The sequence below is a fragment of the Perca flavescens genome, chromosome 2 (assembly GCF_004354835.1).
Source record: "Perca flavescens isolate YP-PL-M2 chromosome 2, PFLA_1.0, whole genome shotgun sequence".
Lineage (NCBI taxonomy): Eukaryota > Metazoa > Chordata > Actinopteri > Perciformes > Percidae > Perca > Perca flavescens.
The window spans coordinates 28,262,748-28,551,105 of record NC_041332.1 but is presented as its reverse complement, the minus strand read 5'-3'; the positions used below and the strand labels follow the sequence as shown (position 1 = coordinate 28,551,105).

Here is a 288,358-nt window from a genome sequence, read left to right as displayed (position 1 = left end):
TCAGAGATAGGCCTGTTTTTATTTTATAAAGGCTATTTATTTTAGATAATTTTACATGTTTTGCAGCTGTATATTTTCAAACAGGGAAGAAAACCCTGTCTTTGCGTTTTATTTGATTACAGTCCATTTTAATAAGTGTTTGACATCTCACATGTGGCTTTGACTTACAACTGAACATTTAGGCCACTTAAGAAACTTAGAAAATACAGAGATGATTTTTGGTCCATATCGCCCAGCCCTAGTAACAACATGGCCTTGACTGATTCATGTTATTACCCAAGACTGCTTTTCTACTTAAATTCTTGCAAATGCAAAATACACTGTTTTAATCAACTTTAAGATGCTTCTTCTGTTTGACAGCGTAATCAAAATCTGTGGTTCATTATTGGTAGAATATTGCCTCTGGCTTTGTTTTATAGAATATTGACTACAATAGTGCTCTTTGAATGGAATTAAAAAATAAGACCTTGTAATGGCAGCATGGTTCTTCTTTGTGATGATGTGGTATTGCACAGAATTCAAGATGGGAGTGATAGGCTGAAATTAAAATGTCAACTCGTTATCTCGTTTAGCGCACACAGTATCAAACATGGTGGAAGAATGGAACAAAAAGATGCATTTCACTGTTGAAATTTGCTTTCAAACCCAAAGTATTTTTCCAGATATGAGCATTTAGATATATATATCATAGTGTCTAACCTTGTATGAACTAACAACATATTTCTGAAACTTTAGAAATGAACGGCAGCTGATGCCGCATAGCATAGCAATCATTTGCTGTCAAAGTGCTATTCCACAGTATATGGCTGTGCTTGTGGAGTCACAGTGCTTGACTCACTCAGCCATCAAAATAATAAGTAATATATTTTGTATATTTGTGTGGTTGCTGGCCATTTTCTCAAGCATGTACATGCATGTTTGTGTGTGTTTCTCCAGGTGGCATCAGTATCCAAATTTACAAGATTGCTTGTCACGACAATTACAAAACTAAAACTTTAAAGCTCAGCTAGCAGCCTAAAAAGGCTGCAATGTTTGTCCAAAATGTATAGTAAGTGGTCCATGCTCTGTGAAGTATGAATGTGCTCATTAAATTTCATGGCAAGCTTCCAGTTAGATTTGGATATTGCTTGTGTACAAGTAGTTCAGCCAGATGCAGCTGGTGCTCGGGCAAAAAAGACAAAACAATTGAACTTCTAGGGACTGTAAGTAGTGCAACAAATTTAGTGGAAATCAAGGCATTGCTTTTTGAGAGTTCTTGAAAAGGACTAAAACTTGGTAAAGGAGAAGATTTGACCTGATGACCACTAGATGGAAGGTCAGGGTATCAAAAAAATAATTAAACATTATCATCCGGAGTCCATGACTATTCAAATTAGATTCATGGCAATCTGGTCAATAGTTGTTGACAAATCTTTTCCTAGACTGTTGGAGTGTTAGAGTGTTGGACAGAATGGACAGACTGAACGATCTGCTGTTTGAGATCCATCTGTCCAATTTTCCAAACGCAGTCATTACATTTGTTGTCACTGTTATAAGTAACAGTAAATATGTAAAACATTGGAATTACTATGATTGTGCATCAAGTATATACTGTAAAAACACCATGCATGTAGACAAAATGCATAGTCTGTGTCTACAAAGAGGTGTTTGAAATGACTGCAGTACATTTTCAGCTATTTATATGATTCATAGCTTTAGCAGTCGCTTTATTTATTTATTTAAAATCTTTTATTTAATAGAGCAGCTGGAGAATGACAGAATATACATAGAGAGAGAGAGCGAGAGGGGAGATGATGTGCAGCAATGGGGAGATTGAGATAATGTAAAAAGCTTATGCTGAAAAGGGGAGGTGATAGAGAATGTTGTATGAACTGTGTGAGTGTAAGGTGTCTCTTTTGACCAAATACCTCGATCGCAACAATATTGTGGTGTTGACTATTGGTGCTTTCACAAAATATTTACTAAATGAGATTTTTGATGAATAATCATCAGTAATATGGATATAATAACTAAGTGGGCAAAGGCAAATAATAGAACAGTCTGGTAAGTTCATAAAATGACATTACTTTACTGTAATGCAGCCTTCAAAACCAGAAAAAGATAACACTTATGCCATATTACGATATCCAAAATCTAAGACGATATCTAATCTCATATCACGATATCGATATAATATCGATATATTGCCCAGCTCTATGGTAAACAGTTTGTTTTATTGTTGTTAAAATAATAAGGTGTCCTCTTTGGACCATATGTCCCAACACAGTCAGCAGAACTAAAGGGTGATGCAGTGTAACCCTTTTCACAACTTCCATTTCCACTTCTAAAAGGCTGTTAACAGTAAGTCTATGGTGTATAGTGCATGTACCATAATGATATAGAACCATACAGTGTACAGGCGTGCCTACGGGTGTGTCATACCATATCATTCATGATAATACTTTGTTATATGATAAAAGAAATTGTCATCACGATATTTAGGGTATTGTCACTTATTTACAACTGTACAGCAGACTGAATGGCTTTAGTCGTGTGGAAGTGGTTTGATAACATCAGAGAAAAAGAGCAAAGGTAACACACACAACCTGCTCAAGTAACGTTATCTACTACATTAACCGTGAGAACAGTTTCGTCAAAATCGGATTAGCAGTAACCTTAATGTTAAATTCTAAAAAACATATTTTATTAAACATATTTTATTAATCTTTTCCGTCAATCAATTCTATTTGTTACATGAAACCATACAGTATACGTTTACAATTAGGGCTGCTAATCGATTTGAAATATTTAATCGCATGATTGTCCGTAGTTAGCTCGCGATTTATCGTAATTGTTTTTAAATCTGTTCTAAATGTACTTTAAAAGGGATATTTTTTGTGTTTAATGCTGTTGATGTTTCTAATTGTGTTAATTTTGACAGCCTTATTTATAATATATTTTGGCTAAATGATTACAATTTGAAATGCTTAATCTTAAATCGTATGTTTGTAATGGTATGTGCGAAGACATTTATAAAGACTCTAAATTATTGTTTTGATTAGAAAATTATTGTTTTCATCAAGGCTTATGTATCAGGTTATTATTTTTAGCCATATTGCCCAGCTCTGCCATTTTGCTGTGTTGAACTGGAAATGAGACATGGCATGCAGACAAGTGTGGGCCTTGATGGGGTTTGTGCTTGTTGTCCTGCTGTACAGTGTACAGTACCTGCAATGTGGGAGTCTGTTCTTATTTCTACCTGTCAGGCGCTTTTGTATTCTTTTTACACTCGTAGGAGGCATCTTTTGTGTGCATGTGTGTGCTGTGTTCACATGCACAGCAGCACACTCCACACTTATCTGTTCATACTTTACGTCACTGTAACACTTTGGAGTGTTTTTATAATATGAGCGTCCAAAACTTGAAACTTATTTTCTGTCTATGCCACTTTTTTGCTTCTTAGTTTTAAATCTTCCTGTAATATATCTGTAATGCTTGTGCCCCGAAGCTAGATATAAGCTAGATACAAGTCTCTTTAGAGAATCACTGCAGCAATGAGGGCTTCTACAGTAATTCATAGCCTTGACATGGAAGAGTAACCCGTAACCCATTGCATGTCTTGCTGTGATGGAACCACGTGTAAAGTTAGTGTGCTATCAAATTATTCCATTAAGTATCTGCCACTTCACCTGTCACTTATGATTTGTGGAGCTTTTACAGACACGCATGAGACACACAGAGCACACTTGTCTCTTACTGTTCAGCACATTTCACATAGGTTTCATATAGTTTAATAGGCATCTAACACCATAAATGTGCACATTTAGAGATTTTTGTAGCTGTAGCCTTGGTTCTATGTACTGAAAGTGCACATTGAAAACTTGTATTGGGACTTTTTGTCAAGGGTTTTCAAAGCCATGAGAAAGCTTTGTTTTTATAACCTGAAAATGACTATGCAAATCCACAAAACTAATAGTTGATAACCAGAATAAGAAGATCATTCTGAAGCTTTTTTGCACGTTTTATACAAGGTTTCAAGAGGACTATTCGGAGGGCAGAATCAAATTGTGAAGTGTAGAAAAAGTGATTGAATTAAAAAAAAAAAAAAGTTTTATGTAGAAAACCAAATTTCAACCGAATCCCGTACAGCCTTCTGCTTGTGCTTGGAGCCATATACTTAAGTTTCTGTGGTCTGTGATAGTCTGACCAAAGGATGCTTGTCTTGATGTTAGCCCTTGATGTGTGAAAGAGAACTACAGGCCATCTGCGAGTACACTGCAGTTGCCACCCACACAACATCAGTTTGGGGCTGACAATAGGCTTGGTGGGAAAAACTCATGCAGAACATTTTAGCATCAGTGCCTTATGCTCCATATTCAGATGCTCCCCTGTATTGTATGTACATTGAGTCTGTGAAAGGAAATGTTGCAATGCAGCAGACTTACAGTATATAACAGTGGTTTTCAAATTTTTTTTGTCCCTAGGCACATCCTTATGAAATTTCCAGGGCACATTTTTTATTTAGTTTTTTACTCAAAATATTGATTAATACTTCTTCATAAATATAGTATATTTGAATGTATGTAGAGGCTATATTGCATGATAGCAGACCCAGAGCCGTTTAGGCACACCATGCTCATCACTAAAAATATTGCTGAATGTATGTCCCTTTACAATAACCTACGTTGTTTCAGTCAATTTGGAAGGGCTAATAATTATAGTGTTTTTGTTTTTTGTTACTTACATAGGAAGGGGCCAATTAATGACTGTGTCCGAGAGCAGAATGTTTTCATCCGAGACGGGACCGAATGTTAATCTGCATAAATGGCATGACCAAAATGTAAACCTTTTTGCCGTTATTACTTTACCCCACAAAATACCAACAATCACCAAAAATGTGAGGGATAGCTAAATCACAAAACACATTCAGATTAATCAGGCCAGCTAGGGTCCCTTTGTATTGCTGCAGGTCTTGGGGTCTATGTGTCCGAACGTATGCCTAATTTCCCAGTGGATCCAAGCTGGCTTGCTGTTGGAGCTGACCACATGGTCCATCCATCCATCCATCCATCTTTGTCCGCTTATCCGGTATCGGGTCGCGGGGGGAGCAGCTCCAGCAGGGGACCCCAAACTTCCCTTTCCCGAGCAACATTAACCAGCTCCGACTGGGGGATCCCGAGGCGTTCCCAGGCCAGGTTGGAGATATAATCCCTCCACCTAGTCCTGGGTCTTCCCCGAGGCCTCCTCCCAGCTGGACGTGCCTGGAACACCTCCCTAGGGAGGCGCCCAGGGGGCATCCTTACCAGATGCCCGAAACACCTCAACTGGGTCCTTTTGACGCAAAGGAGCAGCGGCTCTACTCCGAGCTCCTCACAGATGACTTAGCTTCTCACCCTATCTCTAAGGGAGACGCCAGCCACCCTCCTGAGGAAACCCATTTCGGCCGCTTGTACCCTATATCTCATTCTTTCGGTCATGACCCAGCCTTCATGACCATAGGTGAGGGTAGGAACGAAAACTGACCGGTAAATCGAGAGCTTTGCCTTCTGGCTCAGCTCTCTTTTCGTCACAACGGTGCGATAAATTGAATGTAATACCGCACCCGTAGGTGATGATGCCATCAGGACCACATCATCTGCAAAGAGCAGCGATGAGATCCCCAGCCCACCGAACTGCAACCCCTCTCCACCCCAACTACGCCTTGATATCCTGTCCGTAAATGTTACAAACAGGATTGGTGACCTGGGAAATTGACAATGATCCCCCATCATCCTCCAGCTCTGCCTCTAATGTATTAGTCGGATTCAGGAGTTCCTCAAAGTGCTCCTTCCACCGTCCTATTACCTCCTCAGTTGAGGTCAACACTGTCCCATCCTTACTGTACACAGCTTGGATGGTTCCCCGCTTCCCCCTCCTGAGGTGGCGAACAGTTTTCCAGAAGCACCTTGGTGCCGACCGAAAGTCCTTCTCAATGTCTTCTCCAAACTTCTCCCACACCCGCTGCTTTGCCTCTTTCACGGCAGAGGCTGCAGCCCTTCGGGCCCTTCGGTACCCTGCAACCGCCTCCGGAGTCCTCTGGGATAACGTATGCCGGAAAAACTCCTTCTTCAGTCAGTCGGCCACATGGTGCGTTATAATAATGACAGGAAAAAGATGTTTTTTTAACATAAAACTGGAGTATGTGGACTGTAGTGCAGGGAAAAATAATATTTATTGCTGCTCTTTTTCGACCGTGACTGCCCGTTAGTTTGTGTTGCATCATGCAGCTGCCAGTGTTGATGTTCTGTCTCTATTTGGGTCTGTTAGATTTGACCGCTTTTTGGATTGGGTCTATTTGGACTGAGTCTGAATGTCTGAAGTCCCTGTCTGGTTGAGTCTCTGTTTTAAGAAACAAATTAATCAATACACATCAGGTTTAAGTAGTCTGTAGTTTGAGTAGTTTGAAGGGTTTAGTATACAGTATACGGGTTTGTTTTGGATCAGGTCCATCATTTTGGACTGATAGTCTGTGTAGTCATTTCAGACTAGAGGCACATCTGTCAAAACTACTTCTAGAAACGCACTCTTGAAAATGGGGTTTTGGGACGTTGAGGCATTATAGGTATTCTCAGTTCAATCAGAAACCCATGTAGGTCTAATATTACATTAATAGATTTCTAATGGAGTTCCACCATACATTACTATGGCTCTATTTTCCTTCATGTCACTCTATGCAGTTCACTCTCTCTTTCTCTGTCTGGGACACAAACTGCAGACTCCTACACAGACTTGCCCACCTGTCATGACAGCCATGACAGCATTTGAAACGTGTTGCTTTTCCATAGCAGCTCCTATGTTCATTAATCTTATCCCTTGAGACTGCTCCATGCCTCCTCCACACTCTCCTCCTGGCCACAGCGGAGCCTTCATGGGGCCTTTTGTAGTCCCGATGTTGAGTCTCTGTTTCCCACAACAGCCTCAGGCACATACTATACGTTAGAGAACTGTTTCCAGGGGAATGTGGGATAGTTGGTTGCAGTTGCCTCACTACATCCTTATTCGTGTCCTCACCTTGATGCATGGCACCCAATGGGCTTTTACCCTCCTTTTCAACTCACTAGGTGGTCTGCAGCACTGACATGTCTAACTCAGTGGAAATGACTCTTCAAGGGCTGCAAAAGCCCTTAGAGATGCAGCCATTTTCTTTCATGAGAAATCCTCCTGTCAGTGTCACAGTCAGTCAGAGAGCAAAGGAGGGCTGAAACGCAGAGTTGTCGCCTTCAAAGGAGAAAGTTGGAGAGTTCCTGAGGGTTCAACCAAAACTATACTGACCAACTAGACTTAAAAGGAAGGACCAAGATGAGCTATGTGAAACGTACAATATGTAATTTTCTGGATGTAAACACAGACTTTTGATTACATTGTGAAGTTGCGTGGGATCATGGCAGTTGTTATCTTCATTGATACCACCTTGGCCAATTAAAATGTATCTGTTCACGTACAAGTTAATCTATTAGGGGTGGCAGTAGCTCAGTCCGTAGGGAGTTGGGTTGGGAACTGGAGGGTCGCCAGTATGGTACGGTATGGACCAAAGTACAGAGTGTGGATTGGTAGCTGGAAAGATGCCATTTCACTTCCTGGGCACTGCCAGATGCTCTTGAGCAAGGCACCGTACCCCTCCAACCGCTCAGGGTGCTGGTCCAGCACTGGTAGCCCACTCACTCTGACATCTCTCCATTTGTGCATGAATAGGTCCTGAGCGTGTCTGTGTGTATTTCAGGACTGTGTGTAGTGATTTCAAAAAGCAGAGTGTAAATTGTAATTTCCCCACTGGGGATCAATAAACAGTATAAATTATAAATTAAAGTATTACTCACAAAGCGTTTTGTAACATTTATTCATGTCATTCTAATAAAATAGGTGCAGTCTTTCCCACATAATTTCTTAGATTTTATTTGTGGTTTTGTGGCTCAATTTTGGCCAGACGCGGGTGCCTGGGGTCTGATATGGTCTGTTCACCGACGGATCATTAAACTTTCTGTTATTGCCTATGGCATCATTAGCACCCAGAGTAGCACCTGAAGTTTGTGCTGGCTGGGTTCGGGTTGCTGTAGTCGGGCTGTGGCGGTGTTCCCGGGTCTTTTGTCCGCTCTTATCCCGACTGAAGTCTCTAAGCGCCAGGGAGTGAGACGGACCGGGGCGCGCTAGATGGCTAACTTAGCATTAGATTAATCTACTATCCATACAGCTAATATGTTACGTGTAGCTGTGGGCTGGTGTAAAAATGTTCAAACCGGTTTGATATAAAGCAAAACACTGGACCGGTGTACAGAATTTTACCACTAGGTGTCACACTTTACTCAGCCGCTCCCAAGTGAGACTGATGAGAGTGAGAGCCATAGACGGTATAGAATGGACCAACAGATCCCGTTACTCTGGACGGAGACCAGTGAAGGATATTAGAAGCACTTTTCCAGTGATAGCTGAGCGTTACTGTGCAGCCTCCAACTGAGAGAGACGACGTAAATGTGACGTGAGCAACCTGTCTGAAAGTTGGAAGTCTTCTGGTAGCTGTGCCAAGAGAAATCTCAATCATTCCGAATCTTGCAGCGACGGAGAATGTAGGTATATGTAAGGAGATAACCTAGGCACAGGCTAATTATTGCTAACTAAAATACTAGTTAACATTAGTAATTAAACTTAAACAGCTAATGTAAGTCGAAACTGCCTGCGAGCTTCTCCTGTACTATATGGTAATTCCTCTACTATGCGACAGTAAGTCGCGTGGTTATGACACAACCGACGCAAACAACCTATTTTTACAAAAACATCTGCTACGGAGCAATAACGTGAGATACAAGGTAATGGAGCCTTTTATACATTGTCGTGTTTCTTTAGAAATAAACAGTGGACAAATAGTCTTTAAACGCTTCAGATGTAAAGTTATTCGCTGTCAGTGACGTCAAAATGAATGGCAGTCAATGGGATACTAACGGGGGGTGAGTGCTTGTTAGCATCAAAATGGCGCCATAGGAGCTACGCTTGCCAGACGTTTGCTTACCCCCTTGGTGAGAGCCCATTATGAGAGTGTAGCGACTCCAGTCCACATGGTGGCGGTAATGCACCTCTAAGCCATGACTTTTTTTTTTCCTGCAGTGAGGTTATAATACCCTCTTTGGTTTAGGTCTTTTCCTTGTCTTTTTCAGCTCAGCTCTTTCGTCAGCTTAAAATCCAACGTTAATTGATCAATAAAAGAGCTAAGCTACTGAAAAGCTATTTGATTTAGAAAACAGCAACGCTATTGAGAAGTTAAACTAGTAACTTTACTGCCCAACACTGCTTGCAATACAAGTTGGATTTACCGCTGTAATGCCATCAGCACAGGTTTACCAATGTCGGCTACTTTTTAATTTGCCAGGAGGTGCCATAGTGACAAATGTCAGTTCAACCGGTTAGCATACAACCAAACCGGTTTAGCCTGGTACGCTGGACCAGAGTGATGAAACGAAAATCAACCCAATTCTATCGGCATCTTTAAAAAAAAATTGTCAGACACTTGTAACAATCTGAGCCAGGCGGTGGCAAAAAACAGCACTTTTAGTGGACTGAAATTGAGGATGCGTATTTGATTAAATTGGTAAAATTAAGTTAAATTGCAGCCTGGTTCACAGCTGCTGGTTACAGCATTCTCCCTCAATGATGGACCATTTTTTTGTTCACTATTAGTCACTGACACACAAATCCATGGGGAAGTGGGTCCAGTTTGAGAAATACAGAAATTTCACTTCAAGCACAGTTTTGAAGTATTCATTTATTTAAGACTTGGTTCTTGGTACATTTCAGAGCAAAGTTACCTTCCTGCATTTATCTTCAACCTAGAGTTCATTTTGACAATGGGATTAACACATAACATACTGTACAATGAGCTCATAAAAGCTGTTGAATTGTATTGTGTTATGCATAGAGCTGCTATTGTTATTTAGCCATACCCTCATTGATATGAATTGGGTAAACAGAATAATAGGTATAAGGCAATACTACTCATCAGCACCACAAACTACAACCTCCATAAGCTACAACCTAAACTTTATGGTGGATTTATTGCAATGCTGTTGTATTGGACTGCATTAGCTTTAGCTAGGTGTACCTACTGTAATAAACTGGTAACTGTGGTCATTCCCCTACCAGATACAGATCATTTCTCTTTCACTTCCCTGTTATCCAACTGCATCCATTGCTCCATCACTCGCCTCCACATATTCATACTACGATCACACTCCCCTCCTCTACCTCCTTTAACTCTGTCACTTACTTATATGACCTAATCTGTTCATAAAGCCACAAGGCATCCTATAAAGTAATGCAAGTGCACCAACTAAAACAATAACACCCCACAAATATTTCTAAGAAAAACGGTAAAATTAATGGTACAATTAATCTGAATGCCGCCGACTCCCTGCAAAGGCCCTTAGGGAAAGCGTTGGTGGGATCAGTCTTACGGTATTGACCATCTGTCGGTGAATTGTGCATAGTGCTGTCCCAGTGCACTGTTTGAGTACAAAGTAGCCAGGAGAATGTGGAACAGTTGAACCACCTGTACTATTGCAGTGTTTTACAGGTTAAGATGTTCTCAAATAGGACTGCTCCAACTGAAAAGAGAGAGGTGTTTTTGTTGCTGGTAACCGAAAATGTTCATGCACAATGATTCTGATAGGAATCTTTCTTGACATTGAGTATTTTCTCTACTTATAGTGAATATATTTTATCACCAAACCTAAACTTGAATAGAGGACTTTGGCCTATAAAGTTCTATTAATTGACATATCTTTCCAAATGATCAAAAATTCCACTGAACCCAGTGTAAATCAAGACAGCTTTTTGCAGCTTTCTGCTTTTAGCCAATTTCAGGTATTTTGGTTTGTAGGTCCACACAAAATGAATACTAGTAACGGCCCTCACAAACCTCCGACCACACATAAACATACACACAAGCCAAATGTACGCTCAATGTTTTTTTTTGCCTCCAACAGTGCCTTCCAGGCAGCTAACCCTAACCTTAACCCTAAACATAACCATTGCCGCGCTGCCTGGAAGGCATCGTTGGGGGCAAAAAACACCAAACACCCAAATGTACACTTGACCTGCCCCAGCAAAATATTTGGTTGCTATAGTGAACAATGTTTAACAAGCTAAAGCCACTCACATTTCCTTCTTTCAGAGCTACTGCGTATTGGGGGAAAAAAAGAGGTCAATGGGATGTTGCTCTACTGGATTTAAAAGAAGTAAATTGTTTACCAATGTGTCAACAATACGCACTTTGCAACCTCAGATCCGCTGATGCCAACCTTCTCACCCCTCTTACCGGGTCGCACCAGACCTTGGGGGATAGGGCCTTCTCCAATGCTTCAATTAGTCATTTCTCAGAAACCACTCCTTTTTGTCAAAGCTGCCTTTGGAGGTATAACATGTGTTTTAGAAACGTTGCACCTCAGTAGTTTGTGCAGTAGTTGAATGTTTGGCATAAATCCTCATAATATTCTGTTTCTTGAATGTCTTTGAGTGCCACAACTGCAGTCTGCCAGCCACATTTAAGTGAAGCAGCTGGTCACTTGCAAACAATCAATGAAAAGATGTGGCCAGCAGAGTGCCACAAGGAACCAGCTAGCCACTTCATGAGGAAAGAAAATCAGTGAACCTGCAAACTCTATGACCCTGTGTGAAAAGCCCATTATTCTTAATACACAGTACAATAACTCCCTATTACCGTGCAGCATTCATATCTTCAAGTGCTCTCACAATAATAGTTTTGCAAATGTTGCCAATATTGTTTTCCATCTGTCATGGATTGAAGTGTAATTTGGGCGCATACAAAACCAGACATTTCTTTTGCAATATGCATGAATATTGCTATTGTATTTAGCATGCTGTGCACATTTTCTGTAGTGGTGAAAGAATGTGTGGGCCGATTCCTAGTCCTGTCTGCTCTCTTTGTAATTATCAATTAGGCTTTATTTCCCAGGAGAACAATAACTCACCCCCACAGTGTGTGGTGGAAGACCCTGATCCAGCTGCTGTGTGTGAACAAAGTATTATCTCAATACTATTGCTGCAGTGTGACACTCAGTGAGAGGGAGAAGTGAACAGCTTGTGTTTTAAATCATGTCACATGTAAGGTTTGCACACAGTAAAATCCACAAATGATACAGTATTCAGGGATAAATAAAAGATTCTAAAAAAAAAAAAAAATTATGTTAAGCTTGATCAACCTTTTTTTGGAAATTGTATCCTGCTGACCTATGATCAAAACGCTTGCACAACTACAATCGGACAGCTAAGGTTAATTAGATGACATTTGATATATGATTTTCCCTGACCTCTCTCTAGTGCCTCATCTTTTGTCTCATAAGTCATACTTTTCAAAGACCTGAGCCCCATTAAGATGACTGAGACCATCTCTGCTTTGAAGGGGTCCCCAAGGCACCCATAAATGAAGCTCAAGCTCATCACTTTCGTTTGAGTGAAAAAAGTCTTGATACATTATCTCTGTCAACTACCAACAATGGGTTTTGCGGTTTCAGAACCTTGTGGACAGGTACTTTTGAAAAATGATATGGCTAAAACAATAAAAAAAGCCTTTAAATCCACAGGGGTACTAGTCTGATTGATATACTTAAAGGTAGCAAATATTTCATTGAGTCTTTTTGAAAGATGTTGCCCTGCATCTGGTGATTCATGATGTTTTCGCAGAAATGTGAGTTTTCCGTTTCAGGCAGACATTAACAGTCTAGGCTAGCATGAGGAAAAACTAAACAAAATCCCCAAACAGTTGTGGCACTGCTTAATAGGTATACTAGTGCCAATATCGTTTTGATTCCCTATTCCAGTTACTAATGTTAGACATTTTAACCACATCAAACATTACATCGTTGGTCTGGTTTTCTTGAAGGTGCTGGTTGTTTCAGTTTGAAGACCATTTCATACCTGCAGCTCCTCTGCACAGGTGTGTACTGTAGTGCTTTGAATCCAACAAAACATAGCAATATATTTTAGTCGTTTTTTACTTAGGTTACTGTTGTCTACCACTGTTAATTCTCATTGGCTCAGCCCCCTGTTGTCTTAGTTGGCAAACACTGCAGCTTCAGCTACTGCCTCATTTTGTTGCATTTCATCAGTGGTGTCTCATGTAGGCACACTTTGACTTCACAATAATTCTCCATTGACGCTCTAGAAAGTCATTTTGGTTGATTTAAAAAGTGTTTCACAACACCAATAGCCGAAGTTGTCACTAGTCTCCTTTAGGTGGTGAAAAGAAAATGAAACTTATTTCAGCTAAACTGCTATTGTTGTTCTCCCACCATCTACGGTTGTCAGAATATGTAATGAATGGTAGAAGTACAGTTCAGTAAACCTGAGATCAGCAATGCTCCAGCTTTCCAGCTAATGCCTGGAAATGAGGTTGGAAGTTGGAGTGTGTCCCTTTAACATACAAGACATGATTGGCTTTACGGTCACTTTGCAAAACACAAAAATAAGACCACTCTAACTCTGCACTGATTTAATTCTCAGTTGTGAATGCAGTCTTCCTGCTTCAGCTGTGTGTTTGATCCTTGTGAGAAAAAGTGAATACATTAGAGAGAGAGGGAGAAAGAATGCAGAACCACTGTATCTTTGATGATCAGAAAACTTACTGAGCCTCTGTAAAACCTGCTTTTAAAAGTGTGGTAACGTATGTGTTAGATGGGTATCCTGGTGTACCATTTGTTGAACAAAGTAAGTAAAAGTAAGTGGTATTTGTTTATAGAGAGTTTGTCTCAGATAAAAATCACAAGTGCTTTACATAAAAACATACAAGATGATACACATTAAAACTAGGACTTTCATATAAGAAAGTGTGCTACAAAAGAGGTCAAATAAAGAGAACCCTTCAGTCATGATAACGTGATACAAAAGTAGACAAAGCGTGAGACAAAGGTGCAAAGTCATTGAAATGTATTTCAGGCTTCATTATAGACAACCAAAGAAAGATGGATTTAATATGAGCCTGACAAGACATATGGCAGCTGGAAGGATCAGGAGTGTTACCATATGTAAACTCCTCAACTAATGTTTACAATTATAGTGATGGCAAATTGGAGATTGGTGGCCAGTTTGCATATCAAACGACGCTGAGGAGGAACTCTTTGGCTTTGGTGCACTGGGATGTGTTTACTCAGCAAACAACAGTTTAATTAGGAAAATAATTTTCCAGCTGCTATGGATTTGTGGATTTTGTGTGTGTGTGTGCGTGCACGCGCGCGCTTACAGTATTCAGTACAAGACTCCTAAATAATTAAAACCAGCCAAGGGGAAAATAATGGAAGTACCTTGTTACTAGGCTCCATCATAAGACCACCAGCCACACAGCCGCTTAAAAAAGACCTGTCAGGATTCACTGCATGCGACAGTTACCATTCTGTGTCCTGATGCTTAATTGATCCTCATGGGGATTGCCTGTAGAGAGAGCTTCTCACAAAGTGTGGGAACTGAAGAAGTATTGACAAAACGTTGGGGAGACTCAGATGGAAGTATACATGCTATTGAGCAGGAATAGCTTCCTTAGGGGCAATCTTGAGTCTCGTTCAATGTTATGGTAAGGGATGGAATAAATGGGATGCAGCCTGATGCTTCCCAACTGCCTCATTTCTAGCCTGGAAACCTGACGAATCTGCAAGCTCCCGTTCAGACAATTTCCAGCCAACCAGGTCATAACCATTTATCTTATATGGGGCGTGTTTGATATGATGACTGCCAACTTGCAGAGGCTTATAAACCTAACGTAGTAAAGAGGACCACCATAGAGGTATTTTAAAAAACAACCAAGATGGCTACAGCTGATATGGAAGTGCCATTCTCAAGTTCTGATGGCAAAAATGGCAACACAGACATATTGACGCTACACCATCACATCTCATCTCTGCTGTCAATCTATAGGTCAATCCAACGCCCCTTGGAAATGAAAAAGGAAGGTTCCAGACTCGCATTTGCAATTTGGTCTGGCAATGTCAGGCTACCTCATTTCATGAGAAGGTATAGGTTTGACATCTCTGCCCCATATTTAGGTGGACATTTAGTGTGTGTGGGTGGGTGTGTGGAAATCCAGTTCAAGTGCGCTTGAAAAGGGCAGAAAAAGTTTCAACTGTATCTGTAACAATATCTTCATATTGAATATATAAAGTACTGTAGAGACGCTCAAAGTGCCTGTACCATTTTTTGATTTTCAATATTTGCCCAGACCATTCATACGGATTTTGGAAGAAACAACTGCATACTTTTCCAAATCCTCTGTCCAATGTAAAACAAAAAACGTACAGGTGCTTCTTCTCCACTTCCTCTTCCCTTCTCATCTTTTTTTCCCTTGAGTCTCCCTTGGGCGGAGGAGTCATTAGGAAGTGGGCAGATGCAGAGGCTGCACAGTCGCCTGGCCTTCAGGCTGAGTCTGGCTGAGCTAGATGTGCAAAATCTTGTTCTGACCGGAAAGCAAGGGTAGAACAAAAGAGGAAACAAGGTGTAAGGTAGCGAGACAGAGATAGAAAGGTCGAAGGAGGAAAAATAGATATCACTAGTAGGGGACATTGGTAATGTGAAACAAAATGGCTAAGGACATGGAGGAATAGATTTGTGCAGTCCAAACTTGTGTGGTGCTTGTCTATAATTTGAGGAGAGCAACTTGAGTGTGTATCTATTATATAAGGTAGTTACAGATAACCTTTGCCTTTACTCAACATTAATTATCCTGCTCTTGGTATCTTAAATATTGTTATCCATTAGAGAAATTGAATTAAAACAAATGTGTGAAGATTAATAAATTTTTTTTTTAGGTCATCTCTTGTATTTAATTATATCACTGTACTATTTTGTCACACAGTGTAACATATTTATGTTAAATCTGAGTTGTAACATACATTCTCTATAAACTTCGCTAAAATCTGGTTTATGTTGTTTATATATTGCGAATGCTAGTACTTGATATATCCCAGTTGCTGCTTTGTGGACAGTGAATTTTGAATATTAGTACTTTGAATTTTGAATATTGAAACTACAGATGAATGATAGAAATTGCATGAGGTAATGCAGGAACACAGTCTGCAGCCACAGAGGAAAAGTTCCAACAGCATAAAGTAGCTGCCTCTGTATCCGTGCCAGTTGTCGAGCAATCAAGAACCCAGCTGGACTATCATTTGGTGCCACTGAGGTGGTTTCAAAAGTAATAGGATTTATTGCCCTCCAGAAACAGACTAGTCCTGTGTGTGTGTTTGAGAGGCATAAGGACAGGAAGTCCAGGACAATGTGGTCCTTTTTCCTGATTGAAAACAAACTCATTGTTTCCCCTCAGGTAGAAACACACTTTTACTTGTCCTTTTGTATGCCTTTTTTCTTTTGTTTCCTCATTTTCTTTTTTTTTCTCAAGAGCAAGATCAAGAGCATAACAGGTGCTACTGTGGATGTGTCTTCCTCGTCTTAATCTATTTAACTTGTGCACAAGCACACAACTGAAGGACTTCTTAACATTGTTTCAACTTGGGTATCCATTATGAAACAAGTACACTGACACACACACACACACACACACACACACACACATACGCACACACACACACACACACACACACAAACATACATGCACACGCTCTTGGCTTACACAACACATGCAATTTATTAACACCATATTGCATTATTAAAACCAGCCTTACAGCTAAATAGAAGGCTTTCTCTGCCACATAGAATCAGTTGGGCATATAATAGAAACAAGTATGGCCATCACAGCAGATCATGTAGTGATGGATGTGACCTGCATGCTGAAACTAAAATTGTGCCTTTTTAAAGCACAATATATACCATTAGGGCTGCATCATATAGGCACTACCAATTGTGCAATGTAGTACCATTTTCTGCAAGTTTATACCTTAAGGTAACAAGAGAGAGAATGGGGAATAATAAGAAATATACTTAATTTATATGGCAATATACAGTCATACTGTATACAGTGTCTCAGAAATGAATGGATCTTTGGATGTTGGGAAAGTGGTATTGTAAATTTTATTTAAAAAAATATGCAATTTGGGAATTTGAGAGAAGGAAAAATCATTTCAATACTCCAGAGCTTCACTACAGACTACACTACTTCCACATGATGAAAAAAAAAAAAAAAAAAAAAAACGCATGGTAGACGAAGGCCCAGGCTCTGTCTCTACAGCACGTTGTGCAGGTAGTTTTGTTGCTGGCGGTTGTGCACATTTCTCCGGCCTCTCTGCACGCTGTGTTAGAGATAGTTTACCAGCAGGCTGAGCCGGGCTCCCTGCTTCCTCCGCCCGGGCCACATCACTTTCTACTACCTATATGTGTGACTGATGTGTGAAAAATGGGCTACGCGCCGAATCTTTAGATGAGCCGCAGCCGATCCTTGCCTGGTTGAGCCATGCTGAGACATGTGACACACAACCGGTTGTGTTTTATAAAATAAAAAACACAAATTCATGAGGCCCTTTGGCCGTTGCCTACCTATGCCATATGGTAAAACTGCCTATGACTGTACTGTAGTCCTGCATTCAAATGTCTACTTAAAGTGAAAAGAGAGGCATTATTATCACAATGTACTTACATGCTGGGGCGTCGCACCCGTGGGGGATGTGGGTGTTTTAACACCCACACTTTTCCAGGCTCAGGCTGTTCTCAGAAATTGTTACCACTCCAGGGCTCTAACTCAAGTTTCCCTGGTGTCCTGTGGATGAAAAAAAAAAAAAAAAAAAAAAAAAAGATCAGGGATGATAAAAAATATATTTTGGGGCAGTCGCAGGATGGAAGGTGGCTCTTCCTAAAAAAAAAAAAACAACCATTAATCTCTGACAAAGTTGTTGGTGTAGAATTGCGAGCAAGTACACAATTCAAGAGTGTACGAGCACTGTCACACACGCACATACAGTGAGAAAATAAACCATGATTGTAAGGCCGCTACAATGGCGTCTGACGATGGGTGGGATTTAAGCTTTCTGGTAGTGGTGAAAAAAGGTTTAGGGAGAGCCCTGCACTGAACTGTGAATTTCAGGTGCTCCCACCTATGCTCCTACCTGGCCTGCAATTCAAAGCTCTCGAACCAAAGTCAACCTAACGACTTCAGACACAAGACTGGTGGACTCGAATGCACGACTCTCAAACAATAGTAGGTACAACAAAAGTAGTTTACTGGGTAGAGTTCAAACTAAACAACACTCAAAATGAGGATCAAAGTTCAAACAACGAAAAACGCTCACTTTGAGGATCACAAAATTCCTAACAAAACCTGATGACATGGAAACCTGGCTCGTTGGACGAGACTGTGATTCAGAATGAACAAGACGAACTGGCACAAGACAAAGGGAGACGAGGACTATTTATACATGAGGTAGGGGAAAACAGGTGAAACCAGTCAGGGGCGGGGTAGACGATGACAATGACGGGAAATTCATACAAAGGGAGGAAGTCAGGGCCTGAAACGAGGGGGAAAAGGTGAATACAAAATAAAACAGGAAGTGCACAACGAGACTGACTTGACATGAGCGACTAAACTAACATACTTGATGAGACATAACACAATTCTTTTTTTAATAAACAGCGATTTCATAATTGATTACTTGATAAGTAATTTATCAAGAAACTGGAGACCATCCTGGACGGCTGTGGCTCAGGAGGTAGAGCAGGAGGTTGGTGGTTTGATCCCTGGCCCCTGCAGTCTACATGTCAAAGTGTCCTCGGGCAAGACACTGAACCCCAAATTGCTCCCGATACTGCGCCATCGGTCTGTGAATGTGCGTGAATGTTTATCTGATGAGCAGGTGGCACCTTGTATGCCAGCCTTGGCCACCAATACAAATGCGTGTGTGAATGGGGTGAATGGTGCCTGTAGTGTGTGAAGTGCTTTGAGTAGTCGTTAAAACTAGTAAAGCGCTATATAATTGCGGTCCATTAACCATCTTGCGATGGGATCTGGTCTGGCTAGTCCACAAAGCATTCCGTGATGAGAGAAAAACGTGCTTGTTGTTTTAGTCGTGTGAGAGAAAACTCAGATTGGACCGATAGTCTAGCTAGCTGTCTGGATTTACCCTGCAGAGATCTGAGGAGCAGTTAACCATAGTCCTCATTAATCTACCGCAGTTTAAAATTACAACACAAAGAAAGCGGGAGGTAACGGACATCAGCAAAAAGACATGCATCCGGCGGAATTTCCTGCCGCACCGGAGCAATCTCGGAAGTGGAACGTCGTGGATGTAGACTACCTACCCCCCTACTTCTGGCGCCTTTGCTCAGACCACACCCATTTTCGAACTTGGCCTTTATTTTGACGTTGACTTACTACGCACCTGTAAAGTCTTGTGACTGTATCTTATCGGACCAGGGGCGGGAGGTGGGTGTTGCTGTTGCTCGGACCACACCCATTTTCAAACTGCTTTCATTTTGATATCAACCACACACCTTCAATGTTTCCATACTGAATCTTTCAAGGTTGCGATGCTAACGCGGGGAAAAAAAATCTGGCCCCAGTCATATAAACCCCTGGCAAAGTCCTCAAAACCGCTTCTGTGATAGTTCCCAATACAGTAGGTGTCTCCAGGACCACCAATTATAGATTTGTCATTGTCTGCTGTGGCATGGTGGTAAACCCAAATGTGCTGACTGCTATTTTATGCTTGGATGCACAGCTGTTATAACAAAGGAGGCTTCAGGAGGTGAAGGTGTGAAAGAGGACAAGACACAGACAAACCAATTGTTTTTTTCCCCCACAATTTGCATTTCAATTAATTCATAACATTTCTAGTATGTTTGGGTATTATTTTGTGAATTCATCCAGGTGTTCGTCTAGGTGACAGACTCTCATCCTTGAGGTCCCTCTGAGATTAGCATTGGCTGGGTAAAAATGATTTATTGTCACTTGGCTCTTCTATCACGACCATGACACATGAAATGCTGCAAAATCTTAAATGTGATTATCCTCCATCGAGGTTCCCCATGGCCACACCAACCCTGAATGGTCTCCATGGTGCTTCGATCACACCAGCTCCTAGTAACTCACTCATGCCTCAGCAGATTCATGCTCCATTAAGAAAGCCCGACCTGCAGGCAACACAAGCACCTTTTGCTCGTCTTATTTTTTTTTTGCGTGCACTCTGGTGCTGTCTTGGATTCATAGCCCACCTGTCCTTCGAAAAACAATAATGAATAAGTGGATTGTGAATTTGTTTTATTTTTTTAAGAATTTTTTGTGCATATTTAGGCCTTTATTCGACAGGATAGCTGAAGACATGAAAGGGGAGAGAGAGGGGGAATGACATGCAGTAAAGGGCCGCAGGTCAGAGTCGAACCCCGGGCTCGCTGCGTCAAGGAGTAAACCTCTATATATGGGCGCCTGCTATACCAACTGAGCTATCCGGGCACCTGTGGATTGTGAAATTTGAGGACTGTTGCTCATGTAATCCCACATGTCCCACACTGAAATGAGTCCTGTCCATTCACTGCATTTCCACTGGTGGGGAGTCAATAAACATTTATTTCAGTCAATGGAATCTCTAGCCTGCTATGTTTCATCATGGTCATTTTAAATCAGATGAAAGAAAATACATTGCTATTAGGAAATTCACTCTCTTTTGTATGTTGCGTGCTGATAAGCAGCCTTTAGGCAGGATATTGGCATACACTAAATTTAGAAAAAATGCATATACTGTATGGGACTTGTGTACAAGTGTAGCTATAGTTTTAAGTTTTAAAAGCTAACTTGTAAAAGATTTACCTGTAATGTAATGCAGTACACAATACATTATGTTGATGATTACAACATCCTTGTTACAAACCTCTATTACACCTTACTACTAACCGGGAATTATGGCTCCATGCGTAGCCAACTACTGTAGCTGCGTTTCAACAGGCCCTTCTCCACATATGCTAATCACTTGTCCTTGGGGGAATCCCTGCCGCCATCTTAAGTGTCGTTCCAATTGTCTGAAAATTGAAGTGAACTTGGTAAGTTTGACCCTTGGAGGCTGAGGGAGCGAGTGAACAACGATGGTCACTCAGAGGTGGATATCACCCACAATGCATTGCAGTTATGCAATTTGGTGCAAGAAAATACATCAGGCTAGGTGGCATTGATGTACAACCACTAACTCCTGTTGCTGACCACCAAAGAAGATGAATACATTTAATACATTTAGTCTTTTTAGTTTCCTGATGTTAGCTTGATATTTTACTCAAACGTGTAATATAACTAATGCCAGTGTGTTTACTAATGCTTTTCATTTACTAGATGTATGTGTTATTTCTTTATTTCCAACATTAAAAAGATATTCTGTTTTTGCAAGATGCAACTGATAACCAAGCCTAATTAAAATGAGTCTGCAGGTATTTCTGATGTGTAAAATGCAGTAATAATACTTTTTATAAATAATTTTTGTATTGCGCCTTTCATACAAGAAATAGGCCAACAAGGAAATTGCATGACATAAGCAGACATAGCAGATTGCCATAATTAATAGAATTAAGATCGAAAATAAAACGCACTAGAAGCCGTAGTGCTAAGCATACAACTGGTGGTTGATCTGTATAGTTTGGGCTGAAAGTGAACAAGGACCGGTCCCTTCCATTTCAATCCCCCGCTCCTGCCCCACCCACTTTCCCTCTGCTTTCCAAGTGGCCTCTGTGTGACGTGTGCCATTACGTCATACCAAGAGCTGAGGGGGAAGTGAAGGAGGGCATGGTGAAACAGTAATGAAACGCAGATTTTCTCTTCGGTTGCTTTAACTAAAGCAAGGTACTTGTTTATAAACCATTAGTCTATATCCACAACGGTCCACTTCCGGGATTGCTCCGGTGCCGCCGAATTCCTTTCTTTGTTTTGTAATTTTAAACTTCGGTGGATTTCTGAGGACTATGGTTAACTACTCCTCAGATCTCTGCAGGGTAAATCCAGACTGTTAGCTAGACTATCTGTCCAATCTGAGTTTTCTGTTGCACGACTAAAACAACCTTTGAACGCACACGATGCACCAACCACCGTGGCTCCGTCTTGCGTTTAGTGATTGGTTTAAAGTAATGCCAATAATCCAGAGCGCATTTTTGTCCCATTCCGGGATACTGTGTGGACTAGGCAGACCCTCCTCCGCAGCGATGGAGGTAGATCTGTCAATGCAAGATTAATAAACCATATACTGTGGACGGACAGGCTCCAGATAGAAATTCTCTACCTTCCTGTCTGTCCCGGTGGGAAGTTTGGAAATTCTCTGGAGTAGGTTGAGAGCAGGAGCCTTTCCCAATTCCCAAATTTGTACCTCCTCGACTCGTCGACTCAGTGCGCTATGTTGAAGGACATCCCAATTCCTAAAATGAACATTGAGGAGCGAGGATTGACCATCAAGGAGGCTCCTCCGAGGAGTTAAAATCGAGGATACACTGATGTATCTTTGCGGAAGTCTTTTCACCCGCGGCGTGTCAACAAAGAGGCGTGCCAGAGAGGGAGAAAAAAGGGGAGAGAGAGAGAGAGAGAGAGAGAGAGAGCGCGATAATATCCACGGCTCTGTGGTTAATCTAACGTTACAGATCGGGCAGGTCAGATCATACAAATTAACATTAATAGCTTTAAAATGTGAACGTATCAGAGCTGCTTTCGGACAGACGGCTTCATTTGAAAGTGTATCTGAGAGACGCTCGAGAAACGGCTGCTTAACTTCATAAGGATTAGGCTATTTCAGAATCTAAAGGTCTTGTTCTGTTGTCTCTGGTAAGCTTATTACTAGAGTTAGTTTTGCTGCTTACATATCTGCTGATATCACCTGCAGTGGCATGGAAACGTTTACAAGCAGCATCTCTAATCATTAAAGTAGGTTAAATCGTTAGAGAAAACCCTCCTAGGCTACATCAATACAATACATCATTTAAAAAGCAACGGAGCCTGCAATGACTGGCGAGGCCCAGTTAAACATCCATGCGGGCTTCTAAATAGGAGAAAATAATTCATTCAGGTGGGTGGAAGGTAGACTGATCAAGAGCCAATCCACGCATTTAATAATAGTGTGTGTGTGTGTGTGTGCGCGCGTGAGTGTGTGTGTTTATATTTGTAGTTTTTTTCATACAAACATTTGTAGTGTTTTACACAAAAATAGCAAATAAAGAAGAAACCCATGGACATTTGTATGTTTATCAAAGGCCATGTCCTGGAATACACAAACATATCCACTGTATCAAAGCCCTTGTACTTTGTATTCTAGAGCCCATTTCCAGGACCTCTTGAGGGTTACAGGTAATGAAATCCAGAAGGAGAATTATTTTTATGCTCCACAGCATGATATGTTATAGCTTCTGTAAGAGTGAAAGGAAACGCATATAAATATAACTGCAGTTCCTAAAATGAGGTGAGGGGAACAACAATAGCTGGCCTAGTTCATGGCTCTTAAGAGGTTTTAGTGAAATACAGAGCAGAAATGATCTGAGAGGCACTAGATCAGAAACTGGGTCCGCAAAGTGCTTCTGATCTCACAGGTGCATACAATGTGTTAACCCTTCATCAAGCTTGGTTACGTTCACAACCTAATGATCATCCAAATCCTAGTGATTTTTGGTCTTGAAATTTTAATTTGTTCATGAAAAAAGAGGAAGTAAAACAGGATTTGCGTGTTAAAACCCACACAGGTAAACAAACAAACGTACAATACACACATGCAGGGTTCTTTTAAGTGCATTGTGTATCCCTGAAGTGGTGTTCCTCTTCTTGAAATGGAAAACAGAAATGCTGACTGATGATGACAGCACAAGAAGGATGACTTGAAAGTTTTCACCAATCAAGTATTTCGTAAATCTTTGTTCAAAATTAAATTTAGGTTAACAATAAACATATGAAGCTCATTAAGTGGTAGAGATCAAAAGTTCACTTTGGTTAAAAAAAAAAAGAAATATATATAAATATATATATTTTTTTATTTAATTTTTGTTAAGTGTAGCTACAGTATAGCAGGATATAAAATGTTTGTAATGACAACTGGGGGTGTAATGGTACACAAACATCACAGTTCAGTTAGCTGCGAGTTTGCTACAGCAAACTTGCTGGGGACTGATGTAGCATTTTATCCACTGGCAACTTTGGTTAACTATTATTATAAAAAAAAAAAAGGAACATTTTAACCACTTCGTATTATACTGTACAAACACTAAATGGGCACTTTCCCAAAAGGTAACGGGTCACAAAAGGCTATAAAACTGAGAAGCATATTTTATGCTAAGAAATTGAAAATACCAAGTACGGTTTGCTTTTTCCTTGTCCTGGATTGGGACATCTGGTCGACGCTGTCGGATGTGTGTTAGCATATTTCAGGGGTCGGCAACCTTAGGCACGCGCCACCATGGGCACGCGGGACCTTAACCAATGGCACGTTGGCAATATGTGTGCAAGAAAGTTATTGATGTGTTGAAATCATGGTTGAAATGCTGAAGCACTCTCTCATCCGCATGCCAAATTACAACGTTCACAGTTGCGTGACCTGTTATTTACAGTAGTTTGATTGACTCATATCTCTGACTGGGAACAATACAAAGAGGATTACCAACGGCTGCTGGGGCAGATGAACTAACGCTAGTCTCGTTACTGTAAGTAGGCTACATTTAAACCTTCGTGAGTTAAAAGTCAATACTTATCAGTGCACTCCCCTGTGTAGACCGGCATAAACATGTAGAAAGCGATCTATCAATCTGCTCTGTCTGCTCAGTTCACTATCCACCGCGCTGTTTTACACAAACACCGCTCTACTCTGCAAATAGCAAATTTTTACAAAACAAGCTAAAAGAAAAGGTGTTGGTTTATAGTCTGTTTATCTTAGTTTGCAGGGAATCTTGAAATTTGGACAACTTCTTTATAAACTTAAGCTGGCTGAAGAAACCATCCTCTCCGCTGGAGCAGTAAATATGGATGCATTATAAGACCAAAACAAATACATGTGGCTACTTAATATGCACGTGAATGTTGTGTTCTTCATTCTTGATAATGATGCTGGTTGTGTTATTATTATTTTGCCCCAGCACCGTTTCATTGAAAATGAGGCATACAGGACCTGCTTATCAGTCCATTCATCATTAAAGCTGGGCTTTTCCACGTCAACTTTTCGCTTCAACTCTTTGACAGTGATATTTTTGTCAGCCCATTTTCCACCAATCAGGACGCTGCATACTAAAACCATGTTTCCATAATAATAATATACAATAATAATAATTACAAGGTCCTGATTATGAGAAATAAATGCTATCAAATGAAATTACAGATTCCCTGGATATTACATTTTGATGTGATGTCATAATTAAACTTAATGTTGACATGGCACACTAAAACAAGAAATGTTGAAAAGGGCACTTCATATCAAAAAGGTTGCCAACCCTTGGCATATTTGATCTGTTTCTATTCATGTAACCTACAATGGTAGAGCAATGCCAACGCACTGTCCTTGTCTTATACGGTACACAACTCTCTCTGTTGCTGTTGTAGCTGACCGGAAACCTGCAGGCTGGCCTTTCAGCTCCGGCGTTTCACTAACGCTCAATAGTGTGACTGACCGCACGCCAATCAGCTTGTTGTCCTAACCGCAGCCCATGTTGCTAATGCCCTAACTAAAGCTTTCCAGGTGGAGTGAACGTTTTTTAACTTTGGTTCCGCATTACGAGACTCAATCCACATATATAAAATATAAATATATTAAAATGATTCAACTGTTGTCTACTAAAGCATTCCACTTAAAGCATTTCCAATATATAAAGTGTATTGTTGGAATGCTGCTCATAGTAAGACGGTGTGCTCTGTTTGTGTGTGTGTGTGTGTGTGTGTGTGTGTGTGTGAGGGGTGGGGGAAGAGGGGGAGTGGTGTTAATAATAGTCAAGCAGCACAGAGCACAGTTTTGAGTTTCTGTGGCATTCATTTAATCACCCTCTGAGGGTTTTACACCCTTCATGAATGCCGTTTTATTCAGTTTGATTGAATACTTCAAACTGAAAACACATCTTACTGTATTTTTCATTGTAACTATGTACACATGTGGCAAAGGCGTAAATGATTGCCAGCCAACACAGAACCATCAGTATGCCCTGCAATGTGCAGAGCAAAAGCTGTGGATGCACGCCACATCTTTAATAGATGTCAGGGACTGGCTGCCAAATTGTCCCGATGGGCCACTATTCCAGTTGTGTTAGGCTCTTCACCTAATACAGTATCACTGAAACATTGGACAATGGATCTCCCAGGACTTCAGTAAAATTGTAAGTGTAGGTGTTCTCTCTCAAGCAAATTTAATTTAAGGTGGCATACAGTATATTCACTCATGGAGATTCTGCGACTTTGGCAAAAAGATGTTGGTGTCCTGTGGGGAGATGCTTTTATGGTGAATCGACTTGAGACTCTTCCCCATAACACACAATGTTACAGCAGGGGAGGTCAGTGGATAATCTGATTGGCCCTGATGGATACACGCCTCTAACAAAGAGAATTATTTTTCTTTTTTTTTCCCACCCTGTTTTAACCAAGGGGGTAAGCTTCGCTTCAGAACTCAAACCTCCTATGGCGCCATTTTGATGCTACAAAACAATCACCTCCCGTTAGCATTCCATTGACTGCCATTCATTTTGATGTCACTTGACAGCGAATAACTTTACATCTGAAGCTTTTAAAGACTCTATTTGTCCATTGTTTATTTCTAAAGAAACACAACAATGTATAAAAGGCTTCATTACCTTGTACCTCACGTTATGGCTCCGTAGCAGACACTTTTTGTAAATATAAGCTAACGATTGTGTCATAACCTAGTGACTTACTGTCGCATAGTAGAGGAATTACCGTATAGTACAGGAGAAGCTCGCAGCCAAGATTTCTCTTGGCACAGCTACCAGAAGACTTCCAACTTTCAGACAGGTTGCTCACGTCACATTTACGTCGTCTCTCTCAGTTGGAGGCTGCGTAGTAACGCTCAGCTATCACTGGAAAAGTGCTTCTAATATCCTTCACTGGTCTCCGTCCAGAGCAACGGGATCTGTTGGTCCATTCTTATATACGGTCTATGGTTTTAACTGTTCCACAGCCTCTGGCCATAACATTGTCAATGATCAGTTACTTTGCTCTGTGCACCTTCTTCATGCATCACTCCCACTTGCTTAATGCAAGTTGGTGTATTTTGTTGGTGACACCCCAATTTTAGGCTAGTCAGAACTTTCTTTACATTACCTTGCATCCCTGGCTTTATTGTTCTGCTATATCTTGTCACATGCCAAACATATCTTAAAAAAAAAATGTGTTGCTCATTTACATCAGTTGCAACCTTGTCCTCAGTTGGGATTAGGGCAAAGAGATGACTCTGTTCCAACATGGAGACAAAATGAGTGGATAGAAAGCGTGCGTGTTGGCAAACACCTGAGAAATGTCTTTGACACTAAAACACTAACAACTCCAGGGATGCTTTTCTGTAGCTGCTTCTGTGGATTTGTACCATAAGCCAGCCTTACTGCTTGGTTAGTGGGGCAGCAGGACACATTCTCTGGACAAAAGCAACACCCTCATGGACTTGCTTCTTAAACCTGAGCATGTGAGAGCCTAATGTCATAAACAAACAGGCTTACTTTCTCTGCTGATTCTAGATGTCATTGTCGTCCATTTGTGAGAGAATAGGACTGCAATTCTATCCTCCTCAGCTATCCAGCTGTTAAATGGAGCAGTCATGCTTGAACAATTTATATATAAATAAATGTAGTAACCCAGACCAGCTGTAAGCTCTTGGACTTACTCTACCTTACATGTTGTCCCCAAACTGGTCACAGAAAGTGATTTCAGCAGTCCTCCTCTGAATAGAGCTGTGCTAATTGTTGGCAATGACTCTGCAAAGGTTTAAACCTTATCTTCTAACAAACAATAGATCTTTATTTAGACCTATGTTTATGCACTAAGAGGCTCACAATTTGGTAATCTAGGCTATAAAAGCCTTACAATTGGCATCACTGAGCTGCACTGTCTGTGACTTTGATACTATAAAGCCCCCTGACACACATGCACTGCAAACCTGAAATGATATAGACATTACCCGGCACAGCTGTATGTGAAAACAAAACTCTCTGAATCACTTGGCTCGGACATCAACCGCTCTTTACCCTGCCTGATCCCTAGAACTAAATCTGCGTAATCTCCCACTGACCTGACAGTGTAAAAATTCACAGAAAGGGAGTGGGTGTGTGGACGTTTCATGCCGCCTACAAAATATGGAAGAAAACAAACCGAGGGTGAAGGAGGATTATTTACATGAAGACGGCAACAAAAGTGTCAAGATACAAGATTGGTAACTTCTGTTGGTAAAATTCAAATTGCGGGTACAAAGTCAAATGAAAATGAACGGATCTGCTGCTGCACACTCTACCCAGTGCCACCCCTAGTGTAAATCAAACAAGAGTATTTCCAGTAAGTGAGAACACGTCTGACACAGACAATCTCCTGTTGTGTGCAACATGTGTGAAAGGGAAACTCCGGACTTTGTTGGGACCTAATTCCTAGTAACCTAATATAAAAGTTAAGAAATCGTACAAAAAAGTTTTAAATTCTCCCAGAGACACACTCATGCACAAACATTGATGCACGGATACACGCACGCACGCACACACGCACGCATGTGCAGCACAGCACTGTCCCTCTAGCCATACTCTCCATCTCTCAGAGTTATGGTAGCTACACTGTGCCTTCTGGAGCACAGACTCATCCCCATAGACTTGTCGTACATGGTCCAGTGCCTCATTTTCAATTGTTCTTTAGACCCTCATAAATCACGTGTATATGTTGTGATCTCTGCCAGCTGTTCACACATTACCAGCGTGGACTTGGAATACTTGACCCCCAAGCATGCACCTGCCATGTTGCTCTTCATTTATACATTTCAGCCTACTGTTAAAGGCTGAATTATGTGAACCTTTTAAGAGGGTTGTTTTTTCCCCATGTTTCCCCTTCATGGCAAATTTCTACTATCTCTTGGACATTTTCAGCTTCTGCCATTTCTGTTTTCCCACACTTTTGACACTCCTCATTTTCTTGTCACCATTTCTCACAAATTAGCCCTTCTTCCTGGGTGCTGTTAACCAGCTGGCTGTTTTATCTAGTTATTTAAGTTTTGCTAGTATATTATAGTTATGCTATATAGTGCTATACTGCAATCTGCAATATCAATAATGTCCAATTCTTAAATGATCAGCAGATCATGGACAAGGATCCTGGAGAATATCATCTATGGCACATTAATCAGATTGCAGCATCTGCCATTGCAAAAATATAAATCCAGCTCCTGGCCGAGATGTATTTTAGCTCCAAGATTTGGCTTATGGTTCGTTCCATTATTGCTGGTCCTTGCTCCTCTTTTATGCCCCATTAAATCTCTTAAATGAAATATTTTCCCTCAGCAGTACTCAGGCCACTTATTTTAGATAGGTGCTGCAACGTCTGCAGCTATGTGGTGGATTTGTCTCTCAAACTGCTATGATGCGTGTCACTTGTCAACATATTCTATATATTAAGCCATTCTCTCTGCTCAAAAATGTGCATATAGCGGATGTTTTGTTCTTTTGTTTTTTCCACAATTTCCACCTTTTAGTGTTAACTCGTGGGATAATCTATCTCTTCTGGCCTCTGTTGGCCCATTAACCAGGCCCAGGCCCAGGCCCTGTGTCATCTGGCCTCCAAATGCCCTGTAGCCTTTTAATTCAAGATAAGTACATCCATTCTGTCTAGTCTTATATTCAATGTAATCTTATATCTAACCTCCTCAAACTACTCTATTTTTTTTTTATTGCTGTTCTTTGTAAACTTTGATAACTCATGGAAACTGTACTCTGGTATTACCTGTATGTTCATAGTCTATGAGTGATGAAATTAACATCAGAGTAGCATGTGACTGGTTACGGTAAACTCATTATCATTTATTAGATGATCTTAGTGGTGGGATTGAGGAAGGGGCAAGCGCTTTCAGTTACCTCACTCAGATTTATCCAGCCAGTCTGGGGAACAAACTGGCAACCGTCGAGTCATCAGCCCTTTTCTCCAACTTTTAGGCCCAACATGTTGGCTGCCAGAGTGATACAATCTTTTCCAACATTGATTCTTTAAGTATTCTTCAAAGATTAATGTGTTTTTCTTATTTTGTTGATGTGTATTATACAAGAAATGCATTTGGCAAAAGCACTTAAGGTTTAAAAATTTAACAAGCTGGCATTATTAATTTGGCCCATTTGGGATTTATCTAATTGCATTTACATTGTTAACTTTTAAAGAGGAGCAAAAATTGCTGAACCATCTCTTAGGATGAACATAAATATTTGAAGATTTTTCCTGGAAGAGGTGTGATGTCACTGTGCTGTGACTAGCCAGTTTCCAACTTCCAACACGAAACCCAAACCTGTCCAGTTTGTGAAATTACAGTTAAACACTGAATAAATTGATGGTCATTATAAAGGCATGAGAGACTACCTTTATTAACATGTTCAAATCAGCATTGTGCTTTTTGTTAGACTCACGTTCACCCCTTGTTAATTGCAGAAACAAACACAAGATTAGAGAAACGTACTGTAATAAAACATAGGAACTACAGAGTGCGTATTTTTAAATACTTAAAGCCACATCGTTATTATAAATACCTGTATTGGTGCAATTATGAAATATCTCTTATCCTGCTTTTTGAGCAACTAATTCCCTTCTAAATCCCACCAGCTACACTGACACGTAAAAATGTAATTTCAGGTCTCAATGCGTCGGTTGGTCATCGTCTATAAATTACTCTATAGTCTATTATCATTTGAGCAAACGCATTTAAAGATCGCAGGAGGCTAAATGTGTCCTCTTCAAACGTGGTTTGAAAAGGACGAGTAGACAGAGTGGCAGGCTGCAGAGGTACACAGACTATACAAGGATAATCTCTTGCCTGTCTTTATATGGTTATGCTTTGTATTTTCTACTGGACTGTACAATTCCTGTCAGAGGAAAAAGAAAAGCTGTGAAAATGATGCATTGTCAGGTGACTTGGTCTTCAGGTTGGAGAGGGATAATAACGAGCAAGATTGCTGCCAGCAGGCACTGTTCCTCATAGGGAATCTGTTCTGTTTTGTGGCAACAACAATGCACAGTAGAATGTTGTATTCCTGCTGTGGCATGATGAGAAAGAATGCAAATGTTTTTGGCAACTGTGTCCCAGGATGCTGTGTTTCAATGAGCCTAATAACTTAAGTCTCTAAGTATTCTCCCTCCTATAGAGAATGTGTAGGTTTTCATGTGGAGCAGAGAAGGGCATGGTGGGGCAATATCAAACTGGTTGTATTGAACAAATCTGCAGGGAAGGTCACAGACGGGGCAAGTTTAGGCAGCCAGCAGCATACGTATGGTGCTTCCCTTAGACCCTGATTTCCCACATCTTTGGCAACAAATCCCTCTTGAGTACAGTTGCATTTTGCAGGTTGAGACTGAGCCAAGTGATTTATAGTCAGGTTGAAATCACATTTTTTTAACCAGTCAAAGTTGGCCATCAATCATTGTGTGTGCTGCAGGGAAGGCACCGGCTATGCTGAAGACAATCTTTCTCTTACTCACTCTCCCACACCCATACTCTCTTCGTCATACTTAGTCTGTCCTGTGGTAGAACGTCAACTGTTAAATCCCTCACGTTTACCACATATCATACACACATGTATATGTTCACAGAAAAATGGCTCTTGAGCAAGTTCTTTGAAACTTGAATTCTGCATTTCTAAAGGCAGAAAACATCACAGCAAATAGAAACATGATTTAGGGCCCTATATATGTGAGGATTTTTTATTATGGCCGTATACCTCCCTATTGATTAAATAACATTTATTTGAGCTACAGTGTAACATGCACTAAATCCTCGAGTGAAATTACTCAGAGCAATGTGTCCGCTGTGAAATAAAATCAATGCTCAAAGGGGGGAAAGAATTTAAATTATAAATGCTGCAAACGCATTGTCTTCATTAAAATCATTTACAGCTTTTAAAGCAGGATTGCGTAATATTCATATTTTTTGCAATTTGGTGCCCCTACAGTGTCATTAATATAAACAGCTGTACACGTGCATTTGCAAATTACTGATCAATAATGATCAAAAACCTGCAAGTCTCAGACTTTGCTAACACAGCCAGATATCAAGCAAGTGCAACAACGCAAGACACAGCAAGCCAGCTAATATTAATTATTAGTCGTCACTACATCTTACTAGTCCTACAGCAAGATGGCCATCTCGCTGTCTGTCTAGCAGCCTTTTATTTTGCAAAGTTCTCGCCACTGACTAAAAGTCAGCCTGAGTTGTTCAACAGCACCTTGGCCACTTTCTCCTTTTCTCTTTTTAGCCTCCTCCGTTACTCTTTATGGTCTCGTAGCCTCTGCCATGATGTCCATAGCGAGTGCTAAACCCAGCCCTGCTGTCCAGCTCCAGTTCTGGCACGAAGCATTACGCCAGCACGACTGAGGATGCTTTCACACCTTAACATTTTGGTTCATTTTAACCGAACCCTGGAGCGTTTGGTCGGCTAGTCCGGTTGCTTTGGGGTGGTGTGAAAGCTCATTCATACTCTGGTGCGGACCAAACAACTGAACTCCCGCCTGAAAACTTCTTGTTTCGCTTTCAAGTGAACTAGACTTTGTTTCACTTGAAGTGATACAACCCAAATATAGGAAGTGAACCAAAACCAGTGCATTTACTAGCCTGTAATTTTAACCTTTCAATAGTAAGTCATTTCACAATTTACATTTTTTACACATTTCATTTCAATCTTTTTCAAAGGCAAGGAGGATCTTTCAGGAGCCTCCTGGCTGTACGTTATAGCCCATAAAGAGACAATAGTATAGTGTGTGTGACCATGCATTTTTTGCTTCTGTAAGTGTGTATTTACAATATTTAACAAGGTGTTTTAAAGCATTTAAATGGGTAAATGTGAAACCGTGTCTCATGCAGTTTACTAGATTCTATCTTGACAAGACAATAAACCCTGACTGTATCCATTCTAGTTGTTTGTGTTTATGATGGGACTTGCAGAAGTCTTAAACACATTATATTTATTCAGAGAATGGGGTTGTCTGGGGTAATGCACATCGGTCCTGGTCTTGTCCAAATCAAAAGTGGCCTTCTGCAATTTTGATGAAAGCAGGCTTCTTAAGAAACCTCGTCTCTTTCTCCACAACAACCACTGGCCGTCTCTCTTTGAGATTATCAGATTTGTGTTATCTCGCTGTTCTCCCTTTTATCTTGAATCTTTTTATACTACATTAATAGTCTCTAAGGTGAAGAAGCAGATGTGAACACCTGGATGTGGGACAGGTTTGGAGAGCTTGCGGGGATGACTTTGAGGCAAAGACATGCTTGAAAACCAATGGGAAACTCATGAGAGGGAGGCATCATATTGATCATAATTAGTTTCAGATTGGATTGGAGATTATGGTACATAATACATAAATAATAACCTCTCTGTTGCTTGCCAAAATACATCTAGCTGTCTATTACAACTACGTGTTTTAGATTATAACCATTATTTGAATTGCATTTTGATCGCTATATTTTCAACATTAAACTGTTTGTCAAGATGCCCTGCACTTGTTTCTTGACAAAAGTGATTAAAAAGTAAAGCAGTGTTATTGCACAGGTTTAAAGTGAGATGCCACCATAGTAATGACAGCTTGTTTACTTTTGCCTTGAACCAGGATGTTTCTGTTACATTTCAGTGGTACTTGTTATCAGTGGAGAGTATTACCCTGAATCAAGGCTATGGCATCCTGAACTGACAGCACCAAGTCCTTTGTCAAAACAAATGCTTTAATAAGCGCAGATGATTGCCAAGTCTGATGTATGCAGATTATGGTCAGGTTGTTTTGTGATATTTGTTCTGACCTTGTGCCTCTACTCTTTGAATTTAAATTCAAACAACAAGCATTATGCAATACAAGGATGAAATACTCTGCTTCTGTCGGCATCACAGCAAAACTGGAAAAGTTGAAGACCTTTTTTCCTTGCAGTCATCTATGGAAGTTTTATGAATAATGCATGAAGCATTAGGTTTTGGAGGTGGAGAGAGGATGCCAGTTTGAGCTTTAAACATAGAATATTTGACAGCTGAGTGAACATGGACTGACTGTAGATCTGTGCTTTGACAAACACTTCCTTTACTTGACTGTGCTTGTCGGCCTGGCAGAGAGCCAGCCATCTTAATTTCAACTTGCCAGTGTTGATTGAAAAATTGTATTGTGTGTGTGTGTGTGTGTGTGTGTATATACTGTATATCATAGTATATATTGGTGATTAGTTTGCACTAAAATGCCAATTTAGGTGAAGAGTGAATTTGATGAATGGTTTTATTTATGGTGTCATTGTAAGGGTGAGCTGAGGCAGGAAGAGTTGAGTTGGCAACTCTGGAAAGGAATCATTTAATGTTTTAATAATTTTAGATTGATTTATGTCAAAGTTTTAGAACTACCAGTATCTGTTGACAACCATCTTCCGTCTTCTCACATCATGAAATGCTTTTTCCCTGTGCTTATGTGCAACACCGGCAGAGCACCGTTGGATGTGTGTGCACCCTCTTGAGCAGACTTTCCGATCATATAGTGAGTCATAATGTACATCTAGACTGCTGTGCAGTTTTGACCATAGGCGCTGGAAGCCCTGTAGCTTCTCAGATTAGGAATTTGTCTCACTTGCCTGATAATTACATGCTGATTTAAACAGATTTCTACACCCGAAAATGGCAGCTTCATTATGGTTGCCCTTCATCCAGTGGGATATTCTCTGAGTAGCTGCTACAGCTGAGTTTCTTTTGGAACCTCTGGCTATCCATTTATGGCCCCTATCGGCCTCGCACACGTGCAAGGGCAATATTGACTTGCCCTGAGCCCTGATAACATCTCCATTTAATCCACAACCACCTAGTCTGAGAGAGGGGTTCAGTAAATGAGGGAGAGAGAAAGTAGACACTGACACATCTCCCCATCTTGCTGTTCTCCTTTTTATCTTGAATCTTTTTATACTACATTAATAGTCTCTAAACATGGTTAGTTTGCATGAATTCAGAATCAGTTGAGAGCTACCGGGAGCCCGGTAAAGCTAGGGCTAGGGTGCAGAAGCAGATGTGAATACCTGGATGTGGGACAGGTTTGGAGAGCTTGCGGGGATGACTTTGAGGCAAAGACATGCTTGAAAACCGATGGGAAACTCATGAGAGGGAGGCATCATATTGATCATAATTAGTTTCAGATTGGATTGGAGATTATAGTACATAATACACAAATAATAACCTCTATTGCTTGCCAAAATACTACATGTTTTAGATTATAACCATTATTTGAATTGCATTTTGATGGCTATATTTTCAACATTAAACGGTTTGTCAAGATGCCCTGCACTTGTTTCTTGACAAAAGTGATTAAAAAGTAAAGCAGTGTTATTGCACAGGTTTAAAGTGAGATGCCACCATAGTAATGACAGCTTGTTTACTTTTGCCTTGAACCAGGATGTTTCTGTTACATTTCAGTGCTACTTGTTATCAGTGGAGAGTATTACCCTGAATCAAGGCTATGGCATCCTGAACTGACAGCACCAGGTCCTTTGTCAAAACAAATGCTTTAATAAGCGCAGATGATTGCCAAGTCTGATGTATGCAGATTATGGTCAGGTTGTTTGGTAATATTTGTTCTGACCTTGTGCCTCTACTCTATTTGAATTTAAATTCAAACAACAAGCATTATGCAATACAAGGATGAAATACTCTGCTTCTGTCGGCATCACAGCAAAACAGGAAAAGTTGAAGACCTTTTTTCCTTGCAGTCATCTATGGAAGTTTTATGAATAATGCATGAAGCATTAGGTTTTGGAGGTGGAGAGAGGATGCCAGTTTGAGCTTTAAACATAGAATATTTGAGGGCAGGGAGCCAGCCATCTTAATTTCAACTTGCCAGTGTTGATTGAAAAATTGTAGTGTGTGTGTGTGTGTGTGTGTGTGTGTATATACTGTATATCATAGTATATATTGGTGATTAGTTTGCACTAAAACGCCAATTTAGGTGAAGAATGAATTTGATGAATGGTTTTATTTATGGTGTCTTTGATAAGGGTGAGCTGAGGCAGGAGGAGTTGAGTTGGCAACTCTGGAAAGAAATCATTTAATGTTTTAATAATTTTAGATTGATTTATGTCAAAGTTTTAGAACTACCAGTATCTGTTGACAACCATCTTTCGTCTTCTCGCTAGAGCCCGACCGATATGGATTTTTGGGGGCCGATGCCGATATTAACTCGAAAAGAGACGATTTATAAGCCGATATTTTGATTTTGAAAATAAACTGGATATTAGACCCATTTCCTATAAACTGCACTTACACAACATTCAATAGCAAAATATCTGCCTGTTCTATATATGTGGGCTGTATAAACCATTTTCCAGAAGGGATTATGTTAAAAAAAAGCCTTAGATTACAGTCTCAATGACTAAACAATTGCACATCAAAAGTATATATTTTTTAATGATCAAAAAACAGTCTGGTTTTAAACATTTAACACTTTTACTTACTTCCAGTTGAAGCTGGTTTTAACAGTCTGTGTACTGTAAATAAATTATAATACTAAAGTTGAAGTAAAAGAGCTATACCAAACAAATTCAATATTCCACAAAACCATGTCAATAAATATAAAATAAAATTAAAATAAGTTAAATGTATAGCTACATATAAAATAAATAAATATAAAATATAAAATAAATAAATAATACCAAAATATAATTAATGTTCTCAATATATACAACACACAGGCAAGAGGTTTTCCTCCTTCACTACTTTTTACAAATTATACTTTTATACTTTTACTCTGTCTTGCTCTGAACTTTAATATTTGAACAGTGTTTTGAAAAATGTCTTGAACAGGGTGCTCCTTATACTGCAAGTTGAGAAGTGGCAGGTTGTAGTACAGGAAGCACAACATCTCTGCCTTGGAACCTGATAGAGAGCTCCTCCTATCTTGATAGATGGCCCCCACAGTGCTGAATAAAAAAAAAAAAAAAGCTTGTTCAGCTCACATTTATTTACATGTCCCCTCTGGTTTAATCATTTCTGACGCACCTACTGTAGTTACTGTAACTACATTATATTTGCTCTCACAGACACATTCACAATGGTCCCGTATATCTTCTCCTCTTCTCTTTGTGCAGTCTGAATCAAAACATCGTCATGCGCTGGCGAACATAAAGTTAGCCTACTGTTACCGGCTTTCAGCTCAGAGAAGATTACGGAATCAATTCGAAGTTGAATGGTTAACGTTAGTGTCATGAACACACCGCTGTTAATTTTGAGAAGAACCACCTTCAAACAAGTTAATAGCAAGCATTTAAGGGGCCTGCTAAAAAGGAAGCTATGTTAGCGTTAGAATAACGTAACAGTTGTTGTTTTTTCGGGGCACGCTGTACATAACTTTTAGTCATTGACTACACACACCCCCTGCCACAGTTACACGGTCATTATGTGGGAAACACTGCAGATATATTTAGAATAAGTTAAACGCTTACGTTATAGTTTGACCTCTTATTAACGTTTGCGCTCTTCCACTGTTAAACATGGTATTAGTTAGCTTTGTGGCTAATCTAATATAGCAATGCATTAGCGGCTGTAAGTGATGTTACAGAATATTTAGAAGTGATGATGATAGGATCGTTAGCTAGAACTACCACACCGTTTTTATATACAGTGTATGAACTAAATCTACAATCATTTCACATGATGAACGACAAAAACAGTACATCTCCATGCCGGGTGTAATGCTCTGCCACTGGCTTGGCTGATAGCTTTCTTCTGTAGTGGATTTCTGGCGCTGTTGTCAACTGGGGAGTTGCAGACCTCCTTCTGGTGGGCAAACTATGCAACACTCATAACATGAGTGAAGCATGAGACTCTGTTTCTCATGTTTCATCGGCCGTTATAACCGCAGATGCCGATTTAAATGCAATTAGCTCATATCGGCCGATAATATCGGCCGGCCGATATATCGGTCGGGCTCTACTTCTCACATCATAAAATGCTTTTTCCCTGTGCTTATGTGCAACACCGGCAGAGCACCGTTGGATGTGTGTGCACCCTCTTGAGCAGACTTTCCGATCATATAGTGAGTCATAATGTACATCTAGACTGCTGTGCAGTTTTGACCATAGGCGCTGGAAGCCCTTCAGCTTCTCAGATTAGGAATTCGTCTCACTTGCCTGATAATTACATGCATGTTGTTTTTGAACAGCCAGCCATTCTTAATGAAGCCTCCGCCAATGCTTTAAAGCTTTCAATTGGAGTTCAATCCCTCCTCACTTAACACATTTGCTTCCTCAATTGAAATTCAGATCACTAATACTGTATACTCAGCTTTTTTAATGTAGCTAACAAGTACAATTTACAAGTGAACATATGTCTGGTAGGCCCTATCAGTGTAAGGAGAGAATGTCATTAGGATTTATTAACATGATGTCTTAATTACAGTAAACACATATAGTATGTACAGAAAAATGTGTAATTCTAATGTTTTCACTTCTGAGTTTTTAAAAACCTGGATAATGAGTTTTGAAACCAAGAAAGTTGCTGTGAAGACTAGTGTAGCAAAACCCACTGATAAAATGGGAATGTGCTGGTAAAAATACATTGTATTCACTATATTCTATTTATTCATTATATAGCGGCCAGCCTCTAGTTGTATTCAGTTAGGTCTTATGTTAAGACCGATGTTCATAGATGTTAACGTCAGTAATAGTAATGCATTGCATGTTTCTTGCATCTAATAAAATATATGTTGGTTTTATTGCAGATTCTAAAAATACTCTACAAAGTGTTTTGGAGCCAGATAATACTTAACAGCAAAATGGAGCAACAGTAAAACAGCAGGGGAACGGAGATCTAAGAACGGTTTGAAATAAAAGGAACAATAAAACTGTAGATGATAAAAAAAACAACTTTGGAAGTGGCAAAATAAAGCTAGTATATACGGTAACTAAATTAGTACACAAGATAAATAAAAAGTCAATAAAAAAGGTTCATAAGTTTTAAAAAATAGGCCTGTCAGGGTGCTTACCAGTGCCCTATAAGAGGAGGTTGCACACTGGCCTAACACATCGTAGTTTTCTGCAGTTCTATTATTCATTCAATTCAACGTCAAATAACCAAAATTCCATTGCATGAGCTCCGATCCTAATAACATGCTGGCCATGGGTCCAAACTGCCAAATAGGAAGTACAAGCATCCAATGGGCTTCATAGTAGAGGGAACTCGGACTGTACCACGATTTTTTTTTGTTTTAGTTTTTTATTGTATCAGAGAATAATTATGTTAAAGTACCCTAAACAACCTATATTGTTAGTATAAGTTAGGACAATTTGAATAATGAGTAGAAATTGTTTTTATTGTTTTACATATAAATGTTATTTGAATATCTTAAAGAGATATTTTGCAGCTGATTAAAATCCAGCTCTGTCATAACATTGTGGGCAGTGTGTTTGGATTCCCTCTGTGGTGCCAGTGCACGGAAAAGCAGAGCAGCTTGGCAGACCCCGCTGCTCTGCTCCGAGGGGAGCTTGATTAAAATCGTCAAAGTATCCATTTAATTGATTCTGAACTAACTTTGGTCTGTCTGCAGGATGAGTTTCCTGCAAGGGAGTAGAAGCTCCTCAGGAGAGTTCATTGTTAGAGTTAAAAGTTGATTGAGTTCAGCTGCAGACCTGCTGGAAGATTGCTGCCAGCTGCCCAAAATCCATGGGACTAGCTTAGGTTATCTTTTTGTTGACTGATGTATTTCCTTATGTTATTGAGAATAGTATTATTTATTTATTTATTTTTTCACTTTTGTGTATAGTTTATCAACCTCACAAAAACCAGCCTGAACTGCTTGTTTGTCTGGTGTAAAATACAAATAAAACCTATAAGTGAAGATTACTTCATCCCTGTCCTCCGACCCCCCCCACCACTCATCCAATCTTTTACAAGGCCCTTGAAAAAGACTTAAAAGTTGAGTCACCAACTTTATAGTTGTTCTACAGCTGAGGGGCTCTGACCACTATTGCGGTTTCTTCATTTGATTTGAATGAAAAATGCTATGCTGTGGATATATTGGCTTGGATCAAAACAAGTTACTGCTTGGTAGGCAATCGAGAAAAATATCCTTAGAAAATCTTCAATCTTAAAAAAATTTATGAATTTTCAAAGTGGCTGCATATGGAGGATGATATCCCTTGATTTTGGCAAGCCAGTAGCTATGTTTCCATCCACACGTTTTTATGCGAATTAAGTGATATTGAATAAAAAATTCCTTATGGAAACCGTAAAATTCAATTGAATGTCATGGCTATCGACTCATAGTTTATACGTTCGGTCTTATCGGATTTTCTCTTGATACACGGCTCATGCGATAAACGCTGATGGAAACGTTCTTTGCCAAATAAATAATGAATTGCGATTTAAGTTTGAGGTTAAAGAGACGCACCTGTACGGTTTAGAAGTAGGGCTGGGCAATATATCAATATTGTATCGATATTGTGATATGAGACTAGATATCTTCTTAGATTTTGGATATTGTAATATCGTGATATGACATAAGTGTTGTCTTTTACTGGTTTTAAAGGCTGCATTACAGTAAAGTGATGTACTTTTCTGAACTTACCAGACTGTTCTAGCTGTTCTATTATTTGCCTTTTCCCCATTTAGACATTATGTCCACATTACTGATGATTATTTATCTAAAATCTAAGTGTGAAGATATTTTGTTAAGAATATCGTGATATCTGATTTTCTCCACATTGCCCAGCCCTAGTTTGGATGTTTTATTAATTCAAGGACATAACCCAGTGATGTCAGAGTTATCGACCCTCTACATCTACTACCCACTGGTCATGTTGAGGTCATTATGCACAGAATACACTTGACAGCTACTTTAGTGTATAGGCAATGCTTTTCTTAGTATTTTTTGTTATAAATTACATTTTAAAGTTTTAAGACATCAAATTCTACTTGCCTGCAATAAAAAAGAAGTGTCTACTAGCCATATCCATTGCATAGAACAAACAAGAGAGAAAGAGAGGGATAGAGAGGAAAGTAGAGAGAGAGAGAGGGAAAGAAAGATAGAGAGAGAGAGAGGGAGGGAGAAGGAGGGATGGAGAGAGAAGGAAATAGAGAGAGAGAGGGACAGGGAGAGAGAGAGAGAGAGGGGGATGAGAGAGAGGGAAAGACAACTCCTTGAACGGATTATAGTAACTTTTACCACGGCTTATTGTAGAAAGGCTACTGCAAGAAAAATGTATAGATTATTAAAAAGACATCATTCATGGATCATTGATGTTTGTTTGACTGCCGATGTGAGAGCTAGCGAATGTTAGCGCGCTAACGTTAGCTCGCTGCTAGCGCGCTGCAATCATGCAAAATAAAAAGCAATCCAACAGCCCATTATACAACGTAAACTAAGACACGTTTTCTTGCGGCGGCCTTTATAAAATGAGCAGTGGTGAAAGTTATTATAGTCCACGGACGTATTAAGAGAAAATTATAATCTAGCTAGTCATATTATGATGGGAAGTGGAAGTGATTATGCTCTTCTTCTCCGTTTTTTGGTGAATTTCTGTAGCAGAAACAGCGCCACCTATAGGCCTGGACTATGAAGTAGCATATTGAGTCATTTACAAGTGAATTCGTTTGGACGCAACTATTCTTGAAACGAATTCAGGGAAGACGGGTAAAAAAAAGATTGTTTTGGTACGTGTGGACGGGGCCTAAAGTTCATATTCCTGCCTGTAGTATCTGGGTGTGTATCTGTTGTCATGGTAACGACTGGCCAGTGAATGTTTGTAGTAGTTGAAGTAGTGAGAGTAGTAGAAAAAGTGGAAATCGTTTTAAGAAGTATGAATTTCATCAAAAAGCTAAAAGTTGATGCTAAACTGAACTGTTGGCTTCAAAAGTTGAAAAATGACAAAATATGTAGAACATTGTGAGGTCTGAGAGGGAGAGACAAAGAAAGAGAAAGAGAAGGAAAGAGAGAGAGGGGGATAGAGACAGAGAGGGAGAGAGAGAGATGGAAAGAGAGAGAATGAGGGAGAGAGGGAGAGAGAGAGGAAAAGAAAGAAATGGAGAGAGAAAAGAAGAGAGGGGGGAAGAGAGGGAGGGAGAAGGAGGGATGAAGAGAGGAGAGAGAGAAAAAGAGAGAGAGATACAAGGACAGAGAGAAAGAGATAGAGAGAGAGGCAGAGGTAAAGAGAGAGATGGAGGGAGGGAGAGAGACAGAGAGGGAGGGAAGGAGATAGAGAGGGAGTGAGGGAGACAGAAAAGAAAAAGAAGGAGGGAGGGAGGGATACAGAGAGAGGGAGGAAAGAAGACAGAGGGAGGAAGGGAGACAGAGGGAGGAAGACAGAAGTAGGGTAGGAGACAGCAAGAGACGGAGAATGAGTGAGGAGGAGGGAGACAAAAACAAAAAAAACGAGGAGGGACGGAGAGAGAAAAAGAGGGAGGGAGGGAGACACAGACAGATTAGGAGACAGACAGAAGTGGAAGGCAACAGATCTAGACTACTGTTCATATTACTGCCTGTAGTATCTGTATAGACTACTGTTTATATTACTGCCTGTAGTATCTGTATAGACTACTGTTCATATTACTGCCTGTAGTATCTGGGTGTGTCTGTGAAAGTGTTGTCATGGTAACGAATGGCCAGTGCATATGTTTATAAACATGCTCTGATGTCTGTAATCAAGTTGATGAGCAACACCTGCTGAATCTGTCAGCTGTGCTGTGCTTCAGCTATTCAGAGTCCCTGAGAGCGAGCACTCAAACAAAGCCTCACAGTGGCAAAACGATAACTGCTATCAGTCATATGACGTCATCCTGAGCACCACAAGGCCTTTGTGAACGTATCGGTATAAAATGTATATGGATAAACGTAAAAATGTGGTCATATCAGCGATTTCAAAAAGTGGTTCGTTCAGTGTTTCGCTGGGAAATATCCAGGAGTTTTAACATTGGAGCCAATGGAGAAAGATATGGACCTCTTGTCATTTGGAAGCTCAACCAGCCAAAAGTAAAAGGCGTATCACAAAACTTTATGATATCAGATTGGCTGAGACTAGACAAAAATACCTACGTTTTGATGTATAAATTGTGTATGACAAGTAGATATTGTGGGCGTGAGAACAATTTATTGAGAAGGGACAAATATAATTTTTTCGAAGCTTCACCCTCTAGCTATGACATCATCCACTCTAGCTCACGCAATACACACTCTGTTTAATCGATAACATTTCCTGAAATGATCACTAAACTTAAACAGCTTTTTAACAAAAACTGTTAAAGATATCAAACTGAAAAGATACAGCCTGTTAGCTGAATATTTTGTGAACATTTTAAAGTTTGTTTGGCGTCTGTAGGTGAAAGTATGAAGGAGCTGAAAATTTTGGGAGCGGAAGAAGATTTTAAGGAGTTGAAGGCTGCTCTCATTCACTTCAATGTTAAAAAAAAGTGTTAAAAAGCTTAAAATTTTAAAAAGTATAAATAATAGAAAAAAAGTTGAAGAAGTCCCATCATTAGCTGAAAGAGCTGAACATTTGAAAAGTTGAATGGTTTAAATAGCTGAAAGTATGCAGAAGTTACGGAGAGCCAAAAAACGTACGGAATAATAATAATAATAAGAAGAAGTATATAAAGAACCGAATAACAATAATTGGAATGCTGTTGAACAGCATTCCCACTAATAAAGAACCGAATAACAATTGTTGGAATGCTGTTGAACAGCATTCCCACTAATAATAATAAGAAGAAGTATATAAAGAAGCGAATAACAATAGTTGGAATGCTGTTGAACAGCATTCCCACAATAAAGAACAGGATAACAATAGGTGGAATGCTGTACAACAGCATTCCCCCAATAATTTGAACTGGTCATGTTTTTTTTTTTCAAGGCATGTACAGATGTGTGCATTTTATATGTTATAGGACATTAGTAGCTTCACTTAGCATAAAAGCGTATAGGCATATATAAGTGAGTTGCTTGAACTCAGTCTTTTGACTTGCCTGATTCCATTGTACATCTTTGATAATAGATCCTTTGTTAGACCATAAATATGTATTGTCATCTTGGCACTGTTTAGCAAGTGCCAAATCTTTATATTGAATTTACTTTGAGGCAGCAGATTGAATGTAGCACAAATAAAGACAATAGGGAGTGGAAACTCATTAAAAAGAAGGCTCTAAATAGGCCTGATAAATGAGAACTAGGTTGTATATCGCAGAAATACGTCTGTTGTGGTAGAGTCTGACAGCTTCATAAATCAATGTGGCTAATTTAAATCAGATTTATAATGTTATGTCATTGGATTAAAATGAGACAAGCCCTTATTTGAACTGCCTGAGAGTGTTCGGGGGTACTGCTGTTGTTCAGATGTTATGGAAAGCAATGTCTTTTCATTTGCATCACCTGTTTCAAAATATTCATCCATTTGGAATTTAATGTACCAAGAAGCAGAAGATACCGGATATATTTCTTTTTGCAGTTCTGACCATGAGAAAAATGTAATCCACGTACCAGCATTCTGAGCAAGTCATAAAAGTGATTGGGCTGTCTTGTCTTTTCAGAAAGCTTTTAACCTCGGTGATTAGCCTCTGTCAGCTGCCTCAAGTCTTTCTGTGACACCTCTTTGTGCTTTTTATCACCCATTTGTTGCTTTTCATTCTGGATGCTGGGAGAAAAATCATCATTAGCTCCCTGTCTTATCTACTCTTTATTTTTACCCCATGCGATGAGCCTTGTCGCTTGGATTTGGCTGATAATGATGGGTGCAGCAGTGTAAGCTTAATGGCTTCTCTTTATCTTCAAAGGCTTTGATTCCTCATTGTTGTTGCTTAGCATACAATTAAGGGGTAAAGGCCGTATTGGTGATGGATTTCTGTGAGTGTTTTTTTTAAAGTACACTGCTTAGCTGGAGCCCTGATTAGAAATACAGAGTGGCAGTACAAATTATTACTTAAGGAACCTGCTTTGGTGCTTGCTGACTTTTTTTTTAGATCTGGAAAACATACCTTCTTACGTTATTTATTATTTACAATAACTGTAAAAGGGTACCTGTAAAAATGAGACCCTTTTAACTTTCTGGCAAGCCAGTATAGAAACAAATAAGCCTTTTTACAGAGGGCAACTAGAAGAGAATGCAAGAAAGCCTTCCTTAGATTCACAACATGAGTCAGTCTAGGTTTTATCAGAACAGTTTAGAATGCGTTTGCAGCTTAGGTGTGCTCACTTGCTGTTTTTAAGGAACCAGTATATTACAGTATTTAAGTAACAAGTGACAATCTGATTTGGAAAGTTCAGACATATTTCACCTAAAATGGACTTGATGGGACCATCCAAAAGTGGTTGTTGGATTAAAGAACAGTAAAATAGGAGCGCCTGGATAGCCCACCTGGTTGAGCGTGCGCCCCATGTATAGAGGCTCAGTCCTTGACGCAGCAGCCTTGGGTTCAGTTCCAACCTGCTGCCCTTTGCTGCGTGTCGTTCCCAGCTCTCTTCCCTTTCACATCTTCAGCTGTCCTGTGTAGTAAAGGCCTAAAAATGCCCAAAAACATCTTAAAAAAACAAACACAAAAACATTTAGTTTCAGGCAATGCAAACAAGGATGAATGATGTCGTCATTACAATGATGTACCCATTCAATCCACAATATGTTTCTGTCTTTTTGCTGTGCAAGCAAAGTGAAGAGAAGTGAGAATCAATTCCGACTTGTGACCAAAATCCTCCGCATGTGGTCTTAAGTCAGGTCTTGATTACTAGCAAAGGTGAGCACACAAACACCACCACACTCAAAGCTACTTTCAGTTGAAAGTAAGAGAATCTTTACTACTTTTTTAATTGACGAAAGGAAGATAGCAGCTTGTGTGTTTATTCTATATTTATTAAAGTGCTTGTGAACAGTGTTTTCTGTTGGAGATGGTAAGTCCCTTTGTGGTGGACTTTGGACTTTTTCACTTTGTAAAGCTATTACATGCACAAAAAAGATATATAGCACAATAAAGGAAAGGAAAAAGCCAAAAAGCATAATATGAGCACTTTAAAAATAGCTTGTCTGGAACAAAGTTGCTAAACTAATTACAGTATAGCCCTAATTAGGAAGTGTAGGCAGCTTAATTGGCACTCTACAGTATGTACTTGACTGGAGCTTGTGATGTCCTGACAAATGCTAATTCACTTTGATATGCTTGATCTGTGGATACCACAGTACTTGCTTATATAAATTGTGTCTGTACTGTATTATCTAACAAATTACAGTTTCTCAGTTCACAGTTCAGCATGTTCTACAGGACTTGATTTTATCAATGCCAAATTAAAGTGTGAGTAGTAGTATGCTTCAAGTCTTGATAGCCACTATGGATGTTCTGTGTAATATCAGAGGGTAAATAAATGCAGTTCAAAATATGTGAAACATTAGGCCTCATGCAAGAACCACTTGTATAAACAGATATGTTCTTAAGTGGCACATAGTAGCAATTTATGATAATTTGTTTTTCTACTCTGCAGTAGGCACAGGTCTGTTCCAGCTGTGATTGGCAGTGATGGGAGCATGACACCCAAGTGGACAATTTTTGCCCCTCATGCTATGACACTTGTTGACTCCGTCAGTAACTTCTGCGACTCTTTGTCATCTCAGTCACAAGTTCTGTCCGTCTCTGTGCAAGCAGCGCTTGAAAATTGTTCCAAATTAGTCGGCACCGAATTTGAAAGTGAGACAGAATAAGTAGATATCAAAAAGAAGTTACCACTGTAAAATGTTTACTAGGCTTCATATTGCTTTCTAGTGCTTACAACTGTAACCTTGTTTTCAGGTTGCAACAACTAAGTAAATCGCTAAAAATCTATTAAAAAAAAAAATTACTAATCATTGATAAGTTGAGTCTGTTATGACACACGACGTCCTGCACATTATACTATACTAATACATATTGCGTTTGCTTTATCTGCCGTCTCCAGCAGATTTAATGCACGATTACAGGTGATTCAAAACGAACGTAACGGATAGACTCCAACTCTAGCATCACCATCAAGCTAAAATGTCTACTGCTTTACAATAAATTACCAAATATAAAATATAATCAACAGACTCCTTTTAGTGACTAAGCAAGTTGATGCTCCACATGAGAATAAACAATTAGCATGTTAAACACGATGTGAGCTTTCCTCTTTGGTGCACTCTGATATTGTTTTTTTGTTGCTCCAGATGCTTATTTTTTTTTATAGTAAACATACACACATTCAAGATTTGTTAGGAGATAATTTAATAATATAATAAAAAGTTTAAACAGTAGGATGGTAAGAGAAAGAGCTAACCTTAATTAACCTTTGTCTTTTGCTGCACTGAACTTCACAAGAGTCCTCTTGTTAGGGCTCCGGTTGAGGTCTGATAAGCCACAGCTAAGCTCCTTCATGGAAGGGGGACCTCATTCTCTGGTCAGCTGGGGAAACCCTGTGGCCGTCCTTCATTAGAACAGCCAGTCAATGACAAGAGGGTTTGCAGCTTGGAAAATAAACCCTACTGTGGCTAACTGCCCCACTGTGGCTCAGTCATGGAAAAAGATCTTGTTGTGATATGCTGACTGACTTCCAACACTTTCACAGTGTTTTAATATTTTCATATCTGTCTTCTGAAGATAAAAGCCTTTATATTTTTACTTGTGTAAGTGACAAATGCATTGTTGTCACTTACAACACTGGTGAGTAATTATAATTAAGTACATCCTAGTGCAAACATGCACTCACAGTTCAACCTAGAATACATAAACCGTACCTTTAATGGTTTGCATTGTATTTGTAAAATGTTTCCCTTTAAGGAATTCGGGAGAATTATACTGGATACAAAATTAAAACAGAAAATATAATTAGTGAAGTCAAAACATCTAACTTATTGATATATCATAATAGACAGACATATAGATTAATCCTTGCAGAATATGTTAATGTTACTGCAGCTTAGAGCCTTAAGACAAAAAAAAAATAGGTACATTTCAATCCAGAAAATCACATTGTATGATTTTTAAATAATTAATTTGCATTTTATTGCATGACATAAGTATTTGATCACCTACCAACCAGTAAGAATTTCGGCTCTCACAGACCTGTTAATTTTTCTTTAAGAAGCCCTCCTGTTCTCCACTCATTACCTGTATTAACTGCACCTGTTTGAACTTGTTACTTGTATAAAAGACACCTGTCCACACACTCAAACAGACTCCAACCTCTCCACAATGGCCAAGACCAGAGAGCTGTGTAAGGACATCAGGGATAAAATTGTAGACTTGCACAAGGCTGGGATGGGCTACAGGACAATAGGCAAGCAGCTTGGCGCAATTAATAGAAAATGGAAGAAGTTCAAGATGACGGTCAATCTCCTTTGGTCTGGGGCGCCATGCAAGATCTCACTTTGTGGGGCATCAATGATCATGAGGAAGGTGAGGGATCAGCCCAGAACTACACGGCAGGACCTAGTCAATGATATGAAGAGAGCTGGGACCACAGTCTCAAAGAAAACCATTAGTAACCCACTACTCCATCATGGATTAAAATCCTGCAGCGCACGCAAGGTCCCCCTGCTCAAGCCAGCGCATGTCCAGGTCCGTCTGAAGTTTGCCAATGACCATCTGGATGATCCAGAGGACGAATGGGAGAAGGCCATGTGGTCTAATGAGACAAAAATAGAGCTTTCTGGTCTAAACTCCACTCGCCGTGTTTGGAGGAAGAAGGTTGAGTATAACCCCAAGAACACCATCCCAACCGTGAAGCATGGAGGTGGAAACATCATTCTTTGGGGATGCATTTCTGCAAAGGGGACAGGACGACTGCACCGTATTGAGGGAAAGATGGATGGAGCCATGTATCGCGAGATCTTGGCCAACAACCTCCTTCCCTCAGTAAGAGCATTGAAGATGGGTCGTGGCTGGGTCTTCCAGCATGACAACGACCCGAAACACATAGCCAGGACAACTAAGGAGTGGTTCCGTAAGAAACATCTCAAGGTCCTGGAGTGGCCTAGCCAATCTCCAGACCTGAACCCAGTAGAAAATCTTTGGAGGGAGCTGAAAGTCCGTATTGCCCAGCGACCGCCCTGAAACCTGAAGGATCTGGAGAAGGTCTGTATGGAGGAGTGAGCCAAAATCCCTGCTGCAGTGTGTGCAAACCTGGTCAAGAACAACAGGAAACGTATGATCTCTGTAATTGCAAACAAAGATTTCTATACCAAATATTAAGTTCTGCTTTTCTGATGTATCAAATACTTACGTCATGCAATAAAATGCAAATGAATTTAAAAATCATACAATGTGATTTTCTAGATTTTTGTTTTAGATTCCGTCACTCACAATTGAAGAGTACCTATGATACAAATTACAGACTTCTACACGCTTTGTAAGTGGGAAAACCTGCAAATGTAGTGTATCAAATACTTGTTCTCTCCACTGTAGATCAGGCTCTTACTGAAAGTGCTGTTTGACCAGGAGGTCATCAAGTGGTTGTGAGGTGTTTCACGATGCACAACAGTTTGTGCAGCATCCTCTCCCCCACCACCACCCCTAACAGCTCCAAGGTGGTTCCCAGAACAGAGCAGTGTGGACATGAATTGTGAAAATGGTTTTAAGAGATCAACACTTACCGATCTCATTTTGAGAGAGATGTCCCGAGCTGATTCTAAGGCTCGGTATTGGGGCCGATCCGGGCATATTTTGAAGGATCAATATCGGCTGGAATAACACAGATAAAAATCCCCTCCTTTGTTTACTCTAGTGTGTGTTGTCCACCTCAGCCTGCTGGTGTTGCAGCGCTGCTCTCCTTTACCACAGCCGGCTCTACAGCATTTCACTGCATCTAGCTTTCCCCGGTTAAAATGACGAGCGTAGCCAACAGCAGGTCGGAGATCAGTTGTCACTTATTGAGGTTAATTCCCTTAGTAACTTGATGGCAGACCAACATTAAACATGGCTGTTGTCAGGTTTGTGTCTGTACTGTGTAATGTGTCTGATACATATTAAACCAACATTTAGGTAAATATAAGTAAAGGATCAAACTCTGAATTGGTAGCTACCCAATGTTAAATGAGCCAGATCAGGACCAAAATCTTTGATCAGCACATCCCAAATATATGGTATTACTTATCATTAGGAGAAATTCTATACATAAGGAAACTCCCAATACACTCCAAGAAAACTTCAATTTGCTTAACAAAACAAAAATTGCATTGCCATGAGTGTTCATACGGTTGGCCTTAGTTAGGTTTCAATGAAAGCAGTGTGCTGATTTCTGAAAGTTTAGGTATTGGTACTTGGTTGTGTGCTGCACTGCCACAATGATAATTTTGTGACTTTCTATTAATGGCCCAACAGATGGATACTCAATGTTTTAAGTGAGAGGATTTAGTACATCCAAGCAGTGGAATGGTTAAGTCTTGTAACTGCGTCTTGTTTAAGTCTGGTTTCTGTAATCAACTTGATGATCTGCCCTCTGCTTCTTCTGGGCTAATTAAAAAGGAGCAGTGAAAGCCCGTATGGACTTGGCTTTCATTATTTGGTTTGACAGCTCTGGATTAAAACACATTTCAAAAGTTCGACCCCCCCTGCCTCTTAGTAGGGGCATTGCAATTTTGTAGCTCGCCCCGACTGTTTTATCTCTAATAATGTTCACAGTACACAGAACTGTCATTGTTCAAAACACTCACTGACTCCATCAGTGTAATTATCCCCCTTCACCGCGGATTAAAATGCTTTCCTGCATGTTATTAAGTACATTAAAAGAAAATTGATTGGCTGTGATAGAAATCAGTTCTGCAGGTGAACTAGAGTGCTAGAGGATGCTTACGGTCATCGTTTTTTTGCTGCACTGTGTGTGTGTGGATGGGATGTGGTCTGTGTTACACATTAATGTGATTGCGATGATGGTGAAGATGACAATGACCTAGATTATTCATCACACACTTGCACATGCCTTTTCTCTGACTTTGTTGTGTGTGTGGTGTCCTTTTTATTTCTAACCCCCTCCTTGCCTGACTGTCTTCCTTTTGCACTAAGCTATGCTGTGTTAAGCTGTATTGTACTGTTGGAGCATCCTGAGTGCTTGTGTCAAGGAGGCTTGCACGCATTGCTTCAATCCTCTGAGTCATGCAAATAATTGTGTTCCTGACTGATGTCCCATGCATTTTTCATAAAAGAGCTTGACTGTGTGAGCAATGGGTACAAAGTTTTTTCCCTTCCCATCAGCTCCCACCTCCTCACCACCACACTGTATGTTTCACCTTCCCACAACCTCTACCTTCACCTCATGCTCATCCCGCCACACAAACATTTCTAGCTTCTATCATTGAAATCAATGGAATTGATCCTCCTGGGGTTAATGGATTTTGCTGCCAAGGTGAGGAGGATGCACTTTAATCATGGCAGATCTTAAATATTTTATCAGGCAGAGCCAAAGGTTCAGAGCTGGAGCTGGCAATGTAGAGGAAGGAGTGATGGGGGAGAGAGGTTCACTGTGCATCTCAGCACTGGTATAACAATAGGACAAATGTTACTCACTTTATAAAACAGCACCAAAATGGTATCAGGGAGAGGATGACAGGATATGCGTTTGTGTTTGTAGACAGAGTAATGCAATTCAGTTTAGTTACTAGGTAAGAAGTGCACTGATATTCTGTGGGAAATTGGACTTCATTTCCTAATTTTAGGATGGATAAATTAGAACAATTTTGAATGACCACAAACGGCAACATTTCTCATTAATTTTATTCTTATCAAATGTTTCCTTGTTCTGTGACGGTGGCTGCCACTTGTACTATTTTAATCATAGAGTGGAGGGTGCATTTTTCCAGACATCTCATGCCCTTATTTCTTCTTTTTTTTTTTTTTTTTTTTTCTGCATTTTGCCCCTCATTTTGCCTTATTTTGAACGTCCACTTTCCTATTGTCTGTTTTATATTTACAGCCCCATCTTTGCTGTTATTAAAAATTCAGCCTTATTAATTTCAATCGATCACTGCAGTTTTCCACCTTCTGAATAAATTGGTACAATGTACACAAACCAGGACTCGCTTCAGAGGATATTCATATACATACAGTACATACATACATACATACATTGTACTACATTTAAAAACTGAGATGAATCCCAAAATTATTAATGAATTTCACAAATGTACTTAGTTTGTCAATAGTGTGTGCATGAGTTGAGATAAAATCTGTGCATACAAATTATTTTTGTTGCTCCAATATGATTTATAGTACAATATAATTGTGTCTACACATTAGCTATTCTGGTGCATTTATGTGTACTGGTAACTGGATGTTAATATGTGTAAATCTCCTGCAATAATAGCCATAAATCACACATGGAGAAATTATTTGAAAAAATGACATTGATTTAATTCAATGAAATACTATGAGTTAATTATACCACTTAGCCCATGAAAAGGAGAAAAGTCATGCAGGTTTTTACAAAATTCTAGAAAGAGGAAAATAATTGCTTTTGTAGTGTCAATTCTCAATCATTAGTCCTTAAATGACAAATGTACATGTAACATTATGCAAAAGTCTTAAAGAGTACCTCCTTTGAATTTGAACGGGACCATAGACCTCACATGTTAAAAGAGGTACTGTTAAGTGTACTGTAAGTGTTAGTGTTAAGTGAGGTCAGCTTGCATCACGTTTTTCTGCCTCTGTCCTTTTGTGATGAAGTATGAAATCGTCTGTGTGCCCTTGTGTGCCTCTTCTGCGCGATGGTGCCAGTGTGTTTTTAATGTGCTGGGTAATGTCATTTTTTCGGCCATGTGCTACATTAAAATCAATGCAACACACCTTACAAAAAGCGTGGACATTGTCGATATGACTAGGTAAGATGCATGTAAATTGTTGTGCTGAACACTGTTGACATTTTTTATCGGATCGCTTTCGGGTCTGACTCTGAATTTTCTGCGAAGCTTGCGCAGAGATCAACTGTGCAACTAGGTTGCCAGGTTGAGGTGACAAACGGGTTGAAAATTGTATGGTGATTGTGTGAATAGAATGCGTTTCATACAAGATCTGGCAACTGGTCAACATTAGACAAATATTGGTCCGATTATTTATAAAGGAGTTTTGGCCATGCAAATTACAGGAGTTTCCCGGGAGAAATAACAAACCGGGAGAGGTCCGGGAGATGGGGCTAAAAAAAACTGGAGAAACCCGGGAAAAACAGGAGTGTTGGCAGGTGTGCTGCTGCTACGTCCATTATTTGTATGGATGGATGCAACCAGTTAATTGTGTTGGAACTTGTCATTCTCTTATATTACAGTTGCATTAAAGGTCCCTTGGCATGAAAATGTCAATTTATTATATTTTTAACATTAATATGAGTTCCCCCAGCCTGCCCCAGTGGCTAGAAATGGCAATAGGTGTAAACCGAGCCCTGGGTATCCTGCTCTGCCTTTGAGAAAATGAAAGCTCAGATGGGCCGATCTGGAATCTTCTCCTTATGATGTCATAAGGAGCAAGATTACCTCCCCTTTCTCTGCTTTGCCCGACCAGAGAATTTGGCCCACCCATGAGAGAGAGAGAGACATCATGGCTTTCAAACGAGCAAAGTGGCAGTTGGTCAAGGCCACACCCCACCCTCCACCTTGCCCCCCCTCTCCTCCTCAATAGATTCAGACACAGAAATGGCACATACTAAGGAAAGCTCATCGTGGAACTGGCTCTAGTGGCTGTAATTCTGCACAAAGGCTGAATTTTGGGGAAGAGACTTCAGATACAGTATTAGGGGACCACCAAGGTCTATATTAAAGCATCCAAAGAGCACCATTATGTTTTCTTACAGAGCATTTATTTACGGTGTCTCATTTACTAAGATCCAGCATCAGAAGTTCTGTGCTACCCTTAAGAGTAACCCACATAGATGCAGTTTAAAATGTGTGAAGATGTATGCTGCGTTGAACATCACACATCATGCGAGTAATCACCAAGGTTTGACTAGCACACCTTGTAGGTCCTTACTGATGTTGGGGGTGATAAACAATAAAGTGATGGTGATTAACTACTGTGTGTCTGCATTATATGGTAAATGGCATGAAGAGTTTAATGGCCATTCAAATAATTCATAGTAATATGCAAATCATAGGGAATCAACCAAACTCATTTCATGCTCAGCCTTTGGAATCTTATGTAATGAAAATTCCCCTTTACATTTTATCCTTGTAAAGAGTTGCCTTTGGTGGAGCATGTTTTTTCACTTAGAGTCACATGGAAGAAAACTTTACTTTGAATCTGGCTCGCCTTTTGAGTGCCCATGCAAGGCAATATGACAGCTTCTTAAAAGCAGTTATTCATATGTTTATACTTTAGTTTTCAAAGTTTCTTCGACATCGAAGTGTGAAGAGTAATGGCTGAGTGTTAGCCTGAAGATTTGAGCAATATCACATATCTCCCACAGAGTCACAGCAGCCTAGACCTCCTCTGATCTCCTCATCTCTCCTTTCTGCTGGAAACGATAGATTGCCATACATTCTGGGAGGGACAATTTTCGTATAAAACGGTCTGAAATGACCACTTGTCATGGATCAGACTTAAGCAACATGTAGGATCGCAGGGTACAGCAATGATTGTAGAATTTACAGTAAGTACATTTAAGTGCACTCTAGTATTCTGATTTTGAGTCTTATCCTGGCTTTTATAATATTTGAGTTGTGACATTTACATTGAACATATAGAAACCTGATTATTCATTTTGCTTTATACATCATTTTAATTATCCAGCCATCCTGCAGATCTATCATTTCTGTACCAACTGAGTTACCTCAGCAGTTGGGAATTAAGTAGTTTTTGACTGCCTGGACACTGCAGCATTCACGACTCTGCTGGATGTAGCTTCTCCATCTGATTGCCAGTAATGGTGACAATTGAAATGTACCCTCTGCATTACCAGTATCGGATTATTACTGTCATTTCAGCATGTAGGTCATCATAACATCATTTATCTTATCCTAGAGAATCATCAGCAAGCTGAATAAGTTCAAATCTGACTGATCCTAATTTCTCTTCAGGTACTCCAGCTACTTTATCCGGGTTTCTGTCTTGCGATGAGTGAATGATGACTGCAGTTTTTTTTGACATTTTTAATTGCCTTGTGTATTTTGTAGAAGCAATCTTTTATTTTGCATCTTGTTGTCATTCCATATCTTTTTTATCTCCTTAGAAGTTTAATTACTCACTGAATTTTTTAGTTTTACAAACCATTGAATTCTGTAAGTAATAGTCACCCGTAAATTATTTTCTCAATTACAGTTTATAGGCTTACTGTTGCAAATATTTTGAAATTGTTTAATGAGTATATCTATTTATGCATAACTGTGTTCAGTTTGATTTCTTTTTCTGATCTAGTTAATTGTATACAAATCCCAAAAGGATGTCATAGTCACTGATAGCATAATGATTAGCTGCAGCCTTGGTAAATCAGATGCTAATTACACGCAGATTATGTGCGCAAATTGTATGAAAAGCGCAGCGCCAACGCATATCTGGCCAGCGATTGCAAAGTGCCTTTAGGGTTGATTATGGCATCTCAGTGTTTGAGTAAAATCTTGTGCTCTTCTTTCTTTTTTCATCCACAGCTTGTCTAGCAAAATGGGCTAGTTCAGTGTATAAATAAATGTCAAAACCAAGAATTAGGGACCCAACTAATAAGTGATTGCTTAATAATTGTTTATACTTGCACACTGATGTACTGAAAAATTGTCTCATTTTGGATCTCAGCGATACTTCTGGGTTTGTTTGTCTGCATGCTGGTGCTCTTTTACCCATGCCATCAACAGGATTCAAAACACTGCCCAGCATCAGCAACCCATCTGCCATCAGTACCCTTAGCATCCACAATTCAGTCAATTTGTACAACAACACAATGAATTAACAGTTTTATCCTCATGTAGTCTAGCAGGGGCAAACCTGCATGCTGCCAGTCTGTAATTACCCTTTAGTGGCCTAACTAATCTGGATTGCATTGTGTAATGCTTCTGTGAGCTGGCTGCAGTGAGAGACATGCCCTACCCTAAGACTTGGCCAGACAAACAACAGGAGCACATGGAGCTGTGTATGCCTGCTGTCGGAGAATGACAGCAGGCATACACAGCTGACAGAGCGCAGGATCAGGGGGCTACTCTTCTCAGCTGTCTCTGTGCTCTACCCTCAGCACCAGGCTGGCACAAGCTAAGAGTTGGCAGATCCCAATGTAAATGGGTGCCATGCATCTAAACACATCCTTTTCTTTCTTTTTTTTTTTTTTTTTTTTTTTATGTCTGGAAGACATCCTGCTGGTCTGGTTTAAGGCTCTCATATTGCAGCATCACCACTGTACCTCAGATGAATCAACCATGTTTCTACAGTACCTACAATATTCTTACTCCCTTCCCTTATCCCCTTATCCTCGCTTCCCTCCCTGTCCTGCAGGTGCAGCCTATTCTCATGAACCATTCATTCAAAAAGCTACGAAAAGATAAGCACTGGAATTGCATTCCATATTTTGTTTTTGCTGTATTCACTACATTGACGGCCGCTGTATAAGGACGCGGGAGGAGGTTGGGGTGGATGGTTAACATGCAGGACTTTCAAGCCAGAGAGCGGAGTTCGCTTCCCGGGGAAAGCTCAAGTCTTTCACCCAGGAAATGCGTGTTCCTAGGAGTGTTTTAATCCAAGCCATGATCTTTTTCCTAGTCTTAACTAGTCGTTTTGGTGCCTAATATTAACCTTCGTCGCAGTAAAGGGCTCATATTTTGTGGACTAAATTTAAACGTAATGTCCGGAGGTCCGTAACCGGCGTCACAAAGCTCTGCAACGGCTAAAACAACTAGCAACTGCCGCTCGGCATCATGGAGCTCGTAGCCACCCGATGCCACGTGACCACCCGACATGACCAGCCGGCGTTCTCCATTATCATACTTTTTGGTATGCATACATTTTGGTACGATATCATACGGACCTGTTCATGAGAATGCAAAACCTTTCCAAATAAAACTCCCTTCTGCTGATCCCTTATCACAAAGCACTTACATGTAGCAACTTTGCTTGTTCCTTTGACACCCAATGACAAGACTAGTTTTTTTGTAATCTGTTACCAATGTAGGAATTTATCTGCATTAAAATGTCTTGTCTAGAGTGAAATATCTCAACTATTGGATAAGCTGCCATGACGTTTGGTACAGACAATTATTGTCCTCAGAAAAATGATATCTCCAACACGTCACAAAGTGAATTGCCATTACTTTCAGATGAATGCTAACATAGCAGGCTAATATGCTAGCATAATATGTACATTACATACTAAATGCTACAGTAACATGCTAACTATAATAAGCCATGTTAAACTGCTACTGTTAGCAGGGAACATTAGCTAACTAGAAGGTCACTCGGAGAGTGAAGATCTTTGCCAAAACATGCCCTATCTTATAATGTTCATGCAGTGTGAATTTCGGAAAAAGTGAAAAATAATTTGTGTTTCCGTCCTGTGATTTGGATCAGTTTCAAAATGAAATGGGGTTCTTCCTTGGCCCATGATCCACTAAGTTTCATGAAAATCGGGCCCATAGTTTTTTCTAATGCTGCTGACAGACGAACCAAGCCAACGAAGGTAAATATTGTTGTGAAACACAGGGGCGTTTCTAGGACTTGAGGAGGTTCGGGGCTTAACCCGGACCCATTTAACTAAACTGAATGCAATGCAATACGGGGACTGGCTTGTCCAGCTTGTTCATAGCCAGTGCATGTTTATTTTAGCTGTACAGTTTGTAGATGTTAGTAAAATAGCACCAACATTTGGCCTAATCATAACTGCCCTGGCAACCCAAAGGCCAAGGTTTTGTTTCCAGATTTGTGTGGTGACTTATGATGTTTTAATGCATTAATAAACCCCTGGACTGTAATATTTTGTATTTGAGCAAGATTTCTGCTCATGTTTAATAGGCTATTACAAGAATAAAGTCACTATATTTCAGAAAATAATCCACCTGCACCATAGTCTGCTGTGTATTACGTGATTGCTCTGCTGATATGGTAGATCTCAGACCTTTTGACAGACACACACGCCCCGTTTGGGTCTCTGGTCTCTGAATGAAACGTTTAGGGAAGTGGCTGTTCGCTGCTATACATCGGAGGAGGAAAACAGAAACTACAGCAGAAAAACATGGAGCACAAACGCGACACATCTGCCGCAGCATGGCCACAGCAGAGCGCGTCCATTATAAACCTGCACAGACCACGGAAGGCGCGCTGCTCATTCCTATTTTTACAGCGAGAGGTGACACTAAGCGATGCACAGGTCTGCTTTAGTGCTCCGTGTGTTTGAGTCTGAACCATAGACTGGAAACGTCACGGGAACTTCAAACAAAATCGTTAGTATTGCACTGCTAAACCTTGTGTTAATGGCATTAATGCATTAGACTGATTCGGCTATGATTCCTCTGAAAATTACACCTTTCACAGCTTTCCTCATGTAGAGACAGTTGCTAGTGTTAAGAATTTCTAAAAGACGTGTTTGTTCTGATTTCTGGAGGAGAAAGGAGAGGCTGGGGTCGAATTGAAAGTTAAGCAAAAGGTTTAATGAAACTGCATGAAAACGACAAGACAAAAACACAATCAAACATAAAACATAAAACACTGCAGCTGACAGCGGACTGATCTCATGCTTCTCCTTGTGGAGTTACAAAAGAACAGTCATGTGACATGACAAACAATACGCTGTAAACAGCGGACTTCAACGTGCTTCCCCTGTCGGGGTCACAGATTGAAGCCCCGAAATCACCTCAGTTTCCGAATTATATTCCTGTGGAATTGTGGGTCTCTGATTAAAGACACACCTCTGATTTTAGGTTTTCCCCAGGTCACAGTCAAAGGTCGTTTCACATGGTAGTGCCGATTCTGTCTAATCACGTCTGGACCTGCAGGGAGTGGCTCCCCAAAACCAGAAACAATAGTTACCTTTCCTGTGGGAACAATGAGTCTTCTTCATATGCTAAATGTCAGACATGACCTGATCAATTCTTTTGAAGCTACAGACGGTGTGAGCCAGACCAATGCTAATCAGTGTAGTTATTTGATTAGATCTAGCAAGTACATTGTTTTTAAAACATAAGCCAGGTTTTAACTTTTTAACTTCAACACTAGGCGATGGCAACAAAAACATGTTGGTCAGACCCCGCACGTAGCTGCCCGTTCTATTCGCATCGGAAAAATAAATTGGACAAAGTTACAGTTCTACCATTAGTTCTACAAAAAAATGTAAGAACTGCCTTGGAAAATACTTGTTTTCTTTATTTGCATGTGCCATTCTGGGGCTTTTTATTCTATTATACTTATTTTTGTAAAAAAAAATAAGTAAGAGAGGGCGAGAGATCCTGGGCCATTCATAAAACATTTGGGGCTGTAGCTGGGGATACCCTGGCCTTTCGTCATATACTGGTGACGAAACACCAGTCCAGCATATTAACATCTAAAAGTTAATTTGCATGCCAACATGCTAACATTGTCGCAACTATTGGATGCTGAAATCCAAATGTTAATTGTTACCACTTTTACGTGATTTGATTTGTGGGGACTAAGTAGTATGTAGGTTAACGTGCTACTGGTAACATTCATCTGAAAGCGCAGCTCACTTTAGGTACTTTTGGCAATTGAGGCTGACCAAATACAGTGACTGATCAAAGTTGATCAAAGTCTTATACAAGTTGAGCTTGACCTGCTAAGATGTCCTAAAATTGCCACTGTACACATGATCATTCCTTTTGAATATCATGGTGGGTTAAACATCACATTTTTCCCCACTATTGGTAAGAATGTTTTTGGTAGTAGTTTGATTTAATTCAATTCAATTCAATTCAATTTTATTTATAGTATCAAATCATAACAAAAGTTATCTCGAGACACTTTACAGATAGAGTAGGTCTAGACCACACTCTATAAATTCCAAAACCCCAACAATTACAGTAATTCCCTCAAGAGCAAGCATTAGCAGTGGCTATTGCGACAGTGGCAAGAAAAAACTCCCTTTTAGGAAGAAACCTCGGCAGACCCAGACTCTTGGTAGGCGGTGTCTGACGGGCCAGTATAAAAATCTCATAACATATAGTATTCTTCTCAGTCATGGTTTGCATACTCTGGTATGCACATTTTCTTCTTTGGACTGTGTATGGTTGAATCCCATGTTTTTAAGATGTCCAGCTACAAGACTTGAGGCTGAAAAACTAAACTTGAGTGTATAGATAGCTCTGCTGGTATTTCTCAACCTGTCCTCTCATAGCAAGTCATTGGCTCAGTTGCATCAACAACAAGCTATGCATTTTAAGTGATTACTAAAACACAGAACACTTGTGATTTCTGTGTCTGAAGCTGGCAGAGTAAAGGGCAATGTTGCCATTAACCCCAACAGCTTGCATACTGTCCTCGGTGTTATCGTCTTCTTAGATAGACCTGTGAAGTGGAAAACAAACGGGAGTCCTGAAAAAGCCTTATTATGCATCTCACAACATGTTCATGTTCATGTTGTTTAGGCCTGGCTTGGCTTGCAATTGTCCCATCTGTTAAAGTTCATATTGAATATTTTCTTAAAGTTGATATCTCCGCCAGTCACTAATAGTGTTGTCTAAAGAGGGTTTCTCCACACAGTGATTTAGTGCTTCATTACTTGGCTGGTTATATATAAAATCAGGCAACACATCTCACAATTGTTTGTTGGCTTTCTGTGTTCATGGATTGTAGTTTGTTGTCTTGCAAGTCAAAAAGAGGATGAAATTAAGGTGTTTCGAGCATGCAGAAAACCTCGCTATACAGAGAATTGTGTAACAGTTGGTGGTTAGATCTGTATTGACCTTTCCTGATGAACATAATGTTACTTATAGTGGAACAATCATGATGCTAAAGAATCATCCAGAGAATCAGCCTTGGGTAATGAAAATACTGCAGCTTCAGTAAGATTGATACGTGTGTGTGTGTGTGTGTGTGTGTGTGTGTGTGTGTGTGTGTGTGTGTGTGTGTGTGTGTGTGTGTGTGTGTGTGTGTGTGTGTGTGTGTGTGTGTGTGTGTGTGTGTGTGTGTGTGTGTGTGTGTGTCTCAGCCAAGTCATTCAGAAACATAGTAGAAACAGCTAATCCATATCTATCCTGTACTTTCAACATTGCTGGTCCTCCCGGGGAGATTGAGTGCCCAAAGCCATTTTGTTTCCACTATGTCAGAGCCACTGCTAGCTAACTGGAGTCCTTCTCTTTCTTCTTTGTCAGAGAGACTAGTGTAAAGAAAGAGAAAAATATCACTGTACAACCTTTTCTGTAGCGATCCTATAAAGGGACCGTATTTTTGTAATCAAACCCCAACTACAGGTTAGCAATTGAAGCAAAAGTGAGTAAGTTTTACAGTGATAGTCTGGACTCCAAAGTGTTAGAGTTGGGTATGCACAGCACAGATCTTAATAGTGAACATTAAATTGTTTTTTGTAAATACATTTTCTCACTTTATTTTCTGCCATACACAAACTTCTACAAGTGGCATATTTGCAGTACCATAAGTACATTTCCATCCACTTCTTTTTCGTGAACTTAAAAAACCTGAGTGGAAACAAAGTGCAATGGATAATAGACCTAGCGGATAAATCCTTATATACATACTTTATATGAAGCATGTGGCTTAAATGTTCACTGAGGCTTTTGCTCCACTGCAGAGATGAAAAATAGCAGCAGATGAAAACATCAGATAGGAGTTAACAATACTCGCATGCCTGCATTTACAGTACATATATTACATATATATGCAACTGTAATATAAGAAATGGGCATGAAGATCAACCATCCTTGTTCTGTGCAAAAATGCATTAAGTTCTGCTTAAAATAATATTCAGCTAGGAGAACGGTATGCTATTCAAATTAAGTGGGTTACCATCTTCCAGGTAAAGTTATTTCAGTACAAAAGTCCCTCTTTGTGTATTCTTTGCAGCAGCTCAGCAAGGAAATACTGTCTGAGGAAATGCAAAGAGGGAATTTTGTACTCAAAAGACCCACTTGATTTGGCTAACTCATACTGCTCAAACCTCATGCTAGTTTCAGCTGAATTTTAGAAACCATTTTTGTACAGAACAAGGACTGGGTTTTGTCTTCCATCACGTTCTCTGGAGTTGCACAAGGGCTTCACAGCCAGCATGGACAGGAGAAATGATACCACCATCGATAGCTCTTTGTACTGTACATATGAGTATTGCTTTAGGACGCACAAAAAAAAAAATCTATACCAATATATGTCCACATAAGAATGCAGACTTTGAGTATCTAACTGTGCAAGAGAGAGATTTTTTGCAGACTCCTTCCCCAGGCAAGTGAGTGAATCCTTCTTACAAGACACTGGAAGTCAACAACTGGGATGTCAGTAATGGCACAGTGAAAAAGGATGTTGTAACCTGACATGACAACACATGATGAGAAATCAATAGCCTCATCTCTTCACATTTTCTGAAAGAAATAGGAGTGAAAAGGGAAGTGTGTGGGGGTCTATTTTTAATGTGAAGGGGATTCATGTGGACCTTGACAGACATTGATTGGTCCCATTAAACCAGATGACACAGCTGAATACAGATAACATGAACAGAAACACTGCAGATAGATAGATAGATAGATAGATAGATAGATAGATAGATAGATAGATAGATAGATAGATAGATACTGTATATACACTAAACATTTGTTTTGTTAACCGTGTGTGTGAGAGAGAGAGAGAGATCTGCAAGAGCAGGATTGTTTCATTATTTGAGAAGTATTTACCAGTAGAAAAAACTCAAAGCTATAAAGTTGTATTCATTGGTTTGTATCCACATTAAAACCAAAATCTGTACTAAATATTGTAATATATTTGATCTTTCAGTCTACCTAGACAAAGTTGTCTTTGTTTTTGCTTGTGCTGGCACCCTACGTGTGCGGTGGCTTCTCTCTTTGCCGTTTCAGAAATGAATGGCACAAACAAGTTAAAATCAAAGAAAGAGCACCCAGCAGGGGTAGTAGTCTAGAAGGTCAATACTTTGATGTTGTCGATGTTATAGTTCTTGTGTTTGCCATATTCAGCATGTTGTTTGTATGTAACCACAAATAAAGCATTAATGCAAAATAGAGGTAAAAAATTCAACAAAACAAACTACAAATCCATGTAGGACACATGTAGGCTAAATATCAATATCTGTATAATCAATTTATGTATAATTTCATGTGCAGGTATTTTAGAAAGTTCCCCTAGCAAATATTCTGCCCTGCTCATTTTTGGCCACAGTGTGTATTTACACCATGGGGAGGTATCATGCACCCCAGACTCAGCCGTGAATCAAGCTATTGGCTCTCTTCAGTTAATACTATGAAGGAGTGTATCACAAATTCTAATGGGCCTCAAGTGCTATTGGAATGGGTAAATGTGAGGATATATTCTTCAGGCTTTGGGGCCGAATAGCTAAAAAGGGCATGTTTATTTTCTTCTCAGTGTACTTGTAGTATTCTCCATCTGTAGTGCATTGTCTATTGATTTTCTTCAGCCCTCTCTATCAGTCAGGCTTTAATAAGACAACACATGTCGCCTTTAAAAGAAATGCATTACAATGTTAATGGATCACTCCACGGACCCGATTGCCTCTATGCTGAATGTGTGTATGTGTTTGCCACCACATTTTCATTAAAACAGAAGAAGACAACATTCATCTTGATGGTTTTAGGGTAAAGGGGTGGAAAACAAGGAGAATGTGGCACTAGAAGGATGAAGGGGAGGAGGGAGTAGTAGAAAGTGAAGAAGAAACCTCCTCGTGCAAAGTGGATTCATCTTCTGTCTTATTACTCCTGCAGGGACCAATTTATCTTCATTTAGGTTTTTGGCACCAACCCCAGTCCAGCCTCAAGAACGCAGGAGCTCAGTGTGGCTCTTTGGCCAGTGTGGCTTGCATCTAGGGCTTGACCAGTAACTGCCTTTCAAAGGCTGATTATATTGTTTGAGAGTTCTGACAGTCGAAAAAAATAAAACTTTTAAAAACCCTTTTTATCAAAGGTTTTGTATTGGATTGTCACTAATTATTTAATATAAACAACTTCAAACACAGTTCCAATACTTTTTTTTTTGTTCTTAATTTTATTAATGCAATCAGTATCTTTTATAATACATAAAACAGTAATGTGATTGCTTGATGTAAGTAAAGACCCCTTGGTTCACTCTTTAACGTTTTTCTTCGTAACGGTTGCCTATCATGCTTTTAGCCCCTTTTTTTAACAGATTAAAAGCCACTAGTTATGAATGATCTTTGTTTATATGTTTGTCAGTTATTTCAGTGTTTACAGTCAAGGTGATGCTTCATGTTCTATAATAAATTTGTATAGGTTTACCTCCTTTAGGAGTTTGAGGCTGCTGCCCTCTTTGTCTTTATTGAGCTTTAGTTTAAACCACAACACCGTCTCCATTCAGCAGGGTATAAATTAACATTGATTTTAGTTACGGTCTTACTGTAGCATCATGGCCTTGGTGGCCAAATAACAAACAATAACCTTCACAGTGTGAGTGGGTGGAGGCGGCGAGGGCAACAAATAAAGAAACAATGGAATAGAGAGGAAGAGAGCTGTATCATTTTGCTCTTCATTACCTATGAATCTTTTCTCGCTTCATTTTCCAAAAACTAGCAGATGTCCAGCCCAGATGTGCACTGTGATGCAGATATGTTAAATAACACAAGAACATTCTATTATGTCTGTCACTTTCTCCGTTTAACCTGTTGATTTACCCTGTAGTGAAGTTGCCATTTTGAGTAATACTCAGCAATTACATTAAACTGCTCTAAAACCTGTCACTGTACTGTGAATTCAATCTTGCCTTCTCCCCCCTTTTCCCCCTCCTCTCCCTGTCTACCATATGTAACTTCCAAAATCACATGCTGCATGATGTTGGCTTCTCCATTTGCAGCTCAGCAGACAGATGCTTGTTAATTGTGTTGCTGCTAGAAAAGGAAAAGAAGGGGTGGTGGAGTGTTGAGCGGTGGCTGGAGAGGGGTAGGCAGACGGATGTCAGAAATCAGAGGAACCCCTGCTGCCATGTCTGAATGCAGCACTGGCTGCGCAGTGAGAAGAGAAAAGGAAAGAGCCAGGCAGAGTGGTCTTTCTCTGGCTGTGTTGCGCTGTGCAGTCTGGATCGAGGTGCCCTACTGACAGCCCAAAGATTGATGGATAGAACTGTGTATCGCACATAACATCAATTCTGTCCTGCTTTCTCTTTCATTCTCACTCCCCCATCACTCCTCCCTTCCCCTCTCTCTTTCCTACTCTCCCTCTCTCTCTCTCTCTCTCTCTCTCCCCCTCCCTCTCTCCCTCTTGCTGCTGCTCCAGGTCCCTCGCCGGTCCCTCTTTTTCGTATTAGTTTCCAAAAGGCATCTTAAATGCTGCCAGAGAGCGCGCTGTGAGGCAGCAAGAAAGCGAGGCGAGCGGATTGCTATCTTTGTGACAGCTTTTCCTCTTGGCAGGCTGCGTGTGAGCCAGGGAACTGGACTGGACTGTGGTGTTTCGTGGAGGAGGTGGGAGAAGAGGTGGAGGAGGGAGAACTGAGGGGACAGCTGGACAGATGGAGGACGGCACCCAACAACTGGGACACTGCATGGTTGACATGAAGGAGTTGAGTGCCAACCCTGAAGGACTGACCGCTGCCGGTGAGCTGACTGCACTGTGTTTCCCTGTCTGTCTCTTAATCGGTCTCCTTTACCTCTCTCCTCTGTCCTTCCCCATACAGTTAAACTGTCTGCTATTTGAATTGATTCTGTCTCCCCTACAGTATACCACTATTTCTATAAATAAGTGTCTCAATGGTGTCTGGTTTTTAAATTTTTTTCCTATGTGTGTGTGTGTGTGTAATAGAGAGAAAGAGAGAGAGAGAGGGAAAATGCACAATTATCAATAATCACTGAATGTCACATTTTTGCTTTTATTACAAAAGAACATTCATTTTACATCCCATTAACAGAAGGTGTTTCCAGGTGAATCCTGAAAATGACTTTATATTTTTTAAATGAAAAATGAGCACACTGTCTTACCAGCCAGTTGATACTGGAGTACTAATGATCATTTTTTTTGCAATGTCATCTTGATAACTTAATAGTCTTGTGTCTCCACAAATGATTACAGAACATGGATTTTAAAACATAGTGGCTGACCTTCTACAGGTTTCCAATTAAGGCTTAGGTTCTAGCAGTTTGGTTGAATTAAAATCATAAATTGTTTGTCTCAGAATGTGAGCAATTATGCCAGAAGCCCGCCTTACCGAATGTTGGGCAACGCTAAATTTGATTTAGTGGAGCTGCAGAGTTTGAAGTTTGACAGACACGGTTTGTTGACATGTCTACACATTCTTGTGTCTGTTTGTACATTTGTGCCTGTGTGTGCATGCATGAGTCTGTCTGTGTGTGTGTGTGTGTGTGTGTGTGTGTGTGTGTGTGTGCTTTGCTTTGATTTGCTTTGCTTTTTTTTCATGCATTCATATTCCATCCAGCCTGAATGGATTGTCACTAATGAGCACTGGCAGAGGCAAACTAGATGTATCAGTGCCCATCACAACAGGAGACTGCTAAAGAGATTAGCCATATCAGTGATGAAACAAATCCTGCTCTCCAAGTTTAATACCTTTGCTCACCAAAAGGACAGACACTGCATGCAGCGCCGCTTAGCACTTACATTGGCATGCAAGCTCAACAGCATCATCTTCCCTATGGGGATAAGTAAATGGAGGCGTAGAAAAAGGAATGAAAGCACAATGCATGATGCCTTGTCTCTTTTGCCTTCGAACCCACAGATACCTGCTGAACCAGCTTACATGCACAATTACACACATGCAAACACACAAGAGGAAATAACTAAACATGTACACACCAGTACATCCTTATAGAAATACACACATGCACAGATATAGGCAGGCAATCACACTCACACACAGCCACACACATGCTTATACTCCGTTACAGTTAGGACCTGATTGCGCTACTGTAAAATCACACAGTCACAGTTTGGAGATGACATCTGACAGGTGTGGGAGTTTAACAGTAATGACAAACACCTCACTGTACCTCTGCTTTGTTTTTCCCAAGCATCCTGTGAGACAAAAGGGAAGCGCAAAGCACATAATTACCATGTTTGGTACGAAAGACAAGTTGACAACCTCGCATTAGTCATCAGTCGCAAGGTGAAATAGTTTATCTCCTCCTTCTTGACAGGAGAGAAAAGTGGGTGCTGCTCAGTACTTATTAAGGTGGGGCTGAATTGGCATTTTACAAACTCCCCACCACCAGGGGTAAAATTATGTTATTTTACCTATTAACTATTCATAACTGAATTTGCATACGGGCATGTGAGTTTTTAATGAAAGCTGCAATGCAATTGATGGATTTTTCATTGCACAATGCTTGACATCACACAACTATTGTAGAGCAAAATGTCTCACTCCGTGCCCTTGTTAACCCTCTACACTCCATCTCCCATCGACGCGACAGTCAAGACCTCCTCAGCACACCCAACTGATTCACAACACTTCATTAAACGCTGGCAACAAAACCATCTGTCCCCTCTCAATCTCCCAGGGCAGTAATGTGACGATAACTCACTCTCCCATTCAGCACCACTTGTCCTAATAGGATGCCTGTTTGTGCAAACATCAATCGTGTTAGCGGTATGTTAGCCTGGCTGATGAGGAGGATGTGCATGTGTTGTTTAGGCAATTTAAACTACAGAATAGAGAAGAACGGAGGAGGGAAAGATAGGACAAAAAGAGTTAGAAAGATTGCAATTAGTGTGCATGTGATGTAGAGTTGGTGGTGGTGTTTGAGGTGCAACGGTTTATTGAGAGACGGCCAGTTATATCCCCGAAACCTGAAATCCCATGTTGAGCCACCTACATAAGTGAATTATTAATAGCTTCTCAAAATCCAAAGTAAATGATATTCAAAATATAAACAGGATTTGTTCTTAGGCACGGGCTCTTACATGTAATATCTATTCATGAAGAGGATAAGCAAGAGTGATTAAGAATGTGTGCTATACCCACTGCGAGAGGCTTTATCAGAGCTCTTTTTGGAAATTGCTTGATTTTCTTAGTTGAGCTAGAAGCGCATGATGGGGACCGGAGCAGCGAGAGGCAGTATTTTGGAGCTTTTCCACAATTATTTTTTGTGGAGTCAGGAATAAGAGAGCAATCCCAAGTGGAATCTGTGTGTGCTCTCCCCCACATTTCCTACTTCCATTCCTCCTTTCAGAGGATCTGCTAGAAGCTAGTGAGTGGTTATCCCACTGTGTAGTGGGTGAGGAAGCAGGGCAATGAGAAGGGTAGAGGGTTAAATGATCTTCTGCAAGACGGACAATTTAAGTCCCTGTACATTAATTAACTTTGTCATTCCAGAGAAATCACCTAGTCTGCTCACATCCTAATAAATTACCCTCTCCTCTCCCTTCAGCATGCCTTTTTCCCCACTGATACCACCCGCAGACAGGGGGTGATAGATTGGAGGTACTGTGGGGCTGTGCTGTTATTTCTAGAGCCAGATGAAACTGCAGTAGAGCAGGCGGGCACACCTCATTTGCTTTGGACCCCTGTGGGAGTTACATCTGCATGTGCCGCCTGCTGCCTTGCTGAGCTTATTACCATATTCATAATGCCAGCGGATATCGATTTTAAATACCACACCTGTTCCATTTTTCCACCACATACTTATCCACACATTGTAGCTGGATCACCTGTGGGCTTCGTGTGCTACAGGCGATGTGATTGAGATGGACAGCACAGGTGGTTGACCTTTCCCCGTGTGATGGGTAATTATTGTAATTGGACTTTGTGTATTTGTTTGGTCAGCCTGATTCTCACCAAGAGGTTAATGACATGCGGGACGTTCAGTGCTCGAAGACAGGAATGGTGTCAAAATGTACATAACCGGTGTTCTGTCCTCAGGTTGTGTTTACGCATAATTTGTCTATGACTTTGAGGGCCCTATTTTAACGATCTGAAACGCAAGTATCAAACGTGAAATGCAAGCAGCTTTGTGGGTGGATCTCGGGCGCTGTTGCTATGATACCGGCGGGATAAATGACTCTTGCGCCCGATGCACATCTAAAATGGGTTGGTCTGAAGTAGCTAGGTGTGGTCTGGGCGTAACGTGCAATAAACCAATCAGAGTGTCCTCTCACATTCCCTTTAAGAGCAGGCACGCTTGTTCCATGGCGGATTGCTATCATGATGGTGGATTTGCCTGGCGCACGCCAGCGGGAGCTGTCCGAGATGCGGCAAAGTAATAAATGCCCATCTTGACCGGGTGGCGATGTTGCTGCGGCCTGGCCTGGCGGAATTGGGGAGCGCAAATACATTCCCTAATTTACCGACGTGCATCTTTGGAGGGAAAAGTCTGCTGTGCGTCCGGTGCAAAATAGGAATGATACATGCGTCAGTGTACAAAGGCAATTGCACTGAGTGCAAGATAGGGCCCTAAAACTGTAGCTATTAAATCCCTGTGAACACGTGAACAACAGTTTCCAGAGCTACACCATTTAACGTCATGTTTTCGTTCTCAAAGATACAACATAACCTGTCATATAATCAAAGCATCTGGCATGATCCTTCTATAAATACTTGACACACTCACAAGCTGTGCTCTGAAATTCAGACATCTTTTAACACCAATCCTCCTCCTGCTTCACTATCAAGCATATCTAGTTGCTTTGCCATGTGTGTATGTCTCATGATCAGTATCCCCAACCCATATCAGACCCAGACTCAGCTTTACCTCTTATCTGTATTCAATTAGTTCTGCAATGACAGATATTTTCTACCGCTTCCTACCACTCAAAATAAGTTGGTGTCTAGCACAGATGGAGTTCTCCAATGTAGCTGGGCTTTTCAAGTGACTGTCCCTTATGATGGCACCAGAGACAAGACCCAACAGCTGGCACCGTCTCAGCCCACCAAGCTAAAGGGCTCTATTTTGCCACCACACAACGTGTCATCCAGGCTTATTAAAGTTTCATCAGCGCTCACAAGGAAGCCTTAGTGGTGACAACATGAGGAGACATGACCCCTGAGGAATGGGATGGTGATGAGAGCAATGTGAAAACAAAAGTATATTTACATACATAATTGGCCTATTTGTGTATGTGTTTTTGTTTACTCGCTCACATACTTCAACGCATGCACTTAATTAATTAGACGGTTACTGTATTTGTATGCATAACAGATATTGCACCAAGTTTGCATAAGCCTGTTTATTCAAATGTAGCCTATCCTGATAGCAGCTGACAAGCTAAATTCTCTGACACTCGAGAAAACACTGGCAAATTGATTATTCACAATTTAGTCAACATATTAGCTGAATTTAGATTTGCTGTGCATTGCTCAGCCTCAGTTGGCAAGTGACTCTCAAGAGGGGGCACCGGGTAATGCTAATGGTTCCCATAATTGACTATGCTTGTTATTAATTGGTAATCTCCATATCATTGTTTGTTTTGCATGGATTTTAATTAAACATTCCAAAGAGTTATATACTGTATTGGCATTCACATTATAAAAAGTTATTTTTCTTTGAGTGCAAAAGTCTTCCTTTCTTTGTCAATGGAAGATCCCAGGAATACAACTGTTAATATACAGCTGATACAGTGGGTCAGTGGTTGCTGGTGTTATCTTAGGATAGGCAGGTTTTGTGTCTTTCCAACATGCAACCTTGTCTTGCACTGCTTCTTACCTCATTATTGCATCATTTTGTTGTGGGACTGTTGTCTCGTCAGACCAAAGTAGACTTGTTTTTTGCAAAGACCTTGAAGTGTGACGAGTGACAAATAAACTGACCCGCCGAAAGTGTGACTAAAGTAGTTAATATAATAAAATACAAGTAAATCATTTTTAGTGAAGGATCCTCATTATATCAAATGACTATAACCTAAAACCGCGTGGCTCCCATACATCAGTTAGCATCGAGTATCCATGGCCCATTAGTGGGGTTGATGAGCCTTAGTGAGGCCAATTGTGTCCAAGCACCCCAGGAAGAGGAAAGCATAATTTGGTGGTTTAGGGCCCCTTTAAGTGTTGCACCATCATGCAGGTGTTTCATCTGTTTGGTGTTTGAATGGTTGTGTGTGTCAGACTGGCAGAGTGATAAATGAGCAACATAGTTGGTGACAGATGATACAAGCAGTCAGTCCTCTACTCATTGTTGTGGCATAAGCCCTCAAGGACAATGGTTACCTAGATTCTCTTGTTCTGACACTTACAAAGAATGCAATGTTTGCATAATCTGAAATGAATGGTTACACCTATCACTGTCATCCTGTCATGCTCCTAGCATGTTAAAATACTATTTCTAAAGATTTGTGTTTGTGCTGATAAATGAAATAGTTTGTCTCCGCAGTGGTGCGGCATTGGTGAAAAAGGATCCGATTTCAACCCCCTAGTCTATTTTGTATTCTGCATCTATGAGAAGGAACACTTCTTCTGTGCTGAAACAATTAGGCAATTAATCAAGTAGTAGATTATAGTAATTTTTGACAAATATTTTTTGTCAGGAAAGAAAACATGCTAAACATTCACAAGTTTCTGCAAGCAAAATATGTGTAATATATGGCTTGTTTTGTAAAGTGAATGTCTTTGGGTTTCAGACTAGTCATACTGGTTATTTGAAGATGACAGCTTGGAATCTGGGAAATTGTGATCACTATTTAATCACTACTTTCTGACATGATATACCCTAAAAGATGAATTGATTAATTATTAGTAATTGTCAGATCATTCAATAATAAAGTACTCGTTTAATGGTACACCCACACATCTAAAACCTTAGTAAAGTCCAATTGGAATAGACAACATTCTGATTCCATTTTAGTGTATGTTATTTCCTTGTTTTTTTCCATTGTTCTAATGTTTACTTTTATCTCCTACTCCCTCTACTTCTACCTCAACTCCTCTTTCTTTCTTTCTTCCATTCTTTCTCTGTCTCTCAGGTGTTTTTCTAACACCCAAACGGCCTCAGGTGGAGTTCAGCCTTGGTAAGTCCTGTGTTTACTCTGTGATTCAAGAGTCATTTTGAGAATATCCCATATGCTTTTCTGACATCTTTGTAAGCACATTAGATACAGTAAAACCACTTGCATGGTTGCACACTTCTAGTAATGTCAAATCCCTCTTCCCTGGTCCAGAAACACCGCGAAGGTGTGTGGCCCATCAGGCCCTCTTGGCTAAAATCCAATTGCAACCGTTGTGAACACACACCAACAAACAGCCACATGCGGACAGTTACGCTAATGTGGAAGTCAGTCAGAATTAGTGGCATATCTGCCAACATCCTTAATCTTTTCTCAATGCTCACACAAACACATACCCCAAGTATGGTTAGAAGGGACAAAACAAACAAAAAAGACATAGAGAAAACATTAGTCAGAATGGCAAGAGGGTCCTTTTGAACCTTTCGTGGAGATGGCCTCATTCATTTTTTATGCAACAGAGATGTTGGAATTCTATTTCTAGACAATGCATTGTGGCTCTGGTCAAGTTTCCTAAATTGAAAATCCAAACAGAAATATTCTTATGGTCTTTGACAGAAGAGATTGACAGCATCAAAGACTGGTGTCTTGGCTTCCTTTTTTCTATCTTTTTGAGGCAACTGCAACAAAGGCTTCCCACTGTTGTGTTCACAATAAACAAAGAATGACCGAATACAGATATTTCTGGAATGTGACTACAATTATTATTTAATCTCAATGGTATAATCAAAGATAATTTTTCCACAGATGTATCCTCACTAGTGTCACGTAATGACCTCCAGGCCTGGGCAGTGCTCAGTGTCTTATGACCAGAGTTATATAGTAACGAAATAGAACTACTTCACTACTTCCACTTTTTACTTATATACATTTTTATACTTTATACATATACTTTTACTGCGGTAGATTTTTTATGTGCTGTATTGTTACTCTTTACTGTTGTGAATTCCTCACGCTACGGAGACTGTGTAGGTTAGTGTGTGTACGTTAGTTACGTACACGCACTGTCGAAAATCCCGCGAGATTGTGTCGTGTTTCTTTTCATTACGGTTGCCTGTTCAGAAGTCAGAGACAATGTAAGTTTGTACTCTTTATATTTAGCTATTGTTGCAGCAGATGAATCTATTCCTGAGTTGTTTCAGTCTGCCATGAGTACTGAATGTTAACCGTTTTACCCTGTGGTGTGAAGCTGCTAGTTTATCTGTATTTTGCTAGCTTGCTAACTTTCCTGTACATCACACACGTCACTAGCTAGTGTGTGATACGTTTTTTGGGGCTTTAATCGTTACTGTGCTGGAGAGGATGTTCATTTTACTTTCACAGTGTGATAATTGTACATTTTATTTCAGTATTTGTTAATATTTTTATTTTTAATATAATATATTTAATATTTGTTCATTCCTTTGGCTACAGCCTTGGCTAAACATTTGACATAATATAAACAATATAATATTCAAACTTTTGACTGCTTTCTTTAAAGGTCCCATGACATGGTGCTCTTTGGATGCTTTTATATAGACCTTAGTGGTCCCCTAATACTGTATCTGAAGTCTCTTTCCCGAAATTCAGCTTTGGTGCAGAACTACAGCCACTAGAGCCAGTCCCACAATGAGCTTTCCTTAGGATGTGCCATTTCTGTGTCTGAAGCTATTGAGGAGGAGAGAGGGGGGGCAAGGTGGAGGGTGGGGGTGTAGCCTTGACCAACTGCCACTTTTTTTTGTTTGAAAGCCATATCTCTCTCTCATGGGTTGGCCAAATTCTCTGGGCGGGCAGGGTAGAGAAAGGGGAGGTAACCTTGCTTGTTATGACCTCATTCCAAAACGGCTCATCTGAGCTTTCATTTTCTCAAAGGCAGAGCAGGATACCCAGGGCTCGGTTTACACCTATCGCCATTTCTAGCCACTGGGGGACCATTAGGGGACCTTTAATAACTAGATAACACAATACTTGTACTTTTACTTTCAGTACTTGAGTAGTACATTTTCAAATAAACTACTTGCAATACTTAAGTACAACAAATGTTGAATACTTTAGTACTTCTACTTAAGTGTTGTGCTTAAAGAGCACTTCAACTTCTACTCAAGTCACTTTTTTGATAGAGCACTTGTACTTTTACTCAAGTATGGGTCTCTAGTACTTTATACACATCTGCTTATGACCATCAATACAGTTTTCAATGTGTTTAAACTGCAACTGCATGTTGATACATCATGAACACTCCCATTGCCATTGAGGGCAAAATTACCGTGAGCCATAAAGACATGTAATCAGAGTTCATTGTGGGGCTCAATAACAAAGTCATTATTAAAACATGCACACACGACAAGTGCACACAAAGTAGACACAGGCATAAAAAATCAAATAAGCCTTTGTAATGGTTTTGGTTTATAAAGGTTCATTCTATTTGAATTTCTACTCAAATCATACTGTAGAGATTTTGCACTTGAATAGAAACTATTTGAATGTAAATGATCTGTCATGGTAGAAAATACAGCTGTAAGCTGGCACAGAGAAATACAATGTTCCTCTTTAATTGCCCTGGTTGAATGTGTGCTCAATGTACAATACATCTGTCAAACCCTCAATGACATTGTTTAATTTCTATAATTTTGTATTTTAAGATATGTGCATATTTGATAAAAAGAAATATTGAAAAGTAGAATAACTTTTCAGAAATGCTCAAGTCATTAATAAGAGTACCTAGTGTTCAACCTGCAGTCACTCCCAATCCCCTAGCCTTTATGAGGGCTCAGCAACTGCTAGCTAGCTAGCTAGCTACCCCCTTGTCCCAACAGTAGATCTAGCGCAAGGCAAGTCAAACTTAAATCATGAAACACATTTCATACACAAGAGGAAGCTCAGTGTGGTTTAAATGAAAACTATAAACGACAAAGAACCATTCACAAGCACCCTCCGCATATAGACCAGTGCCAGATGACCCCAGAGGTCTGGGTGATTTGTGGCTTTTGTGCATGTTTATGTGTAGTTTTCACTACATACTGTATATTATATGGGTCTGGACAGACATGGATGTAAACTGCAACTTGGTTGGCGGAGACAGACGACTGCGAGGCACTAATTCTAGTTGGCGTCTGACCCAAAGTCAGGACAGACTACAAGTCAGGATATCTCAGCATCATTCTTTTTTCAATCTGTCTCTTGTTTGTCCCTCAATTATATTGAAGCACAATACTTAATCATTGGAGTAGCTCTTTAAAACAAACAAATTCATAACAGCACTTGCACTTATTATTACAGAACATCCTCCTTTGCTGCAGACAATGCAACACCTAAAACTAGCCAGGTGAATTTCCAAGTAATCAGTTAAAGTTAAACAACATGACCAGTTGTTAAATAGCAAACTATATAAAGTCGCTTAGCTTACATGGACTATTAACACAGATTGAGAAAACATTTTGTCCTTACTTCGGCACACATACAGTAGAATACAATGATCAACTGCTTGCCAGGCTCATCACTTGTTTTGTTTTGTTTTTACTACTGCAGCTTAGGACTTCTTTTTCAAACCATAAATAATGAGATTTGTGTGTTTGTGGGTTTTGACACTGTCATAAAAATCTGATGTGAAGAATCTTCTCCACCCCAAAATGTAAGATACATGAAAACAAACTCACCGCAGAAATGTAAATGTTGTGCATGTATCTGTCACTTAAAATGTCAACCAATTTAAAACTGTGAGCCCTGTGTCTTAGAGACAGTCGGTAGGGGAATTATTCCATTTCTTTTTCTTACATTAACCCTTGTATGAGAAGTATTGATAAAACCAATAGTTAATTATTTATTTATCTTGTTTTGATGCCCAAGCACCTCACTAGAGTAAATAGTGCCCTGAAACAGTGGTTGGCAGTGTATATACAGTTATGCATATTCACACACATATGCCCGCACAGACAAGATATTAACTGTAGCATATTTTAATTTGAAACATCTCATACACTTGGCTCTCCTTGTATTAAGTTTTGTGTTAGTTTATCAGAATGTCGGTGTAAATGACAGACATTACATGTTGAATATCAGGTCATTCCTGTGCTGTAATTAAACACAATAAAAGCAAAAGTGTTGAGTTGGAGTGTTAGCCTACACAACAGAAGGTTTTAAAGTACATTGTCAATATTCAAATGAACAAAAATATCCAGAAGTAACAGATGCAAATGTGCTGTGATATCTTCTTGACAGATGCACTTGGAATTATACACAATTCATTTCAAATTTGGCATATGAAATTACAAATTACAGGCATTATATTTAAGTACATCATATGCTTGTCAATATCCTTATAAATTTACATGATTGATAGGGACATTTATCATGTGCATCCCCTTTTTCCCTCAGTTGTCCCCAGACCCATTGGCAAACAGGTGCGCAAATGGCGGCACATGCAAATAATGTTGTCAAATTAACTGAAGCATTGAAATAATTATCATGATGAATAAGCATCTTCTGGAGATGAGCATTTATTCCTGTCTCCTGTGGCAACTCCCAGGGCTCCCCTCCCGATTAAATGGAATTTAGATTCATTGTGGGGTCTCAGAGGCCCACTGCATCAAAACTAATTTCTAGCAAATTCATCTTGAAATAGCTCAGCATACTTCAATCACACAAAATAAATACAGCATTGTAATTGAAGCCTCCAAGGATGGGCAAACATTATTACTCCAATTGCTCAATTGTTATGGTAATTAAGGAATCAGTCTCAGTATATACTTTGGTAGTTGAGTCGCTTGACTAAAATTGCAAACCACGTCATTTTTTAATTAATTCTCACCTAAGCTAAAGCAAGTAATTCACTAACAAATGACCAAAATCTACAAATGTTTTTTTTTAAGGCACTCTATCCTACACTCAATCCATTATTTGAATCTTTCTCACTTAATAGACCATGCTCCTCTTTCCTGCTTCCATGTCTCCCCCTTATTAATCTCCCCTCTCACTCAGGCTTTCTTCCTCAAACTCAAAATGCCTCTCTAAGGGACTCCATTATCCTTACCCTTTGTCGCCCTCTTTATTTTCCTTTCCTGCCACCCCCACCCAGCATCATAATAGCTCTGACCTTAGAGGGTCAGTTGAAGTGTCATATCCCTGTAAGAGAGCCAGTCTGGTGATGCATTGTTGGGCACCCGGTCCCATTTCAATCACCACTCTGGCTGTGGTTAACTGTGCAGCGGGGTAGGACAGATCCCTCTGGCCACTCAAATATACGTCCCCTGAGGCGACTGATGGGGACAGTCAGCAGCTTATCTGCAGTATCCCATCTTAGGTCTTAAAAAGACAGACTGAAAGAAAAAAAGGTTGAGCTATTTGGAGACCTTTGTGGCCTCTAGCGATTATGTTTGTGTGTGTAATGTCATAGAGCACGTGCTTCAATTGTATGTGCATATACAGTTTGTTCCCCTCTAAACCCCTAAGATGGTTTATAAAGACATTACCTTCGGGTATACAGGCAATCAAAGTCACAATCAGTTGAACGACGAACGCCGTGCCTGAGCTATCTTACTGGTTACTGGTTGCACAGCGTTAGTGGTTCGACTGGTCGTGACTGTTTTCCCAAGATGGTGATTGCCTGTATACCCAAAGGTAATGTCTTTTCTAAACTATTTTTAATAAACTGTCTGTACACTCAATGCTTCGGTTTACATGTAGGGACCCTCATTATTCTACTGTTGAAGTGTGGCGCTATTTTGAGCCTTGTTAGTGGTATGAAAGAGCAATTTATTTTTACTCTACCAGTGCCCCGAATGCCTAGCATTAAGCTAATCAGCGGTTTGCGCTAGCTTGTTTCAAGCTACACATTTGATTACCCTGTAAACAAGGTTGACTCAGTACACGTGTTATTAACCCCTAGGTTCATTTTGCGCCAGAATTGTCCTTTAAGCTGGACAGACACTGCATGAATTAAGCTGATGTTTACCCTACTTTGGTCACCCCTGATTTATTTTACAATTGGGCTAAATTTCGCAAAAATCTGTTTTTTGTAAGGGGTCATGATGCCATTTGGGAAATTTTGGTCGGCTTGAATTCCCAGCAGTTCCAAGGTCAGCTACATGACTGCTGTCGAAAGGTTCATTACAAGCTGTATTAAGATTATTTTGGTTTAATTGGAGTAGTATTTCAGATGTTGTGGTTAACTGTGCTGTGATAGAAATAAAGCTGAATGTTGCTGCAAAACAAAACAGGCCATATTGTCCGCATCTTCTCAGCCACCTGCAGGCCCATATTGCTTTTTCTTATTCTTGTTTTTTGTTCAATGTATACTGTTCAAAGTTAGTCTGCCTTTCTCCTTTTTTTGAAGCAGCTAGATTGTTTGAATAAAACTATCAGTGTAAGCATCCCACTTTATGACAGGTCAATTGATCTGTACATTGTGAGCATAGATGTCTTAGGAGGTGTAGTGTGAGTTTTATTAAGAAATGCAAAGGGCATTTGTGTCTTTGCTCAGTGTTGCATACTGTATGACCACACTCAAGCATGTGTTAAACACACATACTGAAATTGAGACCCTGAGTCACATCAACCATTGCCATGTTTCATTTATTCGCTTTCATAACTTCCTCTGGTTTTGAGGGAAAACATGAGATGTTGATCACTGCTTTTAAAGTGCTCATATTATGCTCATTTCAGGTTCATAGTTGTATTTAGAGGTTGTACCAGAATAGGTTTGCATGGTTTAATTTTCAAAAAACACCATATTTTTGTTGTACTGCACATTGCTGCAGCTCCTCTTTTCACCCTGTGTGTTCATGTCTCTGTTTTAGCTACAGAGTGAGGCATCGCACTTCTATCCCATCTTTGTTGGGAGGCGCACATGCGCAGTAGCTAGGTAAGGATCACATCAGATAGCTGTTTGTTTCTACAACTTCAGTCAGTACAAGGCAGGATTAGCCGGGAGACTTCTTCTAAACGAGGGCGCACTTCCAACTTTGCGTGGAATACCTGCAGAACAGGGACATGTAAGTAGTTCTTTTGTAGATTATGGTGAACTAGTGTGTGTTGTAGCAGGGTTTTGCCGTTGAGAACGAGCTAGCATGCTAGCGCTAGGATGCTACGCTTAGCCGTCTCAGCTACAGACGTAGAAAGCCCTGCAGATTTTGAACAGCTCACAGCATGGATGTTTTTATTTTTTCCAAGTTTGTATGCATGTGGAAGCACCAGAGACAAAATAACCAGAAAGTGTTTTTGTTATAATATAAGTCTTACTGAAGGCATTTAAAGGGGTGATAGAATGATTATATAGGGTATTTCACACTGTTACTTAAGGTCTCCTAATAGGGTATGTAACATTGGTTGGGCTGTAAATTGCCCGAAGGCTCTATTTGGAACAAGAGCTTTTCTTCCAGATATGGTATGCAGATGATGAGCTGCGCGCTGATTGGTTTGAGCAAACCACATAGAAACACATTGGAGACAAGACAGCAGGTCTCATATTTCAGATATTGCAAAGTTATACATTGTTTGTCGGGCTATTTCGTTATTAAATTCACTTCTGAGACTTTTTTAAGCATGAAATCAATTATATATGGGCCATTTTACGAAAATTGATGGCTAATTGCAAATTTGGTAAGACGTGTCGGACTTTAGCTAGGGGCTCCACACAGTCTGACGAGAAAGCGGCAACCTCCTTACCCAGTGAAAGTCACCGTTTCCTCGGTTACTGGACTACCGGGGCTCCGCGGAGCTGGCTGGCTGCCAGCTGCCGGCATAACTAGAGTAGCTATATTTACAGTTTGAATTTTGTCATGCCACTTATATAACATCTCCACCAAGGTCTTATAAAGCTAACAATGGTGTCCGATTTCAATTTAATGCATTTTTGTGAACATGAGGGGTTTCGTTAGCTGCGACTGTCCCTTCAATCCTATATGTACAGATTGCGGCTAGTTAGCTTCACTTTCGGCATAATTGGAGTATATTTACAGTTTGAATTTCATCACGCCACTTATATAACATCTACCCCAAGGTCTTATAAAGCTAACGATGGTGTCCAATTTCAATTTTATGATTTTTTTGTGAATTTCAGAGGAATTCTAAGAGGGGGCTAGCTAGCTCTCATTGATGGAGGTCCATCAAGCCCCAGGCTCTATCAATGAGACTCGCGGACAAGAGGCGTTTATTTTCTCAATCGTTTGTTTAAATTACGCAACATATAGCCATTATAAGATTAACGGGAACCTCTGGCGTAACAAGCTCGCTGACCGCGCTCTCACTCACACAAACCGGCCATTAAGCAGGAAGAGGGGAGGGAGGGCAGCGAGCTGGAGGCCCTGGAGCTCTGTCAGGGCAGCGGCATTTGGTAGTCCATTACCACCGGCACTGGCCGCTGACGGACAGAATTTGCAATTAGACATCAATTTTCGTAAAACAACGCATATTTGACCTCTGGATAGTTGATTTCTCGCATAAAAAAAGTCTCTGAAGTGAATTTAGTGGTAAAATAGCAGATGAACAATGTATACAATTTCTGAGATTTGCACAACCTATTCAGATCAGTGGTGCAGCCTATGTAAATGTTGGGGCGTGACAAAGAGAGAGACCAGAGCCAAAAATGGAGGAGCCAACTCGGTGGCTCCTCCAATTTTGGCTCTAGTCTCTCTCTAGTTGAGATTCGCCCGTTTTCAGAGGCAGTTTCAAATTGTGAGATTTGCAGAGGAAAGGGGTATCAATGGGATTTTGAGGTTCTGTTTTGCATTCTATCACCCCTTTTAATGGTTAAAATATTATCAAATATTCAATATATTCGAATATTAATAAACAATCTTCGAATATGATTTTTGGGCAAAAGTCAAAGCCCTAATTTAGAGACAAATTTGTTAATGGCTTCAATAGCACTTTTCAATTTAATATCACAGAATTTGATGTTGTATTTTGAATATGCTTCTTTTTTTTAAGATTATTTTTTGGGGCTTTTCCCTTTATTAGAAAGTGGATTGATATGAAAGGGGGCGAGAGATGGGGAATGACATGCAGCAAAGGGCAGCAGGTCAGATTCAAACCCTGCGCCGCTGCAGGACTCAGCCAACATGGGGCGAACGCTCTTACTGGGTGAGCTAGAGACCGCCCCGTATTTTTAATATTCTTAAGTGAGTCTCATGACAAGACATATCCTTGAGAATTGGAGAAATTAGTGAATGTGGTTTAGTCTAATGCAGGGATGCAAAGTATTTTCCGTTTCCTTTGGCTTTCTTTGTGTTGTAATTTTAAATTTGGTGGATTTCTGAGGACTATGGTTAACTGTTCCTCAGATCTCTGCAGGGTAAATCCAGACAGCTAGCTAGACTATCTGTCCAATCAGAGTTTTCTCTCACACGACTATTTTGGAGCGGCTCTGTGCAGAGTTTAGCGCCACCCATGACCATTCTGATTGGTTTAAAGAAATGCCATTAAACGAGAGCCAGACCCTCCTTCCGCACGCTTTTGAGGAGGGTCTGGCAAAGCGAGACTAAATGCAGTCAAACTTCTTATTTCAGAATTGATTTCACATGGTTTGAATGTAATAGATAGGAACTTTTATCGGTGTCAATCACACAGACTTTTCAGACTCCATATCTAGTTAATGATCCTGACCAATGAAAGAAATCAATTGACCATACGTATTCACTCCAAGGTTAGTTTCATATCCATTTATGACCACTTGACTTGTTTGACTTTTTTTGTTTGATTTTTATTCTGTTTTAAAGTTAAGATTTTATTTTACAATAGTTGTTCTCTGTGATACAACACATTTGCACACATACTATACTACTATAATTAAACAGACTATACAAAAAGAAGAGTTGAAAAGAAGAGTAAAGTCACAGATTACAAAAAAGCTTTGAATTATGTATGCTGAAAGCGTCCTCTTTTATTCCCTTGCTTTCTTGCAGACAAGTGTGTGACAAATGCTCATTAAATACCTGCATTGTTTGTGTTGCTGTTGATAAAAAAAAGCCAGGACAGTCACCTTGACAATACAATCAGCTTAGCAGTGCTGTTGGAAAATGGTGTGTGTGTGTGTGTGTGTGTGTGTGTGTGTGTGTGTGTGTGTGTGTGTGTGTGTGTGTGTGTGTGTGTGTGTGTGTGTGCTGCTACTGAATCATTTTTTTTTTTAACCCTAATTTGACCACCCCTAATTTATTTTAGAACTGGGCTAAATTTCAGCTGTTGGTCAAAGGGTATCAAAATGCTTGATTTATCACCCAACTGATCAGCGATCTGGCTCTGCGGCGATTGGGGATGGATTTCTGGCATTTTTTCGTTGGCTTGCAGTTTGAGCACTCCCATGGTCAGAAACACTTTACCATGTGTTTTTTCTCATCTCTTTACCTAACACATCAGAGACAGTCCGATAAACCACATCTAAACCTAACTCTTTTGATGCCCTGCTACTGAACCCTTTCTTTCTGCAACTTCTTGCTCTTCACTGCCTTTAAAGTGCCTCCCACAAGAGATCTTTTCATCTTTAGTTGCTGTTCAGTTGCTTCAACATTAAAATCATGCCCATGAAGATGGAGCTGCACACAAAAAAGCAACCTTCTGCTCTTGCTGTTTTTTTTTAATGGAATATAAAATGATATTATCCAGACTTTTTTTTTTGCCGAGTAATGTGTAAAACTGACCAGGCATTGCAAGCAGATCGATTGCTGTTTACATGCCAGAATTGTGCTCGGTAGATAAAATGCAGCTCTTGGACAGGATCCAAGGAGGTTACTGAACACAAATTTGTCATTACTGTACTCAAGTGTTTACAAATGTTCATTAATACATACATTCAGAGCCATATGGTGTAATTTACTTGGTATCAGGCTGGACTTTTTTTTTTTTATAGGCCTGCTACTTGAAGCAGATGTGAACAGAAGTCACATCCTGAAAACTAACCACAGAAATTAGCATTTTTCCTGCACAAGGTTCAGGAAAAATCAAGCCGTTTTGTTGCTTTTTGACTCAATCAAAAGTGCAACTTTACCACTGTATATGTGCCTTTTAAGAGATAATAAGTGTCTTAGTACAGTAGTGTTTATCAAGGAATGATGCATCCGTTTAGCTGTGATGGGATCAGAAAGTGCTATCTTGTGAGGGGGATGTTTCTATTCGTAACCAGGAAGCGTTGGTTTCCTATAAAGGAATTGTGGGATGCAAAGTCTTTCCTGTCCTTGGAAGCCAGCGGGGTTGAGTGACAAGCTGCTTTTGTTGACAGAAATGAAAGCCCTAATAAAACTGATATCTCACACCCAGAGGGAGATTCTACTGCCATTTTAATCAACTACTGAGGCAACAATTCTATATCTCAATGTGTGTGTGTGTATATATATATATATATATATATATATATATATATATATATATATATATATATATATATATATATATATGTATGTATGTATATTATTTATTTCCTCAAACTTTTGTGTTTTGAGGAGAGGCCTCAGAGAAGTGAGGACAGTAGAATCAACTCAATTGGTCCTTGGTGTTTTGGCATGTGACATGTAATCTGACAGGCGATATTTATAAATCCTCCTCCACCTTTGCTGTTTTATTCTCTTTATTCTCCCATGTGTATTTACCGTGTTTCTCTCTCATTTATTGTCACATTCTGTATTTGTGACTCAGTGTCGTGTGATTTGTGTCACTTATGTGTGTTATTGTAAAGGATTATCTCCCTCCCATTTTGATTTTTGTCCTTTCCTTCTCCTTCCTCCCTCCATCGTCTCTCCCTCTCTGTAGCCTGCAATGATCTGGTGGCCTCAGGCAGAGACAGGAAGCCCAATGCGTTGGTCCAGGTGGCTGTCATAGATCCCCACAAGCAGCATCTTGTCTCTCATGCCTGCACAGAGATAGTGGAGGTAAAGACACACACACACACACACACACACACACAAACACACACACACACAAACACACACACACGCGCCTCTCTCTGACCTTTGATGTTTGTTGTTTTGCTATGTCTCTGGTTCACTGGGTCTTGGTTGATGTTCTCTCCATCTCTGTCCTCCTTTTTCTCAACCTTTTTTCCCTGCATCTAAATCATCGAAGTGGAACAGACAATGAGCAACAATGAACTTTTTCATTTCCTGTAACATTTATACTAAGTCCAGACATCTGAAAGAGTTGGTGTGTGGCTCTTAATCAGTATTATCTCTCAGTATGTACTGTCAGTATGTGTTGTGAGTTCAACTGTGTGGGAGTTCCATACAGGGAGAGTGTTTTTGTGGTCTTTAACTTCTTTAAATGCTTTTATTTTTTTATTTTTTTATTGCCTCCAGTTTGACAGTGCTGTTGCCTAGGCAACAGTCACACAAGTGTTTTTTTGTCCCACTATGGAACACCCACTTACACACACACACACACACACACACATATATATATACACACACACATTTTTTTTTCTCTCCTCATATGAGGGCAAAGTTTCCTGACGCATTTTATTTTCCTGCTAATCCAGTAAAGCTAAATGAGCATAACCGTCTCTTTCAGAGACTGCATTTCAACAGCTTTTCCCCTCAGTCCTGTCAAGGGAACAGCTGTGTGTGTGTGTGTGTGTGTGTGTGTGTGTGTGTGTGTGTGTGTGTGGAAACACAGGATGTGGTAGGATACTGTATGCTGGCTCAGCCAGCTCTGCAGACACTCCGAGTGCTGCTGGAGTTTTGATTTCATGGCTGTAATGTTGAGGATTTTTGAGTAGGACCTGAGGATATGGACTGCTTTCGTCTTCACAAAAACCGGGTACGTGCGCATTCGGTGTGATTTTACAAGTCTGTTTTAAAAGAGAGGTTTGCAGCCTCATAAGAGGTGTTTAAGATAGTCTGAGGAGTTTTCTCTGGCATAAATTCATTTTATTAGTCTGAGTAGTGTACAATAAGTGAAGATGTAACAGACCAGTATATTTAGCCATTCACACAGAAAACCGATCAATCCAATCAGTGATATTGCTATTATTTTGACCCAGAGGCACAGCATTGAAAGAAAATCGATGTGACTTTGAAATCCTCTTTGAATGGTGTGTAAGTGTGTTTAGAGGAACAGAGGTCACTTGTTAGGGCAGTGGTAACCAGTAGGTTTCCCACTCATAAATTGCCTTCCAACATGCAGAAGAAGTTCATTAACCTGTGTGGCCAAAGGGAGGTGGGGGTGGCGTGCGTGCGTGCGTGCGTGCGTGCGTGCGTGCGTGCGTGGAATCTGAAGAAAGCCACTTGTGTTTCTCCTGTTGTCACATTCCCGGGATGCCCGCTCTCAACAGCTGCCGCCGGCTTTTCTGGACACTGATTGGAGTCTTGGTTGCATGAAAGCTTCAGCATTAGTCCTACTCATGTGGTGGGTGTATTATCAGGAATCCATGGTATATGATATAAGGGTTTAATTTAGAAGATAAATGATGGAACAAGCCAGCTGCTACATAGCCCCATCTAGTCTTATCCATGAATCACTAGACAGGGGTCAGATAAAAAGGGTAGCAGTTAATCATGTTGGATCTGGACTTTACTTCTCTTTAATTTAAATAAATGACCTCTCCGGGTGTTATTTATTGAAAAAGTCAGTTTTATAGAATACACTGCCTCTAAATATCCCTTAAATTACTGACTGCTACTGTACCAAAAAGGAAAGAGTGAGAATTGTAGATGGTGGTGCGACAGCCTCAGGTTAACACAGAAAACAAAAACTTAAAGTAATTAATCCTTGGAAAAACATTGACTTGGTGTTTTAAGTCTTCAAACAGCGTTTAAGTTTATTGGAAAAAAGTTTGTGTACAAACCCTGTTCACATACAGTAAGTGAAGACTTTTTACATTTATTGTTATTGTGTGAAAATAAGAAATGGGACTACTTTTTTAAAGACTGGTTAGGTTTGAGGCTATGATTGGGCTATTAATTTCTTAAATACTACATCATTTCCCAAATAGCACAGTGTCAACATCATCACATAGTTAATACTTCATAGTAATAATACCCTGTATCGAACTGGGACACAGTGCCATATTCCCACAAAAGGCCGACCCATTTTATCTCTACGGAGCGAGTGTATGACTCAATGATGGTACTGTATCTTAATCTACTTTTGGTTAAACAGAAAGGACCAGTGACAACTTAAGTAGAAATCTAAAGCCCTCTAAATCTCTTTAAAGTGCAATACGAAATGTCTTCGACAAATTGTATTTGAAGGTGGAGAAGCAAGAATGTAATCTAGTATCTCGTGGGAAAATCCCATTCCCAATACATGGACAGGGGGTCCAGGGGTGATGGTACTTGAGGGGATTTGATGTCATGCAAAGCCTAGGGATAAAACAGCCTTTGATGTCATGCTAGTCAAGCGAACCCCCTTCCTGGAACAAGTCCAAAAAGTCTAGTCTGTGTGTTTGTGTTTAATTATGAGTGGTCAAGGGAGGAAGAAAAACCTCCTGTGTATCGCGACTAAAGCCAGAATACTCCTACTGTACGGTCTTTCTCTCTGTACTCCTAATCTCACACGCCCTCCCTCTAATGGCCTAAATTGGTCATTCCACTGAGGTTTGGAACTCCAAACGAACAAAAAGACAAGAGACGGGTAGCTGTCTCCCATAGCATATGTTGACCACTTGTATGACAGACTTATTTCTCTGTGTAAATGGAGACAGGCTTACCACTTCAGCTCATCTCAGCCCATCAGTAGCACTAAGAAGATTTAGCAGCTGAGGCTGCCAACCATGCTGGTAAGTCTGAATGAGGCCTATTCAGGTTGCCGGTGAGGGAGGTGTGTAAGGGCTTGTGTGTGTGTGTGTGTGTGTGTGTGTGTGTGTGTGTGTGTGTGTGTGTGTGTACCTGCACATTCTTGAGTATAATGGCTCTGTCTGTCTTTTTGTTAGTGTACAGTACTGATATATATCCAGCTTTGCACTTAGCTCAAAGCAGTGCACTGGTTCCACTGTGCCTGTACCCGCTGTGCTGAATCGGACTGTGTGTTTAGGATGTTAGTGTACAAACCACAAAGCTTCATGGTTGGGCGGCAAAATGGCACCGGGCATCAAGACTGGTTTTACCATGTCTAGAGAGGCTGAAACGCGAAGCAATAGACTTGCTTTATTTCCCCTCTGTCAGCGCATGGAAGATTTCTGAAGGATCAGCAGGGTTAGTGGTGCGGCGAGGTGTGAGTGCATGTTCCCTCCTTGTATGTGTGTGTGTGTGCAGTTGAACACATAGTTCTGCCTTTGTGTGTGTGTGTGTGTGTGTGTGTGTGTGTGTGTGTGTGTGTGTGTGTGTGTGTGTTTTAGTACATTGCTGTTTTTAGGGCGCTTCATGCTTTGGCTCCCAATCTCTGCAACACCTGTTATTGTAGCGAAGGACTCAAGGCTTGTTGGCGTTAGTCTTGCCTTAACTGCAGTCAGGGCTCTCTCCGCCAATGGCTCGTAAACTGAAAAAAATTTACCGGCCAAAATATTTTTCGACCAGCCATAACACTGCATAATAAAAAAAAAAAAAACAAAACAAACCAGCAGGTCCTATTCGCCAATTACCTGCAGCAAACACTGCCGCTCATTGCATTGGTGTTGCTGTCATGAAAAATCTAATCTTTTCTCACCCTTTATCTGTAAAGCGTCACTTCTCTGTACATTTTCTTTTAACTGTATTTCCACTGTGTTTTTCATTTTAGGATTTAGGGAATGTGCCGCAACATACTTGCAGACTCTTTTAGCGTTTATAGCACTGTATCATTGATACTGGTAATCGAGTTAGGTAGCAAGCTAGATAAAGTGAGTGTAACCAGAGCGACGGTGGACAGCGAGGGCCAATCAAAGAATTGCAATACAGTTATTAACGGTTGTATGTTGCACGCTTGCGCCAGCGTGAAGAATCGATGCAAAACAAAAATTGACCATGATATTTTTATTTTAATTAGTTAATTGCTTTCTGTGCTGGTGTTTTTTATTTTTTTTTAACTCAAGGGTGTGACCATACATTCATACATGTCTGCCAGTCTGTCTGTGTCAGCCTCATTACCACTCCCCGGCCTGTCCCCACATGGTCCCAGGGGTTGCTTTCTAGAGACGCCCATCAGAGCGTAGCAGAGGAAGAGGAAGCCCCCAGTGTAAACACAAAGTGCTTTGAATTGGTTCAAGTAGACAACACCAAATGACTAAACAATCCTTGAGTCTTCCGAGAAAATCCCCCTCAGCTCCTGGTGCAATACAATTCACTATATTATGATTTATTGCAGATTCTATGCACTGTAAAATAAATAATTACATAATTTCTAAGACTTTATTTTGGAGGGCATTTTGACCATACAGTATCAGATTAAATAAAAAAAATTGTATGTGAGAGAGGTGAACTGAGCTATGGTATGCACCTGAGTCAGCTGAATCGCTCACTACACTTAAAAGCATAACATATCTTTTCAAATTACTAGTTGGTGCAGTTCCACTTGACTGTTTTTCCAAATAAAATTTTGATTTTCTAGTCTCGCATTGCTAGACCTATCTCCACAGCGCTGTGGAGTAAGGTCTGGCTACTCCACATATACATTCTGGGATAGTAGAAAAAAAAAAATCTCTGGATTGTTTGCATTTCTTTAAACGAGTCTCAATTGTTTTTGGTGGCGCTAAGTTCTGGACCATAGGTTCCAGGCGCAGAGACTGTGGCTCTGCAAAATAGTCTCGGGAAGGAACTTGTTTTGGAAAGTGCCACATACAATATTAAATGAAGTTTAACCATTTACACAATACAGTAACATGAGCTATTTAATTAGCTGGATACATGGTTAAACCTAATCTGCTCTTACCAGTGTATCGCCGTGTGTACTTCGTCCGCAGCAATCGGTCCCAAAGCGTCCCAGTTAGAAAGTAAATGCTGTAAACATATTATTTGTACATCTTTACAATCATTCCCCGAAAGAACCAAGCACGCCTGCATGATTGCACGATCCGAATTATATTTAAAACTTTCCATTTTTAGCGTGTAGCTTGCTAGCTCGAAGTTTGTTGTTGTTTCCCATGGCGAAGGGATTTTGAAAACGGCAACACCCAGAGAGCCAAAGGTGAAGGGCAAAGCCACGCACTGGATGTCGGGCTTTATCCTGGAAATGTATTTCCGTTGGCCAAGACTACCATGATACTGTGAAAATGTCCCTTTTTTCAGAATGTTCTTGAAACTAGGGTCATAATCTAGATAGTGGCAGAAAGCTTATTTCATGATACTCTCTTGTTGAAAGAACATTTCTCAAATAGGTAAAACTGTACAAGTGAAACAAGTGACATACAGGCTTTCCCTCGGCTGGCACTGCAGTGGTCTTATCAAGTTTTTTTTGTTTGTTTTTTATCTAAATACCGGTAACAACCTTATTAAACCATTTTTACAGTGTAATGAAAGCAAGGCAAGCTGCTGCAGGCCATGGCAAAACAAGCCCTGCAGTGCAATGGAAGTTAAAGGTGATGACTGGGTACTGAGGTTTCAGGGGAGTTGTGAGTGAATATTAGCTAATGCCATGCAGCCCTCTGGTATGTTTAAAGACCCAACACTGGCTGCTGTGGACACTGGTTTGATCCCATTGCCTGCCACTGTGCCAATTTACCTGTCAACATTTGTTGATTTTGGCCTGAAGTCTCAGTTGGAAGACTGTAGTTATGCCAGAGCTCCAGGTAGACATACCAGGGAGAGCTCTATCTTCTCCTTCGTTGTGCCCAGAAGAGGAAGCAGGGGAGGCGAGGAGAGTGGGGAGAAACGCTGGTAGGACGAGGTGGAGGACAGACTGAGGCCAGCTGTTTGTTCATTTACCCACCCAAGTCTCCCTCCCTCCGTCCTTGTATCCCTTTGGTTTACCCTGCCTTTTTTTTGAACATGTGTGTTGCGGTACAAATGTTTATATAAGGTTACACCCCACCATACGTGTGTACGCACGCACGCACCCACACACACACAGTGTCTCACCCTTTTTCTGTGTTGTCCCTCTCTCTGACAGGCGAACAAAGACCCGCTGTTTCTGACAGGGGTGACCTTCCCTTCAGAGTATCCTGGTAGCCCGGAGACACTGGTCAAGCTAAGTGTGTATGATGCAAAGGACAAGAGCCAGGAATCAGTGAGTAACCGTTTGTGTTTCTCTGTGTTTGTTGTATGTTTGCATGTTGAAAATCGTGTGTGTGTGTGTGTGTGTGTGTGTGTGTTTGTGTGTGTGTGTGTGTGTGTGTGTGTGTGTGTGTGTGTGTGTGTGTGTGTGTTTGCATGTTGAAAATCCTGTATGTGTGTGTGTGAATGAGATGATGAGAATGTGGTCAAAGCCAGCTGTGGAGCAGTCATCCTTCATGTGTTGGATGTGCAGCACTGAGTTTTAAACTTTACAGAGGATGAACATGAAAATCTGCAGCAGAATTTGATTATGTTTATATGTGTCCTACAGACTTGGAGGTGCAACAAGTTGTGTGCTGATTGATAGCAGGCAGTGAATTATAGAACTATTTTAGTAACCATAGATTTGAGGCAGTCTCAGACCAAGACCTTAGCATTGAGAAGAAAAAGGGTGTGCAGCCTTCGATGAGCATCTGAGCATGGTAGCCCTTCCTTTGGCGATGATCCCATGGGAAAACCAGCCGGCACGTAGAATCCTCAATGGGCCTGGTCCTCTGATTTTAACATTTTAAACAGACTTCACAACAGGCTCTCCAGTGTGGGTGTGTACTTGATAATCAAGCAAGCACCCCACTCAACCCCGGGTGCCAAGATCTTAATTTGGCGTCGCTTACAGTACTATGAAACATTCATGAGCTTTAGGATGAATAAGGACTCCATCATTGCTGTGGTTCTTATTTGCAAATGTATCACATTAAATCAAATCAAATCAAACTTTATTTCTATAACACATTTCAAAAAAGTACACTTACAAATAAAACACTTTATACGTAGTATACAGAGGTTATTAGGCACACGCACACAAACACACACACTTAAAAAGATCAACATTGAACAGTGACAAACGCTGTTAATCATAAACCTTTGTAAAAAGAAAGGTTTTTATCCCTTTTTTAAAAATGTTCAGTGTGGAGGCCTCTCTCAGTTCCACTGGCAGGGTATTCCATATATTTGGGGCATACACACAAAAAGCAGCCTCCCCTGCTCTGGAGTTACAGCGAGGGACAGTTAAAAGACCACTGCTTGTGGATCTGAGGAGTCTTGCTGGTTCATATATAATGAGCATTTCTCTAATATACTGAGGTGCAAGGCCATTTAGAGCTTTAAATACTAGGAGCAGAATCTTAAAATCAATTCTAGCCTTGACTTGAAGCCAGTGTAAAAGTCTAAGGACAGGTGTAATATGTTCAAACTTCTTTGTTCCAGTCAGAATTCGTGCAGCCGCATTTTGAATTAATTGTAATCGCTGCACAGTTGATTTCGGAATGCCGGTGAAAAGACCGTTACAGTAATCTAATCTACTTGTTATAAATGCATGGATCAATTTTTCGGCGTCTTCTTTTGACAAAAAGCCCCTTAATTTAGAAATATTTTTAAGATGGTAGAAGGCTGATTTTGTGACTTGGTTGATATGACGCTTAAAATATAAATCACTGTCTAATATAACACCCAGGTTTCTAGCTTCGCTTTTGCTCTCTAGAGACAGAGAACTGAGATAAGCCACAATTTTCTGTCTTTCAGCCTTAGCACCAAAGATAAGTATTTCTGTTTTATCCTTGTTTAGTTGTAGGAAATTCTCATATTAATATCACCGATACAATTGATTAGAGAGTGTATGGGATTCATGTCATTAGGAGTTAAGGATATGTATAGCTGTGAATCATCTGCATAATTATGGTAATTTATGTTGTGTTTCTTTATAACATGTGCTAGTGGGAGCATGTAGATATTGAACAATAATGGTCCAAGAATTGAACCTTGGGGAACTCCACACATAGTGGCCCTTTTGTCCGAGACAAAATCCCCAATGGACACAAAGAATTGCCTATCCAACAGGTAAGTTCTAAACCAGTTTAAGACTGGACCAGACAGGCCGACCCATGTTTCTAATCTGTGTAATAAAATCTGATGGTCAACGGTGTCAAAGGCGGCACTGAGGTCCAGAAGCACAAGAACAGATAATTTATTAGAATCAGTATTTATATGCAGATCATTCACAACTTTAATAAGTGTGGTTTCTGTGCTGTGATAAGGCCGAAAGCCTGATTGGTAATTATCCAGGAGTTTGTTTAACGTTAGATAATTATTCAGCTGAAAAGCAACCGTTTTTTCTATTATCTTGCTGAGAAATGGTAGGTTGGAGATGGGCCTATAGTTACAGATGACTGTTGTGTCAAGATTGCTCTTCTTCAGGAGTGGTGTAATGACAGCTGTTTTTAGCACTGCAGGAAATATGCCTGATTTAAGAGAGGAGTTTACAATATCTAATACCTCATGTGCCAAACAGTTAAAAACTGTTTTAAAAAATGGGGTGGGGAGAGGGTCCAAGCAGCAAGTAGAAGACCTGAGTTGTCCAACAATGTCTTCTAATTTTTTTATGTCAATAAGGAGAAAATGAGTCATAGTAGAAATCCTAATCCTGCAAAACTGTTGGATAGGATGAAATATAGACCTTGATGCACTAATATTCTGTCTAATAGCTATAATTTTGTTGTTGAAAAAGGTAGCAAATTCTTCACATTTATCAGTAGACAGCATCTCTGATGGAGTTGTAGATAGTGGGTTAATAATTCGATCAAAGGTGGAAAAAAGCACTTTACTGTTGTTAATATTTTCAGTAATGATTTTAGAGAAGAAAGACTGTCTGGCCTGTTTCATCTCTTTATTATAGTTATAAGTTTATTCTTATATATGCCATAGTGAACATGGAGTTTGGTTTTTCTCCATTTGCGTTCTGCCTGGCGACACTCCGTCTTACTCTGCCTAACAACCGCTACATTTCTCCATGGGGCTTTTTGTTTTTCTATAATTTTAGTTATAACAGGTGCAATGTTATCAATGATATATTGTATGTTAGAGTTAAAGTATTTTACAGGATCCTCCATTAATGGTGCCATAGATATTGGTGAGTTATTTACAGTGTTCATAAAGGTTTCAATAGTAACATTGGTAATGATCCGTTTTTTAACTGTTCGGGTAACTTTCTGCTGTACAGGAAAAGCAGATACATCAAAGAAAATGCAACAATGATCTGAAATAGCAACATCCACCACACAGGGCACACTAATATTTAGTCCTTTTGATATGACTAAGTCTAGAGTATGCCCCTTATTGTGGGTGGGTCCAGACACATGCTGAGTTAAGTCAAATGCCTCCAATAGGGAGATGAAATTTTGAGCATCAGAGTCACTTGCATTATCTACATGAATATTAAAATCACCTAAGATAATTATGCGATCATAGTCAGTAGAGACCTTGGACAGTAGCTCAACAAAATGATCTTGAAAACCATATTTGGATTTTGGTGGTCGATAGACAGTAATAATTAAGAGTGGAGAACCACAATTGATCAATATAGCAAAGTGTTCAAAAGATGCATAATCCCCCAGTGTGATTTCCTTGCAGCTATAATTATCAGAGAAAACGGCAGCTATTCCACCGCCTTTTTTGTCAGGTCTAGTAGTGTGAACGAATTTAAAATTTGGAGGTGCTGCCTCAATGAGTGAAGCTGAACCATTCTTGTCCAGCCAAGTCTCAGTTAGTAGAATGAAATCCAAGTTATGGGTGCTGATAAGATCATTAACCAAAAATGACTTATTAGTTAGTTATCTGACATTTAATAGAGCCATTTTCATTGTCCGAAATGAATAATTTTGCGGGGGATTTAAGGTTGAAGTCTGAACAGGTAATAAATTGTTTAGATTTCTGTGTGTTACCCACATATGTGGGCATATGATTTATTAGTACAGGAATTTTATTACCCTGGTGACAGTCATTGATATTGCTGAAATGAAGCGAACTCATCAAATATGATGACAGATGAGACTGACAGGGGGAACTATAGGGGATAACAGTAGACCTAGTAGATGTCACTGTAAGTGGTCTGTCAACTTCCTGGGAAGGAGTAGTCCTACAGGATGTAAACAGACAATCACGTGAAGCACTTTGAACAGCGCGCTGCACGTTAGCAGCTAGCATTCGGCTGCCCAGCCAGTTGGGGTGAACCCCATCGGCTCTGAAGAGGGAAGAACGACCCCAAAACAAATTAAAATTGTCAATAAAATCAATGTTATGAGCCGTGCAAGTGGACCTTAACCAAGTGTGGAGACCGAAGATTCTTGAGAACCGTTCTGATACCCGGGTCATTGTCGGGATAGGACCCGAGATAAAAACAGACTTCCCAGAACTTTTTAAAAAACTAAAAAGTGCAACAAAATCCTTTTTCGTCAGCACAGAATGCTGACGAGCTGCATCAACTGATCCGACATGCACAATTACTCGGTTGATAGAGGACGGTAGTGAGAGGAGCAGGCCAGGAAGCTTATCCAAAATTACCGGGACGGTGGCACCAGGGAAGCAGTTAGTGGCAGCATTGAAGAAGTGGATATTGAAGAAGGCCTCTGATTTTGTGCTGGCACAAAGCCAGCAGAGTCACAAACATTGTTCCAATTTGTTTTTTCTTTTGGCTTGAAACTGTTGTTTTTCCTCTTATTTGCAAACCCAACACTGAGGTGGTTGTAGTTAAGAGCATATAACAATATTTATGCATTGCTTTAAAGGGATACGCCACCGTCTCCCCTAGCTGTAGATAGGTGGGCCAACGCATTTTTTGTGCATGCATTGTTTTAGTCCGGTGGAACTCCGGCAGCGCTGCCGCTAGTTAGCTTAGCGTAGTGAATAGAAGCCTATGTTGCCAGTTAGCATGTTTTGAGTAAAAGTGAGCCAACAAAAGACAAAAAAACAACCTAATTACTTGCACTGAGACAACAAATGCGTTGGCCCACCTATATACAGCCAGGGTAGACCGTGATAAGCCATTATTTCAACAAACGGTGGCGTATTCCTTTAATCTTTTTAGATATCACACCAAGCTTTACTAAAATAGGAAGAAGAATAGGTTCTGTGTTTTTCTAAACAGCAGACTGGTGTACAGTACCACTCTTCCTTGTTATGTAATGAAATCATTTGGAATACAGGACGCATCTTCAATCATCTTGAATCTTCTTCAATGGATTTCAACCTTGACAGGTGTCTTGCTACAGGCATGAGTAAGTGCGGTGCCAAGTTTGACGTTGTTTGGATTAGAAATGCAAAAGATATCGTCGGTAAAAGAAGCACACATTGGCTTTTGCCGCTCTAGCCGCTGGCCACTCCCCCTCTCACACTGCACAGTGCACACTGACAGAGCACTAAACTTTGAGTCGTGAATCACTCGGATCTTTCACCCGACTCTTTAAATTAACTCATGAGTCGCTCATATGACACAAAACAACACCGTCTCTCTCTCTCTCTCTCTCTCTCTCTCTCTCTCTCTCTCTCTCTCTCTCTCTCTCTCTCTCTCTGCGCACGCACACACACACGCACACAAACAGTCCGCTTCTGGTGGTGATTAACGCAGATATGTGCTGTTTAGTGCTCATAACGGGCCGGGTGGGTAGCGCACTGCAATGAGTCCATGACGCTGTCTGATTACTCCTCATTGTGATATTTTGTGATTACATTTTGAATCTGCAATGTTCTCTATCAGGTAAATTAGTAAGTCTGTAGTAGGCTATACAGGGGAGTTGCATTTGGTCTGGGGTCCTTCTGTAAGTAATTTTGGGGTACAATTTGGTTTTGATGAATTCTACAAGCAGCAATATCACAGGCCAAGCAGTCAGCCGTTCCAAACACACATTTTCAACGGGCACGTGTGTGTGTGTGTGTGTGTGTGTGTGTGTGTGTGTGTGTGTGTGTTTGTGTGTGTGTGTGTGTGTGTGTGCGCGCATGTGTGCGGGGTCCTGGGGTATGCCTCCCCCCTCCTCCCGGAAGTTTATTTTTGGAAAAATAAACCATTAAATGGCACTTTCTGGAGAGTCTTACATGATATGTGCAAAACTGCAAGGTTAAGAGCCTATACTTTGCATTGTTGTAGTATCAACAGGTATTAGGGCATTTACATTACTGTTAATCAGTCATCACTTGATCACACAGCAGTTTACTGGTCAAGTAAGTTATTGTTATAGTTATTACATTATTATTAAATCTTAACAATAAAGAAGTTGCTGACTGTTGTTTAGTACCCTTCTTTTTTATTTTTTATTCTTTTGTTAACAGTAAATTAATAATAAACTAATACAAATCTTAAAGTCAAGTTCACAAAGTAAATTTCTTTGCATGCATTTAATTCCCAATTAATATACAGTGGTAAGAATTGCTTTCCATTGTTAATATGCACTTAAAAACAGTTCTGAAATGCAAAATAATAGAATTTTAATCATGTGATAAAACATGCGATTATTCGCAATTAAAGGTGCAATATGTAATATTGTGTGTAATACTGGCAGCTAGCGGTTAAAATAGTTACTGCACTACCAATTCAAAATACTAGAGAGTCGTCTCCCCCGCCCCCTCCTGCCCAGACTCGAAGTTCACGGGGGTTGCCAGGCTGAGACCGCAGCATTCCCAACAATGTAGCTGGAAGCTTTTCTCACATAGCCAGTTATTACTCCACAGCACAGCGGAGTAGCTAACGTTAGATGCTAGTCTCACATAGCCAGACATTACTCCACAGCACAGCCGAGTAGCTAACGTTAGATGCTGGCTATATTGACAGTCATAAAAGCCCGTGCTCACGTGGAGCTCTGTAACCAACTAACAGACACACTTTTTCGGCTTAAAATTACAGTATGAACCGCTAAAAACACAACAACCTCACTGTTCTCTCCACACGCCAGTCAGGCACACTTCCTTGGCTTAGAATTACAATACGAAACGCTAAAAATACCACTACCTTGCCGACGGAACACACTTCATTGGCTTAGAATTACGGCAACAATCGCTAAACACACTGCAAACTCATAGTCCCCTCTTTCCGATTTACAGCCCCCCTGTCGTGGCTTAAAATAACTCACCGTTGTCGGCTCCAGCCGCTTAACTACATGTTGTAAACAGCCATGGGCTGCATGCCTGGTCCTCCCGGTAACGTTAACAGTTAGCAGGGTTAGCATGGCGGCGTTAGCCAGTACCAGTCGGGATCACTTTACTGGCTATGTCTCAATTGTTTTTGCGAGTAACCAACTCGGTTACTCTAGCTATATAATTCAATGTGAGTACACAAATGTTGAAATGACAAAAAATGCCCATCCCTAGTAGCTGTGATAAATTAGCGTGGAGCTAATGCTTACCGGTTCAGGAGAAAATAAGCCAACTCTGCGTCCTTTTGGGCTCTAAGCTGTCTCCATCTTTCAAATACATCTCCAATATTTACCAGGGGGTTGTTACGTCTCTGGTCACGCAACTGTTAGAAACATGCTGTTTTCATTTTTTTATGTCATGTAGAATCTATCTCCGTTGATCTTGTTGGTTTGTTTGCTGCTTTCATGGCTGTACTAACGTTACAGCTGTAGCGCGCTGGGTTTAAGTTTTTACAGGTATATCTGGCAACCCGGCCTGCCTGTCAAACTGGGCCGTTGATAACAACACACAGATCAAAACATAAACATAAATTCCGTCACGGAATGTAAATTTCAAAAAGAAAAATATTGAAATTAGCATTGTTGTCAGAAAAGATAGTATTTCAGTTTAACATGTTTCCTTAATATCTGATGAGGCATTGGTGTCATTTTTGGATTTATTACAGTACAAATATTACATATTGGACCTTTAACTATAGAAATTTAGCGATTAATCGCGCAATTTTTTTTTTTTTTTTGTTTGACAGCCCTACAAAATAGACATGCCGTTTAAAAAAAATCTTTCATTCATTGTCAGAAATATCATGTTTTCAAAAGCATCACTTTCATAAAATTAGACTACATTTAGACTGTAAGTAGGCTCATCCGGACAAACGAGCAGGCTTATGTGCCAATTTAATCACTGTATCCGTCCAAGTAGTAATGCATTCATCCTTTTGCAGCTTCTTTTCCAGATTGTGCCACGCTGTGCCAGGATACCTTTATTTGCCAAATTTGCAAAACTTGGTTCTGAGCATGTTCCCTGAGTTTGCTGCTGTGTCTGCACCCAGTTTCAACACATTTAAGGACAATGTGTTTATTGAAATTCATTGACATTTGAAATTCATGGTTAACACAACTATTAATGCAGTTTTGAGAAACACAAATGTAGAAAAGAGAAGAAAACATAAAATGGAAAACATAGCCAAAACTTATTCTTACTTGTACAGTACTTACTTACAGTGTATCAGTTTATCTTAACTTTTATTTTGATTGTATCATGTAGAACACTATTTACTTGCATTTTTATGGAATGGCATTAACTTGTGTGTCTATTGTATAGTCATTTACCTCTTTGTATTCAGCCTTGAAACATTATCCCAGATGGAATTAGCTTGAAATGGGAACACAATGGTTTATTCTAAGGTGTGTATTGAATATTCATATTGAACAAAACCCATGTGAGCTCAACACTGTATAAACTCTCCATTCATTCCCCATCTCCTTCCTAGGGGTATTTCTTATGTTGTGCAGTGTGTTACCACCAGAGGTTTTACATTAACAAAATGTGGCCAGGCAAGCTACTTCCTGGATAAACTGTAAAGATATTTTACTGATGATATATTTTACTGCCTGGTAAAAATATTTACCATCTACGTTTATATAGGGCTGGGCGATATGGCCTAAAAATAAAATCCCAGATTAAAAAAAAAAAAATCAGATTTAAGATTTAAATCGATTTTTTTCTCCCCCTACTTAAAATCAATCTGCAGATGACAAAGAAATTGTTCAAAACAAGTTTTATTTTGTTTTGACTCATACACACACATGGGACATATATACCATTATGATTATTCATGCCAATTTTGTGGAAATATAAATTGTTTTTGTTTTTTGGGGGGGGCTATATATTCAACAACAATTGAATGCGGATGCGTGAGATATCGTTGTTTTCACACATAGCCTACAGGTAATTCACTTCTCGTTCCTCGCTAAAAGTTCAAATCATTTTAACGTTATTGCGCAACCTTGCCCCTATTTTCACCTGTTGCTAAGTAACTTATGTTAACATCCCATGTACCCATTTAATGTAGCATACCTGTAGCAAGCTCCTTCATAGTGATAAACAAACGTCAAAGCGGAGCTCTGTGCTACAGAGCGGCGATTACTAGTTGTTTAAGCCGCTACAGACCTCCGTCACAGCTCGGTCGTTTCAGCAGCATTTAGTAGATGTGTTGAGCCGCAAAAGAGTTCCTCAACACCGGCTCTGGTGCCCCGCATGGAGCTCCGTCAGGTCAGCGGTAGCTGGTCGTTCAGTTATCAGACACTAAGTGGCTGTCAGCCGGGGACACAGCACTGCAAGCTGCCGGTCATTTTGGCGGAGATTACGGATAAGTAAGTAATGAAACGACTGGTTAAGAAAATAATTAATTAATAATAATAATTAGTTAGTCCCTGTCGCTTCCATGTTGTTTGTGTCTCTATGGTAAACGCGTGGGGGAAGGGATGACCCCCGTTCGGAGCTATGGGAGCCCAGAGGGGAGCGTCGGCTGATGTTAAGGAGAAAATCGATTTTTCATTTAAACAAATCCACGTTGACTACACTTTCGAGTTAATCGATAAAATCGATTTATCGCCCAGCCCTACGTTTATAGGATCAGCTATATTTAAAAAAATGACAGTTTTCCTAGGTCGCTGCTCTCTAAGTCTACTGTAATATACAGGCACTGGATAAAATATTTTATTTCATTAACTGATTTAGAATTTGGGTTCTCTTTCAAGCATTCGTTCGGTATCTCATATATGGGGTACGCCTCCCCGCGTATCCCTCAGAAGCACTTTCTCACTACGCCAGCCATGATTGGCTGGCCACATCTGACGAAAGACGCACAAGGGGCGGTCCTCTATATAATCCACAGACCGTGCGTCTTACCGTCATTCAATTACCTCTTCTCGCTCAGAAGCGAACACCGTTGATACTGCCAGGGTCTATGCTAACTGTCCATAGAGCCGAGCTCACAACTCGCTCGCCGGGCGCTGGTCCCTATTCGGCGGTATTCGACAGATAGGCTTGTTCCCAAACAACTATCACAACCAGCCTGTCCCCAAACAGTGGTTTACCCTCAGCCGAGCTCGCTAGTCTCCAAACTAGAGCTCGCTGAAATAGCTACGCGGCTAGTTTACCCAAACATTAGCCAGCGCATCTCTATAGCTGTAAAGCTAACACACCTAGCTAGCTGTAAAGCTACATTACCTAGCTGCGAAGCTATAAAACTAGTGCAACACGATTTTGGCCAGTTTCCAAACTGCATTTGGTGTTAATCTAGAGTACATGCCTGCCCTTGCGGCTCTGAACCCAGAATCGCGGGACAATGTTCTGTTTCTAACGCCCCCCTCCACTGTCAAAAGCACAAACACATTGTGTTGTTCAAAGACAATAAAATTGTGCCCATCGGTGCATCCAGGCCGAGGGCACTGCATGCAAAAGATTATGTGTTGCAAAACATGAAAAACATAAACGGCCTCATGAGCCCCGTAGCGGGGCGGGCTGTACACGTACTTGCGGCTGCCGTGGTGCGGCAATGTTGCTCGCCGCAGAGGGGAGGCAGCATTGCTCCACCTATGGCGCCGGATCCCTCAGTGGGCTCACTCGCGGAGCGGGTGCACCACTGGCGGGCGTGCATGGAATCAAACTGGGTGCTCAAAACTATCGAAAAAGGGTACAGACTCCAGTTCACACATTCTCCCCCCCGTTTCTCGAAAATAAGCGAGCAAGCGGTGGGGGAAGCGGCTTGCTTTCTCGATGCAGAGATCAGTTCTCTACTGGAGAAAGGAGCAATTCAGGTAGTACCTCCAGCCCAGAGCCAAAGCGGCTTCTACTCGAGGTACTTCGTCATCCCCAAAAAGGGAGGGGGTATGAGGCCTATATTAGATCTAAGAGCGTTAAACAGACATCTAAGACAATACAGGTTTCGAATTCTGACACACGCAGCACTGCTGAGGTTTGTGCGCCCGGGGGATTGGTTCACCAGCCTGGACCTAGCCGATGCGTATTTCCATCTGCGGATTTACGCCCCTCACAGGAAATATCTCAGATTTGCCTACAGAGGGGTGGTGTACGAGTACTTAGTTCTACCCTTCGGCCTGTCACTCAGCCCTTGTGTCTTTATCAAATGCACGGAGGCAGCGATGGGACCGCTCAGGGTGAATGGAATCCGTCTGGCAACGTACTTGGACGACTGCCTCCTGGCTGCGGGCTCGCAGCAGGAAGCAGCCGCACATACCGAACACCTAATGACACATCTGTCATTGCTGGGATTCAAGTTCAATTTAAAGAAAAGTGTACTGACTCCTACAGAATCAATACACTTTATCGGGCTGTCCCTAAACTCGGTCACGATGAGGGCTCGCATATCTCCAGACAGAACAGAGGCGATGCGCGCATGTCTCGCACTGTTTCGCAGGGGGAATTGTGTGACATTACGGGATTGCCACAGACTTCTGGGTCTGATGGCATCAGCACTGGTCGCTCTTCCTCTCGGCAGGCTATATATGAGGGGATTTCTACGCTGGGTAAAGAAACTCGGTTTAGACCCTCGAGTTCACTCGCTCCGCCGTATGGGGTGCCGCTGGGCACGATATGCGCCAGGAAGGTGATTACAACAGACGCGTCTCTGTGGGGAGACAGACGCGAAGGGAGATCTGTGAATGGCCAATGGAATGTAAACCTACGCTCAGCTCATATCAATGTCCTCGAGCGTATGGCAGTTTTTCTGGCCCTGAGACATTTTCTGCCATATGTGGAAAATACTCATGTCCTGGTCAGAACGGACAACATGACGGTAGTGGCTTACATCAACAAGCAAGGGGGCTTACGCTCCCCACAACTACACAGGCTAGCACACAAACTGATAATTTGGAGCGATGCCAACCTTCTTTCTCTCAGGGCAACGCATGTGCCCGGAGTGATGAATCAGGGGGCGGATTTGCTATCTCGGGGTCACCCTCGCTACGCGGAATGGAAACTCCACCAGGAGACAGTGAAACAGATCTGGTCGCGCTACGGGCGCCCGTTAGTTTGCCTCCAGAGAAAACACACAATGTCCTCTATATTTCTCTCTGAACGATGCGCAAGCCCCGCTGGGAGTGGATGCGCTGGCACACGAGTGGCCGCGCGCCCTTCTTTACGCATTCCCACCGTTAGCTTTGATAACCCCCACCCTAGCCAGGGTGAGGGACGAGAATTTCATGGTCATTCTGGTGGCCCCAAATTGGCCTCAAAAACACTGGTTAGCGGAGATAACACAAATGCTTTACGCACAGCCGTGGCCGCTACCATTGCGCAGGGACCTACTGTCTCAAGCACGAGGGGAAATCTTTCTTGTACAGTTCGGCTGGCATACATTCCTAAGGTCATGGACTCCTCATATTCTTGGCCCGTGAGGGGCTAAACTTGACGTCTTGTGGTCTGCCTGAAAATGTTATAATGACTATTCAGAGTGCAAGAGCTCCATCCACGCGTACTTGGTATGAAGCTAAGTGGCGTGTGTTTGAAGACTGGTGCACGTCTATTGGGGAAGTGTCCTTTCAGTGTTCAGTAGGGATTGTGTTGACGTTCCTACAAACTCTCCTGGATAAGGAAAAAGGGTTCTCCACGATTAAGGTATATTTGGCCGCTATATCTGCGTGTCATGTGGGTTTAAACGGTAAGACGGTGGGACAGCATCCCCTGGTCTGCCGTTTCATGCGCGGAGCGCGGCGCTTACGCCCGATGTCAAAATCGTTGTCTCCCGGATGGGATTTGCCACTGGTGTTGGAAGCTTTATCGGGACCACCGTTCAAGCCCTTGTTGGGGGTGGGTGCGAAAATGCTATCACTTAAGACGGCACTGCTTTTGGCGCTAACTTCAGCCAAGCGGGTTGGTGATTTAAACGCCTTATCGGTGCATCCATCATGTATACAGTTCGGCCCGGGGGATTCTAAAGTCTCATTACGCCCGAACCCGGCATACATTCCTAAGGTCATGGACTCCTCATATTCGTGCCTTTCCTTGGAGCTCAGTGCTTTCTGTCCGCCACCGTTCGCGTTGCAGGAACAGGAGCGGCTGCATAGGTTGTGTCCTGTGCGCGCTCTGAGAGCGTACCTGGCTATGACACGGTCATTCAGGAAAGCGGATCAGCTGCTTGTTTCGTGGTCGGGACCTCACAAGGGTAAGCCTATCACAAAGCAGCGTTTGTCACACTGGATTGTGACCGCCCCTTGTGCGTCTTGCGTCAGATGTGGCCAGCCAATCATAGCTGGCGTAGTGAGAAAGTGCTTCTGAGGGATACGCGGGGAGGTGTACCCCATATGTGAGATACCTCACTCATGCTATCAGAGAACCGGGGTTACGGTCGTAACCTTAAGTTTTTCAATATCCCTCACTCGGCCTCTCTGTGAGTGATATTTGTCAAGAATATCACTGATACACAACACAGCATTTCACTCAAGCTTGGTTTCAAGAGCTTAATGCTGAACCAACAGACTTATAGGACAGATCCTGTTGAGCCATTCAAACTCTTCACTCATCTCCACAGTTTTGAATGGCGAGCTGCATCCAAACTTCCTGTGACAATTTGGTATCAAGATGTAGTGGCCTTGCAATATTTTTTCCCTCAGTGCTCTTGTGCTGTGGTTGGCTTTTAGATTTTTGGTTCCACTCAGCTGGGCACAGTGTGCTTGTCTGGGTCTCATTAGAGAGTCTTTAAGTGACACAGGCATGACCCTGAACATGAGCTGGCACAATGCGTCAGCCCCCAGCCACTTAAGTGGCAGATTGGGAATCACTCAGCCAAGGTTCAGTCATTTAAAGTTGCTTTTTTTTTTTTTTTTTTTTTTTTAGAGCAAGAGAGAGCCTGAGCATGGGGGCAATTTGCTATTTGCATGTGTATGTGTTTTACAAATCATCTGTCAAAAGTTTTACATATCACTTTCAGCTCTGGTAGCAGATGTTGTGCCACGAGCTGATTCACTGCAATGGAAAGCAGATACTGTATCACACATGGCAACCACTGAATATTTATTAAAAGAAACTTCACAAATTTGCCATTTTGTGTGATATGCTATGTCTATTCACCATACAAGTTTTGGAGTGGAAATAAGAAGGGAAGAAATTGTAACAGTGAGGGGGAGGGAACTGATGGACCAAGGTTTATAGATGACTGCTTTAACATTCGTCGAGGACTGGAGAATTTCATAGTAGGATGATTTCCTTCTGCCTTGGGCTTCCCATTTAGATATTCTGAGATGACACTTGCTGCATTATCATGAATATTTGAGAACATGCACAAGGCTGAGAGAACGATACACTAAGTGAGGAAGTGGAGGTGTGAGAGAGTACGGCTGGTTAGATATTTCTCAGGTGTAAGTGATCCCCCCCTGAAGCCCAAGTTGTCAAAGGATGACAGGCTAGCCTTACTGTGTCACTGATGTCTTACCTGCAACTCCACTTTGAACAACCCCAGGGGCAATAAACTCCCCTTTAGCTTGCATTCTGATCACTGAATCAAGAAATATTCACTCTGGTTGAAAAGAGGTATGCTTCACAGAGATCACTCAATTTGACCATAAGCTCAAAAGGATTCAAAGTATAACTAATTTGCTGCATCTTGTCTGAAAAATTGTTTAAATGAAAGAGAACCATATCTGGCTTTCATGGTAGAAAGCACAAAATTATAATTACATTTTAAATATAGTCTAGAGAAAAGCACATTGTTTTTTTTTCTCTCCAGTAAGTTTCCAAGTATAAAACAGCCTTTACCTGCATTTAAGATTGGAGTGAAATATGTGGTCAGACAAAACATTTAGGGCTCTTTGATTGAATCTCAGTAACAGTCATTATCTTTTAAAGTTCATCAGCAACAAGAGCAAGGGTCATCTGAGAAGTGCGATAAATAAAAAGCCTTGAGTTAAAAGTATATGAAAGAGGCAAATAAGATTGTCTGTGCATCAGGTTTGTGCTCACTTACCTCTGTGAAGAGGCTTGAAGACACCCTGCTAATGACAGACTGTGGTCTGTTGTCAGTACAAACCTGTTGCTGAGTGTTCTTGTGGTATAAAGAGATAGGACAGCTGCCTCTGGAAGAGCTCTTCTCTCTAATCACAGCCTCATTTATCCTGCCTCTGCTCTCTGCAATCAGGAATGAACGTGTAATGCAGTTTTCAGTTTGCATTCCTATTACTGGCCATGGTGAGGAATTTTGATTGGTTTCTGTGATGCACACCGTAGTGTGACAAACAAAAGACCTCATCTGAGTAAAACAGGAAAATGGCGCATGCATGTCTGGTCATTTCCATAAAGCTACCATAAAATGTATTCAATCAAATAAAACACAAGCAGAGGGGATTTTTACTGGGTTACTATAATGGCCATTTCCCTGGCCGCCACAAGCTGTCTGATAAAAACACACACACACACACACCATCTGCACTAAAGGGATAGAGCAAGATGTGTTTGATTCAGAGGGCAATGGAGAAATAACTGATCAAAGTTTCATCTCAAACGGCTGACCCCTTTGACAGACACACACACACACACACACACACACACACACACACACAGACAGACAGGATAAATGTTGTATGAGAGGAGTCCCAAAGCAAGGGTAGGATGAGGTATTGTTTAATTTTGTTTCTTGAACTTTTCATACTACTTCAAATATGATTTTGAAACATTTCCCTGGTGGGGGAAACAATTCTCTTTTGTTAAAATCAAATCAGATCATTCAATGTTGACTTTTGGTACATAGGATGACTACATTGAGTAATCATTGTAATCTGACAGTTACAAAAATCTTGCTTTTAAATGCATTTTACATTGTGATGTCTTAACCTTTACATGTAGAATTATGTTTTTATATCGTATGACTGTAGACAAATGTTGACGCCTGAGAAATAATTAATGTAGTCTATGGTTTTTTATGTAAATACAGCAGTGACTTTTGGTGAAAAATCAAAAAGAGGAAGGCCTCACTTAAGTTGTTTGTCCCCTGGAATATACAGAGTCCAAATGATGTGCAGCAAGATACAGCAGGAGAAGTTATTACAGCCCTGTACTAATCCCTGTACTAGCCCTGTTTAATACATTCTTATTATATATATACTTATATTGTTTGTTCTGTTTAACGTATTTGTTTAACTTATTTTAGAGAATGTGTGACATGCACCTACAACACCAAAACAAATTCCTTGTATGTGTAAAAAACGTACTTGGCAATAAAGCTTTTCTGATTCTGATCTAAATAACCTCATGACATTCACCCAATGTATTGTAAGGACGAATATATCTACTATACAGCCACACCAAGCAAGGTTAACGGTCTGTCAGCCTGCAAACATCGGCTTGAATTCTGTCTTCGCTGCTCTTGTTTCAAATGTGTAAGCCACATCTGCTTTGCTAGCACAGTGAGCTTGCAGCTGAAATATTGGTCAATATCACTAAAAAACGTTTTACTCAGATTAGCAAGACAGTTATAAACACATTTTACTACAGATAGACAGGGGTTGCGCAAACACCACTGAATACAGCCATTTACAAAGTATTCCACTTTTGAGGGGCAAGATGGCTGCGTAGAGTATAGACGTAGTGAAACCAGCTCCCGTAAAGACTTCTGATTTTACCTTTATCCTGCGCGAAATAAGACAAGAATAAGACTTCAAGCTAATTAAGTTAAGCGTTGCTAAACTGAAAATGCCTCCAAAAAAGAATGAAGCAGCCACGAAGGAAGATAGGAGCGGAAAGACCACCACAACACCAGTGCTAACACGGGCACTAGCATCGTTAGCGCTAGCTAGCCAAGCACTGATGGGCCGCCGAGGTGGTTTCACAATGAAATGGACAAAGGTTTGGACCGTATACAGACATTATTGGATCAAAAGTCAAACTCATTGGCCGTCTCAGTAGAAGCACTTTACTGAGAATCGCGCCCTGGGGGAGCGGGTCAAGGAGATTGAAGATAGGCAGTTGGGTCACACCGAAAGCCTCGACTTCTTCAAAGATGGAAGTAGAAATCAGCGGTCTGAAAGACAAACCTCGATCTGGAGAATCGAGCAAGAAGACAAAACCTGAGGTTGGTCGGTTTTCCAGAGGGAGTTGAGGGGAAAAACACCATAGCCTTCCTATGAGAGTGGCTCCCAAAAAAACTGGGCCTAGAGACCGGGGAGTTGATCGAGATTGAGTGGGCTCACCGCTCACTTCAGCGCCGACCTGATGAGGGCAGCCTTCCCCGGGTTCTGGTGGATGAAAATCCTAGACGCGGCACAGAAGAAAAGATTACTGCAGTATGGCAACCCTACTACAGGGTTCCCGCGGGGTCTTAAAAAGTCTAAAATTCTGAACTTATTCAGAATTTGAATTAAATCATGAATTTAAGGCCTTAAAACGTCTTAAAAAATGGCCAGATTTTCATCCGAGGTCTTAAATTTCATTTAGTCAGGTCTAAAAAAGGTTTTACCCTCGTTCATTTCCAGAAAGGCTAGCCGCAGAAAGAAAAAGTATGGAGTCGTAGTCTACAAAGCGGAGCTCTAGTGTCTTTGCTCTGTAACAAAACCAGCAGACCGCTGCCCTCAGAACGTTGGTTCGGTGTGTGGTTCTTTCTGGGGGATATTGGTGTTGGTTCGTACACGGTGATAAAACTTCAAATCCTGTGATAAATGCAATACCTACCCGCAAAATACGTCCGCGTCTCCTCAGAGTTTGTTAAAGTTTGGCTAGGCCTACATGTGGAAAATGGGAAAGTGTACTTTTAACGAGACGTGGCTAGATCGCAGCGATTTCCGCTGTTGGTTACAAGCGGTACCCAGCTCCAGGGACGAGGCTCGCTGCAAACTTTGTAAAAAAAAAATATTCAATTAGGGATTCTGGGTGTGAAAGCGCTGGAGTTGCACGCTATATTTTTGGTAATGCATTGTGTAGGTCTTAAATTTCAATCTTTATGGTCTTAAAATGTCTTAAAAAGGTCTTAAATTTGACTTACTAAAACCGGCAAGAACCCTGTACTATCATGATCTTCAGGCATATGTCCACAACTCAATACCGAAAAAGGAAATCCTTCACGCCACAGAAGAAGAAGCTGCACGAGAAAACCATCTCCTTCAGGTTGCTTCATCCAACCAACCTGGTCCTGGACCTCCCAGAGGGCAGACGTAACTTCACCTCCCCGGTGTCGGCAGAGCACTACCTGACCAAATATCACCCTGACATTCTCACCTGAACTCTGTTCTCCGCTGTGACTTTTTTAAGTGGAATTAGAATACGTTCACTTTTGCGCCATAGTTACATAGTTAAAGTCGACCCATATGGTAGTGCAGGTTCTTGTTTTCTTTCCTCTAAATTACTTTAATCCTTTCTTCCACCCTGACAGACTGCTTTATGACCGGTAATTAACCACAGACCGCTGTTTTGTTAGCGGCGGCAGCCGGTGTTTGTGTGACACACGCCTACCACAGGCGTATGTAAGGCCAGTTTATTTTTTATTTATTTCTGTAATGCTCGAGGCAGTGACTCAATCTACTTGTGTACTTGAGAGTAAACGCCTCTTCCCTTTTTTCTCAACAGTCCATGCGCCACTCCTCCCGTAACTCAATTTAAAAGTGATCCATGTATGGCATTAATCGTGAGATCTTGACCATTTGAATTAAAAAGGATTTAAGCCAAGACTTTAAACGTGGGTACAAATAATCTCTTTAACCTATTAAGGGTCATTTCAGAGGTGCATTTTATCGGTGTCTTTTCTACTCTGTTTATTACACGCTGCCCAGTTGTGGGTAGCTTGGTTTCGCTCGTTGGGAGTGGTGTATGTTAAGAATAAGTAAATGCTGGGGTTTGTTTTTTTTTTTTTTTTTAAAAATCAGAGCAGCACATTTTTTGTCTAACTTTCTTTATTGTAAAAGGTACCAAGTCTTTCTCATTCTAATACAGAACATTCTCCTGTATATCCTACTACCGCATGATGTAAACCATGTCTACTACCACTACGTATAAATTCTTGAGTTGGAACACTAATGGAATTAACCAACAAATAAAGCGCAGAAAATTCCTAATTTTTCTGAGGAATCATAATATTGATGTTGCATTTCTGCAAGAATCTCATCTAACCGAGGCAGAGCACCGCAAACTGGGTGAACAGTGGCAAGGCCAAATACACTTTTATACTCTTCATTTAGCTCTCAGGCCCAAATGTGTTTACTTAAAACACACTGTGAAGGATAAAAGGGGCCGATATGTTTGGGTCAGTGGTTTCCTGGATAACGTGCCAATCTCCATGCTAAATGTCCACGGACCAGGATCAGGATGAGCCAAAATTCTTTATGGATCTTTTTCTCAATATACCCTGTCCCCCTACTGAGCTTATCATTATAGGAGACTTAAATCTGGGTTAGGACCCTGTTACGGATAGATCCTCTTCAACCTCTAAAGCTCTTATCTTCCGCGGCTCAGGCTGCAGACACACTGACCAGACGGCCGACCCTCGGCAGAAAAGGCAGTTGGACTGATCAGTCGAGTTGGTCAAAAAAGTGCCTCGGAACACACCAAAGCGACGAGATGTAATATGTCTCCATAACAGCTAATCTGTATTGTCGCCCCAAAATCAAAACCAGCAGCTGATTGGACGAACGCGTCACGTGGGTCTGGTTTCTCCAGAAATTCAAAGACAGACTGTCATGGCGGCTTGTTCAGAAACGTGTTTCTGAAAACCTTTTAAGCGAGAAATAGGCCATGCAGTTGCTGAATCTGTCTTCATTTCAGATCGACAAAGGTCCGTTTAAAAGATTTTCTGAGATCAGATGTGTCATTTGAGTCCGACTGCCAGCAGTGCCTGCCCGCCGATTATACATGTCAAATCGGCCAAAATCAAGGCCGACAGCCCCTCGGATGGACGACGGCACAGAACACACCGAACAGACTCAATCACTGACCTCACCAGACTGTCCAATGGCCGATTATCTGCTTGGTGTGTCTCAGGCTTAAGGCGCTCAAAAACAAATTGGCTGACCTTAATTTAATAGCTGTGTGGAGGGCGAGACACATATGACTGCGTGGATACTCTTTTTACTCACATGCACACAAAGTATACTCCTGTATTGACGTTTTTTTTTTTCCATGTAGGGAAGGAGCATCTGGTCAAGTCTTGTGAATACCTGGCTAAAACACACTGGGACCATGCCCCCCTTCTACTCCAGTTAGCCAAACAGGACCAAAACATAAAACCTAAATGCTGGAGATTTCCCGTCCACCTGGTTAATGATGAGGAATTTATCATAAAAATGAACGAGCAAATTGAAACTTTTTCTTATCACAAATGCAGGCTCTGCCTCCCCGTCCATAATCTGGGAATCCCTCAGCTTAAATCGGGGGCTATTTGATTAGTTACTCCTCTTGGAAGAAGAAACCATATCAAACCAAAACCGTGTCCTTAGAGGCTGATATTAAGTCCCTTGAAACTGAACACTCTCGCTCCCAATCACAATGCATTATTGATCAGTTGATAGCTAAGAGGGCTGAATAAGATGCTCTTACGACTCGAGAGGTAGAAAATGCAATGGCCAGGTTGAGACAGCACTATTACAAACAGGGTGACAAATCAGGGAAACTATTGGCATGGCAGATTAGAAGAGAAGAGGCTGCTAGATGCATTCCTGCTACGGAGTCATCGGATGGTAGTGGTGTGGTCCGCGACCCTAAACTCATTAACTAGGCTTTCACCAACTTTTACAAGAAGTTATACTTATCTCAGGGTTGGGATAGCTATGATGTGGATGGTTTTCTGAACAATCTGGATATTCCAAGGATACCAGAAGAGGTTCAGATTAGACTTGAAGCTAAAATCTCAAAAAACATGAGGTGATGGAGGCTCTGGCTATGCTGCCAGGGGGTAAAGCCCCTGGACCTGATGGGTTCTCAATGGACTTTTAAAAAAAATTTGCTAATAAATTATTGGATCCTTTTATAGATATGTTCAATCATGCAATCAAGACCAAGAGATTACCCCAAACTCTAGAGCAGGCTCTAATTATAGTATGTGTTAAAACCAGGGAAAGATTTTTGTGGCTCATACAGACCCGTCTCTCTACATACATCGGAGGTGTAACGTTATAGGGACCACAATGGAAATAAGTCTTTGGGCTTTATTGTCTCATCCCTGACTATTTATGTATTTTTAATGTATGACACAGAGTGCTGTTTCATATATGTTTTTATATTTAAGTGGTCAAATTCAATCAATCAATCAATCAATCAATCAAACGTTATGAATGGCCGCTGTTCTAACTCGGGTGCCTGGGTCTGTTTCCCAATGGTTCGTTACACTACTGTTAGCGTCCTTAGCACCGGAGTTAAGTGCTGACCGGGTTTGGATTGCTGTAACGATAGTGGCTGGCTGCTAGCTGGCTGGGGGCTGACTGTGGATGTGTCCCCAGGGATGTTGTCACCTCTCATCTCAACTGAAGCCTTGCAGCGCCGGGAGAGTGAGGCAGACAGAAAGGGCTGTGCTAGCTGGCTAAATTACCATTAGATTAGTCGTCTATCTATACAGGTAACCATACTGATGAATTCGTGGGTTAGCCCAGAGTTGTTAACCGTGGTCAAAACAATCCTAGTAAAAATAACTGAGCGTGTTGAACGATGTCGTAATCTTATGTTACCCACCGAGAATTAGCGAACGTTATAAGCCAAGCATTAGCATTAGCTACTTGTCAATCAGCACCTTTATAGTAGGCTAACCTTAAAGCAACACCAAAGCCCTTTTCCTCTTCGGCCCCCCTACAGGTTTGAAGTGGAATTGTCCATTACCGTTACCATTATTCTTAGTTCTCATTCGAACTACAGATCCGCTACCCAATCTGGCAAACTTGCATAGTGCGGTTATAGCCGATAGAGGGCCATAAAGCTTGGAAAATTTCAAACCTGCCGTCTACATAAGTTAAAAAAAAATCTAAAATAACTCTTGTACAGATATAAACTGATTTTACATTGTATTAGCTTTCATGTGATTGTTGTGACCATTGCAGATTTTCTTATTCTGCTGTTTACCTGATTTAAAAACTATTCAACTAGCAGATATTAGCTGCATCTTAGGAGGCAGTTTGAGCAGCCACTGTATCATGGTGAATTGTCGCTCCAATTATGAACTGCTGAAGTATGGAGAATCCCAGCCTCAGTTAATCCTGCCCTGTCAATAATCATGATGTGTAAAAGGCGGTGACTTGACATATTTTTGGCGTAGCCACTTGCTTTTAGCTGGATAAGTGTCAGTGTGGTGGGAATTTTCTGTAAGTGCACAAGTTTACTGCCAGAAAGAGAGAGGGGGGGAGAGAAATTGAAGCAGACAGTGAGAGAAGGCTAGAGGGAAAACACACACACACACACACACACACACACACACACACACACACACACACACACACACACACACACACACACACACACACACACACACACACACACACACACACACTTTCACAAGAACCAATCTCAGAGATATCCAAGAAAGGTCTTGGTAGTGATTGGGTGGACAACTGAGCAATGATAACCTACGAGAGTAACAGTCCTCAGATAAGGACGGTCTCTTGTCTGATGGCCACTTTGCTTCCCTCACCATCACTGTGGCAATGTCAGGCAATGTCACAAGTGCTCAATAGTACTGCTAAAGTACAAGTTGACAATACTAAAATTAGTCAAACTAGTGACCTCTCTCGTTCTTGCTCGCTGGCAGTCTTGCCTGGCAGAAATAGCAGATATTTAATGGTATTTCTACTTTGGCTGTGAGCAGTATAAAATCATTTTCCTCTATTTTAGTGTTAGGTCTACTGCTGTAATGGATGCATGCCATACTAATGGATGCATATTTTCTTGTCCAATTAGTGTTCTGTCAACACAGTATATTAAGATGTCACAAAGACAGACGATACATAGGTGTGTCCTGCCTTATTGAACTTGTTCCCAGCAGAAACAAGCATATTCAGAACCTCCTCTACTATAATGTAATTGTCTTCGTAATCTCAGAGCAATGTTTTTTCTAATAATCTTTGTCATTTTAATTACAGTCGCACAGTAACACTTTCACACCTGTAACCAGCCCAGTACAACCACAGTCAATGGTAAATGGACTGGACTTACAGTATATAGTGCTTTACTACTTTAATGGACAAAGTGCTTTTCAATTTACCTCTCATTCACCAGTCCTGACCATCAGGAGCAACTTGGGTTTCACTGTCTTGCTGAAGGGGATTAAACCACTGACCCTGCGATTAATAGATGACCCGTTAGACCTCCTTAGTCACAACTGCCTGCTGCATTAGTCTGATATTCTGATCTGTTGGCCACTGAGAAGCTCCATTGGTGCAGTTAAGGGCCAAGAGTTTGCGGTTAAGGTTCTTGACCAAGAGCACCACAGTGATGAAAGTGAGAGAGGGCAGAAGCACTGCTCTTTAACCTTTCCTGCAGATTATGCCTGCTGAGTTCAAGGATTAAGTCCGATGCCTTCCATAGACTAACAATATATACTGCATGCCAGGCTGAGACATGAAGGAGCTATGCAACAATCCTAGTAATAAGTAAGTCAAATTTAGCTTCAGGTTAAAGATGGTAGTAGGTGCATGATAACAGATTCTACCAAGGCTTTCATCTGCAAGCTGTTTGAATTGCCTGACCTTCAAACACAATAATTTGTAAAAAAGATAGCTGAGGTGTGACTTCTGCCACTCACAACCGAGATGAGTGAGCTCCATGGATGTGTGACAGGTTTGAAATCTGTCAATCATGACGATGGCAAGTAAGCCAAACGGATTGGGACGAATCATAACAATGGAAACTTGAGGGGTGGCTCACGAGCATCACTTGTGGGTGTGCGTGAGAAACGTTTTCAGCATACAGCTACGGTATGGTGTCTAGGAACACCCTCACTTACGCCAGGAAAAAATGCTGCAGTCTCAGTGATTATGATATGATATACTCTACAGAGAAGAGTCTCACATTCTACCCATTCCTACTCGCCATAAATTATGCTCACTTATGTGCATTTAATTTCACATTCCAACCAGGCAGGCAACAAAGAGTGCATTTGATGGATTGCACAATTACACTTCTTCTAAATGCAGGAAGTGCCTCTTTTATCTCCCCCCGTATCCATCAGGCATCCCACAGTGTCTTTTGGAAATCCTCTTTCATGAAATCTCCTTGATTTTAACTTATTTTTCTAAGTTGAAAATTCTGTGCTTTTCTTCACTTAATTACTGATCCTCTGATTTTGTTTTAAACACTGCTCAATTGCATCAGTGTTTTATCCCCATTAAAAGCAAAAGTGAGAGGATAAAACATCAGACAAAGAAAGAAGAGCACTAACCTGTATGATAATTAGTTAAGCTTTCTCTTTGGAAGATGCAAAACACCCCTAGATGAGAATTTAGCTTTAAGTGCTTGAGCTACATCAAAGCAACTGGAAAGTAGTGTTCGTGTAATAGTGGAGGCCAGTTGCATTGAAAATGTATGGATGATGGGTCAATATTAAAGTGTGAATATCAAGACTCATCATCATCATTAAAGACAATGTGGCAGCTTTTAATATTATGGATTAAGAATAAATACTTTATGGCAAGCCTCCAAAACCTGAATGGGATTTGCCTTTTATAAGACAGATCAATTTAACATAGTTAAAATTAATTAAAGTAATTCTTCAACATGAAGTACTGTACAGATAGGGCAACATTGCCCTCAAAGTTTTTGAAAACACTGCTCTGTCCGCCTTTTTTTATTAAAAAGAAAATCCTGTTTACTTTAGCACACTTGTAAAAGTGTTGGAGCCAGACAGATGACAATTGAGGGGGAATAAAGGATCCATCCCTGGCCCCAGAGAATAGAAAGTTTAAACACTTTAAAGCATGTTTATTGACAAATGAGCACTTACTCTGCCATGTCAGGTTAACAGTACATATGTCTCACACGGCATCTGAAAAGCCCCATGGACAGACTTTTAGTAGAGTAACATGTCACGCTGGAGCAATGTGTTGGAAAACATTTCAAGCTCTTTCCGAAGCCTGAGCTTCTGAAGTGCATACCTTCTCGCAGTAATATCATTTTCATTGGCTGACGATACTTCAAACTCCTGTTTACTGTATTTAGAAAGGCACCAGATAATTACTTTGTCTTCCCACATTGTCCGTCGCCCCCCCCCCCCCTATACTGTGTTGACATGCACTTCTATAAAGTGACTCATTGCGCCAATGCATATTTACAATTGTTGGAAAATAAGTGCACTCTAGTTTTGTTGTGAGGGTGTAAGCAGTCATTGGTTAAAATAGTTGTTGGAATAGTGCACGCTCATTAAAAGCAGCCAACTACATCTAAGCATAGAAGCTAATTACTTGAAAAAAACTGCTGAGCAGATGTCTGGTGCTGTTGCCACGGGGAGACAACCATTTTTCCAAGTGAACCAGGAAACAAGTCTATTTATACATATGTATTATAAGGAAGCCACACTGGATAAATTAGGTTCAGTGCCAATGAATTAAGTGCATTTCCATTAGTATTTACTGATGTGCATTTTGTAACACTTTAAAAAAGACACAGGTGATTTATAGAACTTGAGATGGAGCATGGGCGCCAAGCATGCATGTGTAATCATTTTACATACTGTCAGTGACCAAGTAGAGAAAAAACTCTAAGCAATTTTAGTGTACATATGTGCACATGCATGCAAAATAAAACAAAAGCACTGTCAATATTCATATGTACATTAGGATAAATATAAAAGCATGCAGAAAATATGGAGAGAACAAAACAAAGAACAAATTAAAGAAATACTTCAACATTCTGGGAAATACGCTTAGTCAATGTCTTGTGAGAAGATCGATACCACTCTTCTATTGGTCTGTTCAATATGAAGGTGGAACCAGCAGCTGCTTAGCTTAGCTTAGCATAAAGACTGGAAACCAAAGGTAGTTAAATCTGCTGTTATGTCTACCAAAGTGTAAAAACAACACATTGCGGGTGTCTCTATGCTAAGCTAAGCTAACAGGCTGCATGCTCCAGCTTAATATTTACTCTCAGTAAGAAAGTAAATAAGTACATTTCCCAAAATGCCCAGCTATTTCTTTAAAGACATAACTTATTTTATATAGATTGTAATTTAATAACTTGATTTTTTTTGTAGTTTAAAGTCAGCAGTACATCAGAATGCCATTAATTGTAAAAACGTTCTGAGAACAAACAAATAAAGAGGAAACCGCTTGCACTTGTTTTCTCAAGGCCATCGGATAGAAAATGTATGGACATATGCAATACACAATTGGGGTGATATCTCACATGATCTACGCCTGTGCATATAACTCACACTATATTCTATCTGCATGCAGCTGACATAAGTTAAAAGGAGAATTGCTAATTGTCTTATCAAGCACCAAGTAAACACTTGATGCTGAAGTGCCCCTTCCCAGGAAACCTCCTCTTTGTCTTTACCTTGCCCAAAACCTTTCCCGTATAATCCTACTTCAATCTCCTCAAGGTGGGATTTGTCTGGATCAATTTTATAATGCATTATTCATTTGAGAATTTAATCAAATATCTCCTCCACCAATCATCCCAACCCATACCTCTCCTAACCCTCCCTCGCTGCTCTACCCATCATATCAGTGATTGTTAATGTCACCTGCAATAGCAGATTATCAGCCAAATGAATTACTGGGTCACAGGTGAGTTACACGCTCGGCTGACTGTAATCTTTTTTTCTCTGGCGAAAGTAGCTTAGTGTAAGTTAGTTATTTTTTCTTTTTTTGAGAGCGAGGAAAAGAAAAAAAGTGCTTGAGAAAATCCCCTTTGTGCCTGGCTTCCCGTGGGTTTCTGCAGTGTAATGGTTTCCTTTGAGAGGCACTGGTGGAAAGTGCTGATGCTTGTGTGTGTGTGTGTGTGTGTGTGTGTGTGTGTGTGTGTGTGTGTGTGTGTGTGTGTGTGTGTGTGTGTGGGCAGCTATTTTCCATGGCTAACTGAGCCACTGATGAGCTTGCCAGCCAGGGTACAGTGTGTGAGTTTGTGTGTGTCTGCACATGTAAGCCTGTGGGCAAATAGCATTTGTAATCCTGTGTGTGTGTGCCAGGCTACTGTATAGTCATTCCGTATGCAATATAAACCACACAGTTGGTCATTTGAAATAGATGTAATACAGCATTTTATGACTTTCCCTATCTGTCCGAGCATCGCTGTGTGCAAACTTTAAAGTTCCCCTCCAGACACATTTTAAAGTATGTAAAAATACTCCTATAATTAATATTTTGTTTAAAATAAGTTTTCCACATCAAAAGTTAGAATCTGGCCTTGCACCTCGCCCACCACTGCTGCTTGTGCTAGTGATTGGCTTACGACTTAGTGACCTAACAAATCAAGCTTACCCGGGGGTACGTTTCTAGGTTCCCAGTCGGAAACTATACACGTCTACGGGAAATGTCATGGTCGGAAAGATATAACATTATTTGCTCTATGAAAGACATTGACAAAGGACATTTTACTTGGTTATTTTAGTTTTATTAGTTTTGCAAACAGACATTACAGTTTTACATTAGTTATCGTTTTTTTGTAATGCCTCGTTTTTATTTTTATTTCAGTTAACAACAATGTTTTTTCACACCTGGTTTTTGTTATTTCATTCGTTTTCGTTAACGATTCTAACCTTGGTGCACAGACATCTCCCCCTTTAGTAGAGGAATGTAAAACACATCTCCATTGGGAAAAACAAAATACAAGTCAGTATAGTCAGAGTCAGACATTTTAGGGGACATAAACATTAAAAAAAACATATTTTTGAGTGGATTGGGACTTTAAAGTATATCACCACTTGTACAGCAGCCTGCTCTAACTTTGTTGATAAAGATATGGCACATTGCTTTTCTCCTCCTCTCCTCACCCAAGGGGACAGAAAAGTAAATGAGTGTGGGGCAAAAGGGTTCTTGTCGCTGCTTTGGTGTTCCGTTCTGTTAGCGCAGATGGAATTATATGATAATCAGAAATCAGAGAGGCATTTTTTACCCTCCCCAGATAAAACAAATATATTTGTTTTGATCTTATCTCTTTTTTTTGTTTGAAGAATCTTATGTGCTATTCATGAGTGTACACAACAACAAAAAACACTTAATGTATTCATCTGCTATCATAGCCACCAAGGACAAATTCTACTTTCACATAAGCAGTATATTTAGTTCAAAAGGCTCTTTTGTTGATGTTGTTCCACATCAACTGGCAAATATGTCATTTAGGCAACTAATATGGCTGCGGCTTGCTGAGGAACAAAAATAGCTAGCGGCTGTTGCACTTATCCCTCCGTTTCCTGCATCGTGTTGTGTACCTTTGGAAATGACGCAGACACCCACGTCAGTCAGTCTCATCTGTTAGGTAGGCTTACATACCTTTCAGTAAGTGTTCCACCTCCTCGTTGGTCCATGCAAATAAATCTTTTTGCCATTGTTTTTCTTTCTCCAAAGTAATTTTTGTATTTTCAACTTATACATCCATGATTTACAACCGCAGAGTAATGTAGAAGATCTGCTTCCTGTTAACAAAGGCACGCGTATGCCCAGTGTATGCAAATGGTCATGTTATATGCGTTTTTTTACACGTGTTAATATGGTCGGAGATTATTTCGGATACAGGGCCTAAACGCTTGTGTGGACGGAGATTGTTTTTGTTTCAAAATGCCGTTTAATAATAAAAACATAGTAGTGTGCATGTAGCCTAAAGCCGCCTACACAGCCGCTGGCCGCCCCATTGTTTTCCAATGGGGAGCGCTTGGAATTGCCGCCAAGCACTACACTCAAAGTAAAAATTATTTAAGCTTTGAACTCGTTGCCGCTGACCTTTCAACGTCAGAGCCTATTTCATACAGTCTATTGGCAGAGTGTCTATGTGTATGTGTGTCTATGTGTATGTTCAGTGAGGAATGAAGTGCACCGTAGATTTTGCTGTACAGTGAAGTCATTTAGGAGCAGACTCTCTAGATATTACGGGGCATCAATCCCTGTCTGTCTGCCTGTCTAGGCTGTTAACCACCTCTGGGCTGCACCATTGATCTCCGTAATTGTCTCCCACTCTTCAAAGGGCTCAGAGTTGGTTTGATCCGAGCTGTTTACTTTCACAGCCCCTATAGCCCTGCTCTCCGAAGAAGAGAGCTATCAACCACTTCAGGCATGAGCTAGCATATTATAGTACTATTAGTGTGTGTGTGTGTGTGTGTGTGTGTGTGTGTGTGTGTGTGTGTGTGTGTGTGTGTGTGTGTGTGTGTGTGGGGAAAAGGAAGCGAGGTAGAGAGAGAAAGCATAGCCTGTAGCCTTACAGGCCTGGGGGTGAGCTAGCAGCTTTCTGCTGTTACATAAGGGCTGGGAATTGTAACCTGCCCATTCCCTGATATCTATCTATGGGTATGTAAGGAAACCCTTTGTTGTCTGCTGTGCACAAAAGTTTCACTCAGCGTGGCCGGGTTAGCTCAGTTGGTAGAGCAGGCGCACATATATAGAGATTTACTCGTCGACGCAGCGGCCGCAGGTTTGACTCTGACCTGCAGCCCTTTGCTGCATATCATTCCCCATCTGTCCTGTGGAATTAAGGCCTAAAATGGTTTCACTCAGTTATTGTTTTTCTGAGAAATGTTGCCCTGATGCCAAACACCAAAAGCTTCATACTAATGCCACAACCAGGATAATAGAGATTATGTGACAAACAGGATGTTGAGCTTTGCAACATGTTTTGTGGGCGATAAAATGATAAAGTGCATTCATTCTCTCTGTGTGCAACTTCTGTCTGTTGCTGCATTTGTGAGCTTCAACTTGAACCGCAGAGTTAGAGAAGAGGAAGCTGCTACCCACAGCCTCCACCGGGTCTAGCTGATAGCAGCTTGCAATAAGTAGCCGATAAAAAACCTGTCACATTGTAAGAGTATGATCATATGGATCGGTCTCCTCTGCTGACAGAGACAGAAAAGGATCTATTAAAATGCAACTCTATCAAAACAGCTTCAAGTTTGCTGTGCTGCAATTAAAATACAATATTGTATGTGAAGTCAATAGAGGGGATTTGAATGGGGCTGTACAGACTTTGGACCTGCTACCATGTCATGTTTACAGACTGTGAGTGAAGGAGCCTTGATTTTTATCACCTAGTCTGCAGTGGGGTTAGGTGTTAAAGTTTATGGACCAAAGCCGAGAGTGTGGGGGAAAGCATCGGAAGTGTGCTTCCAGTGTACCAAGGGCAGGCTGCGTTTGGCACAAGTTGAGTTTCTTTTTCTGCTACCTGCAGCTTTGTGTGTGAGATAGAGATAGATATGGACATGGGAATCTGACTTTCTATGTAATGTTACTCAAGCATTATTCTTGGTGCCCTATGCAGTACTTGGAGGTTTCTGTCAGAAAACCTTGGTTCCCTGATGGTTGGCCTGGCACCAAAAAGGACACAGCCAAAACGTGATTAAGATAGCGAGAGCAGGGATAGAGGGAGGGAGAAAACTAATAGTAGGAAGGGCTTTTTGTTTGGGGACAAGCATTGACAAGCTAAAGAATGTTTGTAAGAGCAGGTATGAACACATAGCCTGTATCACTGTTTTTTATCGCCTTTCTTTCCGTGACAGAGAATAACAGATACTTGGGAACATTAAACTGTTTTGTGAGAAAGACTGAAATTAACTTGTCCGCCACTCTGCAACGTTACATAGTTTTATAGATCTCTTTCTGCGTACAGTAACTGCAGTAGAAAGAATCCTTAAAGGAGTTTCCTCTGTCTCTCAGCAGGCAGCTTTCAGTGAGTATTTACTTTTCAGTCCAGCCTCCTTTGAGTGCTTATGAAGTCTGAGTAAGGTGCAAAAATATCTTCTTGGTTCCTATAGTTTTAGCACAGAAAGTGTGTCAGTTTAAGTGTTTTTGAAAAGCAGGATATATAACATAACAGAACATGTATTTTCAGCACACTAAACATATTCAACTACAAATGACAGCCACTGCATCTATACTTCTTTCTTTTACCTTATTCAGTACACAGTGTTTGGCTGATGTGTGATTTTGTTGAATTGGCTGTGCACAAGAATTGTGATCTGATTAAAAAGCAACATTCACAGTCCCAGAAAATCTCCTGTTCTGGCATACTGCAGATATACAGTGGTAAAAATAGCAGACTAAAGAGACTGGTGAATTCATTCAGTAGAAAATCTCCAGCCCCCCAAAATATGGGGACTTGATATTGAGTGCAACACTAACGACAATGGCAAAATAGGCTGGGATAATGATTGAGTTAGTTTGTCATTGGAGCCCATACTTCATCACACCGAGCTGTGTTCCTCAAACAGCTAACTAATTAAACTACCAAATGCATCAAGTATTGGCAAAACTGCACCATTGTAGCTCCAATTTTAACATCACTCTGATATTAAACTATTGATTCAGTTCTTTAGCATAATGCACAGTAATGTACCCCTTGTTGTTTTACTCACAGTCCACTTCATAATTTAGTTTTGATACAGATTTTTCTTAAACCCTCCGTGTGTTCTCATGGTAATTTAGACTGGTCTGACTCCAAAGTGAGATAAGAATTATCACTGAATTATGTGAGCACAGAAGTTAAGCCATGGGAAGTTATGCCAATTAAGTGATTTTACGCTCAATAATCTTTCTAGAGTTAAAAAAGATTAAAGTTTAGCTTTATTTTTTTATCAAAACCAGACCCAGAAGGCATTCATCTCTTCTGTTACAGTTTTATGTTTGCACGAGTCGTACGTTTTGTTTTAAAGTAGGTGCGTTTTGGTGCCTTTGATACATTTTAAAAGTTATTCATGAAGCAGACAGATAGTACAAACCATTAATAAGGCATGCAATGGCACAAAACACTAAAAGAACACATCAAAGTATTTTGTATGTAAGTACAAATCACTATTATTAACCTCAGATAAGACTGCCTCAAATTAGTTGAGCGCACACACACACACACACACACACACACACACACACACACACACACACACACACACACACACACCGCCTCAGGACCAGCAAGAGTAACATAACAAGAAGTACACAGCATTGGGAGCCTGCTATGCTTTTCCTATACAGGTCAGACTGGAACAATTCAAAATCCTGTATCAACTGTAGGAATGGGAATTGATAAGATTTTATTCGTAACAATGCCATTGTCAATTCTGCTTATTGATGTCATATTTCATCAATTCCATTATTGATTCCTGATCAATTTTATATGTGGTAAAAAAGTAGCCTTACACATGTTTTTTTAAACGCAACTCTTTTATTATTGCTGAGTCTAAATATAGTTGAGCTGTGTGGCGCTAATGTTATAGTTTATTTAGCCTAGGTAAACGGACATGCTGCTCCTTTGGAAAGCAGTTGCACTTGTGCGAATAATGTTGAATACACGGCATTCCTGGAATTTAAAGTGATGGTTCAGAGTAATTTCACCCTAGGGTCCTTTGCACCATGACCTCAAGCCAAACACCCCCCCAGAAGCTTTTTTCACCTGGGTCGAACATTGGACGAGTTAACGTTATCAGCTGAATAGCTTAGCGCAGGGGCTAACGGGTCCAGGTTTGTATCTCGTAAGTTACCACACTAATAATGCCCGAAATGATACCAAACTTCTACACTAGTACAAATAGGTTATGCATTCATAAAACGATGGATTGTAAAATTTGTAAGTACAGCAGAAGTTTATGTAAATAACACTTGCCAAGTAGAAGATAATTCTCATTCATGAAATATTTTCTCTTGTAAGTAGTAAAACATGAAATATTTCCATTAAAGCAGGCGAGCTTACTAAACCCGTAACGCAACACTGTTGTGTTATACCACCTGTGTAAAATCTTTGCAAGAGAAAATATCTGTGCCGTTTGGTTGTCCCTTTTATGTAAGCTGTTGGTAATGCATAGAAGAAATAGATGGCAAAGGGCAAAAGTGGGTGAGCTCAGGTCTGACTGCATCTCTCTGTCTGTCTGCAGACTTTTATTTATTTATGTTTTAACAGATCAAGAGCAGGGGAATGAGGTCAAGGTAGAGAACCATGAAACAAATAAGTCAGGGAAGAATGGGAGGACAATGGCGAGGGTAGACGGCTAAGAATGAGAACATCAGCTCACCCAGGGAAAACACAGCCGCCTGCTTTTATCTTTGCCTGTCTGGATTTGGGGGTGACTGGTTGTCTAAGATCCCTTGTTGCTGTGCAAAAAACCTAAGCTGCCAGTGGCATTTGTGATCGTTACATGGACTAACACATCCACTGCCTATATAAGGTACATGAATGATGTGTGCGGGCATGTGCAGTGACGATAGTGTTCAACCAGCTGTGAGTGCTGGTTTAGAAATGCTAAAAAGTAGGAATTAAGAAGTACTTAGGCTTTCCCTTTTACAGCTAGGAGCCTCAAACATTTTCCCTGCTCATGGTAGCTTGTGCTCCCCATGTGGAATGTAAGACCAATCCCTGCCAGTCTCAGTGTGCTTTTCAGGAACTCACAGTTTGAATGCTATTAAAATTTGTCAAACATTTTGAACTTCAAAGTAGGGCATTAAAAAATGCCCGTTTTCAGTGTGCTCGATTCATATTTTGTACAAGCTTTGATCTAGGATTTTCCATGTTGTTATTCATCATTCGTTTCTGTTCCTGTAAGATTCAAACAAAGATTTTTAGTTTGGGAATGCACGAACAAAAAGGGCACATAACATCAATAATCCCTGACAAAAATTGAGCAATAACCAACAAAAAAAAAAATTTACAAATGGATTTGGCAACAGCGGGGATGCACATAAATACTGTTGCATAGTCAGAGTAAGCAGTTTGCCAGACTGAAGAGCATTTTGGGTAATCTTTTGGAGTTCATGTGCTATCTGACTGGGGCTTCCACTTGGCACCCAGCAGGTCAGCAATCCTCATGGTAATGAAGAAAGCTTTAAATCCAGTGTTTCCACCCACACTCCCTAATTCCACTCCCCACCTCCCATATTAAATGAGGTTGAGGACTCATCACCATGACCTTCCGTGCTCAGTGTATTTGTACATTATAGTTTGTGATTGCTTATAAATGTTAGGTGTCTGGGTTGGTGTGCGCGTGCATGTCTGCTTAAGTGTCTGTGTGCGTGTCTTATTGTGTTTGCTTGTGTACCTGCTCTCAGTGATAAGGGGCCAGTGTTCGAGCGTGTCCTTTGTTCTGCCAGAATTACTCATCCCCCTGTGTCAGCATGGGTAAATTAAACCCTGCTTAATCCAAGCTTTGAGCCAAGATAGTTAAAACCTAAGCTCGGTGTCACCGTTGTTGCTGTGTGGGTTTGTTCGTTATTGTCTCGATTTCTCAAAAAGGATCTACTGATGTATTTATTTTTTGCGGCCTTTAGCAAAATGTGTAGAGAGTGTGTTGGCTTTTGTGTGATCCTCAAGTATGTCAGTATGTGTTTTGAAGTGTTTATCTGTGTTGTACACAAACACACACTCCTACACATTCACCTTGCACCGTGTGGTCGGAATTCATGTTAATTCATGTAGCCATAACAAGTGTTTCTTTTCCTGTTGGCCATCTGAGTCACCGGCTGCAACTGAGGTGTGACACACAACTCTGTTTCTGTCTTCCCCTCTCTCTCTATCTCTGTATCTACTCTTCTATTCTTCTATATGTCTCTCCCTTTTCTGTGTTGCTATCTTGGTTCTCTACCCATTAATTGTCTGTCTTCCTTCCTTTCTGCCTCTTCCTCTTCTGTGTTGTTCCACCCTCCTTCTCCCCCCTTCCACCTCAGCTGCTTGTATTTGTCGACTCCCCCTCTTGTGGCTCCCTCCTCCTCTCTCTCTCCCTCTCTCTCTCGCTCACTCTCTCTCTCTTGCTGGTCTCGCTTAGTGTCAAGCCAGCCAGAGCAGCAACAGCGGTAACGTCAGTAGCTCACTCTAGCCAATTCTCAGTCACAACGGAGGCTGCAGTGTGTGTTTTATGTGTTTGCGTGTTTATAATGTCTGTATCAGCCAGTGTGCCTGCTGCTCTTTAAAGAGCGAGTGTAACACATGGAGTTCCTCTAACTGAAGACTGGAGGAAGATATGTAGGAAGAACCGTCCTGGAGCTCATTAAGAGGAAGAAAGAAGACATAACATCTCTTTTCCTCTGTCTTGCTTTTTTATTTCAGTCTCTCTATCTTTCGGTCGACTTCTCTTCATTTCACTGCTAGGATTGTGTGCAACATAACTGTAAGTGGACTTCCGTGTGTCTGTGTGTGTGTGTGTGTGTGTGTGTGTGTGTGTGTGTGTGCGTGCGTGCGTGCGCGCGCGTACGTGCTTGTGTGTGTGTGAGTGTGTGATATCTGTCGATTTGAACTTACTGTGGTCATAATTTGTGCTCGAGTGCACACATTTGCATGCAAGTATAAATGACATGTCATGACATCTCTGATGACTTAATTAGGCCAATTTGTAAAACTCTATTTGTAGTGAAGGAGCAGTGTATTCATGTCGACACCGCTGACCTCTGTGATATAATTCTGTTCATATTCGTTAAATGTTTGCCAGATGTGTTTTATTCAGCCAGTGCCAAAACTCTTACCGCTGCCATTTATATAAAATGTCACATGTTGGCGTAGCATGTGAATGAATGTCCTCTCCTTCAGGTAGTGTGTGTGTGTGTGTGTGTGTGTGTGTGTGTGTGTGTGTGTGTGTGTGTGTGTGTGTGTCACCCTGTCACCCAGGGAGTGGAGAAAATCAATAGATCTCTGCCAAGTGACGGACAGACACACTGTGGCCTTCACATGGTCCACAGACAAGTGCTCGGGATTGCCTCTAGACGTACAATATGTCAGGTCTACAAGTGTCTTTTATTTCTTATCCCTTTGCGCCGGTGATTGCTCTGGCTGAAGGCATTATGTTTTTGGGTTGTCCGTCCGTTTTGCCCTATGTACGTTCATCCATCCCCTTCCTGTGATGCATTATCTCAGGACTCACTAGAGGGAATTTCTTCACATTCTGCACAAGCATCCACTTGGACTTAAAGGAACACGCCGACTTATTGGGAATTTAGCTTATTCACCGTAACCCCCAGAGTTAGACAAGTCGATACATACCCTTCTCATCTCCGTGCGTGCTGTAACGCTGTCTGACGGTTCCAGCCTTAGCTTAGCCCAGCACAGATCCTGCAGGTAACTGGTTCCAACTAGCCTACTGCTCCGAATTGTGACAAAAGTGACAAAATAACGCCAACATGTTCCTATTTACATGTTGTGATTTGTAGAGTCACAGTGTGTACAAAAAACAACGTAACATGAGACACAGCCATCTTCTAACAGTAAACAAACCGGGAACTATATTCTCAGACAGGCTTGCTGCGAGCATATCACTCCGCCCAAGTACTATATTCTTCCGCCTGAGAATATAGTTCCCTGTTTATTTACAGTTAGAAGATGGCTGTGTCTCATGTTACGTTGTTTTTTGTATACGCTGTGACTCTATAAATCACAACATGTAAATAGGAACATGTTGGCATTATTTTTTCACTTATTGGGAGCAGTAGGATTACTGGAACCATTCACCTGCATGTTCTGTGCTGGCCTGATGCCGCTGGAGCCGTCAGACAGCATTACAGCACGCACGGATATGAAAAGGGTATGTATTGACTTGTCTTACTCTGGGGGTTACGGTGAATAAGCTAAATTCCCAATAAGTCGGCGTGTTCCTTTAAGGATGAAAAGTCAACTTCAGTGTGACATCATAATGTTCTGCAAAAATGCTCGGTAACACTTTACTTGAAGGTATCTACATGACACTGTCATGACACTGAACCCTAACCCTAACCATAACATGTCATGACAAAAACCAAATGACACTTACTAAAAGAAGCGTCATGTCATTGTTTATAATTTTTATGACACGTTCATGACAGTGTCATGTCACTCTTATGTAGATACCTTTTAAGTAAAGTGTAACCAAATGCTCTTCAGGCCATTATTCGACGCCATAACAGAAGGGGAGACATTTGGTCAGATACTGAATTACTAATCTTTGGTGCCCACCTTGAAACTGTGGTGAAGATATAGATCTTCTGTGCTGCAGGGTTGAAGATGTGTGTAAAGCATACATGTTTCTCCAAGAAATACACTTAATACCTTTTATTAAAGTCCTTCAAAGTCTTTGCTACATACACTACTGGTCAAAAGTTTTAGAACACCCCAATTTTTCCAGGTTTTTATTGAAATTCATGCAGTTCAATGTCTTATTGTACTCTGAAAAAAAGAACAGAACAAATGAACAATTTAAGTTAAAAAAGAAATCATGGAATCAATTTATAAAACAAAATGTATTCAAAATTTTTGACTCATCAAAGTAGCCCCCTTTGGCAGATATAACAGCAGAACACACTCGTGGCATTCTTTCTACAATGGAAATCAAATATTCTTCAGAAATTTCTTCCCAACTCTGTTGCAGAAGTTCCCATAAATGTGTGGCACTTGTAGGTTGCTTTGCTTTCACTTTTCTGTCCAGTTCATCCCAAACCAGCTCAATGAGGTTTAAGTCTGGTGACTGTGCTGGCCACTCCATGTTTTTAAGCTTACCATCTTGTTCTTTTTTCCTAAGGTAGTTCTGGCATAGCTTGGACTTATGTTTTGGGTCATTATCTTGCTGTAGGATGAACCCCTGACCAACTAGGTGCATACCAGAGGGTACTGCATGGCTCTGCAAAATGCTGTGGTAGCCATTTTGGTTCAGGGTGCCTTTCACTCTGAACAAATCATCGACCGTGGATCCAGCAAAACGACCCCCACAGCTTCCTCCTCCATGTTTGACAGTTGATGTCACACACTGAGGAACCATCCTTTCGCCTACTTGACGGCGTACAAAAATCCTGCGTGATGAACCGAAGATTTCAAATTTTCAACAGTCCATAGCACCTTCTTCCAGTCTTCAATAGTCCATTGACTTGCTGCAACTCGACCTATCAAACCTGCAGCTCGAAGTCTTCTCTTTACAGTTGAAACTGAGACTTGTTTATTACGACCACTATTAAGCTGTGCTTGAAGCTGTTGTCCTGTGAGCCGCCTATCTCAGAAACTTGTCTTCTGATTCTGTTGTGGCTTTGGGTCTGCCAGACCTCTTCCTGTCAGAGTTTCCCCCAGTTTCTAAGTGCCTTTTGATGGTGAAGAATACTGTACTCACAGACATCTTGACTTTCTTCGCAATTTCTCTGTAGGAAAGACCAACATTCTTAAGTGTTATGATGGTCTGTCTCTCTTCCATTGTTAATTGCCTTTTTCCCGCCATTTTTATAGCAACATACTACTTTCTGCAGTACAATACTGTTCAAATAATGCTCACGAGGGTACGGTACCACAGTGTGTTCCAACAATACTTTTATACAAACAGAGGGGGTTGTAAGTAATTCAGACAAGTTGGAACACCTCTGGGAATTGGTAGCACCAACTTTCAAAGCTTGATCAACCTCCATTGCTGCAGAACAGCTTTACATTGTTTACTCATTTCTTGTTCCCTGAAAAAGGCCTTTTTGTAAAATTCTGAAATGTACATTATTTATTGTTTGGGGTAACCTTCCTTTTTTTTTTTTTTTTTAACCTCAGGCAGTTCACCACTTACCTTTGTGCCATTTCAAGCTATTCATTGGACTTGAACTGCTAAAGTTTCAATAAAAAAATAAAAAAATTGGGGTGTTCTAAAACTTTTGACCGGTAGTGTATGTTATGTAAGTCTGGACAGACATGGATGTAAACTGCAGCTTGACTTGTTGGCGGAGGCATACAACCACAAGGCGGTAATTCTAGTTTTGTCTGTGATTGATCTTCTATTTGTGTGCATGTGTTCTCAAGAGCACTTTTGTGTTTGGTTAGGTACGCGTATTTATCTCTGGGCTCGTGTTAAATGTCTCGCTGTCTCCTTTTTTTTTTGAAAACTAGTGAAGGAGATCATGGATCAAAAGTTTCTCTTGTAGCTTGCAACCGGCATGGCCAATAGAACCAGTCAAGGGAATGAGCAAGAGCAGGCGAAAAAGATGGATAGAAAAAAGAGAGAGCCAGAGCATGTAAGAAGGGAACCGAGCGAGACCATCATAATCAATCCTCCATGATCCTGGAAGAGCATCATTTGTCTTCTTTTTCACTCCACTCCTCCTCTTGCCCCCATCTTTTATCTCATTTTCTGTGGTACAGCCACTTTGATCTTGCGTAAGAGGACGGTCTCCAGAGCTTCATTACTTTTAAAGCCTTCATCGTGAGGGGCCATAAAAAGATGCTAAGGAATGGATTTCTAAGACCATTTACCAGACGTTCTGTACCGGCTTGCGAGTAATAGCTACATAGGGATCTAATGTTCCTCCACGCTGTGTAATGGCCTTCTGTGCCTTGTGCTCTGGGTTATCAGGGCAAACTAGGATTGGCTATGATACGTCATTGCTGGAGAATATGACGTTGTGCATATTAAGTGATGCCTACTGTGGACCCCAGCTATGGTTAATTCAGTAAGGACACTACGCTGCATAAACCTGAATGTGACGCTTGGGGCTGTGTGTATTTCTTGGTAAATTTGAGCTCTTTTTTTTAAAATGTTACTGTGTTTCAATGTTATCTTGTGTTTATTTTTTCATAGCATTGTTGACTGACCTTGTATTTTGAGCTCTTTCTGTGTGTCTGTGCACGCATGCGTAAGTCTGCGTTTGCCTACTTGTGAGTGAGCCGGGGCAGGAGAATGTGTTTGGGGCAGTGTTTTGCTTAAAGCATATGCTCAGTGAGGAAATGATTGAGAGGAAAGGTCAGTAGACAGGATGCCCTTTTTTTATCTGATACAGAAGACTGCAGAGAGACCCAAAAAATGGAGAGAAAGAGCAGTGCAGTTGTCGAAAAAGGCAGGAACCTAGATTAGAGGTGAAAGTGAAGCCAAACAATAGAGAAAAGAGCATGTTAGGATAACTAACTCAAAACAGCCGTGCATAATATATTCACCCAGAAATATCTGATCTCATAAATTTAAAAATCAGTGAGTCATGTCTGTAACTACTTTATAATAGGTAATATAACAGTTGTGAGCTGTGGGCTTTGCTGTGTTTTCTGGGTGCTAACGCTCATCAGTCATTCCCTTCTTTACCACAGTTGCCATATGACCCTACCTCTATAAAACTGTTATGTGTCCTTAGTGATGCTTTTTACAATATTTCACTGTAGAAATGCACCAATCCAGCTTTTTCTCCCCTGATACCTCAACTCAAAGTCTCTGATGATACTGATCTTTATCCAATACAAGTGCTCTCATTAGATCTCATTTAAATCATTTTTATGTAAGGTGACATGAGGTCAGGGACTGCTGTGACGCTGTAAAATAAGTTGGTGGCCTTCTGTGACTGAATAAATGTAACTCCTAGCAGAGTCACTCAATTATATAAGGATAGTGACAAAGACACTGTATTTAATGTGGATTTGTCTTGTCATGGCTAGAGCTGAAACAATAGGTCAGTTAATTGATAAGACAAGAGTGTATTGCCTTTACTTGATTGATAATCAAGTACAGGTCTCACTTTTTTGATAAGCAAATGTGCCAAACTTTATGTGGCTGTAGCTTGTCAAATAAGATGATTTGCAGTTTTCTATCTTTTGGTTTGGACTGATTGTCTGATAGAACAATCCATGTTGAGTTCTGAAAAGTTATAATGGGCATTTTTTTGGTATTTTTAGACATTTTAAAGATAAATCTTCTGATCGATGAAGTGGGAAAATGGTCTGCAGATTAATCAATAATAAAAAATTATTGTTACTTACAGGCCTTGTCATGACTATCGGGAAAGATACTGATCTGGCATATCGAATCGGTCCAACCCATTTTCACCGTCTGACTTGCGCTTTGTTTTGTGTGTGGAGAGTAAAAAATGTATAGTGTGTGTGGAAGCTTTCTGGTGTTGGCCTACCTGAATCTCATTTGCATTCATTTCAACAACAGACACAATCCTGTTTTTATCTTCAGAGGCAAAGTACAGCCTTTGACAGCTATGTAAAGCAACAGACGTAGGCAAGACACACATTTTAGTGTTTCGTATTGTCACTTCAGTGATCGCAGAACCATCACTGGCACTATTGTAAAAGCTTATAAATAAAAAATAAAAAACGTGGTAAAATTTGGTAGATGAAAGGTCTGTAAATGATACTTTTAACATCTCAGTAGCTCAGAGAAGAGTGTGAACATGCTGTGAATACTTTAATTAAAATCGTTTTTCCCCTGTATGATGAAATATGTGCAGTCACCTTTCTACCTGGTGTTAACTACCTACTCTGTGTTTTAGCTTTGTTCGGCGCAGCCTGTGTCCTTGGCACGGTCTTAGCCCTCCCCTCCTGCAGCACAAGCTAGCATGTTAGTGGTGTTACGTGTGTGTGTGTGTGTTCTACGAATGTAGATCATCTCTCTTCGTTATTGATGGGCTCGTCCCATACCTCTTTCTCCATGACCCAGTTCCCATGTGCTGACACCCCGTGTTCACATCATGCCTGCAGCAAACACATGTTGTCAGAGCAGTGAGAAAGGGGAGAAAGAGAGACAGGAGAGGAGATTGTGTGTCTCTGTGCTTTGTGTTGACAAGATCTCACATTTTTGCCTTCTAAGATCATGGGGCTCAAAGTAAATTCTAACACACTATGTCTGACACCTACCTGTTTGTAACACCTCTGTGATAACATTGAAAGAAGAAAACCGTTATTCAGTAGTTATTTCTTTTTTAATGTTTTATATTTTTTTTAACTCTTAACTTGCTGCTGAAATACTTTGCCCTGTTTTAACCAGCAATTTTCTTCTTCTCTGTCTGGTTTTACAGAGCAGCTTCCTGGGTTGTGCCACATTTTCTGTAGGCGATCTGCTGAGGGCTAAAGATGAACGACTGACCTTAAGTCTCAGGTAAGTGCATGTTTCTGTCATACTCTGTTCATCGCTCTCTGTGTTCCTCCAGGCTAGAAAAAAAAGTCAGCCTTCAGAGTCCAAAGATTATGCTTATTCACACAAGAACTGACAGACCAACTTAAACATCAAACTGAGATGAGTTGGGAAAAGAAACCTGCTCGCAGATGTTGCAACAGCAGCTTTAGGAATGTAGCTGCCAGGGTTGTTTTTATCAGAGATGTTGTGTTAGCAAGTGGGAATACAGTTGTCTCGTCTGCTTTTTGAGTTTTTTTGTGGTAAACGGGGTTGAAAGAAGTGTGGCTAAGTGAGGTGGTAAAATGAATGGAATGAAAAGAAATACATGTCTTGTTTGAAAGGTGGGCCAAAAACATTTTATTTTTCAAGGACATTTTAATATGCTTGGTATTCCCATGGAATCACAGACTAACCATAAAGTAATAAATCAAGAGGATAAAACAGATGGCTTGGATGTGCCCGCCGCTTTTAGTCATGATAATGTATGATAGTTCCTTGATAAAATCAAGTAGCCAATGGAGAAAGAAAATATAAAGGGAAAGTTGGAGGTTTTGTTTTTAGAAAGTTAGATATATAACTTAGAGCCCTGCCTTCCTTAAAGACAGAACTATAAGGGTATAATTAGTAATTTTGCCACACAGAAGATTGGCTTTAGGAGGTTGCATTGACACGTCACAAACAGCACATAAGCTGTCCTCCTGAACATGATTAATGGTGTGTCCTTCATAAGAAGTGCTTGACATGATTGCTAAGAATTATGTTTCAGGTCTATAAATAAATGGCCGCCAAGGCTTGACAAGCATGAAACGATATGTTGCTGGTAGGTTTAGTTATTTTACACCCCGCAGTTTTTGGTAAGAGGATAGACTGTCTTGACAATGCCAAGTGAAATTCATGCATTGGTTGAAAATGGGTTCTTGATAATTGTTTTAATACTTTGCACCACTTTAGAGAAAGAGGAAACAGCGCTGGCCTGTTGTGTGTAAACTGACAGTGCTCTTTCTGTGCATTTCATTGTAAATTGAGCTATTAGCATATGTTTAGTGAGGAATGTGAAATAATGTTTGGCCCCCACATCAAGAGATCATAAACTACACACCTACACAGAACACCGTGCCTTCATATACTTGACTCATATTAATTTATTAAAACTCATTTTTGATATAACCAATTAACACTTTTTAACAGTCTGTCTTCACTCATGCTGATGCTTAATCCGTAATATTGACCCCCTTATAGAGTTATTAACGTTTAAAGAGTGACACCCCCTTAAAATGGTGTTTTTGCTGACCTCAGTGGTTTAATATGGTGCAACGCATTACACATTACATTTACAATTACATGTCCACACCCATCATATACTGTATGACGGGTGTGGTCAGAGGTCATTGAGGGCAGTATAACACTGCTTTTATTTTGGTAACTCTTTAAGCTAATGCTACAGCTAAGTGCTTGCCATTACTACCGCTGCTGTTTAAGTCAGTTTTTAAATAAAATGAATATATAATAAAAGCACATTAAATTTCTTTGTAGTACAATGATCTGATGCTGTTTAACATCAAAAGACTATTTGTTAGATTGTTAGTTTTCAACCTGTACTGTACTAAATAATGACAGGTACCATATTTTAAATCTTTTTTTACACAAACAGACACACAGAGTTATTATGGCCTGAAGAGCTGCTGCTGGTGTAGTGTTGGAGCATGAATGTATTACATAGAACAGTCAGCAATGCATGCGTAACATATGTATGATATGCTTGTTGAGATATTGCTTGTTGGTTATTCAAGTGAGAAAACATTTAAAAGGTGAGCAGCTTTTTATGAGCATGTATGATTAATTCTGGGCTGTGGACCAGCCTATGATTCAAAGTTCAAATTAGTTCTGCTGTCCAATCAGTCGGATACCGCAGCACTGACATGGAGAGGAATGCAATTAATTTGGCCTGTTAAGGAACAGATACTTACTGTAATTTTAATACAATGTTCTAATCCCCACCCAGTTAGTTGTTGCAGAAAGTCTGTTAATTTGAGTTTACATCGCTCAGCAGAGGGAAGGAGGGACTGCTTTTATCTCCACGAGCCAAGGATTGATTACTTCAGTGAATCTCAAAACCAATACGACTTTGACCAATTTCTTTTCATAAGCTCTAGAGTTAAATTGGTGCTGAGCATATGTAGAGAGGAAATTGGTATTTGACCAGCGCCAGTGTATGTGACCTTTGCTTTACTTTGGCCCTTTAGTAAAGTTCACTCTGCTACAGGGCTGTCTACCTCAAAGCTCATTCCTTATTCCAATGAATTCTTTCTGCATTTCAGCTCCTCTCTCAGGTCTCACGCTCTCTTTCATGTGCGGCTGGTTTATTGTTTTATTGTTATTGTTTCCTGTGAGGCACGACCGGTTTGATTTGGGTCACTTTTTTTTTAAGGTTCCTGACAGTCATGTTGAATGAGTGGGAGTGGTGGATACATGGACTCAGCTCTTGTAAAGATCTGTCTCTTTTGTAGAACCCATAAGCCATTGAAGCAATGATGAAAAAGTGTTACCTTCCTGCAGCTCTCCAGTAACTCACCCAAAAAGAACACCAAGGTTCTCACTCACCGGCATACAAACAGAAGCAGCGCACACACACATGCGGATAAACAACACAGACTTGCTAGAGCAAGAAAGGCTTGCTGGAGAATTGAGTTGTTTCTTTGAACTCTGGACCTTTTTTTAAATCAAAGAACAGAAAATGATTGAAAGGGAATTATTGATGATTTGTGTGGTCAGCACTCAAAGTCAGCTCAAGTTTGCCTGATGATAAAGTAATCCATGTGCAAAATCACAAAAACTACATGTTGAATATCTTATTTAAAGGCTGAAGTAGGAGATGGGAATACATTTAAAAAAAATTGAAAGCTGGAAGCTGTGTGCTGATTGAGATTAAAAGTCTGAACAGAAGATAAACACTGAAGACATCAAAGGAAATCATTTATCAGGAAGGTTACTGTCATCTCAGGTCAGGTTTTAGATAGCTCAGTTAAATTTCAGTTTATTCACAAAACAGTTAAAATACAAGTACAATCATGAAACACAATGGAGATACAGTATGTGTAATTGGACACCCTGATTAGCTTTCTGAAGCTTGAGAATATGGGCCCGGATCCTAGGCTAATAGTATTTAAAATATGTTTACGGACACGTTGTCTAGAAAGTGGATGTGCGATACAGCTGCAGTGATATTGAGAATATGTATCTGTATGCAGGTGTGCGCCTATGCCTGCGTGGTTCGATGTGTGTGTTTTTGCATTTTGAAGATACTTGCATCAGAACAGCATGTCCTCAGTGTTTTCCTACCTCGGTTTATGCCTCTAAGAACTCAGATAAAATCACCTCACAGCAGCATGCTTGTTGTAACTTGGTTGTAACATTAATGTGGCATCATATGCAGTTTAATAATGTGTTTATTTCTGTGTATGCTTGTGCATTTTCTGTGTATATACATACATACATACATACATACATACATACATACATACATAACAATTATTAGCAGTAGTAACTGTTTTGGCAATGTAAGGACTGCAGAACAAGCTTTAAACACTATATTGACATGTGATCACTATATACAGTTGGGCGAACAGTGTTAGCAAACAGTTGCCTATTTAAACACCCAGACGGTACAGAGCAACATTAACATGAATTTGGAGATGTGTTTCTGTCCACCTGCTGAATGTTTACTCTCCTTCTTGCTCTGTTTTGGGCTCCACTAGCACCTGACTTTATTTTCTATCTTTTCTAATAGAACATTTTTTGAACAGATAATGGATCACTATAAAATAGAACTATAAATGAACTCCCGGTGTGGGAAATTCACACACATCAAAAGTGCAATATTAGAACCATTTCCTTCTTTTCACATCCAATATCCAACTAAAAAAATGTGATTTTGGTTTTTGGTGTTGTCCGTCCAGGCCCTACTTTTTCCTTGCAGGTGTTGCATATTGCAAACTTGTTATCTTCTGCACACACGCTGAAGAATTTCCAAACAGCTGACATGTTGCAAGTTAATTCCAGAGGTTCCCTACATGTGTGAGAATACCGCGGACACACGCGCTTCACACCGCGAGCTGGTACGCTGTGGCGTCCGCGTGCGTCCTTGAGAACTGTAACTCGTATAACTTATGTTGTCAGTTAATTGTAGCATTGACCGGCATGAAATCAGCATATGTCAGACTGACCTGCCGGTCGCCAGTCATGGCCAAGCATGTAAAAAACGGCCAATTCCTGTCACCGGGCCGGTCTATCGGTGCATCTCTAAATAAAATGGATAGTCTTTATATTTGTAATCACGGTTAATCCTCCTTCACACCAAATATGCCATCACATGCCGCAGCATGCTGCCCTTGCCAGGTACCTGCATAGAGCATGTAGTAAATCTCTCGCTCTGGTTGTGTGTTATATGGAGTTGGACCCCTTGCCTTATTCCCGTGTGGCCATTACTCACACAGAATGACGGAGCGCCTGTACCTGAGAAATGCTCCCATATCTTTGCTGAGTGATGTATCACAGCCATACTAAGTCAGAAGTGTTTATTTACAATGCAATAACTAATTACGATCATAATTGTCCTTAATTGTCTGCTGGTCGTAAACATAGATGCATACAGTAGATAATCTGTAGTTTTTACTGTAGCGTCATGCTGAGTAATTGTCTTTGGGTTTGTATTTTAAGAATTTAGCCATTTAATAAGTGATTTAGATGGTTTGCTGTTTATCTTTGGTTCATTCATGAATTGTCATTTGTTCTTGATTGTGTGGCATTTTTATTTCAAACTGAAGCGAGAATACTATTTGCATACATTTGCAAGTTTTTATCCTGCCTCTCTGCAAACTCTTTAGACATATTATTTACGGAATAACTCAAGAAGTAATCTACCTGCTTCTACCTCCGGTATAGAGTTTGGCTTGCTTTGCAGGCACGCACATTTCTAAATCTAGCATGGTTTAAATGGGGACCCGAGATGAGCAACACAACCACTGTGCTACAGGAGCTGGAAGGATGTCAGTGCTGCAGAGGTCTCTCAATAATGCATGTTATGTATACACATATGAGGAAAGATTATTATCTCCAAAAAAGGAGGTGGGCCTCCTTCACCCCACCAAAAAAAAATAGTTGTTTAAATAGGAAAATGGGTATAAGAATGTGTTCGCCAAATAAATGACACACTCCAGTATTGCTATTTTAGCCCTGCTGAAAGCTTTGCGTTCAGTCGCTTGTCCTCTCAGACCCTGTCTTCCTTTTGCTCCTCTTGTTATCTCTAAAACTTTATACACTCAGTAGGAGAGGTACTCTATGACCCAGTTCTACAGCAGAGTTTGATATTTGATTTTGATATGAATTTGTATGCTTGTTTTAGTGTGCAAGCATGCACGTGTGTGCATCCATCAGAGGTTTACCATGGCAAGAATATATTATCTCAGACCCGTGCCTTTGCTGCCTGGCTTCATGGCTTATTCATCCACTCCCATTGGATAGAGCCTCTCTTTGCTGTCCCGCCAGTAACAGTTTAGCCCGCTATCATTATAATACCATTTTACCGCCCCAGAGCCCTAACTATTACCCTGTCCCAATTCTCACACTTACCCGGAGAAAGCCAATCTCCCTTACATTGTATCCCCTTTGACAGATTTTTATCTGAGCATGACCTAAAAGAATAACGATCCAACTATCTGATACAATTATACTGACGAAAAATGTTATGTTTGTGTGGGTGTGTGTATGGGTGTGTGTATGGGTTTGTCCATACTTGTCTTCGTCGTGTTGTGGAGACATTCATGTTTTTACACAGTGACATTTCGGCGACTTTCCTCCCATTTGGGATAAAGAGCTAGTCCCCACATGGTAAGACTTGGTTTTTGGTTGAGGTTAGGGTAACGGCTGGGGTTCAAAATGTAGTGTTTATGGTTACAGTCCTCTTAAGTCAGAAAAATAGCGTTTTGTATGCATTTGGTTGGGGAGTTCTTTGGGGGATTTCTAAATAAATGATCTCCATATTGTAAACGGCATGACACAAAAATGCCAGGCAATAATTAAATAACAACTTTTATGTGTATATGTCTGTGTGTGTGCCAAAGCAGTCTTGCTAATTACACTGCTCTGTGGAGGGATTCCTCTTCCCTCCCTTGTGACAGTCGCACACACTGAAACATATGTCGCCATTTCTCACTATGTAGTTATTAGCTGCTCAATTTAAAGCAGAGGAATATTTAGTCTGGAAAAAAATGAAATGGAGGATGATTATTAAACATATAAATGTCTTTCTTCATGGCCTCTTTGTTTTAACCATGTAGTGGTGAATAGAGGAATATGTACTGAAGCACTAGGGGGAGACTGAAGGACACTTAAGGCCATGGCATTTTAGTGTATGGCTGGTGGGAAATATTTTATCTGTAGTTTGCACATTGAGGTGTGTGTGTGTGTGTGTGTGTGTGTGTGTGTGTGTGTGTGTGTGTGTTAAAATTGATGTGGGTAAAATGGGTTTAATAATACATTTTATTTAAAGTGCCTTTCACGACACCCAAGGTCACTTCACAAACAAAAAAGGTAGTTAAAATTATAGTCATCTCATAAAAATACAAATAAGTCAGTCAGTCTTTAAGCCATCTTGAAGAGATATGTGAGATAAATGATATGTTTTCTGTTTTTAAAGTCAATAATAGTGTTATGATAATAAGTGATGAGAGTGGTTTACACTCTCATCACCTTACATGCACACTAGCGCACACACAGAATAACCATGCATGCACATTACATACATAGACACAGTGCTTTGCATGTATTATATATATATATATATATATATATGGTAATACTAACACACACATGCCACATATGCATATAAAAGAGGGAGAAAAGGCACTCAGGTGGGATGAAATAAATGCACATGGCCTGCTCATTTTTCCTCCTTCAATACTAAAAATGCTTTTTTTCCGCATAGTTCTTCCGCATAATCTGTGAGATCCCCCAGGCATCACGCTCATGGGCAGAATATGAAAAGAAATTTTCCATTGACAAGCTGACTTAATTACCTGCCATTACTAATCACAATTCGAATAAAACCCAAGCATAGTATAGACTTGTGAACCTAACATCCATATTAAACAAGATAATATATGTTATTCTGGGTCAATCATTCATCAGGTTCTTCCTATAGCAACATACCACATATAGGTCAAAGGGATGGGAAAATGAGATGTGTTAGAAGCCAAAGATGGGGGAGAGACATTTAATAAATCTGGCCCGACGTGGTGCTGAGGCATGCTAGGCGCACAGCTCATGCCAAGTCCTTGTCTAAGTGATGAGAGGGTGATAATGAGGACAAAATGGACGGAGGAAGAGGGGAAGGAGAGTATGTGTATATGTCTCACAGGTTTCTGTTTTTTTTATTATTTAGGCCATCCTCTATTTTTTTCTCTGAGATTACATTGTTGTGTGCCATCATTCAAGCACCCTGCTGGGACAATGTAACCGAGAGCAATGCAATCTTTCCTTTTGCTCCATCTCCAATATGTGCACCAGAGAAGCTGAGGGTCATGCATAATATCCTGTCTGCGTTGCTATTTAATATCATCCTCAATAATGCAATTCGGTGTCCATTTGTAGGCATATACTGGCTTAAAATATTAAAATGTTTGTATTTCTTGCAGGTTGTATTGCAACAATGTGCTGCTTCTTTATTTATATCTAAACCTAATTAATTAGGAGGTATATTGTATACTGTTCACACGTTTTATATTTAAACACATATTTAGCACAACCTTCATTCCTCATTTTTTATATTAAATTTGTGTGAAATTGTTTGAACGTTGAAATAGACTTGTGTAGCTGCTAAGAGAAGGTTAATTGTCATTGTCTTGCTGTATTTCTTTTGGTGCCTGATTACACTAACCTTGGAAAATATCTAGAGTCACAAGCTCATTGTTGTTTCAACAAACCATAACACCTTACTTCTGTTGGACTTGTGTTTGTCCATTCATGCATGCTGCATATCCACTGTGACATGTATCTTACATTAGCATGAGTAAGAAGCTCATGTTGACTCATAATGTTGACACTGTTTGGAGTAAAGTGAGTTAGGCTGCACTGCAGGGATATGATGCTCGGGTGCATTTCTATTATTTTCTTCCCCTGCATTTACATAAATGGTCACTCAGGTTCTGGTCACTTAGTGTGTGTGAGCAAAAGGAGTTAGGATGTGTGCATACATTTGTTGTTTCAGACATTGGCATTTGTGGAAATACACACACACACCCACACCCCACAGGGGCTTTTAGATGTATAGTCCAAATCCTTAAATAGCCTTCATGTTTTTGTAGTGAAGGCTGACTGTTTCTTTGCAAAGTCCAAACAAAGACATTCATTCTTCATTTTAGGTCAAGGTCAAATATTGATCTTGTTGCCTTAGCGCATTAATAGTATACTGCACCATGAAAGTGTCTTATTTATGTACCAAGGCTATTTTTTTACTTTAGAGAAAGAGGGAGAAATGGAGAGGGACTCAACCGTAATGAAAAAAACATATCCTGTCTAGAGTTTTGACTTCTTTGCACTTCTCTTTTTGTGTCCAGTAGAGGGGGAAGCACATAGGTTCTATTATTATTATTATTATTAAAGTGTACATACACTCCACTATAAAATTCACATTCCTAAACTGTTCTATGTTAGTCTGGAGTTATATTATTCTGGAAGATGCATAACTTTGCAGAATCCCCTACATTGTTTGCTTTTAACACGGAGAGGGAGCAGAATGTTACCTACTTGCCATGTCTATACCAATGACCTGTATCAAAACAGCTCTTAAATCACTTTCATTCACTGAGACAGGCAAGAGAGCTAAATGCTGCCTGCCATATCCAGATTTTGAAAGGCTAGTTTTTTTTTATAGCAGAGTTGTGGCTGACCTTTTTTTTTTAATGTGTTTTTTAAAAGTGACTTTGACTCCCTTAGGGAGACTTAGCCCATCCTAATTATGTTGGTGATAAATGTTCAGGAGCTCCAACATGTTGGCATTCAGCTCATAACATAGCTTCTGTAGTTGAGGTTGAAGTACATGCAGGCACAAAGTACAGCTTAGATTTATGAACATATGGCAGAGCAATGTGTGCAATGTCCTAAAATTGCCACTGTAGAAAGGATAATCTATTTCGATAAATGTAATAACATGGCCTTTAGTCCAGCACCAACCCCCTTCCCACTAGTGACGAGGGTCTAACTGTAATCTAGACCTGCTGGTCAGTGCTCAGTATCAGCTGTATTCTGTACAGCAGACTCTTGAACGGTCAATGTTATTACGCTGTTTCTATATGTATCTTTATGTTCTTAGATATATTTGTCAATTGAACCTGCCCTGTCATAGACAAATTTCTGTCACTCATGACAGACAATAAAGGTTTTCTTACCTTATTATATATTATTCATATTGTTGTTGAGTGATTGTAGCATTTTCTGAGGAAGTGTATTTCCAACTTATAGGGCTCTGTACTAATATGATCTAGTTGTGAGCTTTCGCACACAATTTTTTCATGCAATTTCATTCAATCACCTGCACACAAACAGACTGTAGTCTAATGAGCAGCTGATTATTCGTTTTGAAGTAGCAGGTATCAACCTGTCCTTTCCTTGGTGCATCTCTTGAAGACTTCCCTGTTGTTACTTTTGAAGACAGTAGAGCTTTTTCTTGAAGATTCTGTGTTGTGAACAGTTTTCTACAGTCCTGCAGTCTCTTTCTCTCTTTCTAAACATGGAAATTATGTCTGTGGAAGGATCTCCTTAGAGCAATTATATGCAAATGAATAAGTCAGTAAAGTATGGAACAGACCTAAAATACAATTGAAAGCTAGAACAATTACACATATAGACTAATTTTGACCAACAAACAGATTTATATTCTTGATGGTCTGATAGCAGCATATATCCAATAACTTTGTTAAGACAGTGGAAGTGGTAGACTGCATTTAGTGTTGTCGCTAAGCAACTCCACAAATCCTTCGAGAACGTGAATTAACACTAATGTACCTGTACCAAAAATAGAAATTGACATGTATTGATAACAATTACATTCAGTTATGCTGCAGTTTGCCCAAGAAAGGCAAAAGACTGAGAAAAGAATGTAATTAAATGGTCATGAGCAAACAAGGACTGTAAACTCTGCAGAGAGATTGTGTTTTATCTCCTAGCCCTCTTTTGCTTCCCCTAAGTGTTTTTTGTTGTTTGTCAGGCCACCATTATAAATAAGAACTTGTTCTTACTGACTTGCCTATAAAGATGAAAAAAACATAATATAATAGTCTCACTCATGGCATGCTTCATAATTTTCTGTGTGCTTGCTGCTAAAAGAGGGACAAAAGAGAAATATTAAGAATTAAAGTTCATTGTTGAACTGGGAAATAATAGTTCCTTTAATCCCAACTCGAGGTTCACCCACAAACCTTTACCGACGTTTTTGATGGTATCACACAGTCTTTAGCAGATGGAGTTTGCTCATTTTTTTTGTTTTGCATTATGATTTCATCACTGGTGTGTCTTTTTTTGTCGCTGTTGGATTAAAGTTAGAGCATGAAAGCTCATTGTTGACCTTGGAAATAACTTCTTTTTTTTTTTTTTTTAAAATTATTAAGAATAATGATAAAAATCCTGATTGGCTGCTCTGAGATTTTACAAGGCTTCTACCAAAGTTGTGGAGCCATGATTTCAATGCCACAATCATCATCAGCCTTTATACAGCTAAGAGTGCTGCTCTAGGATGTGAGGCACCACACTGCGATCACAACGACTAGCAAAAATAGCTCTCCCTTTCCATCTGCTTTGCTGTAGCTCTCTCTCTCTCACACACACACACACACACACACACACACACACACTCCTTCCTCTCTAACACACAGGTACATTGTGTTGTTTGCATGCATCCCTTTCAGTCCCTCGATGAAAGCTGTATGGGAAAACAGACAAAGGCTTGTTAGTATTTCTTCCCCTGAGGCATTAGTTCTGTTAGGTCTCCCAGGACCCTGACACACTCCTGATGCAGCTTTCCAGGTAACAGTCACATAACCATCACATGCCACACCTGTGTTTCTCATATTTACGCTTCATATAAAGCTGTCACCACCAGCCGGAGGTGCTTAGAGGTGCTGGTATATGGATTTGGTTGCCTTTGGACAGAGCCAGACTAGCTGTTTCCCATGTTTCCAGTCTTTATGCTAAACACCATAAAGCAGTAAAACCGCTTTGCGCTGGCTGTTTGTTGATTGTTTTCCTATGGGGAGAGCGGTGGAAGCCCTACCCTTAGCGTGGTGCACAGCTCGAAAATTGCCGCTGAGTGCTGCGCTCAAAGTTGCCGCCGACATTTCAAGGCTCAACCATGAAAGGAGGTAGCCAGAAGCACTGATGATGTATACCTGCACTTTGCTGAAGTGCCTGCACTATCCTCTGTGCGCTACCTTGCAAGTCTGGCTATCACCAGACCAAGTTCAATCTTTAAGATTGAAAATTAGTCTGGGGAGTCTGCTCTGTATTTTCTCTGCACAAGAGGCATGATCAACGGGCATAGTTCAAATGACTGTACGCAATTGGATAGTCCTTCAACCAATCAGACCAACGTGACGTAGCATCGACAGCGGCATCAACAGGTTGCTGCCATAGACAGTATATAAACTGGACCAACAGATCCCGTTGCTCTGGACGGAGACCAGTGAAGGATATTAGAAGCACTTTTCCGGTGAGCGCTGAGCGTTACTGTGCAGCCTCCAACTGAGAGAGACGACGTAAATGTGACGTGAGCAACCAGTCTGAAAGTTGTAAGTCTTCTGGTAGCTGTGCCAAGAGAAATCTCAATCATTCCCAATCTTACAGAGACGGAGAGCATAGGTATATGTAAGGAGATAACATGGGCACAGGCTAATTATTGCTAACTAACATGCTAGTTAACATTAGTAATTAAACCTAAACAGCTAATGTAAGTCAAAACTGCCTGCGAGCTTCTCCTGTACAGTATGGTAATTCCTCTACTATGTGACAGTAAGTCGCTTGGTTATGACACAATCGTTAGCCTATTTTTACAAAAAGTGTCTGCTGCGGAGCCATAACGTGAGGTACAAGGTAATGGAGCCTTTTATACATTGTCGTGTTTCTTTAGAAATAAACAATGGACAAATAGTCTTTAAACGCTTCAGATGTAAAGTTATTCGCTGTCAAAGTGACGTCAAAATGAATGGCAGTCAATGGAATGCTAACGGGAGGTGATCGTTTGTAGCATCAAAATGCCGCCATAGGAGGTTCGAGTTCTGAAGCGAAGCTTACCCCCTTGGTTGCTGCCATGGAGTGCTGCGCTTCGGTGGCCGCTATTTTGAATGTTAACAAGAAGCTGCTTGGTCGCTTCTCTATCGTCATGGTGTTAAATCTGCCAATAGCGCGCGAGGTTGATAAGCCAGTTTGTGATTGGTTCCCGCAAATTTGTAAAGGAAGCTGGATAGATAAATGTACACGTTTCCAGCCTGAGCTGCAGGGCGAAATCAAATCGCCAGCAGATCGGGCTGGGTTTACCCAGTCTACTACCTTGCAATTTTACCGCAGTTTTACCGCCTGCATTAAGTGCATGCTTGTTGGAATCTATGGCGGTCTAGATACTATGGGTTGGCTTTTTATTGAAGAGCAATTGCAGAACAAAACTATCAGTTTGACAGAGATGAAAGGAGACTGTTTTGTTGGCTCTTTTACAGTTTGTTAAAAAAATATTTACGAAGCCTTAGTGATTCTCTATGGGGGGGCATCTACTCCCTCTCTCTCTGTTACTGAGTGATGACACTTGAAACAGACTGATATTCTTCTCAGTAAATTTCAGTAATCTGATGCATGTGTGAGAACGATTTTAGTAGTTTTCCGTGTTTTGCAATGTGGCTAGCTTAGTTAGACCCCTGCCACTTAAGTGCTGACAATGTATTCATTGAGTGTGTGGTAATTAAAGTGATCGAGGGCATACAGTACACTCTGTGTCACTGCACCACCTGCCCTCTTCCACTCAAACATCACCTCCACCCACACTCATTCAATTGTCATTCATCTGCACTTAGCTATTCAATGACTTCACACTGAATGAATGCCAGCCATCTTCATCGTCAGAACAGGACATGCACCTTTTTGATCATTCTCATTTTAACTGACACTCTACTATACACGTACACAAAAAAGCTTGATATTGAATTGTGCTACAGTAACAATGCAACAAGAACTGTTATATGTAGAGCAGAGGTGTGTGTGTGTGTGTGTGTGTGTGTGTGTGTGTGTGTGTCCGTCCGTCAGTGAATATTTTGACAAGTGCAGTAGCTCCTGACTTATTAGTCCCTATAATATTACACTAATGGGTGACATGAATAAATATATAATAAACTCGCTGTTGAGGAGTTGCAACAGAACGTAAAGTATGTTACTATGTAATACATTAAAACTAAATGTGGATAAAATCACAATCAAAGGAATATTTTAAAAACATTACAGTAAAGTCAGAAGTTACATACAAAAAATCTGAGTATCTCTGCCAAGTACTGGAATATGGATTTCAGTAGTGAACATTTAGGGCCCTATTTTAACGATCTGAAATGCAAGTATGAAACGCAAAACGCAAGTAGCTTTGTGGGCAGATCTCGATTATAACGGCGGGATAAATGAGTCTTGCGGCCAACGCAAATCTAAAATGGGTTGGTCTGAAGTAGCTAGGTGTGGTTTGGGCATAACGTGAAAATAACCAATCAGAGTCAACTCCATCTCCGTCCACCCGCTCCATCAGGAGCACATCGCACATTGCCACTCCCGGACCCTCAAGTGTCCAATCCCACCGTAGTTCAATATCACGTCTCCTTAAGTCCTCTAATATTTCCTCATTTATGTCATCAACACATCCATGATTCATGGAAATGTTGTGTAAACACAACAAGCCACAAAGAATGATGCGACTTTTTAAGGACTGTACTGTAAAGTGCCTCCTGATCTATCCAAACACCTGAAGCGCATTTTCAGTAATATTTTTCCTTGTAATTATGTATGGTTTGCAAAAATGGGAACTGCTGCGTCCGTGTAGATGAGGGAAGCAAGGTGTATGTGCGTTGTGCGCACGCTACATTATGGCCAAGCATGCACCCCTAAAATAGCATCTGAATAACGCGCCGCTGACTTTAGACCAGGTTTTTCCTGGTCAGTGGCGCAATTGTTTTCTGAAACCGCAAAATAGTGTCAGGGAACGTTTGCACCTGAACACGCCTCCTCTTTTCGCTGAACCTCCCCCGGGAGCACAAATACATTCCCTAATTTACCGACATGCGTCTGTGGAGGGAAAAGTCCGCTGTGCGTTGGGTGCAAAATAGGAATGATACGTTGATGTACAAAGGCAATTGCGCTGGGTGCAAGATGGGGCCCTTAATGTTACGGATAAAGTTTTGTTAAACTCAAATGAGATTCATGATATCAGTTGCTAATATGGCTGCTAGATCATATATTGGACAATATTTAGAATGAGCCCCACCTTTGCAGTCTCATTAGCGTCGGCATTGCTCATACGGCCACTGGCATCTCAGCCAGCTCACGCTGCCGTGATCAGTGGTAACATGTGTAGCCATGCTCCTCAGCATGAAATCTCTCTATAGGTCTGTACTAAACACAGCAGGCGGTGGAGATGAGAACAATTTCTTGACCCATTCTTTCCTTAACCACATCCCTGCACTGCTGTGTTGAATTCAATTGAGACCATCTATTTTAGTTCTCTTTTTTTCCCATGGCCGCTAGCAATAATGGGCTAGACTAAAGAGGATAGTTTAAGATTTTAAGATTTGACATGCAGTAGCTTCCCCTCACTGCTGCAATGCAATGGAAACATTTAATGTTTCTTCATGTGTACAGTACAGTATTCATTTACATGAAATAATTGTGAATCTCTCTGCCATAGTAGCCTGTGTATTAATGTAGCACAAGGCGTTTTCTCATTGAGTTTTCGGTTTTCTTTCCTACATCAACGGCTTTCTCTTCATCTCCCCCATCTGAGCTCCAGCCTGGATTTACAAGGTTGGTTAAAGTAATAGCATCCTTCCTGGATAGTTTTTTTCCACCTTGCTTCTTCTGTGAAAACAGCTTAACCCAAACGGTTTCTGACACTGGTTAAGCACTAACATAAAAGTAAATGTAGTGTGAAGACACTTCTCGTCATGCAAGAATAGTAAAAGTGTGTGTGATGTGACTGGAACAAATAGGATGCATTACAACTCACAAATCTTGCGCAAGTATGCATCTTTCCCTGACGCAGCTCCCATTCTGCTTATTACAGATGTATTGCAGCAGACAAACTGATTTTTTACATTGCATAAATTTGCATTGAGAACTGATTTTTACGAAACTTTAATACAAGATACACAGCTTGTTTTGCATAAATTTTAGATTCAGACTGAATATATATTTTTTGTGGAAGTCTCTTTCATCAAGAGGAAACCAGAGCAGTTTTTTCTTTGGGAATATACTTCAAGTAGTCCAGACAAGCCAGAGAGCGTGTGCTCAGTATAGGGTTCCCTGGTGATTCTGGCCAGCTCTGTGAACAATGCCTCCAGTGTAGTCATCAGTGTTGGGCAAGTTACTTTCAAAATGTAATACATTATAGATTACTAGTTACTGTCATTTGAGAGTAATTAGTTATATTACAATATTAATGTCTCTGAATTGTAATGCGTTACACTACTTTTGCATTACTTTTGGGTTATTTTCACCAAAATAATAGCGGAAGTTTGACTTGGCAGGTAGCTTGTGAATTTCACCACCGGATCAATAAAGTCTCCTCTTTATCCACTTTGATACATCATAGATTATTCATAATACTTTGTATAATTAATATGGATATGCAAAGTAACTAAAGCTATAAAAAATAGATAAGTAAAATGTACAATATACAAGTAGGAGAAAATGAAAATACTCAATTAAAAGTACCTTATGATTGTATTGAAGTACGGCATTGTTGTAAAATGTTTGTTTAAAGCACTTGAATAAGAAATTCATGTTGTTTAGTTTAAAACAGTCTAAAGGAAATGGTCAATTATAGTGTGATTAAAACTAACTATTTACATTATTTACAGTACTTGATTTACAGCTGATATGTGAAAAGGTCCACACGCTTACTTTTTTTTAACAGTAATATAGTTTTACTGCGAACCGTCACAGGAAGTGCTTTTATTTTGAAGTAGCCTACACGGAAGTTGTCTGTTGTGTACTCATGCTAGCTTACTGAGATGCAACATGTCCGTCAAGCTAAGTTGCTCACTTTCTTGTTTGTAAAACTGCAACTGTAATAATTATTACCGTTCATGACAGCAACATATTGAACAGTAAATGGTCACAGTAAAAGACAAGCGTTTTTGGTCGTAATTCGAAGCAGTTCCACTACAGGCAGAGTTACTATCCACGGCTGATAAACTGCAATGATTTACGTCTAACAACCTAAACATTAATTCCCGACATGTTTAAATCTGTCAGCGGCTCGGACACACTGCTGTCCGAGCTGACGTACCGTATTCCTCTGGAACAATTGTAACATAGTCATTAGGAACAAATCCTTATTTTTTCCTAATTGGTTCCATAGAGATTTAAACCATATTCTTAATCTTTTCGATGAATCTGGTGATATGCTGTCCTATGAACAATTTATGAATGTACACAATTTTCCAATTCCTTTCAGAGAATTTAATTCCTTAACTCGTGCAATCCCAAATGGTTTAATTCTACTTGTGAAAAAAAAAAAAAAAAAAAAAAAAAAAGAGCTGACGTACCGTCACCTGTTGGGACACAGATGTTATGAAATAATACGCACGGCTTTTTTTTCCTGTGAACAAATGCTTCGCGGTGTTGGGAAATTCTTAAAAAATGTTGCATTAAAATGCGTTGTAACTCGCGTTACTGAGATTGTAACGGGTAATAATATTACCAAAATTTAATTAGTAATGCGTTATATTACTGCGTTACAACAAAAAGGAATACATTACTGTAATTGCGTTACTTTTGTAACCCGTTACTCCCAACACTGGTAGTCATATTGATTGAAATTAAGTCCTTAAGTTGTGAAATGTGCAAGTACTGCTGAATCACATGATAATGTCATTCATCCCCAATGAAAATCAGGACAATCTGTATCACTTCTAAAGCTGGCATTCCCCATTATTACAGTCCTCTGTCCTAACATCTATCCTCAGTGAAAACTACCCAGCTCTATATTTAGCCCACCAGTCCAGCTTTATATAGGTCAAGAAACCCATCTACACTTCCACTGCTAGACTTCAAGACTTAAGCATTCTTGGTGCCTGTGTAGGATCCTGTCAATTACTTTTCTCTGACCACTCCCATTTCACAGGCAACATACAGTTACAAGGTGTCCTGACGGTCTCCTAAACTAAATCCTCTGTGGGCAAAATCCGGAGCAAAAAGCAAAATAGTTTTTCCAGGTCCTGCTGTTTTTTTTTTTTTTAGTTTCCTACAGTTGAAGCAAAGGCCCTTGTGAGGGGAAAAGCGAATGGTGTTTTGGTTCATTTCTGTGTCTGTCAGGTGTTTTCCCCTGTGAGGCTTCCCACAGATAAAAGCGCCTGACAGCCACAGAACTATTGCTGCTTTGAAGTAGTTTGATGAACTTTACCCACCCACGCGCTGTTATATTCAGACCTTTGAAAATGTAGTACAATTGTCCTTCCCTTGCCATCATTGTGTGAGTCTTCCCTTCTTTAGGTTCACAAGGCAGCAGAAAGAGAGCATTTGCTTGTCCACTTTTACTCTTCTAGTTGTCTGTCTTCGTCTATTTGACCATCTTCAACTTCCCACGGTCTGCACGTTAACATCATCATTACTATGTACAGAGCTTAACCACTTCCAACCTGTTTAGAGCAAAAACAGGTTGAGCAAAAAACAACTCATTGAACCTTTGCAGGAAAGAGGAAATGTTCTGACTGAACCATATCATTTTATTTTGGGGATCCTTAGTGGGGATCCTTAGTGGATAATACTGTGAATTTTCTATAAATTTGTCTGTAAAGAGAGAATGTTTTTATTCTTGAGTAGAAGTAAATGTAAGATTTGACACTCAGTAGCAGACTTTTATTTTATACAAATTATTTATTGTCTCTCGTTTGAGCAGTTGCTGTATAGCACCGTGTATATGCACTTAATGCGTATGGCTCATACATCAGGGGCCTCTAAGACCTGCAGGGTACAGATCAGGTATTTAAAACAAATTACACTGCATGTTCCTACATTGGAAATGTGTTTGTGAATTGCAAGAGAGGCTTTTAAAAGAAAATAACTGTTAAATGAAAGGCACTTCCCTGATAACTAATTCTTTTTTGAATTGTGCCAAATTCTTAGCAGCCATTTTAAGCGCATTATTTTTGTCACTTTAACAAAGCTGTCTGATTAAGTGTTGTCATAAAAGAGGTCCTGGTGCAATTAGATCTTCTTCTTTTTTTAAAGATGGGCTCGCAGGCAAAGTACAATCTGCAGATTTGTTTCCTTGCCAGCTTAACAGACTGAAAGAGATGGGTGGAGTAGGAAGGGATGTGGGAGGGTGAGGATATTGGAAGACAGGCTTCTTTCTCATCCACAGCTCTCCACAGATCCTTCAAAGTTAATTTGGGGTCAGTTAGTGTGCATGGTAAAACTTTGTGTCACTGCAGACCAGACATTCTGTCACGAAGTTAACTTCTATGCCCTCTGCTTGATTTTAGCAGAATTTGTACAATAAATCAGCAATGCCGTGATGGGGCTAAATTAAATCAGAATGAGCTGCTGCAGAGTTTACAGACATTAATGTATAAAGATTGTATTTGAACAGGTGCTGAGTTTATGTTCGGCCGCAAATCAAGACAATCACACAATATATCTCTCTAAGGCATAAATCAATTATCTTAAAGCAATTCTAAGAAATCTCCCCTGTCTGTTTAAATGGAGAATTTCATTAGTGGATTGAGGCAGAGCAATCTAAAGAGTAGAGGGCCACTGTAACCCCCAAGGTTTGGATAGGGACGACTATCACTGAATGTGAAGCATGTTAATCTCCATTTCCTCGATTATGTGTGGGCCACTGTCAGTACTGTTTGTTCAAAGTCAGGGTGACTTTGTTTTACTGTGCTTCAGTCCTGTGTTGCACAGAGAAACGGAGGGAGAGAGAGGTGATGAGGAATGGGGGGAAACAGAAAGATGAGCAGAGGTGTAAACACTGAGACAGGTGTCTGGCTAGGGACAATGATTAGATTTATAATCCAAGCAATGTTATTTTCTCTGCTCGGGGACTGCTGTAAGACATTAAGCGCTAACTGAAGCTCCCAGTGTCCCATTGCAGAGACACGTTTCCCTCCCTCTCCCTCCTTGGAATCCCAATCCTCCTCTCCTGTATTCCCTCACATTTCTTCCTACCTCTCCTCAGCATCTCTTCTTCCCTTTCCTCTTATCCCTTGGGCGTGATTAGATTTTCTCCCTCATGTCCGACCAAGATGGATAGGTCTTGAAAGCATCCTTTCTGCTTCCATCACCCTTCTTGTGTTTTCTCCTCCTCAGTCAGGGGAGTGGAACTGAGCACATTAGGGATGGGTCTGCTAAGGTGATCAGACTTGCTCGTGCGATGCCCAGAGACCATTTTTCTTCATCTGAAAGCATTTGTCTTACTGCCAATACTATAGATTTTCTATCAGCTCCTTCATCATGGCTCTATGATTGGGAACGTGATGGTCGGGCTCCCTGATATGAAAACTCTAGTATCAATTTTGTGTCTGTCAAGGCACATAGCCTGGGTTATTAGACTGCCATTTGAACAGTTATACAAAATGTTCCTTCCTTCACCCCCGTCAACTTCCCACTGGAGCAGGCTCAGCTTTATTCTGCTTATACACTCTTCTGCCGTCTCTGTCAGAAAACGAAAGTGCCGCAGTTCAAGCATCAATGTCCTGATTCCAGCTTTATAACTTCACAACCTGTTCAAGGCTCAAAATAAGCTCATTAGGTTTGGAGACTATGGGGGCCCAACATGGAGCTGAATCTTTTTCAGGGCCATGGAGTGGTAGTAGCTGGAGGAAAATATGCTTTTACAGAGCAGACTTTTTATTCAACAGATTAAATGACACACTAACTCTCTTCCTTGTCTCCCTCTAGATCGTCTGATGGTGTGTGCGCAGCGGGTACGGTGGTGGTAAGTCGTCTGAAGATGGGGGAGATGGAGGAGGTTGACGTAGACCACATCACCACTGACATACCATCACACAAGGTAAAATAGCAGGGTGAAGACACAAAGCAAGAGTTCCCATGCTCCAGATGCCTAGCGCTAATGCTAGGATTAGACTGGCACTGCTCAAGTCCTCAAATGAGATTAAATAAACTTCAGAAAACCCTAATGGGGATTTAGAGGATGTGTGTGCGTGTAATGTCTGTGTCTGTGACTACATGTGTGCTGTCTCTCTGTCATATAGAGACAAGATTAAAGAGAGACTGGCCAAATTAGCATCTTGACATTTATACATTTGACCCTGTTTGCATGGGATTGTGTAGCCAGTCCTGCAGCCTTCCTTCATCCGACCAGGTGGCAGATGCTTCTTGAATGCGGCTTTCTTGCCGCCACCACCCCCGTCTCCACTCTAATCTCATACAATACATACTGCTTAACTCGGCGCTGAAGTGACTTAACACTTGACATAATCAGGATGAGAGAAAGAGAAGAGAGTATTCTCCTTCAGAGTTTGACAGTAAACCGAAGATTGTGTCATCCGAATGGGCTGCCACCACACCAGAAATGAAGTTGTATGTACTCTGATTTCACTTAATTTTCTGAACATTCCTAATGGAGCCAGATTTGTTGAACATTTGTCAAGTGCGTGTGTGCTGTAGAGCCAGAGTTGGGTATTAAAAAGTAAAGAAGGAGCTTTAATGATGTTTCTGATCTGTAAAGGGGAACATTCAGAATGTCTCTCACCACAGCTTTGCAAGGCAGCATGGAGACTTATAGTCCTTGCTTTTGATTTGCTGTGTTGTGTGTGTATTTTGTGTGCATTTGTGTGTGTGTGTGTGTGTGTGTGTGTGTGTGTGTGTGTGTGTGTGTGTGTGTGTGTGAATCACTGTCTTATATAATTGACCAAGGGCTTCTACATGGCTGACTGGCTTTTGGTTCTGCCCACCCCTTTTGCTGGTTTAGGGAGGTTCCCTGCTAGGCTCCAGAGTGTCACTGACAATCTGCCCATGTTGACTTGATGTATGTGTTGCCGTGTGTGTGTGTGTGTGTGTGTGTGTGTGTGTGTGTGTGTGTGTGTGTGTGTGGGATGGTGGGAGGGGTGGGGGGGGGGGGGGGGGGGTGTGCGTGTTTGTGGGTGTTGTGACAGCACATTTTCCCTTGTGTGTTGTTTCTGTTGCAGAAGATGATGGGAGGAAAGAGGGTAGGGATGTGACAAGCATTAGGGAGGGCTCACTTGAGACTCAAGACTCTCTTGTTTGGAAGTTCTTGTTCAATTTACCTTAGCAATGTGCGTGTCTTGCTGCCTGAATATACTGTGTGTGTGTGTGTGTGTGTGTGTGTGTGTGTGTGTGTGTGTGTGTGTGTGTGTGTGTGTGTGCGTGCGTGTGCGTGTGTGTGCGTCATTGTTTGAGTTGCTGCTACTCATGAATATCCCACGGGCCCCTCAAAAACAGTCAGCTGAAACAAGAAAGAGACTCCAGTCACCTTTGATCTGATCTCTATACATATTTTAGTCATCAAAGAGCCATCGAACACATGCTGTCCGCTGCCTACAATTACAATGGGACTCCTTTCACAGCTGTGGCCCTTGGCTCATTGTTAATACTTTTCATTATCTGAGACCTTGCTTGCTTCCTGCTTGCAGAAACACATTTTATTTTAGAGTATGTGTATGTGAGCATGGGTGTTGGGTTGGGTGTCTATTTTATTCAAGCCAGGAGAGGTGATGGATTGTTTCTAGCAGCCATTAAAGTCCTGTTCTGGCGACAGGTTTGGCTGTCTAGCTGTGTTAAATGGTTCATCAGACAGGGCAGAGCTGACATACAGCAAGCAAAAAAAGTTGTTAGTTGTCAGTATTGGTTTGATGAGGAGTCCCAGACTTAATGTGTCAAGAGGCATTGAAGGTTTTCAGTATCAAAGGCCTAGCAGCTGTGACGTGGACATATTTGAGTTTTATAAGTAGCAAAGTGTACGGATACAAGGGTATACAGTTTTACACTATTTATGAAATTAACAGGCTGACAACTCTCTCGCATAAACTGTGAGTCTCACGCAATTGACACTTTTCACACTCTCTCACCGGCACATTCATTTTCTCATGCAATGAAAAACAAATGTATAACTGATAGCACTGCGGTGTGAAAAGAGGACACTGACAGCACACTGACACACTGAATTCCCTCATATTTGAACTGTCATAAATTTTCAATGTAATCCTCTTCAGGATGTCCCTGAGACCATGTAAAATCTGAGGTAATTTTACTTATTCACTCGAAAATAAATTGAAAGGTTGGTAACACTGAATTAACTTGACGGTTTTATACTTAATAGCACCAACAATATGCTACAGTAAAAACAAACAACATCACAATGACATTGTAAAAGCCAGGAGTATTTGTGTAAATAATGTATTGAACACTGTGTTTAACTGCTCTAACATGTAACAAGCGTCACTTCCACAGCCAAGGAACACATCATTTACTAACTACATTTGTTAGGGCGGATACAGGTCAAGTAAAATAAAGAACTAACATATCTACCGTGTAGTATTTCTCCAATGTATGGAAGCTGGTCCTTGATGCTGTCAGAGATTAGGGTAAAGCTAGCAGCTCTGTCTCTTTTTGTATTTGGAGAAGTTTATATTCAGAGCGTAAACCAAAATATCGTAACGTAAAGACTGAAATGGCAGTGGAGGTACAGGTGTGTTTCTCCTCAGCTGTCACCTGCTGTGACATCACTTATTGCAGAAGTGCACCATGTTTGAAAATGTGAACTAAAAAGAGAACTGTGCAACAGCAGCTGTTTGCTTTGTGTGGTTCCATATGGGTCTAGTCTTTAAATGTAGTGTTTTGTAATGTGCATAAAGCACAGATTGTTTAATTGAAATTAAATGTCATTAATGTAGTAATGCAATCAAAAAATCTATATCTGTACTTATTTCCAGAATGTGTGCATGTTTAGAGTTCCATGTTTAATTTCAGTTTAAAAACCTAATGGTTCAACATCTGTCAATTAATACATTTTGTTATTGTCCAGCCAGCTGGGATCCAATGCTTTACACAAATGCTATATTGCTTCTGTCTGACAAAGCTAACATGGGATTTTTATACCTAAACTGCCACTGAGTTGTAAGAGGAATTATTGGTCATAGGCTACACCTGCAAAAGCAGGCCCACACAAATCTGCGGCCACAGAATTCTGACAACACCTCAGCAGATTTTCCACAGAGTTTAAACAAAGGAATAAACATTCTGCTAAATTACGCACATTTTTATTGTGATTGTGATTACTGCTGAAATATGTAATAAAATCTGCAGATTCCGTTTTGGGGTTGGTTGTAAGTAATAGTCATGATCAATGCCCCCCTGGTTTTCAGGAAAATACTATTATTATATTAATCTCTTTTTGTTTCTCTCCTTCTGTTCTTTTCCTTTCCAGTGTCCCTTGGTTTGTGAGTCTGCATCCCACGTCTGCATCGACAGAGAAAATAACCCACTGACAGGGCCAGGTATGATTCATACCCTGAACACCTGTAATTTCACTATTCATTGCTGAAACGATGGCAAATTTGTTCTCAAATTTTCCTTTTGTCCTACTTTATATTTTGATTCTTTGTCCACATGAAATAAAAAAAAGTTATTTTACAGGAGAAAAATATAAAAATACACCCTGTCATGGTTTTATAGGAAGGCTTAAAACAATTCACATAGATGTTATTGCAATGCAGCTTTGTGCTTGCAATTAGCATATTCCTTTTTCTGAAGGTCCTTAACTTCAAATTGATCTGAACTGACCATTTACAAGATCTCTTCTTCCTCTTTGCTTGAAGAATTTATTTTTTTTCCTGCTTTTATTAAACAGGAGTCTTGGTGTTTTTAGGCAGCGAGAAAAAATAGTGGGAGGTATCTGACAATAAAGCAAACCCTCTCGGGTCATTGTGGATGAACGGAAGACAAGCAAAATACACTATGCTAGCAGCATGCAATTCATTTAGTGGCAACACAGAAAGCTAGCCCTCTCACTGGTAGAGAAAGAAAGAATTGTAGAAAAAATGAAAGACGTGGACAGAAAAGGGGTAGACTTATAAAGGTCGCAAATCCTTCTGTGTAGAAACTTCACGGGCCTTGTTCAGAGGACACTTTGAAAACTAGTTTCCTTTTTTCATCCCATGCATTAATTTGTTCCACACATCAATTTTCTCTTTTGTCCAGATTCCCCCCCCTCCAAAAAACAACAACTTCCCAGCAGCCCTACACCTATTGTCATGGTGTCATTGCCACTTACTGTTTCTACTGTAATTACCTAGTGAACTGCAGCCATGTTTGCAGGTGCACATCTGCAGCTTGTCAAAACAATACCCTCCCTGCAGACCCCGCCAGATTGAGTAATGCAATTTAGTCTTCCACTTTTATTACCTTTCACAATGAGCATATAGGGAGAGAGGGGAGCCCACGCACAGCGCATCTCGGGAAGTCATTTTCTTAAGAGGTGTCGGGGAGGGACACGGAGGCGCCTGATTGGTGGTCAGATTAGTGTGGTGGCAGGCGGGAGTTCAGGGGTTAATCTGCTTCTCTGACAGAGGGGGAAGTCAGCAACTGTCGCTCTTCTGATTAAGGCTGTGCCTTCACCTCCTTCTCTCCATGTGTCACTTTCTCCCCATTTATTTGTATCATCCATTTCACTTTCTCTAATGCCCATGCCAGCAATGTCTGAATATCCCATTTCATTTAGTTGCAATTATGAACCCTTTCTGCTGTGATTCCATGGCCAGGCTTAACCTTAATCATCATTAATTTAAAAATCAACTTCAGCAGCATAGAAAAATAATAATAAGCTTCTCCATAGCCCATTTGGCTTACAGTTATTGTCCTTCAAAAGAGCTCTGTTGTTTGTATGTACCTGGGTTTATAGTGTATCCATACCATAGAAATAGAATAAGAGTAGAAAGGACATTCACATTGAAATCAACATAGCAGGATGGTCAGACCGTTGGCCATTTTTTTGCGTACCGTTGCCATTGCAAAGAACACGTTGTAGCGGGCTAACTACCGCGTAAACTTCCATATAAACCAACTCACTGAGGTTTCGCAACAAATGAGCAGTGGAGAAATACAAAGCATGGAGGGGCGTCTTTTGTGCACTATGTCTGTTTCCTTGCTGCTAGAGAGGAATTTAGGATCGATGGATTCAAGTGCTTCATATTTGTATTGGTAAGTCATCAAGAAAACGGAGTTCTCAAACCAGTGAGTGTGACACACTGATGTGTGTTGTCACCATAACAACTAACAACAATCACCATATTCTCTTGGACTAGTCAAATGACAACCGTTCTGCTCGCATTCTATTTTTTACCATTCCCTAAAATTAGCCTTTTTAATAAAATATCAAAATGTTCTTGCTGTTTTAATGCTGAACATATATTTCTTAGTAAATAAAGATATTTGCTAAACAGTGATAGAAACACTTTTGGTGCAGAAGGTCAGAAGTGTCAATGTTCAAGAATTTTGCCACACTGCCCCTGAGCAATGTCATATGGTGCTTCATTTCAGTGCTTATCATGGTTACTGTAGCTATTAGTTTGTCCAATTTTTTTTCTTTTCTAAACAAATCCCACAAAATGACCAAACACTCTTTCAATACTTTTCTGATTTCTTTACCCCATCTCTGGCCCCAAGTTTCATCCTTAAAAAAGGCTTTCCTAAACAGCTAGGTTTTACTTTACACAAGCACATTTTTTAATTTGGATTTCAAATGATTGCCAAAATTCACTTAGAAACCAGCATTTTTGTTGTTAAAAAAACAGTTGTTAAAACCAACCAGCCAACATACTTACTGATGACATTACTATATAAGAACACTCACTGTAGTGCGCCTTCTTGGAGCCATCTGCATTGAAGGGCATCACTGAACTTAAACACTCAAAGACAAATGACGTAGCACTACCAGGATTAATGTCTTGGGCACTTAGACACAGACAGATGACTTTGAAAAAAGGACAATCTGGGACCAGATCAGGGTACAGTGCACTTTGATGGGTTTGGTATGGGGAGCGTTTTCTGTGCTGTCAGCAGGAGCAGAAGTGCGTCTCCCACTTTTGAATTCAAGCAAAAACATTTTACTGGTGCCATTCATGTTTGACTGCCTAGAGTGAGATTGTCAACGTTTAACTCTGGGTGCTTCAGCTCCGACTTATTGAGCGACTTCCTTTATGATTGCAGCTCTGGAAAGGAAAAGGAGTGGTAAACACTGTTCAAGGCACACAGCTTTCTTGCCCTCTGCTGCCAGCATGCAGATAAGAGCATTAGAGCTGTTTTTCGTTTCCAGGCTCCAATTGCTGCTATTTGCCACTCTCTACAAAAATGAAGGAGATGGAGCTGAATCTGAGTAGATTTTATTAGGGGGCTAGTGGTAGGGTTAGCAAGCAAAGTTTCAGAATGATTCAACTATCTCTTTAACCTAATAAACAAGCAATTAAAATGGAAAGGGAGGAAAAAACATTAACAAGGCAAAGTATTTTAGTATTTCAGTCGGTATTCTAGTCTGCTGTGTTGCCACAGCAGACTAGAAAGAGAAAGGCCTTGGAAGATGAGAAACACCTTATCAATGGCAGACACATTTATTGATTATTGCATTTAATTTGTGCTTCATACCTCATGTGACTTTTGAAGAGTTTCTGTCTGTAGTGTCCTTGACGGTGCCAGCTGCCATAGTTGTTTTAGAGCTTCTATTTTCGCTTTGTAAAATTTAAAAGGTTAGAATTATCTTTGATGAGAACATGTTGTATTTTCTGCTGTGTCAGATGGTTCAATATATCTTTCTTCCTTCTCACTTTGTCTCCTACTCTCAGTGTTCAAGAACCCAATATGCAAGGTGTACAGATTTCAAACAGTGGACAGCAAATGGATGCTTGTGCGGGAACAAATGGAGGAGTGCACATTGTCCTTTAGCATCCCCAAACAGCTGCTCTCACTGTATATTCAGGAGGACCTAAGCAGGTAAGTCACTTTGAAATACTGCAGATCGTGTGGATGTCACTGCCAGCTTTTTCATTGCATCAGTTAGCTCGTTTCCAGTTCAGTTTGTGCAGGCTTCAACTAACTAGCGAATGAAGAACAATCAAAAGTTCAAAGTAAAACTCCAACCGGGTGTTGCCTCATTATGTGTAGAGTAGGTAAGTGTAGTTTCTAGACCATCGTTCCCGACCCAGTTCACAGATGTAAATGATTGTTTAAAAGGTCCGCCTATATTTGGTGAGGGGTGAATTATTCAAATCTGCTTAACACTTCAAAAGAGGCTCCTCTGCCCATGTATCCAGAAAACGACAAACGTCTCTTTCAGACACACTCATGCACACCTTCTCCCTGTCCTCTCATGAAGCTTTATAAGAAGGCTCCTGGAACATCCTGCCACTGGTGTGGAGTTAGACCAAAAATTTAAGTTAAATTACTCCTTCAGATTTCAGGCCTGGTAAATTTGGTGACATGGGTGTGGATTAATACTTGAGGTCCCTGAATTCTGGGGGAAGCAAACATTCTCTGAGCAGCAATTTTGTCTCTCATGGAGTCAAGTTAGTATTGGCCTTTTCTTCCAACGTGCCATGGGCGATCATGGTCTGACTTCATGCTGTGCACAGCGCAAGTCGTTTTCCACACAATGGCAGGACACAGTAAAGTTGGTTACCTTGCTAAGAAGCCTACAACTCGTCATTGAACAGCTCACTGTTGCGTCTCCTTCTTCTTCCATTACTCCCTCCAGTATTTATAGCAGAGCAGATTGACTGCATTAGCCTTCATAGCTAACAAGCTGCTAACTTAAGTGTCGCGCTTGCGCAGTATACCAGTTTCGGTCCGTGACTCGTTTGGTAACTACATGCTAGCATCTACCGTCTCTGTGTGTGCACCAGTACACCCCATCAGGCTTGACCACCGGTGATCCTAACATACTCGCATCCACTGCCTCTCCACGAACAAAGCGATGTCGTTTCTATCGATACGGTTTAATGTTGCATTACATGACCCATTCCTTCTGTAAAGCCATGCCTGTGTTTGGATCTCTCCAGACGTAGCGCCGCCGGGCCAAACATTGTTTACAATTTAATTGTTATTAACACAGCTGTAAGTATGAGAGGGAAACCTGTATTGGTACCAGTGTTTCCGCTGGTAACTCTCTCTTATTGCGGCCGCCACGGCGAAAAACAGATTAGAAGTTATTAAATGCAACTAACTTCAGTTTGTTGAGTAATAGCGTGTAAGACGGAGACTGCTGGACCTGGGCGAGAGATGTAACCCATGGCCAGGATATCATAGTTCATAAAAATGCAGCGCAGTGACGATACAGACATTTCATAGCCTACACAAGACGTATGTAACGGCGCTTACCCGCCAAAGCGCATTCGACCCGTGCTGGACCCATTCATAATGAGTCAGCCGTCACTCTCTGAGTAGCATACTTCAGTCCATCGTACTCCCCTCTCTCCCTCTGTCTCCCTATGTCTTTTGGTCTGTTTTTTTTTTTTTTTAAGATTTCGGTTTTATTTTGATAGGAAAACTGAAGACATGAAAGGGGAGAGAGAGGGGGGAATGACATGTAGGAAAGGGCCGCAGGTTCGGAGTCGAACCTCTATTATTTACCAACTGAGCTATCCAGGCATCATCTTTCTCTTTTAATCAGTTATTGTTGTTGAAAACAAGTGAAGTAGCTTTCTCAGAGATAGATGCAGAGCTATATATCATGTAACGCCATTCGGCGACGCAAGGAAAAATTTGGGTGCACCTAAATGTTGTGCTGGTGCACCTAAATAAAAAAGTTAGGTGCACCAGTGCAACCAAGGCAAAAAGTTAGTCTGGAGCCCTGCATAGGCATGCAAACATACACACACACAGATTCAGATGATTTTCTTATACTCCCATTAATACAAAGAATAGCTACAAAACAATCTACTCATAGATTTTTATGAACTTGGTGGTGGGAGGAGAGTTTGATTTGTAATCACCGTGTGCACCTTAAGGATCACACAGAGTTCAAGGACACATTCACATGCACAAATATACAGTGTGATCATACCCTCCACCCACATAAATACACATAGAAACACTTGCACAAACATAATTGACCGATTGACAAGACAAGCTTTGGTATCTGATGTGTGGTGAGCGTCTGGCGTCGTAAGGCTGCCGTGCATCACCCAGGTGGGTGCTACACATTGGTGGTGTTAGAGAGTAGTCTTCCCTTCTGAAGCGCTTTGAGTGTCTATGATAAAGTGCTATATAAAATGTAATGTATTATTATTATTATTATTATTATTATTATTATCAGTGTACCTGTCTAACAGACAGTCCACTCACATTCCCAGACCATGGTTCCCTCATGTCTCTCTGTTTCTCTAACCCTTCTTTCTGTTTGAATAGAAGATGGTCTCCTCTGCAAACGGATAATTTAAATCACAACTAAATTTAGAAGACACTTACAGAATAATTATTTAATGTCTTATCTGTATCATACAGCTCATAAGCAAACAGCAGGCTCTAAACCATGACTACCATATACAATGTTTGTTTATTAACAGACATGTATACCGTATCACCAGCTTGGTTGTTTAGGCACCTCTCCTATAATCCTCTTTAAATGTTGTCTTTCTCCACGGTGCCTCTCCATTAAACCGATTCTGTCAGCCAGCCTCACACTGGTGTAGCTCGATGTTTTTAATGATTCAGTTAGTGAGGCAAAGTTGTGAGTGCAGCAGTGGATGGTGGGTGGCTTAGTGTGCTTCCCCACTCTGTGATAATCTTGAATGTTTCTGTGTGTGAGTGTGTTAGTGTGTTTATTGGAGCACTTTTCTTTTCAAATGTCTGCTGTAAAATGCAACACCAAAGGACCTGAGAGAAGTTGTGACTTTTTTTTTTAACATGGATATAGTTAATCAGCCTACACTTGCTCTTATCGTGCCCTTCCCCAATCACACCTTTACTCTTTCCAGACAATAGCCCTCTGATAAAGGAGCTGATACCATATCCCTCTAACCTGCACCCCACTGCCTAATAACCCTCATTTAGCAAGCACATGTTTCTCTGTTGTTTTACCCATTATCTATAATTTAGACCAGGATTATCCACCCTGACCTCATCTCCAGACCCAACACAAAATAACAGATCTCTCAGGAGACAATAGTCCACTGTGATGCACAAATAGCAGTGGCTGAGAGGTATAGTTAGAGGTTAAGATCATTGTGAATGGTTGCAATCTCTTAGAGAGGATTGTTACAATTCAGTACCATGTAACATTTGCTATATAAACCAGACAAATGTTAGATTTTTTTCTTTTTCTATTTTTCATTTACAAATTTTTTCTCATTTACAACAATATGCAAATCTAATTTCTGTGACTATTGCACAAAACAACTTTTGAATACACATGTATATTTTTCATTGGTCTCTGTTTAAATCCCTTTATAATTAAGAACGGTTTCAAGCACTATTTATACGCCAAAAGGGAAAATGATGCTTCCTTCGAATAACCTCAAATCAAACACATGCCTGTACTGCTGCCTGTACTGCTGCCAGGCTGGTGCCTATGGTACTATAAGCTTCCTTTGCTTATGGTAATCTGAAATGTACTTCCTTTGTGAGGAGGCCTCCTGTCTATCTTTCTATGCCATAAGCATAACTTACTTACAACCACCTGCAGAGCGTGTTGGCAGAGCCACCCAGCATGTGGCACCTTATTGCCTTGAGGTTGTTTCCAGCTGCATGTTTGTTTAGAACTAGAAGAGGCGAGGGATAAGGAAAATGTTTCAAACCGTATGTGATCAGCCATTTGTTTTACAGCTGGTTCAGTTGTTTATTAAGACGGGCTAGAATGTCATTTGCAAGTGTTTACTGTATGTATCTGTAGTTAGCTTATTGCATATGCTGGGTTGTGTATTTAAAGAGTCAGTTCACCCAAATTAATAATGAAAAAAAAATCTCTGTTACCTCTTGTGGTGTCAACCCATGCCGATACTCTTTGATTTAATTTGCCAGGTTTTGATATATCCCCCCCTGAGATTTCTGCCTCTCCCCTATTCTCGCATTGCCAGACCTTCCTCCACAGCGCTACGGAGGAGGGTCTGGCTAGTCCACACAACATTCCTGGATAGGAGGAAAAACTTGCTCTGGCATTTCTTTAAACCAGTCTCAATCATCTTGTGTGGTGCTTAGCGCCGGACGGCGCAACGGTGCCTCTGCAAAATGACCTTGGGAAGGAACTTGTTTTGGTGTAACGTGTACGTTCAACGGAGTTTACAATGCCAACACAAAGAAAGCGGAAGGTGAGGGACATCTGGCCGAAAACGAGGGACATCCGGCAGAACATCTGGTGGCACCGGAACAATCCCATAAATGAAACGTTTTTTAAGCGGAGTTTTGAGCCAAAAGCGATCTCCGTGCACAAGTGTTTTTAGCTCCAGTAGAAGAGCTAATCTCCGTTTAAACTAACACGCCCAAACCGCATAGCTCATCAACATTCTTGTATACTGGGCATGCGTGTGCCGGGCTAAACAGGAGGCAGCATGTATACTCCGCCCATTGCTGGTAGTTGCCATGGTAACATTAGTAGCTGAGTCTCAGAGACCCAATCAGGAGGCGAAACATTGGCGTGCGTCAGTGTTGGTGTTTCCAAAGGTCTCTGTTTGCGGCCGTTGAGACTGCAACACAACCCAGAGATTCCAAACCAAAACAAAGTCAGAAGTGTTTGTAAGTTTCTCTGGTTTAGGGGCTCTGCAACGCCAGAGCAATGTGTATGCGAGGTGTAAATGTAGCAAAATATATTTGTTTTAAAACCAAAACGTAGCAATGTAAATGTTGCCATAGACTACTTCTCACCTAATACATTGGAGGTGAATGCAATTTCTTTGTGGTGCTCACTATAGCCTGACCAATACTGAATTTTTGAGGCAGATACAGATATCCATATTTATATATTTATTTATAGATATATATTTATTTTTAGTTTAAAATCTAATAACAATGTTTTTTGTTTTTTTTTGTCTTTAATTGTGACCAAGCTGCATACTAAGCAGTAAATTTTTACAACCTTAAAGTGCTCTCTGGTTGCCAACTATGTAATGGAGACACTGTTCCTGAGTTACATTCTGCAATGCAATTTCTTATTACTTACTTAAAAAATAAAGACATTTAAACAATCTGGATAATTCACAGGCCTGGCTGTAAACAGTTTTTAGTGAAACTACATTCTAACAAAGAAATAGTAAACTCTTGACAGCATGGCTAGAAACCACTAGAGATATATGAGAAAATGTTTTTTTTTTTTGTAATATAGCTGAAACCCACCCCTTTATAACATTGTGGGTTTGATAATAAATATGACCTTGACTCACTCTGTCTCTCTCTCTCTGGCACTTTCTCTATCGCGCTCTGTTGTGTTTTGAAGTACTTCAAAGTAATCTAAAAATAACTTCCTTACCTGAAGGAGACAAGGAAATAGTCTGGAGAGGCTATCGGCGCCTAACGCTTTGTTGTAGTAGTTGAACTACAACAAAGAAATAACTACTACATTATGCATTCAAACAATTATGCCTGGTCTTAACAATAAGTTGAATCAACAAGCATGCAGCCTTTCATTTTAAGACATACAGTATGCAAAATGTATGAGATATAATCACTTAAAATTGGGCTCGTTATCATGAAAGCAATGCATATGACCGTGTATTTGTTATCCTGAATACCATGTTGAACCTCTTTCAACCTCTAATTTCTATAATATCACTGCAATTTACTTTTCAATGGATGCGGGAGGGCTGGTTTCTGAATGATACTGTCCATCTGATGTTGCCTTTCAGATGCAAATAAAAAGCCACTGAAAGAGACTGTACTTCCTAGCAGGGAATCAGCCACACACACACAAACACAGACACACAAAGCCGCTGTTATTTCGTAAAGAAGGGGCACAGATGATTTTAGCGTTAGGCAGGCACCACTAGATTAAATACAGGCAACGGATCACTCCAGTGGCACCAGTAGAGACTGGCTGGGTTTATTTTATACGTAATGGTAAAAGAATGGCAGGAGCAGGGGAGGAATTTGATAGGGCAGAGTGGATAAGTGGGCACCAGCTACTAGCCTGAGGTTCAGCAATGTGTTTATCTGGCTCAGCACAGTGGGCTTTGGGACGTTATTGTATGCATGTGTGTCTGCGCCAGTATGTGCAAGGCTGTGTCTGTGTTTTGCCAGGATTGTTAGTGTTTTTTTTATACCCAAACTAGAAAACATTAATAAAGGAGTTTGGGAAGCAACTTTAGATCAGCCTTACACTAATACTCACTGCTTTTTCTCCCTTAAATTACAGTAGATTGTTTCATGTGTAATGTCGGTTTTAAACACAAAGAAGCTAAGCAGTAAAAGAAAGCAAGCCAAGATTCATTGATGATATGTTTAATATCAATTAAAGGTCCTCATAGATCTGTGTTTATCTGTAGGGTGCAGGACCTGAAGGAGCTGGGGGAGCTTTCTCCTCACTGGGACAACTTAAGAAAAGAGGTGATGACACGATACGGAGGAATCATCAGCTCCTACCAAGAGACTTTGGCTGAACTGGACAAGATTACGGGTATGACTGCACCTGCTGCTAAATTTTACATACATACCTGTGTCTACACATGCATTCATGCACACGCGTACAAAGGCGTTTTACTCAAAATCATACAAACACACTTAGTTATGAATTAGTTCCAAGAAGTTTGGAATGTCCTTGGTTTCATAGTTGTCTTGACCTTTGCTGAGTGTCACTTTGTTCTGATATGAGTGTCCAGGTTTTCTGGTTCGGTATATGATAATATTTTTTTTTTCTGTTCTTATGATGGTTTGTCCTTGGATGTACAGAAAAACTCTCTCCAAAGGTTTGGAATGCAACATCATGCATACCGTTGTACTAGGACAAAATAGAAACCTGGCAAAAGTTTGCAGATGGCAGACTTTTACTGTAATGTGTGGTCCCTAAATATAGAGACATTATGGGAGTAATTAAAGGAGTGAGGTGTATTATGTAATCTGGCCCGACCTGTCCCTGTGTTAACTCTGTTATAACCCGATCATAGTTCAAAACACTGCAGCGGCCCCTAACCTTTTAGGTTAAGTCTAAAAAGAGAGGACAAGTTTAAGTTAAAAGATGGATTCTGGGTGATTTGTGTCAGTGGAATGGAAAGCTTAGTGAGAGGTTGTTTCATTTATCTACTTGATGTCAAAGAGTTTTAATAGCAACACAGGTTTCATCAGGGGCAATTGAAATGTGTGTGCCCATGTGCTCTTCAGTGTTTTGTTGAAATAAACATTTGCAGTGCACATACAAATAATGCAATTTTCTGCCATGTGCAAACAAAAACATGAGTCTTGCATCTCATTTACAAATATTCTGTGTTCTACTTGGTATGCAAATAATTTTTGCACACTTTTTGCAAGTGTTTTACATAATAAAATGAATCCACTCAGTTAGCTCTAATGTAGTGTACAGAAAGTAATTAGGCTGTTTCTCATTTTCCTCTGACACTGAACAAGGAAACATTGGACATGCGATTATGCCACAAAATGCCAGTGTGGTGAAAAATGTAGGTAATGTTTTGCTGTGTTTTATTACTCAAAATAGGATGAAAACTTATACTACATATGAACATACGTAACGTAATATACTTTATATACAGTGGTCGTTGTCCTTAAACATGCACAAGCGCAAATCTTATTGTACAATACAACAGTACAGTGCGTACATTATCAGTCTCTGTCCTCTACTGAACTTAATAAATTATTACAAATGAAAATAATAATGGGAATAACAAACCAGACATTAAAAAGCTCGTAGACTGATCTCCATAATCTCTTCTTATGCATATTTTAGTTTCCTATGGGCATAGAAACATCATGGCTACTGATTAGGTTAGCTCTGATTTATTTCTCATCCCCATAATGAGATATTTGTATCTGCTGCTTTTTTCTTTGCCTAGCTGATAAGAGATGATGTTGGCTAAGCCTCTGAACTGCCTGCCTGATCTCTTAGGGCGGGAGTTGAGGGTGAGGGGAATGGATAATGTGCCATTGGTCATTATGGTTCTTGACAAATCCCTTGTTTGGCGCAGATGCTGCAATGCACAAAGGAACCCCTGCCCAACTCACAACTCTGGTCCAGCCCTGCATTAACTTAACAGGATGACAGACAAGTTGGGTGGGCCAGCTTCTGCAGATTAATTATTGATAAGTAATTTCATCAAAAAAGGCAGATAGTAGAGACACAAAGAGACAGTGTGTGGAGGTGGTTTGAGCGTGAAGACCAGTGGATTAGCAAAAACAGGGGAGAGAAGGAATGACAAGATTGTTACTCAAAATAAGCAAATGGTGACAAAAGCATTGAGTGGCGTCCGTCACAAAAGAAATTAATGTAAACAATCAACAAGCATCGTTGCTGTCTTATCTTGTATATACATACAAATCAATACTTTTAAGGGATGTGTCAATATGTTACTTTGAAAATGTCCATCATATAATAACTTAATGTAATCAGGACGTCTTTCATGCTTACACACACAAATTTCTATCATATTTTATGGTAATGTGTTAGTCTATATAGAGCAATACAAAATTAATGGGAAGATGCAGAATATAGAATGCTTCCATAGTATAGAGTTTATAATCTCCACATTTTATTATTTTTTCAAAATAGTTTGGTTTTGCATTTTTGCAAGTGAGCTTCGCTGTCCTTACATAGGATATTTGTGCAGTTATTTTCATTAGAGACTGACTTGAATGCATATGATATAAGGTCAATCAAGTCAGAAGGATTTTCAGGCAAAAAAGAAGAATCAGTGGTCTGTGCACATTTCATGGGTCAGATATAGGTTTTTCTTATTATGTTATGTTTTTTGTAAGCACAAAAATTTAAATCAAGTTGGAAAACCTGCTGGTAGAGGAAGAACAATCCGCTGGGAGGTTTAGTTAGAGTCCCCATGTTCAGGTTCCATTTTTATAAATTTTTAATGATGAGCTGACCTCAGCAAACACTTCAGATACTCTAATAACTGTATTCCATTCATAAATTAATCATCCTTACTTTCATTGTTTACCGGGTGGCAATTTAAAGGCTCAGAAGCAATCTTGTTAGCGCAGTGTTTGTTGGACCTCCAATACTGCCAGCACTTCTCCTCACAAAACTGTCAGTCACTGTTAAACTCCATTTAGGGGATAACTTCAGCTTAAGGCCCGGACAACAAATTGCAGATTGAGGCTCATACCTTACTCTTTCTCTCTCTCTCTTTAATATCTGTATTAGAACATCAGTCTCTGCAGTCTGTTGCCTCCAGGTAAAGATGTTCAGCTGTGGAGTGCTTACATTTTCTGTTTTCCAGGTTATTACAGACAACATGAAAAATGGTAATGATAAAAAAAGCCCTTAAAAATAATGACCAAAATGTTAAAAGACATAAATTGGATCAAAGTTTTTGAAAAAAATGACCCTCTTGTCCAATTCACACTTCCCTCAGGCTGACTCCACTGCTCACACAGCATGTGTCCAATCCTCCTCTATGTCTACAACATATCTAAATGTTGATTGATTAAAAAAAAGCCTGCTGTGCTCTCAGCACCACAGGAGCATTAAGATAAAACCCTTAACAAGCTACAGACCTACATTGATCTGACAGACCTTACTTACAAGACGCTGTTGCTGTAGTTTGTGATCTTCTCAGCTTGTCCTCGGGCAGACATTTATAATAGCATAGGAAAAAGGTTGCTCATCTTCTAAAGGATCCAGTAGAACAGAAAAGGGGCAAAGACCAAAGGAAATTACATGAAAGATTAAAAGAAGAGATAGTGGCCAGATGTTGGTCAGTATTGCTGGTATCCAGCCCTTCTGTCACATAGCCAGCCCACCTGGGCAAACAGATGGGGATCTGATATGGCTAATTCATCTAACCCACAACGGTCACTAGCTCGATTAGCCTGGTCCCTAGAGCTCTACAGCAGACAGTGAGAGCCCACTGAGCAGGGAGGAATGACAGCTTAGCAATCGACTGGAATGTTAGGTTTTGGAAACAGCTCCTCCTAGCACAGAAATGTGTTGACGTGCAGACCAGTTAGATACTATCTGGGTGAAGACAACTGTATATAGGTCAGGAGTTTTTATTAGCCACAATATGGATGGCAATGTTGGTCTGTCGACTGAAATGCTCAACAATTGGATGTATTTTATATTTTTGTACAGACATTCATGGTCCACAGAAGATGAAGACTTCTGACTTGATCCCCAGAATTTAACTCCACCATGAGATTGACATTTTTTGAGTTTTTAGATTATTTGAAGGATTGCTGTGAAATTTGCTACAGATATTGAAGGTCGCTAGAGGATAAATTGTAATGACTTTGGTGATCCTCTCGACATTTCATTTTATGTCATCATCTGGTCAATGGCCAATATCTGCAAAACTAATGATATTCCCCTCAGTCTTAGCTGTACTTTGTGTTTAGTGGTAATTAGCATGGTAACATGCTCAACTTAGATTGTGAACCTGGTAAATATCACCTGCTAACATCAGCATGTTAGCATTGTCATTGTGAGCATGTTAAAGTGATGGTTTGGAGTAATTTCACCCTAGGTTCCTTTGCACCATGACCTCGAGCCAAACACCCCCCCAGAAGCTTTTTTCACCTGGGTCGAACATTGGGAGAGTTAGTGTTATCAGCTGAATAGCTTAGCGCAGGGGCTAACGGATCCAGGTTTGTATCTCGTAAGTTACTCCACTAATAATGCCCGAAATGATACCAAACTTCTACACTAGTACAAATAGTTTATGCACTCATAAAACGATGGATTGGAAAGTTTGTAAGTACACCAGAAGTTTATGTAAATAACACTTGCCTGCTGGCTGCTGCTGCTGTTAGCGGTAGTAAGAGCGCTTAGGGCCGTCTACAAATTACCATACCGAAAAGAGATACAACAAAAATATTTATTAATTTAATGATTAAATAAGGTAATGTCTCCAAACTTATCTCAATTATAACTTGTCTCCTGCTAGTTAAACTACAGCACTTACTTTAAAAAAAAAAAAAAGTTAAATTATAAATATTTTTATGTTTAAGCTAACTCATCCAATGTTCAACCCAGGTGAAAAAAGCTTCTGGGGGGTTGTTTGGCTCGAGGTCATGGTGCAAAGGACCCTAGGGTGAAATTACTCCGAACCATCACTTTAAGCATGCTGAAATAAGCATTTAGCCGGCCTATTCAATTGGTGGCCCGCAAGCCACATCCGGCCAAGAAGCAACCACCGTTCAGCACAATCAAATAATTTATATTATATACAACATAGGCTATCCTTTATTGTTTATAATATGTCATCAGTGTGGTATCTTGCCCAATTTGCTCTGGCACGCAGAGAAAATAGACCAGATGTCAAAATATTGCTGCAGATCATGAGCAGGCAGGGGAGCTCTGGGGACTTCACGTCCTGTTGGCCTGCCTGAACAGCCCAATCGTTTAACATAGGCAGCGACAGGAAGCAGGCAGGCTTTGGGGGGCTTCCGCCTCCTGTCTGTGTCTGTTTCTTAGAAATAGCCTAGTATCACTATTTGTGATTGTGTTTTTGAAATTACGTACTTGTTCCACATATATGTCAGTCTAAGCGAGAGAGATGAGCAGACACACACAGACACACAAGCAGACTAAAAATGTCTGGCCCATCTACATTTTGTGGGTTTTGATATTTGGCCCAGCTGAATTTGTAAATGAATAGCCCTAGTGTACAGCCTCATAGAGCATTGCATGGCTGTAGTTCACTCTCTCAGCAGCCTTAATCTCCGTCACCAAGTACTGTCCTCACTTAATTTTAGGTCACCACAAGCAAACCTCTCCCTCCCCTACAAACCTAGTGATCAGTGATCATAAATGTATTTTCTTTGATTTGTCTGTAAATGCTGACCCTTAATGTCTTAAAAGAACATTGCATTCCCACATCGTAACTCAGAATACAGCTGAGGCCTGTACTACGAAGCAAGATTTGGTGTTAACGAGGTAACTTCAGGTTCAACCCAGGGTTTTGTGTATCACGACATTGGTTCACTTCTTACCGGGTTCAATTGCCGTGGTAACTTATGCTGAACACCTAACCTGCTCGGGAGCATGTTATGTTGGAGATTAGAGACCAACCGGTGTAAAAGCATGCCTACTGACCAATCAATACTCGATTGATAACGGCGTCACCGTTCTTAGATCAGAGAGAGAGAGGGGTACGCTCATAAAAGTTAAAACATTTAGAGACAGACAACCCCGTTAACATTCCCTGATGGGTATTTTTATTTTTTCAGCAGAGGGAATTACGTAGGCCTATAGGCTATGTGTTGTCTTTTTGAGCCGTGTGTTGCCAATGCGCACATCGGTTTGAATTATGTTTTTATATATTTTATTTGCTCTCACGATCGCTTACCAATGCCAGGGTTGCAACTGATAATATAAGCTAAAGCAACGACAGTTTATGGAAAACACAAGTGTAGTCATGGTGAGGTCTTGTGCCTGACTGATGGGGAAGTGAAATTGATAAGTCTTGTAATTTACACATTTACGTCAGCTATTTTTGTTGCCAGCTTTTCTTCCTGTTTTAGGAAGCAGCGACTGTATTGCATTTTGCCTGTAAAACCATGTCTGTGTTCTTCATATTTATGTAGAATTATAGTTTGTTCTTCTGATGTAAAATATGCGGCTCTGGTAGATGTTTGCGATTGGTTGTGCTGTGCAAACACCGCCTCTTTTATGTGAACGCGCGCGTTGCTGTATTGGGAAACCCTGGGTTGACTGAACTAGTTGATAATAACTGTCCTGACTCAGTTTATGCAGGACCACGGTTGTTAGGTTTGGTTATGTATAGAGCATTGTATGGTCAGGCACCTGCATATGTGGCTGAGCTACTTCAACCATATTTGTCAGCTTGCTCTCTTAGGTCTAATATGTTAAATTTACTGTCTGTTCCACGCACCTGGCTTAAGACCCGTAGTGATCAAGCTTTTCTAAACTTTGGAATGCTCTGCCTCCATCCTTATGGTCGGCTGTATCTGTGGACTCAAAAATCAGATAAAGACCTACCTATTTAGACAGGCATTTGGTTGACCTGTCTGCACTTTATGTATTATTATGTAATTTTAATTGTGTATTGTGTTTTTATTATTTAAATAATTTTTTTTATTCCCCTATAAATCACTTTGTGATTTTATCTGTGAAAAGCGCTTTAAACATAAATTGTATTTCTACACATGAAGCTTATGTTTTGTCTTCACTAAATGTAATCAACAGATTGTATCTTCAGTGGTTTAAATGGCATCTGTTTACATTTGCACTTTAATAAGTAGCAGCAAATCTGTTATCACTTTAGGAAGAAGACATGATGATTGTCAGTGCTTGAAAATAAGTCACATCGCTGTCCGCTCCAGCTGAGTCATACGTGTTATCTATTTCCGAGGTAACACATTTCAGCTTGAGTGGGTCAGCAGTTTCAGCATTATATACTTTGATGGAAGTGCAGTGGATTTGTTTTCATGTTTGGCAAACCTACCAAATGATGTTAAAAATCTGTGGCAGGTAACTTATTTTCTCATCTTGATTCTGTGTAAACATAAACCTCCTGTAGCACTGAGGCTTTGATTGGTGCATAATGGTCTGTTACCTCGAAAGTAATTAATGAACAGGATGGAAGAGTGTGTACTGCATAGTTTAGTTCTTAACACAAAGAGAGAGTATGGGCACATGTCAGATAGAAGAGCTGGAAAGTGTGTATACTTTGTCTTTTTTGTCATTATGCTGCAATTAACATACATTGTGAGCTACAGTACAAGGAGCACACTCTACTTAGGGCTGGGCGATATATCGATATTAAAAATATATCGATATATTTTTAAATGAGATATGGAATTAGACCATATCGCATATATCGATATAGTTCAAATGTGATCCTTGCTCCCATAGATATATACACAGATGTCGCCTTGAGGTTCTAAACATACGTCAAAACCGCCGCCATCTTGGAACAGGGGTGCGAAGCATTCAGATCAACGCTAAAGATGCCGGACTTTTGTACTGCTTAATTATGTTTGATAGAGGAAATGAAAAGAACAAACAGCAATGAATAACATTTAACAGGTGACAATGTGTTTTATGATTATGTATGCCGCCTTCGACCAGCAACCTGAGCTCCGGCGGCAGCGGGAGGCGGAGAGCTCCGTGGCCGGCCGCAGCGTCTCTTCCCCCGGGAAAAACACAGCTTTGCCTCGCTGCTGCGCCGGTCCCGCTGATCCAAATCGACCAGCCAAAGACAGAGTGGTGATCGGTAGGATCTTACACGTAGTCCAGGACGACCTGTATGTCGATATCGGCGGAAAGTTCCACTAAGTTTGCCGGCGGCAGGCGGACAGAGAGAAGCTACAGAGGGGCAGCAGAGACCGTCTGCAGCTGCAGGATCTGGAGCTCAGTGCCCGTTAAAATGACATGTAACGCATAAATACATACAGAAATAAATAGTGGAGGAATGAGCCTGGACATTTCAGTCTGTTTTAAACTTCACCTTGAAGCAGAAACTCTTAGTTCAGAAGGGTGAAGTTTCCGTTTGGACTCAGATCTGTGAACCGATCATAATAAATATTCTTTGTATTAACACATTAATTAGTTTCTTTGTTTTGTAGTCGATAGTTCATCTTTTAGTTTACTTAAGTGGAAGCAGTATCAAGTGGAAGAATGGGACTATAAACCTAGGCTTACAGGCATGAGGCATTACATTTTGAACAAAGTAGATTATATTAATATCAAAAGCTTAATTGACCTTTGGAACGAATCACAAATATGGAGCTTTGATTTCAAAAAAGGTACTCCTGTTATACAGTATTTAGGTTTACATTTTATTGTTATTTGAACAGCTGAGCATTTAATCATGAACCAGGTGAAGAAACCGGTTTATTATTTATTTGATTTTGCAACTGTCTCTATGAAACTACTTGTGACATGTCATATTTGATTTTGGCTTTGACTGAACATTTGCTCTCACTTTGCGGAAAAAAATATCGGGATATATATCGTATATCGATATTCAGCCAAAATATATCGGGATATGACTTTTGGTCCATATCGCCCAGCCCTAACTCTACTTCACCTTAATATTTGGAAATCAAAGCAGAATTTCAGCCAATGACGCAAGCCTTTTTTGGTGTTGCTAGAAGAACTGAATCATTGTTGACAACATACTGCAGATCAGTCAGTGAAATTTGAGTATTTTAATAAATCGTTTAATTATTCATTTAGCTGTCATATATTCACATTTTCATAATTAGGTTACTGAATTTGAGATATATAGAACCAAAAAGCTATCTTCTCCACAATAATAGTCATACATACAGTATATACTACATATCTCTTCATCTACGATAATATTAAAAGGTTATGGTAAAGTAAAATAAGACTATTTGTGTTTTGCTCCAATGCTAATTGAACTCTCCTCAAGAGAGATCATCTTGGGAGATCTTCAATGGGGGTAAATAATAACCTCTGGTTCAAAGGAATGTTATGTGTTTCCCTCATCAGCAAAATCAGGTTGTCGGACTAAAACAAAACTGTTTGGATATCCTCATAAGCCACAGTCTTTGTGGGAAGACAGACAGAGGAACGTTAAAAACTTCATCAACAGACAATTCAATGAAATGACCTCACACCAGTGTTGCCAGTGGTGTGACTCATATGATCTAGTATGTGATCACAGCACAGCCAACTACATATGATAAAGGATCATGTCAGAAGCAAAGAAAAGGAAATGACCACTGTGATGTTATAAAAAGAACATTGATATAGCACCACAGAATGCAAAGGTCTATGCAGTGTTATACCAGCTAGACAAACATGTCTGAAAGGCCTAAAGAAGTTTACTTATAATGAAAATGACCAGATGCAACTCCTCAAGCACGTATTTGCATATTTACTCACTTCCATGAAATTAATCTACAGTATTTGTTGCATTACAGTTTGGATTAAAGAATTACATCAACATGCTCAACATACTACATCAATAGTCCACCATGACCTCGTAATTACTTTACGCATACAAGCTGGAAAACACGTAACTTGTACTAGAGCAGTTTTTACTAGTTTTTTTTAACTCCTTCTTAAATCCTTGGATAGGAAATTCAAAGGCATGTGTCCTAAAAGGGAATTTAATTCAAAGTTTCAATGCCAAACTAGAAAATGAAACTTTGTGATAGGAGAATTTCTGTTCAGATTTTTGGTCTTGTGTACCCTTTTCGAATACCTTCATTTTGAATGACTTACCTCTGCTGGAAAACATCACAACACTTCTAAATTGCCTCCTACATTTTTCTTTGATTGTTGTTGAAAGCTTTGCCTCATCTCAAAGAGGCTCATCAACCCTATTTATATATTCAAGATTTGAGCTCCCAACATGAAGTGTCAGATAGTGTTTTTAAGCCAGAAACAGTGTCATTTGTCAGAAAATTTTAATTGGACATTTTGAGCAAAGTAGTGGCTGCAAGGTGCTTACAGTTTTTTTGGATTGCTTAAGCACGATTTTCAAAACAGGGCCCATGTTTTCAAAACATTACACACAATTAGCACAACCACACACCCAATTAGCAAAACACTACAGATCCTTTGCATAATTAAACACTCTTGTAAAAACTATACACTTTTGTTTAAAAACCACACTTTGTTACCATATGAAACACACACGTTTCACATTACTATACTCTGTTTGCACGAGTTACACTCTTCTGTGATAAACCTAAAACACTTTTAGCACTTCTACTTCCCTATGATTAGAGTAGGCTACCATCAACAAAGTACAAATATAATGTAAATTCACCAAACACTACACAAGACCAATGTTGCAGACTGAAGAAACTCATTTATTTCTCAACACGCCCAAAATGTTGACATGGAGATTCATAATACTGTAACAAAATGTCACTTTACGTATTGTACTGTAAGTTTACTGTAAAAAAAAAAAAAAACTAGACATTGTCTCTTTGCCTAGCTGGATCTGGCCAGAGAATTTCATCAACATCACAGGCAATGTTGTCATTACCAAGACACCTTGGAAAGAAACGTCTTGAATGACGAATCCATCCTTGCATTGCTGCTACCTCCATCTGGTCACAGGCCTCCTCCACGGCTTGGATGAGGGGTACCTCAGCCTGGAGACGGAGATCATATACCTTCCACCGCCATGCCGAGAAAAACTCTTCTATAGGGTTGAGGAATGGAGAGTATGGTGGAAGATATAAGACGGTGAAATGTGGATGTTGCTGAAACCAGTTCTGAACCAGAGCAGAGCGGTGGAAAGACACATTGTCCCAGACAACAATGTATTGCATATGATCGATTTGATTTGCTGCTGTTATGTTGTGCAATTGGTCCAAGAATCTAAGTATGAGTGCTGTGTTGTAAGGGCCCATATGGGCATGGCGGTGGAGGACCCCATTCTGTGTAATGGCTGCACAGAGTGTTATATTACCCCCACATTGCCCTGGGACATCGACTATAGCCCTGTGGCCAATGATGTTTCTTCCCCTCCTTCGTGCTCTCGTCAGGTTGAACCCAGCCTCATCTACGTAAATTAACTCATGCTTTATCTCCTCTCCATCCATTCGTAAAACTCTGAAGAACAGTGTCAGGCAAAATTGTGTAGTTCAGTGTAGATGTATTATACATATTACAGTACAGTAAAAGATTATGAGACAGTATGCAAGATCACACTGCTAAAGTGAATATATACCTCTGCATAATCATGCCGCAGTCTTTCACCCTGTCGGAATTGCGCTCAAAAGGCACTCAATTTTTTTTTTAGGATGTGTGCCAGTGTTGATGTTGAAACTGGCATGGTTATTGACAATGTTAGTTTGGAGCTGATTGAGTGTTATAGCATTGTTGGCCAAAACCATGTTTACTATCTCCCTCTCTTGCTGTTCTGTGAACATACGAGGCCTTCCCCCTTGTCGTTCCTGACCCTCAATCCTATGCAGAAAAAAACCCAGTATACAAAAGTACAGTAATTTCACAGGAAAAGGTAACAGAAGTGCTGATAGTGCATAGAATACAGTACTGTAAGCAGTTACTGAAACCGTGCAGATGTGTTTGATATGATGATATTTTTACAATACCTATTTTCCAGTCAAAATGTTCTTATCACACTTGCCACTGTGTATCGGCTTAGATTTGGCTGTACTCGCAGTCCAGCCTCCCTCAGCATCAGGCCATGGTTGACAACGTGGTCAACCAGTGTTGCGCGGATCTCATTTGTCAGATTCGGTCCTCTTTGAGCACCTTTTTGTCTTCCTCTTCCTCTACCTCTACCTCTACCTCCAGCATGGCCTCCATCTCTTCCTCTTCCTCTGTTGATTCCTCCTCTGTTGATTCCTCTTCCTCCCCTTCCTCCTCCTCGTTCTCCTCGTTCTCCTCCTCGTCTTACTCTTTCTCTGACTCTTTCCATTGTGCTTGAAGACCGATGAACTCACCTGCTGCTTTTTATAGTGCTTATACACCTGATTGGTGTGTCTACAATTAGGCAAACAAGTGTTTTCACACCTGATGACTGTGTTGAACCAATTGGTTGGACGGTGCGGTAATTTGACAGTCAGTGCTTTGGTATTGCAAGGAAGTGACTTCATGATAGATTTTTGTGTGTAATGTATGTTAAGTGTGTTTAGTGTTTTGCAAATCACTGTGTGTAGAGTTTTGCAACAAGTGTGAGGTTGACAAAGTGCTTATAGTTGTGCAAATATGGGCTGATGTTTTGCTTCTTGAGTGTAAGGTTTTGCTAATAGTGTACTACTTTTAATTTTAGTGTGTAAGCAATCCAAAAAAACTGTAAATGATAACACTGCATTAGAGGATATTATAAGCAGTTGATTGAAAATTAGGTACTTTTGAGACGCTTGTTGATATTCTTTATCTGACATATATAGATGTGTGTTTTATTATCTTGCATGGACAATTAAAAGTGGAATGCAGCAGAGAGTCAACAGGGAGCCCGGGACCCTTAGGGGGTCCTCAGAGTTACTGCAGGGGGCCCCAAGTTATTGTTTTAATCATTTAAAAAAAGTTAATATTTCTGAAAATATACATAAACATGTGTCCAATATATTAATATATAACATAACATAACATACTAATACAAAGATAAATCAGCCTATTTGTGATTTGTTTTTAAAGGTCCCATGACATGGTGCTTTTTGGATATTTTTATGTAGTCCTTAGTGGTCCCCTATTACTGTATCTGAAGTCTCTTTCCCGAAATTCAGCCTTGGTGCAGAATTACAGCCCCTAGAGCCAGTCCCACAATGAGCTTTCCTTAGTATGTGCCATGTGGAGGGTGGGGGTGTGGCCTTGACCAACTGCCACTTTGCTCGTTTGAAAGCCATGATGTCTCTCTCTCATTCGTGGGCCAAATTCTTTGGGCGGGCAAAGCAGAGAAAGGGGAGGTAATCTTGCTCCTTTTGGCCCATCTGAGCTTTCATTTTCTCAAAGGCAGAGCAGGATACCCAGGGCTCAGTTTACACCTATCGCCATTTCTAGGCACTGGGGGACCATAGGCAGGCTGGGGGAACTCATATTAATGTTAAAAAACCTCATAAAGGGAAATTTTCATGCCATGGGACCTTTAAATTGACACAACATTGATGACAGGCTTATTGGCCTGTAGGAAAGGTAGCCACTAAGGTAGCCATCCACAGATACAGATAAGCTAAAGGATTTATTGTATTTAAAACATTTACATGTTTAAAACATGTATAAATATATGAATATCAATTATTTTAATATATTGCATGCACCACAAAAAGTTATGTGTAAAGACTTTAGGCCACCCTACATGTTATTGTAGGCCCAATTTAATATGCAACTCAATTTTCATAACATACTGTACGTAGTGGTGGAGTTCTCTAAGGGGTCGTTGGCCTAAAAAATTTTGAAGACCCCTGGTTTAGAGGTTTAACATCATTTGAATCATAACCCAGTGCCAAACAAAGAATCATTTGTAGTTTACTGTTTTAAATAGCCTTTGTGTAATCTGTGACATTAAATGTTATAATCATGCTTTCTTTGGGAAAATAGCTGGGTAAATTGGGCTCTACTAATTTAAAACGTTAAGCATACTTAGTAAGCAAGTGACCACTCACTGGAGACGGATTAAAAATAGTCATCAGATATCATGCCGTTGTACTTGACAGTGTGACATATACTTGTGTCTCTGTTTTATTTTTTAGGTCATTCTTTCAAGCCAAGCTGCTGCAAAGCCCAGAAATCTCTGGAGTTCATCCCAATAAACTTGCACACCCAGCGGATGAGGGTGACGTGCCCCAGAAAAACAGGTATTACACTACTGCTTTAGACTTTTGTTAGACCTATTATTATACATAATACTTACACCTGGCGAAGGTAAGTCAAAATTTTCACTTTCTTTTAGCTTTGTTTTTGGTGTCTACCAACTAAATGTGCACCAGCTAGTTGCTAACTTTGTCTGTTTGCTGTTTGGAGCTGAGCAGGTAGTATACACACAAACCGCTGCCTACTCAAATAGTGCTATGAGAGCGGTAACAGTGATCTAAAACAGTAAAATTGCGTGCCGAACAGCTAAACAGTGAGCTGAAACTAACTATAAAACTCCATAAAGCCGAGGGAGAGCAGCAGATTCAGGTGATAATTCTCTGTAGGATTATCACTGGGAGCTCTTTCATGTTGTTACATTATTTTTCCTTGTCATCTCATACATTATTGTTATAAAAAAAAAAAAAAATGAAAGCCACTTTAAAAACATTTTACCGTTCTGCTCAAAAGCAAATTGGCTTAACAGCTGTTAAACATGAAACTTCCAAACAGAAAAAAACAGGTATTATGGGAAGGTGGTTTCATATGCAAACATTTCTATGAGCTGCTGTGGGTGTCACCTACTGACTTCTCCATCTGTCAGAGATACTCTGAGGGCTCAGACAGGGTGGTTTTAGGTCATCGCTCAGGTTGAAAGGTGAGAATTAACTTGGCCTGAGAAAGATGGACAAAACACTAATTAAGCCCTTTGCGTTTTTTCCTGAGAGAAAGACTGGTCCATTTCCTCCACCGCTGCTCTCTAGCTATTGGCCTGGAACTGTCTAGTGTATTAAAGCGACTAACTGCTGCCTCACTACCTGTGAGTGGGTTCCATTTCAACTATACACTCGATGATTGATGGGAAGTTGAAGACCTAAACACACAATTTGAGTATGACATAAATGGTGCTTCTTTTAGTGAAAACATCAGGTATGACAAATAAAATAAGTAAAATCAAGTCATCTTACAGCCCTGAAACTGTCTTGTATTGTCAAAATCAAGATAAAAGAAGCCTTTTAGGAGTTTGTCAATTGATTAATGACACTGATAACTACCCTCTGTGGGGCCAATTCACACCTTTACTCTATTCCAGGTGTGTGTGTGTGTGTGTGTGTGTGTGTGTGTGTGTGTGTGTGTGTGTGTGTGTGTGTGTGTGTGTATAAACTCCACTATGTACTGTATACTACAGAAGGACCTGGTGTACCTGCAGGATACACACAGCTCCCATCGGCTTCATGATGTTAATTAAGAAATTTGGGTACACAGTATATAAATATACTGAGTCACAAAACTTTAATTAAAAAAAAGAAGGAATGTGTCACACAAATAAGTAAATCTTTAAAAATGTATATCAACCTCAGTCCACTAAATGTTTTATTGAATACACTTTTATGCATAAGCTGTCTCCTATCCTCTTGACCTCACCTTAAACATAGTGTGCATCATCTTACATACAAGTCAGTTACAGTACAGGTCTACAGTAAATTCATGAAAAGGGACCTCACTTGACACGTGCAGAAAATTATTCAAATGTGAGTTAATTCAATTCAATTCAATTTTATTTATAGTATCAAATCATAACATAGGTTATCTCGAGACACTTTACAGATAGAGTAGGTCTAGACCACACTCTATAATTTACAAAGCCCCAACAATTCCAACAATTACAGTAATTCCCTCAAGAGCAAGCAGTGCGACAGTGGCGAGGAAAAACTCCCTCTTGGGAAGAAACCTCGGACAGACCCAGGCTCTTGGTAGGCGGTGTCTGACGGGCCGGTTGGGGGTGTGATGAACAGTGGCAATAATAGTCACATTAATAATGGAACAGTGACTGGATGTAGCGGGAAGCTGCAGGGTTCAGCAGGAAGCTGCAGGGTTCAGCAGGAAGCAACAGGGTTCAGCAGGACGCAGCATGACATTGCAGGGCACCGCTGAGCTCGGCAGGGAGTGCAGCAGGACCACGGCGACAGCTGCAACCAGGATCTTGGTGCCAACGTTCTCCAAGGAAATACGATGGGGGGAAAAAACATAAGGACTCCGGGGAGTAAACTCCCCAGAAGCTAGGATTAGTAACAAGCATTTCTGGGACAGGATACACACAAATAGTAATAGTAATAGAAAGGGAGAGGAGAGAGCAGCTCAGTGTGTCAAAGGAAGGAAGGAAGTCCCCCGGCAGTCTAGAACTATAACAGCGTAACTATAACAGCCTAACTAAGAGAGACAGGTCATAAGGAGAGGTAGCTTTTTTGGGCTTAGAACTCTCCCCCTGCCGGATCGGGCTTGGCTGGCCTGCCTCCCTCTACTTTGTTATGTATTATTAATCTAACAATTATGAAGAGAAGCAGGTGGGCCAGTTAGGTGAACACTGCAACTCCTCACTCCCTAACTATAAGCTTTATCAAATAGAAGAGTTTTAAGTTCATTCTTGAAAGCGATTACAGTTTCTGCCCCCCGAACCCAGATCGGGAGCTGGTTCCACAGGAGAGGAGCCTGATAACTGAAGGCTCTGGCTCCCATTCTACTTTTAGAGACTCTAGGTACCATCAGTAACTCTGCATCCTGGGAGCGCAGTGCTCTAGTGGGACAATAGGGTATTAGGAGCTCTTCTAGATATGATGGTGCTAGACCATTTAGAGCTTTGTAGGTCAAGAGAAGGATTTTAAACTCAATCCTGGATTCAACAGGAAGCCAGTGCAGAGAAGCTAATACAGGAGAAATATGATCTCTTTTCTTAGTTCTTGTGAGAACATGCGCTGCAGCATTCTGGATCAGCTGGAGAGTCTTAAGGGACTTATTTGAGCAACCTGACAGTAGGGAATTAAAATAGTCCAGCCTGGAAGTAACAAATGCATGGACTAGTTTTTCAGCGTCGTTTTGAGACAGGATATTCCTAATTTTGGCAATGTTACGAAGATGAAAAAAGGCTGTTCTTGAGGTTTGTTTTAGATTGGCATTAAAGGATATATCCTGATCAAAAATAACTCCTAAATTTCTGACAGTAGTGCTGGAGGCCAGGGCAATACCATCCAGAGTAGCTATGTCTTTAGATAATGAGGTTCTGAGGTGTTTAGGTCCCAGTACAATAACTTCAGTTTTGTTAGGGTTTAACAACAGAAAATTATAGGTCATCCAGGATTTTATATCTTTAATGCACGCTTGAAATTTAGCTAGCTGACTGTTTTCGTCTGGTTTGATTGACAAGTATAATTGGGTGTCATCTGCATAACAGTGAAAGTTAATTGAGTGTTTCCTAATAATATTGCCTAGAGGAAGCATATATAAGGAGAATAGAATTGGTCCAAGCACTGAGCCTTGAGGAACCCCATGGCTAACTTTAGCGTACTTGGAGGATTTATCATTAACATTAACAAATTGAGATCGATCAGAGAAATAGGACTTAAACCAGCTTAGAGCAATTCCTTTAATGCCAACCAAGTGTTCCAATCTCTGTAACAGGATTGAATGGTCAATAGTGTCAAATGCAGCACTAAGATCTAGTAAAACAAGAATGGAGACAAGTCCTTTGTCTGCAGCAGTTAAAAGGTCGTTGGTAATTTTCACCAGTGCCGTCTCTGTGCTATGATGCTTTCTAAATCCTGATTGAAAGTCATCAAATAAACTATTGCTATGTAGAAAATCACATAACTGATTAGCAACCACCTTCTCAAGGATCTTGGATAGAAAGGGAAGGTTAGATATAGATCTATAGTTTGCTAAGACCTCAGGATTGAGGGTGGGTTTTTTCAGAAGAGGTTTTATCACAGCTACTTTAAATGACTGCGGTACATAACCTGTTAATAAGGACATATTGATCATATCTAGTAATGAAGTGTTTACCACGGGTAATGCTTCTTTGAGTAATCTCGTTGGAATGGGGTCTAAGAGACAGGTAGATGGCTTAGCTGAGGATATCTTTAACATTAATTGTTGAAGGTCTATAGCATAAAAGCAGTCTAAGTATATGTCGAGACTAGTCGTTATTTCTAGCGACGCTGCGTTTAAAGGTGAACCGTTAGAAGTTGAGGGCAAAAGGTGACGGATTTTATCTCTAATTTTTTTAATTTTATCATTAAAGAAGCTCATGAAGTCATCACTACTCAGAGCTAGAGGAATAGATGGCTCAGTAGAGCTGTGGCTATCTGTCAGCCTGGCTACAGTGCTGAAAAGAAACCTTGGGTTGTTCTTGTTTTCTTCTATTAGTGATGAGTAATAGTCTGATCTGGCCTTTCTTAGGGCCTTCCTATAGGTTTTGAGACTTTCTTGCCAATCCAAACGGGATTCTTCCACTTTTGTGGAACGCCACTTACATTCGAGGTTTCGCGAGATTTGTTTTAATTTGCGAGTTTGGGAGTTATACCAAGGTGCTAATTTCCTTTGCTTCATCATCTTCTTTTTCAGGGGAGCAACGGAGTCTAAGGTCGTCCGTAGGCAAGTCGTAGCACCGTCTACAAATGTATCAATTTGAGAGGGACTGAGGTCCTCTGTTATGTTAAGGCTTGACATAGAGTCGAATGCTGTTGGAATATCTTCTTTAAATTTAGCTATAGCACTGTCAGATAGGCATCTGGTGTAGAAGCTTTTATCTAATTTAATATAGTTAGGTAGTAAGAATTCGAAAGTGATTAAAGAATGATCTGATAATACCGAATTCTGCGGAAATATTATTAAATCCTCAATTTCAATACCATATGCCAGCACAAGGTCGAGGGTGTGGTTAAAACAGTGCGTCGCCTTGTGCACACTCTGACTGAAACCGATTGAATCCAGTAATGAGTTGAAAACAGTACTAAGACTATCATTGTCAACGTCCACATGGATATTAAAATCACCTACAATAAGTACTTGGTCTGATTTAAGGACTAAACATGATAAAAACTCTGAGAATTCAGATAAAAATTCAAAATACGGACCTGGAGCCCTGTAAATAACAACGAATATAATTGGCTGTAATGTTTTCCATTTTGGATGTTGAAGATTAAGAACAAGACTTTCAAAGGAGTTATAATTTAATTTAGGTTTAGGAGTAATTAACAGGTTTGCATCAAAGATGGCTGCAACTCCCCCTCCTCGGCCTGAGCCTCTAGGAATTTGAGTATTAATATGACTGGGAGGAGTGGCTTCATTTAGACTAACATAGTCTTCATTGCCCAGCCAGGTTTCAGTAAGACAAAATAAATCCATGTTATTATCTGATATCAACTCGTTTACCAATAATGCTTTAGAAGACAGAGATCTAATATTTAGTAGTCCACATCTATTTTGTTCTATCGTTGCAGTCGTTTTAATTCCAATTAGGTTGTTAAGTATAGCGCATCTTTTGTTTACCTTTGATTTAACCGGTCTGAGTCGGGGAACAGACACCGTGCTTATTAGACTATGAGTGGGTGACTGCTCCAACGGAAGCACAGAGGGGTGCGTAGTACTGCACCCCTGATTAGTAATATCAAACTTGGGTTGTCATGGTTTATGTCTGATAAACTCGGTCAGATTAACACCCTGTGCTGATATCATTTGTCATACTGGAAGAGTTTTCTTTTGAATGATGACTGCATATTCATGTCATATATCTCAGAGTATCGGTTTGTCTAAACCCTAATGTATATCAACATTCTGCATGTATATGTTTATTAATAGCAACAGAAAAACAAAATTAGATCAACATGCACAGGTATTTTATGTAATGTAAGTATTGTAATAACACTGTCTTTCTGCAGTAAAGATGTGGCATTGTATAGATAACGCAATAAGAAACTTGTCTTTGGATAATAAACTTCATTTTGATACTTATTTTTTCAGGTTTTAAGTTTCCTACGTACAGTTGTGTTCAAAATCAACAATCAATCAACATTTATTTATATAGCACTTTACAGTCACCAACAGGTATCCAAAGTGCTTCACATCAGAAACCAAGACTAAAACACACATCATATAACATATCATACGAAAAAGAATGACATATAGAAACAATAAAATCAGAAAAGGTTACATAGAAAATAGGAGAGGGAAATAGTCACACCACTACCATGTATTAAAAGCCTTTCTAAACAGATAAGTTTTAAGTCTAGACCTAAAAAGTGCTACATCTGTAGTCGTCCGAATATCAGGGGGTAACTTGTTCCAGAGTCTCGGGGCAGCAACTGCAAAAGCCCGATCACCCCACCGTTTATACTTTGACCTTGGGACTTCTAAAACCAGCTGATTTGAGGACCGCAAGGACCGGTTGTGCTCACGCAGTGTTAAGATATCGGACAAATACTCCGGGGCCAGGCCGTTTAAGGCAATAAAATCTTGAAATCGATTCTAAAATGCACAGGGAGCCAATGTAGGGTATAGAGAACAGGAGTGATGTGTGCGCGTCTAGACGTATTTGTTAAAAAACAGCATTCTGTACAAGTTGGAGTCGTGAGATGGTGGTCTGATTCAGACCAACATAAAGAGCATTACAGTAATCCAAACTTGAACTAATAAAGGCATGAATCGCCTTTTCTAGATCATGCCTGTTAAGGAAGGGCTTAACTTTAGCCAGGAGACGAAGCTGGAAAAAACTCATTCTAACAACATTGCTGATTTGATTCATGTTGCAATCAAAAGTAACCCCCAAATTTTTGACAGCAGGCTTAAGGTATGAAGCCAGGGCTCCCAAACTCAAAGCTGGACCGTCTGGCATATCTGAAGTACTGAAGATGATACACTCAGGTTTAGCTTCATTCAAATGAAGAAAGTTTTGTGAAAGCCACAACTTAATATCATTAAGAGTCTAGTGCAACACTGTCATTCGGTTTCATAGGCAAATACATTTGTAAATCATCTGCATAACAATGAAAAGACAGGTTGTGTTTTCTTATAATAGCCCCTAAAGGCAACATATATAAGGAAAACAGGATGGGGCCAAGAATAGAACCCTGGGGTACCCCACAGGAGAGAGGAGCAGTTGACGAGGATAAGTCACCAATCATGACAGAGAAGCTTCTATTTGCCAAATAGGATCTAAACCATGTAAGTACAGAGCCTCGGATGCCTACACCATGCTCAAGGCGAGAGAGGAGGACTGCATGATCCACTGTATCAAATGCCGCCGTGAGGTCCAAAAGCACCAAAACAGCAGGATTCCCGGCATCTACAGATAAGGCAATATCATTGTGCACTTTAAGTAGTGCAGACTCAGTGCTATGAAGTGATCTGAAACCAGATTGAAATTTTTCAAAAACAAAGTTCTGTTGCAAAAAGGCTTGTAACTGTATAAAAACAACTTTTTCCAAAACCTTTGACAGAAAAGACAGATGAGAGACTGGTGTGAAATTGGACAACACTGTAGGGTCAAGATTAGGCTTCTTAAGTAGGGGCCTGACCACAGCATGTTTAAAGGCAGCTGGGACAGAACCTAAAGTAAGACTGGAATTAAAAAAAGTAAGAAGACTTAACCCAATGGTGCTGTTAAAAACCTCCTTCACTATCCTGGCAGGAACAATGTCTAAAGGACAGTTGGTCGGTTTCATGTGTTGCACTACCTCAATTAGCAATGTCAGAAAAACTGGCTTAAATTCCCCAAACACAGCAGAGTGCACAGGAGCAGCAGGCCTAGATACATTGAAGTTAGCACTGGCGTTTTGCCTGACAGATGCAACTTTGTCAGTAAAATAACAGAGAAATTTCTCACATGTACTGTTTGAAACATCTGTCGGAGCAGAGGTGCATGGATTTACAACAGAGTTTATCACATTAAATAACACTCTAATAATAGCAGTGTGATTTAAAAAACTGAATAATGCTCAAAATCCTTTGAATAGCTTTTAATTCCATATTATCAATGTATTGGGAACACTGCACATTCAATTCTAAATCAAAACATGACCAAAATTGATAAAGTTTGTGTTATACCTTTACAGAAAGTGAAGAAAAAGGAATATTAGGCTGTTCAAAAAAATAGCAGTATTTGCATTTTTCTTTACAAACTCAAACATTTACTGTATAAACTGAAAAATCTCTCAGGGTTTGCTTTACTTTGAGTCACTGCACTAATATTTAGTTTCATAACCATTATTTCTGAGAACTGCTTCACATCTGTGTTGCACAGAGTCGACCAACTTCTGGCACCTGTGAACAGGTATTCCAGCCCAGGACGATTGCACTGGAATGTCCACAATTCCTCTGCATTACTGGGTTTTGCCTCAGAAACAGCATTTTTGTCACCTATGGGATTGAGGTCTGGGGATTGGGCTGGCCACTCCATAACATCAATCTTGTTCATCTGGAACCAAGACTTTGTTCGCTTACTGGTGTGTTTTGGGTCATTGTCTTGTTGAAAGACCCATTTCAAAGGAATTTCCTCTTCAGCATAAGGCAACATGACCTCTTCAAGTATTTTGATGTATTGAAACTGATCCATGATCCCTGGTATACGATAAATAGGCCAAATACCACAGTATGAGAAACATCCATGTCCACATAACGTGATTTTTTTGCACCACCATGCTTTACTGTCTTCACAGTACTGTGGCTTGAATTAAGTGCATGGGGATTGTCGGACAAACTGTCTGCGGCCCCTAGACCCAAAAAGAACAATTTTGCCCTCATCAGTCCACAGAATGCTCCTTTGGCCAGTCAATGTGTCCTTTGGCAAATTTCAACCTTTTCATGTCTTTTTTTCAGCAATGGGACTTTGCGGGGGCGTCTAGCTGATAGCTTTGCTTCACATAGCCTTCTTCTGATCGTAACAGTACTCACAGGTAACTTTAAGTCTTCTTCGATTTTCCTGGAGCTGATAATTGGTTGAGCCTTTGCCATTTTGGCTATTCTTCGATCCATTCAAATGGTAGTTGGCTGTTTTTTCCCACATCGTTCAGGCTTTGGATGCCATTTCAAGGCATTTGAAATCATTTTGGCTGAGCAGCCTATAGTTTTTTCCACTTCTTTATATGTTTTCCCCTCTTCAATCAACTTTTTTTTTCCAAAGTCCCCTGTTCCTCAGAGCAATGACTGGATAGACCCATTTTGCTGAGTATTTCAGTGTGAAATGCACTATAACTAGCATGCACAACATTTACTTCCTTCCTTCCTTAAATATGCTATAATAAGGCCATAATTGACACGTGTCTATCACAGAATCAATCACCTCACTAAGTGAACATGACACTGCTATTATTTTGAACATGCCCCTTTCAATTACAGATTAAATTACACAGAATGAGCAGCATGCATGTCATCACTGTTGGGTCTGTTGGTTTTCTATGACTCTACAACACTTACTAGTAAATTATTTGCCATGTAGAAATATCACTTCTACCAAAAAATGTGATTTATGAGGTTAGTGATGTTGAATTGCTATTATTTTGAACACAACTGTATGTATGCATAACTGTCATTTCACCAATAAAGGCAAAATGCACAAAACTTTATCTTTAAAAACGCCACACAACACGCACGCAGCTTTAGAATGAACCAAACTTGACTTAAGTGGCCGCCTTATGTGAATAGTTAGGCAGAAATGAAGGCCTCCCCACATAGAAACCGCTTACAAAAACAACGAAATGGCCATTCTGTCTGAATATCAGGCTACCTTCTACTTTTCATTTACTGTCATATCCTTGTTTGATAGGGAATTGCTATTAAATTACACATGTTCAATTTAAAAAAAAAAAAAAAAAAAAAATTGCAATCAGTCAGGCCCAGGAAATAATGGAACTGGCTTCATAATGGAGCTGTTTCTCAGTTTCCAAATGTAGTCATTTGCTCTATTGTTCCATTTGATTTTCTGTGTGATGCATTTCCTTGAGTTTGGCTATGCAATCCACTCAATTGATCATCCAGCAAGAAAAGGAAATTGGGGGGAAAAAAACACTTTGAGCTCAAAACAGTATTCATTTGTTTTGCTGAGAACGTCTACAAAGTCTTCTGTCTCCTAAATGACAAGTGTAAAATAATTCCAGCCTGAAAAGCTCAGCTTGGCAAAGCTGAACTAAAAGAATTGTTCAGAACTCATTTGTGTCAAAAAATCTTTGATCTTTTTTTCATTGTTAAACAGGATTGTGGAATGGGTTAAGTATGAATTATAACCACTCAACCTGACTGCCCAAATCAATTTCCTCTTTTAGAAAGCAACTGTCCTCTCAGTACCTAAACAGCTTGTTCTGTTGTTGATAAATTGAGAAAAGAATGATGTGAGACGAAGACCAGGCATATCAGGCACAAATTGGTCATTGTGCTTGATATTCTGAAAACCACCATTGTATTTCAGTGTACTTCTGCTGTGGGAGATCCAATTAAGGGAACATTGGAACACTCTTGGGGCCAGACATGTGGTGGACAGGGAGCCCCATGGCCAGGCACAGGGATAATTAATGGAAGAAGCAGTGGGTAGTAGCAAAGCCCTCGCATCAAACCACTATTGGTCTATTGTGGTGGTGTTGGGGGACGTGATGCTGTTGGCCACAATGTTATTCACATCTCTGTGGCAACACTTGGGGCTGTGTTATGTCATTAATTTCTATTTTCAACGATTTTCCGGGCAGTGTTTTTCTATGGTCGGAGCTTTGCACTGTTGCTTTCCTGGTGGTGTTCATTAACTGACCTGGCACTAAACCACACCAAAATATTTACCCCGTTAAACCCCCGTCCACCCCCTCATCCTCCTCCCTTTTTTTTACAGATTTAATTGTCAGCCTCATCCATTACTCATTCAAAACAAGGCCTGTTGTAAGCACCTCTGTGCCTGCTTAGTCGTCTGTGAAGTGTTTATTTACATGTGACGGCGGTGTTCAAATTGGAATAAAGCACTGTGACATTGGTCGTCCTTCTGGTTCAACGTGGGACAAATGCTACATTAAGACCAAAAGATGGCTAGAGAGAAATGACTAGTATCATAGCCATATAGACACAATACAAATACATACATACATACATACATACATACATACAAACAACATAAAATATGTACGCCTAAAAGAAACTATACTGGCAGAGTGCAGAATAATTTCATGCCTCTTATTTGTCCATAAATATGATGATCTGTGAGTTTAAAAATACTGTATGCAGGTTACTAAAGTAACCCCAACATGTGACCTTTAATGTGAACTGAAGCCCTGAAACAGCTGCATGAAATATTCATAACTGACTATTAGAGGAATTGCTGTTTCTGGCTCAAAATTAAGTTGAAGTATATCTTAAATTGAAAAACACACTTTGATGGAGATGATTATAATTTTTTTTATTTGTCTCCCCTCAAGGTCCTTTAGTGCCAATTTCCAAGGTGCTGTATTATACATTTCACTATTTTAAATCCCCTCAACTAATTTTTCTCTCTTAACAGATGCATTCTATGATGTTGTCACTGTCGGTGCCCCTGCTGCCCATTTCCAGGGGTTCAAGTGTGGTGGTCTGCAGCGTCTCCTTAGCAGATATGAAGCAGAGAAAAAGAGGTAGGAAAAAAACACCTTGCCAACCTGGACAAAATCTTGTTTAGAGGGAGCATGCATGATTTAAAACAGGACACAGGTTTTTTATTGACAAAAAAATATGACTTGGGCATAATTGATAGTGGCAGACAAATTTGAAACTTGATTTTCCAGGCCCAAACAGTTACTTCTAGCCAATCCATGCTCAATTTGACTGGAGGAAACAGACATGTTGCAAAGGGTTTGTTGAGTCACAAGTTCCTCTGTACTGGTTCTTTTTTCCTTGCAAGCATTTTTTGTCTCCATTTTAAAAGTTGTATGTTAACTTGTCACTGAAGAGCCGCACATTTTTAACACAACTTCCCAGCTGCCAGCTGGAGCTCTCTCTTAAAAAGCACTTGAATTCAAAAACCAAATGGCAAGACCAAGTTTTTATGTAGCGAATTAGGACATTTCTCATCTGAGGTAATGACAAAAACTACGTATGTACGTACGTAAGTATGATATGTGTAGAGTGCCATAGAACAGCAATTCATAACCACTGAATACCAGATGAGTCTACAATAGGCATAGCAATAATCAATCATTATTACTGGTACATATTTCACATGGAGTGAATCCTTGCTCTGTAAAAGTCTGAGTGATGTGGATTTGCTCAGAGATATTTTGTGAGTTGGTCCCCCTTAGATTGTGTTTTATGTCGATTGTGTTCAGTCTGTGGCTGTGTACCAGCTCTCTGCTTGATTGCTTGATGGAGAAAATAAGTCTTGTGTGATTATTTTACTGACCGAATCCACTTGCTCCACAAATGAGACCACGCTATTATGATTGTGTTATACATACACAGATACAAAGATAAATGTATACGCACATATACTGACTGAAAGTGCTCTCCGGGGGAACATATCCATAGGACTTCCTCAAACCTGAGATTAGCAGTATCCTGTAAATGTTGCTGTCTTTGCCCTTTAGATGCAGGATGGAGGTATATGTCACTGGAGTTCAGTATGTGGTCACTTGAGTGATGCCAGAAGAAATAAAGGGTGATTTTTCCCAAAGCTCCCCACAGAGCACAAAGTCATTACAGACCATGCCAGATCCAATTAGTTACAGAGTTTGCAGCTCAAGAAAGAGGGGAAGAGAGGCAAGATGGAGAGGACTGAGGTGTGGCTATGAAATGGAGAAGTTGGTGGGAAAAATAGTTGGGGGCCTGTGCTGATAATAAAAAAGGACTTTTTTACGCTAAAGTGCACAAGTGAATTTGCTGAAGATGGTCAGTTTTATCTGCTAGCATGAACTATGATAAGGTTAGCATATTTTCGAGAATCCACTGAAGTGAAATCATTTTCTTTGAACGAGAGATTAGACTTCAGAAAGAATTCTCCAGGGAGACAGAGCTTTTTGTTTCATATTTGACTTAGCTAATGACTCACTGTAGCTTAAATTTTCCAATTTTCCGCCTGGCTAACTGACTACGGCCTGCTCTGAGCCTTATCCAGGTTTGACCGGGAATGCAGTCATTTCTCAGTCATCGTCAGAAATAGGAATAAACTCACTTTCTGTGTAATTTTGCAGTGTGTTCGCAGTGGCCATTGTAATGAAGGTGCAAGTTTACTTTAAATGAGGAACATTGATTATTTCATGGTTTAATTTGCTTTTATTATGCATGCACTCAACGTCTGACCAAATATTTAGCCTAGGACGTGATCAGTTTTTTTTTAGTTGTGTGTAACTGAAGTACTGTAGTCATGTGCGCAAGTCCAGTTGAGAGTAACTTAATTGCACAGAAGGTCAGCCTATCTGACCAGAGTGTAGGTATATGTGTGCATGCATACACAGACACTCACTTCTCCCAGTGTGTCTTCTCACCTTTCTACAGCAGGTTTTTGTAATCACATTTGATTAAAAAGGGGGAAACTCTGCAAGATGTGAGACTTGGCTATTCAATGTGATATTAATTCATCAAAGAGGGGATGGAAAAGGAGATTGAGGGAGGGAAAAAAAGGAAAACCTGAGCACAGAGGTGTTACCAGGAGGGCAATAAAAGAGCTATTCATCTTTGTTCCCTGGACACTAGAAGAGAGAAAGGGGGGTTCTTTCCTGATCCATTAAAAACCTGCATTGGCCAAACTTGGCAATGCCAGAGTATGCAATGTAGTTTGTCTCTCAGGATGGTCCAGGAAAGAGTTTAATCAATAACTACACTTAGTATTCCTCTGGAAACCTAGCACATGTACACACAGGGCAAGAGCATTTGTCTTTCATTAATGCATGCAGTTCCACTTAAATGGATGTTTTAAAAGTCACTGGATTTTTATCCGTTTTTAATTTAACCCTATAGACATAGCTGTGGATTTGCTGAGGTGGTCTTTCATTAACAGCCTCTTTTGAATTATTCAGCTAATCTGCATAACGATGCAACACACTTTTTTTTTTTAGACATGTTTTATGGAACCTCAACATTGCCAAGTGTATTCCTACCTATACTGATGATGTCTGTGGGTTTTTATTGCACATGTAATGTAAGAGATATACAACAGTCTGTTTTTGACTGTGTATTGTTTTTCAGTATAATGCTAGACAGGCTTGTTTGTAAGGTCAGCTGTACTTAGTTGGTGCAGAAGCTGTGCTGTACAGCTCCTCTCTCAGCATGTTTGAATTCTGTTCACTGTAACAGAGAGGGAGGATGCACTGTCATTTGGCCAGGCTTCCTGGTCAAGCAGAACTGCCGAATGACACATTTCTGGGACACAGAGTGTAGTTGAAACTACATCACGCAGTCTCTTGGGGCCAATGTTCAGACTTAATGTGACTAGCAGCATGTTGTCCAACAAAATAACTCCCAGGATTTTTGTGTGTGTGTGTGTGTGTGTGTGTGTGTGTGTGTGTGTGTGTGTGTGTGTGTGTGTGTGTGTGTGTGTGTGTGTGTGTGTGTGTGTGTGTGTGTGTGTTTCAGAGACAGTGGCTGGGACTCCATGCTCCACGGATAGCATCTTGTTAGTTCTTTGCCTGCTCTAGGTTCTGTGGGTGATGGTGCTGGCAGTAGCTTTGAGGTGTATCTGGTCCTAGATCAGGGTTTGTAGTTTGTGTCTGAACTGAGGAAAGCTTTGGCTGTTACTCTAAAAACTGATGTGAAATCAGTGCCAAGTGGAGGATTCAACAACAGATGGACTTTGGCAGTTTAAAGAAGCTGGTTTGAGATCAGATCTTTCTGCATGTATCTATAACTTACAGAATGTTTTTACTGTGGCTATGTGGCAGTGTCCTGGTGTATGAACCGTGATTACAGCGTGCTGTCTAAATAACGAAGGAGGCTCTAGCAGTCACCTAGAGTGCTGCAGGGCTCTCTGCTGACGTAGCTGCATTTTACTCCTGCTGGCTGTCAGGAACAGGCCACAAGCTCTTCATTAATTTCCTCTCCACTATTAATTAGCCGTGCGCTGGAGATGCTGGCTTAATTAGGCCGCTGGGCCCAGCGGTTTTCTCCCTCTCATTACTGTTATAACCAATTCCCATTGATCATTTAGGAAAACCAAGGAGAAGTTCATCCTCGACGCTAGTTTAAGTAATCTGTTAGTAGACTGGAGTCTTCTCTTACAGTCATGTTTACCTGATGGAGCGTTGCGCCACAACACATGGATGGGTCCTTTTTTCTGGAGATCCAGTGCTGTTTTTTTGTAAAACTTGAATTATAAGAAGACCAAGGGCGATAATTTCATGAATCAAAGTGCAGGTGCAATGTGCGGTCAAGTGCACTGTGCATATTGTGCAGAAGGAGTGGCAGCCCACCTTTGGTATTTTCATGGCTGGAAGCGTGTGGAAAACCCAGGCTGCAATGTAAATGAGGTAGGATTAAGAAAAATCCATTATCATGCATTATAAGTGAGTGTGTAGGGGTATAGCAGCAATTCTTTCTAAAAGCATTGCTCTCCCACAATGATGTACAGACGTCATGTAATGGAGTCTGGAGGAGCTTCACCTAAGAGGAATCTAATATTCCCTAACAGGAGGTGGAGAGTTGATTTTATAGTCAAACACAAATATGCCTGGCCAGGCCAGATGAGTTGAATTCAAATTTGAACATACAGTTTCCAGCATCATCCTCCATTGTTTTCTGTGCTAAATCACATCATTTGGAAATCGGAAATGGTTGCATTCAGTTTGCTTACGTGCACCATGACGTCACCGCTGCCAAACGAGAAGAAAACCATTTTCTGTGTGAACTACAAAGTACCGTAATAAATAATAATATGTAATAAATACAATAATAGTGGAGTTTTTATAACTAACTCTCAAACTTTTTTTTCTAGTCATACCACTCTTAAATTTAACCAGCACAATTATATGACCAGTCATTATTCTGCTCTACAGTTAGACATCAGGCTGTTTGTCACAGCCACAGGTCAACCTTTATTGCATGTGTCTCCACTGTGCACTGTGCTGCATAAACTGGGAAGCGGTGTTAGATCTGGCACATGAAATTGAAGTTTGACAAAGTGTTTCACACAAATTAGGATGAAAAATAAACCTGCCACCTTTAGATGGCTTTGTAGGGAGTTAATCAGCATTATCATGCAAGCTGTTTTGGCTAAGAGATACTGATAAAAACCTAATATTAAAATGTAGTCTAAATCCTGGAATTAGTGGAATATTTGGACCATTGGATACTTTTGCAATAAGATGTGTCTGCAGGTCAATAAAACATGAATAAAAAGGGTTTGTGTGTGATAAAAAATATCACAAAACACAGGTGCACCAATGCATAGTGCACTGTGACTACAAGCAGGTAGGTAGGTGTAGGTCGATGTAGGTATGCTGGTCACTATTAGCATAATGAGATGAGTCCTAATGTACTGTTTTATGTAGTTTTGTACAGTCTGCACAAATAAGCCTCTTTCATCTATGTGCAGCTCCAATTTGAGATAATTTATCTGAAATATTGAGTTTCATTTATCTTCATTTTCACATTGTGGCACAGTAAAATGGAACTTGTGCATCATTATGTTTAAAACACGCAAAAGACAACCCTCTAGATTGAAGTGTTAGTCCTTAGTTGGTCCCTTTAGAGGCAAAAAAACAACAACACCAGTTCACTTGAAATGCTCTATACTGCATGTATGGACATTAATGAGTCTCCTAGGTCCATAGACATACACATAAATATTCATAAATTGCATGCAGACTTAAAAGTTTACATAGTTGCAGAACAAATGGCCCACATTATGAATATCAATGAGCATTCATATTTGCTTGCTATTGCTGTTATAAGGACTCTGCAAACTTGTACTCAAATTACAAACTGCTATCAAACCTTTTATTTTCTAAGGATTTTCAACCTTTTTGTGATAATTACAGATAATATAGTGCTACAAGGCAAAATAATACTATTGATATCAAAATGATCTGATCAAATGGTAACATTGGCATTAACTTAAAAGAAATGCATCCAGATGTCAACATTAAACATGGCTACCATCAGACAAATGGTAAATAACAAGTTCTTCTGGGTGCCTCTTTAAACTAAAGTAAAGGATTTGTAAAGAAGGAGGCCTTTTATGAGTCCAGGTGTGCTATGAGTCAGATTGAGGCTACTTCTCATCAACATAAGACCTGGAGAGGTGGGAGGATTTTCTGCTCTTGTGTTTATTTTATTAATATATCATGCACTCTAATGACACCACAATCTCTGGCCCCATGGTTCATCACCTACATATTTAACAAAAGATAAATATTATAAGATCCACAAAGGTAGTATTTTTTGCAGGGCTGTCTTCTTGGGTTGTGCATTTGTTTGTCCACCCCCTGTTTTATTGGCACCATGTTTTAAAAACATGGCACACAGTTCTCCCAAATCACATCAGGGATGAGAAACATACCCAAGGCTTTAAATGACAATCAGATCCTTGTGTGCAACATCCACTTTGGCCTTTCATCAAGTTTGCATTCTCACATTTATTCTGTTTTACCTTTTCATGGTTTGTCGTCTTGGTAGACCCATTTGGACTGACAGCAATGCTGATGAGGCAATTAAAGTTCCTTGCCTTAGCCAGCCTTAGAGAGGATCAATTCTGTCGTCTAGCATCAGGTGGCAGGTCCCAACATTCATTATTGCCTGCATAGGCTCCCTAATGGGATTGGATTTGTACTTATGAGTCAACAGGGCTGTTATTGAATCTCAGTCGCTGAAACAATTGTCTTCCTCCACCAACTTTCTCCTTTGCCTCTTTTATGTAGTATCTGTATTGTTGCAGTCCTTCTGGATTTTTTTTCTCTTAAGTTCTGCATAATGCAATAAGATGAATGTAAGCTTGCAGGGGATGAAAAGGGTTTACAGACTTTACTTTGTTGCAGTAGATTATTAAATTATGGTCTTCTCTGTGGCTGAAATTGTAACATTTAAAGGTATGGTTTTGGAAGTGGGGATAACGCTAGTGTGCAAGTAGACATGGTGGTGTTCTGTGTGGTTGAGTATTTCACACTGTTTGCCCTGTGTCTTTCTCTCACTTAGTGATTCCTTTGATTGGCCTTGAGCTTGTGGGTGGTAGTCCTCCAGGGAGCTCATTAGTCATAATGACAAGGCCAAGATTTTAAAGTTAGCCAGTCAAAGAGGTAGTTAGTGGCTAGTACCTACTACTCCTAATTTCTTAAGGCCTTCAGATTTTCACACTTATTGAAATCAGGTAGTGCTGTTCCACACTGGGCAACTTCTAAAGAAGCACTCTTTCCCTCGCTGAAAATATTAGGAGCGCTGCAGAGAATACTGTATTATGCCAGCCCTTTGTATGTGCCCTTTTCTTCCCCTCTCTTCTTCACTATCTCTCTCTCTTATGTCAATTATGCCTTAGGATCTGGCTCTGGGGTCTGGCCTACATAGAGGCTTGCAGAGCTGACTCTAAACTAGCTGGGAGGGTTGCAAATGACTGCCTCGCTCCACGCTACATCTGATGGCAGGAAGTCAGCGGAAACTCATTGAAAGTCACTGGAACTTTACCCGAGGAGAATGTTTGATTGGAGTGATTTGCCCTGAATCTAGGAACTGACAAAAGGTGTTTTTGTCTGAGATTAAATAGCTCCCTGGAAATGAAGAAGGGATTAATTATTCATAAAGCAAAAAATGGGTTGACATTGGACTGCAGGTCCAGTTTGACAGTTCATGCCAAGTACCTGGAAAGAGTTGCTGCTGTGCATTTTTCCAGCAGCAAAAGTAAAATTAGTGCGCAATAGCACAATTTTTATAGCCAATAAAAACCTACTATTTGTGTGTTTGTCATTACTTTACCTCAACACAAAGACATTGTACATTGTAAAGTGATGATCAACAACTCTTTTTTTTTTTTTTTTTTTTTTTAATCCGATGAGAACAGAGTTGTGAAGCTTTTCTACTGTTGTCAGGTAACAATAAGAGTTATATAGAGTATATAGTTCAACTTTGTCAAGCTTCAGAGCCATACCATGTTTAATTGTATCTATGTAGTCAGGGACTGATTTACACCTGTGATACTACAAGGTATATACAATTAGATGCAATTGACTGCTGTAAAGAAAGGTTGCGTTTGTTATTCACAGCAGGGCACTCAGGCTTACAGTAGGTGTATGCCGTTGGAGTTTAGAGCTGCTACAGCTATGTGCACAAAGCAACTAGACGTGGTGCATCCCATACTCCATAACAACCAAAGGCATCAAGATAAATCAATTTCTAATAATAAAAGAAATCTGATGTGTTCAATACCAGCACTGCTATCATTTTAAAATGCTATTTTACAATAGCAGTCCTTGTTAGAGAAGCTATGAATTGTCTAACCACAAAACATATTGGCACAAGTGTAGAAAAGCATGAACATTTACTTAATTCACACCTTGCAGAGGGAAAAAAAACTAAACATGTTCTTGATCAATTATGTATGTGTAATGTTTTTGTGTCAAAATTGATCTTGGAGCAGGCCAACCAGTATATGCTGCAGTGTAGCTTGTTTCATATCAAATACTGGCTCTTCCTACTCGGCTAGTTTTGGCAAACGCCGGTGATAAGTGGACTCTAGGAAAACCAACAGCACTTATCTAAACAAACATGGGATGAGCTTCTGTCCAGTATTGTATGTCGACAAACTCATTACAAGCAAGTGTGGCCCAGTTCTTATTAAATCAGATTTGGGCCACTTTCAAATGCATTTCATGTAGCTACAGTCCATGTGCAACTGCAGCGACTGTTAAATCTGAATTTATATGTTTTTATCCTTCACCACAGCTTCAGCACTGCCTACCAGTGTATCTACTACTCCCCAGAGCACACAGCCAAAGCTCAGGAGGTACTCAGCACCGTGAGCCTCCTCCAGCCCCTCATCACAAGCTTAGCGGACCAGCTCCTCCAGGCTGCCCAGGAGCACTCTTCCCCTGGACTGAGGGATGCACTCAAGAACCTTTCTGACAAGGTGAGGCAGCCCCCAAACCCTTCACCCAGCCTCACTTCCATCTAAACTAGCCCTCTCCTCTTGGCCTGAAGCAGCTGCAACCAACTATTTTATTCTTGGAAATATAACTAAACATTGTCAGATAACATTTTAGCCTGAAAAGCGTTCTATATTAATCTTCAACTGAAGTGACAAATTCATTTAAACCCAAACCCATCCAAAAACATGTTCATTATTTGCTCAGGGGTTCTGCTTCTAATCCTATAACTAATAGTTTTCCTGGTGGAGTTGCAATCGGAGGACTCTTCAGGTCGATATATAGGCCTAAATTGACTTTGACACTCTCAAACTAAATGTTTACCCTCTCATGAGTTATCCTACAGGAGAGAATTCTTAGTACCAGCCCTGGTAATAACACACTGCTAGTTTCATTGCAACAAAACAAATGCAAAATTGATAACTTCTAAAAATAACTTTACAACTTTAAATCAAGCAGTTGCTTCACACACATGCACACCCTAAACAGACAACCTCAGGAAAAATCTATAACTCATCATAAAAACGCCAAATTAACAAAAGTGAATAGCAGCATGGAGGTTTATGGAGTTGAGGCGTTTTTATCAGTATAATTAATTAATTACATCTGGTGCTGTCAGATTGCAATCTGTTGTGGGAGAGATTGTTTTTGCCACAGTGGAATAGAGCCCAATCAGCCTGCTTAATTGGTACATTCGCTCTGTCACCACTTACTCTCATCCTTGATTAGACACACACACATTGGCCAAGTAAACCCCTGGCCTGGTCAGCACAAGCAGGGCTGCTCTCTGATTAAAATCTCAAGCTGTGTGCGTGCGTGCGTGCGTGCGTGCGTGCGTGCGTGCGTGCGTGCGTGCGTGCGTGCGTGCGTGCGTGCGGTTGAGAGTGTGAAAGTGTGTTTCTGTGTGTTTACGTAAAAGCTGATGTTTAAGTAACATCATTCTCTTTAAGCCCCAAAGACTCCAATCATGATCAACATCACCAATTTGTCTTTCAGTATTTCCTCTCTCCTATCTGGTCATCTATCTCAAAAATCAGCTTTTTTTTACATACAGACTCGTGCTCACTTGTTCAAGTATGTTCACACCTGTGCCCACACAAATAAGAAAGTTGTATTCATATAGCCTAAAATCACAAATGTCCCTTAAAAAGACTTAAAGGAATAGTTTGACAATTTGAGAAGTGTGTTCATTTTTTTATTTCTTACTGAGAGTTAAATGAGAAGATAAATACCTCTAAATATAAGTCTAAAGCCAGCAGTCAGTTTGCTTAGCATAAAGACTGGAACTAAGGGGACACAGCTATTCTGTTCAAAGGTAACAAAATCCACACCAACACCTCTAAAGCTTGGTCAATCTTCGCATCAGAATGTAATATTTCCCAAGATATTGAACAATTTCTTTTAACAATACAACAACTTTACAACACACTAGAGCTGCAATGATTAGTCAATTAATTGATTAGTTGGTCGGTGGAAAATTTATCTGCAACAATTTAGAAAATTTGTTTATCGTTTTAGTCATTCTTCGAACAAAAATGTAAAATATTTCCTGGTCCCAGCTTCTTAAGTGTTAAAACATCTCCAGAGAAAATCAGGGCGATGTAAGGGCCTTTTTTTTTTTATCAAGTACCTGCTGGCTCTGAGTTGTTCCTTCTCGGTTCAGACCACCTGACTCGAGGCTTAATGCAATATTTCACTCCAGAATACTCCTGGGCACATTCTGATTAACGTTGGACACGGCAGACGCGCCGTTGCTTCTCTATATATGGCTATGATTCTGTTGATGATGATAATAATTTCACTCTGATGATAATCACAGTGAAAAGGCAATTGCAACGCATCTCCCCTCCCTCCAGCTGTGTCCTAGGACAAGTTATATGTCTCCGCTGTAAGAGTTACCTGGGAAGAGCTGTGGTTTGATCGTCTATGCATGATTATGTTAGATTATATGGTGTATAGAGGTCATATACGCAATAGTGAGTAAGTGTCCTCGCAGCCAAGTGCTGTTGGAATCTGACCAGCTCTATCCATTCAGCCTCCCTTCACCTCTCAAGGGAAGTTACATTGGTGGAAAAAGCTCTATTTTTAACTCAGCCAAAACCTGCTTCAACATCCTTCAGGGTAAAACCATTCGGGGTGAATAGATTCCTATGGTTTTCTTCTTTTTTAGATCAAACGCAACTTCTTTTTTCGCAATAGGAGTCCACAGAGGCACTTTCTGACTTGCACTTCTGCTCAGTCATAATCATATCAGCAGATGTATTGAAGAAAGAGTAGCAACAGAATTCTTCCCGAGGGATTTTGAGCGTTTCAGATCTCTAAAACAGGTAGGTGTGGAAGAGCTACACTAGGAGTAGCTTTTGCGCGTGGAGAAGCAAATTTGCTTTGGTTTAGCCTTGGAAAGAGAAAGACGCTGCAAAGCTTTCCTCCTTTGCCCAAAGGAGTATACCTCTGATATTTTGCTTTGAACACAGTATCTATATGGATCCTGCAGTACAGTGTATCATTAAAATGTTTTCTGTATGTCGCTGTAGATCCTAATCTAGACCTAGAGGATACAAGCCTAGGTAGTGGCTGAATGTTCAGGAATGTGACTAAATGATTATTTGGTTGTAATGTAATGCAGGGGTCTTCAATGTTTTTTAGGCCAAGGACCCCTCAGTTGAAAAAGAGATGGAGCAGGGACCCCTTACTACATACTTGTATAAAATATGAATGTAAAATATAAATGGCATATTACACTGGGCCTACAATAACATGTAGGGCGGCATAAAGCCTTCACACATACCTTTTTATGGGGCATACAATACTATAGTATCAAAATAATAATTGTTGACATAATCATATATTTATACATCATGTTTTAATGTTAGATTGTGGCACAGTGAATCCTTAAGCTTAACTGTATCTGTGGATGGCTACCTATAGACACGTAAGCATATCATCAATGTCAAAAATTTGGTGGCCCCCCTGCAGCAACTCTGAGGACCCCCTTGGGGTCCCGGACCCCCTGTTGAATATCTCTGATGTAATGTATTCCCTTTTATCCACAACAAAGAAGCATGGATGGCATTAATAAGAAAATAACTAAAAGTTAATAAAAAGTTACCATACGAGCACTGGCGTAGTCAAATACATGACTTCTGTGACCTTGTGATTAAGAAGTGCAAATAAGATCCAGATTGTTTTAAATACAGTGTGTATCTTTGTTCACTCATCCCAGGAAAGAAAATGAATAATACATGTTTCATAGATTGCAAATTAACATTGAGGTCAGATAAGCAGAGTTCAATTTGAATATGAATTTACATTTTGAATTCCCAGTTCCTGTTAAGTGTTTTGGTTACTAAATCAAGCATGGCTCCTTTTTTAAAGTTTTTTTTTGTTTGTTTTAAAATGATGTTTACTTCTTTGTGTACGATTGTGCGCGTCACAGAATAGTACTCCAGCAGAAGTGCTTGTTCCCAGGCAGTTACACACGCAGTCTCATCCAAGAGTTCCGCTCTCACATCATTGACTTACAGTAATGGAACTCATTTGGATTCATGCTAGGCAATTAAAATGGATATAAAGTGTAGTCATCATTTGCTTTCTCTGCTAAAACATTCATCAAATGGCCCATTCTTTGTGGATTACAGTCTTCATATTTTTTAAATCAAAAGAAGAACAGTTAAACCAGACTCAGATGGGTGAGTAATTGTGTTTTGTTTTTTTATAATAATAATAATAATAATCACAGTTTTCTACTTCTTTGTTTGCCATCTCCTCAAATTCTACCAGTCTCTACAAGCTCACTGTTCAGTCTACATCTGGGTGGGGGGTTGTGTGGCAAATATACGTATATAAAGGCCTTGCAGGTTTATGGAGGGCTTGGCTCGTGTTTTGTTAGACTGTATTTTGCTGTGGTAATAAAAATGCTTATTGCAGTGCTAACTCAATTACTCTTGAGAGCCCTTTTCATTTTTTACGCTGTGGCGGCAGCGAGCGCGTGGCTGCTTGGTACCGGGATCATCATCAACTTACAGTAGCTGTTGAATTTGAGATCAAAAGAGGTGTGCTCCTCGGAGAAGCAGGCTGGAGGAGGAGTAATTGAATTGTTTGTTGTTTGTTGCTGTTTTTCTTGCTCACCGACTGTGCTGCAGTAATGGAGAGCAGCTACTTTATGTTGGAGGAGAGTGTTCATTTTCCTTGTTTCTCTTCACTTTCTCTGTAAATAGTTACCCACTTCCAAGCTCACTTCCATCTGTATTTTCTTCCACCCCCTGTGTGACAATCTCTCTGTCTCTTTTGCTTTTTTAGCAGTTACATTTTAATTTGTTGTGCCCCCGCACAATAACTTTCAGTATCTGTCTTTTTTTCCAATCTCTCATTCTCTCTCTTTTTCCCGCAGACAGAACAATTTGTTCACACGCTTAAGGATGAATTGGTCAAGAGTGCACTACTGGCACTGCATGCAGCGCAGCCCGGATACATTTCCAAGAACCAGAAGCAAACCCCGGTGCAGGGAGGCCAACACCAAGGCCACATCCACCAGGGCAGTGACCAGAATCAGAGCCCAGTCCAGGGACTTCCAGGCCACAGTCCAGCCACGTCCATCACTGACAGCACAGCAGTGTGTAATAACGTGGAAGGATCCCAAACCACAAATAGAGGCGAAGGTGGGCCGCTGAAGCACCAAGACTCCATACCACACCATAAAGAGTATGACGAGGAGGAATGGGTGAGTGTGACTACTTTTCCCAAGTCATTGAGAATTCTTCCAAAGCTGTGACTTGTTAGTTTATTTTTTGATTTTTAAGTACAATGTGACAAATGTGTCATTTTAAGTGCTGCACCGCATGGTAGAGCACATTTAAGGAGATAAAATATTACTCTAATTACAGATAAAGATTTTTATGGCATATGATGATATACCAACCATTATTCATTTTTAATGAGAGTGTTTTCTAAAAGGAGTTTCAAAATTTGATCCTCACAAAGTCACTGCAGAAGATTACTTTGTGGTATCCTTGTCACTTAATCTCACGTCATGCTGCTGCTTTTCATTGAAGTGTGTGTGACTGTTGGTTTGTTTGTTTGTGAGGATGCCATCTGCCTCACTGGCAGCAGGAGTTTGTCATCATTTCTGCACACCCATGACTAATTATCGCTCAAAATATTCCACACCATTATATTATGGTTAAAACCATATTTTTGAAGCACAAGAGATCAAAAATCACACAATCACTTACAATACAGACACACACACACACACACACACACACACACACACACACACACACACACTTACTTGGATTGTCATGTTTTTACAAACTCACAAAGTGAAAGTATCTATATGTCCGTAAAAGGCTGAAGTTCAGAAAAAAGCACAAGAAAGCTGGAAACAATTGAAACGCTTATCCAGACTGCTATTTCCTTTTGACCTTTTGGACACAGAGCCAGTTAAGACTGGACAGGTAAACACCTTTATTGTTTGTTTTTGGTTTTGGTTTTAGCTGCTTCAACAGTTTCTGTTTCAGTTTTGTTTTTTACACATTTTGGTTTTCCTCAATTTCACTATCTCCAATAGAGTGAGAAAAATCTTATCGATGAGGCTGATCTGACTGCTGATTTTGTATTCGGCTCTTTTAGGACAGGGTGTGGGCCAACGTTGCCAAATGTCTCAACTGTGTAATCGCCATGGTGGACAAACTCCAGGAAGAAGACAACAACAAGCAGGAGCCAGTCCCTGAGCAGCAGCTCGCTGATGTCATCACCTCACACAACCCGGGTAAATAACTAGCGCAATCAGTGAAAGTCAGCCAATTGAATTGTTATTTCTTAAATTTGAATATATGAGATCTTAATTTCAATATAAACATGGTTATCTGGTTCAGTTTTCTTTTTTTGTCATAGTTTAGGTAAATTTCTTAAGCAGCAGCAACAACCCAAAACCAACCTAATGCTTATGATTAATCAAATATACTTAATTTAAATTAACCTTTTGGATAAAGACCTATTCTAGATAACCCTTTGCTTCCTTCCTAGTAAGAAATCCAAACACCTTTTTGGAGCTCATGTCCAAATTATGCAGAATAAAATATCCTACGAAAGCATTAACAGGTGGCACAACAAGGTGCTTGTGCATGATTGGTTCCCACGTTTTTATTAGATGTCTTTGTATACAGTAGTTAAATTTAAGATATCAAATTAAGCTGTTTGATATCTGCATACAACCATCTGTGTGTAAAAAGACTTACTCAGTGATGATTTAGACATCAAAAGTTTCATCTCATTTTTCAGTAAAAGTCAAAACCATAAAAAAATACAAAACTTAAGAACTTTTGAATATATTAAATAGATATAGTTTGTATTTGATTCCTGTTTATTGAAAACAGATCTGTTGTTTTTTTCTCTTCAGTTTAACAGATCAGTCTGTAACTTATCCATCATATAACTGTTAAGTTTTGTATCGTGATTTGCTTAATATTTTCCGTTCATGTCACAAAACGGCAGCTTATTTTATCTTAAGAAGAGCTTTTATGCCAACAAATATATTAATAAATTAAATCAAATATATTTCCACTGTGAGGGAAATAACACAGAACAGTCAATGTTTTTCAGTGTATCTACAGCCTGAGTGAGACAAGACTTTGGTCCAACTTCCCTGCTCCCTGTTGTTTAAGCATTAGTAAACTTAAATTGTTGCCAGCGAAGTGGATGAAAGCAATATTTGATATGCAGAGCCATTCACTGTTGACCGCAAGCTGCCCAGTCTTCCCTTACGTCCAATGAAATCCTGCCTCAAGCTTGTGTCCAGTCAAGTGCCCAGCCTTTTACAACTGCCAACTGGCACACAGAGCGGCGGCGGCATTAGTCAGACCAAGCGACAAGGACTGTGTGTGTGTGTGTGTGTGTGTGTGTGTGTGTGTGTGTGTGTGTGTGTGTGTGTGTGTGTGTGTGTGTGTGTTTCTACATGTGTCTATCTTTCTGAATGAGTTGGCAGGTAACAACAAGGCCATCCGCCCGGTGTTCAGTCTAAAATAGAAGCTCCAGCCCCCCCGAGCACCTTTATTAAGATGCTGAACAGGCTCAGAGCAAGTGGTCATCTGCCTGTCTAAATAAAAACATGGACAGAATAATGACAGGGGCTTTATCTCTTGCTGAGACCAGTGAAGCCTGGGCTTTTGATGACAAGGCGTTGGGGGTGGGGGGGGGGGGGTTGATGTTTGGACAGGTGGGCTCGCAAAGAGATGACAGCTGGCGTTCTGTTTCCTCCTTCTCTGTGCAGAGGCGGTATTTGTAGAATGAGATAAGACATGATTTTTCTGACAAGGCAAGGCTGATTTGCTATACCTTATTGGTGGTATCCAACTGTGCTTGTGTGTGTCTACGTGTCAACATTGATGCCCCCACTTCCCCCTAAGAACTTTTCAATATGTTGAAGTTAAACCGAATGCATGTTGGGAAAACTAGTTTTGCACATTGCTTACCCAACAGTGCCCCCTTTTGGCTAGTGAGATCATCAGAAACTTGTTTTGTATGGAGGAAATGCGTCTAAGACCCCATAAAAATTCAGTGTATTATGACAATTTGTTTATAGTTTATAGTGAATACCTGGGATTCCTAACCAGGGGTACTTGTACTTTAGGAGCTACTTCTGCAGTTGTCAGGGCATAAATAGAAAGCTCAACTAAATAACTCAACCAAACCCAAATAACTCACCTGCTTGTGATTTGATTGTATGATATATCCATATATTTGTGTTCAGTAGGAAGATGTGCAAATAGGATTACAAATTGGTGTGAGGCTGATCTTTAATCATTTACAAACATCAGTAAGCTGCCCATCAACCTGAGTCAGTTGTAACACATCAACAATACATATTGCAATGTAATGTTGGGAAACTAGTTAGCATTGAGGGAAGCCAAAATAGCTAGCTAATAATTGTTCGCTAAAAGTAATAACTAAACCGTTTCTCCAGCCCTGCCACAACCAAGCACTTGGCATACTGTCAATGGACCACAATCATTGACTTTCACTTTGGAGTAATCTTTCTCTGCATTATGTTTCACTCCAACATCCTGTTCCAACAGGAATTACACCACATTAAGGGAGTAAAAAGGCAATTTTGTCATGTCTCTAATGACCTACTGTACAGTGTGAGGTGTCTTTTAGGCATTTGGGCAGTAAATTTAAGGAGCCCTTTTTTCTTGATGATGCAACGACCAAGATGCAAGCAGCCCTCAGTTTGCTATTTTCCTGACCTTGAAATTAGTTTTGCGCAGTGCAGGGTGTAGGTGCACAGGTGGGAGATTGATTCATGAGGCAGTAGAAAGCAAGTTGTCTGTATTTTGGTCAACATTGACTTTTAGACAATGTGCAAAATCATTCCGTTGCAATGTGGTGACTTTATCAAAGGAAACAAACTAAATACTTTGGGCAAATGTGCAGAAATAACTGAATAATGCTTAAAATGTAAAACTACTTTAACTCAACACCTTCCAACTAGGAGACGCATTTAAATCAGCATCAAAAAAATTACAGTTAATGGGCGCTCGGATAGCTTAGTTGGTAGAGCGGGCACCCATATATAGAGGTTTACTCCTCGACGCAGCGGGCCAGGGTTTGACTCCGACCTGCGGCCCTTTGCTGCATGTCATTCCCCCTCTCTCTCCCCTTTCATGTCTTCAGTTGTCTTGTCAATAAAGGCCTAAAAATGCCCAAAAACAATCTTTAAAAAAGAAGAAATTATGATAAATGTCGTTAAAGCATGAACATCATTAAAGCAGTCTGCGTGAAAATAAATGGGTGATTCTTACAGTATTTGTTGTAAACAGCTGTGTAATACTGTATGAAATCCTTCTTCTTCGGTTCCTAAATTCTCTGCAGCCATCTGATTGCAGCAGGACAGATACGTTGATAAATCTGCAGCCTGTGATTTGAGAAGTGCCTGCCACAGTGTGGTCCCATTACACACAGCTGTTCACTGTGTTTATCTTGATTAAATTACATGCAAAAACAACACCAGGCTGTTAAAAAACCACAAACACCTGTACACACATCAGCTTGGTTGGTTGTAACTATTTATTTTGTGTGTTTATGCGGGAGACATCAGATTACTGGGGCTCATTAATTCTGTTCATCATTGCCGCCTTTCCAACTTTTTTTGACAAACATGGTGTTTGACTTTTTTTTTCTTGAAATATATTATGATGCAAATGCTGGTGTGTCACATCAATTACGGTATGATGTGAATGTTTAGGACGTAATGTAGTGTAGAATTATGACTTAAATAGCGTCAGGTTGATGCAATCACATTAACAGCTTCAACACACTATTTGTTAAAATTAATGATATCGTCAGCATACTCATTAACTGTTAAGAAACTCCACACCATCTGCTTTTGGCTGCAGATTTGTGGTGGTGTGTGTGTTTACGTCGTGCCACAAGCCAGACAACTATCATTTCCTCGGAGAGCGTAGAGCTATTGTTTAATACCATACTTAACTGATTTCCACAGCTTTTGCAGAGCTATGAGACAAGTGATGTGACTGGTTGAGAGTGTTTTTATTGCGGTTATTCGTTATTATCACCACACCCACCAATCTATATTTCTAATCCAACCAGCCCTTTACACTTTGCACTGCTGCACTTCCCTAAAGGCCTAAGGCCATGTTTAATATGTTATGTAGGTTTTTCAAGTTAACAGCTGGCCAATTCTTTCCTTTAAACAGCTTGAAATGTTTGTATGCGTTTGATGTTTTTCTTACCGGTAGTTACTCCCCATTTTCAAGGAAACATCAATGGCTAAACCGGTTTCACCTCACAGATAAACTGCATGTTGTTTCTGGCTGAGAACACAAGCGTTAAGACCTATTTTAATCTACAACCACATCAACTCTGTGTACACCTACCCCTTTTTATCTCATATTTCTCCGCAGGTGACTGGAGGGAGCAGCTGCGTCCTCTGGTGACCAGGTTAAAGGAGTGTGTGATGGAGGTGGTGGAGAAGGCAAAGAGAGCCATGACTTTTGTGCTCCTGCAGGAGGCAGCCTGCAGCATTCCACAGGGCTTCCTCCTCCAACAGAGGCGAGATGTGGTCTTCAGTCAAGCAGTAGGTAGCCATACTGAGATAATAAACAACTATATAACTAAACTAACTGTAAATGTAGTTAGTTTATCTGACCCTAGTTAATGTTTAATTGTATATGCCCGATGTTCACAAAACTAACAATCCTTCACTTCGTAAATTCAAATTTTAAAGAAATACTTAATTTTAATTTAATTAATTTTAGCCAATTGAACTGTAAAGTAATCTAATTGTCTGTCCTTTGTGATCAGAAATGCAACGCACTCATTGCCATGCTGAACTTGTGCCTAGCTTGTTCAAACAACCCAAAGAAATGTTTAACAAATGTCCACATACGCTCAAACTCAAGCCCTCAAGTCTTGGCAGCGTTATATTTTTTTAAAGCTCATAAATTAATTTGTTTACTGCTTGATTCAACAAGCTGTTGACAAAAGTGTGTGTGTCTGTGTGTGTGTGTGTGTGTGTGTGTGTGTGTGTGTGTGTGTGTGTGTGTGTGTGTGTGTGTGTGTGTGTGTGTGTGTGTGTGTGTGTGTGTGTGTGTGTGTGTGTGTGTGTGTGTGTGTGTGTGGCAGCTGGCAGCGTTAGCCTGTGGTTTTATCATGAGGCTGTATGCAGGAATGCAGGACCAAGGCTTCCTGAGGCAGCTCCACCTTGTTGGCCTGATTGCCCAATTTGAGAGTCTGCTCAGCACCTACAGTGAGTCAATTTTCTGAAAAAATCAGAACTGAACCCAGCTGTTTTGCTTTACTTTTATTTGAGTAACGTAATGAGTGAATGTTAGGCCGCAACAAATCTCAACATGTAGCAAATGAGTCAGTGGTTTTGTTGGGCCTTTATTACAGGCACTTTTATAACTTGGTTTTATAACATGTTCTAGGTGAAAGGTCACCAGAGTATTATGGATAGATTCAGATTAATACAGAGACTAGAGATTGAATTTGAATTTGAGTTCCTTGTAAAATATGAGTGCCATCCAGCTCCTTCATGATTCACCTCTCAAGGAAGTGAAATGTATTGGTCAGCAAAAATAAAAACTGAAAGACAGCTTATTCCTTAACCCATTTTTATGATAAAAGCAATCATATGTGGACAGTTTCTGAATGATATTTGTCATCCGGATTTAACGCTGTGACATTTTCTGGGAAAATTTAAGCCAAACTTAACTAATTTTTAGTAACTAAAAAGATGTTTGACGAGCAAGGATTAGATCACTGCTAATCTTGTTTTGTCGAACCATTTAAGGTGAGGAGATCGGGATGCTGGAGGACATGGAGGTTGGAATCTCAGACCTGCAGAGAGTCACGTTCCAGATTACAAAAGCCAAGACAGATGATCTTAGTGACCTCCAGCCTTTAGTTTGTGGCCGGCGGTGAGACATCATCTCCTTCTCTTTGCTTTTCTTTGTTTGAATATAACATGTTTAATTTGTCTCTTCATTAGAAAAAACTACTGACCCAATTTTCATTAAACTTGGTGGAAGGGTGTAGCATGGGATAAGGAAGAAGCCATTACATTTTAGGATCACGCGGCAGATACACACACATTTTTTTCTCACTTTCAATAACATTGCAAAATGGGGCGTTGAATGTGTGCTGCATTCACGTGGTGTCGGAATAATCAGAAAAATTCACACTTCATTAACATTCTAAGATAGCGCACGCCTTGGCCCTTCCACTTTCTTTATAATTTCTTTAAAAGGCTCAACATGTAACTGCAATTTTTTAGAAAGGTTTAGGGAAAAAGAAAGCAATTAGGTACTAATTATACTGTACGGTGTGTAGTTTGTAAACACTACCCAACTTTGGTACAACTGTGTAATTTCTTTTCTTGTGAAAAACTACAAAATCCTGCAAATGAACATATTCATTTTACCTGACCAAGGTCTGAGGACTGAAACACTCTTAATGAAGTGATTAAAATGATCAACAGCGTGCAAGTGTTTTGGCTTTTCCTCCTTTTTTTTACTTAAATTGAAAACAAAATTCCATGGTTCATTCCAAAACACTTGCATCAAGGAGCGTGTCAGAGTAAACATTCTCTGCATAATTCCTTGGGGGTAGGGGGAAATACTTATTTTCGGACATACTGTTGGATGCTGTCCTCCTCTCCTACTTCAATGCCTAACAAATCTATCTCTCTCTCTCCCTGACTCTGTCTTTCACTGGTTGAAGCCTGAAAATATTGTAAACAAATTAATAACATAACTAATTCCAGTGGTTGGACTGTTGAGCTCTGTTTCAGACTGATACCTCTGGTTCAGACTGGTCCTCATCCTCAACACGTGCCTTATTCAGTTGTGGAAAATACTTTTCAATACTCATCTGGATTGAAGCAGCAAACATTCAGTGTAAGAGTAAAAAATGACAAAACATTATTTATAATATGTTTATTTGATTCACTGCTGCTAAATATAGTGTTTTGACCTTGACAACCCAACTGCATTTTACCGCAAACTTGCAACTAGTTAACTTTCTAAAGCAGGCGCAATCGCTTGTTTGCTAAGAGTCGGGTCAGTGATTGTGAATGTGTGATTGTGTAAAGGTGTTCACGAGATAGATACCAACCTTTCGTGAACTTGTGAATTTCACCAGCCGTCTTCTCTCCTTTATGGAGACAGACGCTGTGTGCACAGTGGGCTCGATGGTGTTTTAAGCCTCCAACTTCTCCTTACAGCCAGCTTACCCTCACCTTAACCCTAACTATAACCATTGCCACGCTGCCTGGAAGACGACGTTGGGGGCTAAGAACACCAAACACAGCACGGGGGGAGGAGCTGTGTGTGTGTGTGTGTGTGTGTGTGTGTGTGTGTGTGTGTGTCTGTGTGTGAGCGAGACACAAGTGACAGAGAGATGGAGGAGAGCAGGGAAAGGCAATGAAGAAGAACCCATTTTAAATAGCGCTTAAAAAAATAAATAATAATATTGAAACGCAATGTGCGGCGGCCGGTGTTGATAGTGAGGCGCACCGCCACACATTAGTCTATGTGTGGGAAACACTGAGCTGCATTAGTCCTAATTGATGGACTATAAAAAGGTTTATCATTACCAAGGTGTCACTCAAGAAGCATTTCATGATGTGTAAAAGCAAAGAGCTGTCCCAAGACCATCACAAGCTTATTGTAGAAAAATATACGGATGGCATTGGTTACAGACAAATATCTAAACTTCTGTGAGCACTGTTAGGGCCATTATCCGGATGTGGAAAGAACATAATTTCACCATTAACCGGCCACGACCAGGTCCATAGAATATTTAGAAGAGTTGGCGAAGAACCAAGAACCACTTGCAGAGATCTTCAGAAAGATCTGGAAGAAGCGGGTACAGTCGTTTCAAAAACAACAATTAGTAATGCACTTAACCGCCATGGCCTCTATGCACGCATACCACGCAATACACCACTGCTCAAGAAAAGGCATGGGAAAGCTCGCTTAAAGTTTGCTGCACAACATCTGGACAAGCCAATGGCATAATGGGAGAATATAATCTGGTCAGATGAGACTAAAATTGAACTCTTTGGCTGTTATAGCATACACCGGGTTTGGATGAGAAAAAACATCACCCTAAAAACAACAGTGAAGTTTGGAGGTGGGAGCATCATGGTGTGGGGCTGTTTTCAGCATCTGGCACTGGCAGACCTCATATAATTGAAGGAAGGATGAATGGAGAAATGTACCATGACATTCTTAATAAGAATCTGCTGCCATCCACCAGGATGCTGAAGAGGAAATGAGGGTGGAAATTTCAGCAAGACAATGATCCCAGACACACAGCCAAGAAAACTCTGAATTGGTTTCAGAGAAAGAAAATTAGAAGGGCCCAGTCAGTCACCCGACTTGAATCCAGTTGAAAACCTCTGGAAAGAACTGAAGGTCAGAGTTCATAGAAGATGCCCCTGGAACCTTCAAGATTTGAAGACAGTTTGTGTGGAAGAATGGGCAAAAATCACAGCTGAGCAATGTGTGCGACTAGTTTCTTCATACAGGAGGAGTCTTGAAGCTGTCATCACCAACAAAGGCTTTTCTACTAAGTATTAAATAAATTTCAGCAAGTGTGTTCAATACTTTTTCCCTGTGTCATTTCACTTTATTACACACAACTTAATTTATGGACTTATTTGTTTTGATATCTTTGAATGTGTGGATTACTTGGGTTGTGACTGACTTCTGGTGAAAATTTCATGCCAATAGCAAATTCTTGACACACTTATGTGGCAAATTCCAGGGAGTGGGTTTGTTTGTGTATTTACAATTATAGCAAAGCTTGGTGCTCAGGGGGGTTATGGTATGAGCTGTTTATGCCAACCAAAACAAAACCCCAAGTGACCTGTAAAATAAAAAATCCCCTCCCCCTTCTGCAGTAAATAAATAGTTTAATTGTACGACATTTGCCACAATAAGGTCAAGTCAGTTATGTGAGCTGGTCGCTGTGTGCATTATGCCAAGTGTGATAAGATGATACACTCCTCTTGCCCCACCCCCTCCATGTCAATCTGTAAAGCAATCTCTTTCACACACTTACTTTCTCTCTTCTCTCATGCATACACACAAACAGTCTCTCTTGGTACAGCTTGCTCAGGCCTGTCTTTACGTGTCAAATTCTACATCATTGCAGAACCTATTGAATTTCTGTTTAATCATGTTTCTGTTGTCTCTTTTACATCCCATTTCTTTTTCTTCTTCCTGCATTAAGAGACCACTTCACAGTAGAAGTGCCATTACCACGAGTGGTTTTCCAGACCTTGCCAGAGGAGATCAAGGAGGGCAAGCCTCTACGAGTATTCCCGGTGCTTTTTAACGTGGGCATCAATGAACAGCAAACAATAGCAGAGAGGTACTGCAGACAGTTTTTGTTCGCTCCAATCTGTTGCACTTAACGCAAGCAACATGTTAACTAAGGCCAGTGTGTTCTAAAACTAATCAATATCACGTAAGAACTGTAGTTGTGCACAGCGTCTTCTTTATTCTTCATTCTTGCAAAGTGCATCTATATCCTAAAATTAAAATAATCCTTCTGTACTTGAGGCATTCAAAACTCTAATGGCATACTCACTTTTCCTCATAGACAAATAACTGCTTAACATATAACTATGTTGTATTTACTTATGTTAATTGGTTTAAAATGTTTTAACAAAAATACAAAGCAACTATTTTCATGGTTTAGCTCCTTATTTCAGCTGCATTTAGCACTCGCTTGGCTGTATTGTAATTTTGAATGATGAACTGTTAAACGTCTTGGTGATGCTCCACCATAGCCCTCATTTTCTCTGTCATTCTCTCAGGTTTGGAGATATCTCTCTACAAGAAAGAATAAACCAGAGGAACTTTGAGATGTTAGAAGCCTATTACAAATCATTAAGTGAACAGGTGCCACTAGAATGTAAGTGCACAAATACTCTATCTTTGTGAAATACTATAGGACTTGTGTTCCAGGCCCCAGTGCTGCAGCAAAGCGACTCTTGCAGTAACAAAGATGTTGGGAAAGAAACAGTATTGACAAATAACTGTTTATATGCATTGGATATCTATTGGAGTTTACCACATCAGGACAATTTATACAATGTCACTTTATCATTTATAAAGCGAATCTTGGAATGTAATCATCTACATCTACAAATTAGAACCTGCATTTAGCCCTGAGTGGCAGCCTGTTCTCAAACTTTTATTTTCACCAGAACAAAGTATGAAACAGAACCCCTCACTGGCAATGTGCTTTGTGCTTTTTATCAACAGGTCTACCATGTTTTCAGACACCAACTGACATAAAGGAATTACTTGAAACCCTGGGCCAGAATGTAGTTACAAAGAAGAGAAAGAATGTGGAGATACTGTGGATTGCTGGAACAGTGAGCACTGTTTTTATTGTAACTTTTTGTCCTTGTCAAGGAAGACAGTATTCCATGAACCTTATACATAAACATCCTCTCTTGCATAACCAGGGTAACTGTGATCTGTAAACACTTAGATGCAGTCTAGTATGACGTTTTTGACATGTTGACATTTCATGGGCTTTAATGGAAGCTGAACAAAAAGCCTAAGCATGATGGATTGACTTCGGAAGACAATACTGCATAGACGCTGACCTTTAACCTGATATTCAGTATCTGTCAATGAATTGTTGTACATGTTCATACAGTGATTCACAGAACAGTCTTGTCTTGTTTCTGTTCAAACAAGACTAAGAGTTTACAACCATGCTAGCAGCTCTGTGCTGATGTTAGGTGAAATAATGGTCATGTTTGTCATCTTAGTTTTGTGTGTTAGCATTCTAACATTAGCACTAAACAACGTCCTGCTAAGGCTGATGGGATTGTCATTATTTTAACATGTATGTAATCATAAAACAAAGTGTTGTACTGATAAAAATGTTGACCTAATCATGGTGCTAGATCCTCTGGGGATCATGAATGTCTCTACAAAGTTTAGTGGCAATCAATCCAATAGTTGTTGAGACATTTCAATTTTGACCACAGTGGTGGATCGATTGACTGTCAATGCCGCTAGCATGGCTAAAAAGGCACCATCAAGAATCTCCAGGGTTGGATGATACTCAAATTTGCAATTTATGTCAAAAAGTAAACGTAAAACCAGGCACAGTTTTCTTACAAGATGGGTCAATTACTGACAAAAAAGGAACAGTTCACATTAATGATGCATGTAACCATTGCATGTGTTTTTTTTCTCCACTACCCTCCAGATCTGCCGAAGGTTAAATGGCATCAGGTTTACCAGCTGTAAAAGTGCCAAAGACCGGACATCCATGTCTGTCACATTAGAGCAGTGTGCCCTCCTACGTGACGAACACCAGCTCAGCAAGGATTTCTTCATCCGTGCTCTGGACTGTATGCGGAGGTAAGACCGTGATAACATATAGTATAAAACTATTATGGGTGCAAGTTGTTGTTCCAATAAATCCCAAACATTCTGCATATAAAAAGTCCGTCATCCAAATAACATGAAGGCATAGTTCTCTACTTTGCTTCAGTAGTATGGAGCCGTGCAGTTTTGTTTTGTTTACTCAGATAAAATCTCAGGGATCTGTCTCCGAGATTTCTGCCACCACCCCCAATGCAATGGGCAGCAACTTGTCTTTCATGCTGGTTTCTTTGGATAATCCACAGACCTCACTCCGAACTGTTTTAATTGGAACTACTTTCTATAAAAGAAATAGTTCCTATGAAAGGGATAGACAATGAGATCTATGGATTATCCAGAGTAGCCAGGATGTTGTTTCTGGAAAGACACAATGTTGGGTTTTTCAACTTGGTTAATTTTCAGTGCTTCGAGGAGCACAAATAAATTACCATTCACCTCTACTGTGTTGGGTTGTTAGCAGAGTTTTCAGTGAGGATATCTCGAAATCTCAACTCGTAAAACCAAAACTATCAGCATAGCTAGATACTACAAGAGGCAAGTGATACAAATTGGGTAAACTGATCCTTTAGCCAATATTGCCAAAGATTTAGCAATTGCATTCTGTAATACTTTAATAGACATGTTACGTCTGGTTGAAGTAATAACCTGCACCCATAACACGTTATGTGAGCAAAAGCTGGGTCCACCGCACACATCAAAGACATGTTGTCTGCACCTTCTCCTCCCATCTTATCACCGTTCGACGTGCCAGTATTATCGTGTGTTCCCTTCACCATCACCACCTTGCCTCACACTTCAAAGGCAACCATGCATGTTCCTATCAGTGCTGCAGGGACACTGCTGCCTTTATTGTCTGTGTGTGCCAGTAGGGTAAACATCTACATCTGTCTGAATCTGATAAGTTCTAAATTTAGAACTTTGTTAAGGCTTTTGGTGAAGTGCTCATCTAAAATGCCTGTGATAATGACTTGTGCAGGCCAGCGGATGGCAGTTGTTGTGAACACTTTATTTGAAGAGGTGTGCATAACCATGACATGACACCTGTCATGAACCTGTTATGACACTTTTAATGCCAAGTTGACATTGTTTGAGATGTTTGTGTTATGGAAATTTTAACATTAACCTAGACAACAAAACCTGACGGATAGCTTAGACTACTTGCAAAGTAACCACTAAATGTTAATAGCTGTCCTATTAGCTGACTCTGCCCCATGAAAGGGAGATAGAAAGTGTCTATTTTCCTTGGCCCCATGGAAGGAAAACCCGGAAAGAAAAACAACAACAAATATTGTCAGTTGTGTTAGATGAATAAGAGGACGGGACATTACATGACCAAAGATACAAATAACAACTGGTCACAACTCAGTCACTCAACATATTCTACAACTAGGGTCAGAAATTTGTGTAAAAAAAGGCTTGGTAATTGAAGAAGTCTTAAAGAATACATATAGTTACACAATGTGTTTTATAAAGTAAGGCCTCAAGTTATTAATACAATTGATACATCTAGCCAATGTGATGACACAAATAAACAAAATTCAAGGTAGGTCAGCTTCTTCAAATACACAAAGTCAAAAATAAAATAATCCAAAATCCAGAATGCATAATCAATTTGTAGATCCATTGATGCATTGAATTAACCTTAAAAAACAAAAGAACCCTAGGCAGTTTTTGTATCCAAAATGGAAGTTTCTAACATATTTGATGTTTTCTTCATCCATGACTGTCCCTGAAAAAACTATTTATGCATTAGTTGCCAAGATAATTACACCTGCCAAGCATGTAACTAGCCCTGGGCACATTTGAATGTTAAGTAGAATGTAATAAGGCTATGTTACACAAAAGGTATGTGTGGCAGTGTGGTGAAAAAGCTTGAACACATGCCATACACCTCCCGTAGGGGGTTGAAACAACGGTGCAACAATAAATCATAGGTTTGTCTTACTGCAGGTGCTGCATTCAAATAGAAGTTGAGTGTTTGAATACAGCACCTACAGTAATACATTATACTTCTAAGACGACTGTATTTGCATCCATAACTTTAAATGTGTTCTAAAAATGTGTGCTTTGGGTTTTCTCAATGGATTGTTTTTTATAAATGTGAAGTGTAAAAGTGCACTCCAATAATCTGCTGCCATATCCTCTAGGCACAATGAAGTGAGGCAGTTTCTTTGAACGTCTGCGTTATCTTTCCCCTCTGACACCAGAACACTCAGTGACTATTTTAAAATCAGATTCAATTCTTAAAACACCATAAACAGCACTATTTTGTTCTAAATTAACTAAGGCTGTGGGTCTAATTAAACCTCTATTCTTAGAGCGATTTGTCCTTACAAGAAGACGAGGAGAAGAATTTAACATTAATTTAGTGCTGTTTTGAGGTGAGGGGGGGAGAGGATAATTAGAGGAAGTTAAGTGCTAGCTCAAAGGAGTATAGGAAAATCTTGACACACTTATGTGGCAAATGTGAACATTATTGTATTTCTTCTACACTCCAGCATTTGTATCTTTTGACTGACACACTTTTGTTAATGTCAAATCTCAAGATTAGCTGTAGGAGGACCTTTTACAGGAATTGGTTTGGATTTGATATATAGGCACTGATTTAAACCTTAATGTTTTTATATGAACAAAACATTAGTGCATTTATCTGTATGGTCAAGTGTGTTTAAAAAAAACACTAACATCAGTGCATTTATAATGATAAAGACTGGGATTGTTGGATCACACCGGTGTGATTGACAACGCCAGTGCTATCTAACATCATCCCTTAAGTAATATATTTGCTTTCCCATTACCTGATGTTTATACTGCACAGGAACGACAATGAGGTGACATAACTGCACAAACGTGACAATAGAAAGATGCCAATTTGCTTTAGTTTTAATAGGTGGAAAGACACATTTTGTAAAGGGTGCAGTAGGTAAGACTTATAAAACTAACATTCTGTCATGTTTGCTGAAACTGACCCTATGTTCGAGTAGAATTACATGAAGCAGGTAATTTAAAATAATCCGGCTCCTCTGGCACCACCTACAGCCTGTAGTGCGATTTGCAAAAATCCACCCCTCCCTGTTCAGATGCACCAATCATGGCCATGGGGGGTGTCTAACTGCATGTCAATCACTGCTCATGCACACGCATTCATTCTCCTTTGTTGGGGGAGGGGCTTAGGAGACCGTTTTGGGCTTTAGCAGAAAGGGGGGAGGGACTGAGAAGTTGTCGTTCAAGTTTTTGGCTAAGTCCTGGATCTTCACAATCCTACCTACAGTACCTTTTAAAGGTGCTCTGCCATACAAAACCGTTTTTACTTGCATTTTTTGAAATATGTTAGGTCCATATGTGTTTGTGTTATGTTGTGAATGTGAAAATGAACTGCTACCTCCTTTGTCAGCTCTAGCCACTGAAAAGAAATAAGCAGAGAAATCAGGCCAATTACAAAAGCTGGTCAGTCTGACATCATGTTGCCTAAGCTCATTACTATTCATTAGCTCGCCCAGTTGGGCTTGGTAAAGGATTCTGACAGCCAGGCTCTCATTGGCTAGCTGTTAGCCAATCAGATTCAAACTGTTTAGCTTGTTGAATATTAATGACAACTGGCAGAAATCGAGCTGAGTCTTCCTGTAAGCTCTCTATACCACGCTAGAATGGCTTGAAACAAGGTAACCAAGGCATTTTTTCCACAAAAAATGTTAGAGTCCATGGTAGAACTTCAGACATTACCACAAAGTAATTAAATACGTGTGGCAGGGCACCTTTAACATGTGCTGCAGCTTCAGCAGGTACAACATGCTTGTTGTAGTCAAAGGAAGCTGAGATTTGTTGTGTCTTATATTTGTCTGTTATTGGTTTGTGGTTTGTTTTGATAAAGAGGAAGGAATGCTGATGATGGTGATAAGACAAGCTGGACCGGTTGATTCAATAGTTACTGTAGGTTGATGTCATAAAGTTTGTCATTTCTTTAACCTGCTGGTTTGTAGCAGCAAGGGAACAAACAACAAAGCCGATTCAGTGCATACAGTGTCTTTTAGTCTATTCTTCTTGTCAGTCTAGCCATCAGGCGTTTGGCTAGATAGTATTTGGCTGCTGTTTCTATCACTCCAGACTATGGCTAACTAAAAATCTCCAGGTATGTGCTTATCTGTCTTTTCTGAGTTCCATTATCCACACAGGCCAAATAAAGTTTCTTACATGGACCTTCTGCACTTGTCCAATGTTCCTGATTATCTCGAAATGAAGCCGTTTCATTCTTTTATAATGATGTTTTTCTGTGCTGCTGGCAGTGAGTTAAGTCTGGCATAAACAGTGTGAAGTGAAGTGAAATGCTATCCAAAAGGAAATCGAAAGTGTCACAAAAAACCTGTTAAACCACTACCGTAAACAAGGATTCTTCCGCTCTAGACTTAAGTGAATGCTAATCAGCTGGATCAGATGTAATGAAAACACATTCTACATAAAACCTTCACTATAAAATGTGCATCAAACTGCATGACTCCTCTCTGCATCCTCTGCCAACCAAGTCATTTCATTATGTGGCTTAACGTGCAGCTTTTCGTGAGCCTGTTTCTTACATTTCTGCTCCATCATTGCTGCCTGCTTGTCTGTGGCTGTGGCTCTTTGAAGCAAAGTCTGTACCAATGGCTGTGTCTAAGTGGGCCTTCTGGTATCAGCCTGTATGGGCTCTTAAGTCATCAATCTGTGCTAGAAGTCTCACTTAGACAGCATTTAGACTGTAATAACCTCCCAGTGTTTTGATCTCTCTCTGTTCATTCTGTTTCACTCTGATGGGCGCCCCTGCAGTCGGCTGACCCAGGGAGACATTGGGCAGTGGGAGGACCCTGAGGCTGGCGCCGTGACAGAGAACAAACCAGCGTCACGACACTTTTACCCCATTGCCCTGCTGCTTGTTAGCTCGCACTTACTGGTTGTGTGGCTCATTTTAAGTCTTGTTTTTCTGCTTGCAAAATATCAATAAATTGCTGACAATGCCATCTCTACTTACGCCTTTATTCTGTGTTTTCTGGTTATTCTTTTATGAGTAGTTGTAGTGTGATTTGAATGACTTTTACGTATAAGTGTTATTAGCACGAGTGGTTTAAAGGGGCGCTATGCAGTTTTGGCAATTTCTTGTTTCTCTATAGAGCTCCTCCCTACAGCTTCGTAATAGATATTTGGCAGCTCCTATGTTTACTTGTGTCTAACTCCTCGCTCGGTCAGTCTGCCGTTTCCTCTTTTTCTGTTCCTCCGACAATGCTTTCCTAGGTTTCTGCTTCTTTTTAGCCAGCTCAGCCATGACGATAGTGTGAAAAACTCCATCGCTACCTTGTTAGCCGGTTCCTGAATGGACGTATGTGTGCAGTGCTGTGAAGGAATAAATTACATTGCGAGACCTGATATCACGCGATACTTCCTGACGCTGAGGCTGGCAGCTCGCCGGCCAAAAGTTGCAAGGGTGGTTTTTCCGCTCACAGGCGCTAGGGGGAAGTGAGGCGACCACCATTCAACCCAAAAAAAAGTCATATAACCATTCCAATGACTCCGAAGCTGTTCAGTTAAAGTAAATTAAGCTTAAAAAAAACTGCGTAGTTCCCCTTTAATATCAACCTCAAGCTGTTGGTTGTTAATCACCAAACAGCAGTGGAAGATTGGGAAAACTTTATTTAAATCAGATGGTATTAGGTAAAATAACCGTCAATTAAGTTTCCTCTTTCTTGTTTCACTAGGAATATTTTATCCAACAAACTTTAGGTAAGTCCTTAATATCTGACAAGAACAAACTTACCAGACTTATGTTAGGGTTAGGTTTACACTAACTGCATATCAATATAGATACAATTTATATTGACTCTCAGACATCTTAATTTTAAGGTTAATGGATAAGCCTGGCATTAATCTATACTTTTCTACCGTGTCTGTCACGCAGCCCCAAACCCATTGATTCCTACTTTGAAAGGATCTTTTAAAAAAAAGGTCACAAATTTACACTTTCATTTCTAAAAAAAGAAATAAAAAAATAGTTCAGTAATTTCTGTGAACTGTAGTTTTCTTGCAATCTCAGAATACATTTGTTTAGGACTACTTTTAACTGCTTTCACATACTCTCAGATGGTCCGTGACATTCCAGGTCTTCCTATTTATTTTGAATGGAGGAAGTGTTTTTAGGCTGTGGCGTTGGGGGCCAATGGGGGAGCCGGAAAAAGAAATTGCAGTAGCCTACCAACGTCACCCTGTGGTGGCCAATCATGTAACCAGCAATCAGAGTATCCATCACCCATACCAATACTCAATTTGGATACTAAAACAATGCTTTCATGCCTTCAAGCCTTACCCTTTAACCCGTAAAATCGAATGAAACAGAAGCTCTATGTGAAAGTGATGAGTGAAGTTTCTTCAAGGATTATATTGCTGAGAAGGATAAAACAGTGGCACATAACAAACGAAAAAGTATAAAATATTGCATGTCTGGAAGTGTGAGTTGTCTTGTGCAATTTTATGTTGTACATATGTTATGTCAAAAAGGTGAAAATATTGTCCTTAATTGCATGTCTTCTTAAATTGCAGTTAATCTTAAGAAGTCTCTGCCACTGTAGACATCTCTTTTTTTTTGACACCTGCAGTTGCATAATCCTGTCCTCAAACTTGAATAATTTGCCTTTGTGTCAGCACCACATGTACAATAAAAGTCTTACATAGTTTAGAAGATCCCTGTACAGCTCATGCTTCGACCCCGAGACTGAAACTTCTGGGCTCACTCTGACATTGACTAGAGTAAAAAGGGAAATTAAAAACTTTCCTCCTTTTTAACTTTTGGTTTTGGTCATTTATTCCATCTCTTTGCAGAGATGGAATAAATGGCCAAAACCACATCACATAGAAACAAGTGTCTCACTTATCTGTTGTAATATGTAACAGTGCAGATAGTTTCAGTTTCAGTTACGTATTGATCGAGTTCCTTAATGGCAAAAACATCGCAGTCCATCAAACTTTAATGGTATCCCAGAATTCAGATGGTCTCACTTAACACTGTGTTTTTACAGGTTTTACAGTTTTTTTTTTAAGATTTGTTTTTATTAACAGAAGCTCCTACAAGATGTTAATGGTGTGTAGCAAGGATCTACAGTTTGATACATTGAAAGTAGTATTTTACAAAAGGAACACACACAAATGTATAACCTTACAGACACACCGTACAAGGATGATGATTTTTGATTTTTGAACATCAGAAGAGAAAACAATAAAAAAGCTAAGTAAATAAAATCAATACAAAACACAAATATTACACAAACTTTTCCCATCCCACCCCCCACCCTCATCCCTTGTATGGTTCTCAGTTTCATTTCATTTATATATCTACACAGTCAATATACAGTTTATACATACACCCATCTGTATACATACATATCTATATAAATCTACACATTACTCACAACAAATGCATCAATGAGGAAGTTATACAAGACAAACCTGCAGAGGGCTAATTTGAAGCCGGTCCAGGAGGGCTCACGCTAGCACGGTCAGCCAAGTCCAGAGAAGGCAGAATGTCTGTGAAGGGGCCCCAGATTTCTCCAAAGGCTGGATGCTTTCCTCTCACATTATATCATATTTTTTCAGGTGTGCACTAAGACATAAGCTCATTAATCCAATGTTTTACTGATGGTGAATTTTCAGATTTCCAGTTGATCAGAATACATTTTTTTACTGCAGTGCTTGCAAGTAAGATAAAGTATTTCTCGTAGTAGTTCATATTAATAGAGCTTGTGTCCCCCAGGGTCCTGTTCAATTTGACTTCCTATTACCCTTGAGGTTAATTCAATGACACGTTTCAAAAATTCTTCTATCATTGGGCAACTCCATAGCATGTGTATAAGATCACCATTGGTCATTTTACATCCCTGACATTTGGAGGAAATGTTGCTGTCAATTTTATGTAACCTGTAAGAGGTGTAGTATGTCCTATGGAATATATTAAATTGAATTTGCCTGTGTTTTGTGGAGGTTAGTACAGTCTGTGCTTGTTCCAATAGATGATGCCAATCTGCCTCCTCATAAATACAGCCTAGGTCTTTTTCCCATTTCCCTTTTGTAGATGTGTTATCATAAACAGGTAACTTTCCAATGATGATACCATATATAGAAGATATTAATCCTTTTGTTGATTGTGTGATTTGTTACATAGGTGGGTTTCAAGAGGAGTTTCTTTTGGGATATATGGGAATGTTTCTTTGGATTTCTCCTTAACCCAGTCTCTAATTTGTAGGAATTTGAAGAAACTATCTTTGGGAAGGTTGAATTTTTCATTTAGTTGTTGGAAGTTAGCAAATGTATCATTAATGTATAAGTCAGTAGAGTCTGAAATAGAAACCTTGGTTCAATCCTGTCAAATGCTTTGTTTGCATCCATGGACATTATTAGCATAGGATTTAAATTTTTTTGAGCGGTGTTCAGTATGTGGAGCAGTCACCACACATTATCTGCCCCTTACCTGTTTTTAATGAAGCCTGTTTGGTCAGCGTGTATTATCTTTGGTATAACATCTTCCAGTCTGAGAGCAATTAGTTTGTATCTTATAATCTGCATTTAGGCTGAGGGTCTGTATGAGTCACATTTCTGTTTGTCCTTACCCGGTTTTGGAAACAGTGTGATTGTTGCGATTTCCAATGAGTCTGGTCATTTTTTATTTTCTAGAGCTTCTTTAATCATGTTCGCGAGTGGAATTAATAATTTATTTGAAAAGGCCTTATTATACTCGACAGGGAAGCGGTCTGGCCCATGAGTCTTGTTATTTTGTAAATAATTAATGGCTTGGAGTGCCTCCATTTCTGATATATCTGCATCAAGCAGATCTCTATCCTCATCTTGTAATTTGGGAAGGGTTATTCCATCCATGAACCTTTTTGCTCCAATATTATCAGCGTCCTGCCCAGTTTTATATAAATCTTCGTAAAATTGTTTGAATTCTGCATTTATGGATGGTGAATTATCAAGGAGTCTGCCGTCCTCTGTTAATATTGAGTGTATAAAATTATCAGATGTTTCCTTTTTAATTTTCCGAGCCAAGAGTTTACTTGTTTTGTTCCCAAATTCATAATAGTGATATCTAGTTCTGGCCATAGCTGCTTCCTCTTTGTTGGGACATAGATTATTATATTACATCCTTGTTTTTGTTAGTGTATTAAGGTGTTCTTCCTTTTTGGTGGCAATGTATTCCTGTTCCTGCTTTTTAATATCTCTTTCCAATTTGGTTAGTCTCTCTCTAATTTGTTTTACCTTGTGGGCACTGTATGATACAATTTGACATCTCATATAGGCTTTTAGAGCCTCCCAAATGTTGGCATGTGAGGAGGAATTTGAATTGGCATCAAGAAATATTTCATTATTGGTAGTCATATATGAAATAAATTCAGGGGCTTTCAACATGTAATTTTTAAATCTCCACCTGCGGGTTGTGGGCTGTGGAGTATCAATCATCCAGGAGAGTTTGATGGGATTATGATCCGAGAAGGTAGCTGCTAGATAGGAGCATTCTATCACTGTGGCTATCATATCTAGTGGTACCAGGAACATGTCAATTCTATAGTGTGTATTATGCTTAGGTGAAAACAAAGAGAAATCCCTCTGATGCGGATAAAGATTTCGCCACACGTCAATTATGTCTTTCATACCTTGGTTTAGTGCTGTTGCCGCATTTGATAGTGAAGATGTTTTGGGTAATGATCAATCCAAAAGAGGGTTTAAAACCAAATTAAAGTCTCCACCCACAACATTGACCCCCAATTGTAGCCAGTTTCATAATAAGATTGTTAAAGAATGGGTCATCATAATTTGGTCCATATATATTCACTAAGGATATCTTGTTTCTATTATTTCACAATCTACAGCAAAAATCTGCCATTTTTATCCTTCTCAACTGAATTTAATTTAAAGTTCAGGTGTTTATTAATTAGCAAGGCGACACCTCTTGCTTTTGAGGAGTAGGAAGAGTAGAAAACATTACCCACCCAGTCTCTGCGCATTTTTAAATGTTCAGAGTCAGTGAGGTGGCTCTCTTGCATAAAGGCAATATCTACATTCTGCCTCTTTAAATATGTCAACATTTTCTTCCTCTTAATTGGTGAATTGACCCCTCTTATATTCCAAGATATACATGTTAACTTACCCATAATATAAGTTATTCATATAGATGTCTCAGAAGGATAAGTATCATACTATTCAGCTCTAAGGATTTCTGGTTACATACCTGCATTGAGTTTAGAGGTAGTAAAATAACGAACATGGGTATAATGATAAGACTAAATCTGGACCTGAGAGTAATCTGGATATGTGTGTAAGTAGAAGTTTGAGTTTAAGTGAGAGAACATACCCTCAAAACATTAAAGTAAAAACCTGCCTGATAAAACCTCTATAACAAAAACACATTAGGTAGGTAACTTACACTAACTAACAGTGGTGGCTCCAGCAACTGCTGAAAATTAAAAACTGGCCACTCATAACAGTTTGTATATGGGAAAGTTTTCAATTTTACAATATTAGAGATAAGGCAGAAATATGTAAGGGATAGAGAAGTTGGTTAAGTGAAGTGTGATCCCATTCTACCATTGGGGTGTAAACATCACGCTCATTAGCCTGGGCGCAGGGTCTACAGTTTATCATCAGCCGTGGTCCCAGTTATTTTGAACATTTGAAGATAACAGGATTAGGCTATCATGTCGTAGCTTGAATCACAACCCTTCTCATCCCTTCTCATCTGTGTCTATAACGGTGGACTGTGTACTGCATTCACTTTGGTTAGCTTTATGCTACTCACTTGGGAGTTCTTTCAAAAAACGTTGCACTTCGGCTGGAGTGGAGAAAAACTTGAGGGTTACCAGATGTTTGATGCAAAGCTGGGCTGGGAAGATCAGCGCGTATTCCACCTCCTTCTCTCGCAGCTTCCGCTTCACGTCACGGAACTCGTCTCTCCTACGCTGCAGGTTTGCGCTGAAATCTGGGTAGAACAATATCCTTTTGTTCTTGTATGTCATCTCTCCTTTATTTCTGGCCAGTCTAAGGGCTTTTTCTTTATCTCTGAAGTTCAGGAATTTGGCTGTCCAACTTCTTCCCGATGTGGTGCGCTCTTTCCAGGGTAACATTATTTATAAGTTTATTTGATTCACAGCTGCTACATATAGTGTTTTGACCTCGACAACCCCAACTGCATTTTACCGGAAACTCGCGACTAGTTAACGTTCTAAAGCAGGTGCAATCGCTTGTTTGCTAAGAGTCGGGTCAGGACTCCAACATTAACACACTGACAACATTTTATTCAGAATATAAAATATTTTTATATCACTTTTTAATGTGTGATTGTGTAAAGGTGTTCACAAGATACCAACCTTTCGTGAACTTGTGTATTTCGCCAGCCGTCTTCTCTCGTTATCATGGAGACAGACGCTGTGTGCACGGGGGGAGGGTGAGTGTGTGTGTGTGTGTGTGTGTGTGTGTGTGTGTGTGTGTGTGTGTGTGTGTGTGTGTGTGTGTGTGTGTGTGTGTGTTTGTGTGTGTGTTTTGTGTGTGTGTGTGTGTGTGTGTGTGTGTGTGTGTGTGTGTGTGTGTGTGTGTGTGTGTGTGTGTGTGTGTGTGTGTGTGTGAGAGCGAGACGCAAGTTACAGAGACGGAGGAGAGCAGGGAAAGGAAATGCAGTTGAACAAATAAGCTGCGCGTTTTGAATAGCGTTAAAAACAAAAACGAAACGCACTGTGCAGCGGCAGGTGTTGATGTCTGTGTGGGAAACACTGGAACATGTCACAGATGAGCTGAGGTGTTTGTAGGTCATAGTTGTGGTGGAGGTGTTGTATTGGATTGCATGTCATTTTTTAAATTTTTAAGTATTGTGACAGTGGTTTTTCATTGTTTTGGCTGGATTTCCCACACTGTTCATCTAATAGGGAGGAAAATCTTCAAATTAAGCATGCATGTTATTACTATAATCAAAACAAAACTGTCATAAAACATTCATACAGCACTTCATATAGTGTGGAAGAACAATTATTAGCTGTTGCACCTTACAATAAAATGCTAACCTTTGCACCTAAAGGCAGCTTTACAAAAACAGACACAGGTTTACTTCCTTTTTCAGGGGCACATCAGTTACACTTGTCTAAATCCTGAAAGGCAACACTCACGTTTCTGGAAAGCTAACCGTCTAGCTCTTGCCCAACACCACATTATGCTTTCAAACTGAAATATAATCTTTGATATATGTCTGAAGCATTAGCAGACACAAGTTAATACAGTGTCACAGCACTTTAAGGTACTAAAACCTGGTTAAATGAGCCGAGTCTTAGCTAAAAGGTAGTTTTTTGGATTCATGTAACTACTACTTTTAAATCTAAAGGAAAACCTTTTTTAAATATAAAATGAACATAGTGATCCACATAATCATCCGAAGCATTAAAAAAAATCATAAAACAGGAAAGCGCTTCACTGGAGCATGTTAAAATACAACAGTTTCTTTGGGCTAATTGAAGAGTCCCGGTGAAGGAAGAACACATTCTTAGTGAAAAAAATAGACTTGGAGGAAAAATCACACAATCAGACATACAAAGACTGTAGAATATTTAATACAGCATGGCCCTGACAATTCTGGATTCTGATTGGTTGGAAGGTTTAACCGAGACACTTATGACACACGTGTTTGTTTGCAGTTCTAAATACGTATGCCTGTTTTAAACTGTAAGTAAAGATAGCAACAGTGGAGTTTAGCTAAAGAGTAAAGGGTTAGGATAATTTGTGTAACTGCCAACAACAACCAAAAAAGTAATATAATTAGCTCAACTACAAGTATCACTTCAAATGTTTTTGATATTTGTGTGATTGTTAGTTGAGGCCAAGCTTGTAGCCTAGCAACGTCTAAGGGACAGCTGCAGGGAGGGGAGAGGACAAGAGAGGAAATGCGACCAAAATATAAAGATGTGGAGAAGTTGCAGGTCCAGATCTCAGGGAAATATGTATATCTTCACATTAGGTAATTAATTAATTGTTGGAAGTAATTACACATGAATGAGCACATATTTGTGAAAAAACAAAGGTTTTTTTGCTCAAGAATCAACATTTAAAAAAAATTACACAATGGAGCTTTTACTGCGGTTTCCAAGATCATGAATGAACTTCATGAACCTCAGCATACCAAATAAAACTTGAGTATAATCAAACTAAATGGACACTTGAACCCATACCAAACAAAAGTTGTAAAATGGAGTCCCAAAGTGGTGATCAGAAGTTGTGAGCGGCAACAATGGCTGTCTCAGGTGATCTAGGCACAGATGTGATTGTATAATTTATGGCTGATTGTTGAGAAACAAAATTAAATAGCATTTTGTGTTTATCATCACAAACCTAATTTAAAAACTCATTAATGTTTACTTTTTTGTTTTTCTTTCTTTTTTTTCCTCATTCCCTCTTCACCCTGTTCATTTGATCACCAGAGAAGGATGTCGGATTGAGAACGTTCAAAAGAATATTAAATGCAGGAAATACGCCTTCAACATGTTGCAGCTGATGGCCTTTCCCAAGTGCTACCGACCACCAGAGGGAACTTACGGCAAAGTTGACTCTTGAGGACGTAAGCCATGTACTGTAAAACCAGTCATTGTGTGTTACCCAAGTAGTAACTATGAAAGCTTATACATTATGGTTAAAATGTTTTATTGTTGTTTATTGTAACCAAAATGACTTGCTGGATTTTGTTTATAGTGTGTGTTCATCGATTCCCAAGCTGGATTTGCCAAACGTGTTATTGTAAAATTCATGCACTTTCCAAGTATTGCCTTGTTTATTTTTTCATGGCCTAAGCAGTGCAACTGTGTTGGCAAACCACAGTTTGAATGTTTGTGTGGCTGTGCAGTATGTTAATGATTTGTTTTAAGACGTTAAGCAGTTCAACCTGCATTTGTGTGAATGAAGAATTGTGTGTGTGTGTGATAGAGAGAGAGAGACAACAGTATTAACTAAAAGGTTCACTTACTACCTTTTCTGAGCTATTTTAGAGGTGATTCAGTAAAAACTTTGAGTTGAGAGTATTTTTGTTTGTTAAATATGCTGTTCCCAAGGTTGAGAATAAACTTACATGCTACAGTGATTTTTGTGGTATAAACCCCTCTCTACAATGACTTGGAAACAAACTGCAGTTCTTGATCAGCTGATCTGTACATTTTTATGGCATCACATATTCAGGTCTAAACTTTTCCTATATTGTTTTTGACTGTTGCAGACATATTTTCATTAATTTGTAATAAGTAACATACCAGTATTTCAATGCATATGTTGAATCCTGTTTTCTAACTCATTCCATTCTCTTAATGGTTGCACTTAATCTTTTTCCATAATCTTTTTATATCTCAAGGTACAGGCCAGTGAATCCACATGAAGTACAGTTGGAAGTTGGAATAAAATTAGAATATTGGACCATCATTTCTGAATGCTATATATAAAATTCAAATATTTATTTTTGTATTCTTAAACAATTTTCTTTTATTCTAAGGGTTGATACCTTGGACCTTAATGCGTGTTTGAAATGTATTTGTTGTGTTGTACATTGGACATTTACAATTGTCTATTTGAAATAAAATAATGGATTGATGTGGATATTTGTGATTGTATGATGATATGTGTTCAATTTCAAAGGTGTGTATTTAATTGAACAAGTAAACTACTACAGTTAAATTAGTCATGATTGATCAATTCATCATTATTTAATCCATGTGTTGTATTAAAAACATTACCAACTAGCAAGATATACAGTATTCAATTAAAACTAACACTCAAAGGGATGAGAAGATTGTTTTTTTGTCTGGATAAAATAAAAGTAACCTTTAAAATGTTGTATTTTGTATGTTTTAAGTCCGTTTGATCGGTGGGCCATCATTTACAGCTTATTGAAAAGTGCTAATGACATTAAGGTAATATCTGCGGCCTTGTCAGGGAGAGCTTCGTGTAGGAATGTGTCTTCAAGCATTCCTTAATTTCCTTCGGGATTAATAAAGTATCTCTATCTATCTATCATGGAAAGGTAGAACTTTCATGCTACTCCTTTCTCTTCAAGGTAAAACAGAAATTGTTGGACAGGTGGTCCAACCTGTATGCCTGAGGAGTCCTCTTTAAGAGACTTGTCTAGACTAGCTCAGTTCTCTGTTGATTCTGACCTCAGACCAAGGTGGTTTGAATACCCATGACCTGGGTTTGTCTTTTGCGACCAAGGCTGTTACTGCGCATTGGTATAAGGGTGAGCTCGGATGGGTTGGTTGGCAGGGGCACGTGGCCCCTTGCTGGTTGATCCTTCCAACTCCAAATAGGAGATTTTGGTCTCAAGGCTCAAGATGTTAGATTATGTCTGCTTAGGCTGAGACTGTTTTGCAAACCCTAAAGAAGCAAGATCAGGCAGATTGTGGCTGGTGCGTGGGTTTGCCATGACACAGAGTTGAACGTTAGTGGAAGTCTTCCTCCATCCCAAGCTTGTTCCGAGAACCAAAGTAGCCTACACTTGTAGAAGGTGAAGGTAATACTGTTGGGGAGATTCTTGTTTTTACCTGTCTCACTGCCATGGCAGCAGTCAAACCGGCTTGTGTCAAGTGGTCAGAAAACTCTCTCTCTAATGTCTGACAGAGCATGTCGTACTTCTGACCTGGTTGGTCAAGGAATTTGCTGACGTTGCGGATGGAGGTTACCTTCATTAGGTAAAGTTTGTCCTCAACAGAGGCACTTGGGAACTTCCAAGTAGAACTCGATGTCTTTCAAGTACACATAGACGCCATGAGAACCACCAGGACTGGGTTCAAAGCGTGCTATATTGCGGGCCATTTTGTGTAAGTCGTGATGAGAAGTACCCCTCAAAGCCTGTGTGTTTGGAGGTAAGTAAGATCGTTGAGCGGGAGCTGGGGTACCTGTGTCCTAAGGGACACTGCTTGTCCCAAAGAAATCAGTCGTGATTGGTGAAAGGAACAGAGACACGATTTCTTGAGCTCCCTCAGCAGGTTGATTGTCTGTCTTATTCTCTAAGTAAGCATCGTTGAGATGGGTTTTTTGGGGGCCGTGCATTTCAAGAGAGCGTATCAGCTCTTTCTTGGTGGTGGCTAATTCTTCTTCTTTAGTTAGCTTCTCTCAGCTGACAAGCTTAAACTACCCAGTCATTGGTCTCAACCAATTGTTGTTGCAACTCCTTGGCCTTCCGTAGGCCTCGGCTAATGATGAGGTTGGTTTGGTGTTGGCTGTGCCCGGGCACTTGCAGTGAAAGTTCTTTTAAGCCGGAAAGTGGTCGCTACAGATAGACGAGCAAGCTTGGGTAGAGCTGATGACGAGCTGATAAGCGGGTTCAAAAATGAAGTTGTCTCTCCCTGTAGTGAGTTTGTTTGAATACTTCCAAAAACGATTCGGTTGGCCCAATAAAAGGCTCATCAAGATTCATCAAACTAAAGTTCTGAGTTCACAGGTGAAAAATCACGGGAAGTTTGTTTCTCAAATCGGATTTTTACAGAAATTTCAAAAAGACGATGAGCTTCAAAATTGTAGCGATGAAGACTTAAAAACTGCAAAAAAAGTTAGTTTTAAAAGTCACGTGAACAAAAATAGTGAGTGGATGAGTTCAAAAAGGAATAGCGGAGAGACTTAGTCAAAACCTGCTGCACGCCTGTTTCTGAGGGCTGTCTCCAAGACAAGTCACTCCCTTTCTGGAAGTTTGACTTTGATTAAAGTTTATTCTAATTAAGTCGTTTTTACGCTAGAATAACGGCTTTTTCCCATCACTATCATATTAACACTTAACATAGAATATGTTAGTTATTACATGAGTTATAGATAAGAAATCAATTTAGTACACATTTCACACAACCGCATTTTCTTAATATGTTCAAAGTTATAACATGGTGATAAATCAACACATAATGTAGCTCAACTTTATTTATTTATTTGATCAGGGACAATGCACAAAAAACATTGGTCTATAAAAGAAGAGATGTCATGTGCCAGGTTATAGCAAAAAATGCTAATTTCCACCCGCAGTCCCTGGACAGGTTGATGTTATACTATACTATAACAGTTCATAAAATATATACACAATAATATATGAAAGCATTACTTCACTCACATCATAAAAACACTCTCCACTTCAGGAATCTATCACTCACTCACTCACAGTTTACATCATTCATATCACAGTCATTCAGTGCGTACAAGTTTGTTTTGATAATAACCACTGTTTGGTCAGGCGTGTAAAAGTACTATAATTTGTGCATGAAATAATTTCGTTTGGAAGAGTGTTCCAAAGGCTCGCTGCTTTATAAGAAAACAATTGTTGACCATATGTTAGGTTCTACGTCTTGGAACGCTGCACTCTCCTCTGACTGTCGACCGTGTGGCTCTAGAGATTCTCTCCGAATTCAATGTAAATAAACCAGTCAAAATGTAACCGTTTATAGTGGTGACCAAATGTCCATTGATCCCTGGGTAAAGAAGATTATCTAAACATAAGATCAGAATGTAACTGAAAAGGGGGAGGAAGAGAGAGACCAGAGATGTTCTTCCAGTATGTGTTGTTTTCTTGGAACAAGTCAGCATTGATTAACCAAAGATGTTCAGTGTTACCTGATTGATTAGGAAGTCTGAACTTTTGGCTGCTGTGAGGAGGGTGTGAATACAAAGGGCTTTTTATGTCAATTGGGGGAAAGTTAAAGATCTTGCAATGTGTGGTGGAGTCATTCTTCATGACATGCAGTGGATGAAAGGGATGGAAGTGTTGATGGAGAGTTGATGGGTTATATCTGGTGTCTTGAATGGACAGTGCATATGAGGGACAGTGTCTATATTCTTCCGTTTGCCTATCGACTCTTAAGAGGCACAGTTGGTGCTGGAGAGTCTGGGGCCAACAACAGATTTTGGTCGTGTACAAATATGAAGTTATTGGGGGAATGCTGTTCTACAGCATTCCACCTATTGTTATTCTGTTCTTTATTTTTAACTTTAATTTTAACTTTATTCCGTACGTTTTTTGGCTCTGCGTAACTTCTGCATACTTTCACCTATTTAAACCATTCAACTTTTCAAATGTTCAGCTCTTTCAGCTAATGATGGGACTTCTTCAACTTTTTTTCTACTATTTATACTTTTTAAAATTTTAAACTTTTTACCACTTTTTTTTAACATTGAAGTGAATGAGAGCAGGCTTCAACTCCTTAAAATCTTCTTCCGCTCCCAAAATTTTCAGCTCCTTCATACTTTCACCTACAGACGCCAAACAAACTTTAAAACGTACACAAAATATTCAGCTATCCGGGGTCTACCTTTCAGTGTGATATCTTTTACAGTTTTTGAGAAAAAGCTGTTTAAGTTTAGTGATTATTTCAGGAAATTTTATCGATTAAACAGAGTGTGTATTGCGCTGCTTAGAGTGGGTGATGTCACAGCTAGAGGGTGAAGCTTCGAAAAAATTATATTTGTCCCTTCTCAATAAATTGTTCTCACGCCCACAATATCTACTTGTCATACACAATTTATACATCAAAACGTAGGTATTTTTGTCTAGTTTCAGGAAATCTGCTCAGTTCTTTGATACATCTTATACTTTTGGCTCAGCAAGCTTCCAAACGACAAGACTTTGAAATCCTCCTTCATTGGCTCCCATATTAAAAATTCTCCACAATTCCCAGCGAAACGCACAGCGAACCACTTTATTAGATCGCTGATATGCCCACATTTTTAAGTTTATCAACATAAATTTTATACCGATACGTTCACAAAGGCCTTGTGGTGCTCAGGATAACATTATTTGAGTGATATCTGTTATAGTTTGGGCAGCCTGAGCCTCTGTTTGAGAGGTCACTCTCAGGGACTCTGAATAGCTGAAGCACAGCACAGCTGACAGATTCAGCAGGTGACAGGCTCGTTAACTTGATTACAGACATCAAAGCATGTTTGTAAACATGGCCATTCATTACCATGACAACACTTTCACAGACACACCCAGATACTACAGGCAGTAATATGAACAGTAGTCTAGATCTGTTGCCTTCCACTTCTGTCTGTCTCCTAATCTGTCTGTGTCTCCCTCCCTCCCTCCTTTTCTCTCTCCGTCCCTCCTCTGTTTTTTTGTTTTTGTCTCCCTCCTCCTCCCTCATTCTCCGTCTCTCGCTGTCTCCTACCCTACTTCTGTCTTCCTCCCTCTGTCTCCCTTCCTCCCTCTGTCTTCTTTCCTCCCTCTGTCTGTATCCCTCCCTCACTCCTTCTTTTTCTTTTCTGTCTCCCTCACTCCCTCTCTATCTCCTTCCCTCCCTCTCTGTCTCTCTCCCTCCCTCCATCTCTCTCTTTCCCTCTCTCTCTCTCTGTCTCTTTTTCTTTACCTCTGCCTCTGCCTCTCTCTCTATCTCTCTCTCTTTCTCTCTCCCTGTCTCTCTCTCTTTTTCTCTCTCTCTCCTTCTCTCTTCATCCCTCCTTCTCCTTCCCTCTCTTCCCCCACTCTCTTCCTTTCTCTCTCCATCTCTTTCTTTCCCTCTCTCTCTCTCTCTCTCTCTCTCTCTCCATCTCTCTCTCTCTCCCTCTCTGTCTCTATCCCCCTCTCTCTCTTTCCTTCTCTTTCTCTCTCTTTGTCTCTCCCTCTCAGACCTCACAATGTTCTACATATTTTGTCATTGTTCAATTTTTGAAGCCAACAGTTCAGTTTAGCGTCAACTTTTAGCTTTTTAATGAAATTCATACTTCTTAAAACGATTTCCACTTTTTCTACTACTCTCACTACTTCAACTACTACAAACATTCACTGGCCAGTCGTTACCATGACAACAGATACACACCCAGATACTACAGGCAGGAATATGAACTTTAGTCTGTCTTCTCTCTTCTATTCTCTTGTTCTGGTCTGTCTGTCTGTCTTCTCTCGCTCCCCCTCTCTATCTCTCTTTTTCCACCTGCCTCTCTCTCCCTCTCTATCCGTCTCTCTCTCTTTCTCTCTCTCTATCCCTCTCTCTCTCTTTTTCTTTCACTCTCTCATCCCTCCTTCTCCCTCCCTGTCTCTACCTCCTCCTCTCTTCCTTTCTCTCTCTCTATCACTCTCTTTCCCTCTCTCTCTCTGACTCTCTTTCCCTTTGCCTCTCTCTCCCTCTCTATCCTCTCTCTCTCTCTTTCTCTCTCTCTATCCCTCTCTCTCTCTCCTCTTTCTCTCTCTCTCTCTCCCCTCTCTCTCCTCCTCTCTCTCTTCCTCTCTCTCCTTCTCTCTCCATTCCTCCTTCTCCCTCCCTGTCTCTACCTCCCCCTCTCTTCCTTCCTCTCTCTATCACTCTCTTTCCTTCTCTCTCTCTGACTCTCTTTCCCTTTGCCTCTCTCTCTCCCTCTCTATCCTCTCTCTCTTTCTCTCTCTCTATCCCTCTCTCTTTCCCTCTCTCTCTCTCTCTCTCTTTCTCTCTCTCTCCCCCTCTCTCTTCCTCTCTCTCCTTCTCTCTCCATCCCTCCTTCTCCCTGCCTCTCTCCCTCCCTCCCCCTCTCTCTCTCTCTCTATCTTTCTTTCCCTCTCTCTCTCTCATTTCCTCTCTATCCCTCTCTTTCTTTCTTGTTTGTTCTATGCAATGGATATGGCTGATAATAAGTCTTTTTAGTCAATTTATTGAAACTTCCACTTTTGACAGTATTACAGTTTAACTTACCGCTTTTCTACAAATGTATTTCAAGAAATTATTTTATTATATATTATATTATATTTTATTAGTGGTCTTCTTCAACTTTTCAATGAAATTCATATTTATTGAACCAAATTCCACTTTTTCAACTATTCTTCAGCTTCAGCTAAAGACCTCACAATGTTCTACATATTTTGTCATTTTTCAACTTTTATAGCCAACAATTAAGTTTAGCGTCAACTTTGAACTTTTTAACGATTTCCACTTTTTCAACTATTCTCATTACTTCAACTTCTTCTTACGGATTTGAGCTATTCAACCAGTTTAGCTTTAGCAATTCAGCTATTCAGCATTCCCACGCATTTTCCGCAGGAAATGCATTTTCTAGTTTAATTTACTGTCCTGTTGTGTAATAGTTGAGAGTTCAAAGGTCCTCCCATTTAGGGACCAGTGATGCATGTGACTGATCAAGAGGGCTACAATAGGAAGTGGTCTTAACACGAGGATGAGAAATCCAGATCCCATCAGAAGGCCAGGAATTTATTAGTAAATAGTAATAGTAAATACTGAAAATACTTTGACAGAAAGGAGGTGGATTATATGTTGGATTTGATTTGATGCTTTTGTTAAAGGTTATCAGATCACAGATTACAATTAGCATGCTCTTGAGATAATGAGCATGTAGGCAATGTAGGCTACAGTACATGGTTTTGTTTCCGTATTTTACAGACACCGCTGGTTTTACTTTACCTTTCAGCTGAGGATTAAGGTATGGAGTCTTGTCTCTGGATCTCAAATGATGACCATCTTTGCCAAATTCCTATATCAGTCCCAAAATTGAAAACCTAAGAATACATCTGCATAAGCCGCTAGTAACGGCAGGCTGTCATTTTTGGCAGATTTCTGTTCTTAACTTCATCACAGACCTGGACTTCCTCCAAGGTAATTTCTAAAGTGTTTTTAGTCTACTTTTATTTCATTTCTCTAGTGTCAAATTCCAAACAGAGTATCATATAATGAGACCAGTGAAGAGCACAGGATTATAATCATTTAATTTTCTCGGCTTTTTATACATACCTCTAGTAGCTAGTCTAGTAGCCCTATGAAATAATGAATTGGCTCACCGATTTGTTTGTATGATGCACAAGGACACACACATTTGGGCAACCACACTCATCTTGATGTCGGCTTCATGCTATTCCGCCAAACACCAGTTGTTAATGGAAATGCACCAAAAAACATAGCAATGTGCCAACAAAGGCAGTGAAGAAGAAGAGTACTAGAAAACAAACATGGATGTAACCAATAAACAATTTAATTTTTTAAAGTGTGTTGGATAAAGAAGGAAATGCACTCAGCATGTTTGCTCGACCTCAATGATACACTATGCATTCAGACTAACTTTAGCACTTTGTGGCTCCCTTATCTTTTTCAATGAGGCCAAAAACTGAAGCCTAAAAAATGGATCTGCAAAACAAAAATACTTCAAACTCTTGGATCTATTACTCAAACTTCGGTTTTCAGTCTGAATGGCCATGCTGGATGTAAGCAATTGTTTTCAAAACAAACTCTAAAATACACCTTTAACAAACACGAGGTATAAGAAAGACAAAAGAAATACAATGAAAGACTCTATAGTTAGGATATATTATTTACTGGATGAGCACCTATTCTGAAGATACTAGAGTTCATTAGGCATTCATTAGGCATTCATTATACTGTATAATAGGTGCTACATTGCTATATTCAGTAGTGTTTAGCAGTGAGCTTAATATTATACATTCTATACAGTACATGCTGCTACTCTATGATACTTCTCTCAAACCTGTACACCTGAAGGCAGATTGTGATGCAGAGTGTTGGAGACTTCATCTGTACAGTTAAAAATAATCAACGGCCTGAGATGCAGTACTGTCCTTCAATACATTTAAACTGTTATATTATAAAATAAAGGACAGTACGCTTTGTCAGAGGTTGACGTAGTTACAGTGACAAAATTTACAAAAGGAAAACTTAATTATTTACAAATATATACAAATACATTCGTGTAGCTTACATTATTTAAATCTCATTACGTTTTCTAAGTATTCAACTGTGTAGTCATTTCTTCCAAAAGGTTATTTAGTCCGTCCAAGAATACTGTAATATTTTTAAGTGAGTATGCTTCACATGGTCGACAGCCAACCTAAAAGTAAAGAGACATATTTGAAAATTAATAAAATTAGTTTTTTTTAAGAAGTGAAAATATGAATAAAAGTTGATATGACACAGAAGTGTGTTTGTGTGATGTTATAAGTTGCGCTGGTGGTAGAGACATTAATGTATCAGTCATGAAAAGCTTTATTTGTTAAAAACATAAATGTGCATACAGTTTTACACACAACTGATGATGTTAATACCAGCTTCATCAGTGGTTATGAGAGAAGGACAGGTAGTTAAAAAAGTAAGACGCACACTATACTGTAGGGAGGAATTTGTTAACAGGACTTACAAAGTTATCTTTAGGCAGTCTGTCATTGAAATCAAAGATGCAATTTGCTTTAGGGCCCACAATTTCTTGTTCCATGATGACCACCAACAACTCCAATATGTAACATCTGAGCGACATAACTTTACAGTTATCCTAGGAGAGAGAGAAATGCATCAGTATGGACACATGCAGTTACATATATGTTACATCAACTGTTATCAACAAAATTGTACATGTTTTTGTAGCTGTGTCAGGCCTTTGAGCACACCATGATTCATGCAGGTATGCTCACAAATCAATATATGATGTGAATTCTGTCATAAGTTGATTTTTTTTAATAGTACAACTGCTTGCCTAGCTAGACAAATATTGTGCTGAACAATAAATAGAAAAATTTATCTGTAGACTAATGGCAATTTGATGTTTAAATTTGAAAGAATACATTGGCATTATTCTATGTTTTTCTTATTATCAACCAATCCCGTGGAAAGACGAAAACTACCAATGCCTCAGTCCGCCTCTCAATACTTTGAGTTCCCTGCCCTGTCTGGGGCGCTTAGCCCATTTATTCCTACTGCAGATGTAAAGCTTGAAGAAATAGTCATATATATTTATATATATATATATACAGTATATATATATATATATATATATATATATATATATATATATATATATATATATGTATGTATGTATGTATGTATATATTTGTGTGTGTGTATGTGTATGTATATATATATATATATATATATATATATATATATATATATATATATATATATATATATATATATATATATATATATATATATATATATATATATATATATATATATAAAGGGTATGTGATGATGTGGGGCTATTTTAATTCCAAAGGCCAAGGGAACTTTATCAGGATGCATAGTATCCTGGATCCATAAAATAACTGGCCTTTAAAAATAAACATCTACCTTCCTATATGGGAATTTAACATAGGGGTATGTATAATTATCACCCCTGTATTTTAAGGAAGAACATTTATTTATTTACAATACAATATTCATTAAAAAAAAAATTGGTGTCCTTAAAAGGTCGGATTTTTCCTCATTTTTTTAATTAAGGCATTAAGATCAATTTCCAAAAGATGATTTTTTATTCCTCTTTTTAGTCAACTTTAGCATGGGTATGAATACTTATGTGCAGCACTGTGTATATATGTATGTGTGTATATATATATATATGTGTGTATATATATAGTTAGTATAATATAATACATATATATATATATATATATATATATATATATATATATATATATATATATATATAGTTAGTATAATATAATACAATATATAGTATAATTTTTAAGAGTCTACATCCATGCTAGCAGCTCTGTGATGTTGCACTTAGTCACAATATAGTGCTAGGAATGTAGGAATGGTTTTGCAGGTAGTTGATCATAAACCAAAGTATTACACACATTGAAATTTGAACCAGATGGTGGTGCTATATGAAAAGGGAATCACCAAACCTTATTACATTTCATAATGTTGGGGACATAAATGCCTGTACCAAATTTCATGGCAATCCATATAATAGTTAAGACATTCAACTCAAAGCTGCAATTGTCAACCTCATGGTGGAGCGAGAGGAAAGGTCAGAGGATCACCCAAGTCTTTAGGCTTCATCCTCTGGAGACCATTAATGTCTGTATTAAAGGCAATCCATCCAAAAGTCTTGAGATTTAGTCAGCACTTAAGTGGTGGAGTCACTGACATTACCATTCATAGAGCCATACCACGAACATGGCTAAGAATGATTAAGTCATTTTCTAAATCAGCTGGGCAATGTAGTTTTTATAAACAAGTTACTCAAACAAGAGTAAATGGTGCAACTATTTTCAGTCAGGGATTAATACTCATTTGGTGCACTAGTGAGTATTACTGGCAGTTGGGCGGAGGTTGACTCGTTTACTCAAACTACAGTGGCCATGTTCATTGCAATGACAGAAAATGTCACCCAGTACAACAATGTAGCTCAACGATGCATTTATTTGTCAATACAGGTCTGTGAAACCCCCAGGCTTTGACTACAAAGACATGTTAGTAGAATCAATTCATTGTTGGTTTTGGTCTTTTCCATAGGATTTGTAGACAATAAGAAAACATATCCTTTAAGTTTACACTGGAACATCATTGACTGAAGTATGCAGACATGTACTCTGATCTTCTCATCGTTCTCTTAACTGAAATCGAAACCAAAGTTTAACATGTTCTGTCACAACTTACTTGGACAGCTGACGGGGCATACAGCATAGCATCAGATTTCTGAAAAGGGGTACGAAACATAAAAAACAATTTAAAAGATTAGGGTTGGGAATAATATTTCAAATATTAAACAAAACATAAACTATCCATTACATGTGTAAAAAGGGTACACAACAGGAAAGTGTCAACAAGTATAAGTGAACATAAAATCATGATGGTTTCGACATCTGGTATAAAACAAATGCTTTTATCATAAGTGGTAAAAGATAAACATAACCAAAATGTTATTTTATTTAATACCTTCTCTCACCTCAATGGCGTTTTTCAGACTCTTCAAGCAACTCTGTGCATGTGATGTATTAGGCACAGGCACAAACGCAGCAGATGTAGATGTACTCAGGAAGCTGTAAGAGAATGAGACACTGATTACAAAACATTAATTATGCCAACGTAGACATTTTTTTTTTTTTTAGTTCTTGCAACAGTGGCTATGAAAGTAAACAGGCATTTAAAAAGTACTGCATGTTTTCCTGACTCACTACTACTTTATGCCAAACACTGAGCTACGAGATGTAATCTTGCAGACAGATACAATACTCAACTCATTCCCTTCTGAGGAAACCTTCCCAGTATTAAAGGTGCAGTAGGTAAGACTTTTAAAACTAACTTCCTGTCATATTTGCTGAAACTGACCCTATGTTCCAGTAGAACTACATGAAACAGGTAATAAAAAAAAAATCTGGCTCCTCTGGCACCACCTAGTAGTGCGATTTGAAAAAATCCACCGCTCCCTGTTCAGACGCACCAATCAGGGCCGGGGAGGGGGGTGGGGGGGTTTAACTGCGTGTCAATCACTGCTCATGCACATGCATTCATTCTCCCTTGTGGGGGGAGGGGCTTAGGAGATTGGTTTGGGCTTCAGCAGAGAGGGGGGAGGGACTGAGAAGTTGTCGATGTTAAAAATGTTTGGCTAAGTCCTGGATCTTCACAATCCTACCTACAGCACCTTTAACAAGCCATTTACACTTGTAGGGAATGACACATTTTTTGTTAGTTACAACACCATTCAGCTAGCAAAGCAGCTTTGTGTTTATATGCAGGGTATATATTCCATTTGGGAAATCCTACATTCTCTACAAAGCTAACGTTGGCTCAAGTTTGCTAGCTGAGGTTGACTCAGCAATGACTAGTATTGTCTCTGTTGTTGTTGAAGACAGAGACAATATGAAGATTGGTTATATCTTTACTAGTCTCGCTTTGCCAGACCTTCCTCCACAGCGCCGCAGAGGAGGGTCTGGCTAGTCCATACAGCATTCCGTGATGAGAGAAAAATGTGGTCTGGTTTATTGGTATTTCTTTAAATCAATCACAATCGTCATGGGTGGCACTCGACAGAGCCACGGTGCCGCTGCAAAATAGCCTCAGGAAGGAACTTGTTTTGGTGGAACATGTTTACATTCAAAAGTTGTTTTACTCGTGCAACAGAAAACTGTTCAGCCGAAAAGAGGGACATCCGGCAGAATTTCCGGCAGCACTGGAGCAATCCCGGAAGTGGAACGTCGTGAATATAGACTACATCTTTTATTTAGTTGGTAACCATTGAATGTATAATCCATAGACTGTGTACAAAGAGAGGTATAATCACAATATTACACTCAGGTGCCTCGGTCCTGACCGTTCCATTAATGACATTAAAGCACACCCTCTAGTGCAGTGGTTCTCAACCTTTTTTGTGCCAACGCCCCCCTATCCATTATCCAGGTCCCTAACGCCCCCCATCAAATATTATGTAGGCTAAATGCCCCGAATATTAATGATTACGCCCTAATATAGGCCTATTATTGTTGTTACTATTGTTATCAAAAATAATCAAAAAATCAAATCGCCATGTGAATAGAAATTATATATATTTACAGGTTTTTAAAAAAAAATGCAACCATTTGACATTCAAATTAAATAACAGCAGCCAATCAGAACGACTAAATATGTAACATTCAAACTATAAATAGGTATTATCAAAAGACCTGCTGCATGGTATGAACCTCAGCACCTTTACAAGATGACTATAATTTGAATGTCCTTTTTTGTTTGTGAAGTGACCTTGGGGGTCATGAAATGCACTTTAAATAAAATGTATTATGCTTATTATTATTATTATATTATTATTATTATTATTATTATTATTACAAACACTAACAGTAGCCAATCAGAAACCGCTAGCAATTTAACATTCAAATCTATTTTTCATTCAAATCTAAAATCGAATTGTTCCAACGGAAAACAAGCTGGCAATTATCAAGGGATAAAAGCAGAAGGATTTTACACACACACACACACAGAAAAGTATTTTGGTGATGACAAACGACTTGAAGAATGACACCTACTGCCGAATGGAAATAAGTTTACAACCTTTGAAAGTTAGTGAGAGCCGTTTTTTAATGCTTAGAAGAGTCTAGCTATGTTTGCTATCGCTTGTCTTGGGAGTAAATAGAAAAAAAACGTTTGGAGAAAACACAACCCCACACCGCATTGTGTTTTGTGGAGGTGTGAGAGTCAGTGACATCACTGCCTCTATCGCTTCCATAAGAACGTTTTAAAACACCAAACACAAGCCCTGAACTGTCCGCGAGTTTATGGAACAGCTAAATGTTTGCCAAACAACAAAGCACAGTCAATCTCTCTCGCACGTCTCTTTTCTTTCTCTCTTTCTCCGTGAAATGAAGCTGCATTCAGGTACAGTAGGAAACGTTGTGTTTAATAAACCATCTGACGAAAAACTGTTACTGTGAAATATAAAGTCTACTTGTGCTACATTGGGGGGGTTAAAGAATACAACAGGACGTCGCGGCGATTGCTTTTTGTTTCTTATCTGAACGCAGCTTCACGTAGTAGCTACAGAGCTCATTTAAGATGATGCTCTGACGTCCCGTTTCATTGAAGGCAGCACGGAGCTGCGCCAAACAAAGCTGACAGAAGCACAGAAAAATTAGGATACCCGTCTCGTCCAGCCCCCCTTTCCAAAATATTGCTTCCAACGCCCCCCATCATCTTCTGAACCCCCCGTTGAGAAACACTGCTCTAGTGTAATATTGCTTAAATATCTGACTAAATTTGTGTTGTATTTGGTAAACACAAACATTCCCTCTGTCATTTTTATGTATGATAACCAATATTTAAGTTTAGACAAACAAGTCACACACTGTATGCCTACCTCAGAACTAAGAAACAAAGCCAGACCTGAGTTTTGTGGCTCTCTCTGCAAAGGTTGCAGGTCGACTGGAAGTGGACGCCTTTCTAGAAATAACACAAGGAAATGTTAGTATGTCATCCTGGGTTATTTTGTCAAGCTTGAATGAGACTGTTGAGAGAAAAAGAGCTGGTTAGGAAGATCGATTTTGCCTTAATACTTAATGCTACTATTAAGCAATTAGTACTTGGATTTTATAGTTATCAATATGATAAAAATCAAACAACGTGTTTTAGGTCAAACATACATATAAGACCCAAGGCAAGACTTGTTGTGGTTGTTTAGTGTCTCTTTAATAAACTTAGTTTATTTAGCACCTTTCATACAGAGAGTGTAGCTCAAGTGCTTTACAACAAAGTGAGAAACCACAAAACGAACAAAATCACCAATCCCCATCAAACGAGTGCAGACACTTGTGTAATACAACCAAGAAATCAAATGAACAAACCACAGAGGAGCGAATATCAAGAACAGGTATGCCAAGAACAACAGAATATGTGAAAGATCTAAATAAAACAGGGGAAAGCAAAGGAACAATAAAACATGTAAACTATGATAATTAAATGAACAGATAGACACAGTTACTTAAAAGCGGTGCTGAATAAATACGTTTTCAATTGTCGTTTAAAAATATCCATGGAGCTTGCCTTGGGTAGGGAGTTCCATAGTTTTGGTGAATAGTTAAAAAAAAGGTTGAGCTGTCAATTTTTGTTTGTGATTTTTTTTTATGTGTGTGATACTTTGCATTTAAAAAAACAGCAGCAGAGAATCTAAGTGGCTGTGAAGTATTAAAAAACGTCATAGAATGAGTAATGTAGGCTGGTCCCAAACTATTAGGAGCTTATAAAGGAGCAAAAGAACTTTAAAATCAAGCCTGAAAGAGACTGGGAGACTTAAACTGGGTTTAATATGCTCTGAGATTGTTTGAATTTCAGGTCATTAATTCAGGCAATAGGGCATACAAGAAATTCCTGCATAAACAATCATGGTGGATTGTTTTGATGCTGAAAGGTAATAATGTGTATATATATATATATATATATATATATATATATATATATATATATATATATACATATATATATATACACACACACACACACACACACACACACTACTGGTCAAAAGTTTTAGAACACCCCAATTTTTCCAGGTTTTTATTGAAATTCATGCAGTTCAATGTCTTATTGTACTCTGAAATGAAAGAATAGAACAAATGAACAATTTAAGTTAAAAAATAAATCATGGAATCAATTTATAAACTAAATGTATTCTAAATTTTTGACTCATCAAAGTAGCCCCCTTTGGCAGATATAACAGCTGAACACACTCGTGGCATTCTTTCTACAATGGAAAGAATCTGTCCAGTTCATCCCAAACCAGCTCAATGGGGTTTAAGTCTGGTGACTGTGCTGGTCACTCCATGTTTTTAAGCTTACCATCTTGTTCTTTTTTCCTAAGGTAGTTCTGGCATAGCTTGGACTTATGTTTTGGGTCATTATCTTGCTGTAGGATGAACCCCTGACCAACTAGGTGCATACCAGAGGGTACTGCATGCAAAATGCTGTGGTAGCCGTTTTGGTTCAGGGTGCCTTTCACTCTGAACAAATCACTGACCCTGGATCCAGCAAAACAGCTCGAGACCATCACGCTTCCTCCTCCATGTTGGACAGTTGATGTCACACACTGAGGAACCATCCTTTCGCCTTCTCAACAGCGTACAAAAATCCTGCGTGATGAACCGAAGATTTCAAATTTTGATTCATCAGTCCATAGCACCTTCTTCCAGTCTTCAATAGTCCATTGACAATGTTTCTTGGCCCAGGCAAGCCTCTTTTTCTTATTCTGACGTCTTAGCAATGGCTTTCTTACTGCAACTCGACCTATCAAACCTGCAGCTCGAAGTCTTCTCTTTACAGTTGAAACTGAGACTTGTTTATTACGACCACTATTAAGCTGTGCTTGAAGCTGTTGTCCTGTGAGCCGCCTATCTCAGAAACTTGTCTTCTGATTCTGTTGTGGCTTTGGGTCTGCCAGACCTCTTCCTGTCAGAGTTTCCCCCAGTTTTTAAGTGCCTTTTGATGTGAAGATGATGTACTCACGGACATCTTGACTTTCTTCGCAATTTCTCTGTAGGAAAGACCAACATTCTTAAGTGTTATGATGGTCTGTCTCTCTTCCATTGTTAATTGCCTTTTTCCCACCATTTTTAAAGCAACATACTACTTTCTGCAGTACAATACTGTTCAAATAATGCTCACGAGGGTATGGTACCACAGTGTGCTCCAACAATACTTTTATACAAACAGAGGGGGTTGTAAGTAATTCAGACAAGTTGGAACACCTCTGGGAATTGGTAGCACCAACTTTCAAAGCTTGATCAACCTCCATTGCTGCAGAACAGCTTTACATTGTTTACTCATTTCTTTAATGTACATTATTTTTCAGTTTTGGGTAACCTTACTTTTTTTTTTTAACCTCAGGCAGTTCACCACTTACCTTTGTACCATTTCAAGCTATTTATTGGATTTGAACTGCTAAAATTTCAATAAAAAATTAAATAAATTGGGGATGTAGTGTAAATTCAGTGTGTGTGTGTGTGTGTGTATATATATATATATATATATATATATATATATATACCCATACATACATACAGTATTTATAACTGTGACACAGGCATCTAGGTGACAGAAAGTTTGTGTTTTGGGTGTGACAGGTGACGGTCCAACAACAATGGCAGAGATGTGCTGAATCTCAGCTGTTTCCCGAAGGAGTAGCCCTGCTTTTGTCGCTTAGCAGGTTGTCCAACACTAGAGACACCAGGCAGCAGAGTTGACTTACGACAACAGCACTGGTGGAGTCACCAGGCAAACAAGGGGCAGCAGCTGATGTTTCAGGGGGAGAGTTACCTACTAATGGCACTAGGGACGATGGAACAGTTACCTCCCCCAGGTTTTGGTATTTGATGCTGAGCTGGAGAGCTATGGATGCAGGAGTCTAAGGCAAAGTGTGGTTTAAAAACTATATAAACTTCTTTGTCATGTTTATCAATGATGATACATGATCTGAAGCCTATAATTTTAGAACATCTAAAGTCATTAATGTTTTATTAGACAAAGTAGCATTTCCTTGCCTGTGAGGTGGATGCAATTTTCGGCAGTGATGAGTGTTAAGGGACATGCATTATTCTGCAGAAATGATTGATCCTGAGTGGATGCAATTCTTGGCAAGGATGCAAAAATGTAAAAATAATGGATGTAGCTTCCGGGTCTGAAAAGTGAATCCAATGCAGAAGTGCCAAAAACATGCATTGTATCTAATTTCCAGCAGGGGGTGTAATGGAAAATCACATATCTGATTATTGACTTATTTATATTGACTTAGTTTTTAGCTGCTTCAACCATTCATATTTTTCTGCAAGTGTCATGATGTGTAGGTCGTGACATTTCAAGTTTTATGTTCCTCTGCTAAGCCAGGAGCAGAAAGTAATTTTAACTGGCATTCTCTAAATTCCATGCATTCTCAGAGTTGGAGGGGCCGATCAGGGCGGGTAATTGTATCCCCTTCCCATTGCTTAAAAACAATATAGCATGACATTTCTAAAAAATATTTGTTTGTAACAGCCGATTGCTTGGCCTGTGGTATTGCTGCTTGTAGAATTCATCAAAACCAAATTGTGGCCCAAAATTACTTACAGAAGGACCCCAGACCACTTTATATGCAACTCCACTGTATAGCTTACTACTGACTTACTGATTTACCTGACAGAGAACATTGCAGATTCAGAATGTAATCACAAAACATATATATTAATATACACTACTGGTCAAAAGAAAAAAAGTAAGGTTACCCAAAACTGAAAAATAATGTACATTTCAGAATAAAAAAAAAAGGGAACAAGAAATGGGTTAACAATGTAAAGCTGTTCTGCAGCAATGGAGGTTGATCAAGCTTTGAAAGTTGGTGCTACCAATTCCCACAAGTGTTCCAACTTGTCTGGATTACTAACAACCCCCTCTGTTTGTATAAAAGTATTGTTGGAACACACTGTGGTACCATATCCTCGTGAGCATTATTTGAACAGTATTGTACTGCAGAAAGTAGTGTGTTGCTATAAAAATGGCAGGAAAAAGGCAATTAACAATGGAAGAGAGACAGACCATCATAACACTTAAGAATGTTGGTCTTTCCTACAGAGAAATTGCGAAGAAAGTCAAAATGTCCGTGAGTACAGTATTCTTCACCATCAAAAGGCACTTAGAAACTGTGGGAAACTCTGACAGGAAGAGGTCTGGCAGACCCAAAGCCACAACAGAATCAGAAAACAAGTTTCTGAGTCAACAGCTTGCGTGTTAGGCGGCGCACAGGACAACAGCTTCAAGCACAGCTTAATAGTGGTCGGAATAAACAAGTCTCAGTTTCAACTGTAAAGAGAAGACTTCGAGCTGCAGGTTTGATAGGTCGAGTTGCAGTAAGAAAGCCATTGCTAAGACGTCAGAATAAGAAAAAGAGGCTTGCCTGGGCCAAGAAACACTGCCAATGGACTACTGAAGTCTGGAAGAAGGTGCTATGGACTGATGAATCAAAATTTGAAATCTTCGGTTCATCACGCAGGATTTTTGTACGCTGTCGAGAAGGCGAAAGGATGGTTCCTCAGTGTGTGACATCAACTGTCAAACATGGAGGAGGAAGCATGATGGTCTCGGGCTGTTTTGCTGGATCCAGGGTCAGTGATTTGTTCAGAGTGAAAGGCACCCTGAACCAAAATGGCTACCACAGCATTTTGCATGCAGTACCCTCTGGTATGCACCTAGTTGGTCAGGGGTTCATCCTACAGCAAGATAATGACCCAAAACATAAGTCCAAGCTATGCCAGAACTACCTTAGGAAAAAAGAACAAGATGGTAAGCTTAAAAACATGGAGTGGCCAGCACAGACAGTCACCAGACTTAAACCCCATTGAGCTGGTTTGGGATGAACTGGACAAAAAAGTGAAAGCAAAGCAACCTACAAGTGCCACACATTTATGGGAAGTTCTGCAACAGAGTTGGGAAGAACTTTCTGAAGAATATTTGATTTCCATTGTAGAAAGAATGCCACGAGTGTGTTCTGCTGTTATATCTGCCAAAGGGGGCTACTTTGATGAGTCAAAAATTTAGAATACATTTTGGTTTATAAATTGATTCCATGATTTCTTTTTTAACTTAAATTGTTCATTTGTTCTATTCTTTCATTTCAGAGTACAATATGACATTGAACTGCATGAATTTCAATAAAAACCTGGATTGGGGTGTTCTAAAACTTTTGACTGGTAGTATATATACACAAACACACAGCATAAAATATGACAATCTGGTCCAAAGTTTCTTGGTATGTAGGTGAGACCATCAATACATGTACCAGTGTTTTGTTTAGTTCTCCACAAAAAGTACAGCAGATAGCAATGTCTTTTTTTTCAGTTTCTGCGGGTAATGTTTAGTTGGGTAAAACCTGTGAAGCATTTTAAAAGAGATCTCTTTAACTTTGTTGATTGAGAAAATCCTGTGCGGTAATAGCCAAACCTTTTCCCAACAAATCTCTTTAACATATTCAGACCAGTATGATAAAGTAGCAGCAGGTGTACTCTGGCCTTATTCTTAGGCCACCTTTAGTTTGGAGTGAAAACCCAAATCGGAGTGTCTATTTGCACCCCCGGTACGAATAGCCACACAGCTGAGCTATTCACACCCTGTGACGTACCACCAAAAACACGTTGAATCATGGCGGACGTTCATCTTCCATGACAGCAGAAACTGCCATATTAGGAAATATTTGTCTCTAAAGTTTATAACAATTGAATTTCTAGCAGAAAATGGATACTACAGTTGCGCTTGTGTCTTCAGTGAAAGCATACAACCGTTAGTTTGTTAGTTAGTAGCTACCTATTTTTTGTATACAGTGAGGTTACATAGCAACCGAGGCTAGAAGACAAGTCGTAAACAGTTGTACTAAATCCTGCTGTGAGTGGTCAATGGTTAGAACACTGGTGACTGTCAGTACCCGATCCGTTCCAACTGCACAATCCGTTCTGCGCATGCGCAAGATTTTCGCGCATGCGCTGTGGTACGATGATTTACAACACTACCCGATCTGTTCCCACACTAGCCTCCACCGGGAAGCTAATAGCTAATTCGGGCGGACCGCTAGGTGATTATAGCGGTCTGCCGTTAGCCTCCACTGGGAAGCTAAAGTTACTTTAGCTAACAGTTCATTTGGCTAACCGCTAGCTGATTGTAGCGATCTGCCGTCCGTCAGCCTCCACAGTTAAGCTAACGTTAGTTTAGCTAACAGTTAATACGGCTAACCGCTAGCTGAGACAGCATGCAAACTTTTAAAAGACCCTCAAAATAAAACTTCAAAACAAACGTTAACATATATAACAGCTGTTACGTCAGTTCTGCTTTACTTGTGCTCATTTAAAATACAATCACTCAATACTTGTCTTTATTGTTACTGTAAAGTCTTAATTTTGCTGTAGCCTGCTTTTCCCATTATGTTTGACTTAACGTTATTTTAGACAGAATCTAGCTGTCCGTTCTGCCTGCATGATCCGTTCTGCGCATGCGTTATTTGTCGGCTTTTTTTTTTTTTTTTTTTTTTTTTTTTACAGTTTTTTTTTTTTTTTATTGAAATATTAAGATTTACAAACAAACATGGCTGCATAAAACTTGATATAACAAAGTGGGATACAAGAAAAATATAGCCAGATGGAGCAGCACTTAATACAAACAGGAAATATACATGTAGTCTTAGTAACAAAAGTAAGGATGGTTATTAAAGGAGAAGAGACATTCAAACAAAGAGGAAAAAAAAAAAAAAAAATGTCATTGTTCAGCTGGGAAGTGTTTTAGGGTATCATATATGTTTTTTGCTTTAGGACTTTTCAGAGTTTTTAAGGATTTCAAGTACATTTTAAATTCATTTAAAAAAACAACAAATTTGGGAGAGGATTTCATAATTCTATATTTGTGAATAAAGAATTTAGCTAGACATACAATTGTATTAGTACAGAGCTCAACACCCTTGCTTTGCAATATCAATCCAAATGTTATATCGTCACAGGAGAAAGAGGTTGGGAATGAAGACATCTGTTGCTTAACCCATGTATGTATATCACACCAAAATTTCTGTATCACATTACATGAGAAAAACATATGGTCCGTAGTTTCAACATCATTTTCACAGAATGTACATTTATTATCATCTATACCAAAGCGAAGTCTCAGTAATTCTTTACAGGGGTAAATGTTGTTCATTACTTTGAAATGTGTTTCTTTCACTTTAGGAGAAATAGGGAGTGTTAGATACATTGTTCTTAGTTTAGTGATTGAAACTTTATCAAATTTTTGTAGTATATTATTTTTATTATGCATTTTAGGGTAAAGATAATCAATAAAACAATTTCTAATAAAGTGGTTAGTGCATTTTTTATCCAGAATAGAGAACCCTTGAATTGATAGTGGGGCCAATTGTGGTTGTATCGGATAGTATGCCAAAATATTTCTTGTTAGAAGGACGCATTTGGCCGAATTAGCTGTTAGCTAAACTAACGTTAGCTTGGGTGGAGGCTAGCGTGTAACAGATCGGCAGGTCGTAAAACAGTATTATCATCTGTGCATGCGTGAACATCTTGCGCATGCGCAGAACGGATTGTGCGGATCGGGTACTGACAGCAGGTCGTAAAACAATATTATCATCTTGCGCATGCGCAGAACGGATTGTGCAGGTGGAACGGATCGGGTAGTGGCTTTGGTCTGGCAGTCTTTGCGCAAGTCAGGGCCCGCGAACGCGACATTTTTTTTGCAGGGTGGTAGGGGAAGACTCATGAATATGCCTGCTCTGGTTGGGTTGGTTAGGTTTAGGCAAAAGGATTGGGATTAGTTAGGGTAAGAATGTCAGGGCGATAATATTCCAAAAAGGGGTAATACATGATAGCATCGATAACTGTGTGTAAACATATGCCAAGGTACTGTAAATGCACAGGGGTGCAAATAGCATACATTGATATTTGTACCAGACGGGGTATTAATAGAACACATTGCTGTGTACCGGCGGGGTAGCTCTTCTAATTGCACCAGTACGAATGTCATCCACTGCTAATTGTACCAGGGGTGCAAATAGCCTCACCCTAAACAAATATATGCCAATTGTTTCTGTCATTCAAACTGAGCAGGTGTTTGTTGGAGCGACTCGTCATGTCGGAGCCAGGGGCGCAACTACCCAGTGTCAGAGGGGTATGCAGAAACAATTTGGGCAGATGTTTAAATTCGCGTTCTGATTTGTTTACTACGTCCCCGCTGTCAGACGTAGGCTAATTGTTATATTTCCCTCATGTGCCGGGTTTTGATACAGAAATGCATCAAGATTAGCCTAATAGCCTATAACAAAACATGTTAAATTATTTCGATTTGGCATTAGAAGTAATCAGACTTCATCTGTAATAAGCAACACTAATGTTAGTGCAAACTGAAACGAAAGTGAGCTATTTATTTATTTATCTCCTAACTGAAGGAGGAGCCAGATAATGTCCTCTGCACCAACTGAAAATGAAACTAAACCAGTGGGGGTACGGTAGGCCACTGGTGCCTTTTTTGGTTTAAACCAAATAACCATAATGGTGCACGGTTCACCTACAGCATTTTAAATATCTCCCGTGGACGCACGTGGATCACCAAGTTGACGCACCTCCGATCATTACGCACCAAACTTTCTGTCTTCCTAAATTAAAATGTTTACATGTACTACAAGTCCAGAATCTGAGGTGTAGTTAGGCTACAGGTTGTTTACACTTGTGGCGCGCGCGCGCACACACACACACACACACACACACACACACACACACACACAGAAAGTCAGCTCACCGCTTGCAGGTCTCCGGGGTATATGGGCTGGACGGGGAGCGCCGTCATGAAGTCTGTCATCTGCGTAGCAGCAGCGGTCTCTCTCCTACCCAGCGGAGCAACAAGCCAAGATCACATTTTTGCATTTCACTTGTTCTTATAAAGCTCTTTTGTCTCATTGGTCCGTGTTAAGCATTATTAACGCTTGAGGCGACAGTGACTGCGGACCAGATAACGCTCCGGATACCGACTCACACACGCCCTGCTCGCAAATGTTAACTTCAAGTTCACTCCTCCTTTGATTCGTCACTTTGTTACTCGCCAGTACTAGCAGGGGAGCTGTTGATAGATTTCTTTTTAATTGCACAGATTAATAGTTTAGTCAGCCTTTAAGCCACAACGATCAAAACCACCAGTCATTTGAATATGATCACTCAAATAGTATTTTTATTGTTTAATGGCATATAGTTAACACAAACATGTCTCCACAAACGCAGCTGATTACATGAGGGCCAGGGCATATGTGTCAAGTTGTTTGGACATTTGCGTTGCATTGAAGCAGGATAGCCCCAATTCAATTATCACAACAGATTGCAAATTAATTCCTCAGCAGAACCAGATTTATTACACAGTAAATATATCATGAATGTTTATTTCAGACTGTCACAAGGGCTGGATTACCAACCACACACATGGGCTTTGTGGGTGTGTGTGGTTAGTGGGGATTTAATTAGCTGCTCATTTGTTTAGGAATATACACCACTAAAGTAACAATATAAACTCAAGTCATTAAGGCCTCAAGGATTATTATTAATATGCATTATTGAGTTGCAAAGTGGGAGGGGTTACTTCAGGCACCCAGAGTTTAAAAAATCACATCATCAGCACAAAGGATGACCAACTCCTTTAGAAAGTATCAAAGGTATGAGTCTGTACACATGAATAACATAAGTAGAGAAGTTAACTAAGACTCCCATTTCTGTAAGAATCATCTTCAATCATAAGACATGACTTACATTAATATTCTGTTGTGCTGCTAATAACCAGCGAGCAAACAAACTCGAAAGATAATTTTTTTTTTTAAATGATGACCACACTGCAGCTTGAAGAAATTCACATTCAGCTTTTGGGTTTGGATCCATTTGGCAACTATAGCTCCATTTTTGTTCACAGCTACAAGCTACAGCTCAAACTTGCACCTGTGACCGTATTCTTCTCTGTAGCTACACTACCGGTCAAAAGTTTGGGGTCACTTAAAAATTTCCATTCCACTCCATTCCAGACACAATACCTGCTGAGATCAGTTGTATTGTTTTTTTTAACCAGGGCAGCAGTTTTCAGATTACATTATTTGCTTACGTAATTTCAAAAGGGTTCTCGACTGTTGTAGAAAGAAGTGGCTGAAGAAACACTTGAAATTCATGCTTTTTGGTCTAAACGTCATACCCAAATTAAAAGTGGTACAGCTCCCATATACTTTGACACTCAGGGGTGTGCCTGATATCATTGGAAAGGTGATTGATGTGGGTTTGTTTGTGTATTTGAGAAGTGTTGTATTTTGTAGTTTTTTGGCTTTTTTATTTGCACTTTTCAAATAGAAATAAAAAAACGCACAGACATATTTGTAGAAAAGAATTCATATAAAATCCATTTTTGAGTCTTTTAGCTTCTGAATTTTTTTTCTGTAGTAAGCTGAGACGTGGCTAATGCTGTGTTGTCTGTCACCTGTCAGATGTGTTTACAGCAGTGTATTTTAATAATTTTACAGATTTATAACTTGGACAGAAAGAAAAAATCTCCATTCTAGCCTCTGTAACTCTGTGTCAGTAAGGCCTAGAATCACCCTGACACAACTTGAGTGTTTCCTTTCCAATGATATCAGGCACACCCCTAAGTGTCAAAGTATATGGGAGCTGTACCACTTTTAATTTGGGTATGACGTTTAGACCAAAAAGCATGGAATTTCAAGCATTTCTTCAGCCACTTCTGTCTACAACAGTCGAGAACCATTTTGCAATTATGTAAGCACATAATGTAATCTGAAAACTGCTGCCCTGATTAAAAAAACAATGCAACTGATCTCTGCTGGTATTCTGTCTGGAATGGAAATTTCTAAGTGACCCCAAACTTTTGACCGGTAGTGTACAGCAGCAGAGGATCATGGGTATTGTAGTATTTAGAGCCATCCACCACGCCAAACATAATATCTCCGAAACAAAGTTGAAATAACTATAATTGATGATCAGAACATAAACTTATAGCATTGTTACATTTAACAGGAGATTCATATGTTTTCATGTTGAGGAACATACAGAAAATCATCCAAGGTAATCTTTGAATTGGGAATTTAAGTTTTGAAAAAACATTTTTGGGGCCTCCCACTGCGCAACTCTATTAGCTGTCTTGTGGAGGGGCCTGTGTCACAATGTACATGGTGCATATTCCTAATAAAAATGGGTTTACAGCTCATTTCAGCGATGGAGCCTCCTAGTGCATTAATCCAGCCTGTAACAACAAAGCAGAAAACAAGTCGTCTCTAGGGATGGTTATAGAAACCTCAATTTATTTTCTAACTCTTTTAAATGTCTGGTCAGATTCATAATTGTGCATCATACATACGTATATTTTTACTATTCTTATAGTTCCTGTGCGGCTGCTTGAGTAAGTTTTGTAGAAAAACGTTTCTATTCCTCAGAGTAAGTATCAGTACTAGTGTTGATACCTAGCTTTAGTTATACCAGCTATGTTGTTGAATTCTTAAAGTATGTCATTATTAATTCCCGCATTGTAACAAGTGAACATCTGCTGAGACTCATTTGGATCTATGGGACTGTGCTCTCCAGTCTTTGCCCCGGCTCAGGCAGCCCCGTCCAGTTTAAGACCAGCCACGGAATCAGCAGCTTTTTCCTCCTCATCCTCCTCTTCCTCTTCTTCATCGTCATCTTCCTCATCGTCATCCTCATCTTCCTCATAATCGTCATCCTCTCCATCGTCGTCCCGTTGGCCACCTCCAGATGCTAGGTTCTTCCAGTAGGAGTCGTACCCTGACGCTCCGTCGTCGTAATCGTCATCATCAACGTCAGCCTGGCGGCCGAATTTCAGCGTGCGGGCTGCAGAGAACACACAGATGTGACATTAGCTCTGGTTTCATTTACTGGGATGGTGAAGTGACAAAAAAAAAGTCAGGGAAGGTTTCAGAAAATCATGTTCGTGTATTAAAGATCCACTGCAGTTTACATTTATTTCTCTGTGTTAAAAGTTAATTTAACAAAGCTAAGCACCTGAAAAATAAACACCTGCCAATCTTTCAAAAACCCAAGGTTGTTGAACATCATTTACCCCGGTTTTAAAAAGGTATTTCCAGAATCCTGAAAGACTGGCATGGATGAAATAAATATTCCCTCTGCTGCACGATAAATAAAGATTTTTACGGAAGTACAGCTCTGTTTCTTATCTGGGTAGCTGGAAAAGTCATATGTCGTTGCTCGTTTTGTACGACACAAGACAAATATAAACATCTTATTTTTTTATGAAAACCAAATAGAAAAGGAACATTAATGTAGACAAATATAAACAGATCAGGTCTGTGATTAAACACTTTTCCTTTTGGTCAAGTTATTTTTTCCTTGTTCAAGGATGAACCTTCAAGCTCAATAACTCAATTACATCACAGTACACATTGGTTACACACTGCAATGTTGCATTTGAATTAGTCATGGAGGATCTAATAAAACACGGATGAAATGCCATTTGGTCCAATGCACCTCTTTTATAAAGAGCTCTCATAAAAAAAGTGTAGTAAATGTGTTAATATCACCATACATTGCAAGTAAAAGTTGAATAAAAATGTGAAATGAGGAAAAACACTTCTGAGTTTTTTCAGAGTGGACAAACAACCGTCAACGGAATTATTTCAAATTTGTACGGGAAATAAAGTAAATTCCTTGAAAATGTCCCTGTTGTCACTCTTTCGGTTTCATTTCTCAAAATCATTCAGCAGGGAAGTCGAGGCTGCTGCCACTTCCTTTACGAGAAAAACAACTTTGAGACTCACTGGACATGCTGAGGTCTTTGGTCTCCTGGGTCTCGTGACCACACTTTGGGCAGGGCGGGGCTTTGCCTTTTTCCTGTTTGAAGACCTTACTCTTGGCATGGTCATCACAGTAACAGGCCTGAATGAACACAGTTATATGAAATTATCACATGGAAATGTTAACGCCACACACGTCTTGATGTATAGTGTAAGTTCTGGTTTGAAATATGAGAAATAAATCACATGACTGTTCAGGCTCATTAAGACAAGTAATGTAATTCATCCACATCTATTTAAATCAATTAAAATTTAATTAAAAATGTAATTTCCCCACTGGGGATCAATAAAAAGTATAAATTAAATTAAAATCAAAGCAACGTATTCATGTCTTGACAGCTGGTATATCCTTCTTGCCTGCCCTGAGAAGGATATACCAGCTGTATTTTCTCCTCCTGTACAGTTTGATAAAGCTTGTCTGACCATTCCTATTTCCATTGTATATCTATGTTAAGACAAATGTGACAAACAAACGGTTTTCTTACAAACGCTGAATGATAATTCACTTTACAGACAGTATTTATGTAACTGTTGGGACTGATCTACGGGCTTCAAAAATGAAAAGTTTGGATTTCTTTTCAGAGGTACAGTATTCCTAATACTGGCTGTGGAAATATCACTTCCTAACACGAGTCCAGTACAAGACAAGGGGAAAAATCCACGAGGGCATTCTGTGAAGAAATGCACACTTAAGTTCAGCTGAAGCTAATATGAGGCACCAACCGTTTAAACTTTTCCAAAGTGTCTTTTCAGTACAAAATGTCCTCTTTGTTTCCACACACACTTTTTACTTTCTGAGGGATCTTCCGGTGGTTTTGTTGTAGGAAAAAACGCTTGTAGCACCAAACTCACTAGATTCAGCTAACTGAAGACTATCATATTATATATATATATATATATATATATATATATATATATATATATATATATATATATATATATATATATATATAAAGTATATATAAAGGGTTTGGGATTTCTTTTGAAAGGTTGGTGGTTTTTCTGTTTTCTTTTGTAGTTGCTTCCCTTTCTTGTATTTTATTACTTGTATTCTCCTCTACATGGGACTTCTGGTTGTATACATTTCATGTAAAGTACACCGAGTTTACCTGTAATGAAATCTGCTATATCAGTAAAATTGATTTGGAAACTAATGCCATCATAAGCTGCCAAGCCACTTGTGCATTTTGTAGATTGAGCTGCAGTGTGTTAACGTTCCACTCACCTTACAGCGCAGGCAGGAATGCTGTCCCAGTCTATTACAGGAAACACCTAAAATAGAATGTACAGAAGGGCAAAACAAAGTATAAATGATCACGTTCCCTCTTTTGCACAAATACCCTCGAGACAGCATCCCTTCAATGGATAAGATAAACTTCACTTTCCCCATTAACCACAAAAAAAATCCAATGAATGGGATTGTGAAAAGAAAACCAAATGACTCACATTTGTATGTTTCTGCCTGGAGGACTTGGCAGCTTGCCTGGTGCTCAAACTGATCATCCTCACACAAGAAGTTATGACAAAAGGAACAGCGAAAGATACGCCCTCCTGTTCAGGGATTTTAGACATACAGATATTTGCTCATAGTAACTCATAAATTGATATTAAGTGTGATACTGATACGACCGGGTGAATTTCAAACAAACACGGGAGGGGGGGTGTCTTACCATGATCCCAGACAGCCCGGTCACACTCGATGCAGTCTGCATCAGTCAGAGGACACACACAGGCATGAGTGCTAAGACATTTCCTGCCGTGGCACACCCACGCTTCACAGAAATCACATACTGCTCCCTTGTGGTTAAGAAGAAAATTACAATGGAAAAAAAGCAAAGCGTTTGCCATGATTTATTTTTCTGATGCCACTGTATACTAGGGGGGAGAATCGAAAATCGTATGTATCGTGATATTTTGCAACGATTTTTAAATAGATTTTTTTCCCTAGAATCTATATTTTTTTATTATTATTATACCAATCATTCACCAAAATATATTCTGTTTATACGGTATCATATCCGTTTCCAGCAAAACAGACTGAAAGCATGAAATGGAGAAAAAACATGTTATGTACTTCTTTACAAATGTTGTAAAGGACTTGTGATGTCCATTCTTTATAGTAAACAATTAGTTTTTAGAAATGACTCATGATATATTGTCCCTAGAAGTGTATTATTAAACTTTTGTTTTAGTTAAAGAAGGAACAGAAAATAACAAAACTCAATACTATTGAATCACAATACTTAGAAGTGCAATAAATGAAAATCACAATACAAATTGAATCGGCAGCCATGTATCTTGAAAGAATCAAATCAGGACAAAAGCATATTGTCCCAGCCCTACATACATAAAAATAAATTGACCTTAAACAAGAAAGAATTTACTGCATTGTAAGGAACATTTGTTTCGATGAAATAAATTACTGTGTCATGTCAAGGTAAAAACACACCTAATGAATAAAAGCACACTTGCAAATAATGGCTTGAACTAAAATAACCCAACACATTATTAACAGACAAACACACTTTAAAAAACTAGTACTGTACCTACTCTTACATTCCTGCAACAACCAAATGTCCCCATAAGGATTGATAAGTGCGGATGGATCAAAGAATAAAGAAGCATTCTTACGGTGTGATAATAAAAAAAATAATGTTGCTAACTTACCACCATGGCCATTCCAGTGCTGTGGATGCCTGGATGCTTGACGACACAATCTGATGACTTCATGCACTTGGTTTTGCCTGACAACACAAGCATTAAAGTGCTCATATCATGCTCATTTTCAGGTTCATAATTGTATTTAGGAGGTTATATCAGAATAGGTTTATATGGTTTAATTTCCAAAAAACACCATATTTTGTCAAGGAAGTTAAGGCTGGACTACAGTAGAGTTGTTTGGAGCAGTTTGTGAACAGAAACAGATTTATGCAGTACATAATTGGAGTGTCCTGCTGTCTGCCATGTGTCTTTTTAGATACCACCACTTGGAAGCGCCAAAGTAGAATATTTTCAACATCTAGACTAGTGGCTTTAATGCCACTGTTTTGACACATGAGGATCAGCTTACTTGTCATGGTTAATCCTACTCAGTGAAAACAGATGTGTTCTGTGTTCTGTGGCTCTGGAGGAGCTTTCTTAGGGCCAAATTCCACCAGGAGCGTATGCGCTGCGTTCCGGCGGCGCCAGCAATAGCAACCAGTCACAACAATGCATATTATTCCACCAGCGCGTCCCAGAAGCGTGCAAGAAGCAGCTCTCCTGAATTATAAACTGGAGGCGTGCGGATTAAAAGACCTTTACAATAACGGTTAAGGAGGGTCAAACAAAAGACTAGGTCAGGTTGCAGTATGGGAAGTGGGGGATGCAATATTATTTAAACGTGATGCGTTCCTAGGGACTAAAAGTCAGGATATATCTTGATCTCTGCTGCACCAAATTTGACCTTTTTTTTTTTTTTTTACAGGACTTTTTTTTAAATTATCAACAAATCCCATTAAAAGACCAAAACCAACAATTAATTAATCCAAAAAATATGTAACATCTGTGCAGCTAAAGAGTGGTATACCTGTATCTTATTATTCTGTGCCATAGTCCTCCATTGTTGTTGTTAAAAACACATCAACGAACCACACTGTTGCACTGGGTGACATGTTACTTCATTATGACTTGAGTTGATCCCTTATACATTATCCTGGTGCTGTACTGTAAATCTGTGGCTGAAAATAGTCCCCAACAAATGCACTATTTACAACTGTTTGAGTAATTATTGTTAAAAACTACAGTGATTCATGATCTATTTCTAAGGATTTACGTCTTGGTGAATGAGCTTGGTGCTGGGAGCCACAGCTAGGGCAGGGACGACAGTAAGATTTGAGAGAAGAATTAACTAGTAAGATGTTTAACATTATAGTAACATAAAGTACTTCTTAACATACATGTAAACATTCCACATTTCTGTGCAGTTTACTCACCACACTGAGCGCAGACAGGCAGCTTCTGCACTGAACTACAAAAGTAGCAGAAAGCTCTGTTCTTCTGTTTTCTACCAGGTGACATGACATGAGGAGAAAAAAATGTTTTAAGTGGTTGACTAGAAATACTTTTACCTAAATAAATGTTATATACCACAATACAGTCACTTACCTCTGACATTTGTCACAGTCCTACAAAAAGAGAAGACAATAAAGAACAATATAAGAAAAAGTACTTCAGATGTGATAGTTTGAGTGTTGCCATTATGTCTTAGCTACACACCATGTTAGAGTTGCAGGGGTGTTTGGCCACATCGACAACATCCCGATTGGCTCGATTCTGTTTCTCTCGCTCTTTACGACTCTCAGCCTTTTTCCGGGCACCGGTTTTCTTTTTGGGCATCTCTGGTTCAACAGGCTGCTTTCCACAGCACTAACAGCTGGTTTAATGGCTGGTGTCCACGGAGATAACAGCTGGTTTATTAACACTGGTGTCCACAGAGCTAATGTCTGATTACCTGCAAACCAAGAAAAATGGAAAGATTAATTTTAAAAAGGTGAAACAACACAGATATGATACGTTAACAACAGGGTTCAAAGTTAACTTTTTCGTCCAACAGCTAAATGGCTAGTGAATGTTAAAATGTTACCAGCCACTGGATTACCATTGTTTTTTTGGCTGGTTAATAAATCAAATCTATTAGCCAATTTGATATTTTACCAGCATTTGGCTGGCAATTGGTGCTAATTTTGGACCCTGGTTAACGCAATAACTTAGTGGGACTTCCTATGTGCCTCCTTCAATAGAACTACACCAAAGTACGGCACCAATACAACATTCTGTAGGACTTTCCTTCTTTCTAACTCCCTTGCTGCAAACACGGAACATTAGTTTGCTAAGTGCTGTTGTGGGGACGCAACTATTTTATAAAGAAATTAAGCTAACCGAGGAAAACTTCTAAGTTAGTAAGTAACGTTGTAAGTAGTAGTAAAGTTGTTTTATTTGACTTCTCTTGTTCATAAATACACACAGAATCGAATAAGTAAGGCAATGATCGATAACACATTGACGCATTATGAAGTAAAAACATTAACGGTAACGTTAACCCATTAGTTTATAACATGTCTGTTAATGTTGGCTAACGTTAGTTAGCTGTCGCAGACAGCAGAGACTGTTGATCTGACACGTAGAATCACATGGTAAATACGTTAAATTAACTTTAGTTATTGTCGTTTATATTTGATATTAAGGGTGTATAGCGGTTACATTAATGGCCCAAAATGCTAAATCTAAATGTCATTTAAAATGTAAGAGTCTGATTTGCAAATATTTACCGAAATGATCAGCACTCCCGACTTCTTGTAGGTCCGGTCTGAAAATTCGTCCGGGCTGAGAAATACTGTCAAGCTGTTCGTTCCTTCTTCTTCTTCTTCTTCTATGAAATTTTACGGCAGCCGGCAGCCAATACGTTGCATTGCTGCCAGCTACGGAACTAGCACCTTAATGCACTATATCCGATGATACAGTCCAGTGTCTATTAAAAATTTGAAAAAACAACGTTTTCCCCTCCCGCTTAATCCTAATTCTAAAATACTTTTCAGAGACACTTCTTCCAAGCAAATTTCTGAGTAGATCTTGTCTTTGACGGTCATAATTTCTACAAGAAATCAAAACATGTTGCACTGTCTCCGGATCCTGACATGAACACAAACCACTCTGGTGCTTACCTAAAATAAATAAATTGCTGTTCAGAAACGTGTGACCAATCCTCATTCTAGAAATAATAACCTCGTCCCTACGTCTAACCTCCCTTCTTGTACAAACATTAACTGAGTCAGTGACCTTACTAGAGATTGAGAGTAAATGCCTGCCTTTATGTTCTTGCTCCCAGAGCTGTTGCCATTTGAAAATTGTTCCCTGCCACACAATACTTTTACCCTCCGCCTTGGATAGATTAATGGTGACATCTATAGCCTCCTTTTCAGCAGCTGCCTTGGCCAACTTATCAGCCTTTTCATTTGAGGTAATACCTACATGAGCTGGGACCCAGACGAATGATATTTCTACCCCTCTCCTTGTCACATCTCTAATTGCCAGAAGAATATCATATACAAGATCTTGACGACTCTTTGATAACACCTTTCCCAATACTATTAATAGCTGACACAGAGTCACTACATATCAACACTTTTTGGTTCTGAATCTGTTTAGTCCATCGCACTGCCATCAGAATTGCATACAACTCCACTGTGAACACACTTAGGAAATTTGAAGTTCTTTTACAAGCTTGAGCTCCCAGACTTTATTAAATACATGTAAAACCTTCTGAATTCCCTTATCACTTAAATGTCTTAACATACTATAACAAATTTCATCTTTACCTGGAGCTGAATTCTTACACTTATCCAAGGCATTTCTTAACTCTCTCAGTGTGAAGAGAACATTGTACTTATCCTCTAATTTCCCTTTCTTTTGAATAACCTCAACATATAGACTCCTTGTTTCTTCCCTACCCCTTTTTTCTTCTTCTAAGAGATTACTAGAACTATGTACCTTACTCAGTGTCCTCACCATCATTTCTGCTTTCTCTAAGTTTGATATAGCTAACTGTTCTCCATCTGAAAGGATTGGATAATTCCACTCTCTTCGATTACCTTCCATTTTCTTAATCATTCCCCATATATCATTTATATTAATAGTACTTCCAATTGAGCTACAATAATCCCTCCAGTATGCTCTTTTCCTTTGCCTTGTACACCTTCTCACTAAAGCCTGTGCTTGCTTATATTCAATCAAATGTTGAAAGTTATGAGTTCTTTTTAATCTTCTAAAAGCTCTGTTCCTGTCCCTAACTACCTCGTCACAATCAACACTCCACCAAGGAACCGCTTTTCTTACTAACTTTCCCGAACTTTTTGGTATTGCAACCATTGCAGCCATATAAATACTCTGTCCAACTCAATTTCAGCTATGTCAACATCATTTGTTTCTTGGACCGAACTAATATACAACTCACTTGTTTCCATACATTTTTTCCAGTCTGCCTCTTTGAAAATCCACCTTCCATGACTATTATTCATGCTCAACCTTCAAAAAAAATAAAAAAATATCAACATTCAATTTACATATAATTGGGTAGTGATCACTTCCAATAGTGCCGTCTCCATGCACTTCCCACTCACACTTTGGAGCCAGTCTACTAAACAAAAATGTAAGGTCTAATACTGACTCTTTACCAGTACTAATATCAATCCTAGTCTTTCTACCATCATTCAAACAAACTAAGTTCCTATCAGTCATTATCTCCTAAATCACCTGTCCATTTTTGTCTGTCTTTTCCCCTCCCCACAGTGTATTGTGGGCATTAAAATCTCCACACCATATAACATTATCTCTATCCTGGCCTTCTATTCCCTCTAATTTATTTAAGTCTAACGGTTTACAAGGGTTATAATAATTTATTATTACTATTTTCTTTTTATCTGCCTATACTTCCACTACCACATACTCTTGTTCCTTCCCAGCACCCAACACCCTATAGGGTACACCCTTTCTTACAAAGGTAGCACAACCCCCACCACTTCCTTGCTCTCTGTCTTGTCTGATTACCATATAATTAGATAAAACAAAATCAAATCTAGGTTTTAACCATGTTTCTTGAATACACAATACATCAGGTTTCACACTCCTACAATCTATAAACTGTTTAAAATCTTGACCATTCGCCAACAGACTCCTTGCATTCCATTGGAAAATGATCATAAGAAATAAGATCATCCTTTACCGACGTCCTGACTAGAGTGTACAGCAAGACAGTCCCTTATTACTTCCCATTTTAAGTCCAACATGCCCAAATGCTGAATTGCTGCCTTTGCAATGATTTGAATCCTTTCAGTTTTGGATTTAACCTCAGATGTTGCATTTATGACCCCTGCAATAAAGATAACCAAATCCCTTTTTTCTCCATACTCCTTTTTCTCCTTCTCCTTCTCTTTTACAAGTTCTTGTCGCTGTGTCCATGCATTCCCTGTTGCTATTTCCTGTCTAACATTTACTACACCCATCCTTGTCGTTTGCTCCACTCTTTTAACTGCTTCTGCATAAGGAACTCTATCCTTTCTTTTCACACTCTGAACCTCAGTCTCCCTCCTCATTGCTTCACACCCCCAGTAGGCCGCACTGTGACACCCTCCACAATTACAGCATTTAGGTCTCACCCCCTCTCCACATTCCCCATAATCATGCTCCCCACCACATCTGGCACACCTTTTAGTCCCTTTGCACAACTTAGCTACATGACCAAACTTCTGACACTTGTAGCATCTCATTGGCTTATGAGTAAACTCTCTTACTCTGTATCTCATATACCCGAAATATAGCTCTGTAGGCAACTCTTTTGTGCTAAACTGAACCAAAACTGACTCGGTTTCTGTTTTCTCAACCCCCTTGGTTAAACCCTTTGCACTCTGAACAGCCTCACACTTTTCTTTTACATTTTTCACCAGCTCCGTCATCTCAACTGCTAAAGGAATCCCATAAATTACTCCTTTACTTCCTTGCTCACCCACTTTCACCACCTTCACCACCACGATTTTCCCAACAGCTTGCAATTTCAAAGCTCTTCCAATCTGCTCTTCAGAGTTACACCCAATCAACAAATTACCATCATTTAGAATCCTAGCATATTTAACCTCGCCAACCTGATTCTTAATTATCTTCGTCAATTTGAATGGATCCAAACTCTTCACTCCTGGTTCTTCAAACCTCACAACAACATTCCATTTCTCCTCACTCTCTTGTACTCCTCTAACCCGCTTTGCTTTATTTATCCTCCTTATCTGCCAGTTCCCATCTTCCGGATCCAACTCATCCATACTACAACTATCTTCCTGATTGCCTGCCTGTTCGTTCCTACTAACGTTACTGGTATATATATGTTACAAGCAGGTTATCTCACAAATATAAAATATACATTATTTCCTATACTTTACAAGTAAATTACTAATAAACACATTTAGTGTACGTTGAACTAACTAGACTATCCATTTCCCTATTAAATAACTTCACATTACCAGATGTTAGCGCTGTTGCAGTATTGATACATGAAAGCAAAACAGTGAGGAAAACAGCCCTGTGATAAGTAGCCTACGGAAGAGGATTAGGGCCCCATGTGAAAAAAAAAATTTGAATTCTGAGTTTAAAGTCAGAATTCTGACTTATTTTTAAAATCTAAAATGTATTTGAATTCTGAGTTTTTAAAGTCTGACATTTTTGCTTCACATGGGGCCCTAATCTTCTTCTGTAGAAAAGCTGTTATTTTAAAGACATTGAAAACTATTTCACTTAAGCAAACAAAAGTCTTAGGTTACTAATAAACCTGGACTTACTTGGCTCATCCCAACTGGTTTCAAGTGTCTCTCTAGAAAGCTGATTAAGATTTAACAAGATGTTTCATCGAATTTGTCATGCAGAAAGACTAAACATATGTAAATTGAATAGTCAGATGTAATGGAACAACACATATAAGTAATAGGAATAACACAAAATACAATTTTAAAACCTTTTAAAAAATTAATTTTGAAATTTCATTTTAAAATGCAACTATTCATCGTAAAAACATAATAACACAATGAATCGGCTAGATTCATGATCATTAAGTTCATATTTTATATTCTTTGTTTTTGACAAAATGCAATAATGCCAAACCGTTCATAGTTAGTACGGAAACTGTTCATATGATTCTAATGCTTGGTTCATTTGATTGATTTCTCTGGCAGTGGATTACATGATTTATGACGCAGATGTTTTAGTTACCGTGCGTTCATGGACATCGGAAAAACGTTTTTCCGAGTGAAAACGTCACCATTCACGTAACTTCCTGTGGGAATTAGAGGTGGGAAACCTTTTATATATGTCAATGTGGGAAACTCGGGCTGGATTTTGATAACCGAGTTCCCCAGTTGGTGACGTGTTGTTGACAACTGACGTTTGATGTAGGCGACTTTGGTTCACTGAACATATTTCAATGACAATAAACTGTTTATTGTGGACAAATGCCTCTGCCAAGAAACATGCACAGACATAACATGTTTGAAATTATTCATAAATAGGCCTATGTATAAAACAACAACACATTATCCGTGTCCTTTCATGTTCGTTGTCCTGCAGATAACACAAACAAACACCTAGCGATGTGCTGTTTGGATGCTCGCATAAGAAAACAGCAGAAAATCTTTTGTTATTGTGGCCTCCATGTTTTCACACATCTGATGCTCTAGGCTACGACCAACCGTTGGTGGCAGTCATGCAAAAAGTTGTTATGCCAAACGCCAATATAGCAGAAGAAGAAGAACACGCATCCCGACCATAGACAGTATATAATGGACCAATAGACCCCGTTGCTCTGGACGGAGACCAGTGAAGGCTATTAGAAGCACTTTTCCGGTGATGGCCAGCTTTACTGCGCAGCCTCCAACTGAGAGAATGTGACGTGAGTAACGTGTCTGAAAGTTGTAAGTCTTCTGGTAGCTGTGCCAAGAGAAATCTCAATCATTCCCAATCTTACAGATACGGAGACTGTACGTGTATGAAAGGAGATAACATGGGCACAGGCTAATTATTGATCACTAACATGCTAGTTAACATTAGTAATTAAACCTAAACATTTCATGTAAGTCGAAACTGCCTGCGAGCTTCTCCTGTACTATACGGTAATTCCTCTACTATGCGACAGTAAGTCACTTGGTTATGACACAATCGTTAGCTTATTTTTACAAAAACGTCTGCTACGGAGCCATAACGTGAGGTACAAGGTAATGACGCCTTTTATACATTGTCGTGTTTCTTTGGAACTAAACAATGGACAAATAGAGTCTTCAAACATTTCTGATGTAAAGTTATTCACAGTCAAGTGACGTAAAAAAAAAAATGGCGGTCAGCGGAATGCTAACAGGAGGTGATGGCCAGTTAGCAACAAAATGGCGCCATGATGGCTCGAGTTCTGAAGCGAAGCTTACCCCCTTGATCCCGACCAAGGGGGTGGCTTTCCATGTAAGCTTCGCTTCAGAACCTACTGTCTATGTTCAGAACGCAAACCTCCGATGGCGCCATTTTGTTGCTACGAAGCGATCACCTCTTGTTAGCATTACACTGACCGCCATTTTTATTTTACGTCACTTGACTGCGAATAACTTTACATCTGAAGCGTTTAAAGACTCTATTTGTCCATTGTTTATTTCTAAAGAAACACGACAATGTATAAAAGGCTCCATTACCTTGTACCTCACGTTATGGCTCCGTAGCAGACGTTTTTGTAAAAATAAGCTAACGATTGTGTCATAACCAAGTGACTTACTGTCGCACAGTAGAGGAATTACCGTATAGTACAGGAGAAGCTCGCAGGCAGTTTCGATTTACATTAGCTGTTTAGGTTTAATTACTAATGTTAACTAGCATGTTAGTTAGCAATAATTAGCCTGTGCTTATGTTATCTCCTTACATATACCTACTCTCTCCGTCTCTGTAAGATTGGAAATGATTGAGATTTCTCTTTGCACAGCTACCACAAGACTTACAACTTTCAGACACGTTGCTCACGTCACATTTACGTTGTCTCTGTCAGTTGGAGGCTGCGCAGTAAAGCAAGAGATCAACGGAAAAGTGCTTCTAATAGCCTTCACTGGTCTCCGTCCAGAGCAACGGGGATACTGTCTATGATCCCGACCATGTTTTTTTTTTTTTTTTTTTTTTTTTTTTTTCTATAATTTTATTGAGCACATAACAAGTAGGCTACACAGTCACAAATGTATACGAACAGGTAAAGTACGCCAGGGGAGATACAACCAATAATAGAATAAAAAAAGAAAGAAAACAACTCAATTTACATCAAGCATTTGAAGTACAAATAGTGTGTGAGTTCTAACAGCCTTCTTATTACTGCAACAGGATATAGTAGATATATAATGTTTAATGTGAATGGACAGCTCAACGAAGTTAGGTGTTTTATTTTGGAATTTTGACTTATGGATGTAAAATTTGGTCAAAATTAAAATCAGGTTGATTACATAAAATTGAGAGGTGAGATAATGAAACCAAAAAGTAAATTTTCCCAGCACAAGGAGAATTCAGGGTAAATAAGATCAGCTAAGTACCGAGATAGTTTACTCCAAAGTAGTTTAGTATGAGGGCATAGCCAAAATAAATGCACAAGAGTCTCTCTTTGATTTCCACAGAATGTACAGTTTACATTAATGTCTTTTTTGAGTTTCTGTAAACTGAATGTGAACGCTGCCAGTCGGGAAAACAACGTAACCAGGGGGGCGGTGCCTGTTATTCCGAGGTGGCATGAACACAGCATTAATACATCCATGCATGGGACGTGAGCCAATCCCGAACGAGGACAGGAAACAGCTGACGGTGAACAACAACAACACACACACACACACACACACGCACACGCACACACACACACACACACACACACACACACACACACACACACACACACACACCCCTTCTCCTGCAGGTGGTGGTGTAGTAGACTCCTTTACGCACGTAGCCTAGCTTACACACTCTATACCTTGTCTATGAAGGCTGGTGTCTGGCCCTGGCTCTGGCTCTTATGCAAGGTTAATGTTTTTTGGTACCTCCTGTAAAAACAGGGACGTGGTGCGAGCTTTCCACTGAGAAGAAGACCCCGGACCATCCATCCCAAACCAGACGCTGTACGATGGCACCGTCCCTCATCCGAGCTTGCCGCAGTCTGGCTCTCTCGACGTGGCTGCTGTCGTTTTGTTTCGTGCACTTGCTGTGCCTGGACTTCACGGTCGCAGAGAAAGAGGAATGGTACACCGCTTTTGTCAACATCACCTATCTGGACCCCATGACTTCGGAGGTCAAGACAGAGAAAACCGAATGCGGTCGGTATGGCGAGCAGTCGCCCAAGAAAGAAGCCAAAGGTCTGGTCCTGGTGCCGTCCGTCCTGCAGGACAGACAAGCGTGCGACCCAAACGTCAGGTTCCCCCCTGTCTCTTACAACACCGCCTGGGTGGCGCTGGTGGCTGCGGGGAACTGTACATACCGAGAGAAGATCCGTAACGTTGCAAACTATAACGCCTCTGCAGTTGTCATATACAATGTGTTCTCCAGCAGTGCCAACGAGACCATAACAATGCCCCATCCAGGTAAGAGACAACCTGTCAACCTGTCTTTTCCATCATGATTACCGTTCAGTCGTGTGATGGAAGCCTTAAGGTACAAATGCCATTCATTCGTTGCTTGTTGGGCACCTTTGACCAAGATTAATGGATTTCATTCCCCCTGCTGAAGTCCCAGAGCTCTTCTGTATCTCTGCAGTCAGCTCAGTAACCAATTAGTTTCGAGGTAAAAAAGTGCACTGGATCCCCAAGCAGATGGACTGATTGCCATCTTCCAATGATCTACTGGATTTTCTAACTGTCTGTAGGTCTTGCTGAAGTTTTTTTTCTCAAATGTGGACTTGTGTGCCCTGTGCAACCACTGCAGGCTCAATATATACCACCTTTTTGATATAAGTAACACTTTGATACCTGAGTTCCAGTGCAGATACCAAAACAATTGAGGTTTTTTGTCAATACCTTACTAGTGTAAGGTTGAAAATGTTGATGGAAATCAAGAACTATCTGATTAAAGAATAATTTAACAAGATTACAAATCTGACAACATATCTAATTGCCAGCTTTTGGTACTTGACACTGCTTGATATTCGGTGCCATAGACGTATCTCTCGGTCGGTGCCAAAACAGCATTGAGGGCCAATAATACCCGGCTATATACCATAGAATGCTGTCTCAAATTGTCACTTAAAAATATCCTTATGCTTTGTTATTATGAGAAAAATAATGATCAAGAAAAAACTACACAGGTGAAGCACAAAACCGTAGCAATTAATTGGAAATGGGTTGTCTTTTCAACACGATGCTAATCAAAGCACTCACAAATGCTAACAGTTGAGCCCAATGTCATTAAAGAAGAATACCAAATATTTTTCATTTCATAGCAGCGCTGCCATGTGTCTAGTTTCCTCTGGTGGAGTTTACCTGCTATACTGTAACTGCAGAGGCAGTTATTGTTCCATTAGTGCTCCTGATTTATTTCCTTTTTAAAGATTTTGTTTTGGCTCTTTTGGTCTTTATTTGACAGAATAGCTGAAGACAGGAAATGAGGGAGAGAGAGGGGGATGACTAGCAACAAAGGGCTGCTGCTCAGAGTCAAACCCGGGCTACTGCAGTAAGGACTGAGCGTTAGTATTTGGGGCCCATGCTCAACCAGGTGAGCTGCCAGAGCGCCCCCTGATTTATTTCTAAGCAATACATGATTATTAATTATACTGTTTATTGATCCCCAGTGGGGAAATTTACATACAATTTACTTCTACAATTTATTTTCTTCACAACAAACAGGAAAATGCTTGTCACGATATGTGTCAAGAAGCCCACAGACGGCAAACATGTAACGTTGAGAGGGTTTCCCCTTCACAAATTCACAAATTTATGAATTAAGAAAGGAATGATCAAGAATACAATTTAAAATGTTGCAGACAAGCACATGCTGTAGACTCACAGGTCCTTTACTCCTCAAGACAAAGCTGAAGAACATTAAAAACCCATCTTTTGACTTTAAGCACAGTCAATACACCACCAAAGCAAAGAGTTAAGAACTGAAAGGAATAAACTATGCGTAAACAACAAACCCAGCTAACACACCTTTTGACACAATGTATGCAAAACATCCTAAAAACACAGACTGTTCTTCAAAAGAGAGTCACATTCATTTCCCTTGCTTGCTGGAGGCAGTGCGGGCTGATATGATTGGATAAACACTTGGCTGTTTGAATGGCACCAGCAGAGTCATTTGTTTGCAGTAAATAAAATTAGATCATTTTGGGGAATTTTTCTATTTTCTATAGTTCGATGATCCTGGAAGTCATAGATTATCTGTTTTTTGTTCATATGCTCTTCATCAGCACACACACCTGCTGACACAGGGGCTCGAATGCTGGTTCTGCTTTGTATAGTAGTTTCCCTTCTTATAGTGTCACTCATCTAATTTAGTAATAGCTCTAAAGCTGTCCTAGAGTTGGAATAAAGCTTTTTTCTTTCAGGCTCGAAGGAGAGGTCAAAACTCCAGAAACACTTGTACTGTAGAAAAACAAATCGTTATAGTAAGACCCACGCGTCCCTGATGAAGGCCACAAGCCGACACACATCAGACTTACAATAAAGTTGTTCTATACAAAGTGTTGCTGAAGTTTTGACCACTTTAGACTTCTTTCCCCTTTCCATGAACCTTGGAAGTAGGTGAAGCTGTGCCAGAAATCCCCTCTCTGCTTCCAAGCTTGCTAAACAGTTAAAATTATATATTTTTTAGTTTTAGAGTTTATCTCTATGTCACCCTGAACCAATTATAGGTATTATTTGTGAGAATAAAAGTTACAAGGTTAAGGCCTTCAACAGTATGCAGAGCCGTTTTTTTTCCCACTTGACTTTTTTCCATTGGAAATAGGCTCTTAGCTTGTTGCTAGTTTTCCTAAAGGTGTGGCTGATCAGACCACTATGCCTGTGCCAAACAACAGCACAATGCATGAAGGCTGTTGGACAAAAGGATCTGTGCAGAAACAGATGTTCGAACAAAAACACACAACACCTGACGACCTAAGGGTCTAATTGATTAGGAGATGTTTTTAACTAAAACATCCCTTTGTATAGAAGTGTCACAGGCACTTGTCAAGATGAGCAGATGATTTAAATCCTATGCAAAACCTCTACATCTTTTATTTAAATTTAGTGACTTGTCTCAGGAGTTAGTGGAGACCAGAGCAAAGCTAAAAAGAGGGTACATGTAAGCTTGCATTCACTAGGTGGTTAGATACACAATAAAAAAAAAAACAGGTCATTCCCTGCTTTAAGCCACCATGACATTAATATAAACTGAGACACTTCAAGAGACAGAAACATCAGCCAGGAGAGGTGTGATGCCAAAACATTTAGAGAAGAGAAAGGTAACACAGAGAACGGTGACAAAGGTACAGGTCTTAATGTGTAGACTCAATGTAAAAGAAAGAATGGAGCACTTTCCTGTCCAGCGCTAACACAGCTGGGCTGTAAAATCCACAGTTGCCAGAGCCAGAAGCTTCTCAAGGCCTGGCTTTATTTAACCCTTCCATCTCAGGGCTGAGTGGTATTAAAGTCATGATCCTGCCAGGTCAGATACTGCAGGTTAATCAACTCTGAAAGTGTGGGGTTTATCCTAAATCACTGCGTAACTTAGCTAAAAAAAACATTGCCTACCAGCATCTATCGTTCATTTATTGAATTTGTACAAAAACAGTATAAATATTACATTTAGCTGTTTTATGGCAGGCTGCATTCCAGACTATTTCTTTGCCTTCCTGGAGTCTCCACTGGTTGCCTGGCAACTGCTTAGTACCAAGTAATAGTTTAGGATGTAATTTTTTTTTTTTTTTTTTTTTTTAGATTATTTTTTTGGGCATTTTAGGCCTTTAATGATAGGACAGCTGAAGAAGTGAAAGGGGAGACAGAGGGGGAATGACATGCAGCAAAGGGCCGCAGGTTGGAATCGAACCCGGGTCCGCTGCGTCAAGGTGTAAACCTCTACACATGGCCACCTGCTCTACCAACTGAGCTATCTGGGTGCCAGGATGTAATTTTTGTGTTCATTAATTACCTTTAGAACTGACAGAACAAAGCTAGCGGTTTCCTCGTTTCCAGTCTTTATGCTAAACTAAGCTAAGCTAACCGCCTGCTGGCTTCAGCTTCCTGTTTACTGTACAGATATGAGAGAGCAACCATTTAACTCTCGTCAAGAAAGCGAACAAGTGTATTTCCCAAAATGTCAAACTATTCCTTCAGTCACCGACTGTGAAGCTTTTTTGATATACCTGCATGAATAAGCCACAGCGACGCCAACTTTGTGTGCCATGCTTGGTCTATTGCCACCCTACATCTGTAACTTAATTTCACGGAGGAGTGTCGGCTCTCATTGTTTGCGTTTGAATGATCTTTTGTTGCTCGCTGTTCCACTTGCCGGTACAGAACTGGGAAAAAGGGCTTTTGTTTACTCAGCCCCCCACACATGGAACATGTTGCAAAAAGACTGGAAATTGACTGAATTACTTTCATTGAACGCTTTTAAGTCCAGATTGAGAACACTTGAGTCGATCCTTTGTAACTGTTTTTCATAATGTGTATGTAATTGTATTGATTGTATTGTTTGAAACTCTTTTGCTGCTTCTTGGCCAGGACTCTCTTGAAAAAGAGGTTTTTAATCTCAATGGGACTTTCCTGGTTAAATAAAGGTAAAATAAAAAATAAAAAAAAAACTGTCAGGTTCAGATTAGTACATGGTTGTTAATAAAGCAGTTCATTCTGTGGTAATCTGTACCTAAGTGTTATCCTCTCTTCTGCAGACCAAAAGCCTGTTGAAGACATGAAATTCCCAGCGTGGAACAGGATGGTGTCCACTGAATTAACCCATTCAGTATTTATTCCTCTTTGCCTCCGCATTTAGGCCAAGTGGATCTGAAAACGTGTTGAGTTCAACCTCAGCCTCAGACATTGCCCTCCTGTTTTAGAAGCAGCTATTTTTGTCCGCTCCTCTGACTGCGTCACAGTGAACAGTAGAAGGAGATAAGATTCAAGGCTTAGGCAAATCTTACATGCCTTGTTATGCCTTTCCTTATTTCTGCTGGCTATGAAACTGAAGGAGGCCATACACAGTTTCAAAAGTCTACCAAGTCTGTAAGCAACAGTTTTATTCTTGAAATCATTTGCCTGTTGACATGAGATAAAGTGGTTTATCTTGTGTTTACAAAGGCAGTTGTTACATCACAGTGATTTTCCCTCTACACCATATGGTCATGCTTAATAAAACCATTCATCTGCTGGTCAGGAGTGTGTATATCTGAGGTTACACACATGGAAAAAAAAAGAGGTTTACAAAACAGTGAACATTCATTAAATTATGTTGGCAGTTAGTCTTGTCAATTAACTTGTATTATTGGGTAAAACAGGTAATATATTTTTTGGTCAGCCTATTTTAAAACTCTGAATATGTCTTTTAGCCACATGTTCATCTTGTTTATTTTTTTATGTCAGTGAGAAAGATGTAAGCAAAACCTTCAGTGAAGAAGGGTGAAAGCTAGTGGCCTGACAGTGTGAATACACAGCGGTGTCAGCAGCGTATCACCGTCTGTTTGTTGTCCAAACACAATCTTTTGTTTTCTCAGTCATTGTTTGTAGCAGGGTTTGCTTTAGAAGCTCTAACATACATAAACTCATTTAGAGGGAGCAGCCACCGTAATACATGGATAAACCTTTGTGTCAATACTGCCAGCTGGATTACTGTGTGGCTGTGGATCTGGCTGTTTTTGCAGAGGATTGTACAAATGAAATACTTTGCACCCATTTCTACCATACCCATAACAAATTGTTAATAACAGCATTTGTTTAATTTTTAAGAAGGCTGCTTTTGCCCAAATATATTTACTGTATTTTGTTGTGAAACAAAAACTACAACCAAATTATTATTGCATATGCATGGAAATAAAACAGACATGATTTTGGTCTGACTTCTCAACCCTGGTCATATAAAATGTAGCAGCTGCACAGATTTTACAACAGACCTGTTACATAAAGTGGTTGATGAGAATGACAGCATAATGCATTGCAGCTACATCCTGAAAATGAAGCATATATGTTGGATTCAAAGCCTTTTACTTTTACTAAAACCAAAAAATACCACATTTTCTGTCAGTCTTAGTGCCTCTGTGGGGGAATCACCCCAGAATATGATGTAACATAACTGTGCATGATGATTTGTCTGTGTATCTGGCAGGCTGCACAGGAGGTGCTTTTGGTGATGGCACATTGAATAAAGCCATGTTTATGGTGAGTGATAGAGGGACTGAAGCACCACAGGGATCCACTGTCTCCATGCAGCCACAGTCATAAACAGGCAACAGAAGGAATATGATGTAACAGTATTCAGGCTGTTGATGCAGTTCCTGGAATTATCAACCTGCTGCTGAGAGAGGAGAGCCTTCTTATACCCTTATTGTTTACAATTTAACCTGCAATTTACACTTTAAAGCATTATGTCCCATGGTAAACTTTTTTAAACCTCTTTGTGTACATCAGAGCTGAAATAATTAGCTGATGAATTTTACAGAAATATAATTGTCAGCTATTTTGGTAATCTACTAATTGTCTAAAGTCAAACTTATCCAGCAAAAAAATGATTTAACTAGTTTCAGCTTCTTAAAGGTCCAATATGTAATATTTGTACTGTAATAAATCCAGAAATGACACCAATGCCTCATCAGATATTAAGGAAACGTTGTTAAACTGAAATACTATCTTTTCTGACAACAATGCTAATGTCAGTATTTTTTCTTTTTGAAATTTACATTCCGTGACGGAATTTATGTTTATGTTTTGATCTGTGTGTTGTTATCAACGGCCCAGTTTGACAGGCAGGCCAGGTTGCCATATATACCTGTAAAAACGTAAACCCAGCGCGCTACAGCTGTAACGGTAGTACAGCCATGACAGCAGCAAACAAACGAACAGGATCAACGGAGATAGATTCTACATGACATAAAAAAAAAGAAAACGGCATGTTTCTAACAGTTGTGTGACCAGAGACGTAACAACCCCCTGGTAAATATTGGAGATGTATTTGAAAGATGGAGACAGCTTAGAGTCCAAAAGGATGCAGAGTTGGCTTATTTTCTCCTGAACAGGTAAGCATTAGCTCCAGGCTAATTTATCACAGCTACTAGGGATGGGCATTTTTTGTCATTTCAACATGTGTGTACTCACATTGAATTATATAGCTAGAGTAACCGAGTTGGTTACTCGCAAAAACAATTGAGACATAGCCAGTAAAGTGATCCCGACTGGTCCTGGCTAACGCCGCCATGCTAACCCTGCTAACTGTTAACGCAACCGGGAGGACCAGGCATGCAGCCCATGGCTGTTTACAACATGTAGTTAAGCGGCTGGAGCCGACAACGGTGAGTTATTTTAAACCACGAGAGGGGGGCTGTAAATCGGAAAGAGAGGACTGTGAGTTTGCAGTGTGTTTAGCAATTGTTGCCGTAATTCTAAGCCAATGAAGTGTGTTCCGTCGGCAAGGTAGTGGTATTTTTAGTGTTTCGTATTGTAATTCTAAGCCGAGGAAGTGTGTCTGTCAGTTGGTTACAGAGCTCCGCGTGAGCACGGGCTTTTATGACTGTCAATATAGCCAGCATCTACCGTTAGCTACTCCGCTGTGCTGTGGAGTAATGTCTGGCTATGTGAGAAAAGCGTCTAGCAACGTTGTTGTGAATGCTGCGGTCTCAGCCTGGCAACCCCCGTGAATTTCGGGTCTGGGCAGGAGGGGGCGGGGGAAACGACTCTCCAGTATTTTGAATTGGTAGTGCAGCAACTATTTTAACTGCTAGCTGCCAGTATTACATACAATATTACATATTGCACCTTTAAATGTCAGGATTTGCTTCTTTTCTCTGTTTTGTATCATTGTAATCTGAATATCTTTAAGTTTTAGACTAAGGCCTTATAAGCATGAAGAACATAGGTAACAGGTAACTGTTACAAAACAAGACATTTGACGGTGTGTCCTTTGGCTCTGGGAAAATTGTGATCGACATTTGTTGCTTTTTTGTGACAATATATACAAAACATGAATCGATTAATAACAAAATTCATGGATGGTGAAATTAATAGTTTAATAGTTTACTATCATGTGTGACAAAGAAAAGTGAAGAAGCTGGAACTAGCAAATTATTGGTATTTTTATTCTAAAAATGACAAACAATTATCGGAATTGTTGCAGATTAATTTTATGTCGATCGACAAATCAATTAATCGACGAATCGTTGCAGCAGTAGACATTATGCAAAATGCATTACAAGCTTATTTGCATTACAAAACCACTTATTTATTTAACTGTTAAGTAATATTTTCTGCTAGTTAAATTGCACTAAGTGCTATTTCATAGCTTCCTCCAAACCAGATATAATTCTGTATTTTATTTAATGTTTTTTGGCTAAAAAACATATTTGAATATGTCTAAAATATAGGCTAATATTCACCATGTGTAATACATGTGTAATAGTAGAGTTCAGGTAAAAACACCTGAATATAACTGAGGTGATGTCTTTAGTAGGTGGTAGCTACTGTATAGACTTGATTCCTCTCCTAAACATCTAAACTGACCAGTACTTTCTGTGTTGTATGTGTGTGCAGGTACAGGCGAAGTTGTGGCCATCATGATCCCAGAGCCTAAAGGTCGTGAGATTTTGGCTTTGCTGGAGCAGAACATCCCGGTCACGTTGTACATCACCATAGGAACCCGCAACCTGCAGAAGTACGTGAGCAGAACATCGGTAGTGTTTGTCTCCATCTCCTTCATCGTCCTCATGATAATCTCCCTCGCCTGGCTCGTCTTCTACTACATCCAGAGGTTCCGTTACGCTAATGCACGAGACCGCAACCAGGTATGACTGTGACACTTTGTTTAATCAAAGTACGCCTCTGCTGATGTATTTCTGTCTAAAATGGATACAGACAGTGGTGCAGTGCTGTGGTCTCACTCTTGACATTGGCCCATGCGTTTTCCCATCTGGTGTTGGGTCTGTGAGGCTTTAAAGGAGAGGCCAGAATTAGCCTGACAGCTGGCTGAACAGAGAAGTGGCAAACCAATGAACCATCAACCAACTCAGCTCACTGGCCCTTTGAGCAAATCCTTGCTATTGCCTTCTTTTTATTGTGAATGGCCGTCTTTGACGTTTTCCTGATGTCTGTAATAAAAATTCATCATCATGCTTGTTATGATAGGAGTCGGTGCCGTGACAACTATTGTTGTGTTTTCACTTTGAATTATGTTGATTTATTATTTCGGCCAGATTGAACATATCTGCTATTAATCCATTTCCAAGGCAGTTGAAAAAACTGGAAAACTTTTCAAAAATATTTTTTCTGGGGTGGCGCAGGGTTCGAATCTGACCTGCTGCCCTTTGCTGCGTGTCATCCCCCGTCTCTCGGGAAAAGCCCCAAAAAAATTATCTTAAAAAAAATATATATTTTTTTTTCTTTTCTGAAACAGGTCAAATAATCATATTACTGTCAAAAAATACATCTTCAGACACATTTGTACACTACCAAAGTGTCCAGCTTTTAACTCTTGTGCTATCCTGGTTTCTAGTCATTGTATCTCACAGGTTTTCTAACTGTGGTGCCATGGAGGTGTTTTATACTCTGATCCATGTGATTATCACACAGTAGTAGTAGATGTTGGCGCTGCTCTATGTGTATAAATTTGAAGAGATGAAATTGAGTCCACAGCAAGCGACACGTGATGCATAATCTTGTGAAATTTCATTGTGGTCCACGTTCACATGAACATGTAGGCTAGTGATGCAATTTCTTTTTTTTCAGCTGATGTAGACCAATCAGCAGAATATACTGTATATCAACATACCAATGAGATGCCTGCACACTGCTGAGTCACTGACTGTTGACTGACTATCCACTATTAAAAACCCACTGGTTGTGTCAGTAATAAAGTTTTTTTATATCTACAGAGGCGTTTGGGAGATGCTGCCAAAAAGGCCATCAGTAAGCTACAATTACGCACCATTAGGAAAGGAGACAAGGTAAATGATATTCCATATACTGCAAACCATACATCTCCCATTAACCTCAAAGCATGTTTGGCTATTCAGTAAGTTCAAAAGTAAGCTACACATGCATTTACTAAAATGTGTTTCTCAGAGTGAAGGACAATATTTGAATTATACAGTACTTACTATATTTGGTATATAGATGTATTTAAGAATGCATTGGTCTGTCTTTTTGTTTATTTCTTTGTTTTAGGAGACTGAGTCAGACTTTGACAACTGTGCAGTTTGCATCGAAGGTTATAAGCCTAATGATGTTGTGAGGATACTACCATGCAGGTAAAGTTTGTGCGCTTGATCTTTGTCGTACATACTGTAGGTCTCTCAATTTGTTGAAGGCATAAAGTCAGCACATGCTCCATAGCTGCCGATATCTACATATTTAACTGTGCACTGCATTTTAGCAGTCATTTGTTTTCAAATTGTTTATTTGTGCACTGTGTTCTTGTTTGGTCAGGCATGTCTTTCATAAGCACTGTGTAGACCCGTGGTTACAGGACCACCGGACGTGTCCCATGTGTAAAATGAACATCCTCAAAGCCTTGGGAATCCCAGTAAGGTCCTTTTGATTTGTTTTGGCAACTTTTGCCCAATACTAATCTAACTCTAAAGTGCAAAACACAAGAATTGAACGCTGATAACATGCATGAGTGCCTCTAAAGACAAGATCTTTGGCACGTTCCAGCTCAACGCAGACTGTTCAGATGACGCTCCTCCAGACTATGAGACATCTGTCGGGGGTGCGCCCACCAACCCCATCAGCGGAGCGAGTGAAATCACCTTTAACGAGAGCTCGGTGGTTCTGGATCCAGCCGGAAGATTGATAGACCTACAGCAGTTCCATGCTGATGAAGAGCCAGAACTTCAGGCAGGGGAGAGACACATTATCGCCAGCAGTAAGTAAACAGACATTACACATTTTTAAGGACAGTCTGTGAAAAGAGATTTTGACATATAGCTAAATTGGGACATTCAATCCAGACAAAATATCACCACATGCTCAACATTACGTTTCTGTCCATTTCTTTGTTTCTCAATTATTTTACACAGTGAAGCTGCACCATTTGAGATTTACAAGACTAAAACTGCTGGTTCTGGTTCCTTTTTTCTTGTCATTTATGGGTTGAATTGTTTATTATGAAGCCTAAATCAGGCCAAGCAGCCACCTGGTCAGTGTTCCCGAATTCAGATCCTCCTGGGCAACACAGGAGGGTAAGAATAGTGTTCCCTTTTCAGAAAGACACAGATCTAACCCACAAACACTAACATATATGTTATGTTGAAGTATGCTGTATATTTTAGGACCTTTTTCAAACAGCTAAGGGCTGTTACTTTAACTAACGACTATTAACATCTGCTAGCTATCAGCGTTCTACAGCATGAGCACATGCTCATAAATGTGTTGTTTCTGCCATTTGGCAGCTGAAGCCAAAACTTTTCCCCAGAACATAGATTTAGCCAGAGTTTTAAAAGTATTTCGCTGGATGAAGAAATAAACAGAGGTTAAACAGGTTAACAGGTTTTATTTATTACTTTTTTATATATATATATATATATATATATAAAAAAGAACAAAAAAGAGCAATAGACAAAAACATTTATCCTCATTTTTACGTCAAATCAGTAAATCTATGTAACAAGAAATTCAGCAGGACATTTATGGATCATACATGGATTTAATGCCACTCTGTTCTGTAAATTTTAAAACAATTGCTCCTGGTCTATCCAGCTTGATGTAATTACACTTCCCAGTGGTTTTATTGTTGAGCCTGCAGTTTTTTTTGACAGCTCAGATTTCTGGTTACTGTCAGCGTAGGGTTTATAATTAAACTTTTATACAGTGTTTAAAGGCCTGGAGGAGCAGAGTGGAACAGTAAAGAAGTGTCTGAGTAACGAGTGCCAAAGTCCTGCTGCTCAGCACATCAGGCTGGCTGCAACACATCTACACTTCCAGGCATAAACGTCATCCACACACACACTTACTGTATGAGGAGACTGTTGTAAACCAAACACATTTTCTTTTTAATCCTTGCTTGTGTCTTTGTTCCCTGCACAGTAAAGAAAACTCTACTTGTATCTAACATCTTTTCACACATCAATGTGACTTCATTTAAAGAAGGGATTTATTGAGGCCAGCTATAGTTACTATGCTATTAGATACAGTAGTGATGTTCATAAGTGGAGATTTGAGCATACTGGGTTTTGAAAGATTACTGAATTTGTTTTTTTGTATTGAAAAATGGAGATTGAACCTGTTTAGCCATTAAGAAAACAAAACAATTTTGATAAGATGATTGTAGTGTTGCTTTGATTAATACTTAAAGGTATCTATGAAGAAACCCGAAGAAAATGTCAGACACCACTCTGATGAAGGCAAGATACTGTAGCTGAAAATCCATGGAGAATAATATAAGTTATAGTGCAGAAGAGTTGAGTTAATTTTGATGTCCCTTTTAACTTTCTAGCCTAAAATAACAAGTAGAGCTGCAAAGATTAGTTGATTGAAAAAAACAATCTCCAACTAATACATTTATTTTTTGTTTTGTCATTCTTTTAACGCAAAATTGCCAAACATTTGCTGGCTCTGGCTTCTCAAATGTGAAGATTTGTTGCTTTTCTTTGTCTTTCATGACAGTACTAAATGTCTTTTGGGATGTTCTTTGGGTTGTTATTTTGTCAAAACCAGCATCCAGCTTCCAGAGCAGAGAAATGGATTAACGAGTCTAGTATTTATTCAGCTAAATACCAAACATTAATAAAACAGTATACTAAAAATAAATATTTTTCAATTTTCCCTAAAGAAGAGACTGTTCTTTAAGGCACTCAGCAGAAACTGGTAACACAAATCATTATGTTTACTTTTGTGTGCTTGACAGGCAGTAGATCAGCTCAACATATTTGTATGTAAATTAGATGTGATTTGCTGCACTATTGAGCTAACAGAGGCAATGTCACTGACAGGCAGTTAGCATTAGATGAACAAGCTGATCTGTCACAATTTCTGCTGCTGTGGGTCAGGAGTGACGGAGAGCCGATTGTGTTGCGTCTTCAGCCTGAATAATGAGCGCTGTTGATAATGGTATTGCAGCTATCATTCTTTCCAGAGTCAGCCATTTACTAGTTGTCTATCAGGGTCCCAGACAAAGACCTGATTTACTGCTGAAATGTGGGGAAATATATAAGTGTTAATGGCATTAACCCAAATAATTCAACCTTCTTCAAAGAATATTTCCTGTCAAGTAATAATTTGCATTTCCCCCCCCCCACCCGCAGGTGAGCACCAGCCTCCGTTCAGCAGTGGTTCAGAGACTTCTATCATCATGGGCATGGAGGTAGGCATGTCTGAAGTAGACCTGTCCATGGAGCAGGAATGTAATTGGGCCAAATCCTGAATTAATTGAATTTGACAAAAAGCATAATTCACCAAGAAAAAGGAAGACAAAAGCAGCCGCCCCCCCAGAGACTCGTCACGTCTTTGGTCCTGAAGGAAGTGACTTCTCAGAAGATGGGCAAATGGGCAATACAACATAGCAGCACAAAACACACACAATACTGTCTTTACTGACCAAAAAACAGATTTATCCCCTTATCTGTGGACATGTTGCTTGCTCGTTTTCTCACACCTTGACTGCCATGGCGATCAGACAGCACCTCATACATTGTGGTGACCCAGTTTTTGTCAGACGTAATCTTTTCACATCCCCAAACCTAGCATCTGAAATACACATACAATAACTGCTGAGTTGTGGGAGTTAGTTTCTCCTCACTGGTAACCTACAGTTAACCTGCTGCTGGACACACTATGAGCACAGGAGCAACAGACGCCAGACGCCAGATTGCTGCTTTAATTATTATTAAAAATATGTGCAGATTGATTGATTTCTTGGTAGGAGATCACTGCCAACATATTCCAGAAGTAACTTTTCCTTATGTAATGGATACATAGCACAGAGCCTATATCAGCATTTTCTTTGAGTCCCATTACAGCTGGTGTGAATTTCCCATCAGCATTTTTTCAACTTCAGACTTGGGTACACGTTATTATCCCTTGAAAACTTGAATCGTAGGTCTTTAACTTCATGGTCATGTTTGAGGAGTCGGGATATGTATGCACACGTTATGCTGAAATGCTAAATGTAACGGTTTCTGTTTCTATTTTTGTGAGACCTTCATTTAGAACTTCTATTTTACCGACTAAAGTCGTCAGAGAAAATAACCAAACACAAGGTAGATATTTCTGTCCTCACGTTTGACAATCATAGCTAGCCACAAGCAGAAGTGATGTCACCCACTGCCCTACTGAAACTGCTGCTTACAAGTTGTTACAACACATGGCGCTGATGATCACTCCCTGCTGACTGTCGGAAGGGGATTGTTCATATCTATGTTCACACTGCTGCTAAGTATAGCTGGCAATAGCAGTTGTCACCACCAAATTCTGGCAGTATGCACATACTGTAGACAAACTTCCTACACTTGTCAAGCCAGCTTAAAATATGTCAACAAGTCTTTGTGCCAAGATTATCTGTAGAATTTCAAACATTGTTTTTTAATGCACTTGGCTGGTAAACAGACTCGAATGGCACTGAATCTGCTCATGATATGAAACCGAAGAAATAACATGAGGGTGCAGAATTAGATGGCTTACGTAAGTTAAAAGGGGGACTGTTTTTGTGGACAGGAACGGAGCTATGCATTGCCTGACAGATAAGATGCATTCAGATGCATGGTCAGGTTTTTCATTAAAGGAATTTGATGCTACAAGCATGGGATTATGTATGGCATGAAAAGCTTACAGCATGAAAATGTTTACAGTTTTGTTTGGACTATGTCCACACTAAACCGGCTTTGGGAAATGACATGCATGCAGCCCTCGCAAAGATCTCCACACAAATAAACCTAAGGAATAGGAAAACGGCTACATTTCCTATTCTTTGTCCACGATCAGCAAACTAAACTGCATCACAGCCAACATGTGCTGATTACCCATAGTGTAAGATTTATAACATAAAGCCAGGTTAATGACCACAGCTATTGATATTCAAAATGAGTTGCTGGTACAGTAGCAACAAACCTACAGACAATTAATACCTGAATCTACAGAAAAACACCAGCTTAGTGCGGATGGAGAGCTTAAACAAAGAAATAAAGATGCTTCTTTAAATGGAGCTGGTTTAGTGTGGATGTACTCTCAGACTCCCGTGGTGATACTGACTGTTAATTCATGTTCATCATCTTTTACACTTTACGGTAGAATTCATTCTTCTACTTTTCCTTTAGTTGTTCTGTTGTTGTCCTGCCAATCACCTCCTTTATTACTTATTCAGTAATGTCACGTTAAACAAGATCAGTAGGATCTAATACTCGACTGGATCCGTTTCCTCTCACATTCCTGTAGACTTGCACACTGAAGAAGCACAGACTCCACTGAGCCAGTGGAATTTTTTTTTTTTTTTTTTTTTTTTTTTACATCCAGTCACTGTTTCCATTATGTCCTGCAGCCACCTGGGACTCTGTTATATAACACGTACATGTCCACACTCCCCTGTTTGGGTCAATCATTGAAGGATTATTGAATGTATGGGCTAATGTTTAAGTCTTTCATGAAAGCCTTGGCTTTAGAAGGGGCACATTGTAATTCTTTATTTCTTTAATTGTTTTGTGAGACTGTATGTGCTTGGCCGTAGCAGCTTGTTACCCATAGACACTACTTTCTAGATAATGCTTAAGTAAGAGGTTAGAATAATTTGTTTCTGACAGCAGTGTTTTACTTTGAAATGCCTGCAGTCGGAAGCGTTCATGAATGTACATTTTTATACACTATTAGACAACGTGGCCGGTTTGATAAAAAGTCTGGTTTATAGCTATACATCTTTTGCTTTGTGGATATGAAGGTGGAGGATGATTCTTGCCAGCACATTATAGCTACAGATGTTTAAGTCTCAGACAGCCTGATTTGGACCTTTTTAAGCCTCTGTAAGTCCCATTAGCTCACATGGATAATGAGACAGCACAATACGTAAGATAACCCAGAAACACCCAACAACATCTGCTGTTGCTCTGCTTGTCTTTCTTCCCACGCCTTGAATTCACAGGTCTTTCTTCTGTCATCTAGTCTCCTTCTCACATTGACACACAAACATAACAAACACTCTGTCTCCATCTGACCATTAAACAAGATAAAGCAAAGCACATCCGTTTTTTAATGCCAGATCACTCGATTCTGGCTGTACTGCCTAAAACAGAGCGAGTCTGTCTAAAGTTAAACCTTCTGTTTCCAGATCAACTTAAAGATAATGTAACTAAGCTAAAGGTCGTCATCTCTCAGTTTAGTTGTTTCCAGTGTTTCAATAACAAAGCTCTTATAGGAATAAATAGAATTTTAAGGAATTTTAAGACACAAAAGACCTTGGTGTACTCCATGTAATGGCATTCAATGTACTTATGAAGTAACACAAGATTGTTGTCCCTAATTGTACCTGCAACATTACCTAACACTTTATTTTATATGTCCGTAATTTCTTAATAATTTCCAACAAGTTTCCTGCAAAGAACTTTGAGATTTGGTGCTAATTTAAGCTCACTTAAACAAAACAAATACAAATATTCATATATTATTGGAAACTTTATTCTTCATATTTGTCCATTTATTATTACTTAATTTTATTTAATTATTAGTTGAATTGTATGCTTGCCTGTTAACTAGGGGTGTCACAATTTCAATTCCAAATTTAAAATCGTTTAAAATTAACTTTCAATTTCTATTATTGAAATCAAAAGCAGGATTGGTGATTCAAATTAATTATTCAAATTTGACCACCACCAGTGGGGTATATTCAAAAAATGGTATGACATTTAATACCTTTGATTGGAATGAATGAATTGAAATGAATTTACCAATTGAACACTGCCTCTATTTTACATATACTATGTTCTTTCAAGGAAAGTATTAGAAAATTATTCAGAAATTATAGACCTGTAAAATAGAGCTTGACCAAACACATGTTTTCTTCTGTTTGTGTAAACCTTCCTATATTGCACTTTAACCCTCCAGTGAATGAGGAGCGGCTATACTGAACGATATGAAAACGCCTTTTTTTATGTACAGCTTTTGACAAAGAGGGCTACAGTATTGAACATGGCACTTGACTCAGTTGTTGCTTCTTGTATGATATTGTGACCTTTTATCTGTAACCACTGCGTGTATGTGGGGTGTGTGGGGGGGAGTATCAATATATTGTACACTATACCCAGCAGAGATTACAGCATTGCTATTTTGTAATATAAAATAATTGTAAGTATGATTAACGGTGTCTCTGTCCTTTTCTTGTACCATGATGCACATGATGAACACTATCAGAGCTTGTGATGTATGTGACTGATTGCATTAAAGTCAAGGGAAAGAGACTAAAGAAATCTATTATAATCTGGAAAAAGGAAAAACTGCTGTTTGACAACCTGCTGCATATAAGCTAAGCCACCAAATACTACTCTAAGTTTCTATATTTTCAGAAGTCATCTGTGACAAAATGTCAACAGAGTTAAGGTCTCCCTATGATGCCTCACTCAGGTCTGAGTTTTGACGTCAGGACTGGGTTTATTTGATGGGCATGAAGTTTTTTTTTAAGAGGAAGGAATGTGAG

General features: G+C 39.9%; 4 protein-coding genes across 13 annotated transcripts; 2 read left to right on the top strand and 2 right to left on the bottom strand.

Annotated features, from left to right (window-relative positions):
• Positions 1-65,573: 65,573 nt before the first annotated feature.
• On the top strand, positions 65,574-231,253 carry inpp4b (inositol polyphosphate-4-phosphatase type II B). Of its 6 annotated transcripts, XM_028600625.1 has the most exons (23): positions 65,574-65,728; positions 72,039-72,083; positions 83,793-83,911; positions 89,997-90,113; positions 131,920-131,999; positions 152,211-152,322; positions 155,719-155,788; positions 159,128-159,275; positions 165,752-165,882; positions 179,556-179,660; positions 190,961-191,069; positions 199,291-199,474; positions 203,881-204,210; positions 205,122-205,260; positions 209,414-209,586; positions 210,135-210,258; positions 210,805-210,931; positions 214,251-214,391; positions 214,840-214,937; positions 215,291-215,403; positions 216,255-216,409; positions 229,897-230,033; positions 230,814-231,253. In XM_028600625.1, the coding sequence occupies exons 1-22, from the start codon at positions 65,644-65,646 to the stop codon at positions 230,027-230,029; spliced, it is 2,838 nt and encodes a 945-aa protein (XP_028456426.1). In that variant the 5' UTR covers positions 65,574-65,643; the 3' UTR covers positions 230,030-230,033; positions 230,814-231,253. The 6 variants fall into 6 exon arrangements, with proteins under 6 accessions (XP_028456426.1, XP_028456418.1, XP_028456409.1 ...); XM_028600617.1 differs by having other exon boundaries at positions 229,897-231,253; XM_028600608.1 differs by lacking the exons at positions 229,897-230,033; positions 230,814-231,253 and adding an exon at positions 221,234-221,408.
• A 7,153-nt stretch (positions 231,254-238,406) lies between these two features.
• On the bottom strand, positions 238,407-275,569 carry LOC114565487 (interleukin-15). Of its 4 annotated transcripts, none has more exons than XM_028593564.1 (6): positions 275,417-275,569; positions 245,020-245,076; positions 242,093-242,186; positions 241,804-241,842; positions 239,558-239,689; positions 238,407-239,251 (listed from the first exon to the last, which is right to left on the bottom strand). In XM_028593564.1, the coding sequence occupies exons 1-6, from the start codon at positions 275,536-275,538 to the stop codon at positions 239,147-239,149; spliced, it is 549 nt and encodes a 182-aa protein (XP_028449365.1). In that variant the 5' UTR covers positions 275,539-275,569; the 3' UTR covers positions 238,407-239,146. The 4 variants fall into 4 exon arrangements, with proteins under 4 accessions (XP_028449365.1, XP_028449373.1, XP_028449383.1 ...); XM_028593572.1 differs by lacking the exon at positions 275,417-275,569 and adding an exon at positions 270,622-271,009 and having other exon boundaries at positions 244,994-245,076; XM_028593582.1 differs by lacking the exon at positions 275,417-275,569 and adding an exon at positions 253,933-254,191 and having other exon boundaries at positions 244,994-245,076.
• Positions 255,991-263,434, bottom strand: znf330 (zinc finger protein 330). Its single transcript, XM_028593554.1, has 10 exons — positions 263,311-263,434; positions 262,259-262,493; positions 262,148-262,167; positions 261,976-262,046; positions 260,669-260,745; positions 259,672-259,798; positions 259,448-259,552; positions 259,227-259,273; positions 257,966-258,083; positions 255,991-257,021 (listed from the first exon to the last, which is right to left on the bottom strand). The coding sequence occupies exons 2-10, from the start codon at positions 262,376-262,378 to the stop codon at positions 256,768-256,770; spliced, it is 939 nt and encodes a 312-aa protein (XP_028449355.1). The 5' UTR covers positions 262,379-262,493; positions 263,311-263,434; the 3' UTR covers positions 255,991-256,767.
• On the top strand, positions 270,331-287,975 carry rnf150a (ring finger protein 150a). Of its 2 annotated transcripts, XM_028593548.1 has the most exons (8): positions 270,331-270,391; positions 270,637-271,158; positions 279,283-279,533; positions 280,620-280,691; positions 280,912-280,994; positions 281,173-281,269; positions 281,401-281,611; positions 283,989-287,975. In XM_028593548.1, the coding sequence occupies exons 2-8, from the start codon at positions 270,705-270,707 to the stop codon at positions 284,105-284,107; spliced, it is 1,287 nt and encodes a 428-aa protein (XP_028449349.1). In that variant the 5' UTR covers positions 270,331-270,391; positions 270,637-270,704; the 3' UTR covers positions 284,108-287,975. The 2 variants fall into 2 exon arrangements, with proteins under 2 accessions (XP_028449349.1, XP_028449340.1); XM_028593539.1 differs by lacking the exon at positions 270,331-270,391 and having other exon boundaries at positions 270,492-271,158.
• The last annotated feature ends 383 nt before the right edge of the window (positions 287,976-288,358 follow it).

Excerpts from the sequence above, each read along its gene's own strand:
- inpp4b (XM_028600608.1), top strand. The coding sequence starts at position 65,644 with ATGGAGGACGGCACCCAACAACTGGGACACTGCATGGTTGACATGAAG. Across the intron at positions 83,912-89,996 it reads CCTGCACAGAGATAGTGGAG|GCGAACAAAGACCCGCTGTT; the intron begins GTAAAGACACAC and ends TCTCTCTGACAG. Across the intron at positions 191,070-199,290 it reads TATGAAGCAGAGAAAAAGAG|CTTCAGCACTGCCTACCAGT; the intron begins GTAGGAAAAAAA and ends CCTTCACCACAG.
- rnf150a (XM_028593548.1), top strand. The coding sequence starts at position 270,705 with ATGGCACCGTCCCTCATCCGAGCTTGCCGCAGTCTGGCTCTCTCGACG. Across the intron at positions 271,159-279,282 it reads CATAACAATGCCCCATCCAG|GTACAGGCGAAGTTGTGGCC; the intron begins GTAAGAGACAAC and ends ATGTGTGTGCAG. Across the intron at positions 279,534-280,619 it reads ATGCACGAGACCGCAACCAG|AGGCGTTTGGGAGATGCTGC; the intron begins GTATGACTGTGA and ends TTATATCTACAG.
- znf330 (XM_028593554.1), bottom strand. The coding sequence starts at position 262,378 with ATGCCCAAAAAGAAAACCGGTGCCCGGAAAAAGGCTGAGAGTCGTAAA. Across the intron at positions 262,168-262,258 it reads ACCCCTGCAACTCTAACATG|GACTGTGACAAATGTCAGAG; the intron begins GTGTGTAGCTAA and ends CTCTTTTTGTAG. Across the intron at positions 258,084-259,226 it reads ATTCCTGCCTGCGCTGTAAG|GCCTGTTACTGTGATGACCA; the intron begins GTGAGTGGAACG and ends GTGTTCATTCAG.
- LOC114565487 (XM_028593564.1), bottom strand. The coding sequence starts at position 275,538 with ATGCGGAGGCAAAGAGGAATAAATACTGAATGGGTTAATTCAGTGGAC. Across the intron at positions 245,077-275,416 it reads GAAGAGAGGATAACACTTAG|AAAGGCGTCCACTTCCAGTC; the intron begins GTACAGATTACC and ends TGTTATTTCTAG. Across the intron at positions 242,187-245,019 it reads GAGAGAGCCACAAAACTCAG|CTTCCTGAGTACATCTACAT; the intron begins GTCTGGCTTTGT and ends ATTCTCTTACAG.